Genomic DNA, 224,009 nt, shown 5'->3' with positions numbered 1-224,009 from the left:
GGAGGAAGAGGAAAAAAGAGGAGGGAGAAGGAGAAAGGGGAGGGAGAAGGAAGAATCAGAAAAGGAGGACTGATGAGTTTCTGGACGAGAGCTAACCTGCTTTTCTAAGGTCAAGGCTGCCAGGCCCCCAACCTACTGTAAGGAACCCACAAATTTCCTTTGCCAGCCCCCCATCCACATTTTTGAAAAATACCCCTGGGTCTGAGATGCCCAGCCTTGTTTATTTTTGAAAGGCTAGCGAATTAAACGAATCTGATTTTGAGAATCTTTTAAAGGCTTTGATTTCATTGTGGTTATAATTCGGAGAAGATTGCAGAAACCGTTTTTTGGTCATTTACTCCTCTGGAAGCAGGTGTCCAGGGTTGAACTTTATGAGTGAAGAATTTCTGGGAGTAGAGGAGCCTTGAACCTGAGCTCGTACCATCCCCTCTCCCCCAGGGACTTTCTGAAGGTGGTAAACCATTGTTCCACTGAGTAAACAACCGGCAAGTTTGCCCTGAAAACCACTGATTCTTGCTTTCTCCATCCCCTGAATACTGCAAGAGAATACTTAGAACTGGGCTTCTGCCAAAAAATATTTTCTCAGGGAAAACCTTTAAATTGAATACCATTTCATCCGGTCCCTGAGGATTTAAATCTGAACCTTTGGGACTAGAAATGTATTGTTTTTGCATGTTGAGAGGAAAATAGTTACAAACTTGCCTTAGCTACATAGTATCTATCCCATGTCTGGAACAGAGATACATATGCATGTTTTAGTGCCATGTCATGGCTAGGTGACTGTGCAAATTTTATAACTTGTAATGGAATCACAGAATTTCGTTTGAAAAAGACACAAGTAGCCATCTTATTCAGCCAAGTCCTTATTCCAGCATTCCTGACCAGTGGTCATCAAACAGGATGATGAAAGCAGTGCAAAAAAGGCACTAGAGTCTGGCTAGCATAGATAAATAAGAAGATTGTTGGAGGCAGCAAAATGCATTCTCTGGTTGAGCCCCACTTGTAAAGCACTTATCAAAGGATCTGGCAAATAGTAAGCAGTATATAAATGTTTGCTATCATGATTAGTATTATTATCATTATTTTATTACATTACAAAGCAAGTGAGGTCTAATGGGATGTTTCCAAGCTCTTGGATTTATTTTCTTCCTTACAAAGATGTGATTCAGTTTTACGATATTAGTATATTAGAAAGCTGGCCTTGGACCCAGGAAGACCTGAGTTCAAATTTCCCACCACTGTAAAAGTTAAACTGAATATGGAGCTGTTATATAAATTGCCTTTGAATTAAAAAAAAAAAGATTCTATGTGACTTTAAACAGCCCTCCCTCATTTAAATGCAATTCACTTGCAAGTCACAGCATCACCTTCCTGGTGCTATGATCCTCTTCCTAATGAAGGACAAAACTGTGAATAGTACATGCTGCCCACTGAACCAAACTGATCAGTTCTAGTTGAGCAAGACAGCTCTTACCCTCTCCTTTCTTGTTTTCCTCTCCCCTTCTTTTCCCTTCTTCCTTTTCCCTCTGTCCATTTTGGGTATTATACCCTCACTTCTGGGTACTCTACACAAAGGAATATAAATTTTGATCCTTGAAACCTCTGAAGATATCTTGGGATTTAGGTGCTAGATTTCTTTCTTAATGACCATACCTTAAACCCAATTCACTCTGGTTCTCATTGGTTGGCTGACAGTAGGTCCTAACCCAGGCCCCACTTAGTGGTCATTATTTGGGTCCTGATTGGTTCAGAGTAAATGTAAGTAGAATTTGTTTCTGTTTTGGTCAAAAACCCTGAGGTTCTTCCCTTCCCAGATTGATTTTTTTTTTTAATTAGGCAAAAGAGGCCATATTTTGTCTCATTTCTTACCTAGCCTTATTCACTGGATGGGCATTTCCTCAGTCAAACTGAGACCCGTTAAACCCCTTAGCTTAAAAAGACCAAGGTTTCCCACTACATCTGGGGCCATCACCAGTCATCCTGAATTATTTCTTGCCACTGGTTCTAGTTGGATCCTGAGGAGAAAGTGAGACTGGTGACTTTGCACAGCCCTCCCTCATTTAAATCCAGTTCACTTACAAGTCATGGCATCACCTTCCTGATACTATGGTCCTCTTTGAGAACAAAGGACAAACAATAATTAATGTTTAGAGAGCTGGCCTTGGAACCACGGAAGACCTTTCTTCAAATCTTCCACTATGGTAAAAGTTAAACTGAACATGGAGTTGTTATGTAAGTTGCCTTTGAACTGAAAGACAAGGATTCTATGTGTAATGCAAGAAGGTAGTTTCAGATACAGGTCTATTCAACTGAATGAGCATCACCTCACTCTAAGTGAGTACTGAAAAGGCCTTAGCCTAAAAGGCCAAGGTCTCCCATTGCATTCTGGGCTGTCTCCAGTCATCCTGAGGAAGATCTGGTCATTGGATCCAGATGGCTCAGGAGGAGAAAGTGAGGCTGGTGACCTTGCAAGCCCTCTCTCACTTAAAACAAAGTCAAGTGCACATCATGTCATCATTTCTCTGATGTCATGGTCCTCTTTGAGAAGGAGGATAAACAGTTTCAGATAAGTCTTTATATGGCCCAAGAGCTTCCTCCTTCTGAGTTCCAAGAAAAAGTATGCCAAAAGATGGACAATTTTCACTGTGTTGAAGATGTGGAAATTAATCCTGTCCTTGTTTCCTCAAGAGATCCTGTCACTTTTGCTTTCTCAGAAATTAACTAGAACGATAGGGACACATAAATAAAATTACTAAAGAGCGGTAACTGCTTATGATTAGAGTCTGGAAGGCTAAAATCCTCAAATGAGCTGAAGTTTATAAAAATATATACTGAAGAAAAACATACTTTAAAACTAAAATTTATTCAAAACTAGGAAGAAAAAGAAAACATAGAGAGTTATAGCAGTGTTGAGTTAAGATTGTTCAACCACTCCTATTTACTTCCTTTATTCCTCCTATTGGCCTTGTGTAGATGGGTTTCCCAATCTGTTCTGGGAAAGGATGTAAGGATTTATAACTCGCTAGTATTTATGACTAGGTGCTACCAGCCAGAGGAGATAGCACCCATCTCAATGTTAGATCTCTTTTCCTCTTCTCTTTTAATATTTAAAATATAGAAAAGTAAACAGACTTTTCTGGGGAGAGGTTTTGAGCTTCCATTAGGGAGCCCAAGGGGAAAAGGAGATAAAGGATTACCACCTTAGAGTTGTAGTCTTTGGGAAGGTTAATCTGCTTGTCCTAGAGAGAGGGTATATGAAGACATCCATTTAGATTGCCCTGAATGGTTCAGTGGTTCGTTGGAGAAATGGAAGGTGGCCTGTGTGCTGCAAGGGCTCAGAGGAAATTTTATGACATAAGAGTGAACTTACCCTTCCAGTGAGGTTTCTTAGTAGTAAAAGGCATGAACACTCAGTCAACCCTGAGCTGGTTGAGTTAGTATCCTTAGCTATATGTGATCTTTACAGATTATTAACATGGCTTTTGTACTGATACTCCTTATACTCCAAGCAATCTTGCTATCAAGAAGGGAAAAGGGAAGGGAACAAATAATTATTAAGCGTGTATAAGGCACAATTCTAAACACTTACAAATATTATCTTACTTAATCCTCAACAATAATCCTATAAGGTAAGTACTGTAATTATCCTCATTTTACAGTTGAGAAAACTGAGGCAGACAGGGGCCTGATTTGAACTCAAATCTTTGTGACTCCAAGCCCAACTTTCTGTCCACTGCAGCCATCAGAAAGCCTGAAGTACCTCAGACTAACTGGACTATGTCTTTTAAGAGTCACCCTGGGGTATGACTCCTAATTCTCCAGTATAATTGCTCCCTTCTGATTCACTCAGGTACTTATTTGTACCTCATAAAGGAATCACTTGGCTTAGTCTGAATTTTTACAGTTAGTTTAACACCTTGTTATCATCCCCAATAGTATAATATTAACATTAAGGCAAGCATGATTAACTCCTATTTTGCTTTCATCCACTCTAAAGCATATAGTACCCGCTCAAGGCCATACTTCTGGAAAGAGTATTCTACCTTCCCTGCCTCTACGTCTCCCCATCTACACATTCTTCAACTTAGTGTAATTTGGCCTTGGTTTCTACTACGCTATTGAAATTACCCTTTTAAAGGTCACTACCAATTAATTGCCAAACAATGATCTTTTCTCCTCATTCTACCTGACTATTCTGAAACTTTTAAGGCTGTTTTATACCTTGTCTTATGTGACTCTGCCCTCTCTAGTTCTACCTTTTTGATCTACCTTTCTCTGCTTCTCTATTGACTCCTCTTCCTACACCCTTAATGTTATCATCCATCACTAAATTGAATTTTGAGTGAAGTAGTTTAAGAAAACCAATATCTCCAACAACATCCAGGGCCATCTCAAGTTGTCCTGATCTATATCTTGCCACTGGACCCAGATGGCTCTGGAGGAGAAAATGAGGCTGGTGACTTTGCAGAGGCCTCTGTCGTTTAAATCCAGTTCATTTGCATGTTATGGCATCACCTCCTTAATGTCATGGTCCTCTTCAAGAATGAAGGACAGATAGCATCATCCATCAAGACTGGGTCTTCATGCCTTACTCTCCTTAGTATCTTATCCACACCTACTTCAACCATTACCTCTCTTCAGATAATTCCATATGAGGACTCCTTCCAGGAAACTTGTGGGGCACAAGGACTGCTTACTGCCAACTTTGTAGAGCTTACTTCCAGAAAAGCAGAATGAAGGGTATTGCCCACAACTTCATGCTGTATGCAAGTACTTTGTGTCCACATCTTACTCCTCTTTGCCTAGTACCAGGCACAGTGAGTTACACATAGTGAACAACTTACTAAGTATTTGTAGACTGAACAAAAATTCAACCTTTCAATTAGATTTTAAAAAATCAACTGCACAACTAAAGCATACATTTTCTGTATTTTTCTTGTTTGTGTGTTTTCTTTTGCAACATGGCTAATATGGAAATGTGTTTTGCATGACTTCACATGTATAGTGAATATGTTGCTTGCCTTCTCAATGGGTAAGGCAGGGAATGGAAGAATTTGCAACTCAAATTTTTTTTAAATGAGTCAGTTTTTTACGTGTAATTGTGAAATATTAGTGAAATAAATAAAACATATTTTTAAAAATCAATTTTTCTAACCTAGGGTGGGGAAAACCTACCTCTCCAGCTATGTGCAAGTAATGGTCAGTCAAAAGAGTTGCCTGTCTGCCCCCAAAGCTAATGCAAGCCTAGGTTATATAAATGGAAATACAATGTTCGGAACACAATTTATACTCTGCATTGGTCAGATTACTTCTCAAGCATTGTGTTTATTTCTGGGGACTACATTATAAAGACATTAAATCTGGAGCATTTCCAGAGGAAGGTGACCTAGATGGTCAGTCAATAACCATTTATTAAACACCTACTACATGCCAGGCACTGAGTAACGACAATCCCTGAGCTCATAATCTAACAGGAGAGACAAGCAAACAAATATGTACACACAAGCTATATACAGGATATATAGGAAATAATTAAAAGAGGAAAGCATTAAAATTGAGAGGAATTAGAAAAGGTTCCTGTAGAAGATGGGGTTTTATTTGGAATTTCAAAGGAAATCAGATGAGATAAGGAAAGACTGAAAGAACTAAAGATGACTTGGTATGGAAGGGGACATTACAGCTATTTTCAAATTTAAAAAAAGATTATTATGCAGAAGACAAATTAGACATATTCTATGTTGCTCCAAAGGACAGAACAAAGGGCTCATGATAAAGAACTTTTTAAATACATAGAAAGGCCCCAAAATGTAAAGGGCTTCATTATGAAGTAGTGATAGATACTAAAAACTCTTCTAGCCGAGGATGGATAATCACATGAGGGTCAATACCAGTTTAAAAGACCAGCTCATTTGTAAGATACATAGGAGGTGAGTGACAGAAGACAATTAGTAATAACCTCACAAGATGATAAAAAGTGGTAGAAAAAAACAATTTTGCTGAAAGCTGGTAATAACACTATTAAATAATGATTCATCTCAAGGACATTCAAAGATGAAATTAGCTGGAGGACAGCAAATACATGGAAAATAGATTTGTCAATTTTTTTCTATGGCAATCTATTTTTGCCATCAATAACAGTGGATCCATGCCATTTGATACCTCAGTCCCTAGTGTTCTGCATCAGGAAGTCAAAATAGCACTTACAAAGACAAAGTTAGCAAGATTAACTCTACGTACAGAGGAAATCTGTGCTGCAGGCAACATAATCTTAAGAAACACTGACTGATAATTTGACAAGATATCTCAGAAAGGGATAAGATACCAAAAGAATGAAAAAAATCACAGTATTACTATTCAAACAAAAAGTTTGACTGTATACAGAGTGAATGGGAGGGGAGGGGGTTATATTAGATAAATCTAGAAAGATTGACTCCAGATGATGGAGAGTTTTGATTACCAGGTCAAGGACATAAAAACTTTGTTAAGCAATATAGAGCCACCAAAAATTTTCAGCAGAGGATGAGATCTATGACCGAATCTATGCATAAGGAAGATCAGTCTGGCAGCTTAAGGATGCATTGGAGGTGGGAAAGATTAGAAAGATGAAAACCTTTTAAACTCACATACTGAGTTCTAATGTAATAGTTTTCATATAGTGGGATTTCTTGAACAATTCTGTGTTTATCATACCCATAACTTGATAATAATTCCTCTTGGCTTCCTTTCTCTGCCATTGTAAGAAAGATATCAAGGCTTTCCAAATTAATTTATAGATTTAATGCAATACTATGGTCAAAATACTAATGGACTGTTTTTTAGGACTAGATAAAATGACAATGAAATGCATTTGGAAAAAGTAGTAAAAAGGGATTTGCTTTGTCAGTCTACAGAACTTAACTAGACAGCTGAAATTACCAAAATTATTTAGTCCTCGCCAAAAAATATTGAAAAATAGATCAGTAGAACCAAATAAAACCAAATAAAAGTTCCAGAAATAGAGCCAGATGTATTTGGCTTTTGTAAAAGTTACTATTTGATGAACTCGATGATATTCAATAATAAAATTTTAGAAAAATTTGAGAGCACTATAGCAAAAAACAATGACAATCCATCCGTCACACTTTATAGTCCCAGTTGGATCAGTGACATAAACATAAAAGATACTCAAAAGCTGGGAGAGGTAGAGGGGAGAAGAATATTTGTTTCAACAGTAGAGACCAAATAAATGTATGTTATTCATTGAACAAATGTAGAAATTGCTGAGCACAAAGTTATTGGTTCAGTGAGTCAATATATATTTACTAAATGCCTACTATGTAGGCCCTTGGGGCAGCTAGGTGGTGCAGTGGATAGAGCACCAGTGCAGGAGTCAGGAGGACCTGAGTTCAAATCTCACCTCAGACACTTGACACTCACCAGCTGTGTGATCTAGGGCAAGTCACTTAACCCCAACTGCCTCATCCTAGGTCATCTCCAGTCATCCTGATAAATATCTGGTCACTGGATTCAGATGGCTCTGGAGGAGAAGTGAGGCTGGTGACCTGCATAACCCTCCCTCACTCAAAACAAAGTCAAGTGAAAGTTATGTCATTATTTCTCTAATGGCATGGTCTTCTTTGGCAATGAAAGATGAACACACACACTATGTAGGCCTTACCACCAGGCACTTTACTGAGCACTGTACTAAACTCAAAAAGAGTCTCTGACTTCAAGGGGTTTATAATCTAATGGGGGAAAACAATACAGAAAAAGAAGCTGAAAAGGAAGGGGAGGGCAGGAAGAAGCTATCCAGCAAGAAGGCATGATGAAGTCTGGAAGAGTGCAGCTCTTCTGAAGACACGGCCTCCTTAAATGGAGGTTGATGGCCTCAACCCCCAATCAATCAGAGAGGAGCAGAGTTAAGTAGCAGTGCTGATTGAATCTTGAAGGATGGTGAGATGATGAGGTTCCTGGGGCCATGATGGAGAAGTCCAAAAGAGATTAAATTATAATGAAAAATTTTAGAAACCCTATATAGTAGAAGAAACAATGTAGCCAAAATAAAAGGAAAAGTAATCAAGTAGAGAAAATCTTTTCTTTGGTGAATAGGTCTGATAAAAGTCTGACACACAGAATATATAAGGAATTGATCCAAATTTCTAAGATTTACAAATATAAATAAAAATTTTTAACTCCATGTTACAACTTGGGAAAAGTTCAAAGAACATAAACATTTACAAATGAAGGAAAATGAATGTTCATGGGAAATTGTTCAGTCTAATGATCAAATAAATGAAAATTAAAGCACCTACCAAACTGATACACTATTACATTACTATTAAAATTGTAAATTGGTGTTCAATATGGACATTAGGTATGGGGTGGCTTTTATTTAACACACAAATGAAAATGCACTAGAGCCCATGGGAAAAAAAACACAGAAACAAAATTCTGAAAGGCGTTAGGCTATTTGATGATTTGGGACTTCTTAACAGTTACACTTCTCTTTCCATCTGTATTGTCTAAGCAGCTCTTAGCAGTAGCTTACAGGGAAGGCAAGTTTCAGATATTCTGGTCTCTATGTTCCTCTCTTCCACTAAAGAGAATACATTGGTGATCCTTCCCTTAGAATCATAGGTTTGGGGCTAGAAGAGACTTTAGAGCTTATCAGGTTCAACCCCCTCATTTTACAGATGAGAAAATCAAGCCTCAGAGAGTTGAAATGATTTGTCAAAAGGAAAATCTTTTTAAAGAAATTTCCATCTAGGAAAATGTTTCTTTACCTTTTCTGCATTATGGATCCCTTTCTCAGTCAGTCTGGTGAAGCCTATGGATCTCTTCTCAAAAATCATATTTTTTAAATAATTAAAGAAAATGTTGAATTTCAGTTAGAGTGAAAGTAAAAGCAATTTCCTCCCCACTTCCAGGCCTCCTAAAATCTATCCACAGGAAGATATACTCTCTCAAGATTGCCCTTGAATTCCCTAATGCTGGAAAAGTTCATTTTTTCAAGAACTCTGCTTCCTGTGCTCAGAAAAAGAAACAAAATGTCAAAAGAAATTTTCCTTCTCCTGGTCATCCCTAAGTTAATCTAGATAGGTCAAGGGAGAGAATGCTTTTAAAGATGAGTGACTGTTTCATAACTCCCTTGACTTTTGCAACAAGTCAGTATGCCTTGACTCTCAATCACTGATCATTTTGGAAGCCACCCCAGTCATTGGAAACCAATCAAAATAGTTTCCTGTAACTTCTCAGCAAGGTTTTAGAGTGCGTTTACTTCTTCATTGCTCAAAGTCACTTTTTTTTTTTGGTCTTTCTGTCTGTAATGCCCCATGTAATAAGTGCATAATAAAAGTTGATGAAATAGAATTCCCTGAACAAGCCTCTAGAGTGAGGCAATAAGGACCAGGGAACTGAAAGATCTGGAAATGTTTAGCCTGGAGAAGTTGTGGGGGTGGGGATGGAAGGCCTGGTAACTGTCTTCAAATAATTGAAGGGCTGTGTTAAGAAGCGATTATCTTTGTTGCTGACTTTCTTCAAGTCTCTCAACAATTCAGCCTACCCTCACACCGGCTAGGGGGCATTGATTTCCACCAATGAGCAAAAAGTCCCAAGTTTGGAACTCAGCTTACAATTACCAAGCTATCCTATCTTGGCAAATAGTGAGTTTCTCCTTCTAGAGATTCTCAAGCTGAGAGTGAATGACCCCTTGTTAAATATGCTTTTGGAGAGAAGTCTTCAAGAACTAGTTAGACTATGTGACTTATGGACCCCTTCTAACTCTCAAACGCTTGGAAAATCTGTATTTGCCACTATTGATCATAACTCCTTTACTTGTGATGTAATAAATTCTGGAAATAATTTACATATGACATAATAGAGGAATGGTTAAATAAATATGGGAATGCCATAATGTTGCAATATCAATGTTACAGTTGTTGGTCCATTTGCTATTAAGTGTCAATGTTACAATATCAATATATTTGCCATTAAGGTGACATATAGGAAGAATATAAAGAAATATAGCAAGCCACAATAATCAAAAATTAAAAAACTATCTGGAAGAGTAGCATCTACAATGACTAAGAAATTGTGTGTGTGTGTGTGTGTATGTGTGTGTGTTAAAGGTTTTACATTGGTAGATGTAAAGTGGGTGGGTTGGTACTTTTTTCAATTTCAGTAATGAAAAGCTAGCTCTTCTTGGATTTAAAAGACCGGGGTTCAGGTTGAAGCTCTAATAAAAGCTTTGTAATCTTAAATAATTATAATAGCAGGCACCCCATCATACCCAGGATGGCTACTAGAACAAGCTCTTAGATCTGCTTTATCAGGAAAGACAGCTGTTTAAGGGGTCAACAATCTTTTTAAATTACATTCACTAGTTCAGGGGAAAGTCAACACCCTGAACTTCAGAGAAAATACAAATGGAGAAAATATAAGCAGGACTCTACTGCCTGAATCAAAGGAACATTGCAATGCACCTTACATACATCCCTGGATCAAGACAGCCTTTACATCTGAGCAATCAGGGTGTGAACATACAGCTACTCAGAGTCTTAACCAGGGAATTACAATGTCCTTCTCACAAGCAAGCTCCCAAAGCAAAACTTCACCTCAGAATATATATACATATGTGTATATGTGTATATGTGTATATGTGTATATATATATATATATATATATATATATATATATACACACATACACTTCTCAGAGCCAGAAGGCATCACAACTCTCTTGACTCAGTGCCTAATTACAAATTAGCAAAAAGTGTGAAAGCCTTCATACAAGGAAGCTTCCCCTAAGTAAGTTTCCCTTAATAGGCTCCATGTAAGGCCTATTAATGGGTAAGGAAGATCTTATATCCTGTTAACATTACAATAATCCATTTAACTGCTCAGTCTTAGTTTACTCATATGTAAAATGAGGACAATAATACTTGTACAAGTTGTGAGGAAAGCATTTTATAAACTTTAGAGAAGATAGAGACTGAAAATATCCTTGCATTGGTACCAGAAACTCCCAGATGAGAAAAATTCCTCTGCCAAAGTGAGTTGATATCTTCTCTGCAAATTATAACCTTAAATAGTTGCCTAGCACCCTGAAGGGTTAAATGATTTGCCCAGAATCACAAAGTCAGTATATGCAGAAGTGGGTATCCATCATTATTCCGTGATTCTTTTAGAGTGATTTATTATGTGAAATATAATATATTGTCACTGCTATAAAGAAATCTGATTATATAGGTTTGGGAACCCAAAAAAAGAATAAATTAAATATAGTAATAATTTTGTTTTGGCAACAAAATAAAATTAATAAACAAATAAACATTTTCCTTAGTTTATAATTTGAAAAAGATTGTTTGATTATTGTACATGTATAACTTATATCATGTTGCTTGCTATCTTAGAAAGGGAGAATGGGGAGAGAGAAAAATTCAGAACCCAAAATCTTATAAAAATTAATGTTGAAAACTATCTTTACATGTAATTGGAAAAAATAAAATATTAGTAAGTAGGAAATTTTTTAAAAGGAAAAAAAGAAAAATATTGTTTGAAAACACTAAATGCTACCACCATGCAAAAGCCAAGCTTTTCCCCAGCAATTCAGACTCTTCTATTCCTTTATGAATTCTCATTTTTCTACATGTATACTCTGTTCTCATTCCACTTTTTTTATTTATCCTTAAAGGCCTAGCGCCATTTAATTCAACTAATATCTATTAAGGGACTTTGTGTGTGCAAGAATCAAATGTCCTAAAATCAAAGATAAAAATAAGACATTCCTGATTCTCCAGAAACATACAAGAAACATGCAAACAGATAAAATAAATGAGAAGTAATCTGAGGCAGGGAAAAACACTTACAATTGAAGGGATCAAGGGAAAATTTGATTAGGAAATGGCACCTGGAAGCTTGGTAGCACAGTGGACGGAGTGACAGGCCTGGAGTCAGGAAGACCTGAGTTCAAATCCTGCTTCTGACACTCACTAGCTGTGTGACCATGGGCAAGTCACTTCACCCTATTTGCCTCAGTTTCTTCATCTGTAAAATGAGCTAGAGAAAGAAATGGCAAACCAGTCCAGTATCTTTGCCATGATCCCAGATGGGGTCATGAAGAGTCGAACATGATTGAAAAATAACTAAACAACAATTCCTGACTTAGTCCTTGAAACAGCCTTCAGAAGAAGTCTTTAGAGGTAGAGGCAAGGAGGAATTGAACTGCAGGCATGGGGATGACCTATGATGATGACTTTGGCCTATAACAGCCAGCCTGTGTCAAGTTCAGAGAACAGCTAGGACTTCAATATAGGTCAAACAATGAATATGAGAGAATGATCCCCTAAAGGTAAACAAGAACCAGATTATGGAGCACTTTACATGCCAGGTGAATGATAGTGCATTTAGGGTTAGGTGAATGATAGTACATTTTATCCTAGATGCATCAGAGAATTCCTGGAGATTTTGGATCAGAGGAGGTTAAAATCCTACTTTCTCTAATTTCTTCAGACCACATTAATCTTTTCTTGCTCTGAACTCTGAACTCTATCTATACTTATCTAACCTGAGGTCAAATGGTCCCTAACTCTAGATTTATATAAAACAAGTTTAATCTTGGGGTGGGGAGGGGTCTCAAAATTTCACATCTCTTTGGCCTTTCCCTCCCCCCACCCCACCAGAGTTTGATCTGGGGATCAAAGAACATGGTACAAATCTGTGTCTACTCAGCAGTGGGTAAAAGGGCCTAGCTGTTGTGCAAGCATTCAACATTATTTCAGTCCTGGATTGGTACTGTTACTCTAGGTTCCAGGGATTTGTTTTCCTTAAAATTCAAATTGTTAATCAAGAAAAATGGATGAAAAGGTTTTCTGTGCATTTTAATGCCTGTATTTGTTGCAGAATGGTTTCTCAAATGAGTGATTCTGAGATAAAGCTTGTGGCACAGTGGATAGAACACTAGGCCTGGATCCATGAAGACCTGAGTTCCGATCAGCCTCAGATGTTTACTAACTCTGTGACCCTAGACAGGTCACTTAACCTCTGTCTTCCTCAGCTTCCTCACCTGTCAAATGGGGATAATAATAGCACCTCCCTCCCAGGGTTGTTGTGAAGATCAAATGAGATATTTCTAAAGTACTTTGCAAACCTTTAAATATTACATAAATCCTAGCTATCCATGCCGGGAAGGAAAAGGAGTGCCCCCACAAAAAACTTGCATATCCAAGTTAGATTTATTGATTGCTACCAATTTAGGGTCTTTGTGCATTACTTGGTTAACAGGTGAAAGGAGAAAGGAAAGTAGGTAGAGTCTGCCTCACCCATAGATGGCTGTGGGTCTATTCCCATAGTCTCTCACAACCTTTGATTCCAAAAAACTCCCCCTTATGAAGTCAGTCTTGAGTTTGTACAAAGAAGAAAGGTGCCAAAGCTTTTTCAAAGCCTGAATTTAACTCAGATCTCCGGAGCCAGTCTCTAAACTCTGAACTGTGAAGTAAACTGTCTAACATTCACTTAGGGTCTTTGTTCACTACTTTCCACACTAGCACGATTTGCATCTATGTGATGGGTTAGCAGGCAGTTGCCCAGAGCTAGAACAGGCACTAATACAACCTTATAAAAAGTAAAGAAACATAAAGGACTCACAGTAGCACATAAACAGTCAATTCACTTCTCCTTGATTTTCTAGTAAGTCCTACCTTTACCCCAGAGACCTATCCAGGGATCTACAAGTACAGTGCTACACTAAGGATTTGGCCTCGTCTCCTACCTCCTCCCCTACCTCCTCCCCGACTAAGAAAAACAACTTTTCAGTTGCTGAAGAGTCAACCTCCTTTCCAACAACCCAGTGTCATCTGAATAACTCCTACCAGTATTATAGGGCAGAGTTCACATTTTGTCATCCTCAAGAGACTCAGTTGATGCTCCTCCAACTCTGGGACCAGGCACTTTGGGCACTTCTCTAGAAGACTGAATTCCAGAAACTCCGAACACTCCTCCCAACAGCCAGGGTTTCAGGGTTCTCTTCCAGAAGGATTGATAGAGGAGCTCAGATTTGACCCCTACTGGCATCTCTGGAATGTTTCCTCCTTGGCCTTTCTGCGGCTTTGTTCAAGAACTCTATTGTCCCAGAAATTCATCCTCCTTTCTCCAGGAGTCTGGTCCAGGAACTCTGTATTGTCCCAGAAATCCATCTGCCACTCTGCAGGAGGCTGAATAGGACAGCTCCATTGTCTTTATGAGGTTAAGAGGTTACATCACTGACTGTCCCTGATATCTTTCCAGCTCTGTGACTTAGAACATTGGCAAAGGCAACATTCCTTCACCCCTGTCTCTCCTGGGCTTCTATTATCATCTCCTTGAGAATGTTATGAAAACATACATTGTCCTATCCAGGACCCAGACCCACTTTTAGCTCTGTTATGGCTCAGGTCAGTCCCCTGATAGTATGCATTCAATGATGCAATGAAGTGAAACACTGTTAAATCATTGAACAGTTAATAAGATTTACTTAGCCAAGGAAGAAGGATATTCAACAAGGCTATGCAATAAAGACAATCTGATGTGGAGTAAATGGCAGAACTAGTATTCAGACTTCAGTTCCCTGGGTCCTAACTCAGTGCCGTATTATCTAGAACAGAAGCAGTAAATTTCTTCTTTTGCTTCTCCCCTCTGATTGAAGAGATGAAGGGTAGAACATGTTAGTTCTCCCAAAATCATCCTTTACAGAGGGCTCATAACCTTCCTGTTAAGTCCATTCTCCATCAGCTGCTCTGCTTGTCATCACCTTCATGAAACAACATGCCTTTTACTGGATACCCTTTGTATTCTCCTCCCCCCTCTCCAGCTCTTTAGATTCCTTTTAGTGTGTTGTCTTTTCTCATTAGGCTGTAAGTTACTTAAAATCAGGGAATATCTCTTTTTCTTGTATCCTCAGCACTTAACACAGTTCCTGGAATGTAGTAAATACTTAATAAATCTTGATCGAACTGAAAAAAAAAAAAAGAAAGACAACCTGATGAACTACTTCTTGCTTCAAAGACACCTTGCTTTAGTTGTCCATTATAGTTTGCCAGTCAAGCGTCAGAGAGTACCTGGAGTCCCGCTGTTTTTTACTTAGATAATCGAGAGGTGATATCCAACAGCCTGTCTTTAGTCCCCTGAGCCAGTCAGATCTCAATCCAGGATGGTTTCAATACCATTAAGGAAAATCTAACCTAACATGCATAAGAGAGGAGTTAGTATATTACTGTTACCACTTGGTTCATCAACTGTTACAGTTCCTATATTCTCTCTGGATGTCTCTAGTTCTCCTACTGCAGAGTCCTTTCTCTCTTTTATAGGTCCAACACAAAAGGATAGTATAATAATAGCCAAATGCAATCAGATCATCCCTAGGGTAATTACTTATCCTCCAGGTGGTGCAGATGGTCCTTTCCCCCCCTCTCCTAAAGGAGAAGCTAGAAGAGTTTTGACATGGTCCAAAGATGGAAAGAGAGAACCAAATACAGAATTACTCTCTTTTAGGTCCACTGAGTAAGCCATTCTTACTGACTTAATAGGTAGTACTCTCTGATGAAGCAATCTAGCTCTTCACCCCCTGCAGCAATGGGGGACCCATGAGGTTTGTTTTGTCATTCTGAAACACCCAAATCTTTCATCACTTAATACAGTCAGCCAATAACAGCCAAGGTAGCTTAGTGTATTCTCCATAAAGTGTCCTCCAATTCAGGCAAACTTCCAACCTAGCCATGTAGGACTGCAGTGTAACTGTGATCACTACCACCAGATAAATACTTATGAGACTAATTCATGTGAAAAGAAGCAATTAAAAGGTAACTGACTTATTCAAAAAAACTAAAGGTAGCTTGACCAAGGCTAAAAATAGTATGAAAAAGGAAATTATAATATAATATGCTATGTTCCATATCTCAAAAAACTCCACAAAAATAATGAATTCAACAATCTTTCCACACTCTTTGGCACTTAAATTTTAATTATTTTGCAGATAACCAATAGTATTTCATAACAAATCTTATAGTAGGAATTTCTTTGGGGTTTGAGTTGAACTACACAGCTGCTGGGGTCCTATCCTAATTTTAATTTTGTAATTTATCTGTTTAATTTTAGAATTTTCTAGTAGAATACATAAGTTCATTAGCCCCAGTATACCACCAATCAGTCATTCAATTAACAAGCATTTGTTAAGTGCCTGTTTTGTGCTAAGAACTGTGCTACTCCCTGAGAATGCCAAGATAAAAGTGAAATGATCCCTGCCTTCAAGGAAATTGTGTGTGTGTGTGTGTGTGTGTGTATTCAGATTATGTACAAAATAAATACATTTGGAGGTAGGGAAGGCACTAAGTAATACTTGGGAAACTCTGGAAATAATACTTTGTGTAGACAGTGTCCTTTGAGCTGGGCTTTGAAGGAAAGTAGGGATGCTAAGAGGTGGTGGTGAGAAGCAAGTGCATTCCTGGCATGGGAGACAGCCTATTCAAAGGCAAAGGAGCTGTATATGGATTGTCGAGTGAGTGAAGAGGATCAATGTATGATAACCCTAGAAAGGGAAATTGTAGCTTGGTTTGAAAAGTTTTAGGGCAGCTAGGTGGCACAGTAGATAGAGCACTAGACCTGAAGTCAGGAAGACATCTTCCTGAATTCAAATCCAGCCTCACACACTTGCTAGCTGTGTGACTCTGGACAAGTCACTTAACCCTGCTTATCTCAGTTTCCTCATCTGTTTAGAAAAATGATTCAGATTAGGAAACAGCAAAGAACTCCAGTATCTTTGCCAAGAAAATCCTAAATTGAGTCACAAATTGTCTGAAATGACAAACAACAAAATTGAAAGGCCTCTTTAAGAAGTGAATCAAGAGATGACCCCTTTAAAAAGAAAAAAAATCAAACTGGCAGGGGAAAACCCTCAAGATTGCTGTTCCACATTAAGTGAAGCTTGGGTAGGGTGTTCCATATATATGTGTATGTATATATATATATATATATGTATATACATATATATATATATATATATACATACACATATATATATATGGAGCAGCTAGGTGGTGCAGTGGATAGAGCACCAGTGCAGGAGTAAGGAGGACCTGAGTTCAAATCTCACCTCAGACACTTGACACTCACTAGCTGTGTGACCTTGGGAAAGTCACTTAACCCCAATTGCCTCATCCTGGGTCATCTCCAGTCATCCTGATGAATATCTGGTCGCTGGATTCAGATGGCTCTGGAGGAGTGAGGCTGGTGACCTGCACAGCCCTCCCTCACTCAAAACAAAGTCAAGTGCAAGTCATGTCATTATTTCTCTTACGGCATGGTCTTCTTTGGCAACAAAGCATGAACACACACACATATATGCATACATATACAATATATATATATAAAATGTAAATATACAAATAAATATATCTTTAGAGATATAGATAGATATAGATATAGAGATATTTCTATATTTATATCTATCTCTAAATATCTGTATCTGTCTATATATGTGCAAATATATATACACAAATAAATATATCTGTATCTATAGAGAGATCTATCTATACCAATCGATATATACATGTATCTATCTATATGCAAATATATATATATAGTGTGTATGTATATATCCAAGTCCTTAATATTGTCTAGAAGTACTGTACTATACACCATTCCCCCACCAGATCCAGTGTAGTCAAACCACTGGGGAAAGTAAAAGGCGAACAGTACCCTGAGAGACACCATGATATGGAAGCTGCCGTGTAGTTCCTGTAGAGCACATAAGTGGCACAGTAGATAGAGCACTGGGCCTAGATTTAGGAAGACCTGAGTTCAAATCCAGCTTCACACTTACTAGCTTGTATGACCCCAGTGAAGGAATTTAATCTTTGTCTGCCCCAGTTTCCTTGTCTACAAAATGGTCATAATAGCACCTACTTCCAGCTTCTTTTTTTTAAAATCTCAGATGAGATATTTGTAAAGTGCTTAGCACATAGTAGGTATTTCATAAACATTTATTTATAGTATTTGTAAGTATTGCTTGCTGCTAGCTCTGCTAATTCCACTGCAGACAGACTGCCCAGAGATCAAGAGGAGAGTTTTATCTGTGGGCTAGTAGAGCACAGAGAAGCATACTATGTCATATCAACATGCTAAATGAATTCTTTCATCTATCTGCTTAACCCCACAGACTGTTTTGTTTCTGGCTGTTTTTTATTCCTTCTTTCCTCAGGGCTGATAGGACTCTTCATTCCTGTCACACCACAGGTAGGGACATTGGAGATCACTTAATCCAGCCCCTTTATTTTGCAGTTGATGAAACTGAGATAAAAAGAGGTGAAATTACCATCCTTTCAGTCATTTAGGTTTTGCCACCTTGTTGCTGTCAACTCCTTGTACTCAGGCACTCCATTTATCTAATAATCATTGTGAAATCCTACCATATCTACCTTTACAACAATTTACCTATTCCCCCTCTCCCTGCTTACCACTCACATAGTCACAACTAAATTTCAGACCCTCCTTACTTTCTGCCTGGATTATTTTAAGAACCTTCACTCCATCTTCTATCTGCCTTTTCTCCATGCCTTTGTACTAGCTGTCCCCCATTTCTGCAATGCTTTCTTTCTTGGAACCCCTGGTTTCCTTCAAGGTTCAGTCCAAGCATCTCTGTTCTGTATGAAGCCTTTCATGTGTGTTGCTTTCCTTCCACTGAAGCAGCAAGTCTCTACCCTTCCAAGTTACTTTGTATCTGTTTTCTACGTGTAGCCCCCAAATTGGACCATTGTCTTCTGGAAGTCTTCTATACCATATTGATTGTTGGTACTCTGGGGAAAGGGGTACAGGGATGATAAGAAAAGCAGAAGCGATGATAGCCAATCTTCCAGGTTTCATTTCCCAGCTCTGATGTGTTTTAACCATTTTTCCAGCTGGGAAAAACTATAATTCCCAGAAGACCACTTTCCAGTCAAGGGCTGCACAGATGTTTTGTACATCTCTACATTTGTTTCAGTCTGTACCTATATAAAGTGCATATTATATCCTCTCTTAGAACATAAGGTCCTTGAGGGCAGAGGTAGTTTTGATTTTGACTTTGAGTAAGGGTGGAAGTGCTTAAAGCTGAAGTTGTCACTTTGATCAGCTGGTAGATCACTTTGATTGACTCGGTTCTGATTGTCTGATTCAATCTAAAAGTATTATTTACTAGTCAGACTACTAGAACCAAATGGGATGGTTTCAATCTTACCCTCATATTTGTATACCTAGGATCTATCAGTGCACTTGGTATGCAGTAGGCATTTCATAAATGCTTGATTCACTTGGGTGTCTAATCTCTGCTACGAGGGAGGCAGAGGCTGGTGGATCTCTTGAGCTCTGGAGTTCTGAGGTGCAGAAAGCTAAGCTCATCAGGTGTCCACACTAAGTGCAGCACTAATATGGCGATTCCCCTAGGAGTGGGGGAAGTGAGTGCCAGATGGACTAAGGAGGACCAAACTGACCCAGGTCAGAAATACAGCAGATCAAAGCTGCGGAGCTGATCAATAGTAGTAGGGTCAACCTACAAATGACTCTTGTACTTCTATTCTTAGTGAGCTAGGGAGATAAGCAAAAAAATAAAGTCAATAGATGCTTGACTGAGCATTTTTTTAAATGCATTCTGCATAACATCTAACTTTAGTATGCGTTAAATACAACTACGAAAGGTAGTTGTATATAATAGATATATGTACAGGCAGCTGGGTGACTAGTGTGCCAATACTGGAGTTAGGAAAGCTCATCTTTGTGAGTTCAAGTTTGGCCTCAGACACTTATTAGCTGTGTGACTCCAGGCAAGTCATTTAACCCTGTTTGCCTCAGTTTCCACAAACCACTCCATTATCTTTGCCAAGTAAAGCCCCAAATGGGTCATGAAGAGTCAGACTTGACAGAAAAGACTGAACAGCAACCACAAAATGTGGCCCAGAGAGGGTGACAATTATCTATCTATTGTCACCTAAATAATAGTTATCAGAGGCAGGATTTCAACCCTGGTCACTTCTAACTCTTCAGTCCAGTATACTCTTTCCATTATACCATGATGCCACACCAAGAATAACCACTGGGTGCTTAAAACCATGCTTTTAGGCAAGGTAATGAAGGTGATATAAAAACAAAAGATATATGCTTACTCTCTCAACAACATGTATCATAGATGTGAATGGGCAGATTCAGAGCTGTAATTAGCTCTTGTGCCAAGGACAAATTCATTTTGGAAAAAGCAAGGCAGCAAGGGGATCAAGAGGGTTGTCAACTGAAGATGGAAGGAGAGGGAGAAAACTGACCCTATTAATCTTCCAAATTAAATTTTACAGAGAATAATAAATATGACACCACAAGAAGGATATCAATAGTGACAAATAATAACTCCTAAAAGACAATATCCAGGGCAAAAGTTGGCAGTAAAACCTGTGGCTTCAGATGTCCATACACCAATATACCAAACAGTAGGTAATAAATAAGTCATGTCAGACTAATTGCATTTCCTTTTGTTAGCAATGACACTAGAGTGGTATATTAGGAAGTTGCCATAGTCATGGTATAACAGAGAGGAATCCATGGGAACATGTGCTCTGGCTCTTGAGGGATGGAGGGATGGATGCATGTAGGGATAGAGAGATGAATGCGTAGAAACCTTAGCCTCTTGCTGAGGGACAAGCAGCTCACTTTGCTAAAATGATGAAGTAGCTGGACAGAGTGCCAAACACTCAAATAACTTGGAGGATGGTTATACAGAAAGGGAGAGGAAAAAGTCTTGAGTTATTGCCACTCATTGCCTAGCAGGCTTCAGCTTCATTGTAGCTGCACTCACTTTGTCCCTGTTCAACACCAGTAATGATTGAAAATACAGTGAAAAGACTGTATTGACTGAAAATACAGTGAAAATTCCTCTCAGACTTGAGATCAACTGACCATGGTTGGTTGCTGTGGCTCATGTGACAAACAGGGGAGAGTGCACAGTGGCAACCCACCCACCAAGTAACATGACAGACACAATAGTGACTAGTGGAAGTTAGGTTAAGCAGGGCATGGACAAATCACTGGTTACATCTTTACTTTCTTTGCATCCTCTACATTTTTCACAGGCCACCCAAAATCCTTTGGCAGGCTGCAAGAAGCCTGATGGCTGTATATTGTGCAGGCCGGCCTTAGATCATACCACTTTGGAAGAACAAATAACTTCCAAACCCTCAGAAGTAGCTCTGAAAACAGCAACATGAAAAACCTGAAAGTTAGGACACTGCCCCTTCAATTCCAGAAGCACAACTCCAACATGAAATTAAAAGTCAAGAAATAGATTGGAGAACAAGCAAAAAACAAACAAACAAAAAAAGAACCTCACCATAGAAAGTTAGTATGGTGGCAAAGAAGATCAAAACGCAAACTCAGAAAAGGACAACAATGTCAAAACAGCTACTTATGAAGTCTCAAAGAAAAATATGATTGAGTGTCAGGCCCAAAAAGAATTCCTGAAAGAGCTCAAAACAGATTTTCTTTTTTTCTTTTTCTTTTGTTTGTAAAGTTATTCTAAACTTTAATACAAAATAAGAAAAAAAACATTGCCATGTAACTGCTAAACATAAGCGAGGATTCATTATAAAGCAATAAATTTCCATTTTAAGAAAAGCAATGAAAAAATAATGAATATTACACATTATTTTCAAAGCTGCCCATCTTTTCTTTGCTTCCTTGTATGTTTTCTTTTGTCCTCTGCTTTGCACTTCTTATTTTATTTTTCCCCTTTCACCTTCCCCCACAAGAGAAGGCTACAGAAGGCAAAAATACCTACATACATATACACACACCTATAGATATATAGATATATAGATATAGATATTTACATGTATATGTATATATAGCCATAAACGTGCACATATATAAAATTTACACTCAAGTGCATATAAATAAAACCACTATACTTATTTCCACTTGTTATCTGTTTTTCTGAAGGTGGATAACATCTTCTTTCATAAATCCAAGTCTTTCCATATTTTTCTAAATCTACTAGTTCATCCTTTCTCATACCACAACAATATTCCTACCCAATCACATTCTGTCTGGGAGATTTATCTATGAGTTTTCCACCACCACCACCACCCCCTACAATTTTCTGTATTCCCTCTATTCTTGGTTACATAGGTTTTATTTATACAGGAAATTTTAAATTAAAAATCATAAAAATTATCCATGTTATACTTCAACGCTGCTTTGATCTTATAATATGGTTTAAGGCAGAGGTATTCTGTAAAATTTGGATTCAGCCACACCCACACACCTAGAAAGTCACATGTAGCCTTGAGGCTTCAAGTTTCCCACCCCTGGTTTAAGGTCTGATACTATGGAATCTAGTTTGTTCACATCTTTTTGCCTTTCCTCCTTCCTATTTTCTTCGCTATCCCTTTCACCCTATTCCTATCCCTCCTCATTCCTCTACTTTACTTCTACCTGCTACTTTTCCCTCCTATCCCTTAACCTCCCCCACCCTCCAAGAATCCCTCCCTTATCCTCCCTCTCCATCCTATCCCCTTACCCTCTTATTACCTTCTGAATTTAGAAGATTTTTATACCTTTCTAAATATATATGTTGTTCCCTCTTTATTCCATCCCAGTTAACCTACACACTCTTCTATACCCCCTTTATCTTATTCCTCTCTTCTGCTTATCCTCACCCCCCTCCCTATCCCCTTGCTCTCCTATCTCTTTCTGAATTTAGAAAACTTTTATATCTTTCAAGGTATATATGTATTGTTCTCTCTTAAATCCATTCCCCTGTTTAATTCTTCTGTATCAGTTCTTCTTCTCACACCTCACTTGTATGAGATAATTACTCTTTTTACCTATTCCTATATCATTTTGCTTTTTTAGAATCACATCATACTCAGCTCTATCCCACTCTTTCTTTAGAATTATGCAATTACAAAGGGCAGTCAGACATACAATTTACATTTCCATGTATAAAAAAACCCAGCTTATCCTTATTGAGTCCCTTGTAATTAGTCTTCAATGTTTACCGTATATTTCTCTTGGATCTAGTATGTCAGATTTCTTATTTCGTTCTGGTCTTTTTGCAACAAAATCTTGAAAGTGTCAATTCATTAAATGTCCATTTTTAAAATTCAGGATTATACTTAAACTTTGCTGGGTGTGATATTTTTGACTGTAATCCCAGTTGTTTTGCTCTTTAATATATGATGTTCCAAGACCTGTGATCTTTTTAGTAGCCACTGCTATTTCTTATGTTATTCTACTTGTAACTCTGCCATATTTCAATTGTTTTTTTCTAGTTGCATGTAATATTTTCCCCCTAATCCAAGGGCTTGGAATTTGGCTATGATATTCCTGTAGGTTTTCCTGCAAGGATCTCTTTCAGGTGGTGACTGGTGGTGTTTTTGCATTTCTATTTTCCCTCTTATTCTAACACTTCAGGATAATTTTCTATAAATATTTGTTCTATAATTATATCAAGATTCTTTTTTAATTATAGCTTTCAGGTAGTCCAATTATTCATATGTTTTCTTGATCTGTTCTCCAGATCAGTTTTTTTATAACCTGTTTCACGTTCTCTTCTATTTTTTCATTCTTTATATTTTGTTTTACTGTTTCTTGATCTCCTATGACTTTGTTGGCTTCCCCGGGCCATATTCTAATTTTCAAGGAGTCATTTTCTTCCTTAAGATTCTGTATGTCCTTTTCCAGTTGGTTGGCTTTCTTTTCATAATCTTCTTGGCTTTTTTTGGATTATTATCACTATTTTTTAAAAAAATTCCTCAGTCTCTCTTATTTGATTTTTGAAGCCTGTTTTGAGTTCTTCTAAGAATTCTTTTTTGGCAGGTGACAATTTGACATTACTCTTTGGCATAGGAGAGGCTTTTTTTTTGTTGTTGTTCAGTATTCTCCTTTAAAGACAAATCCCAGGCTTCTCTATACTCATGGTAACTATCTATGATTGGATTCTTTCTCCTTTGCCTGCTCTTTAAAAAAATTTTTTTAGCAGTTTGTTATTATAATCACCTCTAATCTTGGGGGGCAGGAGATGATGCTTCTAGTCTCAAGTTCTTCTTACTGTTATTTTTGAGCTTTGTTTTGGGCCCAACCTCCATAGTCCCTTTGCCCACCACACCACACCTAGGGCTACCCAGCACACTATGCTGGAAATGCTCTTGCTCCCTGAGAACCCTCCAGTGGCTATGACCTTTAGTTCTCCTCTGTGGACTGGAACTGAGACCAAGAATTCAGCTCTTCTGTAAGTGCCCTACAGCCAACAGTATCCCCAACCCACTGTTTATACACTCATTGGGTGTGTGCTGTTTCCTTGTTGTTCAGGAGCACATCTCAGTAGCACAGCTGGGCCTGGCATCCTTTCTCTGCAGAGACTTCCCCAATCTTTCTCTGCTCATATGCCCAACACCTCACATTGTCTGGAAGGTGAAACTTCCTGTGGCTGAGGTTGAGGTTATATCGCAACTTAGCTGCCCCTAGGACTTGCAGCTTACTGTTCCAGTGGAATTAACCTGAAGGTATTTACACTTCACTTGAGCCAAACCTCTGTCTAGGATCTTTCTTCAGATCTCCTCCAGTTGTCCAAGGAGGACCACTGTTCTGCCCCAACTTTTTATTTTTGCCACTCTACATTGACCCTGAGGCACTATTTTGTCTTGCTTATGGAGGAAATCTGGAGAGCTTGGAATTTTCTAACCTGCTCCACCATCTTCCCATAATCCTTTCTCAAAAAGGATGTTAAAAGTCAAATAAGAGAGGTAAAAGCAAAACTAAGAAATGAGTGATGCAAGAGAATCATGGGAAAAGAGTCAACAGCTTCAGAAAGGTAGACAAAAAATGGAAAAAGATGTATAAAAACTAATTGAAGAAAACAACTCCTTAAAAAGTAGCATTGGCCAAATGGAAAATGAAGTACAAAAGCTCACTGAAGAAAATAATTCCTTAAAAATTACAAGAATAATGTATGGATTTTAGGGAGAAATCTAGACCAAATCTGTTATGCTATACTTGAGGGACAAGATGCAAAAATGTGAACTCTTTGAGGGCAGGGACTAGCTTTTAGCTCTTTCTGTATCCTGAGCACTTAGCATGGTGCCTTGTCATAGCAGGCACTTAATAAAATGTTTATGGAATGTATGACTTGACTAAATGATAGAGGATTCAGTATCTAAATGACTTTATTCAAGGAACCATGTCAGAGAGGCAGAGCCAAGATGGCAGAGAAAAAGAAAGGAGACCTGAGTTCTTCCACTAATCCCCTCCAAATTCATTTAAATAATACCTCAAAACAAATGCTAGAGCAGCAACACGCACAAAAAGTCGAGTAAAACAACTTTCCAACACAAATCAACTCAGAAAGTTGGCAGGAAAGGTTTGTTGCACCAAGGTGAGAGCTGAGGACAGTCTGTGCCCACGCAGATCTGGCCCCAGCAAACTCAAAACAGGCTTTAGGGGCTACTTAATCATCAGTGGCAGTGGCAGTGACAGTTCCCAGAACTCTCAGTGCACAGATAGTAAGGGGGTTGGACAACATGTCAGAAGGAGTTTACAGGGGTCCCTTTCTTGGTACTAGGGCAGGACTCTATTGCATTGTCCATACTTGGATCTGGGCTGCAGTCCTGGGTCTCAATCCCAGGGCAAGGAGGAACCTAACACACCAGAGTTTGTGGCTGCAGGGGAACAAGGACTTTGGTTACAGTTTAAGGGTGGAAAAAAAGTGTTTCTGGTCACTCACAGACCAGTGTATAAGGGAAAATAGAAAAACACACCTCCCCCTAGATCATATCACCTTAGAAGAACCAAAAACTTACAGGTCTACAGAATTACCTCTGAAAACAGCTGCACAAAAAACCCTAAAGCTTGGGACAGTGCCCCCTCCACTCCAGAAGCATATCACCACTTTAGAATAGAGTTGAAAGTCACCAAATAGACTGGAAAATGAGCTGCTTGGTTGGTTGTCATCCTTCATTCTTGAAGAGGACCAAAATGACATGACCATGATACAGTGAAGTTTCAGTGTGTCTGACTGTGACTGATCAGACCAATATGAGCTTGGAATTCTCTACCACAGATTGGGAACAGATAGTCCATGTGAATATTTGGGGTAGATACTCCAAACTTGCACATCCTATGTTTACTTTGTGCTGTCTCAATTCTGCTTTGCTCATAGAGCACAGCACCCTTTCTAATGTGGGCATGCCATGCTGAGCAGTTCTGTGCCAGTGTCTCCCTTGTTGCACAATCAAACCCAAAGTTCTTGAGAGTGTTCTTGTACCACTTTTTCTGACCACCCTGTGATCACTTGCCCCATGTGAGTTCTCCATAAAATAGTCTTTTGGGCAAGCATACATTTTGCATTCGAGCAACATGGCCAGCCCATTGGGGTTGATCTCTGAAGCATAGTTTGAATGCTTGACAGTTCAGCTCAAGCAAGGACTTCAATGTCTGGTACCTTATCCTTCCAGGTGATCCTCAGAATCTTCCTAGGACAGTTCAAATGGAAGCAATTCAGTTTCCTGGCATGGTGCTGGTAGACTGTCCATGTCTCTCAGGCATACAACAATGAGGTCTGCACAAAGACTCTGTAGACTTTCAGTTTTGTACTCAGTTTAATACCTCTTCTCTCCCAAACTTTTCTTCAGACTATGCCAAACACTGAGGTAGTTCTGACAATGCATGCATCAACCTCATTGTCAGTGTGTACATTCCTGGAAAGTACACTACCAAGGTAAGTGAACTTATTCACAGCATTGAGAACTCCTCCATTTGTTGTAACTGATAGTTCCAAGTATGGATGGTGTGGTGGTGGTTGATGGAGCATCTATGTTTTCTTGATGTTGATTATTTGGCCAAAATTAGCACAGGCAGCAGAATATTGATCCATACTTTGCTGTACTTCAGCTTCAGAGGATGCATTGAGTGTACAATCATCTACAAACAGAAAATCATGCACCAACACTCCCTCCATTTTGGTCTTGGCTTGTAGCCTTTTCAAATTGAAGAACTTACCGTCAGTATGGTAGCTAACCTTGATGCCTTGTTCATCCTCACTGAAAGCATTTGATAACATGGCTGAACACACCATGCTCAAAAACATGGGAGCAAGGACACAGCCCTATTTCACTCCATTGATGACTAAGAAGGCATGAGAGCATTGTCCACTATCCAAAACCCGGGCAAACATGCCATCATGAAATTGGCCTACAGTGCTGATGACACTGATGATTCTGGAGCAGCAGAAGCCACAGAACAATGGAGTGGAGGAGATTTCTGTTCTAGAGAGACCTGAAAAACTGACACGAAAGGTCCGTCATGCACTGGATCTGGAGCAGAGCCCAGCCCTGCCTTGGCCGCATGGCACTGAGAAGAACAGATCCAAGCAGGCTTCAGGGACAGAATCTCCAGCAGCCACTCAGGTCCCTCTACACGGGTGCAAAGGTCAGTGAGAGAGTCTTTTCAGCTCACCGAGAGGGGAGCAGGGGTCCCCATGACTCAGGCCTCCTTGGGAGGCAGCAGTGCAGGCAGCAGTAGGCAGGGGCTCCCAAAGCAGGCAGGAGCTTGGATCCATTGTTGAAGGTCTCCACATAAACCCCCTGAGGGAACTGAACCCTGTGAGGTGGCCCTGCCCCAACCTGAGCACCTGAACTTAATCTCACACTAAATAGCAGCCCCACTGCCAAAGCCCTAAGGCTGGGAAGCAGCATTTGAATCTCAGACCCCAAGCACTAGCTGGGCAGATCTGGAAGCCAGGTGGGTGTGGAGAGGACACTCAGAAGTCAAGTCACTGGCTGGGAAAATGCCTAGAAAAGGGAAAAAAAATAAGACCATAGAAGGTTACTTTCTTGGTGAACAGATATCTCCTCCCATCCTTTTGGATGAGGAAGAACAATGCTTACCAACAGGGAAAGACATGGAAATCAAGGCTTCTGTATCCAAAACATCCAAAATAAATATTCAGTTTGCTCAGGCCATGGAAGAGCTCAAAAAGGATTTTGAAAATCAAGTTAGAGAGGTGGAGGAAAAACTGGGAAGAGAAATGAGAGAGATGCAAGAAAAGCATGAATAGCAGGTCAACACCGTGCTAAAGGAGACCCAAAAAAATGCTGAAGAAAATAACACCTTGAAAAATAGGCTAACTCAACTGGCAAAAGAGGTTCAAAAAGCCAATGAGGAGAAGAATGCTTTCAAAAGCAGAATTAGCCAAATGGAAAAGGAGGTTCAAAAGCTCACTGAAGGCAATAGATCTTTCAAAATTAGAATGGAACAGATGGAGGCTAGTGACTTTATGAGAAACCAAGAAATCACAAAACAAAACCAAAAGAATGAAAAAATGGAAGATAATGTGAAATATCTCATTGGAAAAACAACTGACCTGGAAAATAGATCCAGGAGAGACAGTTTGAAAATTATGGGACTACCTGAAAGCCATTATCAAAAAAAAAAAAAAGCCTAGACATCATCTTTCATGAAATTATCAAGGAAAACTGCCCTGAGATTCTAGAACCAGAGTGCAAAATAAGTATTCAAGGAATCCACCAATCACCATCTGAAAGAGATCCAAAAAGAGAAACTCAAATATGTAGAAAACTGAATCAAATTTATAGAAATAAGAGTCATTCCTTAATTGATGAATGGTCAAAAGATATGAACAGGCAGTTTTCAGACAAAGTAATCAAGGCTGTCTACAGTGGTGTGGGAAAAAAATGCTCTAAATCACTTTTGATTAGAGAAATGTGAATTAAAACAACTTTGAGCCACCACCACACACTTAGCAGATTAACTAATATGATAGAAAACGAAAATGACAAATGGTGGGGATTTTTAAAAATTAAAATATTGATGTGCTGTGTGTGAAACTGTGTACTGATTCAACTATTCAGGAGAGCAATTTGAAATTATGCCCAAAGGGCTGTAAAACCATTTATATCCTTTGATTAAACAATACCACTAGTAGGTCTGTATGCCAAAGAGATCAAAAACAAAAAAGAAAAGGATGTATATGTACAAGAATATTTATAGCAGCTCTTTTAGTGTGGCAAAGAATTGGAAACTGAGGGGAGTTCCCTCAGTAGGGGAATGTCTGAACAAGTTGGATATGATTGTGATGGAATACTATTGTGCTATAAGAATGATGAGCAGGATACTTTCAGAAAAATTGGAAAATCTTACACGAACTGGTGCAAAGTGAAATGAGCACAATCAAGAAAATATGATACATAGTAACAGCAATATTGTATGTTGATCTACTGTGAATAACTTAGCTATTCTCAGCAATACAATGATCTTGTTGTTTGTACTTTGTTCTCAGAGATGACCACAACATCAAGGAGGTGATGCCATGACATGCAAGTGAATTGGATTTAAGTGAGGGAGGGCTGTGTAAAGTCACTTTCTCCTCTGGAACCATCTGGGTCCAGTGGTGAGATGTGGTATGGGTGATGCCTTTTGATCTGTATGTAAATTGGATTTAAGTGAGACAGAATTGTGTGAAGTCATTGACCTCATTCTTTCCTCCAGAGTCATCACAGTCCAGTGGCAGGATAGAGTCAAGATGATTGGTAATTACTTGAGATATAGTGGATGACCTTGGCATCTTTAATGGCTAATCAAGGTCAAAGCGTCCACAGTGCCTGCTTCAGCTGCCTTCATGGCCATCAGAAAAAATTGTTCTTATCCTCCCATTCCATCAGGGGGAATCTTCACATACTTGGGGTAGACACACCCCTAACTGATATAGGTCAAGATGACTGGAGATAGTCCTGCATGCATGGGGGGCCTTGGCCTTTTTAAGCTCAATTTGACTGAGGCAACATCCATTCAATGATTAAGGCTAGGTAAGAAATGAAGCAGAAAATGACCTCTTTACCTGATACAAAAGAAAAATGGATCTGGGAGAGGAAGACCCTCAGGGTTTCTGACCAAAGCAGAAGTAATTGCTATTTACATTTACTCTAAGGCAATCCGAATCCAATTAGTGACCTAGTGGCCTTGGTCTGGTTCTGTTTTTGGTCAATCAAAGAGAGCCAGAGTGATCTGAGTTTAAGGATAGGGTATCATACCCTTACCTGCTAGTGCTCTGCCCAAAAGAATATAAATTTTGATTGCTGAATATAGTGATTCAAGACAATTCTGAATGACTTATGATGAAAAGAACTATCCATCTCCAGAGAAGGAACTGGTGGAGCCTAAGTGCAGATCAAACATACTTTTCCTTTAATTTCTTTGTTTTTCTTGTGCTTTTTTTGTTCTATGTTCTATTTCACAGTGTAACTTATATGGAAATGTGTTTTGCATGACTGTAGATGTATAACCTATGTCAAATTACTTGATGATGATGAGGGGGGCAGTCAGGGAAAGAAGTTGAAACTCAATATTTGAACGAAAATGCTAAAATTGTTTTTACATATAATTGGAGAGAAATAAAAAATTAAATTAAATTTTTTTGAAGAATTTAAAAAGGAATCCATATCATCCTAGAAGAATGATCTTACCTTGTCCCTAAGCTATTTAGCAATTTTATCGGTCACTTGAGGAGGACATAAATAGGACATGCATGTCAAATTTGAATGAGACATCCACTGTATTAAATAATAATGCAAAGAAACAAAGGAATTTGACAAGGTAGATCAATGGGCTGCATGCTATAGAATGTAAGCATCTTGAGGACAACTGTATTTCTTTTTTGTATTTGTACTTCTAGAACCTGTCCTTATTTAACCCATTGTAGGCACTTAATAAATAACTTGTTGAATTGAATCTAATATGACTCCTGATGGGGATGAATGTTGTTCAATTATTTCAGTCATGTCCAACCCCTGTGACCCTATTTGGGATTTTCTTGACAAAGATACTGGCATAGTTTACTAATTTCTTCTCTAGCTTATTTTACAGAAGAGGAATTGAGGCAAATAAAATTAAGTGACTTGCTTAGAGTCACACAGGGATAAATGTAATCTTACATGTGGGTTAAAAAAAATCAACTTTGGGGCAGAGCCAAGATGGTGGAGTAGACAGATGCACATATGCTAGCTCCGATCCCACAGCCCATAAAATATCTGTAAAAAAGAACTGCCAACAAATTCTGGAGCAGCAGAAGCCACAGAACAACGGAGCTGAGGAGATTTCTGTTCCAGAGAGCCTGAAAACCTCTTGCAAAAGGTCCTTCTCACTGCGGACCAGGAGCTGAGCACAGCCCTGCCTCGGCCGCGCAACACCAAGAGGAGCAGATCCCAGGGGGCTTTGGGGACAGAGTCTCCAGCGGCCATGCAGGTCCCTCCACCCACAGGTGGCGAGGGTGGGTGAGAGGGTCTCTTTGGCGGGTCAAGGGGGGAGTGGGGTGCCCCCATGGCTCGGGCCCCCTTGGGAGGCAGCAGCAGAGGTGGGGGCGGACCAGGGCTCCCCAAGCAGGCAGGAGCCTGGATCCATTGTTGAAGGTCTCTGCATAAACCCCCTGAGGGAACTGAGCCCATGAGGTGGCCCTGCCCCCACCTGAGCACCTGAACTTGATCTCACACTGAATAGCAGCCCCGCCCCCACCCCAAGCCCTGAGGCTAGGAAGCAGCATTTGAATCTCAGCCCCCAAGTACTGGCTGGGAGGATCTGGAGGCCAAGTGGGTGTGAAGTGAATATTCAGAAGGCAAGTCACTGGCTGGGAAAATGCCCAGAAAAGGGAAAAAAAATAAGACTATAGAAGGTTACTTTCTTGGTGAACAGGTATTTCCTCCCTTCCTTTCTGATGAGGAAGAACAATGCTTACCATCAGGGAAAGACACAGAAGTCAAGGCTTCTGTATCCCAGCCCACTCAATGGGCTCAGGCCATGGAAGAGCTCAAAAAGGATTTTGAAAATCAAGTTAGAGAGGTGGAGGAAAAACTGGGAAGAGCAATGAGAGACATGCAAGTGAAGCATAAAAAACAAGTAAACACCCTGCTAAAGGATACCCAAAAAAATGCTGAAGAAAATAACACCCTGAAAAACAGGCTAACTCAACTGGCAAAAGAGGTTCAAAAAACCAATGAGGAGAAGAATGCTTTCTAAAGCAGAATTAGCCAAATGGAAAAGGAGGTTCAAAAGCTCACTGAAGAAAATAGTTCTTTCAAAAAAAAAATCAACTTCACAAGTACAGAGAAGGGAAGCAAGGCCAAATAGCTGTTGTGAAAAAGCAAATGACAAATGCTAGTGGCTGTCAGACTCACTATGAGTCAGTGGTGAGTGTTGATGTAGCAGCTAAAGAAGGCTAATGAAATCCTAATATGTAATAAGGAAGGAGGTCCCAAGCCATCTGTACACTGACCTGCCCTGGTCTGACAACCTTTGGAATATTGTGTTCAGTTCTGGGCATCTCATTAGGGGCCTAACAATCTGGATTGCTTTCAGAGGAGGGCAACTTGGATAGTGAAGGTATTGAAGATAGTCATACTCCCTAGCTTTCTGCAAGAGAGGGGAAAATTTAGAAGGGACAGTTTTAAGCATTTGAAATTTCCTATTTTTCTCAGTTTCCTCAGCTGTCAAATGAGCTGGAGAAGGAAATGGCAAACCTCTCCAGTATCTTTGCCAAGAAAAGCCAAATGGCATCACAAAGAGTTAGACACAACTGAACAACAACTAAGTAACAACAACAAATGGAAGAGAAATTAAATATATTTTCCTTGGCTTCTAAGGGAAGAAATAGAAATAATGTGGGGAAAATGCATAGAGAAAGATTTTGGCTCAATGTAAGGAAAGACTTTTGAACTATTAGAGCTATCCAAAATCATAATGGAAGTAGTGGATTCCCTGGAAATATTTAAGTAGAAGCTAAATAGCCCTTTGTCATTCAAGGACTATGACTTGCACATGGTAGTTACTCACTAAATATTTGTTGAATTTGTGGAACATTCTAGAAGGTAATCCTGTTTGGGAATGTTTTGGAGCAGAAAATTTTTGATGCTTCTCCAACTGAGAAGTTTCTTTGATTCCTATGTTGAGAGATGTAATGTAAGAGATTGAATAGGAGAGTGGAGCCAAGATGGCAGAGTAGAAGGACGGAACTGCTGTAGCTCTTCCCCCCCCCAAAGCCCATAAAATACCTGTAAAAATGACTCTAAATAAATTTTAGAGCAGCAGAAGCTACAGAATGACAGAGCGAAAGAGATTTCCAGCCCAAGGCAGCCTGGAAGGCCAACAGGAAAGGTCTATTGCACCAGGCTCAGAGCCTTGTCCACACTGTGTGGCAGGGACAGGGCTGGAGCAGGCTTCAGGATGCAGAATCCCAGGTAGCAACTGCAGTTCCTAGATTCCTCAATCCACAAATGCCAGAGATAACTTCAAAGGTCAGTGAGAAAGCTGTGTCACCTGGGGTGAGAAGGGAGCAGGGTCTTGCCCAAGCCCCAGCCCCAGGTAGCTGCAGCATCTATTTTTAGGGCCCTCAGACTAAAGACCCAGAGGGAATCAAGAGCTGATCTGAATCTCAGACCTGAGTGGTAGCCCTGGGGTGGGGAGGAGCATGGTAGAACTGGAGGCAGTTGTGGAGAGGGAACCCTACTCACAGATCCTGGGCAGAAAGCTTGTGGTTGCTCCCAGACCAGAGTGAAGGTCAGGAGAGGAGTAAGCTCCTCTCCCTTGATTGTGCCACCTTGGAAGAACTGAAAACTTACAGGTCCCTAGAGTATACCCTCCACTTGACAAAGAACTCAAAAGTCAAGTAACTGGCTGGGGAAATGCCCAAAAAAGGGAAAAAGTAAGATTATAGAAAGAAGGTTACTTTCTTGGTGAACAGGTATTTTCCACCATCCTTTCAGATAAGGAAGATCAAAGCAAACCATTAGAGGAAGACATCAAAGTCAAGGTTTCTTCACTCAAAACCTTCAAAACAAATTTTCAGTAGTCTCAGGCCATGCAAGAGCTCAAAAAAGATTTTGAAAATCAAGTAAGAAAAGTGGAGGGAAAATTGGGAAGAGAAATGAGAGTGCTTCAAGAAAATCATGAAAAGCAAGTCAACAGCTTGCTAAAGGAGACCCAAAAACTGCTGAAGAAAATAGCACCTTTAAAAATAGACTAACTCAAATGACAAAACAGGTCCAAAAAGCAAATGAGGAGAAAAATGCTTCAAGAAGAAGAACTAGCCAAATGGAAAAGGAGGTTCAAAACCTCCCTGAAGAAAATAGTTCTTTAAAAATTAGAATGGAGCAGATGGAACCTAATGACTTTATGAGAAACCAAGAAATTACAAAACAAAACCAAAAGAATGAAAAAATAGAAGATAATGTGAAATATCTCATTGGAAAAACAACTGACCTGGAAAATAGATCCAGGAGAGGCAATTTAAAAATTATGGGACTACTTGAAAGCCATGACCAAAAAAAGAGTCTAGACATCATCTTTCATGAAATTATCAAGGAAAACTACCCTGATATTCTAGAACCAGAGGACAAAATAAATATTGAAAGAATCCACCAATCACCTCCTGAAAGAGATCCAAAAAGAGAGACCCCTAGGAATATTGTAGTCAAATTTCAGAGTTTCCAGGTCAAGGAGAAAATATTGCAAGCAACCAGAAAGAAACAATTTGAGTATTATGGAAATACAATCAGGATAATACAAGATCTATCAGTTTCTATCTTAAAGAATCAAAGGGCTTGGAATATGACATTCCAGAAGTCAAAGGAACTAGGATTAAAACCAAGAATCACCTACCCAACAAAACTGAGTATAATATTTCAGGGGAAAAAAATGGTCATTCAAAGAAATAGAGAACTTTTCAAGCATTGTTGATGAAAAGACCAGAAGTGAATAGAAAATTTGACCTTCAAACACAAGAATCAGGAGAAGTGTGAAAAGGTCAATAGGAAAGAGCAATGATAAGGGACTTACTAAAGTTGAACTGTTTACATTCCTACATGGAAAGATAGTATTTGTAACTCTTGAGACTTTCCTCAGTATTTGGGTAGTTGGAAGGATTATATATATGTAGACAGAGGGCACAGGGTGAGTTGAATAGGAAGGGATGATATCTAAAAAAATAAAATTAAGGGGTGAGAGAGGTATATTTTGAGAGGAGAAAGGGAGAAATAGAATGGGGCAAATTATCTCTCCCAAAAGAGGCAAGAAAAAGCTTTTTCAATGGAGGGGGAAAGGGGTAGGTAAGAGGTAAAAAAGTGAAGCTTACTCTCATCACATTTGACTTAAAGAGGGAATAACATGCACACTCAATTTGGTATGAAAATCTATCTTACACTACAGGAAAGTAGGGGAGACGGGGATAAGTGGACTGTGGGGGGAATGATAGAAGGGAGGGCAAATGGGAGAAGGGAATAATTAGAGGTAAACACTTTTGTGAAGGGACAAGGACAAAAGACAAAATAGAATAAATGGGGGACAGGATAGAATGGAGGGAAATATAGTTAGTCTTTCACATCATGACTATTATGGAAGTCTTTTGCAAAACTACACATGTATAGCCTATATTGAATTGCTTGCCTTCACAGTGGGGATGTATAGGGAGGAAGGAAGGGAAAGAAGTTGGAACTCAAAGATTTAGGAACGAATGTTGAGAATTGTTTTTGCATGCAACTGAGAAATAAGAAATACAGGTGATGGGGTATAGAAATCTATCTTGCCCTATAAGAAAAGAGAGGGGATGGGGATAAGTGAAGGGAGGGGTGTGATAGAAGCAGGGGCAGATTGGGGGAAGGGGCAATCAGAATGCAGTGGTCACGGATATGCCAAGTTCACTGAAGAGGATAATTGCCATTTGTTTCAGAGGAAATTACACTGGAGGAATCAGTGTTGACAAACAAGTGATGCCATAAAGCCTGAGTTTGTTATGAAGAATTTAAGAAAGATGACTGAAGAATTTTACTGAAGAATTGTGGTTTTCAGACAATACTGGAGGGACTTAATAATCAACTGGAAAAGTTTAAATGTGAGATATCTCATCTGAAGAAGAGACTGAAAATGAGGTAAAGTCTTATTTTTATAAGTAATCAAGATATCTATTCTTTAGATATAAATGTAGCATATGCTGAGAAGGGAGGACTATCCCAATTCACACTCACACTGAAGAAGAACTGGGTGCCCCAAAGCTAGGTCACATTTTCCCCTTGGGGGTCTAGTGCTCCTCTGAGGGTTTGGGGGTATTTTTCTGATGCTATCAGCTTGATTTCCTATTCTGGTATGTTCTTCCCAATGTCAATCTCCAGTGATTAGCATCACAGTTTCATTTTAACCAAATAACATAAATTGTTACAAAGAGATATTTACTAAGAAGATATGCAAGAATAAAAGTACAAACATTTCCCTCTAACAGTCTATGATACACTCTCCCACAAGTATATATAGTCTAGGAGAAAAGGAGCTGAATGTTAGAGCAGTTGTTACAAATCAATTGCTTCATGAAATCCCTCCCTTCCAAATGAGGTATAGCTGATGGACAGAATATTTTCTTGCTTTTAATACTCAGCATCTTAGTTGTGGGGCAAACACATTGTTGGGATGGGTCCCAGCCATTCCTTTGTGCCATGCTGGCAGACTGGTCTTGGCTTACAATTCCTTTGCACATGGTAGACTTTTAGTGTTTGCTAAACTGAAGTCTAGTTATGAGACTTCTACCCTATAAACAAGTCTATTTTCATTTTTAAAATCTTTAGTTTTGATATTTTAATTTATTCTAAACAATATCAGTCAATAAAAACAAATGTTCAAATGAACTATAATCTCTACCATTTATAGTTTGCTACAAAATGGACAAATTAAATTTATCAAGGGTAATGATAAAAATATCTTATTTGTTCCTCATCTTATTCTGATTTCCATTTCTTATTGTATATTTTTGGATATTTGTTGCTATTATTATCATTATTATTATTATTATAGCATATGCATGTTGACCCAATTCTGCTTTCTTTATATCACTTCATAATTTTCCTTTATTTCATTGAAATTTTTATATTTACTCTCTCTTATAGCACAGTAATATTTTATGATATTCATGTGATACACATGATTCCAGATGTTGGATGCATGGTTTCTCTGTAGCTCTCTGCTGTTACAAATATAAACTGCAGCTCAAAGCCAATTTGCATGGATCTCTCCTTATTGATAAAGACTGATTACTCAATACTTCATGCCTGAGTGAGGGGAAGAGTTGAGAAGAGCTTTGAGAGAGAAAAGAGAAACTGTGGTCTCCTAGCTTCCAACTTTCAGAGAGAGAGAGGACACATGGTTCCAGACTGTCTGCCGGTTGCTAAAAGGAAGAGGAAGATTCTGGAAAGAATCTGACAGGTAGAGGAGCCACCACCTTGATCATTCCCCTATTCTCAACTTGTTACCCTGAAGACTTAGGGGAGCTTCCCCTTGGGTGAGATCTGGGAACTTCAATGTTAATTGAGCTAAGATTTCCCTTTAACAATCTATGACAAAAGGGAAACTTATACAACAATATTTGTAGAGACTCTTTTTGTGATGGCAAAGAATTGGACATTGAGGGGATGTCTATCAATTGGAGAATGGCTGAACAAGTTGTATTCCAGTAGTTACGTCCAGTAGCAGACCTCATTCCCTCTGTGTATTGGCTGGTATATATTCTCATCTGTATACTTACTTATTTCTGTTTGCTATGAGCCTGGACAAATGGGTTTGTTTGCTATTTGCCACATGTATTTATTATGGATGTGGCATATGGTCGACAACGAGTCAAGTCTTGGATATATAGATTGCGACATTCTTTCTCCATTAAGGGATAGTAAATAGAATCTTAGCTTGAACCTAAAAAGTTATTCCTCTAAACTAGCAATATTTTGGGGCTGGACAAACTACATTTTCTCTGATCAGATCAGAGTAGCCAGTCTCTGGCACAAATCTTTTCCCCCTCCTGACAGGAATTAAAGTCTGCCTGGGAGAGGGATGCAACATTTTAGGGATATTTATCCTTTTCTGAAAATCACATCTAGACAGATCGATGTGAGCACATAGAAGCTACGTCGGTAAAATATACCACATACTCTCTATCCAAATAATGCTATTATAAATATTTATGTGCAGAAAGGTCCTTTTTATGATTTTTGACCACTCTAATCACTAGAGGGTTTTTCTTTTAAGATTGTACCAAAGTCTATCTCCCTCCATTTCTATGTATTCTTCCTAATTCTGAATTTTGTGGCTACAAAAGTTAAAATCTTCTTCCACATCTTTCTATCTTATAAATAGGAGACAACATGCTATATTTAGGCTCTCATTTCAGACTCAGATTCTGTACTACCTATGTGATTTTACGCAAGTTACAACTTTCCTGGGCCACAGTTTCCTCAGAATCCAGCCTCAGACACATATTAGCTGTATGACCTTGGGCATGTTACTTACCTTCTTAACATCTACCTCACAGGGTTGTTTTAAGGATTGAATGAGATGATATTTGTCAGTAAGTGCTTAGTGTGGTACCTGGCACAAGGTAGTTTCTCTATAAGTGCTTATTCATTTTCTCTCCTCTTCCTTATAGAAGGGCAAAGAAGAAATAAAAATATCCCTATTTGCTGATAACATGATGGCTTACTTAGAAAATTCTGGGGAATCAATAGATACTAATTGAGACAAAGCTTCGATAAGGTTACAGGCTACAAAATAAACCCATGGAAATCAACAACATTTCTATATAATAATAACAAAATCCAAGAAGCAATTATAAAAAAGGAAATCTCATTCCAAAGGACTTCAAAATCCATAAAATATTTGGGATTCAGCCTACTAAAGTATGCAAATATTTGTATAGATTCAATTACAAAGTGCTCAGTGGTCATGGCTGGATCCTCACAAAAAATATTGCAAGGTAGGTGTTTTTATTATTAGAGACAGTACTATCAAAGTTGAATTCCAGTTTTAATTTGATACCAACCAAACTATCAAAGTGATACTTTGAAGAACTTGATAAAATAACAAAATGCATTTGGAGGAGAAAAAGATCTAGGATATTGGAGGAAATAATGAAAAAAAAGGTAGGAAAACCACTTCTAGACTTCAAACTGTATTATTACACAGTAGATATTAAAAGCATCTGGTTTTGGTTAAAAAATAGAAAAATGGATAAATGGAATAAACTATACAAGGAAGATTCAGAAACAATGAAACTCAAAAATCTAATCAGTGTTTGATAAACCCTAAAAATCTCAATTACTTAAACTTCCTGTTTGATTTTTTAAAAACCCTTCTAAGAAAACAGAAAAGGAGTTGACTGAAATTGAGCTTAAAATAAAATCTTATGCCATATTCCACAATAAATTCAAAATGGATTTTCTTCCTTTTTGACCATTTTCTTTCTTAACCTAGATACATTAATTTTGTTTGTACAGAAACTTTGCAGTTTTGTATAATCAAAATTATCTAGATTATCTTTTATAATTTTACATGAAGTTGAAATTTTCTGCACAAACAAAACTAAAGCATCTAAGTTAAGAAGGAAAGTGATTAAATGGGGAAATAATCTTTGTATAAAATTTCTTGTATAAAGGTTTTGCTATCCAAGAAATATAGAAAACTTATATGTACTGGGTGTGAGTTTGTGTATGTGTGTGTGTGTGCATTATCAAAACTAAGAAAACAACATACACAATGATTATAACAACGTAAATGGAAAGAACACCAACCACAAAATAATCAAAAGTGAATATTGCAAAATTATAAAGAAAAGCATGGCCCCAAATAAGAGATAAGAGAAGGTACCCCAACCTCACTCTTTTTAAAGGTGGAAAGTGTATTGTTGTGAAACATTGCATAAATTTTCAAATTTTTTGATGTTTGGTTTTGCTAATTTTCTTCTCTTTTTCCTCCTTTTTTCCTTCTTTTAATATATTATTTGTTATGTGAAATGGCTCTTGGGAGAGAGAAAAGGAAGTATACTAGTAGAAATTTTTGAGATGTAAAAGCAAAAGATATAATAAAATTTATCTTATTTTTTATGTTACATTTATTTTATTTTTATTTTGTGGAATAAAACAAGCATTTCCATAACATAATATAATAAAAAAGAAAATTGTACATGAAATCACAAATTTATTAGATACAAATCGCTATTCCTTTTAAATATATAATAAAGCTATTATTTACATTTCTTTTTTCCTTTTTTCCCCTTTCCTCCCCCTGTCCTAGAGATGGCTACCATTAGACACAAGCATGTGTGTGTGTGTGTGTGTGTGTGTGTGTGTGTGTGCGTGATATGTAAAATCATCTTATACATACTTCCATTTATCAGTTCTTTCTCTGGATGCAAATAGTGTCTTCCTGTATATGTCCTTTGTAGTTAATTTGGGTATTTATAATAGTCAAAATGAGTTATTACTTCAAAGTTGTTATTAAAATAATGTTGCTTTTACTGGTTCTGCTGATTTCACTCCACTATTTCAGGCAAGTCTAATAAAATTTGTTTTTTAAAAATAAAATGGTTAAATGGTATAGTCATATACATTTTTGCCAATCTCTGAAAACATCATGAAATTCTTTTCAATCTAAGTATTTCATTCTTATAGTGTAATAATAATTGTGACTTTTGAGTTTTTAAACATTACTATCATTTTTGAAATTATTCCACTTCCTCGTTCCCCTTCCAAATTGAGCCCTTCTTTTGTAACAAAGAAAAACGAACAGAAGCCCCCACTGTAGTGACTGCTTCTGAGAGTGTATACAAGATTCTGCCATAGGAATCCTCCATCCCTCTGCTGTGAGGAGAGCAGCTTTCTCTCAGTGCTCTAAGAACCATTATTGGGTTTTTAGTTCATCAGATTTTGGCTTATAGTAGAGATTTTTCCTTGAAATTGTTGAGGTCTCTGTATATTTTTTCTCTTGGTGCTATTTCTTTCACTTAGTTTGTACAGATTTTCCCATGTTTCTCTGAATCCTTTATGTTTGTGATTTCTTTAATCAATCTTAACCAATAATCTTAGTCAATCAATAAACATTTAATAAGGTCCAACTTTGTGCCAGCCACTGTACTAAGCACTGGGAGTACAAAAAGAGGCAAAAGCTTACAGTCTAACATGAGATACAATATGCAAAATAGGCTATATATATAGGGTAAATTCAAAATAAGAAAGAGAAAACACTAGAATTAAGAGGGAAAGACTTCCTGTAGAAGTTGAGATGTAAATTAGGATTTGGAGGAAGCTAGGAGGCAGAGATGAAAAGGGAGAGCATTCCAGACATCGATGACAGCCAGAGATAATGCCAGGAGTCAAGAGATAAAGCATCTTGTTTATGGAACAGTCAGGAGATCAGAGTCACTGAAGTGAAGAGTATGTGGTAGGGATTAAGGAATAAGAAGACAGTAAAGGAGGAAGAGTCTAAATTATAAAGGGCTTTGAATGCCAAACACAGCATTTTGTATTTGATCCTAGAGATAATCGGGAGCCACTGGAGTTTATTGAGTAGAAGGTGACACAATAGGACCTGTAGTTTAGGAAAATCACTTTACCAGCAAAATGGAGGCTGAATTGTAGTAGGGAGAGACAAGGCTGGTAGACCCATCAGAAGGTATTGGTGAAGGTCTGCACCAGACTGATGGCAGTGTCAGAGGAGAGAAGGGGACATATTGGAGAGATATTGCAAAGATGAAATTGACTAGCCTTGACAACAGACTGGATATGGTGGGGAAGTGGGGTGAGAGACAGTGAGGAGTTGAGAATGACTCCTAGGTTGCAAAACTAAGAGGCTGGAAGGATAGTGTTGTCCTCTATAATAATAAGGAAGTGGGGGGTCAAAGTTTAGGGGAAAAGATGATTGGTTTCATTTTGAGCATGTTTAGTTAACATGGCTACAAGACATCCAGTTTGAGATATCTGGAGGCAACTGGAAAAGTAAGATTGAGGGTTAACAGAAAGGTTGGGGGAGCAAAGGTAGATTTGAGAATCATCAGCATAGAGATGGTAATTAAATTCATTAGAACTGATGACATCACTGAATGAAGTACTATAGAGGGAGAAGAGATGAAGGTCCAGAAAAGAATGCTGTTGGACAGCTACAGTTAGAGGGCATAACCTGCATGGGGATACAGTAAAGGAGACTGGGAAGGAGTGCTTATATAGGTAGGAGGAGAAATCAGAGAGAGAAGTGTTATAAAATACTAGAGAGAAGAGAGTATCAAGCAGAGTGATCTTCAGTGTCAAAGGCTACAGAGAAGTCAAGGAGCATGAGGACTGAGAAAAGTCCATTCGATTTGGCAACTAAAGGATTGTTGGTAATTTTGGAGAGAACAATTTCTGTGGAATGATGATGTCAGAATCTGGTTTGTAAGGGGTTATGAAAAAAGTGGAAAGAGAGAAAATGGAGGTGCCTTGTCTAGATGGAGTTTTCAAGGACTTTTGCCACAAAGGGTGTGACATAGGATGATAGTGAGACAGGATGGAAGGATCAAATGAGGAATTTTTTAGGATGAGGGAGAAATGGGTATTTCCATAAGAGGAAGGAAACGAGCCAGTAGACAGGAGAGATTGGAAATAAATGATAAAGTGGGGATGACAGAGGGGGTAATCTGTTAGAGGAGATTAAAAGCCATGGGATCAGTCGAGTAGGTAGAAGAATAAGCCTTGGTAATGATCACTTCATCATGTGAGACAGGAGTGAAGGAAGAGTGACAGAAGGCATCTGAGTGATAGGAGATGAGGAAGAGAGAAGGAGGAGCTCACTGAAAATGGTCTCATTCTTTCTTCTGTAAAACAAGAGGCAAGATTCTCAGTTGAGAGAGTGTGGGGAGGTAGAGCCAGGGGAGATGCTCAGATGGGAGGTCTCATATCACTACTCCTCTTTCCTCCAAAGGGTGGAGATTAGTCAGGAAAGAGGGAAGCAAGTGGTAGAAGTAGAACCAAATTCCTCTTCATTTTCTTTCAAGGGCCAAGCTATAGAAGGAGATGGAAAGCCTGATATCAAAGGAAGGTTATTTCCTTTTTGCACCTGAGGTTCTCCATATCTCAGTTGGAAAATCAGACTGGCAGCAGGAGGTAAAAGTTGCTGTGTGCCTACTTGAAGTCATTGCTTTGTGACAGATGGAAGACACTCAGCTCAGCCACTTACCACCTTCCCTCATGGGACACATGTCCAGCATGAGATGAAAGACACAATACACATGATCAGAGGAACTTTTGGCCCCTCTTCGCACCAGAGGAGTCTTGAGATGTGCAGTAATATTGCATTTCATTTTATATATTACAGTTTTTAGCATCATTTTCCAATCATTGAGCACTCTATTGAGTCCTCAGAAGTGGCAACCCATTGCTGGGTGGTAATGGGGGCTCTGCATTCACATGAGATTTTGTATCCTGAGAATAAAATGTTGTCTTCCATTCGACAATTCGAGAAGATTTATTTAGTGTCCACTATGTGCATGGCACCATACTTGGCACTGGAAAGACAAAGACAAAACCAAAAAACAAACATTTTTGCTGTCAAAGAGCTTATGTTCTTCTGGGGGGGTAGAATGTGTACATGGATAAGTTAACACAAGGCAGCTGATGACACAGGGCTTGGGATTGGGAGATCTGAGTTAAAATCTGACCTTTGATACTTACTAGCTGTGAGACTCTGAGCAAGACCTCTGTTTGCCTCAGTTTCCTCACCTGTAACTGGAAATAATAATAGCACCTACCTTCCAGGACCATTGTGAGGACCTGATAAATGGAATAATAGTTATAAAAGCATTTAGCATATTGCCCGACACATAGTAGGCACTATATAAATGCTTATTCCCTTCCCCTTCCCTACAAGGTAATTTGAAGAGGGAGAGTGTTAATGACTTGGGAAATCAGGGAGGGCTACTTAGAATCAGTGTAAGGGCACTGAATCTCTCAAGAAAGATAAGAAATCTGAGTGTAGAACCAAGGAAATGAACCCATTCAAGGCAGGGAAAGAGTTTATGAGATTATATATATGTGCACACACACACACACATATATTTATATAACATGCATTACATATACATATATGAATATATATTGTTATTGGTCCTTTGTTTTTGAGAAGGACCAATGGATCAAGAAGGTTTGCTTGTGAATTGGATTTGAGTGAGGTGAAGTTACACAAAGTCATCAGCCTTATTCTTCTCCAGGGTCATCGAAGCCCAGTGGCCAGCCCAAGTCAAGATGACTCCAGATGGCTCTGGGATGCAGTGGATGATCTTGGTGTCTTCAGTGTCTAAGCGCTCCACAGCACCTGCTTCAATCACCTTCATGACTGATGAAACAATTTTTTCTCACTTACCCCTTTATCCAGGGGAGAGAATGAAAGAAGAAAAAATGAGCTCATTTTCAGTGAGCTCCTCCTTCTCTCTTCCTCATCTCCTATCACTCAGATGCCTTCTGTCACTCTTCCTTCACTCCTGTCTCACATGATGAAGTGATCATTACCAAGGCTTATTCTTCTACCTACTCGACTGATCCCATGGCTTTTAATCTCCTCTAACAGATTACCCCCTCTGTCATCCCCACTTTATCATTTATTTCCAATCTCTCCTGTCTACTGGCTCGTTTCCTTCCTCTTATGGAAATACCCATTTCTCCCTCATCCTAAAAAATTCCTCATTTGATCCTTCCATCCTGTCTCACTATCATCCTATGTCACACCCTTTGTGGCAAAAGTCCTTGAAAACTCCATCTAGACAAGGCACCTCCATTTTCTTTCTTTCCACTTTTTTCATAACCCCTTACAAACCAGATTCTGACATCATCATTCCACAGAAATTGCTCTCTCCATTCACATGCTTGGGGTAGACATCTCCTTAACTCACTGATGGCTCTGAGGCCCATTGGTTACTCACCTTCATAACCAAGATGGGGAACAAATCCTTTTGTTAAGGAATTTTGTTCTATGATGTTTGGATTCAGTCAAAGGGTCGCACTTGAGAACCTAGAGGGCCGCATGTGACCTTGAGGCCTCATTTTCCCCACTGCTGATTTAGCTCATCTGCCCAGACAGTTTTATCAGGATGTGGCAGCTTTACATACTACAGCTTCTTAGAGCAACAGGCAAGAGTTGAGTGACAGGTGGACACCAAAGATGGATGAGCACCCCTGAAAATATCTCAGCAAGTCCTCCCTGAACACCCCATACACCATGTAACTATGGATGCCTATTATATGCAACATATTCGTGCATATATATTGTATCTAAACATGTATTATATACACATATGTTGTTCAGTCATTTCTCAGTTGTGTCTGACTCTTCATGATCCCATTTGAAGTTTTCTTGGCAAGATACAAGAGTGGTTTCCTGTTTCCTTTTCTAGCCCGTCTTACAGATGAGGAAACTGAGGCAAATGGGGTTAATTGACTTGCCCAGGGTCCCATAGCTAGTAAGTGTCTAAGGCTGATGAGTCTTCCTGCCTCTATCCATTGTGTGTGTATGTATCCATGCATGTATGCATGTATGTTTGTGTATGTATAATCAAATGGGATGACAAAGACAAAGAAGCTTTGCAAAACAAGCGCTATATAAACATTAGCTATTTTTATTATTATTAGTTCATAGACATGGAAACATTTACCTAAGCAAAGTCTGCTTATTTGATGTCACCCTGGAAAGAAGGAAGTCTCAAGGGAAACATCTGAAGGTTCTTCTGTTGTTTAACATCTTTCTCATCAGCTTGTGCTGGTCAGATGGCACACAGTTGGATGGAACTAGTAGCTAATATAGCAGATGATAGAGTCAGAGTCCAAAAATATCTTGATGAATTAAAATATTGGTTATCTTGATAACCTTTGAATGAACTTGAATAGGGTTAAATGGGAGGTTCTGAAAATGAACCTTTTATGCACAAGAGGGGGATTCATGACTAGATATAATTTATCTGAAAAAAAGAAAGATCTAAGGGTTTTAGTGGACTGCAAGCTCAATATTACTCAACTGTGTCACAAATAAAATAAAACAAAACAATTTGCTTTTAGGCAGCATCAAGAGATGTTGTCTCTAGGACTGGAGAGGTGATAGTGTTACCATATTCTACGGTTCTTTGACTTCCTATGGATGAAAAGGAGAGAGGAATAAGAATTTATGTAGCACCTGCTACATGCCCAGGTACTATGCTAAGTGCTTTACAAATATTATCTCACTGGATCTTCATCAAAATATGGTAAGGTAGGTGCTGTTATTATTCCCATTTTGCAGTTGAGGAAACTGAGGCTAACTGACTTACCTAGAGTTACATATAGTAAGTGTCAGGCTGGATTTGAGCTCAAGTCTTCTGATGAACAGGATAGAATGTTGGGTCTAGACTTGGGAAGACCTGAGTTAATACTCGACCTCAGATACTAGCTGTGTGACCCTGAGCAAATCATTTCACCCTGTTTGCCTCAGTTTCCTCATCTGTAAAATGGGCTGGAGAAGGAAATGGCAAACTACTCCAGTATCCTTACCAAGAAAACCCAAAATGGGATCACAAAGAGTCAGAAACAACTGGAATATGATAATTTCCTGAGTCTAAGCTTAGTAGTCTGTGCACAGAGGCATCACCTAACCATGGAATAGGATCTTCAGTTCTTAGTGCCACATTTTAGGAAAGACTTTGACAATCTGAGGAGAATCCAAAGGTACACTCTGAGGATAGGGAAGGGCCTTGAACTCACATCACCTGAGGATCAGTTGAAGAAATTGCCTGGGGAAGAGAAGCCTTAGCAGTCTCCATGATATTTATTTTCATGGAAGGCAACAACATACGACAGAAATGATGTTTGTATTTGGCATCAGAGGACCTGGGTTCAAATCCTGACTCTGCTGCTTAACCCAGGCAAGTTACAATCTCTATGAGCGGCAGTTTATTCACATGTAAAATGAAGAGGTTGTATACTAGGTATTCTCCAAAGTTCTTTCCAGCTATAAAATCTAGGATCATAGATCTTTTATATATTTGACAGATTATCCTTTGAAAGAGCAAGAAGTCTAGATCTGCTTGGTCCCAAAGGGCAGAACTCAAACCAACAGGTAAGTGTTGTGACTTGTTCAAAGTTATATAGCAATAAAGAATGGAGTTGGAATTTGAACCCAGGATTCTTGACTTGAAATCAAACAATCTTTCTGCTGTACTATATTATAGTTGAAAATCAGTAGCATTAAATTCTACTAATGGAAAAGAACCATGCCTAGAGGGGGCTTGTTGGGAGAGAATTTAGGCCCTCATTCCATACAAAAGAAGGGTATTTTTTGCTTAATTTATCAACTTGTAGTTGACCAGGACAACCTGTAGAGGGCCTCCTTGCATTGAGAGCCATGGAGCCTTAGGCAGCATCTCAGTTGACTGAAAAATTCTCAGTTAAAATCGCACCTGCAAGTTTGAATAGGAAATCTCTTATCTTGTGATATTAAGACATATAACCAAGTGCCAACTGAGTCTGTCATTCAAAATCCTTTAAGAGATGCCTAACATGTTTTTAATCCATCATATAAATGAAACTATGTTCTTTGAAGTTAAAAAAAACATTCCACCTTGTAAAGGAAAATATTTTAAGACATTAAAACTGTTTTATTGTTTTGTAGGAAGCATAGTTGGAAATCATTGTAAATGGACAAATTTTATTTATTTTTTTAAAACCCTGAGTTTGCTCATGGCTGACAAATATAGGATTATGGTAGTTTATTCTTTTTAAAAACATTCTACGACAACATGTGTACATTTACAGTCAAAAGGGACATGCTTCAAGGACATACCTTAAGTCAACTTTCTTCTTGGACCAATAGTTTTTCTTAATTGGAAAAAGCTACCATTTTGAGGGATGTTTAATGACTTCTGTGATCCAAGGGCCCAGTGCCTTTTATTTTATTGAATGTATGCTTCCTGCTTCTGTGTTTTCAGGATTTGTTTGTTTTTTCTTCTTTAGGGATCCACTCTCCCACAAAGAACTAAGTGAAACACAGCCTCTAATCCAGACACTCAATCTGTGGCATTTGTCCAGGGGGAGGTAGGGTGCTGAAGAACAAAGAGAAGTAAACAAGGATTTTCTCAGTACTATAACTTTCTGACATTTAAAAAAAAAGCCTTTAGGTTCCTTTTGCTTTGGGGGAAGGAGGAGGTCCAAGGAGTCAGGAGGGAAGCAAGAGTAGGGCATTTCTCCTGGGGCCCTGCAAACCCCACCACAGTCCTGAAAACACCTGTGGTTTCAGTGCAGTTTTTGTCCAAATCCTTAAGGTTTCAATGATGTTGAGTTATGCCTGCTCTCTCTCCAAGTCTATTAAAGTACAAGCAAATTGAAGAATTCTCATGATTGCTGGGCACTTAATCCTACCTAGTAGGGCTCAGGGATGGGGTTCTACATTCAGAGAAATTTTTTCAGGAAGCTCAGTTCTTATGTGAAATATTTAAAACAAGAATGACTAACAACCATGGAACTACACTGCTTAGCATAGAGTTTGGTGTATAGCAGGCACTTAATAAACACTTGTTGACTGACTTACTGATTGATACATTGGAGAGAACATTGACTGTGGAGTCAAATTCAAACTCTGCTCTATATAAGAGCTGTATGAGATTGGGCAAGTCACAGCCTCATGTTTCCTCAACTATAAAATAAAAGAATTGGACTAGATGAGGGATTCTTCCCCTGATCCCCTGAAAACTTGTTTTAAAATATTTTGACAATTGCATTTTAATAGAATTGCTTTCTTTTTTTATGCCTGTGTATTTTATTTTGTGCATTTAAAAAACATTGTTCTGAGAAGGGGCCTTCCAGGCTTCCAAAGGGGTCCATGACACACACAAAAAGTTAAGAACCCCCTGGACTTTATGCTCTTTGAGGTCTCTTGCAGTCCTGGATCTATGTTCCTATGACTGTGGAGTTGAAATAAAGCTCTGATTGACTTCATTTCAGGAGGGCTGCTTGTGCTACGTAGCAGAATCCCAGCTTTTCAACAGGATTCCTAGAGCTTTATCTGGAAGGGGTCAATGATGTCTAAATCCTTCATTTTCCAGAGGAGGAAACTGAGGCCCGTTTAGCACTTGAGTCTCCCTTCTAGCTAGTTTTGAGAGGGGCTGCCTCCAATAGAACAAAAGGAAATGGACTGGGGTGGGGAAGGGGAGTAGCGGCGGATGGAAATCTTTGCAAACAGGTAAAAACCTTTCGCTGCTGTTTTAGAGCAAGAATCCTATAGGAAGAAAGATGTGCAGGGAAAAGGTGCAGAGATAATGAATATGGCTTTAAGAATATGAATGGAAGAGCCCAGTGATTTTTATTTCTGTATGTTTTCTCACCCCATAAATTTGGGGTCTCATCTTATTAATTAACCTTCTTCTGTTGCTTCTCCCCTTTCTCTCCCAACTCCTCCCTGGAGGGAGTAAAGGAGTGGAACAGTCCCAGGATCGGGGAAGGCAGTGGGACCATCAAGAACACTTGTTTCCTACAGCCTCCACCAACACGATTATGATTTCTTGGGGGACAGATGGCTCTTCTTTCTTTCGTTGCCCCTTCCCTTTTTACCGAGGCTTTAGGGAGCGAACATGGCACTTTACCCTCTGCTACGCTTGGTCTGTGCCAAACTTTGGGTTTCTCCGGCACCACGGATAAGGTGCTGAAACAGTAGCCGGAGCCCTGGCCTCTGCTTCTACTGGTTTCCCAGCATCCGACTCCGGGAGACGTTGTTGCTAACGCCGCTTTCCCAGAGTCAGAGTGAAAGCTCTCTGTCTCTCTGTGTCTCTGTCTCTGTCTCTGTCTCTGTCTCTGTCTCTGTCTCTCTCTGTCTCTGTCTCTCTCTCTCTGACTCTCGTCTCTTTTCTCTCTTGCTTTCGTCTATTTCTGCCTCTTTATCCCTGTTCTTCTCTCTTTTTTAGCTCTTTCTATTCCCTCTCCTTGTTTCTCTGTTTCTTTTTGTCGTTGTCTCTATATCCCTGTCTTTCTGTCTCACTGTCTTGGCCTCTAGATATCTCCTCATTTTTTTTCTCTGTCTCTCTGTCTCCTTGTTTTTGTCTATTTCTCTGTCTCTTTTTCTATCTGTTTCTTTTTTACTCTCTCTCTCTCTCTCTCTCTCTCTCTCTCTCTCTCTCTCTCTCTCCCTTCCTTCTCTGTCTCCATTTCCTTCTCTCTTCTTCTTATCCCTCCATCTCTCCTTTCCCCTCCCGAACTGTCTTGCTTCTCTCAGATTTTCTGTCTGGAGTGGTGTGGTTTTTTTTTTTTTCATTCTCCTTTTCCCAGTCCCTCCTCCTCTCTTTCCCCCTTTCTTCCCCTCGCCCCCTCCTCTTCCCTCAGCCCTCCGCCGCCCCCTCCCCCCCCCCCCCCCCCCGTCCCCCTTCGTTAGCTCATATCCTTGCTTTTTCAGCAGCCAGGAGAGGCCAAAAGACAGACTCAGCGGTGCAAGGAGGAGCAACTGGGATAGAGGGAGAAGTAGAGCGAGCGCAGCGAGCAACCAGTTCAGGCGTGTGGGCAGAGGAGCGAGTTTCTGTGAGGCCACAGTTTCAGTGAAGTACCGCTGACCAGCATGGCCAGGGAAAACTTCCTCTCTTCTATTATAGTGCGGCTCTGCAGCATCCTCCCTTGGCTTTTTGTCCTACGGACTGAAGCTGGACCACAGCAAGAAGACAGCTTGTACATGTGGATTGATGCTCACCAAGCAAGAGTCCTCATAGGTAAGAATGCCCCTTTACCTTTCCTGCTTTGGTTAAGCAGGGAGGGTTTGGGAAATTGACATCTCTGCAACAACACTGACTTTAAACAGACTTTCAAAATCATGGTATTTTTCTCTTCCAAAAACTCCTTAAATTCCAGTTTTTTAAAATCCAAGGAACTTTATTGAACATGTTTCTTGATTACATTGTATCTTACAGGCTACTTTTCTAGGTACGCTTATGTGTGGTTGCGCATGCAGCCTTTGCTTTCATTCATCACTTTCCTGTACGTTTTTCCCCCTAGCAAAAATCAGTCCTAAGCATCACTCTTGTCCCTCATAGCTGAATGGTCATCTCTATAGCTTTGCTGTTTCATAAGAAATAAATGAAGGAGGCAGGTGTTTCTGGAAACATATGACCTCCCCTCTTACAAGTTCACACATTTTGATTTGTTTTCTAAAACAGGTTTTGAAGAGGATATTCTGATTGTTTCAGAGGGGAAAATGGCCCCTTTCACTCATGATTTCAGAAAAGCTCAACAGAGAATGCCAGCCATTCCTGTTAGTATTCATTCCATGAATTTTACCTGGAAAGCCACCGGGAAAGTAAGTACTGATAATTTCTAAAAGGTGCAGAATGCTGTACTTGAGTAGTCTCATTGCCTGCAATGAAGTGGGAACAGTACTGCAAAGTACATTTTAGAATATTATAACCAGGAAATTATTCCTCACATGATTTTTCCTGCAAATATTTAAAAGACAAAGCTCCTTGTTTTTAGCATTATTAATCAGATAAATTTAGAATTCTAACAATAATAATGGAAATTATGTCCAGGAACATGCTGTATATCTAAGTAGGATGCATTACCATTTGGTGATTGCTAATATGACTGTGGTGTTTTCACTGACTCTTTATCATTAAAAGTTAAAGAAACAGTCAAAATGCCACCAGTGTTTAATTTGGACTAAATAATGTGGACTCAATAATGTGGCAGTATTTGAATTTTAAGTAAATTCCAATATATACAATTTAAACTGCATGAATGGAGGCAATAATTTTCATGTTATTTAATTTAGATGAACGTGATATGATATGACATAATACATTATCATACTACATTTCACCTGAAATCAAACTTGCCAAAAATCTCAGATGAGCATTCATACTGGAAAGTACGACTACTTGGAGGGGATTGGCTTTAAAAGTTGCCTCTTTAAATACTTTTAAATTATAATGGAAAAATAGAGTATGGTTTATTCTCATTAGGAAGCGTAGTATTTTCTTCTCAGCATTCTGTTTATCAGTCTCTATCTGGTTTATGAATAGATAACCATCAACTATTGAATTAAACATCAATGATGTCTAATTTTAGGAAAAGAAGTGGGGTTGGTAAAGGATTAAAATGTATTAACTATATGTATTTGTATAACTGACCATAGAAATGTGGAATAAATAATATATCATCCATGAATTTGTAAAATTTGGTCTATTATTCACAGTAATGATAACATTTCTCTCTTCCACTTAAATTCAAAAGTTAGAAAAATGACCATTTTTACAAAGAGTGTTGTCCAGTAAGCATTCCTAACATGATAACTCTTATATAGTGGGAAACATTTCCAGTTTAATTGCTTTCTGAAAGCACAGGCACGATCATTTTGTCTGTGCTCTTCAAATTTGCTCTTTAAAAAAAACTGCTTAAATTTATATTATCTTTTCATCTTCTATTGTATCCAACCTTTAGTTATCATATAACTGTCCTCTCTTTTATCACATTGAACCCTTTCCTCCTTACTATTATGGTTACTTCTTTATGACTTTTAAGAAAAAAATTTATGATATTAGAGTATTGGGAATATGTCAGATCTGTTATTTCATTAAGGAAGGAAAAATACAATCATGGAAACTGTCTACAGGTAGAGAGCTGGATCATGGAAACAAGTTGGACAATTTCCCCTCCTTTATGTTCTAATTCTTTTACCTAAAATCTTTTGGACAGCTAGTTAAAACATCTCAATATCAATATTATGGTTTACCTTAAAAAAATAAATTTGACCTATCCTGTTATTGCTTCACATTTGCATTAAAACGTAGCTTAAATAACACCTCTCTCCCTGGCAATGGATGAGAACCCTTGAAGATGCAGACAAAAATAACCAATCACATTTTTGCTTGAGATTCAACTTTCTAAATAGGGAACTTCTGAGCAAAAACTGAAATGCTATTTCTCCTCTCCATCTTGTGTTTTAAGCATTGCAAAGGTTTGAAAGCTTTTGGGGATCAGCTGAATATAAATTGGTTAGGATATCATTTGATCCCAGAAATGGTACTTTTTTGTTAGACTATAAACCTGGAATGGAAAAAAAGGTCAGAGTAGCACTGGAGTCAGTATTTTTTCTTCAACCTTTTGTTTACTTGTCTAAAATGTTTAGATATGTTGTTATTCCAATCTTCAAGGAATTTTAGCTCCAATATTAAATTATCTCATGATTTTTGCTAAAGTCAGGCTTCTCTGGTTAGGTGAAGTTTTTTCTATATTGTGGCATAGCAAGCTTATAAGGAGGGATGGATTAATGGAACATTGGAATTAGAACTGGAAGTGAAATGAGAGGTCATCTATTCCAATATCTTTTACAGATGAGAAAATTGAAACCCAGAAAGTTTAAGTGACTTGCTCAAAGTCATGCAGCTATTAAGTAGTAGAGCCTGGATTCAATCCTAGGCTATCTTTTTAAAAAATCCATCTTTTTCTACTACACCACAATGCCTCATCTATCATCTGGATGGATTGCCAAATGATCAGATGTTTCTAAATATCCCAAATATGAAATTGTACCAATTAAATTTCAGTCAATAAAGTCATACAATTTCAGTACCAGTAAGGAACACTGTGTCTTTTTCTTTAAAAGATCCACTGGAGTGACACATTTTTCCCAATATATTTTTATTCATTTGGCTAAATACTTCCCAATTACATGTAAAAAATTTTTAACATTCATTTAAAAAAAATATAAGTTCCAAATTCTCTCCCTCCCTGCTTGAGAAGGCAAGCGATTTGATATTGTTTATACATGTTATACAAAACATAGTGGAATGACTCTTTAATGAAAGGAAAATAGTTTCTTAAATATTTCTTGGATATCCATAAATCATCTGTGATTGAGCTTATGTGACACCAAGCTACTCATTCAGTAAAAAACAATTTTTTAAACACATGCCATAAGCAAATCACTATGCTCAGCATAGAGAGAGATGTAAAGAGAGTTAGGACATGCTATTAATTTTCATTGAGATAAAAGGATAAAATAAATCCAAACTCAGGAAATTGCTTTGTCCAAATGATACTATTAAGATGCTTCCAGTGTATCAACAAAAAGCCTGGAAGATTGGATGATTTTTTAATCTTTTTATCCAGATGCTTTGGTATTACATGGACAAAATTACAGAAAACTTTAAGAATACCTACTGGAGAAAGTCATTATCTTCTTTTTTATTCAGGTACCAGTCTAGTAAATTTTAAAATACATTTGAGGGGGAAAATACAGATGATAGCATTAACAGTTATACAATATTCCCTCTGTGTTCACTGATTTCATAAGGGTATTAAATATGCCCTAAATGTGTATCTGAAGAAATCTTTTGGCATCACTTTGTTTTTCCTCACTGTACATACTTATCTGAATTTGGAATAACACCTAGTTTTGAATTCTAGTTCTCCCACTTATCATCTATTTGACCTTAGATAAGTCACTTAGTTTCTCTGGGCTAAAATGAAGAGGTTGGATTAAGGGATCAGTAAGTTTGTTTCTATGAACATGAGTTTGGCCATTCTTCAAGATTTAGTGGAGGACAGAAAGATCTGGTATGCTACGGTCCATGAGGTCATGTGGACATGACTGAGCAACAGTAACAGAAATTTTCTTCTCACTATAATCTATGGTCCCATAATCTTATCAATAAACTAAAGAAAGTAAGGAAATGAATAACTTTTGTGTATCAGTTTAAATAGTCTCTCAAAAGTTCACCAATACATTCCTGCCTATCGCTTGATAATTCTCTCGAGCCTTCCTGAAAAACCTTAAATTCCTCTGCTACCTGAAAACTTCCCACCTTTGTCTCTGAAAACTCACTTTCCAATGATAAAACTCCCTTTCCTGCCATCATTCTTAAAAACTCTTCTCTCTCCACTACAACTCCCTTTCCCATGAGATTTTAATTTGGAGGAGCATTTTTACTGGAAATCTACAGTCCTTTAATGAGAGCCATCATGGGGTGGTGGATAATGGGCCTTTGAGTCAAGAAATCCTGTCTCTGACATATACTGGTTATGTAATCCTAAGAAGCTAGGTGGTGCAGTGAATAGAGTGCTGATCTTTGAGTCATGAGGACCTGAGTTCAAATGTGACCTCAGACACGTGACTCTGGGCAAGTCAGCCACTTTTGCCTCAATTTCCTCATCTGTAAAATGAGCTGGAGAAGGAAATGGCAAACTACTCCAGTATCTTTGCAAAGAAAACTCCAAATGGGGTCGTGAAGAGTTGGGACATGACTGAAAAACAACTGAACAACAATAAACCCTGGGCAAGTCTCTTGACCTCCAAGTGTTCCAGGCAGTTCTCTAAGGTTAGACCTTTCAGAATAGACATGCACCTGAATAGGTAGAGGGAGCCTCTTTACTGGTTGCTACCTACACCAATGAAATCTCAAATCTGATCTTTAAAAGCAACAATCCCTTTAGCAGCTTATAGGTGTTTGTAACAAATAATTTAGGACCATAGATTTAAAACTAGAAAGAACCTTAGATGTCACTGAATCTAATCCTCTTATTTTACAAATGAGAAAACTAAGGCACACTTAGTTTTAGTGACTTATCTAGGGTCACACAGGTAGTAAATGGATAAGGCAATATTTGAACTCAGATCTTCCTAACTCTCAGTTCAACACTCTCTTCACTACTACCTCAACTTGCTTTGCCTCGTAGACATACATCAAGCAGGGGCTATATCTTAAGACCCATTTGGATGCCTACTACGCCCTCATTTGTTATATTTTTCTTTCCCTAGACCTTTGATGAACTTAAGATTTCATCAATGAAGGGAACACTCAGTATGGAAACTTTCTTCACCAATATAGGCTCACTTGCAACTTAAGAGTTTCACAGAGTTGCTTGAGGATATTGAATGGACAAGTTACTTGCTCAAGGTCACTCAGACATTTTGTAGGAATTGAACCAGGTCTTCCCTGACTTCAAGGTCAACCTTCTATCCACTTGCCAGGTCATCTCTCTTGGATGCCTATACTAGAAGACAGTTATTTCCAAGGAAAGTTTTTGTGAAAGCTTTTTCAGACAGATTGGTCTAAGACATGGGGCCACTGTTTCCATATTTATGTATTACTTGAAAAAATATTAATGTGCATGATGTAGATATGGCCTTTATTTTGAACGAGGTCTGTTTTTTTATTAATATAGGGAATTCCTAGGGAGGCCATTCTTTTTATCAAAACACATCAATACCTGCTCTGCAACTAAGAGTCTTAGACTTCAGTTAATTGGGCCACTAAGAGCATGAGCTTTTTGTACAGGCTAGGTGGTGCAGTGGATAGAGCACTAGACCTGGAGTCAGTAAGACTCATCTAACTGAATTCAAATCTAGGCTCAGACATTTGTAAACTGTGTGACCTTGGGCAAGTAACTTAGCTCTCTTTGCTCAGTTTACTCATCTGTAAAATGAACTAGAGAAAGAAATGGTAAACCCAAGAAAATTCCAAATGGGGTCATGAAAAGTTGGACATGACTGAAAAACAACATCCACAACCCCCAGCATAGCACCTACCTAACACATAGTAGGTACATACCCAGTATGCATCAGAGGAGTAACTTGAATCCAGGTCATACTGCTTTGGAGCTGACTCTCTAGCCTCTATACTGTGCTGAGTTTAATATCTTTTTTAAAATGTCCTTTTCCTCACATTGGACGATGACATTCCTGATGCTAGTTCAGTGGAGCATTTTTTGAGCTGTTTTTTAAAAAATAGACCTCAGGTTCATATGGAATTATCTGCACTATTTAAAATAATTTCCCTTCAAAGTGAAAGTGACCTTATCATCATCATCATTAAAGTAATTGACTAGAGTTAATAGTGAAATCTGTGCCTGTGGAACAGGTCTTTTCTTCTGCATGGGTATCAATGTTAGGATCAAACCTATAAACTAGATCTTGCCCTTTTCTCTCTTTGGACAGCTAAGATAACACGTCCAAAGCTTAGTATAAGCCTTTGTTACATTTATGGATTGCTCATAAATCTTTATAGCAATGACTAGAAGTCAGTGGAGGTGTTTCATCTTCTCAATTGCAAAATGTTCCGAAAGCAAAACTGAGATATTTTGCAAGGGATGTGGAAAGAGGAAAAAGAAAATATTTTGTTTCTGCCTAAGGGACTTTATGTGAAGGACCTTGTACCCTGAATGAAGAGCAGACACATAAATATGTACTCATTATTCCAGGGGTGTGATGGTAAATGTTTAACAACCAGCTCTCTGGAAATGCAGGACACATTTTAAAATTTAATCTGTTATTAATATTGCTTCCTCAAGTCTATTTAACTAAGAGAACAATAAATCAAGCCCTCATTTGTGGTGTTTGCCAGTTTCTGAGATTTAAATGCTCATGCTGAAAATTTAACCAGAGATGGTCCAAGCTGGATCCAGAACATCTCTATATTAGTCTGTCCTAGAGCCCCTCCTTTTTTAAAATTTTACTTCTGATTTCATTGATGTCCGATGGACACCTGCTTTGCAACTGACATCCTTACTCAGTTGCCTAGAATAATCGAGAGACTCAGTGACTTCTTATTGTTGTTCATTTGTTTCAGTTGTATTTGACTCTTTGTGACCCCATCTGGAGTTTTTTTGGCAAGGATACTAAAGTGGTTTGCCATTTCCTTTTGCAGCTCATTTTACAGATGAGAAAACTGAGGCAAACAGGGTTAAGCAACTTGCTAAGATCATAGAGCTACTGTCTGAGGCTCTATCCACTGCATCACCTAGCTGCCCTGGGTCAAATCAGCTAGTGTGTATAAGAGGTAAAACTTGAACCCATATCTTACTTATTACAAAGCCAACTCTCTTTTCATGCACCAAGTTGTCCTTCCCTACAGCTCTGCTGCATTATTAATACCAGCATAACAATATTGGAAGGGTTGGGCACATAATTTATTTTCCCAACAAGATGGGCAGATCTTCAGTCACATTCTGTTCACTTACCGCGATGGAAGATTGGAGTCGTTGACCCCAGAATTGATCTTGTGACAGTTCTTTGCAATGTTTTTTATCCAAAGAGCTAACTAGACTACTGGGATGATTCCATTACATTTTTGGTTTCTCAAACAGCTAGTAATTTGTCCTGTGGGAACCAGTTTGTTAGCAGGCAATTCCTCTCTAGCCTTTCTACGTGACTCACCCATCAGCTTTTCACACCTGCTTCTAGTAAATAAAATTTATCTGACTGGCAATTTCAAAGTGTTGGGCAGTGGAAAATGGGCTCTAGCTGGATTCAGAGGCCCTGACTCTAAATCTTGCTGGCCCTGTGTGACCTCAGGAAAGCCATTTAGTCCCTCTGAAACTCGGTTTCCTCTTCTGTAAAATAAGGATGTTGAACAGGATAAACTCTAAGGTCCTTTCCAGTTCTAAACTGATATAACTAAAAGACTTTTTGAACTAGTGAATATTATCAGAAATAAGGAAATATCCAGTATGAGAAGAACTAGAGAGTACTTAATAGCTACGGACATCTTTCAGAATAAATCTACTCCTTAACACCCAAACTGAATTTCATTACAAAGTAAAACAAAAACACTATGAGAGAAAGAAATTTGAATCAGATCTTCTTACTGTAATCTAGGCTTTTTTTTTTTAATCCAAAAATGTTTATATACCCACTCTGCTAAATGGTTACTACATAATCGGCTATATCACATTCGTTCATTAAGGTGGCCTCAAAACATAAGAGCCTTTTTGGCCCCCAAGTGACCATTCTGTGTTGTGTAACAGCTTCAGCTCACTCAGATTTGCTGCCTTCAGTCACACTGAGAGGTCCCATTGATCTAGCTGAGCTCTGGGGAGATTTATATTGAAATATTTTCTCCCTTGCCCCCATGCCTTTGACAAAATCAAATCAAAGGCACAGAGAATGAATTTTAATTTAAGTATACTTCCCGTTAATCTTCAAAGGAAATGCCTACTGCCATTAAACACCTCATTCCATCTCTGAAGTTATGGTAACACTTATGATTTTTTAAGTCACGTAATGGGTACTTCTCACATTTTTTCCTAATGGAGTTATGATTGTTTTGGAAGTTTCAGACCAAACTGCATACCTTTACACTCCTGGGATTTACAGTAGTATCTTTACTGTAGTTTTCTGTCACCAAACAGAGGAAATACCTCATTTTCTGACCTCTGTACCACAGTTTCAAAGTGGGAATGTGAACATGTTTACATTCTGTGGGCATGATTTTTTTAGAAAGGAGGTTCTCATATCAAAAGCACAGCCTAAAACCTTTAATATTTAGATTCTGTTCTGCTGTGGTATTTTGCATCATGGTGTTGTAGACATGCCACTAAGGATCAAAGAGTATTGCTGTGGAGATCCCACTTCATTGAGGAAAGCAGGCATGTGCCAGCCATCTGTTGTATCTGCTGATAGAAAACAGTTTCTAGAACCTTTGCCAGAGGAAAAAAAAAGAAAAGGCTTTATTGCTTAGAGGAGATGAGTTACAAGGCACCTTGTAAGCTACATCTGGTTCTATACTAATTTACATGGGATAAATGTAAACTACATTATTGCTTCTTTAAGTAGTGGTGTAAAGTTATGGTAAATAAATCCTTCATTGGCATCCATGGGTGTTTGTTCTTGTATTTTTTTTCTGTTGGTTGCTTGTAGAGTTGAAACAGAGAACTGTGGTGCATCATACTGAAAATATCTCCCAGGAGAATTTGGTGTTTGATGCATTAGTGTCCATATTATAAAGGAGAGGTGTGGTGATTTGAAAACATCTGGGATCAAGGGACCCTTCTGAAAATACTGAGGAGGAAATGAAGAAATGTGTGCTGTAATTCAATCTCTTAGGCAGTCTGACAATTAGTAAAACCTAATCTTCCTATCCTACAAGAGAAAATGAAATATTGTTCAATGATGCCTCCCCCTGAATGCCCTGAATCCCCTTGAATGTGAGATTTGTCCTTCCCCATTCTGTCCTTGATCCCATCCCTTGATCTTGTCTCTGGGACCTTAGGTCATCATCCAACAAATAATTCCTTTTCTCTTATCCTTCTTTTTCTTGTCCAACTCCAATCTCTCATTATTCTACTATTTCTTTATTCTACTATCTCTTCTGCCTGCAAATATGCTCAGATCTCTCATATCCTAAAAGCAAACCTTCCATTGACCCTGCCATGCTCTCAGATTCTTCCTCTTCATCACAATGGACCCTTCTAGGAAGAATAGTCTATACTCATGGTAGTCGTTGCTGTTCACCAGCTGCTCACTTTTCAGCCTCTGCAATCTGGCTTGGCTTCTTTCCACTCTGTTTCAACAGCTCTCTCCTGAGTCACTATTGGATTCTTAATTGTCATTTCCTTCTTTGTTTTCTCGGATTTTTTCTGTGGCATGTGACACTATTGATCACTTCCTGCTATTTATGACTCCAATAACCCAACGTACAGGAATGGCTGCTTTGTTCCTTTATTCAAAAAACCATCACAAGCTACCCATAGCTCATAGGAAAAAACACAAATTCTGTGCTCTTTACCTCAAGGTCTTCCATATTCTGGTTCCAGCCTACATTTTCAGTCTGATTTCACCATAATTCTTTCTTGATGTTCTACTGCACTTGCTACCTCTTATACGAAATCTTTCCTGATTTTCTTAGGCGAAGGTACTGCTAGGTTGGGTAGGGCATTGGACCTGGAATCAAGAAGACCTGAGTTCTAATTCTGCCTCAGAAACTTTATAGCTCTGTGACCTTGAGAAAATTATTTAGACTCTATGCCTTAGTTTTCTCAGTAGTAAAATAGGGAGGATAACAGAACTTACCTAGCAGGGTTGTGTGCTATCCCCATATAAAAGCTTCTTTCCCTTCCTTTCCCTTCTTTTCCCTTCCCTTCCCTTCATCACTTTTCTTATTATACTTCCAGCCTTTCTTTTGCTCTCCCTTATATTATTATAATTATAAATGTATCTTATTGAGCTCCTTAAGGTCAAGAGACTTGAATGTTTATAGTACAAAACTAAGATGTGAAGGTTTGGGGTATAAATTTGTAGGGGCACCAGAACAGGGAAGTGAATGTGCTTCCTCCTCACAGTCACTGCTGTGCCCTCACCTTGCCACACAATTCTGGTCTCCTAGCATGATCACACACACCCCTCCCCCAAGCCCCCAACCCCAATGCATCATTTGGTAGAACATACTCTTCCACCAATCAATAGGATACAAGCTGGAGTGTCTCAGAGCAGGGCACCTGCTCTCCCAGAACAACTGTACCCACAGCTGGACTATCTTCTCTACCATTGCCTCCCCTGTCAAATTTACCTGAATTTGTTCAAGGGAAAAGAATTACTAATTATTTTTCAGGGAAAAGAGGAGATTTAATTTTCTCTATGGCTGGGGAAAGCATACATCCTGATATACAGAGAACTGAGTATAATGAATTTAGTGAAACTGAGAAATGCTGCCAAATTAAATACACAATCTCCTTGACCTTAAGGGCAAAAGTGACCGAATCCCCTTTTTCATTATGCCTATGCACTCTCCAATCTCTTCTCTTCGGATCCACAACTAAAAGCTGCCCTGAGAGATTTTGTCCAGTGATTATTGAAAGATTTCCCCACAGAGATCAAGAAAATGAAACTAAAAAGAAATTTGAGGATTTTAATAAATCTATATTCCATTCACATGATGGACCAAAAAGAGAGAATGAAATTTACAGCTCAGACAGATGTCCATATCCAATGAAAAACAGAAGAAAGAAGGATGACAACAAAGTGTTTTCATTAAGAAAAACTGATTTTTATCTAGAAAGGATATTTTAGATAAATTCATCCATCCTTATTCCAGATTACAGGCTTAAAGTCAGAAATGGTTTGTCTCACTTGATTTATACACTGTAGCTCGGATGTTTTCTCATACTTCAAGAAAGTAGCATTTCAAAGTTTGTCAGCAAATTGTTATGCAGCTTTGTAGAGTAGGTTCTCCTAGAGCCACTGAAATAATGTATCTTAAAGAGACTAAGTCAACACAGTATAATGTCCCTTAGGAACATTTTTATAGACTCTATGTCTCTATGTCTCTCCCCTATGGAGAGAGGTGAGGGTTAAAGTTCTCTGAGTCACAACAAATAAGAGAGAAGAAAGTAAAATGAACATTTAACAGCTAGTGCCAAAGCTAATGACAAGGGAGATCCTCCTCCCCCATCCTCTTTTTTCTTTACTAGCAGATATTCGAGTTTCTAATATGGTAAACAACCATATAACCCACATATACAACATATAACCCACATAAACAACAGCTTTTTGAAGGGGTTTTTGTGTAGATATCCAGAGGCAACAGAAAGTCAAGGTTAGAAACAGTCTGAGCATCTGGGGAGATGGTCAGCATCCAGATCTTTAAATTGATCATGAAGAAAAATAGTCTGGACTTGGAACCAGGCAGGTCAAGTACAAATAGGCAGGTTCACATAACAGCGCAACCAGGGTATTATTTTTGATCCAAGAACAAGGACTTTTTATTCTTTGTCCTGTCTTAATTTTAACCACTCTTCTCATTATGAGTTGACAAGATGAGTAGACAAGGATTTGATAGGTTGGAAGGAAATAAGCATTTATTTAACAGTATGAGCCAAGCACCATGCTAAGCATTTTACAACTATTATCTCATTTGATCTTCATAACAACCCTGGGAAGTAGGAGCTATTATTATCCTCATTTTATAGTTGAGGAAACTGAGGCAGATATATTCAGTGACTTGTCCGGGGTCACATAGCTATTAAGTGTCTGAGATTGGATTTGAACTCGTATCTTCCTTACTCGAGTCCAATGCTCATGTATCCACCATCTAGCTAACTCTAGGAGTCTTCTTGTCTCCCTAGAACAAAACAAGTCCTTTCATGTGACTTGTAACTAAAGTCTATGTTATCAAGGTCTAACAAGTACTAAAAGAGAGAATAGACTCATGGGACCATAGATTTAGAACTGAAAAGGACATGAGTGACCATCTAGTCCAACCCCTCCCATTTTATAAATAAGAAAACAAAGGCTTAGAAAAGTCATGACTTGACTATGGTAATGCAACTAGTTAACGAGTCAAAGTCAGGGTTTGAACCCAGACCTTTCTGGTTCCAAATCTAGCAACTATCCACTATTCACATCGATAGCAAATGACCTAACCTTTTACTTCACTGAGAAGATCCATATGAATATGAGGAAGTGAGTGTTTCCAGTCATCCTGATTTATATCTTGCCTCTGACTTTGCACAGCCTTCCTTCACTTAAATACAATTCACTTGTAAGTCATGGCATCACCTTCCTGATGTCATGGTCCTCTTCCAGAATGCAGGACAAACAACAACCATATGAGTATGGATGGTTTCATTTCCTGTCCTTGTATCATCACTTCCTAGTAGGAACTCAATAATGCTTGTTGATTGAGTCAATCTGGCATGAATTTATAGGAATGAGGCCATCTGGTCTGATACCCATCATTTTATAGGAAACTGACACCCAAGACAGAAGTGATATTCTCTGGTACTGTCCTGGCATTTAAGGTCTTCTAAAATCTAACTCAACCCTACATTTTCTAGATTTATATTACCTCCCTTCAAACAATCTACAGTGCAACCAAACTGGATTATTCTCTGCTCTCTTAATGAGAACTATACCCTCTCTCTTCCCCATGTTGTTACTTGTGTCTGGAATGGCCCCTCTCCTTTTCACTCCCTAAATTCCTATCTTTTCTTTAAAACCCAACTCAAATGTCAGTTCCTTCAGAAAATCTTCCATAATTTCCCAATCAGTAATGTCTTTCCACTTTAAACCTTAGATAGCACTTTGTTTTGAACCTTTATAGTTTCACTTATCACATATTATTGTTTATAGATATCTGGGTTGGTACCGTATCTCTTTAATAATCTATAAGATCTTTGAGGTCAGCACCATGTCTTAAGTGATTGCAGTGTTTTCCTCAGAAGTAAGCACAGCTCCTGGATGTAGTAGGAACTTTTAAAATGTCCATCATATTTGCAGTTGTATAATTATCTCTTCTTGTCAATGATTTTCCTTTGACATAATCATGCTTCTTCTACTCATATTTGTTGAGTTTTTTTTACTTGTCTCCATCAGATTCTACTATTTATATGACAGTAATGACTAACTACCCTACTAAGAGAAATTTTGAATATGAGGGAATACATATTCATATATTACTATCCCATATATTACTTTCCCTCAATTTCAGCATATGAACCTTATATATTTATATATGATCCCTACTTTGACTCATCTATTATTATCCCTACTTTCCTTCATATTCAAAACTCCTATGCTAGTGCCCTTTTCCTGGCACAGGGTAAAAGAGCGTTTAAGCCCCAGAAGCCAACAATTCCATGGTATTCAGGTGAGACATACCAGCTCATTCTTCTAAGGGACAAATCAGTCAACCCCAAGTTCAAGTTCTGATTATTTGGAGAGATGCAGAATTATTCATAAAACTAAATTGTAGCTCACTAGCTCTGTCCAGGGGTGGGGATGGGGGAGAGAAGAGGGGAGGATGTGTGCCTTTTAACTCCCATGCAAAGTTGGAGCTTAAGTTCTCTGGGAAATATGACACCTTCAGGGCTATCCCCAGTGTGCAGTCTGGTCATACTGCTCACAGACAATAGGAATAAACTTATTTATAAAAAGAGAGTCAGGTTTATGAATATTATCAGTAGGGAGGAAGGTAGAAAGTTGGGGAAGTTTTTGTTTGTTTGCTTGTTTTAAATCTAACTAAAGGGAGTGGGTTGGAGAGTATTTTGTTTACTGGATTTCACTGGTGAGGAATATTTACTAACACTTGGATTTGCCTTCTAGTGCAGTCACTGCTGGGGTGGCTAGGTGAAGTAGTGCGTAGAGCCTAGGACCTGGAGTGAGAAAGGTCAGAGCTCACACCTAACCTCAGACTCTTACTAGCTGTCTGACCCTGAGCAAATCCCTTAACTCTGCCTCATTTTTCTCCTCTATAAAATGAACTAGAGAAGTAAATAGTAAACCACTCCAGTATCTTTGCCAAGAAAACCCCAAATGGAGTTATGAAGACTTAGAGATGACTGAACAACACTAAAAATAATTGAAGTCACTTTAACTTTAAAACCCCCTGGATGAATTCTTAGAAAGTATAAATGGCCCATCCAGGGAACTAGGCTTTTGCTTATTTCAATGCTATTAAGTGCTGCTGCCTCCATAGAATATCAAAAAGTATAGGTTAGATTAACTAAAAAAGCTCTTTTCTTCCTATTTGTGTGGAAATGACCCCAGTGAAGCATTAAAAAACTAGCAAGTTTGGTATTTCATGGTAACCCAGAAAGGCCCATATCAAATGTAACTGTGTCTGTAAGACTTATTTGTGTAAGGAAGAAAAGTTTATCTGTTGAGCTGCTATAAATGAGAGGGATAAGAATCTCATTCCCTCTCTTCTGGTCCCCTGCTCATGGAACCTGAGCATTATAGGCTATATACACATGTATGTAAATATGTATATATTATATGTATATGTGATATATGTACATATCACAAATAAATATACACGTACATATAAATACACATACATAAAAAATGAACACATAGTACATAAATACATGCATTAGACACACACACACACACACACATATATATATGTCATGCCTGGTAGGAAAAGGAAAGTAACCTTCAGGCTACATGCTATCCCACCAGGAAAGATATCTATCAATCAATCAATCTATCTATCTATCCATCTATCTGTCTGTCTGTCTGTATGTCTCATATATATACATATACACACATATACATATATACATATGCATATACACATGCATATGTGTATATGTGTACATATGTATGTGTATACACACACACATATATGGGAGAGAACTATGGCATTTCTTTCTTTCTCCCTAAATCTTACCCTCCTATGGTGATTTGGCGGGGGGGAATTATGAGTTCTGTTTTACTAGTGAATAAACATTTATTAAGCATTTACTGTATGCTAAGCACTATGCTAAGTGCTAGGGATTGAAATACAACAAAGAAAAACAATCTTTGTCCTAAGGAGTTTCCAATCTGATGGGAGTAAACAACACTCAAATAGGAAGCTAAAAGAGGGTGGGGTAGGAAGGAGAAGGTACCCAGTGATGGACAGGATGGTGAAATCCAAAGGAGTCCAAAAAGAGTGCAGTCACTGGGGGAATGAGATGGCTGACCTGAGCCCTCTCTTTAAATGTAAGTTATGGAATCCATGGCTCTACCCTCCAATTAGAGAGTCTGAAAATACCAATGGTGGATCCTTCATGCCCCTGATTATACATTTGGAGATGTACTTTGGACTCCTTCTAGAACAGACCAAGGGGCAATACAGCCTCTAGCTCCAAAGGATCATAAATCTTAGAACTAAACTTAGAACTGGAAGACGTCTTAAAGATATTTCATACAACCCATACATTTTCCAAGTGACAAGACTGAGGCCCAGAGAAATTACATGACTTGCCCAAAGTTGGATAGGTAATAAGTAACAGAGCTGAGGATCTCTTCCTAGGGATTTTGTTTGAGATACTGAGTTCTTCTTTGTTTTGATCTGGGACAAGTTAGATTTCAGAATGGCATAGTATGTTGGTATAAAATATGGGTAGGATTGGAACTGGTAGAAATAAGTTTTGGGGTGATATGGGTTAACCTGAATGAATTTAGTTCCTCAAAAATTCTAGGCTACTTCATTCCCAAGGACCATGTCAGTAGTGATAATGAGAAGGTATATCAGCAAGGCCTTAAAGATAGCTAGATGGCTTAATGGATAGAGTACTGGACCTGGAATCAAGAAACCCTGAGTTCAAATCCAGCTTCAGACACTAACTAGTTACGTCCTTGGGTGAGTCACTTAACCTCCATTTGCCTTAATTCACTGGAGAAAGAAATGACAAACCACTCCAGTATTTTTGCCAAGAAAACTCCATGGACAGCATGGTCCATGGGGTCATGAAGAGTTGGACATGACCAAATGGTCTGAACTACAACAAATATCATCAGGAAGTTGTAAATCTGAATTCTGGTTTTATTTTCAGTAATATTTAGTGGCTTAGTAGATAGGAAATGTCTTCATTAGGGCAGTAGCAGATCTAGTATAGGTAATTCCCAAAGGGGACACTCCTTCTACCAATCCAAATGGACCACTGTTCTATACTTAGTATAGAACTTGGCCACTGATCCCATCACTTCTTGAAAATAGAGGAAGAAGAAATGGAAGCAGTGTCAGATTTTATATTCTTGGGCTCAAAGATCACTACAGACGGTGACTGCAGTTGCGAAATTAAAACATGCTTGCTCCTTGGAAGGAAAGCTTTGGCAAATCTGGACAACATACTAAAAAATCAGAGACATTATTTCGCCAACAGAGGTCCATATAGTCAAAACTATGGTTTTTCAAGTAGCAAAGTATGGCTGTGAGAGTTGGACTATTAGGAAAGCTGAGTGCAACAGAATCAACTCTTTTGAATTCTGGTTCTGGAGAAGACTTTTGAGAGTCCTTTGAACAACTTGGAGATCAAATCATTAATTATCAAAAGAATTAATTCAGGTGACTCACTGGAAAGTTTAAATAGCCACACAATGAAAAAATGGGACTCATTGGAAAAGATCCTAATGTTGGGAAAGACTGAAGGCAAAAGCAAAAGGAGATGGCAGAGGATGTGATGCATAGTGTCATGGAAACAATGAACATGAATTTGGACAGACTTCTAAGGACAGTGGGGGACAGAAGGGGCTGTTGGTCACAAGGAGTCAGACACGATTGAGTGACTGAACGATAACAAGTAAGGAGAGCAGATTTTGACCTCTGGCCAAATTCAGTCTAATGCCTGTTTTTATTCAACTTAGCTGACTAGAAGGACAAAAAAAGCAGGCTGAATTGAGTGGACAGGCCATAATTTTCTGTCCCTTGATCTAAGAGAACTGCCTTGAGCACCAGGAGATGTGACTGTACCAGGGTCACACAGTCGGTCTATGATAGAGATTGTTCCTGAAAGATGGTGTTTCTGTGCTTGATTTTCTCCATTGTGACCTAGAGTCTCTCTACAGAAATACTCTTGAAAGTGTCATTTAAACACTTCACAAAGCAGTCCCCTTCCATTTATTTGAAAATGAAATAAATTTTCTCCTCATTCTTTGATTTCAGAATTCTTTCGAGACTGTTGAGAATTTTTACCTCAGTTAAGTTTGTCATTTATCTCAGTCTCCAGCAGATGGCAATGTGAAAATTGCTTCTTGACTGATTTCTCCCACCTAATCCACTGAAATCCATCTTGGATGTGTCCTCATAATTTAGAGGTGACTATGAGATCTCTGATATTATTTTAGCAGAGTACAAGCTTTGGTGGGTCCTACAACTTGGAAATACTTCCCAGGATCAGTAAGGGTGTGCTTTCTATCTGTTGTCTGAAGACCAGTCTAGTTAATTTCAGAGAGGCTCATCACCAAAACCTTTAACATCAGGTGGTGATTTTTTTTTCAGGCCCAACTATTCCTTAAAATGTGTGCCAGCTGAGGAAATATCCACACTAATGAAATAATAGATATTGAAGATGTGAAGAAAGATTTTTAAGGCTGCAGATCCCCTAAAGTAATTATCTAGCAGATAGTCTGATTTTCAGGAGTTTTTGCCCTTTGAGTACTCTACTTGCTCTTTCGAGACACTGAAAAATACTTCCCCCCAATTGCCCTAAGGAAGTAGATCATTAAAGCCAAATTCATCATTGGAAATTGCTCAAAGGCAACTAAAAATGGGATCATTTGATTATACTCTGATAGAAATACCCCTTACTTTCAATTATTTACAGTATTACTCAGGGTTCCTTTTTAGACTTATTCTGTTCTAATTAGCCCATTTCTTCCTTTTTTTTTTTTCCACTTCACCTCTTTGGTCAGACCTAGGATCCAAAAACTCAAGCAGAACTAATAAATATTTCAATCAACCCAAAAACATTTATTAAGAACCTACAATGTTCCAGGCTCTGTGCTAAGGACTGCATAGGTAAAACCTGTCACTGCTCTTCAGTTATTTGTATTTTTGATGCAACCATCCAATACTAAAAAAAATAGCCAAACTGTAATAATTTGAGTTCAGGTTTTTAATTTATGTATTTGTTTCATCCGCTCATAGGCAGCATGGTTGTAGTAGTGGGAACATGCTAGACTTGAAGACCGGGATTCAATCTCATTGCCACTTACTACCTTGGGCACATTTAGTAGCCTTAGATTTTTCATCTGTAAGATCAAGATGATGATATTTGTGCTACCTACATGTTGGGGATATTGTGAGCAAATTCTTAATATAGCATAGAAATGTGTTATCTTCCCTAAGTTTATAAATAATATTACCTGGGATATAAAATATTTATATGAATACAATATTTTTAGAGAAATTTCAGCTTATACTGAATATTTGACACTATCATCAAAAACATTTTGTTATGGAGAAGTGACATGATGTAACCGACACAGTATTAGATTTGGAGTTAAGAAGATTGACATTCAAATTCTACCTCAAATAGATACTGGTTGTGTGATCCAGGGTAAATCCATTCATATTTCTGAGCCTCAGTTTCTTTTTCTGTAAAATGGGGATTATCATAATACTTAGGTAAATATTGGGCCCCCCCTTTAAGTTGTGTAGCATTAGGTATCGTCTAATGCTGGGCAAGGTGAGGTACCACCAAGGCTACCCTTGGGCGACTGAAAAACATTGAAAAACAACAACATAAGACAAAAGTTTAAAACTTTATCATGCACTCAAGCAGTTTTATCACTTTGGAACCTGGTCAGGAAGCCAAGTTTTCTGAAATACAGACAGTCCTCACAGGGTTAATGCAAAGCTCTTGGATCCAAAGTGAGAGGTTTATATCAATAGCCTTTTGATTCCCAAATTTGTGTTATGAAACCCATATTCAAGCTTCTTGACTGTTTGAAGATTTACTCTTACAAAGTGAATACTTTTGAGCTCCAAAGGTTACATCTTTCCTACATTAGCACCTTTAATAAGATAGCAGCGAATATAAAGATTGCATACAACTGCTCACAAACACCTTTAGCCAAAAACAATAAAATTCTGATCTGAACCATTTTAAAAGTTTTGTACCTGTTCTTTAGTGAAGATAGGCTTGTGAATTATTAAGAATTTCATAATAGACTTTCAACAATTTTTTGTTGAATGGAATTGAAACATTTTCATTGGAAGAAGTTAACATTTTAGTCTATCTACTGATCACAAGCAACAGCTTCACATTTCACATTTATTAGAATTTTGTTTCCCAACTCTACCCTGTATTGCAGGTGTCTCTACAGTGAGATGAAGAAAAAGTAGAAAAATCATTTCTTCCTATGATTTTAGTTTGTTTGATTTTCAAGAAATTGGGATGGGGTATTGTGCAAGGGAATGTCTTTTAAGTTTGTGGTGCTTGAAACCCATATGCTTGTAATTGGTTGTTTATACAAAAGCACTCAAAAATCAAAAGAAACAATTTTACGCTTTTCAAGCTGAGTGGTGCAGGAAAAAGCTCTGGACTGTGTTTGTTGTCTGGAGTCTACTGCTAATTAATTGTGTGACTTTGGGCAAATCATATCATTTCTCTGGAGCTCCATTTTTTTCATCTATTGCATAGGTCCTCAAAGTTCTTTTATAACTCTGAAGCTCTAGGAGCCTATTTAATTAGCCATTTGCACTTTTGCATTGTTAAAAATCCTGTGCTTGAAATAAGAGTATAGTATAAAATAAGAGTTCAGATATCAGGGCAAAACCTAAATGAAATGATGAAAAGACTTGAATGGTTATCTAAATAATGCTGGTCAGCTCTATTTTTAAAATTTTCTATTTAAAATACTATTTTATTTTCCCCAGTTACAAGTAAAGACAATTTCTAACATTTATTTTTTTAAATTTTGAGTTTCAAATTTCCTCTCTCCCTTCTGCACCTTTCCCCTCTGTGAGACAGTAAGCAATTTGTTATAAGTTATATATGTCCAATCACACAAAACATTAGCATGTTGTGAAAGAAGGCACAGACATCCCTCCCAAAAAAAGAACATGAAAAAAATACAGAAAGTAAAAAATAGCATGCTTCAATCTGCACTCAGACTCCATAACTTCTTTTTTGGAAGGAGGATAGAATTTTTCATCATAAGTCCTTTGGGATTGTCTTAAATCATTGTCTTACTGAGAAGAGCTGAGTCTATCATAGTTCATCATCACACAATGTTGATGTTACAGTTTATAATATTCTCCTGGTTCTGCTCACTTCTCTCAGCATCAGTTCCTATAAGTCTTTCCAGGTTTTTCTGAAATCTTCCTGGTCATCATTTCTTATAGCATGGTAATATTCCATTATAATCTTATACTACAACTTGTTCAGTCATTCCCCTGATGGATATCCCCTCAATTTCCAATTCTTTGTCACCACAAAAAGAGCTGCTATAAATATTTTGTACAGAAATGTCCTTCCCCTTTTTTTGGTCAGCTGTATTAAGATTCATTTGTCTCTTTCACGTATTGTAGTTATCAGTTTAGCTTTATTTGCCATAATGAATGGATTGATATAAGTGGGGATGTGGGGCAGGTAGACAAGATGGAGACATCTTTCACTCTCAAAAATCTATTTTACAAATTCCAAGCAGGTGTAGACTGAGTTCTCTAGGGAGAATAGAGAAATGATGCGGTGGGGGATGAGGGAACAAATTCGGTCTATTTTTTGCTACCAGTTGAAATCTGATATTGTAGTGTTGGTGGTAATTACAAATTCATAAAATCTTTTACTCACTTGCAAACATAAGTAGGCCTGTATAAAAATTTTTTTATTCTTTGAGGTTAGCTTTTCTTTATAGCTATGGAAAAGGATTTCGAATATGAGGGTTGATAGGCATATTACCTTAATAGTTTATTATAACAGGCAGTGTCCTGCAATGGACCTGGAGTCACATAGACCTGGGTTTGAATCTTATCTCTGTCATGTGACATTGGGCAAGTCATCATCATATTCACATTTCGTCCTCAATGAATGGGGTTAATGGTACTTATCTCACAATATTGTCATGAGGCACCAATGAGGTGATATATGTAAAATGCTTCGCAAATCTTAAATTTCTATATAAATGTCAGCTCTTATTATTACTGATTTGTGACTGTATCTGTTCTGGAATTTTTTAAAAAGTCATTCTTTTTTGGAACTCCATTAGTGGAAGTGGATGATCAGTTAGTGATGAGTGATGTATGCCTATGTAAGTTTACAAAGTGTTCTCAAGGACCACCTGTAAAAAAGATGTACATAATTATGATTATTAATTGTTAGCATGTTTCAAAAGATTTTAAATAACTATATTCTTGGATAGTTACAATTAACATAATGCAGTGAAAAAATCAAGGGATAAAACCTCTAATTACTTTTTAAAGTATATACGTGAGTTATGTAAGGGTAAAGCACAGGTGCCCATTTTCTTCATTACTATTACAAAGTGCTAGAAGTGCAAACTCTAGCAATAAGCCAAAAAAAAAATCACAAGAACAAACACAGACAGAAAAAGGAAACAAAACTATCCCTTAGCACAGATGGTATGATGGTCAAGTTAGAGAAACTTAAAGAATCAACTAAAAAAAGGAAATGAAAGTGGTTGGATATAGAATAAATCCATAAAAATCATCAACATCACTTTATGTAGCCCACAAAACTCAGCAAAAAAGAGATAGAAAGAGAAACCCAGCTAAAATAACTAGAGAATCTATAAAATATTCAGCAATCAGTTGACCAAGATACACCCAGGTACTACATGAATGCAACTTTAAAATACTGTAGAAAAATAGACACAAGTAATTGGTGAAATACTAATTTCTCATAAGTAGGTTGGTTAAGTACAATAAATATGATAATACTACCTAAATTAATTTACTTATTCGGTGCCCCAAACGACAGGAGGATTATTTTGTAGAAATAAGAAAAATAATAATAAAACTAATTTGGAGGAATTCATCTAGGGTAATGAACAAAATTCTGGGAAAACTGGAAAGCAGCCTGGAAGGAATTAGGTATAGACCAACATCTTACATCATATGCCAAGATAAATTCCAAATGGATACATAAAAGATGTACTTGGACATAAAAGGTGACATCATAAGCAAATTAGAAGAGCAAAAAATTACGTTTTAAATCTGTGGATAAGGAAAGAATTTATAATCAAACAAGGAACAGAGAAGATATAGAAAATAAAATGGACAATTTTAGTTATATAACATTTTATAAATTTGATATCATGAATTAGATTATATATAAATAATGTGTTATATATATATATATTTAAAGTATTTGAGCAGATACTATCCAATGGTTTTAAAATTAAAAGAGAAACAAGTAGCTGGGTGGGGAATCTTTTCAGCAAGTTTTTCTGACAGAAGTCTATTATCCAAATTATATAAGGAACTAATTGAAATTTGTATGCATAAATGCCATTCCCAAATAAGTCATCAAAGACAAGAAAAAATCATTTTCAAAAAAAGAGTCATAAGCTATAACAACCTTATGAAAGAATGCTCCAGATCATTAATAATTTGAAAGTTACAAATTAAAACCATTCCAAGGTTCCTCACACTCATCAGATGGACAAAGTTGACCCCCAAAAAGGAAAATAACTAATATTGGGTGACCTGTGGAAAAATAGGCATATTCATACATTATCTGTGGAACTATGCATTAGTCCAACCACTCTGGAAGGCATTTGCAACTAAACGCCCAAAGTTATTAAAAACAAGCCTAGTATTGATCCAGAGACACTACTTCTGGCCATCTAACACAAAGACATCAAAGAAATAAGAAAAAGACCCAAATGTACAAAAATATTCATAGAAACTCTTTTTTGTCGTAGCAAAAAACCCTGGAAATCAAAGGGGGTGACCACTTATTGGGGAACGGCTAGACCAAATGTGATATTCATCATGGAACATTGTTGTGCCATAAGGAATGATGAAATAGATTATTTTAAATACATCTGGGAAGAACTGGATGAACTGATAGAGTGAAGTGAGAAGACCTAGTAGAACAGCTTATATAATAACATTATAAAGGAAAATAACTTTAAAATACTTTCAAATTCTGATTCAAGAAATGACAAATCATGTTTCTAGAGGACTTGAAATGAAGCATGCTACCCAGTTCCTGACAAAGAAGTGATGGACTCAAGATGTAGAATGAGACATGCATTTTTAGAACAGGTCAATGAGGGAATTTGTCTTGCTTGTCTGGGCATATTGATTTCAAGGATTTATTCTCTCTCTCTCTCTCTCTCTCTCTCTCTCTCTCTCTCTCTCTCTCGTTAAATTCAGAAAAGGTGGGGGAATGGGAGGGAGAAAGAGATTAAATCTTTGTTAAAACAGAGTAAAAAGAAAAAAGTAGCGCGATATGAAATGCATATATTATAAGGGAAATCATTTTCTGTTAAGTGTCCTACTGAAATACATTTCATTTTATACATATTACGAAGAAGCAAAGAGGGTATAGTGGAACAGAGGGTCAGTCCAGAATCAGGAACATCTGAATTCAAGTATTGTTTTTGCAACATGCTGCAAGCTGAGTGAGTATCTGTGGATAAGACTTTTGTGCTCCATTCAATTCTCTAAGACCATGGATTACATTATTGCTTATCTATATTAATTGAGGGAATTTCCATGGCAGGGATAGCCTACACTGAAGAAATGAGAGAGAGAGAGAGAGAGAGAGAGAGAGAGAGAGAGAGAGAGAGAGAGAGAGAGAGAGAAGAGACAGAGAGAGAGAGAGACAGAAAGACAGAGAGACAGAGAGAGACGGAGAGACAGAGAGAGACAGAGACAGAGAAACAGAGAGACAGAGAGAGACAGAGACAGAGAAAGACAGAGAGAGAGACAGAGAGAGAGACAAAGAGAGACAGAAAAACAGAGAGAGACAAAGAGGAGAGAGAGACAGAGACAGATAGAGGCAGAGACAGAGACAAATACAGAGAGACAAAAAGGGGAGAGATAGAGGGAAGGAGGGGGGGGAGAGAGAGAGAGAATTTTAGTTTTCTATTATTCTTCTCTACAAGTTTCATACAAATATGGGTCAGTATTTCTCCCTAAATATTTTAAAATGTTTCTCTGCACCTACAACTCAAGATGTTTTTAAGATACTGAATAATTTTACTTCCCCATCATCACGTTATTGCTCCTCATTTTTTTTTTCCATAAAACGAAGCCAGAGTTGTAATTTAGAGACTTGGTCAGGACCATCAAAGAAATCACTTTCAGGGTCTAAATTGTTCCTGGGGACTTAAGACAGAACACCAGATCCTATCTCTTCCTAAAAGCTGGAATGACATGGCTTGCTAAATTTTATCTAAGGGAAGAGAACTCTCAGTGACCTACAAATATTTTCATTGGTGCTGAGATGAAGCAATTTATTTGCTTATGAGAACTTCTAAGGCTAAGTATTCAAAGGAAAGGAGTTGAGGAGATGAGCAAAAAGAAGATAGAGATAAGCTACTAACAGAACTGTAGGCACTCAGATCACTCAGTTTTCCTTGAAGCAATAGTCTTGAGAGCCTTTGAAGTGTCTTCTGGCTATAGTTGAAGCAGATCTCTGTGGAGTGAAACAGTGCAAAAGAAACAGTCTGGCAGGTAGACTCAAAGACTATGTTGATTAAGCACTGGTTCTACTTTACTGAGGAGCATCTTCTATGGCTACTTCAAAGGTCAGAGATGGGGGCTTCTCCATGACCTCTCCTGCTGTGCACACATGGGAGACAGAAGGGAAACCAGAAGTTTTTAAGAGTGCTGAAGAGTACTGAAGAACTCTCAACTACCCCATTCGGGTATCTCCTTCCTTCTTTCCTCCCTCCCTCCCTCCCTCCCTCCCTCCCTCCCTCCTTCCTTCCTTCCTTCCTTCCTTCCTTCCTTCCTTCCTTCCTTCCTTCCTTCCTTCCTTCCTTCCTTCCTTCCTTTCTTCTTTCCCAAAAACATGAAGAAACTGTCCTTAAGATCCTTTTGACCCAGCAGGCTAAGGATCAAGCCAAGTCACTCTTGATACAGATTCCCAGTGACTTTAGGTCCCTTTACCATGACTACTTGGTCAGTTAATGGCATAAAAATGCCTGAGTGTTGTGTCCTTATTGCATATCCTTTCTTTGCAATGGTTAAGCAAAGTTTTTGCCAACTGTTGAATGACCTTCGAGAATTTCATTTCTTTCCCATATTGGACTTAAACTCCCAGTGTTGCAACTTGATTCAGGTCCAGCCCACAACACTAATCAAACCTGAACCTCTAATAAGTCCAGATACTGGAAATGAGCATCCACTTCAAGCCTACATGATTTTAAGGAAACTCATTAAAGATAAAATAGGGGTGCCATAGGATCTCCAATAAAGTTTACGGCAAGAGAAGCTGAGGGTGGTTTGTAACAACTCCACACTGTGATTTAGCATTGGCAAGAATACTGTCATCAAATTCTAGGGTCAGCTTGCCCAAAATAGATACTAACAGAAAATATGAACATGCCATGCTTTGAACAGCATTTAACTCATGTTCCTTCAGTCATCATTACTGATAGCTCTTTTTTTTATGACTAATCAATTGATTGAAAAGAATTCCTGTACATTAACAGCTTAGAATCTGTCAGGGAGGTAACATGGACATATATAGATACACAGAGAATGTATTTTTGTTGTTCAGTGATTTTCAGTGCTTTTGGCTGTCTGACTCTTTGTGATCTCATTTTGGAAGGTTTTCTTGACCAAAAAGGGTAGAGGGTATGTGTGTTCATCCTTCGTTGCCAAAGAAGACCATGCCATCAGAGAAATAATGACATGACTTGCATTTGACTTTGTTTTGAGTGAGGGAGGGCTCTGCAGGTCACCAGCTTCACTTCTCCTCCTGAGCCATCTGAATCTAGTGACCAGATATTCATCAGGATGACTGGAGATGACCCAGGATGAGGCAATTGAGGTTCAGTGACTTGCCCAAGGTCACACAGCTAGTGAGTGTCAAGTGTCTGAGGTGAGATATGAACTCAGATCCTCCTGACTCCTGCACTGGTGCTCTATCCACTGCACCACAAAGCTGCCCCGAGTAGGGGGTAAGAGATCTGTCCAAGGCTGAAGCACCGTTCCAAAAGCAGTTCCTTCTCAGACAACTCCATGCTTTCTCAAGTTTTTGTTTTATTTAATCCTTCTTCTCTTTGCTTGATAACTTAATAATACTTCTTCTGCAACATCACTTCTTATTTGAAGGTAGTGATTGATTTATTGAGACAAGTTCTTACCTAGTTGAGGTATCAAGGCTAAAATGGAATGAAGTGGTTGAAAGCCCACCCTTATAGCTACACTAAGATATTCTTAGCGCCAATCCAGTTTTTCCATTATCAAACATCTATTCATTCAATCATATGCAGAGTCATCACCATTCTCAGATGAATCACTTTATCTATATCTGGAAAATGTAACCAAATCAGTTCATACAGTTCTTTCTTTAAAAATATATCTTTATCTATATATATTTCCATCATCTATTATCTATCTAAATATATGTATATCCATATGCATATGTACATATACACATATTTTATTGATTCTACTTGTCTGTATAGCTCTAATTTCTGGAAAAAAGCAAAAATTCTCCAGTTCCCAACCTTGGATTGAACATTCCTTTGAAAGATTTTTATTAAAAACTCCTTCTGGAAATGTTGATATAATCATGTAATTTATGTTTTTGTTATTAATATAGTCATAGTATTTAGAGTACCAGGCCTGGAGTCAAGAAGACCTGAGTTCAAATATGACCTCAGACACTTCCTAGCTGTGTGACTCTGGGCAAGTCACTTCACTCTATTTGCCTCAGCTTCCTCCTCTGTAAAATGAACTGGAGAAGGAAATAGCAAACCACTCCAGTATCTTTGCCAAGAAAACCCCAAATGGGGTCATAAAGAGTCAGACATGACTGAAATGACTAAACAACAAAAATTACACTTACAATTTTCTTAATATTGAACCAACTCTGAATCCCTCATTTGGTATAAATCCAACCTGGTCATAGTGCAAATAATTTTGTTATGTTGCTGCCAGGCCTAGAGGCCTGAGGGCTACCCGAGTCTTACCTTACCTATCCGCAGGTCTTCGGCTGGCCAAACCGGATAAACGTATGAGAGAAGAGACTTTCCAGAGTCGAACAAGGGTTAGGCTTTATTCAGGGTCTTGGTTACATGTGCAGGGGGAACTCTTCCTTAGGAGAGAGGGAAATCTCCCAAGGAGGCAAAGATCTTACAGTAAGAGAATGAAAGCAGAAGTGGAAGTGGGGAGAGAGGGGAGAGGGAAGAGCAAAGAGAGGAGAGAAGGAAGAGGGGCCTTCTGTCCTGTAAGGGCCCCTCAGCGCTAAGAGCCTTTCAGGCTTTCCTGACCCTACTTAAGCTCTCCGGCCGCATAGTTTGCACCTGAATACCGTGCCTGTTAGATAACAATAGGTGTGCTCAGATCTGGGCCAATCTTGAGGGCGGGGATGCTCTCTCCCAGCACTTTTCTCACGGGAAAAGGCGGAAATGCACGAGATAGCTCGGTCTCACACCTCAATTCCCTGCTGTTCCCTGGGGGGCCTCATGAGAACTCGAAGGTTTAGAAGTCCTCATCTTTACCCGCCAGAGACTGTCCACCTGGAACTGAGCTTACACCCCCAACAATAGTGCAAATAATTTTGTTATGTTGCTATAGCATCTTTGTTAATATTTTATTTAACATTTTTGTGCTTATCTCATTTGAGATTTTAGACTTTAGATTTCTTTCTTTGCTTTATCTTTCCCTGATTTAGGAATCAGGACACTATTGTCTCATTTAAGGAGTTTCTTTTCTTCCCTTATTTTTACAGACAATTTATATAATATTGTAGTTAATTCTTTGATAGATTTCACTTGGAAATCCATCTGGTGCTGGTTTTTTTCTTTCACCTCACCTTTTTGTTGATTGTTATATTTCTTTTTTTTTTCAAGACTGGGTTATTTAAATTCTCTCTTTTGTTTTTGTTGTGTTAAAATCAATTCCTAGTTTAATTAACTCAATTTTTTGTTTTCAGTTTTATATATCTTTTTCAATTTTCAGAATTCCCATTTTGAGGGTTTTTTAATTTAAAAATTTTTTGCTTTTCTAGCTTTTCAGTTGAACATACAATTCATTTATTTGTTTTTTCTCTCTTTTGATGATGAAAGTATTGAGGAATATGTATGAATATCTATACCTATCTATCTCTAGATATAGATAGGTAGATAGATAGATAGATAGATAGATAGATAGATAGATAGATAGATAGATAGATAAATAGATGGATGGATGGATAGATAGATAGATAGATAGATAGATAGATAGATAGATAGATAGATAGATAGATAGATAGATAGATAGATAGATATAAAATTTCCCCTACAGACTGCTTTGACAGAATTCCCAAATTTTGGCATATTGTCTCATTGTTGTCATTTTGTAAATGAAGTTATTTGTTGTTCCTATGGTTTATTCCTTGGCTTCAGGATTCTTTAAAATTAAATTGTTTAGTTGCAATTCAAGTTTGAGGCCTTTATAAAGAATTACTCAGATGAAGAAAAAGAAATAAGCTTATCAGCACTAACTAATGATGGAAGTTTTCTGTTCATATTCCTTTGCCTCCCCTTTCCTCACTAAGCCCAGACCTTTTGTGCTAGTTCTTGCACTTTCTTTCTCCCTTTTAGTGATTAATTTTTGAAGCTGCAGTTTGATTGCTTATGATTATTCCTTCTCTGATTCTGCCCTCTTTGCCTCTTTCTGCTCTTTTCCTTTCTCTGCCTGTTTCTCTATTGAGTTGAATATATTTTTATTCTAACTTCTGTTTTTGTATGTGTTTGTGCATGTGCACTTGCACACGTGTGTGTGTATGTGTTCAACCCTCCTTTATTTGTTTTACATAGGAGTGAGGTCATTACATACCTTTTTTTCTATCCCTTTCTCCATGCTTGTATACTCTTCTCATGAAAATTATTAGTTCCTCCCCTCACTTCTTCATTTGTTCTCTAATGGATACCTTTTTCTCCCTTTCTTTTCTCTATTAAAACAAATAAAACCATTCCTTATGGCTCCTTCTGTATCTCTTAAAAAATTAAAATTCTAATGGGTCACTTCTCTGTCACCCCTCATTAGAGTTTAAGCACTTTAGCATCACTTAGTTTTTCCAGTTGCTCAAATATACTTATCTTTCTAGGTTTCTCTTGATGCCTGTGTTTACATTTCAGACTTTCTACTTAGCTCTGATATTTTCATCAGGAATGCTTTATTTCATTTTATTTTTTAATTTATTTATTTATCTTTAGTTTTCAACATTTATTTGCACAAGATTTTGAGTTTCAAATTTTCTCCCCATCTCTCTCTTCCCCCACCCCAAGACACTGTGCATTCTGATTACCCCTTCCCCCAATATGCCCCCACTTCTCTCATACCCCTCCTTTCCCTTATCCCCATCTTCTCTCTTTTCTTGTAGGGCAAGATAGATTTCTATACCCCATTACCTGTATTTCTTATTTCCCAGTTGCATGCAAAAACAATTCTCAACATTCATTCCTAAAACTTTGAGTTCCATCTTCTCTCCCTTCTTCTCTCCCAACTCATCCCCCTGAGAAGGTAAAGCATTCAATATAGGCTATACATGTGTAGTTATGCAAAAGACTTTCATAATAATCATGTTGTGAAAGACTAACTATATTTTCCTCTATCCTATCCTGCCCCCCCCCCCATTTATTCTGTTAGGAATGCTTGAAAGCTAATCCATTTTTCCCTTGTAGGATTATATTCAATTTTGCAGGATGTTATTCTTAGTTGCAAGGTGTTCTCTTATCTTTTGAAATATCACATTCCATTATTTTCTTTTCTTATTGTAATTGCTCTTGAGTCTTGTGTGACTTTGACTGTAGTCCTTGAGTATTTGAATGCTTTCTTATTGCCTGTAGCATTTTTTATACTTGCCAGCTCTGGATTTTGAAAGTGGCAAGAAGTTTGCCTTCTTAAAGAGAAAGATAAAAACATAAAAGGAAGCTGGAAGGGGGGAGGGCAATGAGAGAAGTCATGAGCATAAGTGCAAGATTGGAATAGTTCAGAGTTGAGCCAGGAGTGAAGTGAGAAAACAAGTCTGGGGTTCCTCCAGAAATGGTGGCTCCTAGTAGGGACTCACCAATCAGTGAATAGGCAAGTGGACAAGGAAGCTGCTAGGGAAGGAAGAGGTAGATAACTTGAATTCCAGTTAGAATGCTATTTCCTCTGCTAATCTGGATGAAAAAATTGACAGTAGGCCCCACTCTCTGCCATAATCTCTGACTATTATCTCAGTCTCCAGCTAATTAATTCACTCTGCATTCTGGCTGTGTCCAATTACTGTCTTCTTGCACAGTCCACAATAAAGAGTTGGTTCGTTTCTCTGCGGTGTCACTGATGGACCTCACTGGGATTTTGGAGATGTCACTGGTCTTGTAAAACCCTCCTATTGCTAGTACTGGTGCTCAGTCACCAAGTTGGCTCTGAGTGACTTGTATTGCTTTATGGAGTGCACAGCTGAGCTCTGTGTGCAGTAACCTATGGAGGCCCACTCTGTTTCCTGATTCTGTTCAGATAGTTCAAGGCGGAGACTGGCTTTAGGCACCCGATTCTTGGAATCTGAGCTTGCAACTCCTTTGTTCAGAGCACCAGCTGGCTATAAATCTGTTTTCAAGAGCTCGTTACTAGATCCCTTTACACAGATTCCCCTCCCCAACCTCCACCTGCTTCTGTATCTACCTGAGCTTTCAAAGCTCAGATGAAACTCCTCTCCCTATCTTCTTATCTCTGCCAATCTTTTTGTGCAGTTCTAGACTGCATGGAGACATTTTCCTTCTATTTTTCTTCATCATTCATCTTTCTGGGACCCTATTCAGATGTTTTCTGATGTTTTGAGGGAGAGCTGGTGATCTTCCACTCACTATCATAACCAGAAGTTCCATTTCTCTTAATATCAGTAGTCTAAAACATGTTTTCAAATAGTTTATTTATAGTTTGCTATTTTCCATTTAAAAACCATTCAGACCCTTTAGAGATAGAACTAAGTACAGTTATCCTTTCCACATCATGGGAGTTCGGGGCCTAGAGCCCCTGTGATCTGGAAAATCCATACAAAATATTTTGGCCCTCCCTTCATAACAAAGAAGAAATCTAAATTTTTTTCTTTTTACTTTTACAGGGCATTTAAGTACCTTATTATAAAATTTGGGTTAAGTACTTGGTCATAGGCTCTGTGTCATCTGTGGTTTCTGCAACACTCCTCCCAAATTCCCATTTAATTTTTTATGCCAACCCATGATACATCTAAACTCATGATGGGAAAAATCTCCCTATATATCTTGGTTATCAGACTTTTACTGGTGATAGTTGATACAGATATTTTCCTCTCTCTATAATATTTCTTCTTATTCTGCATTTATTAATTTTATTCTCACATAGGTTTTTACATTTTATGAAATCAAAGCTGGTTTTACTTCTGTCCCTTGTCTGTTCCAGAATTCTCTCTTTCTTTCCCCCAAGCCAATCTTATGGAAGATAATCTTCTAAATTTTCTAATGGTATGGTGTTTCTTTTTTCCCAACTTAATGTCTAGCTATGTTGCATTGCCCAACTGGATGAAACAGCCAGATGTTTATGATTAATATTATTATTGTTATCATTTCTAATTCTGATTACTAACACACATTCACATTTATGTAGAACTTCACTGTTATAAAACACTTTACACACATTATTTCACTTTGATTCTCCCAATAGCCCAGTAACCTCATTTGATAGATAAGAGAAATGAAGCTCAGAGAGCTTCAGTGACAATTTGCCTGTAAACTCAAGGCTCACTCCATAAGACCTCTCTGACTGTAATAATCTGTATAGTCTTAGAACCATAACTTAGCTATTCTGATAAAAAAAACTGTAGCTTTAATATTTGTCTTTAATTTAAACATTTGTAGACTGGAAATGATAGATGGAGTGGTATATATTGAAAATCTGGATATATAGGGTTTGTTCCCTACTCTTCCACTAGCTAACTAGTTAGTATCTCTGGACATAGTTTCTTTACTTATAAAATGAAGCAGTTAGACTGGACATTCTCTAAGGTAACGTCCAGCTCTAAAATTCTGTGTTCAATTATTTTACCCCTTAAAGTCATTGTGAGAATTGATATACTTTGTAAAGCTCTTTGAGACCCACAATTGTAAGAATTTCACTGAAGATAACATCAAAAAAAAGCATGAAGATATAGATTATTTAACTCGACTATTCAATCTGGCCAATATTTAATAGATGTCCAATGGCATCCATTGTTTTTTTGCACCTAAAGTATTCCCAAAAGCTGGCCTCTCTCCATAATGGCCTATTTCCAAAAGTGTTTTTTTCCTGTTAGATTTTATTCTTCTTTAATCCAATGCCTATGAAAGAAGAATCTTCTGTCAATACAATTTGTACTGACCCTGAACCTCCCTTCTCTCCTTTTCAGGGTGGGAGAAATTGATCAAACTAAGCTGCCAAGGCCATCTTTTTTTAAGCTTGTCTGTCGGAGATGAATGCTGACCCCAGTTTCCATCTATCCTGGAATTCCATTCCATTTTATGCACATTTAAATGCCATTTTATGCAGAACACTGCATTAGATGCTGGGGGTTACACAAAGGATTACTGTCTAATAGTGGCACCTAACAAAAATACAATCATCATAAATAAATAAATGTTTGAAAGAAACAAAAAATATTAGAGAAGTGCAAAAAAAGTGAAGATGTAAGATCAGGTGAGTTTGTTATGGACTAAGTTGATGGGTTTGTAATTAATTTATCCATCTAACAAACATTTTTCAGGCACTTATTTTGTACGAGACTTTTGCTTTAGGCCTTGGAGGAGACACAAAAATAAATAAGATAGAATGCCTACTCCTGAGATATGAACAAGGGCTTTTTGATTACTTATTCCACTGTTGGGGATTTCTACTTGGTTTGGTGTTGAAGTGAGATAACCTCTGAATACCCTTCTAATCGACTCTGAGATGGTATGATTTTATTTTATTTTTTAAAAAGAGCTTGCTTCTCTTTATTTTAGGTTTCCAGACTTGTCTGTTAGGTATGCAGACCTCATCGTGGGAACCTGAAAAACTATAAGATTCCCTGTAACTAGGACAATTTTCAGCCTTTTGAGAAAGTACCACCACCACGTTTGGGAAATAAACATTTATTACACACAGCTTTTTGCTTAATGCAGCCATCAGAACATGTGGAGTCTATAAAGGTCCAATTACTGGCCCATCACCATTTGCCCCAGTTTTAACTTATGTTCTATACGTTATTGATTATACTTTCTTGAGATCACAATCAGGAGATTATTCGTTAGTAACAGTGTGTCAGAAGAGGTTTATCCTGAACTTCAAAGTTATCCTTTAAGCCGCAGGAACAAAGGATCAGGATTTTGAAGTAGGGCCAAAGCCAGTCTGTATGACTTAACTGTGGTCTAACTTACTATGCAGGAACTGAAGCCACCCCTATTTGGCTCCTGGGAATTTTCTCTCATCACATCAGATCAACCATCAGCGCTAAAAGATGACAGATGCGAAAGCTTTAATTCGTCAATTGTTTTATGTGAATTGTCTTAACTAACTCCAGTGTCGGTTCCCATCAGTTTCATAATTGTTTTAAAGGGCATTTTACTCTAAAATCAATATATTTCATTGTGAGTTAAAGAGAAAGTAATTGTAATTGTTGTTCAATCTGTCTAATTCTTTGTGACCTCCCGCACCAATGCTGTGGATAGGGTTTTCTTTGCAAAGTTATTGGAATGGTTTGCCGTTTCCTTCTGCAGTGGATTAAGGGAAGTCAAGGTTAAGTAACTTGTCCAGTGTCATGCAGTTAGTGTCTGAGGTAAGATTTGAACTTAGGTCTTTCTGACTCCAAGCCCAGGGCTCTGTCCACTGTGCCACCTACCTGCCTAAGACAATTAGCTGCCCAGTTGTAATTAATTAGGTATAAATGGAAGTCAGTACTATAGAATATATACAAAAGAACATTTAAAACAAGGAGACTGGTAGGGCCCTTGTTACAATAATTAATATGTTTGGAGGAGTTAGGGGAAAAGGTCTAGAGCCAAGGATGGGGAATCTGCGGCCTCAAGATCTTATGTGACCCTGTAGAACAAATCCCATTAGTAAAAGGATTTATTCTGTGAAGGTTAGATTCAATCAAACGGCCTCACTTGAGGACCTAGAGGACCACATGCGGCCTCAAGGCCACAGGTTCCTCACCCCTGGTAGACCTATCATATCATTGGTGTGGGGAAATTCTTGGATGAAAAATCCATTCAGTGATGCAGATTAGCAATTCATCTGCAATTTCTAGTCTTAGAGAGTTATTTGGGGGTAATGAGGAGAACTTGGTCCTCCATGGTCAAAGAGCTGGTACATGTTAGAGATGGTACTCAAATTCAGGTCTTTCTAACTCATGGCTGGCTCTTATCTACTATAGCATGCTGTCTTTCATGTTAATACAAGTATTCAGGTTGACTTAGATATTGGAGGACATATCTTTAGGTAGAGAGGAAATTAATTGACTTTTTTGGGGGGGAATAATCTGGAAAAGTAATGGAACTCCTGGTATAGAAATTCCTTCCACCATATTGGATCAAGTTCCCTGGAAACTAAGAGGCTTAATGACTTGCTGAATGTCACACAACTGAAAAGTGATAGGGCCAGGACTTGAATGCAGGTCTTCTTTACTATTATCCAGTCTTCTTTTTATACACAGCATTATGCCTTTCCAATCAGTTGTCCCAAAAGATAGAAATTTTATTATCTTTCTCTTAGCCTCAGTTCTTCCTAATTCCAGGGGCAGTGTTCTATCCACTGTTTCACCTATCTCAGTATGAAGACTACACTAGATAATGCCTCCTGCACCAAAAAAGCATTTATCCCATGCCATCTCAAAATAAAAAGCTACATACCCGAGGCAGTGTGGTATATTGGAAGGAGCATTGGCTCTGAAAGCAGAGGACCTGAGTTCAAATCCTCCCTGTGCTGGTTGTTACCTGCATGATCTTGGGCAAATCACTTTGGTCCTTTTGTGGCCTCAGTTTTCCCATCTGTAACAATGAGGGAATTGGACTGGATGGCTTCTGAAGTCTCTTTCAGCTCATTTTGTGATCCTATGACTAATACACGCAAATTGAGAGTTGGGCAACCCAGTACTCTGCGGTATAGATTTTCAAAATCTAATTTCTATATTAGGTACTATGTCATAGTGGACAAAAAATGCCATGAAAGCCCAGGTTCAAGTTCTGAATCTGCTACCTATGGCTGTGTGACCCTGAGCAAGTCATTTAACCACTCAGAGCTTTAGGTAGCTCACTGAGTCTCTAAGTTGCAGTGGAGTAGTTTCTGTGTCTGGGAGTTTCTAGTGCCAGTGAAATCACAGTTCCATTTCCTATCCTTAGAATCCTTATATTACTCCAATACCTCCATGACTTGTGATTTCACTGATGTCCAGGCACAGGCCACCAGTCCTCCATGATATAAATAGGCTTTTGAGAACTATTGTGATTGAAAATCTAGTAGCACCGAGGATAGGTGCAGGGGCCAGGACTCATCTTCCTGAGTACAACTCTGGCTTCAGATACTTCCGAGCTGTGTGAGACTGGGCAACTCACCTAATCCCATTTGCCTCAGTTTCTCATCTGTAAACTGAGCTGGAGAAGGAAATGGAAAGCCACTCTAGTGTCTTTGCCAAGAAAACCTCAAATGGAGTCACAAAGAGTCAGATATGACTGAAAACAGCTGCACCACAAGAAGGTGGCTGAACAATTCAGCATCGTATGGTAGTTCTGATGATGAGCATCTCATAATGTGGCCAGCTTGGTTTTTGGATTAATAGACATAGTTTATCATTTGACACATCCTCTAAGCCTTGTGAGTTTGGTAGGACCTGACAGAGCTTGTTCTCCATTGGCTAAGCCTTTAAGAACCCCCACATCACCCCCAAACCACAATGGGCCACTGAAAGAGGGGAACTTTAGTAAAGTCATTGATAAACTAAGCTAGGAAAATGTCTCCATATTTCAAGTGCTATTCTTGACATCTTCAGTGTTACGATTTGTGCAGGGTTGCTCCTTTATGTGTCTGACTCATATGGTTCATCTGTTAACCCTTCAGGCATTCTTCCATTACCAAGTTGGACCATGGACCATGGTGTGTGTATGTATATACACACACATGTATGTGTATATGCACACACGTAGGCACATATCTGTGTATGTATGTGTATATATGTATATGCATATGTGTATACACATATACATGTATACACATGCACACACACAGATAGGAGGAATTCCTGTGTTCCACATTTGGATGTTTCATAATCTTCAGTGGACTCTCACTCTGGTGGTTTCACAGTACATGACATGCTACATAATAATGACTCACATTTATATGTCGCTATGAGGTCTGCAACATACTTTACAAATAGTATTTTAGCTTCACAACAACCCTGAGAGGTAGGTGGTGTTATTATCCCCATTTTGCAGATGAGAAGACTGAGGCAGATGGCTATTGAGTGATTTGCCCAAGGTCACACAACTGGATTTGACCTCAGGTCTTCTTAGTTCCAGACGCAGTGTTCCACCTAGCCATCTCTATCTGAAGGGTACATTCAATAACGCCTCCTACCAAAGAGTAGCTAAAAACTTTTTAAAATACATTTTTATTACTATCTTTTGCTTCACATCCCCAACATTTCCCCCTGAGTGTCTCTTCCTCTTTCTACATTGTCATTCTTGGTAACAAACAGTTTAAAAAAAAAAAAAAAAGGAAAGAGGAGAAAGAGCAGCAAAATTAATCAATGCATCAAAAAAAAAAAAAGTCTGCCTATATACATGCAATGTTCCACATGCATGAATCTCTTTTTTTCCCTCCTCACCCCTACCACCTCTGCAAAGGAATGAGGTGAGGGCGTCTTCTCATATTAGTTCTTGGTCATTTTGCCACATCGATTATTGATTGTTTTGCGATGGTCATTCTTTCCATTTACATTGGTTTAGTCATTACACATACTGCTTTCTTGTCTCCACTTACTTCACCTGGCATCCATTCATGTAAGTCTTTTTGAAATTCATTTTTATTTTATATTCAGTTCCACATTCTCTCTTTCTACCCTCCCTCATTCAACCATTGAGAAGGCAAGAAAAACAAAACTTGTTACAAATATATATATATATATATATATAGACAGACTGGAAAAACAAATCATGTCATGTTCCAAGGGGAAAAAAGCATTAAAAATAAAGAAATAGAAAATATGCTCTTATCTGCACACTGGGTCCATTAGCTCTCTGTCTGGTGGTGGGTAGTATGTTTCATTGTGAGACCTTTGGAATTGTGGCAGGTCATGGGATCATGAATCGTGGAATCAGAGTTCCTAAGTCTTTCACAGTTAATTATCTTTACAATATTACTGTTACTATATAAACCGTTCTTCCAGTTCTGTGTGCTTCACTTTGTATCAATATATAAAAGTCTACCCAAGTTTTTCTGAAACCATCCCTTCCATCATTTCTCAAAGCACAGTAGTATCCATCACATTCACATTCCATGACTTGTTCAGCTATTCCCCAATTGATGAGCATACCCTCAGTTTCCAATTTTTGCCACCAAAAAAAGGCTCTATTGTTATTATTACTTTTACACATGGGTCCTTTTCCTCTTTCTCTAATCTCTTTTGGGTATAGACCAGGGCTAGGGAACCTGCAGCCTTGAGGCCACATGTGGCCTTCTAGGTCCTTGGGTGAGGCCTTTTGACTGAGTCCAAATTTTACAGAATAAATCCTTTTATTAGGGGATTTGTTCTGTGAAGTTTGGGTTCAGTCAAAGGGCTGCACTTGACGACCTGCAGGACCACATATGACCTTGAGGCTGCAGGTTCCCCACACAGTATAGACCTACTAGTGTTATTGCTGGATCAAAGTCTAGCACATTTTAGCAGCTTTGGGAGTATAGTTCCAAACTGCTTTCCAGAAGGGTTGGACTAGTTTACATCACCAACAATGCATTAGCATACCTATTTTCCTACATCCCCTCTGGCATTTGTCATTTTCCATTTTTATCATCTTAGCCAATCTGATGGGTATGAGACAGGACCTCAGAATTATTTTAATTTCATGTCTTTCCCTATGTCTCTATGATTATCATAAAATAGCTAAAATTAACTCATTCCTTTATATGCTCTTCAAGGAAAGGTTAATATTTAAGAGTTTAATGCTTTATTATCATATGGATCAGTTAGAAGCTATGGGATACAGTTGAAAGAGCACTACATTTGGAGGTGGAGAAACTTGATTAGAATTCTGCCTCTGTGCCTTAATATCAATGTGACTTTGAACAAACTGGATCTCATTTTCTTTTTCTCTAACATGAGGAGGCTGGACAAGATGCCCTCTAAGGTCTAAGCTTTAAATCTATGAAACTATGACATTCATAGTCTCAACTTGGCTCTCACTACAGCTAGAAAGCCCTTTTACTCCTTTGTCATTGAGTTTGCATTCTCTACATCCACTATGAATCCCTCTTCTCTCCTCAAGCCTCCCACAGCATCCCCTTGCCCCAACTCTCTCAACAGAGGACTATGAGAAAATAGAGACCATTCAAGATGAGTTCCCTCTGCTCCCCCTTTCTATATCTCATGAACTATTTACACATCCTCCATTCCCTCCTCCTTTATTTCAGTCTCTGATGACAATGTCTGTATATTTCCTTGTATGTATGCATATATGTATGTATATATACATATATCTGAGCTTAATTGTAGCCTTGGAGGGGGAAAAGAAGAGAGAAAAAAGAACAAAGTGAAAAGTATGCAGCAGAGAACCAAAGAAAACTGACCAGGAAGCAAAGAAAAGATGGACAGCTCTCAACATAATACATAATATTTATTATGTAGGCATTCTTGAAATGGAAATTTATGGCTATATATTTTGAGTCCTCTCTTCCATTCTGCTTTGCACATGACATGCTTTTCTTCTTTTCTTGTTTTGTATTTAGGCTTCAATATTTAAGTTTATAATATATTTCTTTTTCTTATTGTTTATTTAAGTTTCAGTCATTTAAAAAAGAGAAAAAAAGAAAATGTGTCTCTTCTTCTAATGAAGGCCAACCCTCCTCCTTGTACTCGATGCCATCCCCTTGTATCTGCTCCTGGAGATTGCTCTCAAAATCTCCTTCCTTTTCTATTTTGTCTTCAGTCTCTTCTACTGACTTTTCCCCTGCTTCCTACAAACATACCCAGGTCTTCCTTTTTCATTTAACAATAGCAATAACCTTTTACTTGGCTTTATTGACTTCCTCAACCTCTATCATCTTGTATCTCTTGGACAGTATGCAAACTCTTAGAAAAAAAACCTTTCTATTTTCTTCACTTATACTTCCTTTTCTCTCAGCCTTCTCCCATCAGACTTTTAACCTTATCACTCAACTGAAGCTGCGTTCTCCAAAGTTACCTTAGGTCCTGCCCTCATTACCTTTGGCCTTAGCTATTGGAATAGGGGCAGCTAGGTGGTGTAGTGGATAGAGCACCAGTGCAAGAGTCAGGAGGACCTAAGCTCAAATCTTACCTCTGACACTTGACACTCACTAGCTGTGTGACCTTGGGCAAGTCACTGAAACCCGATTGCCTCGTCCTGGGTCATCTCCAGTCATTCTGATGAATATCTGGTCACTAGATTCAGATGGCTCTGGAGGAGAAGTGAGGCTGGTGACCTGCACAGCCCTCCCTCACTCAAAACAAAGTCAAGTGCAAGTCATCTCATCATTTCTCTGATGGCATGGTCTTCTTCAACAACGAAGGACAAACACACACAGAAAGCTAGTGGAATGACCTCCTAATTGGCTTTCCCATTTCCCTCTCCAAATCATCCTCCTTGGTGCTGCCAAATTGATGTTCTTAAAATAGGGACTTGACCATGGCACTCCTCTTTTCTAAAATATCCAGTGACTTCCTATTACCTCCAGGATAAAATACAAAATCTTCAGCCTAGATCTTAAAACATTTTGAACCTTTCCAATCTAATTTTATGTTCTTTCCTTTTCATACGCTCTACGTTTTTTGAGATTTGGACTTTTAGACTATGTAAAGTCATGATGACAGAGTTTCTAGCTCATCAGTCATCTTGCTGTTTGACCAGTTAAGAGCAGATTAAACTGGTCACTAGAGGTGTAGATTTTATGTTGTCTCTTGGAGGTGTCACTCAGACTGGAACCAGCCTCTAACCTGTGGGTGGCCAGAGCCAAACAAAGCAGGCTACAGACAGGCAGTCAGGAACCAAAGAAGTCTGATTTCAAAGTGAGGGAAATGGTTTGCAAGCAAGGACACATGTGCCAGGGCCCTGCTTCTAGGGGGAGGGTGCCATGTTAACGTGGGGAGATCTCAGTCCTTATACCTATGGCATTGCAATGAGCTGTATGCTTGACAATGAGGGTTAACAGCAACAATCACTAAAGCAAGTCTTCTTGACCAGAAATAATTCTGGGATTTTCCTGCTACTGAGATCATCCAGAGGGTGAGTACAAAGGATAGTTGTTATGCCAAGCTCAGGGCACAGCTTGCTTGCTGAGTCTTACTCTGGAAAACAGGGTGTCTCTTAATATCTTGACAGAGGCAACTAGGTGGTGCAGGGGACAGTAGAGAGTCAAGAAGGCCTGCATTCAAATCTAGCAACAGATGCTTCTTAGTTGTGTGATTCTAAGTTACTTAACCTGTCTTTGCTTCAACCCCTTCATCTGTAAAATGGGGACAATAATAGCACTTATGAATGGGCCTATTACCCAGTTGTAGGTCATAGATACAGGACAGATAGAAGCAGTCACATGCAAGGGCCATAGCCATGTACTGAGCAAGGAACAAGTTTGGAAAGCAAACCTATGACTCTAAATTCCTTCCTCCTTCCCTCCTTTCCTTCCTTCCTTCTTTCTTTTCTTCCTTCCTTCCTCTTACCAAAGAACTCTGATATATATATATCATATATTTCATATATATATGTATATATATATATATGAATGTCAAATTACATGAACAAAAAATCAAACCAAGAAGCATCTAACTTTTACCAAAAGGGAAGAAAATGACTTTTTTTGAGTCATTAAAATAAATAACAAAAGCCTAATTTGTTCTGGTTCCTAAGTATTGAATAGCTGTTTGACTTTACCTTTCTGGGACTTGGTTTTCTCACCTATAAAAGGAAGGAGTTGAGCTTGAGGATCTTTGATCATACAAAAACAATACTGTTTTTACCTGGAAAGACCCGTTCTTCCTTTCTTTGTAGAAGTGGGGGGACTATGGGTGGGAGACACAGAATGCATTTTCCAAACTCAGTTTATGTGTTTGTTGATTTTGCTGAAATTTGCTTTTTTTTCTGTATTATTTGTTCTTTCAAGTCAAATGTAAAAGAGAAGTCCATTGTTACTAAACCCTAACTTCCTGTGGAGAGGAGCAGTAATTTCAAATTCTATAGGCTCCCAATTTTTTTCTTCTAGCTGAAGATTTCTTGGGTAGCGTCGTTTGGAAGTTGCCTCACAGATAATTCCCATTCAAGATTTCTTAAAATGTTTGACTACAGATACCAGATTTTCTAAAGAAACACTTCTCAAGGAAGAAATCTTCTTGGGGAAAAGAGAAAACAGTTCACACGATTCCTTCATGGGGTCTTATTTGGAAAGCAAAGCAGTGAGTTATTCATAAAGTACAGGTCTAATGAGAAGGGCTAACTTAGATCATCCAGAAAACTCCAAGGATCTTCCAATGGGAGTCTACACCACAGAGTGGTACTATGAGTCTTTGGAAGACAGTGTAAGACTTTGTGGGAAAGAGGAAATAACAGTTACTAGAATGATAGAAGATTACTTTGATAGCAATTCCAAATTATTTCCCTTTTAGAGAGAGTTTTAAATTTCTTTATGTAATATATAAATATAATATTTATTGATAATATTGTATAAGATATAATATGCTATTCTACAAATAAATAAAAATAATAGAAATATTTCTATATTTGTTTATAGATTCCTATGAATCCTTAGAGCTATATCCATTTTCTCTCAATATGAAATAAAGGCTATTCCATACTCAGTCCTTATATTCATATTCTATATTGACTCCCTGTTCAGGAGCTGGGGACCCTATTACTCACATTTGAGAAAATCTGGACATAAGCTAAACCTAAGCTTTTGGGGAGATTTTCGTCTCTTAACTCCAGATAGAGTCAAAGAATCATAGAGAGCTTACCTTTTGTATGAACCCAGAGCACGTTAGGGGGTCTTGAACAATGAGTTGCAAGTCTATGTTTTGTATTTACTTATTCATTTAAATGAATATTCCTCCAGTAGAATATAAGGTACTTTTTAATTTTGTATTCATATTTTCAGAGCTTACTCAATGTATAACATATAGTAGGAGGTTAATAAATGCTTATTGACTGATACTTTAAGGAAATTAGTTTAAGTTTAAACTATGAAAACAATCATGTAGTGTTAATATGAGAGAAATCATAAGTGACATTCCCTGACATTTTTTTTAAAGTGTAGTTCCTCCTCTGGAGGCTACCTTCAGAATTCGCACTCACACATGTGCATTGGATCCTCAGAGAACAACTGCTACTCTTGGATTCTCGGCACAGGTTCCCCTTTCCTGTCTGTGGTGTATCTCAGTCAAGCTGGCCTTTTAAAACTATAGCTCATGAGCCCCCACCAGTGTGCTTTCCATTTACAAAAAATTAGTAGATACAGTTATATCAAAGCAAAGACATTTATTGAGAGGACACAGTAAGAACAGTAGCTATGACCACAAATACATATAGAATTTAGAATACAACAGTAGTGAGACATATATAGAAGACATATATTGCCAAGACATTTCACAACTCCAGAACTGCAGGTCTTTGATATATTTCCACATCTCATGATGTCCTCATACTGTTTGACCTTGTATGGTCTGTTTAATCTCTTGGCCTCATTTTCCCCTTCTATAAAAAGAAGGAAATGGACTAGATCAGGGTCAGCAAACTGACCTGGGGGTCAAATTCAGCCTGACATTTGTTTTGGCAATCTATCTGTGAGTTTAAAATAGCTTTTGCATTTTAAAATAAGGTTTCATTTTATTTTAAAGTGAAAAAGAAAACCATTCCTAGTAGGGAGCATACAAAGACAAGCCAGGTGGATTTTGCTCTCAGACCATAGTTTTATGACCCCCAGATTATATGATCTCTAACACTTCTTCTAGCATTAACAGTCTAAGGTCTGTTAAGCTTAGTCAACAGGGGAGTGTGGGATATGATTCAGAAAAGTTTTTAAGGAAACTGAGGCATGTGGGCTTAAACTGGCTTGGAGATCAGCCAGGTTAGATTTCTAGATATCTTGGTTACTATTAATGTGTGGTAACTCATCTCTTCCTTGCATGCTCAGTAGAATGTAAGTTCTCTGTGGATAGGGTCTCTCTTTTGTCTTTTTTATTCCCAGTAGTCAGCTTCATAAATACTTATGGATTGATTGGTTGGTTGGTTGATTACAAGGTGCTGGTTTGTTCAATCCAAAGGTCCTTACCTTTGGATTCACTAGCCTATTACATGTCTATGGCTTTCTGTCAGCTTGTTTGTGGAAGTCCAAGAAAATCACTATAGTTACCCCTAACCTTGTTTCCCTATTTTGTGTTCCCTTTCAAAATATCTTGGCCTTTATTTCAGTTTAGTATGGGATAACCAAATAATCAACAACTTAAGCGACCATCTTCAGCTGCTCAGGAATACTTGAAGAAATGAGAAGAGTCAATTATCCTCAAATCCTTGGGTCTGGTTTTGGTTTGTACAGGGCAAAGATGTTACTGAATCCTAAAAGGAAAAAGGGGAATGAATGCCTTGATCATTTCAGATTCATGTGAGAATGCTCCTTGTGAACCCCTGCCAGCTTTGGCTTACAAAACCCTTATGGATTGAATGGTATTTACTTGACCCTTAAGCTTTAATACTATATTTACATGCCAGTAGTTATAGTCTCTCTATTTGCCACAATGACTCTTTGTATAGACATGAGGTTAATGTAAGGGAAGGAAGGGCTGAGCTGATCACAGTCTCCTTTCTCTTACAGCCAACATTTCAGTGTACATTTAGACAAAATTTTAAAAAGGAAATGTTTAAAGAAGAAGCAAATTAGTACAACAGAAAGAGCCTTGAGTTTGTGCCAAGCCTAGAGGCCTGTATTGGGCTACCCGAGTCTTTCTTACCTGTCCAGGTCTTCGGCTGGCCACGCTGGATGCACGTATGAGAGAAAGGACGTTCCAGAGTCAAACAGGGGTTGAGCTTTATTACAGGGTTTCGGTTACAAGTGCAGGGAGTCTTCTTTCTTAGGACGAAGAGGGGGAGATTTCCTAAGAAGGCTAAGCTTAAGGGATTGGAAGTAGAAGTACAAGCGGGGAGAGAGGGGGAGGGGAGAGAGGAAAGAAAAGAAGCGGAGCCCTACTTTTCTCTTTGGCTCCACACGTGCTAAGAGAGCTTTTAGGCTTCCTCAATCCTACTCAATCTTCAGCCACACAGTTTGCATCTCAATACCGTGCTGTTAGGTAACTAGGTGTGCTCCAATCCGGGACGACCTCGAGGGCAGGGAGACTCCACCCATCAGGTATCTCCGGGGGAGAGGCAGAAATACCCGAGCTAGCTCGGTCTGACCTTCTCGAACCCCCGCTGTTCATGGAGGGCCTCGTAAGACTCTAAGATTTAGAAGTCCCACTTTTACCGGCCCGAGACCGTCCACACGGAATTGAGCTTCCAGTCCCAACAAGTTTGGAGGCATAAAACCCAGGCTTGCACTTCTCGTCAGCTACTTCTTTTTGGAGAAGTCATTTCCTCTCTGAGCCTCAGTTTCCTCAACTATAAAATGAAGAGCTCCTTTAGTATAATCATTTTTAGCCAAGTAAGATTTGATTCAATTCAGTAAACATTTATTAAGCACCTACTATGTACAAGAAGCATATCTGCCAGAGAGATAACACAATCTAGGGCAGGGCTTCTTAAACTTTTTCCACTCTTGACTTCTTTCACAGTTTAACAGCGTTCATTGGCATTATGTGGCATGAGGGTATGTGCAGCACAAAGTGCACATGCTGTGTGCTCAGAACCAAGGCTGCGGTGAAATTGCGTTATGTAACGTAATCAACCACTGCCAGAAACACCTCAGATTCATTAACATTTGATTTTTAATTAATTTTTTGTTGTTACATATTCAGAAACCTTTTACTGTTGCCAAGTTTTTTATGATCCCATATGGGGACTTGACCAAAAGTTTAAGAAGCACTGAAGGCAATAGAGAGCTATTGGAAGAATACCTGGGTTCAAGTTCTCCTTATTACATTTATTGACTGTACATGAACCTAGGTATGGCATTTAACCTCCCAATACCCTAATCCAGTGTTTCTTAAATTGTGGGCCACATCTCCACATGGGGTCCTGAAAAACTTGGCAATAGTAAAGGACTTCTGAACACACAATGACCAAAAATTAATTAAAAATCAAAGGCATAATGAATTCGAGGTGTTCCTTGCAACACTTACCCATGTTGCATTGTGCAACCTCACAGCAGTCTTTGTTCTGAACACACAGCATGCGCACTTTGTGCTAAGCATGCCTTCAGCCAGGCCACACAATGCCAAGGAATGCTGCTGAAACAAGAAAAGGGGTCAAGAGTGGAAAAAGTTTAAGAAGCCCTGCACTAGGTAGCATTCTAAGGCGTTAAGTTGTAAAATTAGTGCCAATCTACATTAGTAGAGCAAGTTTCCTCACTAATTTAATAATAGCTGACATTTGTTGTTGTTGTTCAGTCAGGTCCTACTCTTTGTGACCCCTTTTGGGGCTTTCTTGGCAAAGATACTGGACTGGTTTGCCATTTTTCTCCAGCTCATTTGACAGATAAGGAAACTGAGGCAAACTGGGTAAGTGACTTGCCCAGGGTCACATAGCTGGTAAGTGTCTGAGGCTACGTTTGAATTCAGGTCTTCTGACTCTAGGTCAGGTACTCTGAGGCTACTGAGCCACCTAGATGCCCTGGAGCACTGACCCTTTAGACACTGGAGATACAAAGACAGAAAGAACTAGCAGCCGCTATGTTCAAATGCTCAGCAATGTCCTAATTGTTTCTCCATGATTACACAAGGAAAGATGTCCAGAGAGTCCTATAGGAAATGGGAGACCAGGACATCTTCGCAGAAAGTCTTATTTCAGATCTGGACTTCATTCACATTATCTTTTTTACATTCTTTCTGAGAACCTTGTTGCTAAACATTTATCCCAGAAAGAAAAAGTAATCATTACAAACTACAAGCTGGTTGGCAAGATATCAAATAGCCATGCTTGTTTCTTCTGTTGATTGCCTTCAGAAAAGGTTTAACCCTGCACATATTTGTCCTTTTAGTCTGACTGGCTGGTTGTTGGAGTGTCTGGCTATACATCAAGGTAAGAAAGAATTGTCCAACCCCGGAGATAATTTGACTGTTGTGCTTTGAGGAAAAAAATCTATCTCTGAAAAATCAGAGACTGAAACTATTCCAGTATTCCAGTTAGGATTCTGGAGAACATCAGATTTAGGCATTGAGATGTTCTTCAGCTGTATCATCATTCAATCAAGAAATATTTGTTGACGTGTGCTTAAATGCTAAGCATTGTGGGAGAGAAAGAGAATCATAGAAATTGGAAGGCACTTTGAAGCCATCTCATCAACTTGTACCTGAACAAGAATCTTTTATATAATATATCCCTGACAAAACAGTCTTCCAGGCTCTGCTTACATCTCTAAAGTGATGGGGAACTCAGTATCTCCTGAAGTAATCTAGGTCACTTTGACTGATTGTTAATGCACTGTGTTGGACTCATTGTCTACATTACAATCTCTTACTATGGGTGTTTAACATGTTCAAAGCTGAATATATTATCTTTCTACGCAAACTATTTGTTTTTCCAAATTCCACTATTCCTGCCCAAGGCACCACAATCCTAGTTACTCAGGTTTGTAACCTGGCATTATACTATACTATAACATATAAAAAATATACATCATGTATACATATAAGTACATTATGCTATAATACTCACTCTTCCTTACGCCATATGAACAATTAGTCATTAAATCTGGCCATTTATTAAGCACCTGCTATGTGCTAGGCAGGTAACTAGGTGGTGCAGGATAGAGTGCTGGACCTGGAGTCAGGAAGACTCAACTTCCTGCATTCAAATCTGGCCTAGCGGTGTGACCCTGAGCAAGTCACTTAACCCTGCCTCAGTTTGTTTATCTGTAAAAATGGGCTGGAGGAAGAAGTGGCAAACTATTTCCATATCTTTGCCAAGAAAACCCCAGATAGGGTCACAAAGAGTTGGACATGACTGAAAAATGATTCAACACTATCAAGTGGTCCAGAATAAAGAAGAAGCTGGTACCTGGGGATTAGAGGATGAGATAAGGCTAGGGAAGCAGAGTAACTTGATGGTCATGATAATACATTAAATAAATGGGTTATTCGAAGGTGGTCTTCTCTTGCAAGTTTATCTCTCTAATTCTTAAAGCATCAAATGTGTCTCCAGCTGTTGAACATACACACTTGAGAATATATCAAGATCCAAAGCTTTAATTGTTAGAAATAAAGTATCAGATTCCATTTCTGTGGTTCTTTTCCCCACCTCTCCCCAAAAAAGAGTGCAAGTGCTGAGACTCACTAAGATGTCCCACTATGATGTAAGTCCTGTTCAGATCTCCACTAAAGGGAATGACCCTGATGCTAATCCAAGTCTCTTGGAAGCAATTTCCTACTTTCTAGCATTCCTTAGATGAGTATCCTTTCATGCTAATTGAAAGAAAAAAATCACTTAGCATAAAAAAACAGATCAGAGAAATTATTTTAGACTCACAAGTGCCTAGTTCCATTTTTTGTTCAAACGCAATGGAATGACTTTAAAAAAAAAAATCCAGCTAAGCATCTTACCTGCTCTTTTGTAATTTTCTAGTCATACCCCTATGGAAACCAAAATGCTATTTTTCTCAATAGGTTTTTTGAACCGTTTCTAAAACACTGATCCTCATACTTTTTCTTCCCTTTTTATATAAAAAATATTCAATTTGTGAAACTATGTTCTCCAAATCAAAAATTAGCTCTTTTTTCTTTTTGTCATGGATCTTACCTGTCACAAAGCAAGTTTTTCTGATACAGAGGTTTTGAGTTTAGAGTATTTATTATGCTTTTAAGTAAGATAAGAACAGGAAGCCCTGTCTAGGGACTAGACTATTAATGTTTCTGGTTTCATCACCTATTTCCTGTGACCCTGGGAGAAGACCTTATGTTTTTACAGTAAAACGAGGTTAATATTTGCTTCCTATTTCAGGCATATTGCAGTATATATGTAGGCATTTCCCTCCTGTAATCTATGTCATAGACCACAGATTTCTAGAAAATCAATTTTTCAATAAATATGAAGTACCTTCTATATGCCAGGCATTGTGCTAAACAAACACTGGAAAGATTCCAATATAATATTCATCATTTTTAATCTTATTTTTTTACAGAACTATGGTAAATTTTTAAGAAAGTCAATGTAAATGCTTGGGCTATAAAGAATAGAAAATCTCTTAGACTGAGTGGATTGTGTGCCATGCTTTTTCAAGTAGGTACAAAGGGACATGTGCAAATATCAACACAGAATTTTTTATTATGAATGGAATTCCAAGGAAATGCCAAAGGATTATGAAAACTGAAGTATCAGTTTCATCTTCAAGAAATTCCTTTAGTTATCACCTGTACTGATCATTTCTCATTCTGTAGTCTACTCCTGACTTCTCTTCTGAGCTACAGACATACATTTCCACATATCTAAGACATCTTCACCTGGATATCCCAACAGATCTAAAACTAAGCTTATTATCTCCATCCCTACCTTTGCTCTTTTTCTCAATTTGTCTTTTTTTAGGGGGCAGGAAGACTGTTACACCACCACTCATCCTGTTGCCCATATTCTTAATCTTGGGGGTAATCTCTGATTCCTTCCCTTTCCTCATTTTTCATATCCAGTCAGTTGCTGAGGCTTTACTGAGTCTGACTCAGCAGCAATTTCAATTTTTTTCCATTCCCATTTTTTTCTCTTCCACTTCTAACAAGGTCTCATTGTTACCCACTTGGATTATTGCTATGTTCTCCCCTCTCCCTTTTTTCTCTCTCTATTCTGAACCATCTTTTATATATCACTGACAGAATTTTCTTTCTTTTGAACAGCTCTAATTATGAACAATTAAAGTATTTATTACGAGCTAACTATGTGTAAAATACTGTGGTAGGAACCGTATATATGAGCAGAAAAATAAGACAGTCTCTTCTCTCAAGGGGCTCACATTCTGATGTGGAAGACAACACAGTATGAAAGGTTGTAGCTGCAAATCAGATGGGAAGGTGAGAAACAAAGCAGATGAGAATGCCTCTTTTTTAATGTCATTTCCACCAATTAATATAATTTTCTGCTGTTGAACCATTCAACTGTGCCAAGGATGCTTATAGCTAAAACTTTCTTTCCTGGGTCTTCAGTAGCTGTGGTGTAACATCTGCAGGAGTGGTTGCCAAGATATATCTCCACAGAAGCTGCCTCCCAGGATAATGGCTGAGGGCATTGGGCTGGAAACATTGATATTAGAAGGCCCTTGGGTTCAGGGTCCTGAGCTGTCTCCATCAAAGTACAGAAGAAGATACAACGGTGGTCAAGCTGGTAGCAATTCAACTTTCTTGGCACATGCTGCCTTTTCCCCCCTCTCCTTCAGGAGTCTTCACTGATTCAGAAATGAAGTTATAAAGAGAATCAACATGGCGGGACCATAATGAAATGGGGAAGAGATGGAATTAAAATGATTGGAAGAAAGTATAAGAAATAGTGATTTGGGTCTGGGTTGAGTGAAAAAAAGGACAGAGAAGTAAGGTCAGACCCCTATAATTTCTGAATGTTGATCCCATTATTTCCCCACACACACTTTCTTTTTCTTACTAAAGAAGAGGATGACAGAGGAAAACTTATATAGAGATATGATGGAGGGAAAAAAGACAATTAATAATCATATTAGTGAATGTGAATAGCATAAACTCACCTAAGAAATGGAGGAATGTAACAGGTGGGATTTGAAAACAGAATCCAACAATATGTTGTTGATAAGAAACACACTTAAAATATAAAGATTCACAAAGTTAAAATTAGGGACGATAGCAGCATTTATAATACTTCAGATGAATCCAAACAATTAGGTACAAGGCAAAAGCAATAAGCAGTGAGACTACATCAGATGGTACTAGTATAATAATAATATAATCCATCTGGAGTAAAAAGGTCAAGAATCTTAATGGAAATTATGACAAAATATAGGCATGAATGGAGACTACCAGTAGTAGATCTTAAACTATATTATAAATAGTAATCATCAAAACTACTCCAGGATGCCATAAGAAGTTTATGGTTTGTCTGTTCCCTCTGTCATTGGTGTGAGCTCCCAATGGCTTTGTTTCTCCCTCCACCATAGCAGCCCCAGTTCCATTTAACCACTTAATATTAGGTTGCTTTACAAAGCTACTTGGATAGCTCTATTCAAAGATATAGCAAGAACAAACTATAAGCATTATTCACCAATTCCTCCAAGGTATACTCTCTTCTGTATCACTTCAGGTAGTACAATGAAAACTTTGTTCAGTTATTACATGACCTCGGTTCTAAGTTCATGTCCAAATGTGGCATGATTGCTAGAAGAATCTTTCCACTTAGGTCCCAAATGTCATCCCTAAGGATTACTCCCTTCTCCTCAGCACATTGATGCTGCAATGGCTGCAACAGATGGATGGATTTCTGATTCCTGGATTTTGGTGACTCATTGTCCCAACCAAGGTCAGAGACTTTACTCTTTGCACCTGGAACAGGAAAGAATGACTGAACAAAAAGGTCTAGGACCTAGACCTATTTCATGGGTTTGTGTAGCCTCAAAAGGGAAGAAAGCCCTGAGATCTTTCCCCTTACAGAAAAGTCACTCACTGGAAGAAAGAAGACAAGTCACCAAGCTTCCTCAGATGAGATTTATTCAAAGAGGTGGCCAAATCTGTGTCAAGTCTTTTTGCAAACATTGATAGTTCTTCCTACTCATCCAATTGTAAAAGGTTCCTCCCAATCATGTGCTTAACCAACTGGAACCAATTATAGCATGTCCACACATGTTTTTCATTCTCCCTTTCCTTCTACACCATCATGATAATTCTAGAAGCAATCTTGCCAGTTCTCTCTATGTGAAGGTTAAATCAGATGAGGAAGCTGGTGGGGTCTGCGCATGTGCCAGACACCCATTACATATAGGAAAGTTGATCAGTGGACCAGATTAGGTAAACAAGACCCTGAAGTCATTAAACATATTAGCATAATATTATATAAATCCAACAACTCCAGCTACTGCAATACTCATAAAAAAATGCTGGGAAAACTGAAGAGCAGTCTGGCAAAAATTAGACTAAGAGCAAAATCTCACATCATATAAGATAATTTTCTCCAAATGGCTACAAGAGCTAAATGAAAGGGTCATATACTGAACAAATGAAAGGGGAAGGGAAGAAGATACCTTTTACAGTTATTGTTGGAGAGAATTCTTGAAAAAGGATAAAGATAATCATTTGAAAGGACAATTTTAATTATATAAAATTGAAAAGCTTCTGAACAAACGTATTAGGAGTAGAACATCAAGATTAGCAAGAAAAGTCAACTGTTTAAAAAAGTCTGTATTTTTTACCTGCTAAAGGTCCAATATTTATTATATAGAATAAATTGATATAAAAATAGATGTGAAAAAGAGCCATTCCCTAGTAGACAAAGAGTTGAAGGATAGTAACAGATGTTTCCAGAAAATAAATATGTTACTATATAAATTATATACAGCTTATATGGTAACTACATAAATGTTATAAAATGCTCTAAATCACTAATTAGTGAAATGAAAATTTAAAATTCTGAAGTGCTACGTCACAGTCATTAGTTTGTCCAAAAAGCAAAGAAGTAAAGTAACAATTGTTGGAAGGACTCTGTGTGTGTGTGTGTGCGTGTGTGAGAGAGACAGAGAGACAAAGAGAGAAAGTGAGAGTAAGAGAGAGAGAGAGAGAGACAGACAGACAGACAGACAGAGACAGAAAGAGACAGAGAAAGTGAGAGTAAGAGAGAGACAGATAGAGAGAGACAGATAGAGAGAGAGACAGACAGAGAGAGAGAGACAGAGACAGAGACAGAGAGAGAGAGAGAGAAAGCACTAATTTATTGTTAACATTCTTGAAGGCCATTTTGAACTGCACTTAAATGATTTAAGATGACACTGAACTTTGCATACCTTTCAACCTAGTGATACTCTTTTAGGTACAAAACCACAAAAGATCAAAGATAAGTTAAAAGGACCCATATGCAACAAAATATGTATAGCATCACTTTTTTACTGTGATAAAAACTTGGAAAGAACACTAACACTCATACATTGGGGGATGGTTGCATGAATTATAGTAGAAGAATTTAATGGAATATTATCATACTGTGAGAAATCATGAAAAAAAATCCAGAGAATCCTCCAAACACTTGTACGAAATTGTGGGAGATAATTGAGTGGAACTATGAGAATAATTTATAAAGTAATTAAAATAACTTAAAGGAAAACAATTCTGAAAGACAACTCTAAACAATGCAATGACCTATTGTGACTGGTGATGAAGCTTGTTTCCACCCTACCAAGGAAGTGATGGGTTCGGAGTGCAAAATATCACATAGATTTCTAGACATGGCTAATGTACAGATTTGTTTTGTTGGATAATATTCATTGATCATTGGGGAGAGATTCTACTGGGGTGGAGTTGTAGAAGGGGAGTTGGTTAGTAGAGATAGTGATGCCAAAAAAAAGGAATGGAAGAAAAAAGAGCATCAATAAAATATTTAAAAACACAAAGAGATCAGATGTTCAAAAGGGCAAAGAAGCGGGGCATTTTTTCTACCATATTGTCATTGTTGTACTTGTTTGTCCTTCATTCTTGAAGAGGATCGTGACACAAGGAAGATGATGCCCTGACTTGCAAGTGAATTGGATTTAAGTGAAGGAAGGCTGAGCAAAGTCACCAGCCTCACTTTCTCGTCTGGAGCCATCTTGGTCCAGTGGCCAGATATAGATCAAGGTGACTGTAGATGACCCAGGATGCAGTGGGAGACCTTGACCTTTTAAAGCTAAGATCTGCATCAGGGCCATCTCCAGTTGTTAGCTTTAGCATACACATAAAAACTTCATACTAGGAGTTCATATTTCATTGATGCTATAGTGGTAGCTCAGTGGAGAGAGCACTGGGGCCTGTAGTCAAGAAGACTTGAGTTCAGATATAGCCTCAGACATTTACTAGCTGTCTGACCCTGGAAAAGTCACTATATCTGTCTATCTCAGTTTCCTCATTTATAAAACTGGAGTAATAACAGCATCTACCTCCTAGGGTTGTTATGAGAATTAAAAAAGATGATCTTTGTAAAGCACTTAACATACTTCAAAAACTATATAAATTTAGCCATTATTATAATTATGTCATACAAACCTCTCAGTTCTTTGCATATTGAAATATTTTTGAATATTGAAATACTTATGTTGATTGATGTTTTCAATTTCATGATAAAAAATAAAACTTTTGAAAAAGTTACTTATGATGATAAAATCACAAGTATGTTTTTAAAAATCACTAATAGAAAGATAGATTTCATTTCAAACAGGTTAAAGCTAATAAGTATCATTATGGAATGTGTTATAATTTATAGTTATGTGGTATTTGAAAGCTAGGTGGTGCAGTGAACAGAGTACTGGACCTGAAATCACAAAAACTTCCTGAGCTCGAATCCAGCCTCAGACATTTACTAGCTGTCAAGTAACTTAATCTTGTTTGCCTCAATTTCCTTATCTGTAAAATGAGTAGGAGAAGGAAATGGCAAAGCACTCTAGTGTCTTTGCCAAGAAAACCAAAGAGTTGGACACTACTGAAAACCACTAAATATGGTTATTGAATCAGAAATGACCATAGGTGTAATTGAAGCCAATCATTTCATTTTACGGAGGACGAACGTGGGTCTCAGAGAGTTTAAATGACTCGCTCAGAATCCTACAGCTTTGTTTGAAATAAGAGGTTGAAGGATCAACCATTAGCCCCAAAGATGCATATGAATGCCCAGAGTCACTTAGAATCCTAAACATGAAGGCTTTTCTGGCAGAGGCTTCCCCCATCATATCACTTGGATAACTGCTCTGAACCAGTCAAGAAGGGAGAGTGGCCTCCCCCACACACACACTCTAACATAAACACATATTTTTTCTTACTCTATTACATGCACAAATATTCTCTCTCACACATACATATTCTCTCTCACTGTGTCTTTCTATCTCTGTCTCTGTCTTTGTGTCTGTCTCTATCTCTGTCTCTCTGTCTCTCACATACACACATTCTCTCTTACTCTATCATACATAAATATTCTCTCTCACACATATAAATATTCTCTCTCAAACACATTCTCTCTCATGACACATATATTCTCTCTTTCTCTCTTACACACCCATACACACTCAAATATTCTCTCACTGTGTCTATCTGTCTCTGTCTTTCAGTGTCTCTGTGTCTGTCTCTGTCTCTCTCTGTGTCTGTCTCTCCCTCTCCCTGTCTCTCACTGTATCTATCTCTCTTTCTATATTTGTCTCTATTCCTCTCTCTTCTCTGATCTAAATGAAATTCCATACCTTTGTTCTTGTGTTTTTATTAGGAGAAAAGTTTTCTAATGCTTATCACATCCCCAGTAATATCTGATTATAAAAGTCAGGGCTGATTGAGCAAATCAATCAAGTCATCCCACCCCATTTAAAGTAAGAGATACACAGCTATGCCTTGGCACCTTTACTACATGCAAACTCCTCATAATCAATCTGTCATAGATTTTAGACTGAGAAAAACATCCTTAATCAATTGGAAGACAGTTGCACAGAACATGCATTCACATTGGCTGAGAAAACTTGGTAACACCTTGCGAGCTGTTATAAACCCAGAGAGAGAGAGAGAGAGAGAGTTCAAAACTCAAGATGTTTGTCCAAGCAAAGAAGAGAGAGCACTCTAGCTAAACTCATGAGAAGAAATCACCTGGGGTTGGGGAGCGAAAAGAAAGGATCTCTCATAGTCCAATACTCCAGACCATCTGTGATATCATCAATTTGAGTATTCCTTTCCTCCAAAGATACACATCACAACCTCACTGTTACTGTTCAGTCGTTTCAATATGTCTGACTGTTCGTGGCCTCTTTTGGGATCTTGGCAAAGATACTAAAGTGGTTTGCCATTTGCTTCTCTAGCTCTTTTTACAGATGGGGAAACTGAGGCAAACAGGGTCAAGTAACTTGCCTGGAGTCACACAGCTAGTAAGTGTCTGAGGCTGGATTTGGACTCTTGAAGATGAGTCTTCCTGACTCCAGGACTTGTACTCTACCCACTGTACCACCTAGCTGCTTTCCCATCCTGTTTGACTTTCATCCATTTCCTCAAATAGATTTTCTTCAGGGATTCCCCTAACACACTGATGAGCTTCCTTTCATCCTTGTGATACCATGAGGATACCAAGAGTACATGGGCCATCTAGTGAATGGCTCTATCTCTCTTCAACTTTATTTTAAATAACCCATCTCTTTTCTTCTGATGATATCCTTCAAACCACTTCTCTGTAACTCTTTTTTTTTTGTGATACATTTAAGCCTGTCCAAGCTCCTCTCCATTGCATTTCAGATGATTCTCAACTTTGTTTCTTCAGAAACTGTATCATAATGGAAAAATAAATTTTGTATGTAGAACTCTTCTTATGGTCCTTTCTTTAAATACTCAGAGCTGTTCCCTTGTGTATACTTCATTCTCTTCTCAATTCTGCAGGAAGAACACATACATATTTAGGGAGCCACTCCCCTTGCCCATCACTCATCTTAGGTTGGAGTTGCTTATTGATTGCTCTTTCACATCAAGAGCAGTCAGTTTCAATGACAGTCCTTTTAATTTAGAATCTGCTTTAGATTCAATTAAGCTTCAAAACTAGGCAGTGAGAGAGAACTCATTGTCAGCATCAGGGTTACCATGGATATCTGAGGAATAAACAACAATTTCCTTGATAGAGGTTTGTTCAAAAAAATATGACTGTTATATGATTTGTTTTCGTATTGTGATTATAGTTATTAACTTGTTATCCTTTTCTACCTTTGATTGAATTTTGGTCTTAAATATAATATTCCCAATGATAAAGAGACAAGAAAATAAGTGCAATAGTAAAATCATTGTCTTTCTTATTTCATTCCCATGTTGACAACCAAAGCATTCCCAATAAACTATCATTTCTATCCATTAGCATTTTTGATTATGGCTTTCCACTTTGGGGCAGATTTGGAAGAATTCAAAGGATGACCCGGACTCCTTCCTTTGCAAAAGCCCTTCTCATGGCTAGTCAGAGAGCTTTAAAGTAATTTATCTATAAGGGTAACTTGTCAAAATATTGCACAGGAATCTGTGGGAAAATAGAAAGAACAGGGAATTTAAAGATGGTGGATCTGAGTTTGAGTTCCAGCTGTTTTAGTTCCTATGGCTATCAGTTCTGGAACCTTGGACCAATCACTTAACTTTTCTGACCCTCAGCCTCTTTGGCTATAAAATGAGAAGGTTGAACTAGATGATTGCTAAAGTTCCTCCCAGCTTCAGATCTATCATCTCTAACTCCCATCTTTCCAAACACACCAGCCAAAGAATTCCTTTAAGTGAATGATTAAGCTAATTTTTTGGAACACATTCTGCTGTTGATGTTTCAGAACTCTTCTCAAAATGAAGAGTTTCAATGAGAGTCCTCATTTTGGAGAGTTATATCTACATAATGCCTCAATCTTTGTTTGGTTCAGTGACTGATGAAATGTGATAAATTTCTATTCAGTAGATGTTAAATATTCCATTGGATGCTGACTTCAATAAGTACTTGTTTTCAATGCCTTCTGTTGTAGGCTGAATATTTCTATGAATTCTTATCCTTACGGTCTCTGGATAAAGGCATCATGGATGATCCCACTGTCAACATTCCATTGCTTGGGACAGTTCCCCACAAGGCATCAGGTTGGTAGTTTTCAACTAAGGGAACGTTATTGTGAAAATAATGAAATGCAGTTTCATGCATTAAACTTTATTTTAAATGTAATTGCTCTTACAATGACTAGAGAATATAGGGTCTGAGAATGTTAGACCATTTGACACAGGTAAAATACATCAGAGATATAGAACTAGAAGAAACTTTTATGCCATCAATTCAAGCTTTTCATTTTACAGATGGAGAAACTAAGTTCAAGAGAAAATGACTTGCTTTAGGCATATAACTAGTGGTAGGGGGAGGGGTGGGGAGAGAATTTAAACCCATATCTTCCTGATTCCAGGGCTAGCATCCTATTTACTATACCATTTTGCTTCTCATTTTAGCTCAAGCCCATTAAGCAAAAAGAGCATGGTAGAAGTGAAAAAAAAAGTTTTACAGCCTCTTAGAAATTTAAGATTCTTCAACACATGTATAAAATAAAGGATTTTTAGTTTCTTAAAGCTTTTGGCTTTCTTTGACTACTGGGTTATTATACAGCATGTCCCAAAAGTCTTAGTGCGGTGTTAAGCTATTACAACTTAAGACTCTTTTGGAAGACTCTATATATACAATAAACAGACATAAATTAATATGGTGGAAGTAAGTTCATAAGGGAGATGTTCAATAAAGGAGCTCTTGGGGTCAGCTAAGGAAGGTTCCTGAGTAGAGTTTTAAATAGCATTTTGAAGGATGGGAGAGATATGGAATGGTGGAAAAGAGAGGGCTACATTCTTCATCTAATGAACCTCCTATGCTTTCCAAAGGACCAACATTTCCTGTCCTAGTTAGTTCCAGTCTAAAACACTTAAGTTTCAAGAGAATCTTAAGCAGAAACATACTTTTTCCTGGCCACATCTTGAAAATACTACAGAGCTGTCTATTTTATTCCACCCAGTTTTTCAGAGATAGGAAAAAGTAGATCAAGTTGACTGAGAATCATTTCCTGGGAAGCATGGCTCCATGAAGCCATGCTAGAGTTTCTTGGCTGTCTTACTAGTCAATTTCTGACTCATGAAGAAAATTGAAAAAACACGTAGACTCCTGAAAGCAGAGATGACCGAGATTAGTACCTTGTTGGCAAGAATAGCCCTGGGGAGTTTTTTTCTGGTCCAACCTACCCCTGCTCTTTGTACCCCCAGTAGCTTACCCCTCACCAGTGGTCTCAGGGAGTTTGTGTGTAGTTATGTCTCCATCTCCATGGAAAATATGCCTTGGGGCTTGAATTGTCTCCCTAAGGTCTTCTATTCCCATCTCTTTTAACTGATTTTGCTTTGAAAGATGATTTTTTTAAAAATTACAATTCTCATGTTATTCATCTCAGAGTGAATAGAATGCTGGGTTTGGAGTCTCTGGGCCTCAGTTTCCTGATCTGTAACATAAAGGGATCAGTCCCTTCCAGATCCAAATTTATGATTTCAGGTGCTGGTATTGCAGCAAGGTGGTGCAGTGGACAAAACACTAGACCTGGAGTCAGGAAGACCTGAATTCCAATCTAGCCTCAGACACTAGCTGTGTGACCCTGGGCAAGTCATTTAATCCTGTTTACCTCAGTTTTCCCATTTGTAAAATGAGCTGGAGAAGGAAATGGCAAACCACTCCAGGACCTTTGCCAAGAAAACGGCAAAATGGGGTCACGAAGAGTCACGAAGGGACTGATCGAGTCACTACATCTCCATTTCCTCATCTGTAAAATAGGTATAATAATAGCACCTACTTCCTAGGATTGCTGTGAAGATCATGTGAGATAATAATGTAGAGTACTCTGCAAGTCCTACAAAGTGCTGTATTTATTGCACTTTATTTTGTTATATTACTTATTATATTCATTGCTATTATTATTATTATTATTATTGTGACTGTTTCTACTAATGTTTTATGTTGCTAAGAACATATGAATGTAAGACACAGAATATTCAGTTAAAATTTAGGGAGTTTAGGGAACTTCAAGAAGGCTGTCCCTGAGCAGGAATCCCCTCTGCCTCTTTCCTGACCAGCACCATTCGATCTCCATCTAAAAACTCTGAGTTATATGGAATTTGTTGGTTACTTACTGAGACAATTTTAACAGGAAGTTGGGGCAGTGCCCTGTAGTGTGGGGAACAAAACTTGAAATCAGGTGTCCTGGGTTCAAATTTCTCCTGTTTCTGTGCCTATCAGTCAGGTTTGTATCTATGGAAGCTAAATTACTTGCTGAATTTTTTAACTTGTTCTCAGAGGGAGAATATTAATACTTGGATTTTGAGCAGTTGCAGGATCATAGATTTAGAACTGGTCATGTAATTATCCCCCTGATTATACAAATGAGGAAACTAAGGCACAGAGATTCTATATAAATCCCCCAAGGTCATGGAGGTAGTAAAAGGCAATAGAGTTTAAACTTGGGGAGGGAAGCGGTTTTATTTTTAACTTTGAATCCACAGTACCTAGTATAGTATCCTGAACATAATTGTTTGGGATTTTTTCTTTGGGGTGGGAGGAAGGAGTATGTGATTTTAATCGGAGTTGGGGAATTCCAAGTATGGAAGTATACCCTTCTTCCTCCTGAACATATCAGCAACTTAAAGTCACTTACAGTCTTAGAGTTATGTCTCATGTCTTATGTCATTTACAGTCTCAGAGGTGATTAAGGCAAAGAGCTGTTAAGTGATTTGCCCATAGTCACATCACTACGTGTCAAGAGGTGGTCTGGAACCCAAATATTCCTAACTCCAAAGATACCTACTAGGGATACATATTCGTAGAATAGTTGAGACTATTTGAATAGTGTTTGGATTATGTATTTATTCTATTATTTTATACATAATATTGTAATATAGTATTGAACAGTATCAAATTGAATTGTATCAAATAGAATTTATAATATATTTGTATCAGACATAAATTCCAAGGCATCCAGGTCTTTATAACGAAGAGAACTTCTGCTCCTTTGAATGAGATGAAGGTAGACACCAAGCATTTTAGAGGGGGGAGGGGGAGAGAATAACTAGTTGAGGAACTCATTCTAATTCCCTTTGAAGTGATGTCTAGGAACAGGTTTGGAGGGCTTCTTGGTCAGATTTAGGACTCCTTTACAGAAATGCAGGTGCAAGGGTTTTATTGGGACCTTATCCCATTCCTCAGAGACCGTAATTGGTACAGGGCAGGTATTCATTAGCCTAATTAGCACAGACTCCACAGTGGAAGCATGTGTAGGTGGACTGAATTATTAAAAAGTAACCAAGTAAGTGTGTCTGTACTCTTAAACATCCAGGTAGCTTTCATTATTCTGCTTAGAACAAAGCACGTGTGCTCTTTTATATCCTCAAAGTGCTTAAGTCCTTAAAAAAAAGTCCCACAGACCCCTATATGTCTAAACCCCCGCACTACAGAAACTCTTGATCTTTAACAATTCCTGAAGGGTCTGCTTTCTGGCATCTGAAAAGAGCAAAAACAGGAACTACAAACTGCAGGGTGGTTTCACTAAAATTATTCCATTGTATAAGAAAAAAAAGATTTAGGGAAAAGAGTGGTGGTCCCTCTTTGGGCACTGTCTCTGTCACCCTGGGAAGCCAACAGAGTACCAGAATCTAAACTGAAGGTTTATAAGAACCTTTTCAATGATACTTTCCATGGTCTCCACTTCAGTATACTAGGTCCATAATAAAACAAGTAGAGAGTGAAAGCTTATGGTGACACCACAGTAGAAAGAAAAGCTTTCTGTGACTGCATGACAAGTCAAGGGCTCTGCATGAGGTCAAAGGTAACAAGTGTGTTGAAGCAGCAAAACTAGAGCCTAGCTGTAGACAAGTGAAGAGGTTTAGATTAGGTAGGGTGGCTAGGTGGTGCAGTGGGTGGAGCACTGGGATTGGCATTAGGAAGACATCTTCCTGAGTTCAAATCCAGCCTCAGACACTTACTAGCAGTGTGACTCTGGATAAATCACTTCACCCTGTTTGCCTCAGTTTCCTCATCTGTAAAATGAACTGGAAGAGGAAAGGGAAAACCACTCCAGTCTCTTTGCCTAATGGGGTCGCAAAGAGTCTGAAAGGACTAAATAACAGTTTTCTGATCCCATTCCCAGCATCCTATCTACTATATAAAACAACCTCAAATAAGATAAATGAATATGGAAGGGCTTACAATTGTAATGCACAATAAAAATGAAAACAATTATTACACTCAAAGCTGAGGCCATAACATCAACCAAGTTATGGTAGATGCTATTTCAGAGTACTTTAATACTTTAAAATTCTGTGGTCTCACCCTCAGATGAAGAGGTAGCAACCTCCCTGACAACTCTACCCCTCATTCCTATAAAATGGCTGAGTAAATACCACCCCCAATGGATAAGCAATAAACTTATACTAAAATTCAGACTTAGAGAAAAGGCATATAATCCAATACTAGACCAGAACTTAAAGCCTTTTCAGCTTGGTAGGACCTCTCAAGAATTTTGCTATGGCCAGCAAGTCTTCATTCTACTCAACAAATATTTATTAAGGGTTTTTGATGTGTAAGGCATGAATTGAAGTAACTAAGTTGAAAAACAGTCCCTCATTCAAGGGACATTGTGTTGGAAAATATAATACATAAATGGGATAGGAATAGGGGTATAGGACCTGGATAATGTAACTTGAGGGGATGAAATGTTCTACTACTAGGGCATTAAGAGAAGGTTCCTAGTTCTTGGGGTACCTTGAAGAATTTTTGAAGGAAGCAAAGGATTCCCAGAGAAACTAAGGTGAAGAGGATAGTATTTCGGATATTGTTGTTGGGAGCAACTTTTGCAAAGATCGTGACTGAAGGTCAAATTTAGGGAAACATTTGAGATAGAAAAAACAGTCTGGGAAAGAGGATAACAGAGTAGAGCCTTAGTGAAAATTCCATGAAACTAATCTACCAGAAAAAGGAGAAATGATGTATTGGGGCTAATCTTAATTTCAGTGACTGAGAGGTCATGCAAATCGACATTTGTGCCAGCATATGGAGTTCACCTAACCTAGAACCTCTGGAAGATGGATCTGGGAGTGAGTCCTGCAGCATGTTACTATCATAACAATCATTCAACTGACTGTTTACCTCATCTGCTTTTGAACACATCTGTAAAAATGAGTGAATTAATTGATGTTACTAACATCTGTCCACATGTCTTACCAGAGATTTTTGGTTAACAACAGCCAGGATATCCTTGGAATTTGACAAAGTGGTAGACAGAGAGAAATTAGACCAAGAGTTTTCTTGGATCTTGTGCCCCTTTCACCAAGGAAGGTCTAAAAACTCCAAGAAACTGATGCTGCAATGCATTAATAGTGCCAGATAAGATGGAAACGGGAAGTTAAATAAAGTCCAGAGGGGAATAAAAGATATATTTAGAAAGAAAGTGACATAATTAGCAATGAGATGAAGATGGGGAAGAGTCTAAAATATGTGTTTTAAAATATCCTATCAGATCCAGCCTACCTTCTAATGTTTCAATACTACTGATACGTTCATGAAAAACTGAATCAAATTTTTCACAAAATGAATTGCATTTTAAGTGTACTGGGGGAAATTTCTTTTTTTAAGAGTACAAACAATGCATTCATTTCTATTAAACAAAATCTTCCTGTCAGTCCATCATTCCAGTCTATTGAGATACTTGGAAATTTTGATTCTCTCATTCAACTTAATAGTTATCCTTGCTTCCAACACCCATTTCCCCATCAAGAAATGCATTATCTACGCATTTGATTAACAAAAATTGTTATCCAAATCACTGATGAAAATGTTGAACCAAAGGGGTTTAAGTTATAAAACTAGGCACTCGACTTTATGTTGCCAAAGTATGGCAACTAGATGGTGCAGTGGATAGAGTGCCAGGCTTTGAGTCAATAATATTTATCTTCCTGAGTTCAAATCTGGTCTCAGACACTTACTAGTTGTGTGACCATGGGCAAGTCACTTAACCCTGTTTGCCTCAGTTTATTCATCTGTAAAACAAGTTGGAGAAGGAAATGGCAAGCCACTATAGTATGTTTGCCAAGAAAATCCCAAATGGGGTCATGAAGAGTCAGACACAACTGAAAAACAACTCCACAACAAAAGCAATAATTTTCTGAGAAACAAAGCAAAACCAGTCTTTCTAATGAAATCCATGCTTTATAACCTATCTGGGCCTGACAGTAATTACATTCCCCTTTAGCACGTTCTTTGTTACATCACCCCACACACAGACACTAGGAGAAATCTCAGCTCAACTTAGCCCAACTCAATCCAACCCAACCTAATTCAATTCAACAATTTGGGAGTTCAGTGTCTTGAGACTGTCAAGAGATCTTAGGCTCCACTGAGAAAGCCAGTGTTTCTAGGACTAGAGAAGTGATCAATTCCATAGCACTCTCCCCTGGTCACTCTGCATCAGCAATGTTCTATCCTGTCCTGGATATCACTTTAGAGAAAGAACATTGACCAATGCAGAGTTTCAAGAGGAAGACAAGTGAAAACATGACATTCTTTTGATAGAACAGGGAGTTGGTCAGCATAGGGAAAACTTGAGGAGGGGGCAGGGAGCAATGATAGTGGTTTAAAGGTATTTGAAGGACCAACAGATAGAGTGAAGAGACAACTTTAGATATAATGGATGAAAACAATGTATATGTCTTAGATTTATGTGAGAGTAGGAAGGACGGCCAGGAGAGGTGATGTGGGCCACCTCACTGACTGTTTTTAGACAAGGGCTAGATGATCTCTTGTGAGCCAGCAGGATGTAGCAGAATGAGTTGGACTAGATGGCCTCTAATGTCTCTTCCAGCTCTGAGATTTGGTGATTCCATGATTCAGCAAGGCACTTTGCTAGGCACAAAGAGGGCTGCCCATTGCCCTCAGCTGCTGCCCTACTGTTTTGCTTGGGGAGAGAACATTTAAAAATCATAACATAGGAGTAGAGGTGGCACAGTGGATAGAGCACCAGCTCTGGAGTCAGAAGAACCTGAGTTCAAATATGGCCTCAGATACTTAATAGCTGTGTGACTCTGGGCAAGTCACTTAACCCTTGTTTGCCTGCCCCCCAAAAGAATAACAATGTAATTCAAGGACAAAGAAAGCGCTAACGAATAGGGGAATCAGCAAAGGCTTCCTATAGGAGGTGGCAGCTCCTTGAAGGAAGTTCCTACTTCTAAGAGGCAGAAGAGAGGAAGGAGTACATTCCAGGGATGGGGGATGATAAGAGATGGAATATTGAGTTTGGGGAACAGCAAGTAGGTCAGTCTGGCTACAAAAAAAGAGTGTGTGAATGGGAGTAATACGATGAAATATGTCTGGAAAGGTGAGCTTGAGCCAGACTGCAAGGAGAATGAAAAACTAGCCTAAGGCATTTCATTTTATTCTAGGAGTAAGAGGGAACCACTGAAGCTGCTAGAAGAGGGGCTGATCATTGACAGATCTACGCTTCAAGATGAATTTTTTTGTTGTTGAGGTTGTTTTGGAGGCAATTGGCGTTAAATGACTTGTCCAGGGTCACACAGCTAATAAGTGATTGAGATTGGATTTGGACTTAGGTCTTCCTAACTTCAGGATGGCTGCTGTATCCACTGCACCCTTAGGAAGGTTATTTTAACAGCCACATAGATGTCAAAGGGGAGAAACTGGAAGCAAGGAGACCAATCAGAAAACCATTACATTGACCTACAGTAGAGACATGACAGCCTGAACTAGAAGGATGATCAATCAATCAATCAACATTTATTAAATGACTACTACATGCCAGGCACTGTACTAAACACTGGGCATATGAAAAGAGGCAAAAGACAAGTCACTACCCTCAAAGAGCTTACAAACTAGTGGGGTAGACAGTATACAATTGTATATTGTCTACGGAAGAATGTATACAAAATAAGCTATATATAGGATAAATAGTAAATAATCAATAGAGGGAAAGCACTGGAATTAACAAGGTGGGGAAGGCTTCTGTAGAAGGTGGGATTATAGTTGGGACTAAAAGGAAGCCAGGGATGCCAGTAGTCAGATTCATGATCACAAGAATGGATGGTCTTGTGAGGGAAGAGAAGGGGATGGATGGGAGAGAAATTATAGAAATAAATTTGAAAGGCGTGTCAATTGATTGGCTATGGGGGAGAAGTATAGTGGTTAAGTCTATTGGCGAAATGTAAAAATTCCCTCTGTAATTCAAATAATCCCCCGCCTCCTATTTTTTTTGCTATTTTATAAGTAGAGGTTTTCATATATCATTTTTATAAAAAAGCAAGGTATAGTTCCATTGGGATAAATTCCATCCTTGAATCCCCAAAACCAATTTTGGTTTTATATTTTCTTTTTAAATTGTTGCTGTTTCTTTTTTTTTTCTCTTTCATGTAATCAGTTATTTACACTACTCAAGTCTCAAAGATTAAGGGAAACTAAAATTACCTATTACTCTGAGAACTGTACTCTAATGAATGCTGACAATATCAATGTCCTGAGATGTTCTTTAGGTTTCTAAATACATTGGGAAAGCCTTGGCCCTGGCTTGCAGACAGTGCTTTATAGAAAAGCATAGCCTGGTTTCCAGTTCCATTTCTTTTTATAAATGTAAGCAAAGAGTTTTATGAAAACGCTAAAGGGAAAGAATTTGCCTTCATCTGAGATAATTTTCCTGAGCTTGGCAGTGATGAATCAGGCTGACAGAAACTAAAACCAAGGGAAATTCTGGGAGGACTGAACTTGAAGTCAAAGGATCTGAGTTCAAACAGAAGCCCTGGCACTTATTACTTATGTGACTTTGGAAAAGTCACTTGGCCTTTCTGCCCTCAGTTTCTCCATCTGGAAAATTGGGTAGGGGACAGATAATATCTAAAGTCCCTTCCCAATCAAGATCTACGATCCTGGAGTATGTTATTTGCTGGGAAATGTCTCTTTAGGAGATCTCATTTTTGTAAATAGAACAGGTTTCTTTCAACAAGTTGATTTTTCATAGTTTCAGAGCTGCAAAAGGCTCTTAGATATAATCTAATTCAGCTTCTTTGCATTTTACCAATGAAGAAATTAAGGGGTTACATGAGTTGCCCAAGTTACACAGGTAGTAAATGCCAGAGCTCATGTTTGAATTCAGTTCTCTGATTCAAGATCCAATGTTTTTTTTTCCCATCATCCCATGGTTGGGATGGATTAGCAGATTTTGAAGATTTAAATGGCCAGTTTCACCCTTTTGCAGATTCTACAAGATGGTGACACAGGATTATATGTAGCTCAGTAGTAAGAGTAGGGTTGGATATTTAGATATATCAGCTGAGAGATGATCATTGAATCCATTATAGCTGATCAGATCATTGTAGCACCAATGCGACATACTGCCTACCGTGTCTATGAATATGTCAGCACAGTTCTGAATTGCAAAATATAACAGATTCTCAAATGGAAGACAGAACCAAAACATTTATTCAAATACCAGAAAGCCAAATCCATCATAGCAACAAAGAAATGCATCATAGTAACCAAAAAGTCTATACATATTATCAGGCCTTCCCACAAACACTCACAATCCTAGCTGCCTGCTTCCTCTCTCTCTCTCAGCTCTGACTGGTCTGACCAACTACTCTCAGCTCTGCTCTAGCTCTGCCTCTTCCTGCTCCACCCATTCAGCAAGCTCCTCCCACCACATGTAACAAGTTTCCATGTGATTTAAGCAGGTCACATGGGCCTATTAATGGATGGGAAAAATCTTCAAATGAAGCGAAAAAAATACACTAACAATGCAATCACCAAGTGAAATAATAGAAGAAAAGAAAAGAGGGCCCAAGATAGAATCTTGGGGGATATTCCCAGCTGGTAGATGTACTATGAATGAAGAACTAGAAAAGGAATCTAATATGGAATCATCAGATCGGTAGGGAGGTGAACCAGGCTAGAGTGTCATATATATCTTTTGCCAATGAATTCAGGAAAATTTCATGAATGATCATCATTAATAAAGTCAGACCAACTGAATGAAAAGTCTGGTAAAGAAAGAGATCTGGATTCAGAGTCAGAAGATATTGGTTCAGATACAGGCTCTGCTATTTATTATGACTTTAGGCAAGTCACTAAGCCTCAGTTTCCTGTCTGCAAAATGAGTTGTTAGGACTAGATGATATCAAAGGTCCCATCTAAATCTGATACCTTAAGATGTAGGTGCTATACTTGTCATTTTTACAGATGAGGAAACTGAGGCAATAGAAGTTAAGTGATTCACCCATGGTCACACAGCTGGTAAATGTCTGAGGCTGTATTTGAACTCATGTCTTCCTGACTCTAGGTCTAACACTCTATGCATTTTGCCACTTTGTACAGTCATTTCAGTCACGTCCAACTCTTTGACTCCATTTTGGGGTTTTCTTGGCAAAAATACTGGAGTGGTTTGCAATTTCTTTCTCTAGTTCATTTTACACATGAGGAACTGAGGCAGAGTTAAATGACTTGCCCAGGGTCATACAGTTAGTTTTTATCTTTGTAATTTTTTAATGGGAATTTAGTGATGTTTCATAGGATAATTAGAAACACCCTGAGTTTTTATAAAATCTGAGTTGGAAGCAACTCAGGCATTCTTAATTTGGGATCCAGAGAGAGAGAGAGAGAGAGAGAGAGAGAGCGGATTTAAACACAGGAAGATGAATCTTCCTGATTCCAGGCCTAAAACTTTATCTATGGGTCACCTAGCTTCTATATTGTATGGCTTTATGTGAAGTTTGAAACATCCAAGAGTTAGGACTAAGGTCCTTTCCAGTTCTATCTTTGTGAAAGTAGCAATGGTCAGGAAGATCTGCCATTGACAAATGGGCCTTCATAAAAATAGTGTCATTACAAGCTTGGGAACAATTTAATTTAAAATTCTATTTACTTGATACTCTCCATGTCCTGTAGCTAGCAAATACTTGTTTCCTGTTCCTCTAATCTCTATAATTCAGCTCAAGTAAGGGGCTAGGCCCCCATGACAAGAAGTCCATAGAAGAACTATCTGAGCCCCTAGTCACACTTACAATCATTTTGATTCTACAGTTAACGAACTCAAGAAGGGCACCATTTTTCATTCATGAATTCCTTCTGCTGGTCATTTCCTCCTAATACCCAAACCTTGGGTCACCTCCACAATACATCTTTTCTACTGAGTACTCATCAACCAGACTAAAATTTAATTGGGAAATGTTTTTGAAAATAATAAAAAATACACTAGAACATAGATAATGTTAACCTGTGATTTTTTAAGTCAATATGCTGCCTGTAGGAATCCTAATGTACAGTTTATTGGCCTGTTTCTATTTGAGTTTGACACCACTGGTGTAGTGGATAGAAAACTAGCCTCAAATTCGAACATGAAATTGCAAAGAATCATTATCCCTGCAACCATGTTTTCAACTATTGATTTTCTGAGCAAAACCAGCCCAGCCTATCAGTACATTTTTGCAGATTTCAAAGAAGCAGGACCCAAATGAATGGGATTTCAATGTAATGTGAGCATTTCTTGCTTTAGTCTGCATCTCCCATTCCAACATTGCTAGAGAATTAGAACCAGACTAACATTTTTTAGTATTGTCATAATTTTTCTTGGTTTTTCTTTTAGTTGTTCAAGTAGGATTCCCATGTCTTGGAAAACAAGATGGAGTGGCAGCATTTGAAGTGAATGTTATCATAATGAACTCTGAAGGCAATATCATCCTCCAAACTCCCCAGAATGCCATCTTCTTTAAAACATGCCAACAAGGTAAGGATTGAGTAAAGACTACTGGGTACCTCAATATAATCTGGGTTAAGGGGAACTTACATTGTATCTAACCCATTCTAATTTTCTTTATAGAATATCATAGTTAACTACTATTATGTTATCTACTAGGTCTTTTTTTTTTCTTCAAAAAAGTTGTATTTTTTTTTTAAGTTTTCACAACGCTCTCCAGTGCACTAGCTAAAAAGCACTGGGACATTAGAAGCTACATTTTGTTGTAGAGTTCTGACCTGGAATCAGGAAGACCTAAATTCAAATTCTTCTTCTTATTACATATGTGACAGCTATGTAATCCTGGACTAATTTCAGATAACCTAGCTATACAACATTTTTGTTTTAGTTTTTTTAAAAAATAGCTTTGAGATCCTACCTGCTTTCAGTACTGACTAATGAACAGAAGCATTTCCTATTATGTAGGAGGATCAGAAGTTCTATTTTCAGATGAAGAAACCAAAAGATAAATTCATTTCCCAAAGATTTGAACTCAAAAGAAATTTGAGATGTCATCTAATCTAAAGCCCCATTTTGCAGATGAGAAGAGTGAGGCCCAGAGGGTTTAAGTGACATGTTTAAGGTCACACAGGGAATGTGATAGAGAGCCAAGATGTCAAACCAGGTCCTCTGACTTCACATCCAGTAGTATTTCCTCTCTGTCACACTTTCCTCTTCTTTGCTATATGACCATTAATAAAAATTCATTCCCCACTGTCTCAGGAGGAAAGTACCTGAGTGTGCATCTCATATTCATTGAACATGCAAATAGTGGGGGTTGGGGAGTGGGGAAGGGATGACCAAATAAAGGATAAAAGTAAGAAGAGCTTTGCCATGCAAGTTTGTAACCAGCATTTTGTATATCACATCTTAAGAAAGAAAGCAAATCAGGAAGTTGAAGTGGTAGATGCCCAAAGGCAGCGTATGAAAAGAAGCCTGGAGCCATGAGAATGAGCAGAGAAGCATGGGGATGTATGTGATTCAGGGCCACTGCTCTACATCTCCTGCTGCAGCAACGATTTCCAGTCTTTAGGGCTGTGCAAGTCTATCCTCATTTTTTGGATTTTGTGACACTCATGTTTCCTATCTTTGCTTCCCTGTTTCCTCTAAAACTACTGAATGGCATGTTTTTATCTTTGTAACTTATTTTTTAATGAGAATTTTGTGATGCTTCATAGAATAATTAGAAACACCCTGAGTTTTTGTAAAAATCAGAGTTGGCTATTTTTATCTTCGAGCAGGAGTTCTTAATTTGGGATCCATGGAAGAGACAGACAAAGAGAGAGACAGAAAGAGAGACAGACAGAAACAGACAGAGAAATGTATACAGAGATAGATATAAATATAGGTATATAAAGATAGAGATATAGAGATGGGTAGAAATACAGATGGATAGAGAGAGAGAGAGAGATTTATGTATCTTTGTGTATCTGTACATATATGTATGCATATGTAAATATATACACATCAACGTGTGCACATGTGTATGTGCACATATACACATATGTGTGTGTGCATACATATATAGTGTGTGTCTGTATATGTGTGCATGTGTAAACACACACACAGATTTATGTATGTATATCCTAAGTGGCTCAGTGGATAGAGTGCTGGGACTGAAATCAGGAAGACTGGAGTTCAAACCTAATCTCAGACAATTACTAGCTTTATGACCCCGTACAAGTCACCTAAACTGTATTTGCCTTAATCATTTAGAGAAGGAAATGGTAAACCATTCCAGAATATTTTCCAAGAAAACCCAATAATGGGATCACGAAGAGTCATACACAATTGATCAATTAAACAATAATAGCAATCTGTGTGTGTATATATATGTACTTATAGATAGATAGCTGAATATTAACATAACTGGTTGCCTTTGTATTGCTAAAACTTTTATATTATGAATTTAAAATATTATTTTGAGAAGAGATCCACAGGCTTCACCACACCATGGCTGAAGAGTCTGTTCCATTACTCTACCTTACAGCCTACCCAGAGGATGGCTGCCTTGATAAGCCTTTCCACTCTCCACTCCATAGTGTTACTGCTGAAATTGAAGGCCAAGGGGGAAAGTGCCCAGAATATAGGTACAAAAAGGTTGCTATGGAGTAGCATTCCATAGGTTAATAATATATTTAGAACTTGAAGGCAACTAAGATGTTATATAGCCCAGACCTCTCATTTTACAGACAGAAAAGCTGAGGTCCATGGAGGTCAAATTACAGTTGTAATTAGTGGTAGAATCAGGATTTCCACTGAGGTTCCCTGCCTTCAAATCCAGTACTTTTTCCACTGAATCAGTTTATTATTCTAGTGATTTTAATGAAATTTTTAACTTTGGTTTAGCTTTTGCAATTTTGAATTGAGAGTTTATTTCTCTGGATTTAAGGATTTGAATTCCTATTTGGAAAGAAGGGCACAGTGCCATGACCAAAAACAACTTAATAAGACAGAACCAATTTTTAATGGAAAATTCCAAAAAGATGTTTTAAACACTTGTAAACATGCTGTTTCACTTCTTCTCCTTCCAGTTTCCTCTTTTTCAATTGTTTTCTGAAAACCTTTAAAAGACCCATATTATAGAAGACACAGAGAAATCTATTTTTGCCCCTTAGAGAATACCAGTCTAGTTCTACATAAGCTCTCTTTCCTCCATTTTTGTTATCATGAATAAAGCCTCTTGAAAGACAAAGGAATACTCAAATTATATTACACTTGTGTAGTTTAAACAGTACACTGCTAGAACTAAAATAATAAGAACAGTAGTTAGTATTTGTTAAGTCTGCAAAGTGCTTTACAAATATTATCTCAATGTATCCTCACAACAACCCAGGAGATGATACAATTATTGTCACCATTTTAAGGTAGACAGAGGCTAAGTGACTTGCTCCAGGTCACATAGCTAAGTGTATGAGATTAGATTTGATTTCAGATATTTCTGACTCCAGGTTTGGCCTTCTATTTACTCCACCACCTCATATGTTTCAAATAATATCTAGCAAGAAATTTTAAAGCAATAGATATGGACTTTTTAATGATGTGAAGGTAAAATTACATTCAATTAAGGTACAATATTTCAAACTATGATACATATTCTGAGGATGGGAAGACATGATGGGCCTAAGACTCTCTAAGGGAAATATAAACCAATGGATCAAATTGTTAGCTATTTTTAAATACAACTCCCACATAAATATATCCATTTTTTTAAGTAAAAGCAAAATTTAAATCGAAATCAACAAAAGCAAGACGGCAAAATCACTCCAACTGATGGAAACTCTAGTCCAAGAACTACTTAATATGGTAGGTGTAGATGAAATTAAATTTGAGTCAGGACACGACAAATTTCAGGGTGTCCCTGTTAGTCTGTAGACACTTATGAGCCAAATAACTTTATAGTATTTATTTGCTTGTTGCATTTTGACAGAAAATATATAATTTCAATGCTAAACAATCTTTCTGTGTAAGTTAAAAGGTACCACAATGTCTGCCATTTTTCTTAAGATCATTTTTTGAGTACAATATAATAAACTAATTTTTAAAACAACAATAACTTCTTAAAAATTGAAATGACTTGAAAAGAGTATTTATAATTGTTTGAAATTTCCAACAATTAAATTTCAATTCAATTGTCAAATATTTTATGGTCTTTCAGTTTTAAAAACTGAAATAAAATACCTTCATGATAAATAAATATCTAGTTTGAAGGAAAAGGCCACTACAGTAACTAAAACTGATACAAAGATAATAAAGATAGCTTAAGTAGTAGAAATAAACTTGAAGTAAAAAGCCCAAATCCAGAAAATGTGATCTATTATATTTATCATTGAAATTTACAAATACTATTATTAATAGAGAGGAAAACTATTCCTTCCTTTGTGTGAATGCTTTTGCTGCAGCTAGCACAAAACTTAATGAATTCAAAAGATATTTTGAAAGAATATATAGAGAATATGTTAGCAAGAAACTATAATTTTCCTACAGAAAACCAGTCATTTGCAAAATCAAACTTTTTCAAAATCTGTGTCTGTAACCTCAAAAGGACTGCTGGTGTGATCAAAGTTGCTTATAGTATCATTAAGTTTAAAAAGCCTCATTTTGATAGAATAAACATAGTAGTGCTATCTATCAATATAATTAAAACAATATTTCTCAAAACAAGTGCAAAGTAGCTCTACTTGTATACAATATGGAAGGAAGGAGAATTGTCTTCATGTCTGACAATTAATTGACAAATTAAACCATTCCTATTTTACATTGCAAATGGATGAAGTAACAGATGTAGTTAAACATGCTTTTTGGTTATGTAGGCGTGATATATTGTTGAAATTGATGTTGGGAGGAAAGGTTTATTACTTTGTAAGTCTATTGATGGCAATGACAAATTAAGATATATTTTCAACATAACTGATGAATTTTTTAATGGAAAATTATGTATTGTGGGAGAATTGCAATCTTCACTGATGGAGCCCAATGTCAGGAGGAAATACAGCTCTGCAAACACTAATTAAAATAGTCCTTTATGCAATTTGGAAGTGTATGCTTCATAGAAAACCATTTGTGTTGATAAATATAATCAAGAAGCCATACAGTTTTCAAGTTGTTATAAGGGTGATCAACTTTATTTTTTTAAGTCTATTAAAAAAGAAGGCTCTTTACAAAATTGTGCAACAGTATAAGGCCAGTAGGGCACGTAGCATTTCTGTATTATTGCAAAACATGCTAGTTTTCTTGAGCCAAAGTACTTTGAAGGTTCTTAGAGATAGTCATAACAATGAATCATATTTATTGTATATCAGAAATCTCCTCCTCAAAGTTGTAGATTTGTTGAACCTTTTCTTTAAACTGAGGGATGTAAATAAATCGGTAACTTCCTCAAATTGGTCCTTCCTCTGTTCCAAAAAGATAAAGCAACAGCCTTTATAGAACAAATTAGAGCTGTGGCTAATAATTTTGCAAAATAATATTTTCATATGCTTTACAATTTTTAAATATTTGGCCTGCAAATTAAATGGGAGAAAATAAAGGAAGGATTTATAAATCACTTTAGAAGTAATTTTATCATTTTATTTTAAGTCTGAATTTCTAAATATGAATAGATAAGGAACATATTTGCCATGCAAAATAATGAAACATTTGCAGAAACACACAGGATCACAAAATTCAAGAGTTAGAAGGGATCTCAAGTCTAATCTAAGGACTCTCCTTCCACTCTACCATGCCTGACAAGTGGTCATCTGGAGTATGCTTGAAGATTTACTATCGCCTCTTATAGCAGTCCAATCTACATTGGAACAACTTTAGTTATTAGGAACTTTGCTCTGACATTAAGCCTAAATTTGATTTTTTTGCAGCTACATTGCTTCTATATCTACCTTTTGGAGACTAATAAAATGTCTTATCCCTCCTTCACATGATAATCCTTCAGATACATGAAGATAGCTATAATGTCTCCCCTGAGTCTTCTGAGGCTAAACATTCCTGGTTCCTTCAACTAATCCACTTTTGGACTTATTCTGTATAAAGGAAGAATAGTCCATAGACTTGTTTTGGGATAGCTCCTTGAAACAGAAAATCTTTGGATAGTTTGGCTATGGATACATAAAGAGTTCTTTGGTTTATCAAATAAAATCAAGCATATTTTATTATTGTTTATAAGTTCTTATTTGTGTGAAATAGCATGTTTTGTAACAGTTATAAAAATGTTGATCTCAACAAATGGCTGAAAAAGAATTATGAGTATCATGAATGATGTCACATTTTGGGAAGTTTTACATAGAAAAAACTCAATCACATTAATGCTATTGTAATGGTCATTATTTTTACAAATTATAAATGAAACAGGGGCCATGACAAACATATGTAGCAGGTTTTTCAAATTGGTGATCCATATGTAGCCTAAGTGCAGTCATTACCCCTCTCCATCTGCTCCTTGACTTGGTATTTTATTCATTCATTATTTAGGTTCTAAGGAAATCAAGGAGCATGTTTGGATATATCCTCATGAGCTTATTAAAATGGCAAAATATCCATCATTAATCAATCAATTATCTCTGAGCTACCAACCCAAATATTACTTATTTAAAAAGTGAAGAAAACTCTTTTCCCATAAGCTTCATTCATCTGTTTCTATATACATTATGCATATGTGTATGTGTGTTTGTGTATGTATATATTCAAGTACGTGTATATATATGTATGTGTATATGTGTACGTATATATATATATATATACATATATCAATCCCTCATCTCCTTTTCTTAAACAAATATTAAATTTATTGGCTATACAAACAATAAATTAAATAATAAAGATACAAATAGTTAATTACAACATAGCAGCTATAAGTAAAATTACAGTCAGAGTCAACTCTAACCATTATAACTACTGCCAATTTTTAAATTATGAAAACATAGTTCTCCCATCCAGTTTGCTCAGGATAGGTGCCAAAGTGATTTAAAAATTCTCTTTATAATGTTTCTTTACAAGCTAAGAGTCTTACAGGAGGGAAGTCCTCTTAGTTCTTTATGGTTGCGCCTCACCCAATGTCTCTTCAAGTAGGGCAGCTGAAGCAGACTAGACTCACTATGAAACTGACCTTCTCTTCACTCCTCACAGTAAAGAGCTAAACAGTAACCCCTCAAGATTCCATTCTTCCTTAAAGCTACAGGAAAAGTATCCAGAGCCATTATGGGGGGGGGGGGGGAGGCGGTGCTATTATATTATACTTCTCATAGTCCTTCTCCAGTTAAATAAACTCCTTGAAGGGGGGAATGTCTGAATGCAAATTGTATTTGCATTCCTAATGCTTAGCAGAATGCCTGGCATACAGTAGGTAATTTAATAAATGCTTGTTGATTGATTGATTATTGCATGGGATGGATATAAGGTTGACAGACTTCATTTATGAATTCTTCCCATCTCATTTGGCTTCTTCCTTGCTATCAAGAAGACTGCTAGATGCAAAAGAAAAGACAATTGTGTATTTAAAAATATAAACACTTTTAGTTAAATAAAGGGGACAGTGACTGCATATTTCTGTTAATATTTGTACAAGGAAATGAATGGAATTTGAAACTGAAATGTCATTCCAGCTTCCAAATACAAATATTTGTATTTAGAAACTATGTAATTCAATCCAACATTTTTAAAGAGAACACTGTTTTGGATGGTAAAAGGCTCATACTTTTCCTTCCTTCTTTCCTTGCTCTGTTCTCTGTCATAAGTTAGAATGGGTAAAGTTTCATATATTGAAGGAGAAGTGTGTGTGATGGAGAATGAAAGTGGGTGGGAAGAATGAGAGGTACAAGCAAAGATACAGGAAAACTAATATATGTCATTGTCAAATGGATTATTACTATTGATACCAACAAGAAAATGAAAGCCTCAGATTCTTTTCATGTTGGGTATGAGTCACCTAACTTTTTAATGCATCCAGAGCCTTAATGTTAGAATTATTTCTATTTGCTCAAGCTGAATGCCCAGGAGGGTGCAGAAATGGAGGCATCTGCAATGAAAGACGTGTCTGCAAATGTACCGATGGATTCTACGGGCCTCACTGTGAGAAAGGTAGGAAAGATCAATGTCTCACTGCTTTTTTCTTGTCTTGGTATTCCTGGGACACCAGTAGAGTTGCAGGCACTGGGTAGGCACTTCACAAAGCTTTGCTGATTGACTGATCTTGGTTTCTTTCTTTCTTTCACGTAACTTGTCCATGACATAGTTGTATATAAAGAGAGACTCAGAGATACTATAAATATACCTTCTCTTGTTTTAAGTCACTTAACTGTAATCACTTCAGTGTGCATTAATAAAATCTCAGAAAATCACAGAAAGTCTATGTGGGAAATGGAAATTCTTTCCTCAAACAACTATGGCTGTTGACTTCTTCAGTCACTTGTGTAATAGTAAAACTGGAAGACCATAACTCCATTTGGTCCCACATGCCATCATTAAAGCACCTAAGGATAAGCTTATAGGGCTATATAATACATTAGGGATTTTCTTCAATCCTGTGAACTGTTAACAAGCCACTCAGTCTCAAGTTGAATATTCAATAATGTTCATTTCCACTTTTTCAAAAGTAGCTCTAGTCACCAATATCTAACCATACATCATAAAATGGTTATGGGTCTGAGAGTTGATAAGCACCATTAAATGTTTAATGCACATTCCACCTTTGGGGGAAAATGGTTTGTTTAAAGGCTCTTTTATGAAAAAAATAACCCAACAACACAGAGGAACAACATGGTAGAGTGACTAGAAAGCCCACTTCAGAATCAGAAATCATAATTATTGTATGTGACTTTGGACAAGTCACTTAACTTCCTAGTACCACAGGAAATTTTCTAAGATGTTCAGTTGCAGAGAAGGTGCCTATTTTTTTTTCTTTTTTTGAGGCAATAGGGGTTGTGACTTGCCAAAGGTCACATAGCTAGTAAATGTCTGAGGGCTGGATTTTAACTCAGGTCCTCCTAACTCCAGAGCTGGTACTCTATCCACTGTACCACCTGGCTGTCCCCCTATTTCATTTGATAGAGAGAGTGTTCTCATTGGGAGTTCCAAAAAGCCAATAAAATCACAGATGAGATCCAAAAAAAGAGAAAAGGAAAAAGCCACAAACAAGAAAATAACTGATCATTACAAATGTTTAATTATTAACTCATTTGGCCAAAGAAAACTTTTTCATTATTAAAAACATGAAGTATGAACATTTTGTATTCTTTTTCTTGGCATTTTAATTGGGGAAGGATGACTTGGATGTTTACAGTAAAGATTATAGAAATAATTCGGCAAAAAGATATGTACCTAACTTGGAGACGAGAATGTATTAAGCTCCTGATATGTGTCAGATTCTGTGATTAAGCTGCTGTTCTGATGGAAAGATCTGTGAATTCTCTGAAATCTTGAAAATGATGGAGATTGTATCAATAACATTATTTCCACCAGAAAAACTCTATCTGATTGCAACCTACTTGACACTTAAACTTTTAGGGTCAGAACAAATAAACAGGTCTGTTACTAATTTAGCAAAATGGCCATGCTCTCAAATCTTATTTGCCTTTCTTCATGATTCTCTCTTTCATTTAGCACTCTGTGCACCACGATGCATGAATGGTGGTCTCTGTGTTACTCCTGGCTTGTGCATCTGCCCACCTGGATTCTACGGTGTAAATTGTGAAAAAGGTAATACTAATTATTGTTTTAGAATAGCAATTTATTTAATGACTAAAAAAAGATTTAGACATTTTATTGATCCTCATAGTGAGAGGCAAACAGTGGTTCCAGGGGTGAGGAACCTGTGGCCTTGAGGCCACATATGATCCTATAGTTCCTCAAGTGTAACCCTTTGACTGAATCCAGACTTCACAGAATAAATTCCTTTAATAAATAAATAAATCTGTGAAATTTGGATTCAAAGAGCCACAATTGAAGACCTAGAGGACCACAGGTTCCCCATCCCTTGCATTATCCTAGAAGAGATTTACCACTCAGTCACATGAAGCAACTTGTCTCCTTCTCGGAGTCTTTTTAGGATAGTTTTTCATTCATGTCATTTTTATTAAATAAGGATATCCCTTAGGGCTATGCCCTGGTCCGTTTTCTCTTTTCGCTTTATTCTATCTCATTTGCTGATCTCATCAGTTTCCATGTGTTAAACAATCGTACAAAATCCACTTCTTGAATTTCCCATATCTGGATATCGAGCCCTGGACTCTCTTCTGAGCTCCAGGTCTATATCACCAACTGCCATTTAGACATCTCAAATTGTGTGACTCATAAACCTCTCAAAATAAGAAAAAAAAAACAGAACTCATTCTCTTCTTCCTTCCCTACCCCCAATCTCCCTTTAAGTCTAAACTTTCCTATAATTGTTGAGAATAATCTTTCCAGTGATCCATGCTCATAAACTTGATGGCACCTTTGCCCTGATTCATTATTCTCATTCATCTCACATACCCAATCTTCTGCCAAGTCTTGTCATTTTTACCTTCATAGCATCTTGTGTATATGTCCACTTCTCTGCATTCACACAGCTGCCACTCTGGCACAGTCTACATCACCTCACACCCAGACAATTGCAATTCAGTATTTCTTAAATGGGGACTCCTGCCATTAATTTTTTCACTCTCTTGTGTAATAGAGAAAAGATCTTTTCAATATTATGTTCCTTAGTGGCATGAAATTAATGTTTAGGAGTCATACATTCAAAGGTTAGTGTCATCTCTCTTCCTACTCTACATTACTGAAAGTCATACTCCTGGGTAACTTGTTTGCATAAATGTGATTTTATTGGCTTGGTTAGCCCAAAAGACAATCAACTGAATATTTTGTGTGCACATGTGTTTTTCCTTCAGCTGTCTTTCAGTCATCAGTGATGCTCAAGCATTGTTGAAAGAGTATCTACCCTAGAAACTCAGAACATTAACTTTTTGGGAATATCTCACCTCTTGGATTGAAGATTTTCCTACTTTGCTTTTAGCTCACATTAGACTGTTCTCTGGAAAATCTTGTGAAATTCCACTTGGCCCCTCTATAGAAGCTGGGAGCATTAAAAATGGTGTTCATCTCCTCAAACAAAAGGGGCTTTTATTATTCAAAAAAGGGGATAAAAGAAGCTTTTGAAAAGTTTCATTTCAGAGTTGGCATGAAATTAGTACCTCCTCCATATATGAAGAAATGTTAATAGGTAACTCCTTAGCTTTTTGAGTCATCAGAAATAAATATCACATTGCTTGTCTTTTCAGTTGATAGGGGAAGGGATGGGAGGGAGGAAGAGAATTTGGAACCCAAAATTTGAAAGGAAAAGAATGCTAAAAATAAATAAATCATCAGTTGAAAAATATATTTTTTAAAAAAATGAATACAGAGAAGTATGGGAAAGCTTAAATGATCCAATACAAAGTGAAGCAAGTAGGATCAGGAAAACAACATATACAATGATACAATGGAAATGGAAAGAACTCCCCAAGAATACAGTAAAATTAAAATGATTAAGCCTGCTCCCAAAGAAGAAACATATGACTGTATCTCCCTCCGTTCATTGTAGAAATAGTATAGAATTGGTTTGGACTCATGGATGGTGTGTTGGTAAATATTTAACAACCAGCTCTCTAAAAAAAATTACTGCATGCTTTTAAATTTAACCTGCATTGTTAACATTTTCTCCATCACTTTCTTAAGTCTAGACAATCAGTAAAACAAATCAAGAGTAGAGAGAACTTGGAGCTCAAAGTTTTAAAACTGAATGCTAAAAATTGTTTTTACATGTAACTAGAGAAAATTTATTTTAAAAATAATAAATAAATATTTAAAAAAACAAAAACAAATCAAGACCTCATGTGGAGTGTTTGTGTGCTAGAGCTAGCTCAGTCCAATTTGCAGTTTGAGTATTTAGCTGACTGAGCAGGTACAAGCTAGATTCAGCACACAAACACAATAAATCAAGTCTTGATTTATTTTACACTATTCACACTGAAAATTTAACCATCGAGTGAGCCAGTAAAAGCTTGCTCTAACATACTTCTCCATATAGTGTTAAACCTGACTGGTGTGCTAGTCAGTTTTGCTGAACTGTTCCCCACCACCCATCATTTTTTTTAAAAAGTTATTTATTATCAAGGATGAATCTATGGATAGAGTAAGGGAAATATGTTGAAAAATCTAGTTGAGATTAACCCCCAAAAATCAATTAAAATTTTATTTTATTTAAATAAAATAGAAAGAAATTTCACTTGAAAGCAGGAGTTCTTAACCATTTTTGTGTGTCCTGGACCCCCTTGGGTAGTATAGAAAAGTCTATGGATCCCTTTGCAGAATAATGTTTTTTTATGCCTAAAATAAAATACATAGGGTTAGAAAGGAAATCAGTTACCTTGAAATACAGTTATCAAAATACTTTAAAAACTATTTCAAAGAACATGGATTAAAAACCCCTGCTTTAGGAGACCAGAAGTTAATTATTTACCTAATTCCCATTCTTAAGGAAAGTCACTTCATGTCTCTTTTGGTTTCCTTAACTAGGAATTACTACAGACCTATTTTCCTAAGGACTGGGAGCTTTATTTAGGGATTTAAAACTCTTATATAAGTTCTAACTGGCATAGCCAGTTAAGTAGTTTTGTCAGATTTTTTAATCTGAGAGAGCCTGTGAAGCATGAGCAACGTCTTCAACACTCCCATTCCAGGTCAAGGACTGGTGGTTAGTGACATCACAGAACCACGGAACATTAGAGGTGAAAGAAATGTCTATTGCCATCTATACTAACCCATACCTGTAAAGTAATTGCAATTATGCAAGTGACCCAGACTCTGCTTAAGCACCGCCAAGGTGGAGGGAAGAATGAAAAGAAAAATTGGAAAAGCATTCCTTCCTGAAGAAGTCTACCTCATTTATAGATCTGAGTTTTAGAAAGTGGTTTTTTTTCCTAACATAAAACCTAAATTTGCTTCTACTCAATTTCCACTCAGTGTTTCTAGTTCTTCCCCCTTGAACTTTGGTTCCCTACCTCACAGAGTTATTATGAGGATCACAGAGATATAAAGCACTTTGCAAATTTTAAAATACTATATTTTTGTTGTTCAGTCATGATCCCATATGGGGTTTTCTTGGCAAAGATACTGAAGTGGTTTCCATTTCCTTCTCCAGCTCACTTTACAGATGAGACTTGTCCAAGGTCACACAGCTAGTAAGTGTCTGAGGCTCGATCTGAGCTCAGGTCCTCCTCACTCCTGGGAAGGTGCTTTATCCATTGCACCACCTAGCTACCCCCAAAGCCTCTGGAGCCACTAATAAATAACCAAATTGCCTGTTTTTAGAAATTAAATTCTTTTCTTTTCATTTTTTCTCCCTCTGGCATTTTGAAGAACAAAATAAAGGGGAGAGAAAGATGAAGCATTCAACCTATGAATGTCCCTTGCCAGGGTGTTCAGTAAAAGCCAGCACATGACTACATTATCACATCCATTTTCTACATCATAGTGGCTGGTGGATGCTTCCATTCATTTCCACATGAAGAATCTCAATGTCCTCTCCTATGTTTTTTTTTTCCTTCTGTCTGGCCCAATGGTATGCTTATAAACATTTAACAACCAGTTCTCTGAAAATGTACGACACACTTTTAAGGTTTAATCTACATTATCACCATTTTTTTGATCACTTTCTTAGGTTTAGACAATCAACAAAACAATAAATCAGACCCTAATTTGTAGTATTTGTTGATTTCTGAGGTATGAAAATTGACACTGAAAATTTGATAATTAGTTCTCTCAAGAGGTATAAATTGATCTAGCATATCCCCAATCTGCTCTGAATCTTGCTACTTCTCCCTCTGCAAGGCTAGGGCCTGGACTAGTGATTTAACTGGTATAGGAAACTCCCAAATAAGGAAATTCTTTCTGCCAATACAGGTCATCCATCACTTTCACTGCAAATTATATAGTCTTAGAGTTACATGAGACACTGAGAAGACTCAGGATCACACAGCCAGTATGTGTCTGAAATGGGACTTCAGCTCAGGGTTTCCTACTTTCAAAGCCTGATAAGACTAGCTTTCTAGCCACAAACCTCTCTCTCTCTCTCTCTCTCTCTCTCTCTCTCTCTCTCTCTCTCTCTCTCTCTCTCTCTCCCTCTCTCTTTATATATATATATATATATATATATATATATATATGTCTGTCTGTCTGTATATAAATATATATACCTGTATATATTAAAATCACCTCCTTCATAGAATCACAGATCTAGAACTGAAAGCTAGAGGTGATGTAGCCTCACCTCCTCATTAAAGATGAGGAAACTAAAGTCCCCAATGTTGGATGCCTGGTCCAAGATCCAAGAGAAGTCTGGGAGGCAGAGGGAGAGGTGGAATTCAATCCCAGTACCTCACAGTCAGATCCATCACTCTGGCGCCTATATCATGAGTCAATGTCTTCTCATTTAGCATCAACCTCAACTTGGAAAAATCTCTGGTGTTGTCATCTTCTCATCTTAGATAAATTTCTACTTTCTTTTTTTATTTTCAACTTTTAAAAATGCTTTTATTTTATTCTGAACTTAAGAAATAAAACAAGCATTTTCATAACATAGCAGAATAGATATTGTCAACTTCACTTTCCTAGGAATTTCATATTTTATTTAATTTCAATGACATTAAGCACCTACTATGTGCAGAATATCATGTTAGGTCTTGTGGAAGATATAAACCAATACAGATAATTATAACATAGAAAACTGCATTTATTATGATAATTGCATTAAGGAGGCATAAACAGAGTGTCATGAAATCTGAGGGACAAAGTTGTTATTGAGTGGGGGATGCAATTTAGGCTTTAAAGGGTAGGTAGAATTTAATAGGCAAAGAGAAGATACACAAAGCATAGAAGCATGGGGAAGAGAGTAAGCAAAGTGACAAGGATAGAAAACCACCAGGCATGTTTGTGGACAGAGAGTAGACCAGTTTGGCTGGTGTATAGAGTGTGTACTATGAGATAATACTGGACAAGTGGGATGGTGCCATACTGTGGAGGCTTTGAATGCCAGACATAGGAGCTAGAGCTTTACTTATATTTGACCTCTTTTGGACTGATTAATCCAGAATTAAATCTTCTGGATCACCTTCTTTGTCTGCTCCTTCTTCTTCTCATTTTTCTCTTCTCTTTCTCCTTTTTCTTCCTCTTCCTTCTTCTTCCCTTCCTTGTGATCTCCAAGCACTTTCATCCTATTTTAAAACCCTCTCCTTGATCCAAAATATTCTGTTCATCAAGTTCAAATTAATGGCATGGTGTCTTCTGACTCATTCAAACAATCTATTTTCCCTGACACATCTTTCAGGTCCTCTACAATTGGCCTCTTTTAATCCAGTTACATTAACCTTATTTTAGGATGCCTAATTTCCCACTCCTCTTGATCTTTTTCCACACCACATTATAACTTGTCATTCAAGAAATCTGATACATGATACTAGAACTTCTGGAAAACTTCAGATAAAAAAATAAGCAATGATAATAAAAGAAATAAGTAGAAAATCTAAAAAAACTAATTATATGCTTCTATTTCTCCTCATACCAAGACCTATTTTGCTAAAATATTTGCTTCCACTGGTAGAAATTGTGATTTTCCTGGGGAAAGAAATTTTGTAGCTTTAGAGGCAGACTGGGGCCTCAGAGTTAATTTAGTTATAAGATTAGAGTATAACAGGAGTGGGATGCTATGGGGAGTAAAGTGGTTTACTCACTCATTCACACCTACCCTCCTATTGTAAAGGGCAATTAACAACTCTCAGAAACAATCTGAGCATTCATGATTTATTAGCTAGGTATGCAAAAGAATGGATCAGTGGATGCCCCAGTTAATCCAAAGACCCTGAATATGAAAGAAAGCAAATTTTTATACTCCTCCAAAATAAAATAAATCCCCAAAATTCAACTAATTATAACCAAAACAATTAACCAGGATACAAAATTAGGTAATCTAATTTCTAATTAGAGGAAAATTTAGGACTTTTCCGAGTTAGGAGGAAGAAAGAATAAGTTTTGGTCCAGTTGGGAGGAGGATGGGTAGGTTTTGGGGTTCCCTATTCATAAAATGAAAATATGTTGATTACATCCACCTACATATGCAAAACAATAGATGGCTTATATAATCTAATTTCCCATGGATGGATAACAGAAAAACAACACAATGGTGGAGCACACATGTAGCAGCAAAAGAGAGTCAATGTTCAAAGGTAAAATGAGATTGGTCCTGATTCTCACAGTACACTAATTGCATTTTATACCTAGTATTCACTTTATCTTATCACTATTAACTCATTGCCTGATGGTTTTCCTCAGTATAAACATTCTTTTTTTGCTCTGGGAAGTTATGTCCAAAAAAATCTAAAATTCGGGAGGAGAGAGTGTTTGCTTTGCTTTGTTTTGTTTTGTTTTTAGCTGTGAGCCCCCAGTCCCAGAGGGCACTCTGGCAAAACATCTCTATCTCTTTTTTCCCTGAGGATGTTTCCCCTTAATTGTTGCCTTCCAACAATATTTCCAATAAGTATGACCAGACCAGCAAATGTCTATAGTTCACACAGTTTATGAAAACAAAATAAGCATTTAAAACAAAGAAAAGTAAATAGATTGTCCCTGTGTCTGAAGGTTTCAGGGATGGAAAGGAAATGCAGAATTACTACTTTGGGGTCTATAGTGGTTAGAGTGACACAGCCTCTGTCCAATATCCCTTATACCCACTTGGCCCAAACAGCCTCCCTTCTCCCAGGTCCATTCTCCTATTCCCATATTTTTGTGTTCTCAACTCCACATGCCCTCTCACCCCCATTCAGCTCCATGCATGCTCCACGAGTCTATGCAACTCATTAGGAACTGTGTTCTCCTGAATTTACTAAAACTTTGTTCATCACAAATTGTTCCACTTCCTTTTAAGGATGGTTTGAGGGCATGGCTAGACATTCTTTGACCAATGTCATTGCTCTCTTTCTAATTCACTCAAGAGACTTGTTCACACTTCATAAAGGGATCCCTGAGGCATGGTCACATTTTTTTTTTTTGTTAGTTTAACACCTAATAATTGTTTTTTTACTTTCTGTGATTAGGTCCTGGGGTTTCAGAGATCAATTGTTTAGTCTACAATCTTAGATTTAGAGCCACAAGGCACCTTAGAACCCTGTTAATCCAACCCCTGAATTTTCCAGGTGATGAACTGAAGTTCAGAGAAGTTAATTGACTTACCCAAACTCACACAGAAAGTAATTAGTAGAGAGGGCACTTAATCTCAGACCCTCTGACTCCAAATCTAATATCAAGATCCCTCATTTTATAAATGAGTAACAAAGGCCAAGAGAGACGGTTATGTGCCCAGGGTCACACAAGTAGTATGTGTATTATATAGTATGTGTATAATATACAGATAGAGCCAGAATTGGAGCCCATGTCCTCTGACTCCAACTGCTTCACTCTGTGATCCATTTCACAGATGAGAAAATAGAGACCTAGAGCAGGCAAACGACATGCCAAGGATCACATTGGTAGTTAGGAGGCCATCAATGACTTAAACTCAGGTCCTCAATTCCAAATCTTTTACTCTTTTGCTCACATTCTCCTGTACCACTCTCCAGCCAACAGATATTCCACCAGTCACTCCTAATCACCAAATTGAAGAAATGGTTTTAATTGATGCAGCTGCTAATATCAATATTGACTTAAAAAGGGGGGTGATGTTTCTATCTGAAAATAGTGAACAACTTTCAGCTGTTTATAAAAACATCTCAAGAATGGACAGTATCTTCAACTCCTTTTTCTCCTAAATTTAAGACATAAATGTCAAACTAAAAGCCCTCAATTATGAAACTGAAACAGATGAAAATGTAATTAGGAAATGTTGAAAAAAATAAATAAAAATACAACATAACATAGATAATGTTCATTTGTGGCTAAGTCAATATGTAGCCAGCAGACATCAGTTTCTAACTGAGTTGAGGCCACTGATTTAAGCTCAGCGTCTAACGCAGTACCCTCTTGTTATCTTTCAGCCAACTGTTCAACAACATGCTTCAATGGAGGAACTTGCTTTTACTTAGGAAAGTGTATTTGTCCACCAGGACTGGAGGGAGACCACTGTGAGATAAGTGAGTGTTTGATTTTCTGTGTTCCATTATTTTATATATCCATAGAATTTCAGGATTGGAAAGATCCATGAGGATGACTTTCCATTTAACTCTAAAAATATTTATTGTCTGTTGTGTACAAAATGCTATACTAGCATCTCATAGTAGCATGGGCAGTTAGGTGGTGCAGTGGATAGAATGTTGGGTCAGGAGTCAGAAAGATTCATCTGCCTGAGTTCAAATCTGGCCTCAGCTACTTACTAGCTGTGTGACCCTGGGCAAGTCACTTAACCCTGTTTGCCTCAGTTTCCTCATCTTTAAAATGAGTTAGAGAAGGAAACGGCAAATCGCTCCCTAGTAGTATTGCCAAGAAAATCCCAAATGGAGTCAGGAAGAGTTGGACACGACTGAAAAATGATTGAACATGGTGGCATGGAGATGACCCTGGGTTCTTGAATGCTATGTCAATGAACCAAAATTCTGATCATTCCTACCAAGAGGGAAAATTATCATTTAAAGGCCTATTGTGATGGACAGCGCATCTCTCAACCAAGAATCAGAAGACTATCATAAGATGATTGACCCTATGGTGATGGATGCTTTAGGCTATGATAATCCACAAAGACTTTCTACTAAGGTATGCAGAGGCTATACTCTAGTTTGGCAAAACATGTACCCATGTAGATGAAATCATGAAGACTTGAAACATTGAATTATGTATGACAAGGCACTGTCCTAGGCCCTGGGGATACAACAGTGAAATAAGACAGTGACTGACCTCAAGGAGTTTAGAATCACTGGTCGTTATCCTGAAGCACTGAGCCTTCCGCTGAAGGATGCCTGCTGCAAACATGAGGTGATCTGAGGGGGTCAGAATTAGAAGCAATGGCTGAGAAGTGAGGAATTCAGTTTTCCAGGCTGCCTCAGGTGTCTAGGTCACAGTTATGCTACATCTGACCTCCGAGGTCAATGCCTATTGAGGCCACAGGACACCAGTAGTAGAAGGGGCAAAGCCAAGGATGAACAATAACAGGTTAAGAAGATGGTATGGTTGTTTTGGAGACCAGCATCACAAAGATGCTGCCCATCTTTCCAAGTTACTGATTGGCTAAGCACATATTCCTTAGGGTCATGCCAGGTTCCTCTAGGTGTGCATAGTCCCCAGTTTGTAGACCACTATCCTAAGGATAAAAAAGAAATGCCGTAGCATGATACTCAAGATCCCAAACAACCTGAGTCCAATTTATCTTATCTCACACTATTTCTCCTAAAACACTTTACATTCCTGCCAAATTAGACTTCTTTCTGCCCACTCCTCTGCTACTGGGGCCTTTAATGCTACCACTCCACTCCTGCCGGGGCTTATCCACTCTTCTGAGCCGTGTGACTCCCAGTACCCAACACTAATGTCTATTGGCTAAGGCATCCCTCTCCCTGGACAAGTCAGTTGGGTGGATAGAATATTGAGCATGAGTCAGAAAGTTGTAGCTGTTGTTTAGTTGTTTTTCAGTCATGTCTGACTCTTAGTGACTCCATTTGGGCTCTTCTTGGCAAAGATACTGGAGTGGTTTGCCATTTCCTTCTCCAACTCATTTGACAGATGAGGAAACTGAGGCAAATAAGGTTAAGTGGTTTTCCCAGGAACACACAGTTAAGAAGTGTCTGTGGTCAGATTTGAGACCTGATTCCTTACCCTTTGGCTTCTTCAAATCCCAACATGGATCCACCTCTGAACTTCTGGTAGTTTTCTTTCCCGACCTTTTAAGGCTTGTAAAGTCATAGCCATCTCCAATATCCTTTACTTAGCAGGTGGGTAAAATGGATTCAGCAGAGACAGAAGGAATAGGATCACTTGGCTTTGTGCCTGGACAATCCAGCTATTTGGTTCTCCAAGTCAAACTAGAAAATATGGTGCTTGTTGCTAGACAGTATCTCTTAAAGAAACATTGCGATAATCTGTTATTACCAGTACACTAAAACTTCTCCTCAACATGAAGGGAGCAGTGGCTCATCCTTTTTTCCAGAGAAAGAGACAAAGCAAGAGAATTGCTTTGGCTGGTTAGTATCTTTTGAATGAACCTTAATTCTGACTCAACATCCCATTAGAAAGACTCTAGTTCACCACATTGAGAACCAAACCAGTTGCAGCATGTCTGTGCATGCTCCAAATCAGGAAATAGGGCCCCTCTAGGACTTGCCATCATGCCTTTCCAGAAGTAGGCTACCCAGACTTTTTCACATGGGGACTGCATGGGAGGAGCACACTGCACATGTTAACCAATTCTCTGTTACACATATGTGTGTACTTCTAGCTATCTACATAGTTATAGATATATATATACACACACATATAAAACATACGTATAACACATTTAATATATGTAACATTGTGACAAATGAAATAACCCTATATAAAACACTTCACAAAATTTAAAGTGATACAAATACATGTGTGTATATATGTATATGAATGCATATATGTATTTATCACAACAACCCTACAAGGTAGATACTGCAGGTTTTAGCTTCCTTATTATGTGTGTCTATATATATATATATATATATATATATACACACATATAATACCTGTAGGTAGTACAAATATTATTTTCACTTATTCATGATGGGGAAACTGAGATTCAGAGAGGTCATATATGGATGCAAGTGGCAAATCCTGAGGGTATCTCTTGAGAGATTCAGTCATCTATCCACAATGCTTTGTGATAAATGGATGAATACAAAGGTCTAGACAAAATAGTAAAAGACAGGACTTTTTACATGGAAATACTTATTGCAAAAGACATAATCATAAGCACACAAACTTACTTCCCCAACACATAGGAGGAACAGTGCTCCTCACACATACTCCCCACATCAGTCTCTGGGGAGGGAAAGGGGATGCGGTTCATATCTTAAGTTCCCATAATATGCCTTCCCAGTTCCAAGTCCAAAATACCCCTCAAGCTTGGATCCCAGGTACCCTGACTTATCCTGGCTCCAAGGCAGCTACTCCCTGCACTGGAGGTGATCCTCCAGCCCGCATCTGAAACCAAGGACAAACAAAAGAAAAGTGAAACCAACACTCTCACCTAACCGGGGTAAAAGAGAGGGAGAAGAGGATGGTAAGTCCATCCACTCTCACTGGTTCAATTCATGGTATCCATGCTGAGGGCAGCAGAAAGAGGGTTGTTGGGTGTAGGGGGACCATGAAAAGGGGGCAAGGAGTCCATAGTTTAGTTAGATTTAATGATACAGCAGCTAGCATGAGATAGGGAAAGAAGGGTTCCATGTTAGATAAACTAGGCATTCTCAAAAGGCTCCTCATGGGTTTGCATGTTAGAAATGCGCATGCCCAGAAAAGCTCAGGTTACAAGTAATTATAAGAATTCTGAGACGCGAGAGATCACTTTCTGCTGGTAGGAAACCAGAAAGCCTGAGCTGAATTCAAAGCAAAAAAATCAGCCTAAAAACAAATTATAAAGGCAATCCATAGTGGAGCAGTCATTAGACTCTCTGAAATTAGAAAAATTTTTGCCCAAATGAAGGCCTTGCACAAGATCCAGGGCCATCTTGGTCCCCTGTGTTGGTATCTAGGTAAAGGAGATTTCTCTTAGGACCTGGGGAACAGAGAAACTATAATGCATGAATGTTGTTACCTTAGTTCCAGGCTAGCTTAACAGACCACTTGTCCACTGGACTTATTATGTTCCTTATAAAAATTTTTCTTTCTTAATCTTAGCTTGCACCTTCTTTGTGAAATCCTTTCTCGAATCCTTCCAGACTTTCTCACTCTCATTAGCAATATTTCCTTTGCCCTCATCACTCCCAGTTTTGTATTATGTTTGCTTCTGTCCTTGTGTCCCCCAATAGAGTACCATATCCTTGAGACCAGGAATGGTTATATTTTAGGTTTTTTTTTAATCCCCCGTACCTACACCAGTATATTGCACGTAGTAGGAGCTTAGTAAATATGTTTGTTTTCTGGTCCAGTGCAGTTTCATTGGTATAATAAATTCTTGGAGTATAAACTCCTTTCACCAATGCAGATCAGCAACTCATTTTTACCTGATGACAACCAATTTGCCTAATGTGTCCTCAGCTCTGAAGGATGCATGAAGTCAAAGGCTTAACTCAGCCAGAGATTGGGCACTGTCTCCCTGCCCCACTTGCTATGGCATAGTTAGACTTAAATATCTTGGGTCCCTGCCCTTCACTCCTCATTACTTCTTAGGCAATTTATAAGGTACTCTGATTTCAGTACTGCCTTGCTCCACAGATAAAGGACAGTCTGCTATTTGTATCACATCAGCCCTTTGTATAAAATGCTACAAGCTGTCCCCAAAGTCTTAGTGCAGTTTTCAATAAATTTAAAACTGCACTAAGACTTTGGGAACATCCTTTCTGTAAGTCTGAGGCCTGTGGTCATAGCACTCATTCTACTGAATGAAACCACTAGCTTGCCTGTGGTACTGGAGACAATGAGAGGAGGGCACTGCCACCCATGCTGTTCCCTATTGGCATCTGTCCTTCTCCTGTAACTAATATCCTTATGAGACAGTATCCTTCTTTAGCAATGGCTCCTTCTCTTTTAGCCTGCATTCATCATGGTGTTTTAATTGCTTAGAGGCATTGAAAGGTACATGTGATTTGTCCTATGGTCACTCAGCTAGTGATCCCAGGGAATCTAAAAATATTTGTTGAATTGAATTCTTATGATCTTTTGTAGTTAGCTTGTAGTTTCTAGGTGGGCAAATAATTTATTGATTGATCTTTACGTACAAAGTGAAACAACAAATCTGTTCTTGGTAGAGTATTGCCCATATCCCTCCCCATTCTCTTACCAAGTGCCCTTTATGAATAGTGGGCAACTCTCAAACAAATGGTGCAGATTAGAGGGGTAGTTTGTGGCCATTAAAACAGAGAGAAACCCATCCCTCCTGGAGGTCTGGAACCCTTGACCCTGGCGGCTTCATTATCATAGAATTCTAACTGGAATATCAGTCATAGACAAATTTGATTGCTAAAGTGGCTCATATTCTTTGAATTTTTGTTAGAAATTCACTTAAATGCAGAGAGAACCACATTCTATATAACCTAGACAAAGAATCCATCCTTCTGGTTCCAGTGTAGAAAAAATCCTTTCAATACTTTTTCTCTCTAGCTAATCTTTAAGGACAGAGGTGGTTCACTGTGGACGATGCTTATGTTATTTCATATTCATGGAGCTTACAGAGTTCAACAAATATACTACAACTATAGCCTAGTGAGCAGAGAACTCATTGCCTCTCCCCTCCTCCCGCTGCTCTTGTGTTTGCCTAGGAAGCTGCTTTCCTCCCTCCTTTTCTGTGTATGTGCTAATGGAAACTTGCAGGTCCTTATTTGTCCCAGCTGTGTTATAGCTATTGCAAACACCACTGTGTCTTGGTACGATCACAGCTCCAGAGACTCCAGAAAGTTCAAAGCCCGAAAACACTGACTTTGGGGTTTTTTTTAAACTTTCAACCCCTAATTTATTTGTTTTGTACTTGCAGTGGAAGATGAGATGATTTGAAAGAAGCTTCTTTTTTTCCCTTTAATAGCGTTAATGTGTTAGCCCAATGGTTTGCACAGGACATAGATCTTTAATTGTCAGGATGTGGTTTTTTATTATTAATTACTCTTCTTTGATGACACTTGCTCTATTAGTAAATCCCACTCAACTCTCATCACTTCTTGTCCCTTTTAGAACTCACACACAGAGTTGGCACTTGGTTCTACGTTTCTTTTTCATGTCTCTTTGTTTTCTCTCCCCATGTCAATTTCCAACTTTTTGTGGGTAGGGATCGAGTTTTCTCTTTATTTTTTATGTCCCTGTGTGGACATTTTGCATGAGATGGGATCTTAGATATTACTAACTGACCACTTTTAGTATCTTCTAGAGAAATTCTTATTTCTACTGCCAGGAGCACATCACAGGATAAATTAGGGTCACTCAGCAGCAATTAGAATAAAAGCTCTCTGAGTTTTTGGACTTTCAAATGAGAATGGGATCTCCATCAAATTCTCCTACCCGATTTCAATTCCTTCATTTGGCTGCAATTTCTTCTCTAAATGAATGATTATGTGCTAACTTAGCATCAACATTAGAGAAGGGAAAAGGGAGGTCAAACACAAGGCTTGTGTGTCCAAAAGAGATTTATTCAAGAATATTATTTACAGCTGGCTGGAGATGGGAGTTGAATGTTGCAGGCCTTTAGATCTGCATCCAGATTTGGATAATAGCATGGCATTTCCCTAGATTGGAGTGATGGTGTGGCATCTCCAAAGATGACTTCCCAACTTTCCCTATTTTTATAGGAAAAATCTCATCTCTGACCCGTGGCTTAGCCATAGATTCTCAAATTGGGTGATACTACCTCCTGGGGGGGTGTTGGAATGATCCAGGGGGCTGGTAGTAGCCTAGGGCATAATTGAGAGTGTTGAATAAAAATAAAGAGGTGGTTGAAGCATAAGGAAAGAAGAGAAGAAAAATTTGAAAAACCATTCACACATGTTTCATCTGTTGTGTATCAAACTTAAAGTCATAGAGACTATATATATATATATATATATATATATATATATATATACATATATATGTATATATATATACATATATATATAAAACTTTCCAAATAAAGACAAAAAATGCAAGTTATAAGTGGTTGAGTCTGCCAACAGATCTTAACAAGCAAGTATTGACAGACAAATGGGTCTCACATTGTCTGGAAGTACAGGATGCATAGACAAGCATATGTGCATGTAATAACTTGTTTACAATACAAAACTATATATTTACATGAGGCAGTATTGACCCATCAAAATTTCAATGTAGGAAAAAACCTGCAACTTTGCATTAAATTATTAAACTTATTTCATTTAAAAATATTTTATGGTTTTTTTTGAAATGAAGCAATTTTTAAAAAGTGTTAAAGGGGTAAAAAACAGTAAACTTCCATGGAGAGGGGCACTGAGTAATTTTTTTAAAAAGGGGGTGATAGGCCAAATAAGTTTGAATTAGATGATCCTTTTTAGGATCCCAGGATAGTGTTTGAATGGAGCACAAAGTATTATCTGCTCCCTTTTCTTCTTTGATCACAGTAATTAATTGAGGATAATGAGACGATGAGTTTGAAAAGTTTCCTGATTTATTCAACATTAGCTGGCCAAGGGGATGTTAGAGGGTCTTATCTCTGACGCTAGGTGATATGATGCTACTTGGGCCCAGATGCACAGTTACCTATGGAACTTTTATTGGGAAATGAGGGGAACACCTTCCTGACTGGCTCCAGAAATGAAAGCAAAAAGCCAGTAAGAAACAATTAATTCTTACAAGGCAGCAGCCAGCGGCCATAAATCTTTCTAGGAAATTTTGACACAAATTGTCTAGTTGGTGTCAAGAGAGTGGCCTTGTATTGTAGGGAGGGGAGGAGTTTATGGCTTTTTCCTTCAGGATTCTGCATATGAAATGCTGATTCATATTCCACAGGGAAAGAGGGAATATTTCACAAGGATTCTAATGTTAAAGAAATAAGTCCCAGCATTCCAATATATATAACATCTATGCATGTATGTTCTCTATGGATAGAGAAAGGAGCAATCACTCACTATGTATTAGGCACTGTGCTAAGTATTTTACAAATATTATCTCCTTTGAGACTCACAACCTCACATAGTAGGTCACATTATTATCTTTATTTTACAGTTGAGGAAACTGAGGCAGGTAGCAGATACCTTTCCAAGGTCATACAGCTACTAAGTATCTGAAGCTGAATTTGAACTCAGGTCTTTCTGACTCCAGCCCTAAACTGAACTACCTGGTTGTAATATCAGTTCTATTACATGCCCCAGAGAAAGACTAGCACTTAAAATAACAAAGTCCTAAGAAGTAAACATATCCTTATACCCATAATAAGAAAGCCCAAAGAAACCTCAACTATACCCTATGAAATGAGTCATGGCAATCTTAATTTAATAGGCCCTACAAACACAGGAAAAGATTGTGGAAATAGAGCCTGAGTTAGGAAGGGCTGTTCGCATGACTTCATCTCCTTTCCTACTCCAAGAGCGGAGGACATATAAATGACAGGAAAGCTTGCACTCCTAATATTGTATTTAATCTCTTCTCCTCCAGGGTCTATTAAAGCAAAATGGCTCCCAAATTTAAATCTGACTAGATTCTGCCATTAAGCTTACAGATATTAACAACTAAAATGCTAGTTAGAAACATCCTGTCACCAAGAACAAAGATGCAATGGGTGGGGTCAGCACTGGGATTGTAATTTTAAGTTAGCAAACTTCCCAAGAACCTTTAATGACTCTCCAGTCACTAAACCACTCAAATTATTTAGACTCGATTAGAAAAAGATTTTATTGACCTGTCTTACTAAGGATTGTTTTCCTACCTTAGAAATTCCCTGCATTTCTTCCTTCTGAGGCAAAAGCAGAGTTGGATAGAATATTGGACTTGGAACCAGGAAAAATAAAGTTCAAACCTGACCTTAGCTACTTACTAGTAGGGTGACTTTGGGCTCTTCCATTTTTCTCAGTTTTCCTCAACTGTAAAATGGGAATTTTAATAGCAAATACCCCCAAAGGATTATTATATCATATGAGATAATATCTTTAAAAACACTTATCACAGGGACTAGCACATAGCAGGTACTGTATAAATGCGATTCCCTTCCTCCTCTGCCCAAATAGAGAATCCAAATACATAGAGCGAGAACGGACGTTATTTTCTGACCCCCTCATTGTACAAATGAGGACATTGAAGTCCAGTTGCCTTAGGTTATATGGCAGAAATAGAACTCTAACCCAAGGGAGGTATGACTTCAAATTCAATGCTTTCCTCATCAAGCTAGGCTGCTAGAGTAGCGTTCATATTTTCACCCTCACTCAGCAATGTTCGAAGACCTCAGGTCAGATCCCATCCTTGATACTGACCTCGCACAAAGCGCTTATCTTTCTTAGATCTCAGTTTCCTCATCTGTAAAACAAGGAAGAGTCATCATACTTGGCCTCTGAGGTCTTTTCCATCTCAGGAGCTATGATCCTGTAATCCTAATTTGTATATACCCTACTATTACAAAATAACTTTGCAGAACAGGGATCCCATTTCATCTGGTAGAAACATTGCTAGGGGCAGCTAGGTGGCACAGTGGATTGAGTGTCCTACTTGGAGTCAGGAAGACCCATCTTTCTGAGTTCAAATCTGACCTTAGACACTTACTAGCTCTATGACCTTGAGCAAGTCACTTAACCCTTGTTTGCATCAATTTCCTCATCTGCAAAATGAGCTGAAGAAGGAAATAACAAACCACTCTTTGCCAAGAAAACCCCAAATGGGATCACAAAGAGTTGGACATTACTGAAACCAATAAACAACAAGGAATATGGGTGAAAAGGTATGAGTGGAGAACTGTGAAGGCTGGCAATATATAAGTATGCTAACTGAATGTCCCTCATTTCTGCCTCACTTTTTACTCATCCTCTGATCTAAGCCTGGGAGTACAGGAGTTAGATTAATAGGAGGCTAATTAGAAGGGGTGAGGTGTGAAAGTAAGAAAATTACCCTTTCTGTGGTACAATAAATAGACTGTTGGGACTGGAGCCAAGAGAGAGCCGTGTTTGAAGTCTTGCTCTGATACTTAGTAGAACATTAACTATTTTAACTTTGCTGAACTTCTGCAAATAAAGACCTTTAAAAGTCAGACTGACTTCAGTCTGAGCCAAGGCTTGCCAACTAAGAAGGTGGGAAAAGAAAAGGTGCCAAACTTCCTCCCCATTAACTGTTCGTGAATTCTAAAATAATTTTTTCCTAAGGATTAACTTTTTCATCTATTCTTCAGGGAATGACAGCATATTCTTTGGGGAGAATCAGGTGATAATAAACTGTTCCCTAAATTATCATGCTCTATTTTTTTTTGGAAGACATTCCCCAAGTATAGGTAATCCTTTTGTGGACTGGAAATTTCTTTCACAAAGTAGAAGTCAGTATTAAATATACTTTGAACATTGCCTCAAATTTTCCCTGAGATGCCAAGATGGAAGGCTTTCCTTGAACCCCTTTTACTAATGCAACTGAAATTATGCCCAACTGAAAGAGATGGATGTTCTGTTATTTAAATTCTTCCTGGGTAATACATACATACATGCATATATGTGTGCATTTATGTTTGTGTGTGTGTTTATTTTGTGCATATGTGTGTGTGTGTGTGCTGGGTTTCCCTATCTTGCCTTGGCTCAAAACACAGCTGCTACCAGTTAGAGGCTAACTCCCACTACTGATCGTTATGAGAGTTTTGACCTGCTGCTTCTGACCTGAGCCTATGTGTCCCTCCTTAGGCACAGCCTGATGTCATACCACCATCCCCCTTCTTCCTGATAACTCATCACATTCATGTCAGACTCACTGCACACACCCGATCAGCCGGGCCAATGTATCTTCAAGTTCCTGAGCTCAAGTGATACCCCATCTACAGCCTACTTAGCATTACAAATTATAGGTACATGCCGCCATATCTGGCCCCCTCCCATACAATAATTGGGAGTCCTCCTTCATTATTGGTGTTATCCCATCCCCATCCATGCTCTCTAAGAAGAACAACAGGGAAATTGAATTTGCCCCAACAGAATCATTACAAAAGAATTCTTACAGCCCCATTGGACTCCTCCTGATCTTGGGTATGTCCCCTATTGGCACCATGACACTTCATGGAACATGAAAGAGAAGGAGATGGATCTTTTGGAATATTCAGTCTGATCAATGCTGCAATAACCATCCCATGTCTTACCTGTATTGAGTATCTATTCTACAGAATAGATAGCTTTGCCACCATATGTGAACCATCTCAATTATATGTACTGGGAGGATAAAATATTTATTGTTGTTCAGTCATGTTTGATTCTTTGTGACCTCATTTAGGGTTTTCTTGGCAAGGAGACTGAGTAGTTGGCCATTTCCTTCTCCAGTTTGTTTTACAAATGAGAAAAATGAGGCAAACAGAGTTAAGTGACTTGCCCAGGGTCACACTACTAGTAAGTGTCTGAAGTTAGATTTGAACTCTGGATGATGAGTCTTCCTGACTCCAGGTCTAGTGCTCTCTCCACTGTGCAATATTTATTGGGAAACAAAAAGAAATTCTCACTTAGATATTCAAAGGATTTAGGCCTCGAAAGAACTTCTAGACCAGACTCCTGATCTTATAAAAGAGAAAATGGAGAGATTAAAGGATTTGGCTAAGGCCACACAGGCATGCAAGCTAGGACTTGAAAGACTCCAAAATCTACACTCCACATTGTCTTTCTGAAAATCATATATTTCTTCATAATGACATAGATTGGTGATGGAGTAGGTTTTTTGTTTTTGTCTCTATTTTGCTGAGGAGTGAGGATGGGAGGACATAGGACTACCTGGCCCAAATAGAGCTTTAGCTTACAATCCCTGGTTTAGAGGGTCATCTAATACATCACCAAAACTACTAGTTCTTTGAATACAAGTTGAAAGGCATCAATTATACCAGAAATACACGGAGAATGGATCTCAATTTTACCCCAAGCTAGCAAAATCTCTCAGATTTAGTGGTTAAATGAAGGAGGTTTATAGGCCACATAGATGTAATTTCTCTTTCAGAAATTTCTCAGGTTAATTGAAGGAAAAAGGTACAATAGCCTTAGTCACCTTATTTAACAGGACTTTTGAAAGTGAATTGGGTTCCTGGTGCCATTTGGAGGGTTTTGTGATTGTTCCAGCAATCCGATTAATTATCTTAAGTCCAAATGTTTGAATTAGTAAGGGGAGGAAGGAGTTCATAATCCTAAGTGCTGCACTGTTCAGCCTCCTCATGCAAATATACAAGTCTTTAGGGACAAAAAGTTCCAGGTGACTCTACCTTCCCAAGGCTTTAGCTAGGCAGAAAGGATGGAATGGGGCATGGAGAATAAAAGCACTGAAAGAGGGGAAGTTCTTTGGAATGACAATTTCATTCCTTCTCCATGTATATATTGGAGGCTTTTGTAATGAATATTAAACAAAAAAAAAAAAAGGTGGAGGGAGAGGGAGAAGAATAGAAACCCTGAGCTATCAAAAGCTAATAAACGGCAATTCCTTCTGAAAGTTTTTCTTCAAGTCCCTTGATGTGGTTTCCAATCTGAATGGCCAATACTGGGTTTGATCTTCCTCTTCTCTTTTGAAAACCTCTACCACAGAATAGTTAAGGGTAAACTACAGAGAGAAAAAAATGTCAGTGCATCATTATGATATCTAAAGGTCCTTCTCAATTAGAAATTCTATGAGGCTACAATTAACGAGACCTCCAGAAACACTCGTTTGACTTGAAAAAGAAGAGAGGTGTGTGATGAGATGGGTCATTCAGAGGAATACACAGATCTCTTCAAATACAGATGTGTCATACTTTAAGAAAATTTGATATACATACATTGAAATTTAGAAAATTTGAATTATTTATTTTCTAAAAATTACTCTTCATCTTAAAAAAAAGGATTGGCTGAATAGATCTTATAAATAATAAGTTTTCCCAGTGTAATCAAAATGTGATGGCCAGAATAAAAAATTCATCATTAATAGTTTGATGTTAATCAGAATTAAGCATGCACTAGAGTAAATGATTGAATAAAGACATTTGCTAACCTTTTACAAGGTGTTAGGAATTATACTAAGCTCAAATTATTTTTAAAATCAATTTGGGAAACCTGTTTGTGGGTTGTGACATAGAATTTGTCTAGAAGAGGGGCATCTATGATGATCATCCTAGTCCTAGTAATAGTAAGAGGTAACTGGCAGGCTTCAAATCCATCAGTGAGTTAAGGGACCCTAAGCATGGGAAGACTTTCTATAGTGGAATGGGCAGATGAGAACATTTTTGTTCTGATGGCTGTGAAGGCAGCTGGAACAGGTGCTGTGGGGTACTTAGAATTTGTCCAGACATCAAAGATGCTAAGATCATCTACTACATCCTGGAACATCACGAGTCATTTTTTTTTGTCTTGCCACTGACAATTCTGTGCAATTCTGCCTCACTTAAATCCTCATGATGTCATGAGTCCTCTTCAAAAATGAAGGAAAAGCAACAAGAAGAAGTCACAGTTATAGTAATAATAACAGCAGTGAAAATCATGATGCAGAGACAAACAAAGAGATCTAGCCACAGATTATCTGGGTGGCTTTAAGAAAGTAAGGCAAGTCCTGTTCTCAGAGAATTTATATTCTTATAGGGAGAAGCATCACCTATAGTCAAGTGGTGACCAGGAAAGATGTTCTGACTTGGAAAGTCACAGGAATGGTGAGAGGAGCCATAGGGCAGTCTATTGCCATGCCTTTTCCCAAAGACATGATAGTAGCAAAGATAATAACAGCTGCTTTCATCTAAATCCAGCTGAGACAAGCCAATTTAAGACTAACAGTCTATGCTGTTGATTCTGGGGAACTGATCTGACTGGAGAAAAGCTCTGACGCTGGGAGCTGATTGGAGAAAACAGAATACTCTGCTGTTTGAGGAGCTGATTGGGGGCTGTTTTGCTCTCTAGCACCACCTACAATGTGAGAGAGAGGAAACCCCCCCTCAGAGGTTTTCCCATGTTGATCATTTCACTCTTTGGTTCAAGAGGAGAAAAATCGAAATATCAAAATTATTCAAAGTTGGAAGGGATCTCATTGGTCACAGAGCAGTCCTGTATAGCTTTGCAGATTCCAGGCTTAAGAGGATTACTTTTTTCACTGAAAGAGTGTGATATTGAGTAAATGTCCAAATAATAGAATGGACTTGAGAATCTATACAGATCCCAGGCTAAGAATACTGTTTGATAAAAGAGTTTCAGCAGCCTGAGAATGGAGATGCATCATTATCCAGGAGGAAAAAGGAGAGGTCCAGAAGGATAGCAGTCCTACTCAGTAGGTAATTTGTGGTGCTCACTGTACCCCAAAGAGACCAAGGACATTAATATTGTAGTTCAGAGTTTTGAGTTGTTTCAGGTACATGTGTTTCCTTCTCATGTGCCTCACTGTTGAGTTTTCTGTCAGACTGTGCCCACTATTCCTCCATAGTCACATTGTGTACTGAGTATGACCCAGGTTTATGGGTGGGCTGTTATGTTATGTTATGCTTATTATGGCCTTACCTTCCTTTAAAAAGCAGCAAAGTGGTACAATGGATAAAGTATTGGATCCAGAAGCAAGAAGTCGTGAGTTCAAATCTAGCCCCAGACATTTAAATCACTGTCTGCCTCAGTTTCTTCATCTGTAGACAATAATAATATCTACCTCCCAGGGTTGCTGTGAGGATAAAATGAGCTAATATTTAGCAGCCTTTTTCAAACCTTAAAGCAGTATGTAAACACTGGATGGTAGTAGTAGCAGTGTGGGTGGTGGTGGTGGTAGTAGTAGTAGTAGTAGTAGTAGTAGTAGTAGTAGTAGTAGTAGTAGTAGTAGTAAATGTTTCATGACTAAGAGCTAATCATTTTGGATGATTTTTTTAAATGATAAGCATGTCAGTGAGGTCTCAGGAGCTATAACTGTAATAAATCTGCAGCTTTCTCATGTCAGAATTACCCCCTAGGACTCTAAGAATGAGCTTTAGTAGCATAGTCATCCCTTTGGCAAAGCACCCTAACTTGCAAGCATAGGCTTAGGTGGGTTGAATGAGCCAGCCTGAGTCTAGGAAAAGAGGGTCTAGGAAGAATTAAAGTCAGCTTCACACTGCCCACTCCACCCCCAATATACACACTACATTTGGATAATTAATATACAGATTGACAAAATCAGGACCCAACAACATTTTGACAGATAAGAAAATCTATAGGAATCCACTAAGGTGAAATTTATTAGAGACAAATGTTTATGCTTTTATGCTTATGTTCAAAAAAGTCTACTTTAAAAGACCCTCCCCCCCAAAAACTTAAAAGTATCAAAAAAAATGAAGGCATTGTTAATTTGTATGAAAAAGATCTGGGAGTTTTAGTGGATTGTAAGGTCAACGTGAATTAGCAGGGTGATACAACATACAAAAGAGGTTAATGCAATTTTGTGCTGCTTTAAGAGAGGAATATCTTTGATGCATGTAGGTGACTAGACTAAGTCTTGGTCATTCTACATCTGGAACATTGCCATCAGTTCTGGGTATCACAGTTTAGAAAGGACATTTATAAACCAGAGAGCAACTAGGATAGAGACATGCCAAATGGAGTGCAGTCTATGCCAACTGAAAGAACTGTGGGTGTTTAATGTGGAAAAGAGAAAGCTCAAGGGAGATATAAGAACTGTCTTCAAGTAGTGGAAAGGCATTTTTGATGGAAATGGAATTAGATCTGTTTTGTTTGCTCTTAAGAGGTGAAACCAGGAACAATGATTGGCTATTGCAAAGAAGCAAATGTTTCATGTCAGAAACAGATTTGCCAATGATTAGAGCTGTCCCAAAGGGGAATGGGCTGCCTCAGGGGGCTGTGAATTCTCTGTCATATGATTTCTAGTAAAGGTTGGATAACTATTGATTATTATAATAAAGAAGAGATTCTTTTTCAGTTATGGGTTGGATTGTATGACCACTGAGGTCCCTTCCAACTTTGCACTTCTTTGATTCAGTTTGCAAAACTTTGACAGACATAAATTACTTTTAATAAAGCTTCTCTTTTGTAAAAAGAATACCTAGCTATGTTGTTGTTCTGTTGTGCCCAATCTTTATGACCTCTTGTGAGATTTTTCCCCCAAATTTATTAATTTATTTGTTTTCAGTTTTCAACATTCACTTCCATAAGTTTTAAATTTTCTGCCTCTCCCTTCCCATGATGGCTTGCAATCTTATATGGGCTGTACACATACATTCCTATAAAACACAATTTCTCATTAGTCATATTACATAGAAGAATTATAATGAATGGGAGAAACCATGAGAAAGAAAACAAAACAAAAGAGAAAAGAGTCTGCTTCACTCTGCAATTCAACTCCATAGTTCTTTCCCAGATATGGATGGCATTTTCCATCATGAGACCCTTGGAAAAATTTTAGGTCCTTACATTGCTGTGAAGGCGTAAGTCTATCAAAATCAGTCATCACTCACTGTGGCTGTTTCTGTGAACAATGTTCTCCTGATTCTGCTCACTTCACTCAGCATCAATTCATATAAGTCTTTTCAGGTTTTTCTGAAGTTCGACTGTTCATTTCTTACAGCACAATAGCATTCCATTACATTCATATACTACAACTTGTTCAGCCATTCCCCAGTTGACGGGCATCTCCCCAATTTCCAGTTCTCAGCCCTCTCTTGTGGGATTTTCTTGGCAAAGATACTGGCATGGTTTGCCATTTCCTTCTCCAGCTCATTTTATGGCTGAGAAAACTGAAGTAAACAGGGTAAAGTGACTTGCCCAGGGTCACAAGCTAGTAAGGGTTTGAAACTGGATTTAAACTCAGGAAGATGACGCCACCTAGCTGCCATACCTAACTATACCCGCAGGAAAAGGAAGTAACCGGTATGTTCCTGAAATTCAAAAAAAATTCAAACTATAGACCATAACCCAGGACGGTACACTGAAAAGAATCCTGGATTTGGAGTCAAAAGATCCTGAGTTCAAATCCTGGCTTGCTTGTTTACTATCTATATGATTTAAGGCAAATCACTTGACCTCTCTGGGCCTCAATTTCCCCATATGCCTCAGTTTCCCCATATCTAATATACAAAGGTGGACTAGGTGACACCAGAGATGCCTTCCATATTCAGATCTATGATCTCAAATCATACCTATCAAAGTGTACAGCAAAAAAAATCTTTATTTCAAAACATTTCTCTTCCACATTCTATGTAACTCAATTAAAAATATAATTATCTCTAAATCACTGGAATGATAAGTAGTATTTATATATCATTTTAAGGTGTATATATACATATATATGTATTTATATACATATATGTGCATATATATATACACACACATACAATCTCCTTTGGTTCTCATAACAACCTTGTGAGATAAGCGCTATTATTATCTCCATTTTCCAGATGAGGAAACTAAGGTTAAGAAAGATTAAGTGATCTGCCCAGGGTCATACAACTAATTAGTGCCCAAGGCAGGATTGGATCTTGGGTCTTGGCATTAATGCTTTTTAATATACATGGTTTTCTCTTTTAGGCAAATGTCAGCAATCCTGTAGAAATGGTGGTAAATGTATTGGTAAAAATAAATGCAAATGTTCCAAAGGCTACCAAGGAGATCTCTGTTCCAAGCGTAAGTACCTGGTATACAGAATCTGCTTGGTTATGCGGTAAATAAAGGATGTCTCCTGGGACGTCACTTCTGTACTTGCTATACATTATTGGGATACTGGCAGCATTTTAACTTGTCTTTACTAATATGTAAGTTTTATTTATGTGGGTTCTTACAGTTATATAAACTCCAAGTTTATAAAGAAGAGGAGAAGAGAAGAAAAAGAACAAGGAAGGGAGAGGAAGGAAAGAGGAAAGGAGATTGTGGATGAAAAAAGGAAGGGAGATAAGGAAAAAAGGGCAAAAGAGAGAGGGAAGGAAAAAGAAGAGGGGGAGAAAAGGAGACAGGGAAAAGAAAGGAGATAAAAGCAAGAGGTGAGAAAGAAAAGAGGGAGAGAAAGGACAGAGGAAGGGACAGAAAGGGATGGAAGAGAGAGAAAGGGAAGAGAGAGGAAGGGGAAAAGAGGAAGAGAAGGGAGAGAGGGGAAGAAAGAAGAGAGGGAGAAAAAGGAGAGAGGGTAGGAAAAAAGAGAGAGAGAAAAGGGAGGGAAGGGAGAAATAGAGGGAAATGGGAGGGAGAGAAAGGAGAAAGGGAGGGAAAAGAGAGAGGGAAAGAGGGAAGGGGAAAAAAGGGAGAAAAAGGAGAGAGAGAGAGGGAAAGAAGAGAGGGAAAACAGGGGCAAACTGAGCTCTCTAAATATTATATATTATAATATTCCTAAAAGATAATCAAGGTCATTGTCCTGTACTGTCAAAGTCCTACTGGCCACTGATCCCCTTTTGTGGATCATGCATAGGCATCATGCATAGTTTAATCTCGTAGGTAACTGAGAAGACTGTGTGCTAAATCTGGAGAAAAAACACCTCTCCCCACACAAGTGAAAGGGATGTGGCCAAAACTCACATATTCTACAGAACAGCAGGAAAAGTAGCTGTGTAATTTGGTCTGAAAAAAAAAATTCAGAAAGCTTTCTTTGTGCTGTCCTCTGATTCTAGCTGTCTGTGAGCCTGGTTGTGGAGCACACGGGACCTGCCAGGAACCCAATAAATGCCAGTGTAGAGAAGGCTGGCATGGACGACATTGCAACAAAAGTGAGTGGAAACTACTATATTAGATGGTGCCCTAGAATTTCCCCTAACTTTGTCAGTCACATCCCACTGACTCCAGAGGTGAGGACATCCTGTAACCAAAAGCTGCCTTCTGCTAATGGTAACTCTCGACTCATTGATGCAGCAGATTGCAAATGATGAAGTACATGTCAATTATAATTTAGATCTATTTAAATCAGATTTGAAATTGGCATTCCATTGGCCTTGATTCTTTATCACAAAGGTCTCTTCTGGAATTTTAAAATGACGCCATACCCAAAAAATAGTGCACAATGGACTTAACAACTTTAACAGTGGATTTGTTAAAAAGTTGCAGGTAGGGTCATATATACATTTATATCTTCCTCATTGCAACTTTCCCCATCTCAGTTTCAACATATCATACATGAGCATAAGAAATTAAATGAGAATTTCAAGGGAGTTTTGCAAAAGCTATAGATGACCCATGAAAAGCTTAGAAATTCAGAAATGCATAAAAAATATATATAGTATTATATAATATCAGCCCAAATTTTACAATAAGGTACTGAAAATATCCCATAAAAGAAAGAAGAAAAAAATGCAGACTTCTTCTCTGGTACAGAGGGAAGGCCAAAAAATTTTACATGGATTTTCCAGGTCATGGGGACAAAGAGGGGGCCATTGTGTCCCTACCCACCCCCTACCCACCACAACGTAGAAGGGATAACTATAGTTTTGGTGGTATTTGAGTGAACCCACTGAAGGAAAAAGAAGTGTGGGGAGTTCTATGCAGGTAGACTCAAAATCAAACCAGTATCCCTGGAGACCTTTGGCCAAGGGGTAGCAAGCCTGAACATCTTAGAGCCAGTCTGGAATAATCACATATTTAGACTAGCAGGTGACCTCAGAGGTCACCATGTCCTAAGACTCTTGGTCTGGAGTGCATTGAAAGGCATTTTAGAGGTCATCTAATACAATGATATCAAACTTACAAACAGGAGCCACCAATCTGTATAGGAGGATCCCTATTATCTGTTTTATTGTATTTTTATTTATTTTACTAGATATTTCTCGGTTGCATTTTAATCTGGTTCAACTGCAATCAAGAGTGTTTGGGGATGCCTCTGATCTAGCACCCCTTTGTTTTTACAAATGAGGAGAGAAAAGCCCGGAAAAGTTAAGTGATTTGTCCAAGAAAGTTGCAAAGCTAGAATTCTAACTCAGGTTCTCAGACTCCAAATTCAGCAATAATGTCTCCCATCAAATTCCCCATTCCCCTTTTTAAAAGATACACACAATAACCTGTATCAGCTTGCTTACTATCTCAGAGGTCCTGAACATGTAGGCAGCATCATGAGAACACTGGGCACCTGGGGAGGGGGATAGATGGCGCCATTGGCTGAAGACTGCTGAAGATGTCTGTCTACTTCATCATTGTGCCCAGGGTCATCCTTGACTTAAAGGGAAGTGTAGGGATCACAGGTGACAGACTTTTTTTTTTCTGGTGCACTGTTGGTTCATGTTTTAATAATCATGGGAAGCTACCAGTATATACCCAGGCAATTAAACATACACAAAAGACCTATCTTTCTAAACTGTAGGGGTGAAAAATTTGGCAACAGTAAACAACCAAAAAGTAATTGAAAATCAAACACGTAATGAATCCAAGGTGTTTCTGACAGAACTTTCCTGCCTTGCATTGGGCAACTTCACTGCAGCATTGGTTCTGAACACACAACATGCACACTTTTGCAGCACCAATGAATGCTGCCAAAACACGAAAAGAGGTGTTGCATAGAAAAAGTTTAAGAAGCCCTACTCTAGAAAGTCAAAATTGTCAACTGAGATTTCAGTTCTGATTTGATTAGTGGCATAAGCTTACTTTTGAGGTTTTTATCCACTCTTAATAAGCTCCCACTAATCTATTTTTAAACTTCCATCAAAAACTATATAAATTTATTAAATTATATTTTGCTGTTTGCAAAAGAAACTTTATTAAAACAAAAAAAATGGCAACCATGCAGGAAAGTGTTGCCAATATGGCCCCATTTTCCAGATTTAGGGTAAATCCATTTGGTGATTTGAATTAGAAAAAACTCATACAGAGCTAAGCAAAAGACATAAAATCGTAGGCTTAGAATTAAAAGAGACCACACAGGTCACCTAATTCAACTACTTTATTTTACAGATGATGAAACTGAGACCCAGAGAGGTAATGACTCGTCCCAGGTCACACAGTACCAGGGCAGATGGTTGAACCTTGGTCCTTTGACTCCAAACCTAGCAGGCATTCAACTAAAACATAACAGAAATGGAGCAAGTCAAGCTACTTGAAATAATAATAGCTGATATTTACATATAAAATTAAGTTTTGCAAAGCACTTCCCCTAGATAAACTTATAGGAGCCTCACAAGAACCTTGTGAAATTGATGCCATTATTACCCTCATTTTACAGATAAAAAAACTGAGACTTAGAGAGAGTAAATGTATCTATGGTCACACAACTAGTAAATATCAGAGGTGGGAGTCAAGTACTCCTCATCTAGCAGTTTTTCCATGATACTACATTGGCTCTTAATATATTGCTGTCACCGTACCCTGGACCTGGACTGGTGGGAAGTAGGTTCCCAAAAAGATACAATCCCTGCCCCATTTCCACGAGCTTACAAGTCATCACTGAGAATGAACTTTTAAAAATTGTCTTTTTAACTCTAATGGCAAAGGGTACAAAATTCATCAAGCATTTATTACTCTTTATCGTTTTGGTCATTGATATAGCTCTAGTAGATAGATCTAGGGGCAGCTACGTGATATAGTGGATAGAGTCAAACCTGAGACCAGGAAGACCTGAGTTCCAATCTAGTCTCAGATACATTTACTAGCTTTATGACCCTGGGCAAGTCATTGTTTACCTCAATTTCCTCATCTGAAAAAGGAGCTAGAGAAGGAAATGGCAAACCACTTTAGTGTCTTTGCCAAGAAAAACCCCAAATGGGGTTGTGAAAAGTTGGACATAAGTGAACAAGATAGATCTGATCATATGGGAGCAAGAAGGAAGGACAGAGTATGAAATTCATTCCTATCTCTATAGCTTAATTTTGAAATAGCAACAGATGAAGTATGATCAGGTTTTTTTTAAAGGTTATCTTTCTTTTTTTGTGAATCAACATTAATTGCCCTTGGCAGAAGAACACACGTTTCTTCTCAATCTCTTACTTGCCTTTAACATTGATAAGAGTCCCTAGAAGATCCAGGTCATCACCTTGGTTATGACTATGTTACTAAGACAGGGACTTGGTATAAAAATAAGCTCTGATTTGATGCCAACAAATCACAACACAAATCAAATCAAATCACAGAAGAACTTCTGAAAACTTTCCCCTTTAGCATCTCCTACCTATGTAACATTAGGCAAGATGAATGGGCCTCAGTTTCCCTATCTGTAAAGTGAAAGGGGTTGGACTATATCATAATCTTTTTTGATCTCATGGAACCCTTCGGCAATCTGGGGATACCAATCCTCAGAAGAATGTCTGTAAATATGTAAAATAAAATATATAGGGTTACAAATGAAACCAATTATACTGAAATACAGTTATCAAAATATATTTTTTTAAGTTCATGGACTCCAGGCTAAGAACTCTTTTACCAGATGACCTGTGACATCTTCCAGCTCAGAATCTGTGCTCCCACTATCCTCACTCAGGTAGCTACTTACTGTGGTTTCTGTGGTCAGGCCTGTTGGGCCAGAAAGGGAAAATGGATTCCGTTGGGATGGTTAACCGTGAACCTGAAGGATCTGTTTTTGTAGTTTCTTTTCTCTTAAACTGTGGTTAATTTTTCAGGGTATGGAGCCAGCCTCATGCATGCCCTAAAGCCACCGGTTACCAAGTACAGACAGCACACGCCTTTACTTAAAAAGGCCGAGGAGAGGCATGTTCCACCTGAATCCAATTACATCTGGTGAACCCCCAGCATCTGAAACGTTTTAAGTTACACCAAGTTCATAGCCTTTGTTAACCTTTCATGTGTTGAATGTTAAAATGCTGTTCATTACAGGGAAGAATACTGGCCTGAATTTTATTAGCTTCATTATAAATCACCGAGCTGATTTTCCTTTTAAGTCTTCTATGAGCTTCTATTTAGCATGGTGGCATAGGTCTCATTTCGGTTCTTTTTAACAACACTTCTGTTAGAAAGTCCATTGATCAAGTTAAGCTTAGCTACAGATGATTTTCTGAAACTGAAAATGATAAGGTAGGTGATTGTGGCACATTATAGAGGGGGTACCCTTGACATTAAAAAAAAAAACCAACACAAATCACAGAGAAGGAATTGGCAAGGCAGTGATTTCTATGACTGGCTACCTTGTTTTGCCCTTTTATAAAAAAAAAAAAACTTTATTATTTTGGTCTAGATGTACATATCAGTTACCTAGACCTAAATATTGGATATTTAGATCTAAATGTTAGACATTTAAAGCTGTGTTGTTTTTTAAAGAAAAATGAATACATCCTAATTTTTTTTTAATCTCAGCACAATGTTTTGATTTTCCTATTTTTTCTGAATTCTCAGTATTAAAAAAACACTCTGCTAAGTGGCATTTATACAATATAATATATTGTATACAGTAAAGTAGAAATATAATGTATGAACTTTTTGCATTGGCTTGAAGCAATATAATATATTGTAAACAAAGCACAACTCTTGTGTAATAAACTGTATACTGACTGATGTGTATAAAATAAAGGTGAGGCTTTAATTTTCTCAAAGGTTGCGTGATGTGGTCTTCATATGCTGTAATCAGTCTTATGACTAAGAATTAAGAGTGCAGCTGCTCTCTTTTCTTAATAGAAGTTGAGGGCTGTGAATGTGGAATATAGCGATTGGTGTTCTGGTAAATAGCTAACAATTAAATGGGGGGAGGGGAATGTAGTCACAACACACTTTAAGCTTAATCTGAATTATTAATGTACCTGCATCACTTTAAGTCTAGAGCCCCAGGAGTGGGGAACCTGCGGCCTCAAGGCCACATATAGCTCTCTAAGTTCTCAAGAGTGGCTCTTTGAATCTGTTTGGGTTCAATCAGAGGGCTGCACTTGAAGACCTAGAGGAGCACATGTAACCTCGAGGCTACTTGTTCCGCAACCCTGGTCTAGACAATCAACAAAAAAATAAATCAAGCTCTGACTTGTAGCATTTGCTGATTTCCCAGGCATATATACTGGCACTTATATAAATACTTAACAAATGGCCCTCCCAAACGGATATGAACTGGGCTCTAGCTCTCCCCTGAATACAGCAAACACTGTCAGAAATAGCCTTTGTGCTGGAGTGGCTTTCTGAATTGCATTTTTTTCATTTTTAAAAAAAAATTGTGTCAGGGCATGGCTTGCTAGAAAGGAAAGTGGGAAGGAATATTTTCAGAAATAAAGGAAAAAGTAAAAGATATCAATAAAACTAAAATTTTTAAAGATTGGGTGTATGATGGCAATAGTGGGCATTTATTATGATGTCAGGGAGACAAAGAAACTTTAGCTGCTGGTTTTCCCTTTATCTGTCTCAAGACTTACAACAGTAGGATGTGAAAGCCATTGCATCGTTACACTGATTAGCTAAACCTCTAGTCTAAGGTGTTATGGCAAATCCTCCAAAGATAGAAGGATATGCTAGAACCTCAGCCCAATGCTGTCCTTAAACTGTATTGTAAGGACATTCTAGGCCATCCAGTACCAAACTCTTTTATATAGAGGATCCAATCACCAAGCTGTAATTAGCAGTTTTGGTCCCTACGGGACAAGCAGCATGAAATGTTTCCTAAAATCAGCTTTTAAAGACAAATTCATTTGGGGAGAAAAGACACTAGAAAGATGGTCGTCTTGGGGGAAGTCACAGAACATGGGCCATTGGCCTGTATAGATAGAGATGACTGTGGGGTCAACAGGGCTAGGCAGAGAGTTTTGACCTGGTGTGCAATTGCACACCAGGTTGGAGTGTGGCTGCCCCAGTAGGAGTGTGCCACCTGATGGGGCTTCTAACATCACTGACTTCTTCCTAACCAGGTGCTAAGCACAGTTGTTGCTAACTGCTGTCACCCCACCCTAGTTATAGCTCTGTAAAACAAACTCCTGTTTATACTGACTACTTTGCTAGAACACATTGAGTGAGATAGCCCATGGGGCAGTGGTCAGAACACTGGAGGTTTCAGTGCAATATCCAGTAGTGCGCCAACTAATGATTTCCTTCATTGCTAAACCACTAGAAACACATCTGGGACAGCTAGGTGGTGCCGTGGATAGAGCACCAGTGAGGAGGACCTAAGTTCAAATCTCGCCTCAGACACTTGGCACTCACTAGCCGTTTGACCTTGGGCAAATCAATTAAACCAATTGCCTCATCCTGGGTCATCTCCAGTCATCCTGATGAATAGCTGCTCACTGGATTCAGATGACTCAGGAGGAGAAAGTGAGACTGGTGACCCGCACAGCCCTCCCTCACTCAAAACAAAGTCAAGTGCAAGTCATGTCATCATTTCTCTGATGCCATGGTCTTCTTCAGCAATGAAGGGCAAACACACACAGAAACACATCTAATTCCTTATCACCTACTCATTCCTTCTACAAAATCCTACACCTTGGCTTCTGTTTTCCATCATGTAAGCAGTCAATAAGCATTTATTAAATGCTTATGACATGCTAGTCACTGCACTGAGCACTGGGGATACAAAGAAAGACCAAAATGTTGACCCTGCCCTCAAGGAGCTCACACTGTAACAGAGAAGATGACATGTAAATAAGTTTATACGTAGAAGATACATATAGCATTTTGTTGTTGAGTCATTGCAGTCATGCCTGACTCTTTGTGATCCCACTTGGGGTTTTCATGGCAAAGATACTGGAGCTCATTTTACATATGAGGAAAATGAGGCAAACAGGGTTAAGTGACTTACCCACACACCACTAGTGTCTGAGGTCACATTTGAACTCAGGAATATGAGTCTTCCTGATTCCAACCCCAGTGCTCTATCCACTGCACCACCTTGCCATCCTATATACAGAGTAGATGGAGTGTGGTGTCAGAGGAAAGGCACTTTCAGTGAAGGGGATTAGGAAAGACCTCCTGCAAAAGGTAGGATTAGAGCTGAGGCATGAAGGAATCTGGTAAAGTCAGGAAAAGTCAGGGGAGACAGAATTGCAGGTATGTGGGACAGCTGGTGAAAAGGAACGGAAATAAGAGGTGGAATGGTGTGTTTCAGGACAGAAAGAATGCCAGTGTCATTGGGTCTGCTGGGAGGTGGAGGGGAGTAAAGTGTAAGAAACCTGTAAACTTGGAAAAGTAGGAAAAGGCTAGGTTATGGAGGGATTTCAAAGCAAACAGGGTTTTATTTTTGATCCTAGAAGGAATAGGAAGTCACTACAGGGGGCTGACACAGTTAGATCTGCATTTGAGGACAATCACTTTGGCAGCTGTATGAAGAACTGATCGAACTGGGGAGAGACTTGAGGCAGAGAGAAGAATTCAAAGGCTATTGTAGTATTCCAGGAGGGAGATGTTGGGGGCCTGCAACAGCATGCATTTTGTAAGTAGAGAGAAGAAAACTTATGTGAGAGATGTTCTGAAGATAGAAAAGGCAAGACAGAGCAATGCATTGGAATATGTATGGTGGGTGAGAGTGAGGAGTGGAGAGTGTGACACAGGTCATAAACCTTGATGACTGGGAAGATGGTGGTGCCTTCACCAAAGAGTAAGAAGGGTTGGGAAGTAAGGATGACTTTGCCAGAAAAGATAAATGAGGTTGAGATTGAAATATCCAGAGGATCCCATTCTAAATGTCCGAGAAGTAGTTTCTGAAATGAAACTAGGGGTTAAGAGAAGGAATTAATGGATCAAAAAACAGCAAACCACTCCAATGTCTTTGCCAAGAAAATCCCAAATGAGGTCATGAAGAATCAGGCATGACTGAAACAACTGAACACAACAACAAAAATAGATCTGAGAGTCATTTTGCTAGAGAGAATAAGTGAACCTGTTAGAACTGATGAGATCACCACGTGATACAAGATAGAGGGAGAAGAGGAGAGGACCCAAGGCAGATCCTAAGGGGACACCCACAGTAAGTGAGCATGACATGGAAGATGTAGCAGCAAAGGAGATGGAGTGGTCAGACATATAAGGAAAGAAGTGAGAGCAGGGTAATGAAAACCTAGAGGGAAAAAGCTATGAAGGAGAGAAGACTGACAATGTTGAAGACTGTAGAGGGATCAATAAGGATGACAACTGAGAAAAAGTCATTAGATTTAGTAATTAAGACCTCTTGGTAACACTGGGAAGAGCCATTTCAGATGAATGAGGTCAGAATCCAGTTGCAGAGGGTTTAGCATAGAAAGAGATCAGAGGAAATGGAAGCCTCATTTGTAGATGGCTTTCCCAAGGAGTTTAACCCCAAAAGGGAAGAGAGGAATAGGGCTCTCAATAGCTACCAAGGAGGGTCAGATCAAGTGAGGATTTTTATGGATTGGACAGACATGGGTGCGATTGTAAGCAGAAGGGAAGTAGTCAAAACATAGGAAGTCATTAGGGACTACTGGGAGAGTGGGCATAATGTAGAGGGAAATAAGTCAGAGAAGACTGGGTGGAATGAGATCAAAGATGCCTGTGGAGGGGCCACCTCTTTGTGTGATGCAGTGTAAAGGAGGAGAGAGTGGGGAATGAGGTGAGGGGGACACAAAAAAAATGGTGCTATTAACAAATGGCCTCGATTTTTTCAGTAAAATATAAAGTGCTCAGAGAAGATAGTAGAAAGAGGGTTGCCATGGGAGGCTTCAAGAGGCCTGAAAAAATTTGGAAGAGTTGCCATATGAACAGTATAAAAGGATTACTTTGCCACAGCAAGGGCCCAGTTTGAGATCATGTAATGTACATTTACATCAGATGTGATTTTGTGATTCTTTTTCTCCTTTCAGCTCTTTTTAACAGCATGCAAATAGGAGCAAAGGAGGCAGCTAGTAGGAGTAATTCAAAATTGGGGTTTGGGAAAACACAATCAGTGATAAGTAAAGGGTATAAGGACCCAAGGTATGAAGAGTAGGATAAAGGTGAACTTGTTCACCAAGGGGTTGAGATAGGGAAGGGATGAGAATGTAGCCAGTGCAGGAGTGATGGCCTGGGAAAGAATTGAGGGTTACAGTGAAGATGGAGAACAGGGTTAAGGAATGTAAGTCAAAGAAAAAATTAAAATGGAGAAAAATTATAATTAGAGTTCATGGAAATGGAAGCGGAATACTGGCACATGATGGCAAAATCAAGAGTATGAACATCTCTGTGTGTAACAGAAGTAGAACAGAAGAGTAGACCATGAGAACTATTCCTGGTACAAGGGCAGGACTTGGACTGTGGGGGGAAAAGTCTGCGAGCCAGGCACTAAACCCATTGAGGAAGGAAGGAGAATGTCCTGGGAATCAGTAGACAAAGCTACCAGAATCTTGAATGGATGATGAATTTGAATTTAATGAATTTAAGTTAATTTAAAGGAAGAAGAGTTACTGGGAAGAGGGATCATTTGGGAATGGCAATGGTGAATGAGTATTTTGATTTCCTCATTATGACCAGTGACTTAGAAATATGAGTGAAAGTTCAGCCAGTGCTGGCAAGTATGACTAGGAAGAAAGAGTTATTAAGAGTGAGCCAAGACTCAGTGAGAGCTAGAGGATGGAAGGACTGAGAAAGAAAAAGGTTTAAGATGAAAAACTAGTTTGTTAATTATACAATTAGCATTCCATAGAAAACAAAAGAAGGGATGAGTGGATCTGAAACGACTGGGGATGGGTTAGGATTGAGAGAATGGGTGAAAGGGAGTCCTCATACAGGAACAATCAGTGTTTCAGAATCCTTAGGATGGGGACTCATGGAGGGGGACGGTCCAAGTATGCTAATGATTGTGGAATGGATACAGGTAGTACATTAGTAGTTGGAGAAAGGTCCATTGAGGAAGCTAATATTAGAGGCAGAATGTGAATCCAGGTTACCCTACTCTGTTCATTGTATCAAGTTGCCTCTCCTTGGGAAAACAGGGAGGAATACAAAAAGAAAAAAAAATGGCAATATTAAAAATGGAATGCTTTGTCACCATAAGCAGAGGAAGTCAAATCCCTCATACAGACAGTCTAAACATAAATGTCAAATAAATACATTGAGTTAATATTTACAAAAACACATCAGATAAAATTAAAAACCCTATGTGAGAAACACACATTGTCATAAGAGGTGGTCCTGTGTTTGGTACAACAATCATGAAGCTTTTACAGATAAATGCAAAACATAAATAAATGATAAGGAGGATCCCACAGAATGCCTCTTTATGAGTATATTCACATCGGGGCAGCTAGGTGGTGCAGTGGATAGAGCACTAGTGCAGGAGTCAGGAGGACCTGAGTTCAAACCTCACCTCAGACACTTGATGCTCACTAGCTGTGTGACCTTGGGCAAGTCACTTAACCCCAACTGCCTCATCCTGGGTCATCTCCAGTCATCCTGATGAATATCTGGTCACTGGATTCAGATGGCTCTGGAGGAGAAGTGAGGCTGGTGACCTTGCACAGCCCTCTCTCACTCAAAACAAAGTCCAAGTGCAAGTCATGTCATCATTTCTCTGATGGCATGGTCTTCTTTGGCAACAAAGGACAAACACACATTCACATCAGTTTTACCTGTCGCTCTTTGATATCTGACAGTCTCTACGAGGTGGTCATTTCCTCCAAAGAAGCAAATTGTAGCCCATCTGTGCACTCCTAGGCTAATTCCTCCCCCTAAATGCTCCATAGGATGTCCATCCAGTGCTCTAGGAGCCTTCTGCTATATTTCTTGCCTTTGCATGATAGTAATTGAGCACACAGACTGTCCATGATCAGTGCTTACAACCTATGTTAATGGCATGAACAATTAAAGCCACAAGTAATTAAAATTCAATTATATTTGTCCTTTGTATTATGAGATAGAAGATACAGTTTCCTAATTATGCTTTGCCTATACAGATCTTAAAATTACTTTTCATTCACTGAGAGCACATAGGAAGGCAAGAAGTCAAAAAATATACCAGGTATCAAGGGAAATCCACAATGGGATGATAAATTGCTCGTCCACAAAGTGATTTAAGTCACATACGAATAAAAGCTATGTGTCTATATAAGTATAGGTTATACTCGCTTTCCCATTCTAATTTTAAAAAGGGGATTCAGAGCTGTTCTCTAATGATTATAGAACATTCCTGTGTATGTTTCTAAGGGAGAATATGGATCAATGATTAAGATAATTGATGAAAAAAGAGGAGGAGGGCAGGTAGATCGCTCAATAATTCCTCTTCCAGGAGGATATGATCCTAGGTCTGCTTCCCAAAATCATAGGTATAGAAAGTAAAGTATAATTAGACATATAAACCTTGAACTTACATCTGATTTCCTTTTTTTTTTTTGAATGATGTTCAGTGGGGACTTCAAGGTTGTTGTGTTCACCCATTTTCAAAGAGGACCATGACATCAGGGAAACAAGGACATGACTTGCAGTTGACTTTGATTTGAGAGAAGGAGGCCTGTGGAAGGTCACCAGCCTCACTTTCTCCTCCAGAGTCATCTGGATCCAATGACCAGATATTCATCAGGATGAGTGGAGATGGCCCAGGATGCAATGGGAGACCCTTTTAGGCTAAGGTCTTTTCAGGTACTCACTTAGAGTGAAGCAATGCCCATTCAAAATGGGTCTTCAAAAATGTTCACTGAAAACCTAATCTGCTCTGTTTCTTAGAATTCAGTCCCTGGGACTGAAACTCTTAAAATATATTATTGGTGCTAGAAATATTAGAATGATTACCAAGCTAATGGAGCCATCCACAGTTTACGGGATTTCTATGGTGCCTAAGTTTCAGACCCATATAACCAGTATGGTGGCACTTTCTGCCAGGGTACAAAGGTTTAAGTTAGGAAATGAAAGTGAAAGGGAAATAGCCTCTCACTCTCTCCTCTAACTCCAACCTTTGGAATGTGTGGATGGCCATTCCCAAAATCACCCCTTTTTTCTCCCATCTACTTCCTAGTCAATTTCCTCTCATAGGGAAAAAACCATAGAAAAAACTGCTCTCCAGCAGCCTAGCCCTCACCAGGCACAGACCAGCATCAGAAGAAATGATGGGAATAAATAGCTCCTGAAGTTACTGGCCTCAGAGAAAAATCCTTCTTTGACTTTACCTGCTAACACTACCAAAGGCTGTTTACTCGAGACTTCTGCAAAAACCAGGGCTAAATGGTTCCCAGTTCTGTGGTTAATCTCCTCTGCTATTGAGGATCTTATAGGAGTTATTAATAAAATCAAAGCCATAAGTTTCTCTCTTAATCAGCTTCGCCCCCGAGCTAGGGAAAAACAAACCCAAGTGTTTTGGACCGAGAGTCAAAAGTCTGTCCTGTTTAATCTCTGTGCCACAAACCATTCACTGGCTCACTCTGTTGCAGCCTTGCTGTTTAAAATTAAGAACAAACACGAGTCACAAAGAAATTATGACCAGTCAAAGTTTTATATCAAGGGTACACTAGCTTTTCCAATCACCAGTTAGCAGGTATTAGAAACGATTTCAAGAACAAAGAAGAGGATTTTAGTAAATGTCTACTTCTGCACTGCAAGCAGAGGGAGAAGGAGATAAAGCACTTCTATCAGCTTTTTCACTGATCTCAAGGTTAGTCCTTCTCAGCCAGACCCCTTCCTCATAGGAGGATGGAGGATCAGGAAGGTTATGCCTAATAAGCTTCAGAAATAGGATTCGAACACAGGTCCTCTAAATCCAAAGCTCTTTCTACTGTAGCTGCTAACAATAGAAGGAAGAAAAATATTCTCATGACAGGAAGATATTGCTGAGTAACTGAATGACAAATGTAATATTTACATAGCAAGTTAAGACTTTTACACAAATATAAGCAAGGGTATGAAACTTTGGGACCCTAACTTTCCCCAGTTCCGGGATGTCATCTCTAAGGCATAGCAAACACTAAAGATCTCTAAGCAGCCAAAGAGACACATAAGCAAGCCACAATGATGGGTGTGATCCACTGACAAAATGGATAAATTAAGATGGTAATTCATATTTATTTACATAAGCATCAAAAGGTAAGCTCCTTGAAGGAAGGGACTGTTCCATTTTTTTGTTTTTGCATTCCCACAGTATTACGGGATGCCTAGTACATATTAAACACATTTTTGTTGTTTAGTCAATTAGTCATGTTTGATTCTTCATGGCCCCATTGGGGTTTCTTGGCAAAGATACTGGATTGATTTGCTATTTCCTTCTCCACCTCATTTCACAGATGAGGAAGTTGAGGAAAACAGGGTTAAGTGACTTACCCAAGATTACACAGCTAGCAAGGATCTGAGGTCAGATTTGAATTTAAGTCCTCCTGACTTCAGTCAACACTTCATCCACTAGGCCACTTAGTTACCCCACTAAACACACAGTAGGCACTTAAAAAATGGTTGTTGATTGATTGATTTTTTTTCCATTTGCCAACTCATCAAATAATTGAAGACAGCTATCATGGCCCTGGTAAGTCTTTTCTTCTCCAAGATATAAATATTCCCATGTCTTTCAAACAGTTCTTCCATTACATGGTTGTGAGATTCCTCACCACACTATTTACCCACCTCTAGATATGCTAAAAGCATAGGTTTGATGGTGTTTTAATTTTACTCTATTGCCAGGCCACACCTGAAATATATAAATCCAGTAGTAAAAGCATTTAATTAAAAGATGATGAAACAGTATAAGGAACACCACACCCTACACAAATAGGTATAATTCTTTTATGCCTCTGAGGGAGTTACAATCAAATTCCCCTTTAATACTTCCAACTTTTAATACAGTGATAGGGAACAGTCCTAGTGTTTACGTGATCTTTCCTCTAACTTCCTAGGAGACTCTGGAGTCATCACGGTCCAGACATGACTGGAGTTAGAGGAAAAAATGGATATACTGCTCCTTATGATTGCCTTCTCTCTCATCACTCCAACCAGAGTTTTCATCTTGCCTGTGTAACCAGGGTGGGCCTTTTCAGCATGCCCAATTTGGCTAACATAGAGCTAGTGCTGGAGGAGATACGCAATTTAGCTATAATGTGCTCCCTGACCTCACAGATATTAGATGCCTTAGGAAATCCTTAGTTGGCATCCCCACGGCTAAACTGAAAGTATTGGAAATGAGCTTTTAAATTATTTTCCTCCTTAGTCATTTGAAAATCCGGTCCTGGCGTAGTATTACATATTACCTTATTCCTGAACCAAAACCAGACAGAGGAGGCAATGGGGTGGTAATGAGGTGTGTCTTAATGTAACAACCACCCTGGCTCCAGCTTTATGCCACACTTGGACTGGCTGGTGAAAAAAATAGGCGATTCTATGACACACTGTCTCAGGGTGGGAGCTAAAAGTGTACAGTCTGGAATTCCTGAACTGATTGCTCTTTAGGACAGAAAAGTTTTAAAGATGATTGGGCTGAAATGGAAGTATGTCATAATACTGGCTTTTCTGAGTGCTTAATAAGACTTTGGCTTATCCAACAATATTGTGAGTTAGGAAGGCGAACGTCGGGGAGAGAAGCATGGCTAGCAATGAAGAATAATTAGAGATCTGATGTGATGATTTTTACCTAATGATAACTGGGTTCAAAACTTTTATTGTCCTTTTCTTTGGATCACAGAGTTAGAGAAGGAAGGGATGATAGAGGTCATCTAGTCCAATCTCTTAAATTTTTAAAGATGAGGAAACTGAGGCTACTACTACACTGTACTGTAGTAGTGGTTGAGAATGAGAAAGTGTGTTAGATCCTACCTCTGTGACTTGAGCAAAGTTTTTTCACCTTTCTGGGATCCATTTCATCACTTGTGAAGTGACAGATTAGATTATACAACCTCTAGAATGCCTTCAAGCTCTAAATCTATGATTAGATGTATTTATTTAGGATGCTGGAATTGAAGCTAAGACATCCATTTGGTTGGGTTGTACTTCAGCATTTACTCTTCTTCTCTTAGAGATCCTAGGTCCCTTCAAGGCTTTAGGGCATGATACTTTCCTTTACTAGTGCCCTCCTCCACTCTCTCTACCATTACATAGTATTTGTTTTCTAGATCTTTTGTCTTTATTTAGCTATGTGTTGTTTCCCACCAATAAAGTATAATCTTGGGCTCAAAACGTATTTGCATAAGACTCTCATCATTGGTAGAAATTGAATACTCAGTGCCCTTTATGAGGGGTGAAGTAGACAAGAGCTTGGGAAAAGGTAGTTCTTGTGGCTTCTAGCTTTGAGAGAGGTGGCACAGGGTTTCAGATTCTTTTCAAGTCCCTGAAGGGAGAGAAGCCAACATGTAGAGAAGTTGTCATTTCACTTATGTTCCTATCCACAGCTTCCTACCTTAGAGTTTGGAAATTTTTCTCTTGGCTGAGGTCTGGAGTTTTCTCTCCCTTGGTTGAGCTATCTTGCTCCCAATTAGAGAGTTCATTCAGTTGTCTGGTATATTGTTATATGTATACCTTCTCTGATTTCTGATTTACTATTGATTTGGGTAGATGACTTCATTTTCTATTTGCTATGTGTGTTTCTTGCAGAACTGGCTTGTGGAGGGAAGGGAATCCCTTGGATAGATATAACTTGGGGCACTCCTTTGTCGTTAAGATATAGCAGTCAAGATCTCAGTTGGAATCTAAAAATTCTCTCCCCTAAACTGCCAAAAATTAAGGGGGCAAATAAATAGAATTCTAGTAGTGTGTGTGTGTGTGTGTGTGTGTGTGTGTGTGTGTGTGTGTGTGAGAGAGAGAGAGAGACAGAGACAGAGACAGAGACAGAGAGACAGAGAGAGAGAGACAGAGAGAGAGACAGAGAGAGAGACAGAGAGAGACAGAGAGAGAGAGAGAGAGAGAGAGAGAGAGAGAGAGAGAGAGAGAGAGAGAGAGAGAGAGAGAGAGAGAGAGAGACAAAGAGAGAGACAGAGAGAGAGACAGAGAGAGAGAGTGAGAGCAAGACCAACCACTGGTCCCAACCTCTCACCTTCCAGTGATCAAAATCTCCCTTGGAGAAGGATAGATGAAGGAGACTCTGGAGATATCTATTCAAACTTCCCTGTGCACCACCTCCAGACAGATTCATGTGGACATGTGTAACCTACATGGGTAAAACAAGTACAATAGAGTCTAAGCTTCTTGGGAAAAGAGACTATTTTGATTTGTTTTTGTATTCTCAGCACCTAACACTGTGCCTAGCATATAATAGGGGCTAAAATGAATGGATGAATGAATCCCTGGGCATAAGACCCAAGCTTCATACCAAGAGTTGGACATCATCTATACGTGTAATCTTGGGAAAGTTACTTGACTCCTTTGAGCCTCATAAAGTAGAGATAATAATGCCTGTCCTGGCTACCTTACATGATTGTTCTGTTTATCAGATCTGTGAAAGTATTTTACTTTCATACAAAGGTAAAGTATTAATTGCTTCCCCAGGACTTGAAGGATTGTCAGCCTAATTCAAGGATCCTGGTAACTATCTTAATGGATACTGTGTTTGATGGTATGCAAATTAACTGGGACAAAATTAAATAATTAAATGTATTGATAAGCGAAAAACCTTATACCTTTTTATAGCTTTAAAAAAAAAATTTTAATGTGCAAATGAGGAAGAATTTCTGATTATCTAACAATGTTTGGTTTGGTTGGTTGGTTGGGTTTTTTTCCCAAATAGATCAATTGACTTGAGTCTCACTTTCCTTATCTATAAAATGAGACTATTGGACTAGATGATATCTGAGTTTCATTCTCGATCTAAATCTATGACCTTATAATGATTCCATGATGTCATGGATACCTGTTTTTTTCCTTTCTCTGTTTCCCAACTTGATCTTGATAGATCTCTATTTGTCTGAGTGCTAGTCATTTTAAAAACACCCTCATTTATAGAGATTTTCTCATTTAGATCACAATTTACTTCTTCAGTTTCACCTAAGCAAAGACAAATAGAACCCATAAAATGGATCAGTTGAGGAATAATCACTTAGTAGAAAGCTCATGTTAACTGCCTCATCAAACAGCCAGGGTGTCTGGGTAATACTGCTATTACAATCATAGGAACGAGGTCTTCCTCTCCATGTCCCTTCTTGTCTTTTAACCATAGAATGGATCTAGACTTTTTAGGAACTATAAAGTTCACTTAATCCAACTCCTTTTTTACAGAAGATTGTCTCATGGAGATTGACTCATTCAAGGTCACACAGGTAGTAAATGAGAGAGCTGGGATCTGAACCCTAGTCTTCAGACTCAAAACCCAACATTCTTTCCTGTGCACAACACTGATTTCTGGTTATCTGCACTAATTTCTGTTGCAAAGAATAAGGAAGTAAAGTAATAAAGTTGTGTGATGTAAAGAAATACAGTTCCTGGTATTGGAAAGGTGGAATCAGTATGGGTATGCTTTGCTATAGAGAGTATGGGTATTAGGACCCTATATTTAGAGCTGGAAGAGCCCTTCAGGGAGGGAGCTTCAAGGTCTTCTAGTCTAACCTGTTTTATCTTATAGATGAAAAAACTGAAGCCTCAAGGATAAATGACATGGCCAAGGTCATAAAGCTGCACACAATGGAAAAGCCAAAATCTATCACTACTGTATGTTAAATACATTTTTTATTATGGACTTAATGACTTTCAGCAAAAAATAAAATAGATATACAATAAAGGATAAAAATTCCTCTTAAAACCCTTATTACTTAATAGAAAGAAAAAAATAAATCAGTAACAAAACAAGTGCTTTGTTCTCTGTTCCCTTCTAGGTGTGTCTAGAGGTCTGATGAGTTTTTAAACAAAAAGATCTATTTTTTAATGTTGGAAATTAGGATTTAAAAGTTTGTGGTGTTCCTCTATGTGTGTGTTCCTCCCCTCAGCTTCTAGCTCCTAGGTAGAACAATTCAAATTTTTAGACCTTTGGGTTTTGTTTTGTTTTCTTGATTCAGGCTAGGCCTGAGCAGGAAAAGGATATGTGACAAGGAGAAGTATTAAGATCCCCTTGAGTTAATTCAGTTAAGGGGAGATCCCATTCTGATCCCGCAACCAAGCAGCTGGGAGTCCCCAGGCTATCCTCAACTACCTATCCGAAGTGACCCCACAATCTGAACCCTTAGTCCTCTAAGCCATAAGCATTTTTTTTTTACGGTATGTTTTTTTTTTAATTTTTATGATTTTTTTCTAATTTTACATAAAGGCAATTTTTAACATTTATTTTACAAGATGTTGAGTTCCAAATTTTTCTTGCTTCTCCCCTCCCCTTCCCTCTTCCTAAAAATAAGCAATTTGATATAGGTTATTTATATGCTATCATGTAAAACATATTTCCATATTAGTCACAGTTGTGAAAGAATAGACCAAAAAGCAAAAAATTAAGTAAGTGAAAATAGTATGCTTTGATATTCAGAGTCTATTAGTTCTTTATTTGGATGTGGATGGTATTTTCCATCATGAGTCCTTTGTAGTCTTAGATCACTGTATTGCTGAGAAGGGCTAAGTCATTCACAATTGATCATCATACAATACTCCTGTTACTGTGTACAAAGTTTTCCTGGTTTCTTGCATCAGTACATAAAAGTCTTTCTAGGTTTTTCTGAAACCTGCCCGCTCATCATTTCTTATTTGAGCCATCAACTCTTTTTTTTTCTCTTTTACTTTTCTACTCATTTATCCATATATTTATTTTTAGCTTTCAACATTCACTTATATAAGATTTTGATTCCTAAATTTTCCCTTCCTTCTTTCCCTCCTCTTCTCCAAGACATACATGAGTCATCAATTCTTGAGGAAGTTTTCAATAGTGCACAAGATTACATAAAAAGCGGATTATAGATAGAGCTATAAAACAAAGACCTTTGGGAGTCAGGAAATTCATTTCTAATAAGCAACAGTTTTTGAGGAGTTTCCAAGTAGGAACTCCATGAGGAGAGAAGCTTATCTGTTATTGATCCCTATCCCACAAGCTGCTCCATCACAAAGGGCATAGTACAATATTACATGTTTAGTAGATAGTAAATGCTTGAGGAAAACGAAAAACCATTCCTTTTCTCCAAAGCCCCGGTCTCCAGCATCCATCTGCTTCCTTAGTTCTTTTTGCCTTTTTCCAGTTTCCCAACAAGAGGTATTTATTAGATCAGTAAGACTAGTTTCTTTCAGGAGACTAAATCTCTGCAGAGAGGTAGCAAGCATTATCCCAGAGAGCCCATGCAAATACATACATCCTTTTGAATACCCTGTTATTCACAAACAAACCTGCCAGTAGCCTTGGATTTCCTGCCAAGGTTCACATGAGATGAGACAGTGTGACAAGCTGTGTATTTCAAGAGCCTTTTAGGAAAGAGTTTGTGATCTCCCAACACAGTCCTTTGACAGGATACCTCTTATCAGAAATCACCATCTGGTGGGATTTAGCACAGTCTGGGTCTCCACTTCTCATGGGCTATTCCAATTTATTTTTAAGATGAGTATCAGAAAATGTCTTGATCCATCAAAATTATGAGCCTTGAATGCTCAGGGGAAAATGAAAGGTATTTGATGTTTTGGGGTGAGTTTGGCAGCATCCATCCTGCAGTTTATCAGTATGGATGTTGCCAGCAGTCTCTCATAATTCCATAAATCAGCTAGAAACATGACAGAAGAATTTCTAATTGGATCATGAAAACAATCTGGCCAGTAGAAATCTGATGACTATTCAGGCGATTGAGGACAAAAATTCCCTAATGCAACTCCCCCAATCTCTATAAAAAGCTGAGACAGCTACATTGCAAAGAAATGCCCCCTCCCCCCCAACAAGGGGAATATTTGATCTTAGCAACATGTTCAGGAAAATGTCTGACCAAGCAAATGTCAAGCAATGCCTTCACACCGCTTGTCAGAATTTGATGGCTCATATCTCACTTCTCCAGTGTCTCATTCTAACTTCATTTCAGCAGCTGGATTTAGTCTCTTCAAATGGTAGAGCCTCACCTTAGAGATGGTGAGCCTGGACTTAGGAGAACCTGAGTTCAAATCTGACCTCAGACATGTCTTAGCTGCGTAGCCTTGGGCAAGTCATTTAACCTCTGTTTGCCTCAGGTTCCTCATCTGTGAAATGGGGATAACAGCAGCACCTACCTCGCAGGATTGTTGTGAGAATCAAAAGAGTTAATATTTGGAAAATGCTTACCACAGTGCCTGGCACATAGTACGCATTTAATAAATCATTGGTCCCTTCTTCTCCTCCCTCTCCTAGCATATAACAGCAGCAGCAACAGCAATAATAGATAGCATTTATATAGTACCTATGTGCCACGCACTTTACAATATTAACTCACAACAACCCTGGGATACTGTAGGTGCTGTTATTACCTCCATTTCACAGATGAGAAAACTGAGGCAGGCAAAAGCTAAGTGACTTGTCCAAGGTCAAACAGTTAATATATGCCCAACCAAGGCTGGATTTGAACTCAAGTCTTCCTGAATCCAAGCCCAGTGCTTGGTAATTGCTTATTAACATGTTGACTAATATCTGAGGAGCAGGATTTCTTCCAGCATGAAACAGCTCTCTGAATATCCTTCAGGACCTGCTATGGAATTCATAGGAATTCAGCCTAGAGGATGGAACTATGAGATCAGCTGTCTTCATCATGTCAGAAGACTGATTTTCTTGTCATTGCTTAGGTGTCTTTTTAGAACATTTTGTTAGTATAAAATTTTATTTCTTTGTTCCCTCCCTCTGTCCCTCTATTCCTTGCCTCCCTTTCTTTCATTCCTTCCTCTCTCCTGTTCTTCTTCTCTCTTCCTTTCTTTTTTCTTTCTTCCTCCTTTTCTTCCTCACTTCCTTCCTTCTTCCCTCTCTCCCTTCCTTCCTTCCTCCCTCCATCCATCCTCCCTTCTTTTTTCTTCCCCTCCCTCCCACCTCCCTTTTTCTTCTTCCTTCCTTTCTTTCCTTCTTCCTCTTTTTCTTTCTTCCTTCTTTCCTTTTTCCTTCCTTCCTTCTTTCCTACCTTCATTCCAGTTCATAAAGCCAGCATTGTAGAGGTATGATTTCTCCAAGGCTTCTTTGTTTGCAGCTAAGGCAAGTTGCCGCTAGGTGAAAAGTGATTCTTTGTGTTTTGATTGGGAGACAATTCAAGCCCACATTCCAAAGGAACGGGAGCATCCTGAAAAAAACCAGCCTAGGAGCCAGGGGTCTGTAGTGAGCAAACAAGCGCCAGCCCAAGAGTGTAAGTTCATTGTGCTCTGGCCTGGCTTCTGTTTGCTTGTACCTGAATCAGATGTTTTCTTGACCCTGACCTGCTGGCTCTCCTTCACACATCAGCGTCAAAGCTTTGGAGCCCCCCTTACCTTTTGATCCTTCCTTTTCCTTTGGACTTTGTGGCCATTTTGGTTAATCTCCTTCACACCTCTCTGTGAATGATCTTTGCTTGTTTTGAACCTGATTCTGGCATTTCCCAGTAGCCTCTGAGAGCCTCCTTGGGCTCTGGGGATAAGGAGCTCGGTCACATCTTTCTTGTGCCCTGAGTAGTTATACCAGTCACATTCCCCTTAGGTGTGGTCAACTGGGGCAGAGAGTAGCGACTTATACATTGAAGAGTGTCTTTTCTATTGGAAGAAGAAATCATTCTTATTGGAACAGCTAAGCACAAACACTAACTAGGCTTAGCACCAACATATATAAAGAGAATACACAATTTAAAAGGAGACTTCACGAAATGTCTATTTAGACCATATTATGTACACTAGAAATATCAGTCATTTGGGAGTCAGAAGATCAGGTGATGGAGGCTGAAGCTTAGTGACAAATATTAATACAGTCCCTGCCCTCTTGGGTCTTACAGCCTAGCAGGAGGATGACACACTTACAAACAATGGTTAGAACTCTGGGCTTGGAGTCAGGAAGACAAGAGTTCAAACCCTGCTACCCTGTGGCCCTGGGCAAGGCACTTAACTTCTATGTCAGGCATCAATAAACATTTATTAAGCACCTACTGTGTGCACTGTGCTAAATACTGAGGATACCAAAAACAAACAAAAAAGATAGTCCCTGATCTCAAAGAACTCCCATTCTAATAAGAGAGAAGCAAATAAACATGTACTAACCAGCTCTGGAGGGCTTGTCTCTGTCCCCTCCTTTCCGTCTGTCTGTCTGCCTGTCTGTCTGTCTCTCTCTCTCTCTGTGTCTCTGGCTATGGTTCTCTGTCTCCTTTTATCTCTCTCTCTCTTTCTCTCTCTCTACCTATCTATCTATATCTACATATATGTATACATATATAAAATATGTGTATATACATATACACACATACACACATGAAAGTGGAAATAATCAGCAGGGGGAAGGCACTAGAATTAAAAGGGATTGGGAAAGGCTTCTTGTAGACAATAGGATTTAATTGGCACTTGAAGCCAGGTAAGCCAAGAGGCTGAGATAAGGAGAGTACTCTAGAGGAGGGAGACAGCTGGAGATGATGCCTGGAGCCCAGAGCTGGAGTATACCTTGTTCACTGAACATCAAGGAAGCCAGTGTCACTGGATCATCAAAGAATGAGTGGTGGGGAATAAGGTATAAAAATACTGAAAAGGTAGAGGGAGGGACAGACAGCTAAGTTATGAAGGGCTGTGAATGCTAAACAGAGCATTTTGTATTTGTTCCTGGAGGTGATAGGGAACCCCTGGAATCTATTGCCTTTGGGGGGTGACATGGTTGGACTTGTGCTCTAGGAAAAACACTTTGGTGGTTATATGGAGGATGAATTGGAGCACGGAGAGACTTAAAGACTAGAAAGGTATTACAATAGTGCAAGGGCAAGGTAATAATGGCATGCACCAGGGTGGTGGTGGTGGATAGAGCACTGGGCCTGGAGTCAGGAAGACCCAAGTTCAAAGCTGGCCTCAGATATATACTAGCTGTGTGATCTTGGCCAAGTCACTCAATAACTGTTTATCTCATTTTCATCATCTGTAAAATGGGGATAATAATAACATCTACCTCCCAGGTTTTTCTGAGGAGATAATGACTGTAAAGCTCTTAGCACAGTCCCTGGTGCGTAGTAAGCTCTATATAAATTTTAACTATCATCATTATTATTACGTTATTGTAAAGGTGAGAGCAACGGGCAAAAGATTGGATATGAGGGGATGAGGGAAAGTAAGAAGTCTAGATTGATGCCTAGATTGTAAGCCTGGGGGACTGGGAGGATAGTGATACTCTTGATGGTAACAGCAAAGTTAGTTTAAGGGAAAAGATAATTAATTCAGTTTTGGACATATTGAAGATGTCTACAGGACATCCAATTTGAAATGTCTGAAAGGCAATTGGAAATGTGAGATTTGAGGTCAGTAGAGAGATTAAAACAGAATAGGTAGAGTTGAGAATCATTAGCATAGAAATGATAGTTAAATCCATAGGAACTGATGAAATCACCAAGCACTATAGCGAAAGAAGGGAAGAGGGTACAGGACAGAGCCCTATGGGACATCTATAGTTAGAGGGCATAAGCTAGATCCAGCAAAGGAGACAGAGAAGCAATGGTTTAAAAGGTAGAAGGAGAACCAAGAGAAGGTATCTTGAAAAATCTAGAGAGAAAAGAGTGTCAAGGAAAAGAGGGGTGATTGACAGTGTCAAAGACAGCAGAGAAGTCAAGAAAAAGGAGGATTGAGAAAAAAACCACTGGATTTGGAAATTAAAAGATTATATATGACTCAGGCAATGCACTAGGACTTTGCTTCTAAATTTTATATTCTCTCTGGGAGTTCCCCCATATTGAAGAAATGACTGGTAAATCATCCTTTCTAAGTGCCAAGACACGTTGCTAAACCCAAACATTGAGAAAGATTGAGCTACCCTTTCTGCTTCTACTTTCTGATCATCTATTCTCTCTCTAGAAAACCTAGCAACCTGGCTTCTGTCTCTATCACTCTTCTTAAATGTTCTCTATGAGATCACTAATAACTTCCTTATGGTCAAATCTAGTGATTTTTTGTGTTTTCAATTTTTATCCTCGAACTCTGTAGCACTTGATACCATTGCCCAACTCCTCTTTCTTGATACTTTGTTTTCTCTGGGTGCTTCTCCTACACCTCTAATTATTCCTTTTTGCTCTCCTTTGCTGCTTCATATTTCTTCTCTTGTCTTCAAAGTGTGAGTGCCCTTGGTGGCTCTGTCCTTGGAGATTTTTTGCTTCCTTTTTTTTGGCATGTAAGTGACACCGTGGGTAGAGAATAGGATCTGGAGTCAAGACAACCTGAATGCAAGTAAAGGCTCAGAGACTCACTAGCTATTTGACCTTGGGCAAATCATTTAACCCCTGTTTGCCTCAGTTTCCTCAACTGTAGAATGGGGATAATAATAGTACCTATCTCTCCCAGGATTGTGGTCAGGATCAAATGAAATAATATTTGTAAAACACTTAGTATTATGCCTGGAAAATGGTGGGTGCTATTTAAATGTTTGTTTCCCTCCTTTTGTATATTCCCTCCCTTGGTCTCCTGCTCTGCTTCCACAACTTTTTGGCACATCTATGTCAATGGCTTCAAACTCTACTTCTCTACTCTCTTTTCTCAGAGCTGCAAACCCGTATCTCCTAACTCTTTCTGAACATCTCCACCCAAATTTCCTTCTACTACAAGATGTGAAGGAAGTTGGAAGGAATTGAAAATATTTAGCTTGGACAAGAGGACTTATGGAAGTCATGGTAGTTGTCTTCAAGTATTTAAAGAGTTGTCATGTGGAAAAGAGATTGATTTGTTTTGGTTCTAAAAGGCAGATTTGGGAGCAATATGTATGTTGCGGAATGGCTGATTTAGAGGTTTGGTAAAGAAAGATTCCTTACTATTCAAAATGCAATGAGACTGCCTCAAAAGTTAGAGTTCATAATCATTGTATGTTTTCAAATGGAGGCTGGGCAATCATTTGTCAAGGACTCTGTCAGAGTATGCCTGGATGATATGATTTGAGAGAGGTTCAGTGGTACAAGGAAAGAATGCTGAATTTGGGGTGAGAAGACATGACCCTGCTATTTGCTGTCAACATGATCTTGAGCAAGCCACTTAACACTTCTGGGCCTCAGTTTCCTCACCCATAAAATAATTGTGGTAGGAGCAGTATTTACTATTTAGGTCAAACCAGCTGTCTCCCCTTCCCCTCAACCTAAAAAGGGGTAAGAAAAGCTGTCCCAGAGCTTTGACTGGTCTGGAATAAGTTGATAGATTATTTGAGTGTTTTGTTTCAGGAATTAATTCATGAACTCCTTTGAGTTCTCAGCATCTTGTGCTTTTCTTTTCTTTTTTCTTTTCACGTGAGGGGAAATAAAATTGTCCCATACCCAATACCAGTATTGTACATTGAGTGCCTGTGTGGGAATTGACGACTTTGTTCTCTGTGTAAAAGGAGTTTTAGGGCCAACCACACTTACGTAGCCTAGATGAAGTGGTCATTATACCCATTCCAAGAAGGCTGAGGGAAGAGGGAACAACAACTTGGGAAAAGAGGGAAAGAGGGAGGAAGCAGACACGTGAGAGCAGGGTTGAGAGAGGAGGGAGGCTTGTGGAGAGAGCAATGAATTTCAGACAGTGTCACCCCATATGCTTCCAGTAAATTTAAAAGCTAAAAATAAGACCACACATGGAGCCATCTTACATGGGGAGAAAAAGCCTTTCAAATGAGTGGCTAAGGGTGTGGCTAGTGGCATAGCCAGGGGGTCTGGCCAAGGGGGAGTGGCAAGTGGACAAGGAAGACAAACTTGAAATAGATTGAGCCAACTCTACAAGATGCCAACACTAATACCCCACAATGATCCTTTATTTATAAAGTAATGAGATAGAACAGAATACGGGGTCACCTCAGTTTCGTCATCTGTGAAATGAATAGGTTGAACTAGATGGCTTTGAGATCTCTTCTGTCTCTAGATCTAGGATATTAAAATACCAGCCTCAGAGCTGGAAGAAACCTCAGAAGCCAATTAATCCAACCTGTGCCAATGTAAAAAAAAAAAAATCTCCCCAATAACATAGCCCCAAACTGATCACCCAGCCTTTGCTTGAAGACTTCTAGTCAGAGAAGGGGATGTTTTATTACTAGTAAAGCAACATATTCCACTTAAGGACAGTTTTAATTGCTGGTAAGGCTTTTCTTCGGAGAAGGAAATGGCAAACCACTCCAGTATCTGTGCCAAGAAACCCCAAACGGTGTCACAAAGAATTGAACACGACTGAAAAACGACTCAACAACAAAAGGCTTTTCCAATGTTGAGACTCATTTTGCCAGACATGGTGGCCTGTGGCTATCACCTCCCACATTTAGGGAAGCTGAGGCTGGGGGGAGGAGGGTGGAATCGCTTGAACTCAGAAATTTCTGAGGGGCAGGAGAGTAAAGCCAATCTGGCATCTACGTTAAGTCCAACACCAATATGGTGATATCTAGGGAGTGAGGTTGCAGTGTGAACTGGCCCAAGCTAGAAATAGAGCCAGAGGGAAAGAGAAGGAAGGGGAGGGGAGAAATTAAATCTGCCTGTGCAAACCCATTCCTCTCTGGGCCCAAGAAGATTAAGTCCCTTTCCCACAAAATAGTCCTTAAAACTTTTGAAGACAGCTATTATGTCTCTTTCTTTGAGTTCCCACCCACTGTCATCTACTCTCTGTGCTAAATATTCTCAAATCCTTCAAATGATCCACATATGGCTTGGTCTTGAGGCCCTTCACCACCCTATTCACTGTTTTCTCTATGTTTTCCAGCTTGCCGATGTTCCCTCAGTCACACATGAAAATTAGCCTCTTTACTTCATGGCCATACCACATAAACTCTAGGCAAAAAGGCCTAAAGACATCTATCATGAATCCTCTCAAAGCATGTGTGGACTGTTTAGGAGAACCAAGGGTGGACAATGAGTACTCCACCCCTCCCCCCTTTAGGCTATTAGGTCTGGGTTGGAGAGAACATCCATGCTATGTGACCAAAACATTGAAAGACATGAACTTGTAATATTAGAAAGAGACTTGGGTCACTTTGGTGACTTTGAGTCACACTGTGAAGTCCCTTTACCTTATAGGTACTCAGTTTCCTTATCTATGTCAAGAAATGATCCCGTAAGATGATTTCTAAGGTCGTTTCCTATTCTGCTCTTTCATGAAATCTGTGAAAGAACAGGCTTACACAGCATTTTCCTAGCAGCCCTGCAAAGTACAAGTGTTTCTTACAAGTGTCATTAATCCCATTTTACAGATGGATAAGCTGGGTCTCAGAGAGGTTAAGCAATTTGCCTATGGTCACTCAGTCAGTGTCAGAGCCAGCATTCAGGGTTCTCTTTCTACCATAACTCTAACTGACTCCATCCCTGTGCATACTACATAGGCAGCTTGCTGTAACATCTTTTTTTTTTTTTCTGCATTATTTCCAGGTGTTTTAATTTTTTTTCTTTTTTTTTCTTTCTTTCTTTCTTTATTTAACTTTTAACATTCATTTTCACAAAATTTTGGGTTCCAAATTTTCTCCCCTTTTGTCCCCTCCCCCCACCCCAAAACACCCAGCATTCTAATTGCCCCTATCTGCCAATCTGCCCTCTCTTCTATCATCCCTCTCTGCCCCTGTCTCCATCCTATACCCCTTTACCTGTATTTCTTATTTCCTAGTGGCAAGAACAGTACTCGACAGTTGTTCCTAAAACTTTGAGTTCCAACTTCTTTACCTCCCTCCCTCCCCACCCCTTCCCTTTGGAAGGCAAGCAATTCAATATAGGCCAAATCTGTGTAGTTTTGCAAATGACTTCCATAATAGTAGTCTTGTGTAAGAACTAATTATATTTCCCTCCATCCTATCCTGCCCCCCATTACTTCTGTTCTCTCTTTTGATCCTGTCCCTCCCCATGAGTGTTGACCTCAAATTGCTCGCTCCTCCCCATGCCCTCGCTTCCATCATCCCCCGCACCCTGCTTATCCCCTTATCCCCCACTTTCCTGTATTGTAAGATAGGTTTTCATACCAAAATGAGTGTGCATTTTATTCCTTCCTTTAGTGGAATGTGATGAGAGTAAACTTCATGTTTTTCTCTCACCTCCCCTCTTTATCCCTCCACTAATTTGCTGTAACATCTTAAGCAACTGAAAAGTTCATTATCATCCTTGAGACATTCAGTAGAAACATCACCAGAACTGGAGTGAGAAGGCATGGATTTGTGTACTAGCTCTGCCACTTACCACAGGACCACAGATTTGGAGCTAGATGGGATTTTAGAAACCATCATGTCCAATCCTCTTATTTTGCAGAGAAGGAAGCTGAGGCCCAGAGAAGTTAACCAACTTGTTCAAATTCACGTAGCTGGTAACAGAGCCCAGATGTGAATGCAGGTGATGTGACTCCTCATGAAGCACTCATTCCACAGAATCATGTTGATTCAGCATCTGACTATGGCCAAATTACAGAACATTTCTGAGCATTAGTTTGAAATCTGCAAAATGACTTGCATAAAAATACTTTTGTTACCTGCCTCATAGGGTCATCAGGTGGAGAGTATACCATAAGCCTTTAATAACTCTATGTTAGTGTAAAGTATTATTATCATTCCCATAAAGTATCCAATATATACCATAACTATCCATCAAAACTTATTCACCACATCTCCTAAGTATCCCTCAGAACCTATCCATAGGTATCTACCATATCTCCTAAGTATCCCTCAGAACCTATCCATAGGTATCTACCATATCTCCTAAGTATCCCTCAGAACCTATCCATAGGTATCTACCATATCTCCTAAGTATCCCTCAGAACCTATCCATAGGTATCTACCATATCTCCTAAGTATCCATCAGAAACTATCCATATGTATTTGACATGTTTCATAAATATTCATCATAACCTCTTCCTGCCCCCTGGAAAATAATTTAAAGTGAAGCTCTTAGCATCATCTCCTTTCCCACTTTAAATTATGAGCAGTACATTCAGTTCAGTTTCTGGGGCTTGCATGGAAGTGCTGAAACTTCTTAGAGGACATTAATCTTTCTTGGTGCTTTGTGGTCTGTTTGAAATCTTTTCCCCCCTCTGTCAGGCTCTGGGTTCTCTTTTCTCTCCCCCACCTTCTCCAGGGACAGAGTTGGAAGGAGTAAGAAGGGAAATGTCTCTGTCACCAGAGGGTTGATCACAAAGACTGATTGCTCCCCATGATGGAATCCTCCAACCTTCTCCCAGGAGGCAGAAAGGGGAAGGTCACAGCTTCTTCTGTCCACTACAGTATCAGCTCACTGAACCTACTGTCATTGCCCTGGCCATGGAATGAGTTCAGTCTGCTCTAATCTGAACGCTCTATTCCTCTTCCTTCAATGATTCTTCCAGTTGTGGCTTTTCCTGTTCTTCAGCTGCATTTCAACGACTGAAGACTTCAGAGTTATGTGGGAGGTGATTTAAAAAAAGAAGAAGAAGCCAATACTCTGTCTGTTCTTGTGCCTGTAAAATTCATGCTCAGATTTATGCTGGAACTCTACCCTGTTTTTTTACTAATTCAATTGTTCTCTCTTTGTTTATAAATTGGAGTTGTTAGGGTTTTCTTTTCTCAAGACCCTGGGCTAATTTGTTTCCAGGACTGAAAAAAAAATCCATCTAGGGGTTCTAATTAACTCAGTGGCACAAATCTACCATTTATTTCCAGGATGCTTGGGGTGAGTGTCTTTCAGTTCCTATCCCTGAAGCCCAATTTTCACAGCTTTAGTGCAGGTCTCTAGTGGTCTCCTCCAGCCAGCAGGGCATTGATGGGGGTTAGGAATCACTCCCCCCAGCCCTAGATGCCAGGCTGCTGTCATCATTCCTCTTAGAAAGAGGTAGGTAGGAACAGAAAGAGTATGCATTGCCACATTAGACTAGACCTGCCCTAGTCATGATAATCCAACTCAATCATTATCCCAAGGCAATAATTCTCTCCAGTTTCCTGACCCCCCACTACAAAATGGCAATTATTAATAATTTCTTTTTTATAAAGAAAGGAATGAGTGGAAGGGTTTTTGTTTGTTTTATTTTCTTCCCTGACTACAATCTTCACTGTGTTGTGATTAAACAGGCCAAGGCATGTGGTATGGTCTAAAGAAGAAAGTTTTGTCAGGTTCTGCTAATTGCCTGTCATAATTATGAAGGTGCTGCCCTAGGCACCCAGGGCATCTGTACTGATTAGCCATCTAGATAAGAAAATGAAATCTGGAGAAGCTACACAGCAGCAATCAGCCCTACTAAATGTCAGTCTTTTATTCGAAGTGGTCCCAACAGGGAAAAAACAACAATAAAAACTACCATACCTACATCCTGGTGTTGGATTGATCTTGGACTCAACACCCAGATCCAAATGGTGCCTAGAGAAGGTTGGACAGAAACAAGATGCTCCCTGAGGCCCCTTTGAATTAACATTCTGAAGCAAAGATTGGCAATATGCTGAACTAATGAGTTATCGTAGACCCAGCAGTGTGGGAGCGAAGTAGGAGGTTTTCATTGCTGAGTGTCACTCTGAATGGAGTTATTACTTGCCTGATTGAGTTTTCCAAAGTTCACAAGCCTCCTATTATTTTCCACCCATAAATCCCTTCCCATGTTTTAAGTAAAAGAAAATCAATCACTTGTGGGGGAGTAGAAGCTTTACGTAATGCTTATAGAAGTGTGACTGACGACGAAGGTTTGGGGTACTCTTCTCCAGAGTGTTTTCCTAGGCCAGAGGGATTCAGAACTTCATTAACTCATCTTTACAGTAATGGTTTCATAGCACTTTAATGTTTGTAAGACTTTTGATATCTATTATCTCAGTTAATCCACAGAATAGCCCTGTGAGGTAAGTGAGGAAAGGAATGAAGGATTCAACCTGGAGAGAGGAAGACCAGGACTTGGAGAGAGTTCAGATTCTGACTCAGACTCTTGCCAAGTTGTGTGACTCTGGGAAAGCCACTTAACTGCTCTCCCTTCACTTTATAATTCCTTACTTTCTAGGTCTTCTTATCTGTAAAATAATAATAATAATAGCACCTACTTTACCACAGCGTGATGAACATCAAATGTATTAACATGCATAAAGGGCTTGGCAAACCTTCAAGTGTGATATAAATATTAGTTATTATTTTTATAATCACTATTTTATTAAAGAGAAATCTGAGGCTCAGAGAGGTGAAGCAAATTTCCCAGGAAAGCAGGATTCATATGAAGCTCTTTAGGTCCAGCCCCCTATCCACTACCCCATTCAGCCTCTCCACCTGTGGCATTTCCATGACCACTTTCATACACCCTTGTTAGTACTTTTACCCCACCTCATCCCCCCAAATTATAATGAATTTTCTTTGTAATATGTCTTTTATTTCCTCATTTATTGTGTTGTGACCTGCTCCCACCTTCTTGTGCCTTTGAATTACCCTCTAAATTATATTCATTTTTCAACCTTCAGAGAAGTCCTGTGTTCTATGCCTCACAGTGACAAAATAACAGTGGTAGACTATTGGCATTAAAAAGATGGGCTGTTATTTCAGGAAGAAGTTTGGGGTCATTAAGGGAACTTTACAATTTCTCAAAAGCCATCCAGCCTGCTCTCCCCTCCTCTTGTTTAATTCTAGGCTCGATTCTTTGTCCAGATGTGCTTTCTCTCTCCAAGATATAGATAGATAGAAGACAACCAGATAGATAAATAGATAGATGATTGAAGGATAAATAGATGATAGATGGATAGATAGGCTAATAATAGATGGATGATAGATAGATGCATAGAGTGATAATAGAAGGATAATAGATTGATAGATGATGGATAAATTGATTGATAATAGCTGGATGATAGATTGATAAATGATAGATGGATAGATAGACTGATAGATAATAGATTGATAGATGATTGATAGATATAGAGATGACAAATGGATAATTGATGGCAGATGTAGATAAATAAATATAATAGATTTATGATAGATGAGACAGATAGATGATAGGTTCATAGAAGGGTGATAAAAATAGATAGGCATGTATATGTATGAATATATACATATATGTGTGTATATACATGCACACACATATGCACAGTGTTCCAAAAGGTTGAATACAGTTTTTGGTTATTAAAGCAGTTTTAATCTTTTACAGCTCATATGGCCCCCTCTCTCTAACCTCCTGTCTACCCTTCCCCTAACACTCACTCACCTACTTCCCCTGCTCCTTGTTCTTTTTTTAAAAAGTTTTATTGATGTGTCTTGTTTTTCTAATACATTTACAAATTACCCCCATTCTGTGAGAGGTCTCTTGTAACAAAGAAAAACAATTAAGCCAAACTAAAAATACAGCATCCTCTTCTGAAAGAACATACAACATTCCACAGCTGTAGCAACCTCCCCACCCCACACACACCTTTTTCTTTTCATTTAAGCATTAATAGCTTAAAACTGCAGTGAAACTTTTGGAACATGAGATACAGATAGAGTTAAGAAATCATAGTGATAGAGATGATAGAAAGATGAAGATAGAGATGATAGATCTATGCATCACAAATGCAAATGCATATATCCATGTATGTGTAGTCTTTATAAACACACATGGATGGATGAGTTGTATAGCTCAACTGTATGTCATAGCCTGCAAAACAGGACTTCTTCATCCACTTCTTTTTTCTTATTTGTATAGATAAGCCAAAATTTCTTGATTGGTTATGAATCTTATCCAGGGTACTCTGCAATGTTTTGGGACTTAAGCCAACCAGCACAATGTAATGCAAAAACAGGAGTATAAGGACCTCATCATCTACAGAGAATCCCTTTCGAACTTAGACTTCTCACTGGATCTCCTCCATGACTATGGCAAACTTTTTTGGCAAGCCTATCTCCTTGTTTAATGCCTCACCTGACATTAATGATCAAAGGTGAGGGATAAAACTATCTCTATTGTTATCTGTTCCAAAGAATCTTGAATAATTTTGATATACAAATAGAAGACACTTTGCTAAAAGAGAATTTAAGGAGATATTTTGTTCAGTAAAATCAAATATTTTTTTTTAGACATCAAAGAATAAGCACCATGAGATGTCATATTCTCTACATCTTTCAGTCAATTTTTTTAAAATAACAAAGATGTACTATAATGTGGGATAATGCTGGCAAAGATCTTCCTTTGTCTCTGAAATCCCTCATCCTACTAATACCTTTATACCTGTGTAAAAGATTTTTTCTTATAGAAATGGATAGAAAAAACTGACCAAATCATGTAACAAGAGTGAGAGATAACTGATGTGGTATGTATGCAGTATATGTGATCAGTTTCGAACTCCTTGCCCAGGACCTATGAGATCCTAATTGGTGAGTACATGAAAGCAAAGCCCACTCTATCTAGCCAAGCCCAACCATGCTTGTCTATCTTGTGAATCTGCCCCATCACTCATTCATTCTTTTTTCTTGCTCCTTACTGTCTTTTTTTAAGTTTTATCAACACATTTTGTTTTTACATTACAAATATTTCCAGATTACTTCTACCCTGTGAGAACTTTCTCAAGATAAAATAATCAATAAAACAATAGTGACCTCATCTGAAAGTGTTTGTATTCCACATATACAGTACTCCCAGCATGTCTCTATTTTTTTAATTTTTAAAAAATTTACAGAAATCTATTTTCTCTCTCTCCTGCTCCCCACCCCATTGAAAAAAAAATTTTAAATCCCAAGTCACACAAAATGTATTTTCTCATTGGATGCATACTCATCAACATATCTCATTCTGTATTGTAAATCCATCATCTTCCTATCAGGAGGTAGATAATATGTTTCATCATTGGTCCTCTCAAATCATACATGGTTACTCTATTGATCATAGTTCTTACAATTTGCACATTTGTTTTTACAGTATTGTTGCCACTTCATAAATTGTTTCTCCTTGTTCTGTTCATTGCATTCTTTTGTTGCTGTTGCATTACATTCTTTGCCAGTTTAGAAAAGCCTTCGTATTTGCTCACTTTTATTTTATTGATGTCCTAGTATAAACTGTTTTGGTTCTTCTTACTTACCTCTGCATCCATTCATACCTGTTTTTGCATGTCTCTTTGAGATCATCTTTTTCCTCATTTCTTACCCCAAAATAGCATTCTCTCACCTTCTTATACATATTGCCATGTATTAAGCCACTCCTTCACTGAAAGGCATCCCTTTAGTTTCCAGGGTTTTTGTTATTGTTTTGTTTTTTGTTTGCTACCACCAGATAGACTGAAGTTGATCATTTGCTCTGGGAACCATAACTGGATCAGTACTTCCATTGTTTCTGGAAAAGATACATCAGTTACTTATGCGAAAGTTCCCTGTGATTTCCCAGAACAAAAGACCCTTTCATGGCCTCTGTTCCCCCTCTATCTTTTCCACTTGTGTAATTTCTTTGAAAGAGATATTTTAGTACTTGAACCCACAGAACTTAGCATAGTACTCAGCACATAGTAAAAACTAAATGAATGCTTTTTCATCAGTTTGTGCATTGGTAAATGTCTTTAAGGTGCCAAGGAAAGACCCCAGCATATTGAGTAGATCCCAAATGGTGAACTCATAGGAAGGCATGAGTCTCATGCAGGCAAGAATGGAGCAATTGTATTATGGAGGGCACCATCACATTGATGAAATCACAGATCTATTTGAAGTTTTGAGTCTATTTTGTATGTATTTATCTGGGTATATGTTGTTTCCATCCAGTAGAATGTAAACTCCTTGGGGACAGGAACATGCCAAATGACTACCATAATTCCTGGCACTTAGTATTGAGAGAAATAATTATTTCTCTCATATTGATAATCAATTATTGAATTAGGACCAGAATTGTTTCAGAAACTCATAGGTTGTCAGTCTCTGAAGGACATTGTTGATGGATGTGATTGACCAAATTCTTGCTACATGGTTTTCCATCCTGGGTGGGAGATCCCACCCAAATAGAGAATCTTACAAAGAATTCAATCTAAGGTGAATTGTGTTTTACTTAGGCAGGTTCAATTAGGAGAATAGTGGTAGATCCTTTGTTTAGATTGTCCCAGGCTGGGGATGATCTAGCTAGAGATAGTCTCTCTTTTTCCAGGAGCAACAGAATCAAAGTCATGTTCCTCCAGCCTCTAATTAGAATAGGTCCACCTCTCATTATAATATTCATTCTTTTCATAGACTGCTAACCAGAGTTGATTGCCACCTGTGGGGAACACTCACTCTTCCAAGGGAATATATATATGTGTCAAGAAGTCACATCTATCTTTGGCATTCAAGAGTACCACTAACCCCTTTTATTAAATATCCACCAGTATAATTAATAAAATGACTAATTACCCAGAAATTTGTCTCTCAAACTTTTTATATGTCACAGTAGACACTTTTGAATTGAACTTTTAATAGATAATCTCCAGACAAATTTAATGCCAGCTCTTTCTCCCATTCTTTGTCCCATCCCCATCAGAATAATAATAAACTAATCCTTGTTTGTGTGAATATTATTATCATCTTCCTGGCCAGAGATGATTTCATTTAGATGATATTATTAGACAATTTTTATCAGGTGATTATGTTGGGTAACCACTTTTTCACTTTGCCTTGTTGAAGTCACTATAGGGATCACTATTCTAATTCTACAATCTACACTGAAGAATTGAACTGCTCAGCAAAGCAGGTCAGGTTCATTCCCATCAGCTAGTTTCTCTAGGCATTATCCATTATAGAAATCTCCTTTGTTTTCTTTTAGATATATAGATAAGCTTTTTATTTTCAGTCAAATGTATCTGTTACCTCCTCCTCCTCCTTCTTCCTCTATGGTAAAGCCATTGGACCTCCCCAATCCAAATGAACTTTGATCCACATTCCACTACTCACACCACTCATCTTTTTCCTAGGATGTTTTCTCTAAGTGCCATACTATACTGGGGGCACAAAGTTAGGGTGGTCTCTTCTGGATACTAAATGCCACCTGATGACTGAAACACATCTAAATATGAATAGATTAGGGAGGATCAACAAATTGGGAAATAACTATAAATAGCTCACTCATAAGTACAGTCAATGAATTGCAACCCCATACACAGGATGACCTACTATCACAGGTTCTTAGATCTACTTTTCTAAAAGGAAAGGAAATTTTTGAAGGATCAACAATCCCTTTAATCAAGCACATATATCATTCACTTAGTTCAGGGGGAAAAGTCAGCACCCTGAACATTAGAGAAAATACAAAGAAATAATAATCAATAGACAGGGCTTCCAACTGCCTGACTGTAAACATCACAGATCAACAGACAGATCCAACTGTCTGATCATACATACATAGTTACCAGAGAGAGAAGTACCAATATCTGGGTTTTCAAAGCTGGGGGTCTCCTTAGTGGCTGCCCAGAGTCTCCTATGGCCAAACAAACACTTCCAATGAGTAAGCCCGAAGTAAAACCTCGCCTCAGAGTATTTATGCATTTTTCAGAGCCAGAGGTCATCACAACCCTTGAGAACCAGGGCATTAGAAATGAATAAAAGGTGTGGGCTTCCCCTAATCAAGCTTTCCTTAATGGGCAGGCCCATTAATGGGTAGCAAAGATCTTTAGCTCTCTGATTAGCATTACAATCCCCTATCTGTTGGTGGCTCAGTGGCTAGAGCAGTGGACTGGGCATCAATAAGATCTGAATTCAAATATAGCCTCAGACACACTGTAACTGTGTGACCCTAGGCAAGTCACTTAACTTCTGTTTGCCTTCATCCAGTGGAGAAGGAAATGACAAACCATTACAGTATCTATGCTAAGAAAACCCCATGAACTATACGATCCACAGGGTCCTGAAGACACATACATGATTGAATGACTAAACAACAACTACATGATTAGTATTGTTTAGATACTATTTGAGAAGTACAAGTCAAATCCCTGTCTTTAAGAAGTTTATAGTCTTACTAGGCTGACAAGATCCATATGAACTGAATTACAAATATGAACTGGGTGCAAGGAATAGGATAAACAATTATACTTCACATAAAAGAGATCTACATGGGCTGGCATGTCCAGGGATTGTTTTCAAAGGAGAGCTAGGTTTGGAAGGATGGGGGATATGAGGTAAGCAGAAATCAAGAAAATGGGCCGCCCCAGAGGATCAACAGTAGCAAATCATGGAGATGGGAATGAGCATTACATAGATAGAGATCTATAATAAGGAGACCATAAATGATTTGGGCTGGAAAATAACCTAACTTCAAAAGATCTCTAGGGAGAGAATTCCATGTGATCATACACTATCCTGAAATGTGAAAGAGAATGATCCATTCAGTGATGTTTGAGTAAGAACATGATGGAAAACACAGGGTATTTATATTGAATTACACAGAGTCAGAATAAATCTCATGAGTCCAGCTCCATTTGATTGGGAGGCAGTGTGACATGGAAGAAAGAATGCTGAATTTAGAGCCACAGGACTTGAGTTGACATACCCACTCTGTTATTTACTCTGTGTGACTTTGGGCAAGATACCACTGTCTGGGGTGCCTTTTCTTTATCCATAAAATGAAGGCTTTGAAATAAGGTACCTTCCAGTTCCAAATCTGTGATTCCCAGTTCAGTTCAGTGGGCAAAAGCCCAGAAAACAGGAGACAGATTTTTGCTCCAGTTCCATGTGGCTGAATACGTGGATTCATACGAGACGTTTAACCCAATGTACTTCAGTTTTTCCATCTGTCAAAGAAAGGTAATGTATATATACCATCTACCTGGCCTCTTACCTCTTTGGGTTGTTGTAACAATAAATAAGATCATACGTACAAAGCCTTTCAATGAAAGGGGTGAATTCAGAACACTTCACACCCATGATCTCATATGCTCCATTGATTTTTTCTTGGTCACTGAACAGTGAAACCAACAAGTTGATGTCAGACAGAACTGAGTATGTGTTCAACAGTTTTTGTTACTCAGAAAACTTCCTATTTCAGGAAGCACAGCAGACTCAAGGTGGCCCCAAGCATGTCTCTATGAGTCAGTGCAAACTTCAATTCAGTTAAATTTAACAAATATTTATGAGACAGCTACTATATTCAATGTACTGTTCTAGGCCTTGGCACAACAACAATGGATATTTTGGTCAAGGGCTGGAAGAAGAAAAACAGATGGAATCCCTCCCTTTGAGGCCAACTCAGAACACAAATGGCTCTGCTAGCCTGAATCTTCTGGATCAAATAATCTACTTTACCTGTCTAAATCCCAGGGATATGTCTCCAGGGCATCCTCCTAGCTGGAGAAATGAACCTGAAGTCCATAAGATAGATTTCAGAGGGCTGATGAACTCGAATGGGAAAAAAAATTATATCTTTGCTTTCACTAACCTCTAACTGAAAAGTAGCATTTTCTTCAATTATTTGATAATATTATTCTGAAAAGAGGTCCAATGGCTTCATTAGACTGCTAAATGGGTCTAGGAAACACAAAAAATGATTAAGAATCCCTGACCTAGAGAGCCCAGTTGTTTGACTAAGCCAATAACACTAGTTGGCCTAGAACTTAATTTATAATAGCTGGTTTTTTTATGCTCCTGAAGGAGCATATTGTTTAAAGGAAATGCTGCCTTTGGGAAGGTGGATGCATTCTAAGCACTCTCTCCTCTCACAAAGAGCTCAGAAGGACAAGTTCAAAAGTTAGCAAATACATTCCCAACTTGTTTTCTAATCTGAAAGCTCATACTTTGTAAGCAGGCCTTCAAGTCTCTGAGAATGAAAGACATTTGATGCTGGGATGACATTTTATGTATTTAAAGCTCAGCTTTCACTTCTGTAGAATGGGTTTTCCTTTCTTGACAGAACTCAAAAATGGCTTCACAAATATGTTAAAGTTGTTTAACTGCTTTACTCTCAGCCAATGACAAAGTCCCACCAAAAACATGTTTTACTCTCTTGTACATGATTAGCTATCTGAGTTTCCTTTTCTTTGCCCATCAAATGAGAGTTTGAATTAATTACCTTCCAATTCCAAATCTGTGATTCTGAGTTCAGCTCAATGTGCACAAGCCTGGGAAACAGGAGATAGATATGGTCTACTTTCAAATCATTTTTTATCCTCCTAGACAGCATGACCTAGTGACTAGGGGCTGACACTGCATGCAGGAAGACCTGGGTTCAATTTCTACCTCTTAAGACATATTGATTGTATGACAATACTGGCTAATTAAGCTCACACTACCCTCAGGCAACCAACTTAGACTGTAAGTTGCCATGATTTGCTTAAGTTTTTTTTTTCGTAATGTGTGATAAGATGAGATAATATTCCTAAAACAATTACCACAATGTTTGGCACGTGGTTAGCACTATTTAAATCTTGAATCTCTTCCTTTCCCTTATGCTTGTGGACAAAATACCACAAAACAGGAGTTAAAATCTGAAGTGGAAAAAATGGTTTTCTTCTTATCCTCCTCTAAATATTCTTAATTGACAAAATAGTTGGATCTAAGAATAGTAAAAACTTACATAAAAGTGTCAGCCATTCTTTCTAATTTTATCTTTTTAAAGCTTATTCTTCACTTCCTTATGGAGGATTTTAAGAATAGTACTCTTCAAACGTGGTGGTTACAGTGCCCTCGATCATGAAAATTGCTTGCTATAGAAACACTAGAAAAATCTGTTTCATTTTTGCATCTATCTGTTGTCTTTATTCCAGTTCAAACTATAAATAGTCTTTAAATGACCTGGGTTAGCCAGCCTTCATGGCAAGTTCAATTCCACTGCTTTCTAATCCTGCACTTAGCTTTTCATCATATACTTTTATAATATTTTACAAATGAACTTATACTCTAAACTAGTACTGACTTTGACTGCCATGTCTGTACTTGTTACAGAGATGATATTTGCAGGCTTATTCAGATACCAGAATGATTTAACTTATTCAGTATTGCTAACATCAATTATACTTCTCTTAGAAATGGTGATAATTAGATTCAATATCTTTAGTTTATTCAGTTTTCTCATAATCAATAATTGAAGATGTTTACTAAGTGCTTATTAATCTCAGTAGTTCAGATTGAAACAGTTCTGACTACAAAGAGTACCTTCTCAACTCTGGAACAAGACTTGAGTTGGACGTTGGATCTCCTGCCCTCCATTCTACTATGTTAAATGTAAGTGATTTGGGGTTGTTTTTCCTAAACACATTCCTTACATCCTGGTCTCTGAAGGAAGTTCTTCATTGGGTATCACAAAAATACAATGCTTCTGAAACTTATTTTAATTTTGGTTTTAACTTTAAAACATTTAAGTTGCCACCATCATATTCTTGGTATATTCCTAACTTTCCTCCATGAAGAATTTGACCCATTTCCATGACCCTTTAGATGGTTGATGAAATTTCATGTAGCAAATTCATTTTCATGTGATTTCCATGTGATAAGGTAACATAGATGGGGAAAACTTTGACCAACTGTTGTGCATTTGGAAAGTTACCTCTACCACTGAAAGAAGGTTTTAGCATCATCTCTGGTTGTCCTTTCTGGGTGTGTTGGAGTTTACTGGACCAAGAAGAAACTGAGCTTTTGGTTTTATTTCTTTTAGTAACTTTTGCAGGGAACAAGAAAGGTAGGTCTCTAGAGCAAGCCAAAATGGTGAGAGGAAAAATTCAAAGAACATATCTATGCAGCCACAAAACAATAAGTTAGAAATGCAAACAATTCAGCCAATCAATTCTGTTTTCCCACTGTCTATGAATGACCTTAATTTTTTTTTTTTTTTGGTCACAAACTGATTTTCTTTTCATTAAAAAACAACTGAATATACAAAAGTACTTGTGAATATATAGCCTAAGAGAATTGGGTGTAGACTGATAACAGCAATGAGAAAGTTTCATCTTCCCTGCTCCTCCAAAAAAGTTGACCTAAAATTTGACAGAGACAGACAGACAGACACACACACACACACACACACACACACACACACACAGATACAGAGAGAGAGAAGAGAGTGTGCACACAGAGAGAGAGAGAGAGAGAGAGAGAGAGAGAGAGAGAGAGAGAGAGAGAGAGAGAGAGAGAGAGCGCATCAGTAAATCTAATTATGAGGAGTAACAGTAAGTTTTAGAGACATGCTCTCTACCTAAAGTTTCAGCCTGAATTCACCAACTGCTTTCACAGAAGCATGGCAGGTTAAGGCAAGAAAGGAGAAGGGAACTTATATGTCAATGAGTTCAACTCCCATATCCTAGTCCTTAGCAATGATTATAGACTGAAAAGAGGTTTCAGGAAAGAATCAGAAATAATAGGGATACTAAAGTGATCGTTTTTAAAAACTATGGTCTATTTTATCTCACACCAGAGAAGGCTCAAGGAGTAGAAGGAAATACCTGAAGGCAGGGATATGGGGAAAGAAAGACATTAAGGAAAAGATAAATCAAGGTACATCTGTTTGCTTTCACAGCCCTAATGTCACAGGCAAGGGAAGGGAATAAGCACTGATATGGCATCTTTTCAGGTTTTTTACAAATATTATCTCATCAGTTTTGAAAGAGGAAAGAAAAAGAAAAGAAAAAGGAATACATTAGGAAAGAGCTGATGATGGAGAGGGAGGAACTTATTTCTCATAATTGGGGTTCATCAGAAGAGAAGTATAGAAGAAAAAGTAGGGGAAAGAGACAGTTCACGAATCTTATTCATTCTTGAACAAGGCAAGATTTGAATACAAACATGTGGTGTTTAGTGTAGAAATACATTAAATTAAACAAGGAAATTAGTGGGGAGAGGAGAAGGGGAGGAAATAAGAGGGGGCAAAAGATGGGAAAGGAGTAGTCCTGAAAAAGAAAACAAGCTTCACCCACAAAGGACATGTGAAGGAAGATGTTATCTAAATCCAGAAAAAGAACTGATAAATAGAAGTATGAATAGACTGGTTTTACATATATGCGCATATTTGTGTCTAATGGTAGCCATCTCTAGGGTGAGGAGGAAGGAAGAAAAAAAGGAAGTTAGATGATAACTTTGTAATATGTTTAAAAGAAATGGCAAATTGTACATAATACATTTTGCAGTTTCATGTACAACCATCTTTGTAAATCTATTCTACTGTCATAGAAATGCTTGTTTTTATTTCTTAAGTTCAGGATAAAATAATTTTTTAAATACAGAAGGTGGATCATAAGGGAGAAGACTGGAAAAAAAAGATAGTGTAAGGATTAGGGAATCTGAATTTAAGTTGAGGAAAGAGATAAGAGTCAGAGGAGTGGAATATGACCAGTCCAATTACAGATTACTGGCACTGATCCCTTTCCTTTGTTTTCAACATGTTAACTTTCTTTTTATTGAGTAACATGAGGAAAAATGGGAGGGAGAAAAAAACACAATTTAAAGATATAACGATGAATATGAATGTGTTGAATTCACTCTTGAAATACAGAAAGGTAACAGAATGGAGTGGATTAGAAATCAAAATCCAAAAACCTTTTTGTAAAAAAAAGACACACTTTTGAAACAAAAAGAATAAAGTGGACAGGAGTAGTACGTTTCTCACTTTAAAAAATTATTTCCATTTACATTCTACATATTTTGTTTCTCCAAATAAATCTTGGAGTTTATTATTTTATCTTGCTCTCCAGAGTATTCCTGTGTTAATTTGATTATATTAGCACTAAATATATTCATTTCGATTGTATTTAATTAATTTCATTTTTATTCCCATTGCTATTCAGGTTCATGTCATTTTGCTTTCAAGCTTGAGCTCCTTTGCTTTTTCATAATATGCTATTCCATGCCTTCATGCAAACTTTGTCACTGTGGAACAATTTTGTGTTGTTGTAATTTTCTTTCCTTCATATTTGAATGTCTTCTCCTGGCTACTTGCAGACTTTGTTGCTTAAAATCAAAATTCTTAAGTTTAATCTTTATGTGCCTTGAAGTTTGATAAGCATTGTCTTTTCTAGAGACTATTCCTGTGTTTTTCTACTCATGCTTTCCTCTGCTCTTCACCCCTTTACCTAGAAGTTCTGCAAAATTATCATGCATTATTTTCTGCATTGTAGTGTTAAGGTTTGTTTATTTGGGTTTTTTTAACTTGTCATGTTCTTCTGAAATATTTATGATCCTTAAATTATTTCTGCATATATGCTATCTTCAAGGCCAATCACTTTGGTTTGCATAACTTTCTTATGTTCTTTTATTTCTGTTGTTACCTTTGTTCTTTTCATTCTGGTTTTCTCCACTTCAATATTTTAGTGCTTAAGAACTCCACTGGGCATCTATTATTTTTCTATTCTACCAACTGAGTTTTAAAATACTTCTTTAGAAGTTCTGAGTTCTGACCTCTATTCATTCCCAATTTCTTCATTTATAGATTTAATGTGTTCTATTATGAATTTATATATCTATTATGGGTAGCTAGGTGGCACAACAGATTGGACACTAAAACTGAAAGCAAGAACTGAGTCCAAATCCAGCCTCAGACACTTACCAGCCATGTGATCATGAGCAAGTAGCTTAAATGGCCCTATTTGCTTCAGTTTCTTCATCTGTAAAACAGTGATAATAATAGCACCTCTCTTCCAGAGTTAGTGGGAGGATCAAATGAGATAGTAATTGTAACATGAAAGCACAGTGCCTGGCACGTAGCAAATACTATCCACATGTTAGCTATCATTATAATTTTTAATTTTATTGTTGCTAAATTCTCTTTTGAACTATTTTGGAGGTTCTTGTTGCTGGACATGTACAAGTTTCTATATTTCACAAAGCATTGAATTGCATTCTTTTGTCTTTTATATTTGTTAAGAGATCTTTGTAATCTCTTTGAGGATTTAGTCCTCACTCTACCTCATGATCTTAGGATCTTCTATTGATTTTTCTGCTTGTACTCTGGAATTGGGGGCATTTTTTCAGATTTTACCTCTTGCAACCAACTCTCTTTTTTTCTTATATTTCTTTGTCTTTCACTTTCTCTTCCCATTTTTCTTATAGATATACCCCCTCCAAGTTTTCAAAGTTGCCTCAGTCTCCTTCCAAGATGAGAAATTTAGGTTTCATAGTGGTCACTTTTATATTAAAGGGGGAAAAAGCCCATGATTCTTTTGTGGCATCAGAAGACTGTCAAGTAAAATGATGTTCAGATGCCTTTTGTCACATGGAGGTGACTGCTTTCTCAAGGAATAAGTAGAAACTAGTAAGTAGAAACTTTGTAAGTAGAAACTAGCAAGTTCGAAAGACTTGGAGTACAGGTCACGTAATGGCTTCTGTTTGTGTCATCTAAAGAAATGTCTTGCTAAGGTTAGAGAAGCTCAAAACCAAAAGTGGAGCATCAGGTGACTTTTGAGGGGTGAAGGTTAGATGGGAGAGAAACTCAGAAAGACCATCTATCTATGAAGGGGTAGAAGTTTATGATATATACACACACTGATGAATTAAAGTATAGGTAAAGTGTGAAATGTGCTTATAAGGCACCAAAATTGGGCAAAAGTTTGGCTTCAATTAAGAGAAATGCAAACACAGTTTTTCAAGGCATCTTTTGCTTTATAACTCTAAGTCTATGTGAAATTAAAGCAACTGGTTAAAAATTTTAATCTTTAAACTAATCAGCTATTTTTGCCTGTAATAGCTAACAGCTAATATTCACATAGTAGTTAAAGATTTGTAAAGTACTGGACAGAAAGACAGACAAAGACACAGAGACAGAGGGATATGTGTGTGTGTGTGTGAGAGAGAAAGAGAGAGAGAGAGAGAGAGAGAGAGAGAGAGAGAGAGAGAGAAGGAAATTGAGATAGATAGAAATGAAATGAGGCAACTAGGTGATGCAGTTCACATCTGACCTCAGACTCTTACTAGCTGTGTGAGCCTGGAGTAGTGTCTTAACCTCGTTTACTTCAGTTTCCTCTGTCCGTCAAATGAGCTGGAGAAGGAAATGGCAAACCATTCCAGTATCTTTGGTAAGAAAACCCCAGATGGGGTCAGAAAGAGTCAAATATGCCTGAAAACAGTTGAAGAACCATAAAAACAAGAGGCTAAATGCCTTGCCAGGATCACACAGCTAGTAAGTACCTAAGGCAGAATTTGAACTCAGGTCCTCCTGAATTCATCAATACTCTCTCCACCACACCACCTAGCTGCCTTCAATACATGACCCAACTTCATTAAGAGAATTTTCTAGCAATTAGAGCTACCTAAAAAGGTATTCACTTCCTCAGAGGCTAGTGAGCATTCTCTCCCTGGGGAGTGTTCAAGCAGTGAATGGATAACATTTGTCCAGAATGTTAAAGAAGTCATTTCTACACCAGGCAGAATAGTGAAGTCCCTTCCTACTCAAAGGTCCTATGATCTTTCTATCTCATTGCTCTCTATAACATCTGTAGGATATAAATAAAAGGAAAAAAAGCTCTATTTCCATATAGAATAAAATAAAGAGAATGAATAAATACTTAATTGATCAAAATGTTTCCTATCAACAGTAGAGTCAGAAGGCTTATAGTTTGGCCTTGATATCTTGGAGCACAGTGTGTGTCCATCAGTTCAGGCTGCTCAAAGATACCAAACCAGCTCTAATTCAATGACTTACTTGGGAAATTCTGGAACTCATTTGCCCCTTCCTTAATTGTCACCCCCAATATTTTATTTCTTTCTTCCATGCTGAACTTTATAGCTCCTTTGCCACATTTTTTGGATAAGCCAGACTCTCTCACACATTCTCCTTTTGTGAGCTCTGGCAACTCAGATTTTTTAAGAAAGGAAAAAGAAAAAAAAAGCCCAGAAGTTGTTGCTGCCAGAAGGCATTTGCATCCGCTCATGGTCACATCAGGAAGGCAATGTGTTCTTAAAACACTGGTACTGGAGTTTCATAAAAAGAGAAGTCCCAATAAGCCATACTTAACTGATTCTCCAGGGTCTCCAAGAACCCATCACTAAGGACCATTCAATGAAGTGGCTCTTTGCTCTTTGGACACAGCAGATCATCTTCAATATACAGAACTTTTTTTCCCCTACCAACCCAGCCAAGAAACTGCCCAACTTTGTTTCCAAATTGCAGAATGCCACATGGTGATTTAACATATGGCATTGATGAAGCCCTGGCCTGGCATTTCCTCCAATTCTCCTACAACTGATTACCAAACTTTATGGAACCAAGTTGGCTACTACATAGAGGTCTTGTATCCTGTGCTCTGGATAGCTTTGACTCATGCTTGTCCAACTACTCTTTTTCTATTTATTGTAATGTCTTACTCAAGCCCTTGGGTCATTGATGGTCTGCCAGGCTGAATGTTCAGCCAGGGGAATTAACAGATAACACAAGGCCAAACTTCATTGCTATGGACTCAAAACATTGTAGTTAGACTGGAGGATACTGACATTTATGATCTTCCACTTCTAGACTCCATTCCAACAGAAGAAGAAACTAAAGGTTGGTAGATGGCAAGGAGCTAGGCTTCAACATTTCGGAGGCAGAGAGAAAGAGAGAGTGTTATTGCTTCTTGGCCTTGCTTCAATAACTGGAGAACGAAGGAGCTGTACATTTTTCCCCTTTGGGGAAAGTCTTGAAGAAGCCAGGTTCTATAAAATGTTTGATATCCAGTTGGATTTACCTTTGTCTTTCCATTAGTCCATTGAGTCCAGGGATAATATTTCCTATCTTTTGATTTATGGGATTTGTTTAAGATTTGTGGTTTCCTGGACCCAAGTTGTGTGGGGAATTATTACTACCTGTCCTCCACTACTCACCCCCAACCATTTTCCCCCTCCTCCAAAAGGTTTGGCAATCAAGTTTGGTGATTCAAATATGGTGGGGACCCTTTCCATTAACCACATGAATGTCTAGGTGTGATAAATGGTTCCACTAAACTCTACTGGGAGCTCCAAGTTTTTATCTTATCTTTGTAAGGAATGAGGGAAATAAGCCTTCACTGCAGGGTGAACAAAAACCAGAAGGCATGACTCTATCTATTTATCTGTCTATTTCTGCCAGCAGCCTTCCTCTTATTCAACTTAATCATGGTGGGGGAATAATAGGATCACAGTATGAGAGCTGGAAGAACACATAGAGATCACACAGTTCAATCTCCTCATTTTACATGTGAGGATACAGACATAGAAGTGGGAGGAAATTAAAGAAGAAGAGGAGCATCCATTTTATCTTCCCTGCTTCCCATAAGGTGGGCACATGTCCTCTATACATTATCGGGTGATAGGATCATGGGAGATTTCTAGCTAGATCAGTAACAAGAATTTATTAGACATTTACCAAGTGCCAGACACAGTACTAAGCACTAGAAATAAAAACATAAGCGGAATGAAAAACTGTCCCTACCTTCAAGGACTTTCCATTCTAATAGGGGGAGAATACATAAAAGTAAGTTGAAAAGGGAAAGGGAAGGTAGTAAAGGTGCTCATGAGTTAGATAAAGTCTAGAGTGTAGCATGAAGAGGAATGATATGTGACTGGCCAGACCTGAGCATCATCCTTAAATGGAGATTTGGGGAATTCTGGGAGAAGTCATTCCATCAGAGGGAAAGGCTGCAGTTGCAGAGGGTATTTGCCATGTATGAGTTCCAGGACTGAAGCGGGCTTCCATAATGAAGAGATTTCTATGGCATGGTAGAGAAAGTCTAGAGTGCAGCCTAGAAAGGAATCCCTAGAAGGGTCCTCAAATCCCGCTGAGTCCCACTGCCACATTTTACAGATGGGGAAACTGAGACACAGAGAAATTCCATTACTTGCAGTGAACTCCCCAGCTTGACAATGTCTGGTATCACATCTGAACCCAAAACCTCTTGATTTCAAATACAGGGTACTAGCCACTGCACCATTTTGCCTCTCGAGACAAATGATGCAGAAATCAGATTTATCTTTGGTTTCTCTTAGGGGGAGTCCTGAGGATGGGAAGAAGGATTCATTGTAGAATTCACTACAAAATATTCCATGGTGACTTGCTATAAGTTTGCAAATAAGTTATACTAACAGTAAAAGACTAAGATTGTGCATCCTCAACTTTAGAATTGGCATAGTAATTTGGATACAGAGGGTTTGGACCTTTGCTTTAACATTTACTATCTGTGTGACTTTGCAAGTCCCTTTAACTCTCTAGATCTCCATTTCATTCCCTGAAAAAAAAAAAAGGACTAGACAGGGCTCAGTAGACAATGGCCTGAGGCCCATAGATAGTTTGTTTCTCCATGGCTCTTGAACTAAGATTTTTTTTTAGTATCTTCAAGTACAATAAAAGTTTATTTAAAAATGTAAAAACTGTTCTTGAATGGGGACAGCTAGGTGGTGCAATGGATAGAGTGCTAGGCTTATAGATTTATTTTCCTGAGTTCAAATCTGGCCTCAGACACTTATTAGCTCTGTGAACTTGGGCAAGTCACTGTTTACCTCAGTTTCCTCCTCTGTAAAATAAATGGGAAAAGGAAATGGCAAACTGCTCCAGTATTTTTGTTAAGAAAACCCCAGATGGGGTTCAAAGAGTCAGACATGACTGAAACAAGTGAAGAATAACAAACCAAAATGGGAAAGTTAAATTTGGCTTCCACTGGTTTGCCCTGAGTCCTGACTTAGAAGATCTCTGAGGTTTAATCCCCCTTTTCATCCTATGATTTTATGAAGACTTTTCATTGTACTCTGTGTTACAAAGTCCCAGACTGAGACCGGAGCCAAGAGCAGTCTACCATCTTCTCAATATGCCCAGAGGAAAGATCTCTGTTTTAATTGCTCAGGGAATCCCAAGAGGGAACTTCGGTCAATCAGAAACAACTTGATAATAAGTCCATAAATCCTAGGAAGTTGTCTGAGGAACTCAGAAGATAAACAACTTGCCCAGAGGCATTAGTGTCAGGGGAAGATTTGAATTCAAGTCTTCCTAATTCCAAGTCGAGATTCCTGTCCATCAGAACATGCCAACCTCTCCCTCAGTTTGAAATCCGTCCAATTCTGCTAGTATTTACTGAGCATTGAAGGCAGTTCAATGCTTTCCTTGAGACTATGAGAGTACCAAAAAGAGACATTGGGCATGGTCCTTTTACATGACACTTTTACAGAGCTTCACAAACTTGAGAGTGCTAAATATTATTGTTATAATTACACTCTAGTGTGGGAGACAAGACATGAATACATCAAATAATTTAGCAAGACAATATGTGACCAAGCAAAGTTAAGAATAATCCTGAATGAAAAAAACGGATATTTAATGAATTGTCAGACTTCCAGGATTTTGTTTAAAAAATGATCTTGGTAGGTAATTTGACATATAAGGTCTAAGAGATACACATCAAAGACTAATTACAAGGTACTCAACAAGGACAGACTGTTTACCTTTTATATGAGGAAATGTAAAACATGTGTCTAAGATTGTTATTAATAATTGGATAGTTTCTAAGAAAGATTGGGGTAGATCTGAGTATATGATAGGATTTTAAAAAGTAAAACCATTTAGGAACAGGTAAAAAGAATAATTGTTTCATACAAATGAGGTGCAAGACGAAGAAATGACCCAGAGGAATTAGATGGGGGAGAAGGGCTGGTAGTTCTGTAATCTTGCTTTCATCAAGAATGGGTTTAAGAGGAAAGAATACATATATTTATAAGGCCATAAAAGTCTATATATGCACATGTTTATAGTGTGTTTTCTATGTACAAGGGCCAATGCCAGAGACTTGGAATGGAGGGAGTAATTGATCTAGGATTAAGGGGATATGTGAACACAGGTCTTCCTGACACCCAGGCCAAGACCTTATCCACTACATCATTACTTGTCTGGATCATTGGTTCTCAAAAAGTGGTCTAAGAACATGGAGGGAGTCCCTGAGACCCTTTCGAGGGGGTCTTCAAGGTCAAAACTCTTTCATAATAATACTAAGATGTTGTCATTTCTAATTTGGTAAATATTGATACTTAGAATGTAAATAAAAGCTTTTTGGGGGTTCCTCAATAATTTTTTAAGCATGTAAGAATCCTGAGATCAGAAATTTAAGCAGTTAAATGATCTCTGGGGTCCCTCTCAGCTTTAAATCTTTTTGGGCACAACTGTTTTATTTCTCTCTGTATCTTGAGTAGCATCAAGCAAAGGATCCTAGACATGGGAAGTGCACAGTATTTGTGGATTTCATTTGATGATGATTTTGTTTTAATAGAGTTCCATTGGAATAATAATAAAGCTAACATTCATATTAAAGTTTGTAAAGCTGTGTATATATGTTATCCTTTTGGGGATCCAGATTACCTGTGAAGTAAATACTACAGATAATATTATTCCCATTATATAGAAGACAAAACAGAGGCTGGGAGAGTTTCAGTAGCTTGCCCATGGTCACATAGCTAGTAAATGTCTCTAAATTAAACTCTCTCTTCACTATATTATGCTTTCTATACATTCTTTAGATTTAGAAGCATTTCCTTGGGTTATTCTTAAAATATTCTGGAATCCCAAGTCATGTTCACAAAGCAAACTTTGTGAGATTTTTAAATAACAGGCCTGATTAAAGCACTGCTGTTTGTGCCACTGTAAAAGCTAGATCAAGACCTTCTTTATAGACATTGCTTTTCAAAGTTCTTTTTTATTATGAATTTAACAAACATCTGAAAACCTGAACAACCTAGTAGACAAAGAGGGGAAGAAAAGAGAGTTGCATATGAAATTGTGAGCTTTCATTACATAATTTTGAAGTATATATCAATAGCATTCCTGCTTGTTTGGGTTGTCTTCTTAACTCCTAAGTATTCTGTATATATTTTTTATATTTTATTGACATGTTTGTTTCTCTTTTTTAATCATTGCCTACTACTCCACCCTACTCCCATAGAAACTAATCTGTTAAAACATAAGTATAGTCAAGCAAAATCAATTCATAAATTAATTCTATTTTTTCTAAAGCTATGGCTTATTCTGCAACACTGATTCTCCTCTTTGCTGAGGGATAGGAAGCATTCTGCACCATCAGCTTCTAAAGTGATAACTGGTCATTTTGTTACTCAAAATTAAATATCTTAAAATTGTTTTCAGAAAGAGAGAGAGAGAGAAAGACAGACAGAGAGAGACAGAGAGAGACTGAGAGCAGAAGGGATAGAAGGGATATCTAAAAAAATAAACTTAAGGGCTGAAAGAGGAATATATTGGAAGGAGAAAGGGAGAGATAAGAATGGGGTAAATTACCTCACATTAAAGAGGCAAGAGAAAGATTTTACAATGGAGGGGGAAGAGCGGGGAGGTGAGAAAGAATAATCGAACCTTACTCTCATCAGATTTGGCTTAAGGAAAGAATAATATACACACTCAATTGGGTATCTTACCCTACAGGAAGGTAGGGGGATGGTGATAAGAGGGGGTATTATAGAAGGGAGGGCAGATTGGGGGAGGGGTAGTCAGAAGCAAACACTTTAGAAAAGGAACAGGGTCAAAGGAGAAAATAGAATAATTGTGGGGTGGGATAGGTTGGAGGAAAATATAGTAAGTCTTTCACATGACTATTATGGAAGTGTTTTGCATAACTACACATATGTAACCTTTATCGAATTGCTTGCCTTCTGGGGGGGGGGGGTAGGTGGGGAGGGAAGAAGGGAGAGAATTTGGAACTAAAAGTTTTAAAAACAAATGCTAAAAAAATTATTTTTACATTCAACTGGGAAATAAGATATACAGGCAATGGGGTATAGAAATCTCTCTTGCCCTTCAAGAAACTAAAGGGGAAGAAGATAAGAGAGGAGATGATAAAAGGGAGAGCAGACTGGGAGGAGGGAAACCACAATGCATGTCATCTCAGGGTAGAGGGGAAGAAAAAGATGAGGAGAAAATTTGGGGCTCAAAATCTTGTGGAAATGAATGTTGAAAATGAAAAATAAATAAATTTAAATCTTAAAAAATGAAATAAACATTGTTTTCCTTTGCTGTATTGTATTTATTGTAGTAACTGAATCAGTTCATACAAATCTTCACAAGTTTCCTTGTAGAGTCCCTTCTGTCCAATCAGGACTCACAGGTATGCCAGCTGGATTCCCAGGGAGCAACTAATACCAGATTACAAGGGTACTCTGTGGGTCTCACTCCTAAAATTATGGCTCACAAACCCCCATCAGTGAACTTCCCCTTAGGAATCAGCCAGTAGACACAATTAGATTAAAAACTAAGGAATTTACGAAGGTGAGACAATATAAAGAATAATGGAAAATGTTCCCCTCATAAACATTTGTATATATAAACAATTGCTCATTGTACTACGTTGTCCTACAAATAAATACAATATGTATGTTTGTCCTTTGTTGCTGAAGAAGACCATGCCATCAGAGAAATAATGAATGATTTGCACTTGACTTTGTTTTGAGTGAGGGAGGATTGTGCAGGTCACCAGCCTCACTTCTCCTCCAGAGCCATCTGATATTCATCAGCCAGATATTCATCAGGATGACTGGAGATGACCCACAATGAGGCAATTGGGGTTAAGTGACTTGCCCAAGGTCACACAGCTAGTGAGTGTCCAGTGTCTGAGATGAGATTTGAATACAGGTCCTCCAGACTCCTCTACTGGTGCTCTATCCACTGTACCACCTAGCTGCCCCAGAAATAAATACACTACATGTAGGAAGAGTGATCACAAACTTAGAGCACACTGATAGGGAGACATGTTGGGGATGGAAGCTCAATTCCATGTGGACAGTCTCGGGCGGGTAAAGGTGGGAACTTCTAAATCTTAGAGTTCTCATGAGGCCCCCCATGAAATACCAGGGAATCGAGGAGTGAGACCGAGCTATCTCGTGTATTTCCGCCTCTTCCCGTGAGAAACGTGATGGGAGGAGCATCCCCGCCCTCGAGACTGGCCTGGATCTGGGCACACCTATTGTTATCTAACAGGCACGGTATTCAGGTGCAAACTACACGGCCGGAGAGCTTAATTAGGGTCAGGAAAGCCTGAAGGCGCTCTTAGCGCGGAGGGGCCCAGACAGGACAGAAGGCTCCGTTTTTCCTCTCTTCGCTCTCCCCTCCCCATCTCTCCCCACTTACACTTCTACTTCCAATCTCTTACCGTAAGATCTTTGCCTCCTTGGGAGATTTCTCTCTCCCTCCTAAGGAAGAGCTCCCCCTGCACATGTAACCAGGACCCTGAATAAAGCCTAACCCTTGTTCGACTCCGGAAAGTCTCTTCTCTCATACGTTTATCCAGTTTGGCCAACCGAAGACCTGGGACAGGTAAGGTAAGACTCAGGTAGCCCTCAGGCCTCTAGGCCTGGCAGAGACATATGCAGGGACTATAAGACCATGACAACTTGATGTTTTCAATACAACTGGACTTTGTTATCCTTTCTTTTCCTCACAGATTTTCCACACTGGATTCAGGCTCCATAGTAGGCAATTATCTTAGCTGGGCTCAAAGTGTACTCTCCTCTCAAAAATCAGTAACTCAGTAATAGCTCAATTAACAGAGAGTTCTTTGGAGTCCATAGTAGGTGCTCTACTTCACTATCAGAGGTCCTCCTTGAAACTGTTTCTTGCCTCCAGTTGCTCTGCTGGACTCCCTCTCTGTGTCTGCATTTGACTGAAGAGCATGTGCTTCTTCTTCATGTTGGATGTAGCATTTCCTACTGACCAAGTAACTCTGGTGCCCTGTGGCCAATGGGAGAGAAAAGAAAATCTCTTTCTCCAACCTCCCAGCTTCCCTCTGGTATTGGCACAGGGGTCACACTCCACAAAACTGTTCTTGACCTCAACTTATTGCAAAGCTTATCAAGTTGGCTTTTCTTAAAAAAAAAAAAAAAAAAAAAAAAAACAACCAGGGGAATAAACGATCTACTCCTTTAGCCAATACAGAGCTAGCCCTCCGATTCCATCAGGGAAAACTTCATACTTTAAAAAGGGGTAGTAGAGTATTAACACCTTGTTAACACATTAACACTTCCTCTTCTCTGTTAGCTATTCCTTTATTTTCTCTACTTACATCTATATTTACGTTTAGTTTAACACTTCATTAACTGTGATTGCATCTTGGTCTGGGGGAAATGACTTGGTCAGGACCAATTCAGAATCACATAGAAAACTATCAGTTACCATTCATTTTCAATTAAATTTTTATTCTGAACTTGTGAGGACTGGCATCTCTAGTGTGAATTTTCCACTTCTGCATTGAAGGGAGGGAGCTTAATTTTATAAACTCTTCTGTGAAAAGTCTGTTCATCATAATTACAAAGTGTTCACTATTGCTTTGGTGTTGTTTCTATTTGCTATGTTGTAGCTGTATATTTTCTTTTTTTGATTCTGCTTTCTTCTTCAGTTCCAATGTCTTTCCATGGTTCTTTGACATTTTTATACTCATCATCTCATACAGTTCAGTATTACTTTTTAAAAACTTATTCTCTAATTGATGAGCACTTGCTTCTCAATATGAATATTTTGGCTTATGTGATTCCTGTCTTAGACTTTCTTGGGTAAAAGAGGCCTAGAAGGGGAATCTCTAGGTTAAAGAATGCTAACATCTTAGTCATTTTTTAACATAATTGCATATTAGTTTCCAGAACCATTGAATCAATTCACAGCTCTAACAATATTGTATTGAAAGCCTGTCTTCCTGAGGTACCCAAAATGTTATTTCCATTTTTTATCTTCCCTGCCAGTCTTCTGAATGTGAGGTGAAATTTAAGAGTTGTTTACATCTACATTATTCTTTTATTACTGGTGATTTGAAGAGATTTTTCATATAGTTGTTCATAATTTACAATTCATGTTTTGAAAACTATTTATTCATATCTTTTGATCACTTATTCATTGAAGAATGACTCTTGGGTTTTTTGTATATGTTCATTCTCTACATATCTTGGATATCAGCCTTATCAGAGACTTCTGATACAAAGATTTTTCTCAATCTATCTTTCCCTTCTTGTCTTAGTTTCATTGATTTTTGTAAATTAAAAAGTTTTTCAATTTCATGTAATCAATATTATTTATTTTGTCCATCTGATGGATTTTTGTCTATTCTAGGATGGGAGTGTAACAGTTACCCATTGGTCTGGTCTCAATACTAATAGATGCAGGCTCCCCATTGCTGACCTGGGCTTTTCACCCTTTCTAGCCTGGTGGCCCCCCAAACCTAGAAGGTCATGCTTTTTGTGCCAGTCTTAGTATAAAAGCTGATCAGATTAGCTTCCTGAAGCACAGAACTTTCCAGCTCAATTAATCCACTAACTTCAGTCCTGGTAGCAGGATTTGCAGACATGTGCTACCATGACTGGTCAAGAGAAGAAATTTGTTAAAAAAAAAAAAAAAAGACAACTTTGAGAGATGTAAGAAATTTGTTCAATGTAATGATCTCCAGATCTCCAGAGACTAATGATGAACAAAGTTCTCTAGTCAAAGAGGTGAGGGACCAGAGGTACAGAATAAGATTCATTTCCAGGTGTTGTCAATATATGATTTATTTTGTTTGTCTATACTTATTTGTTACACGAAAGTGATTTTATTATTTATTTTTGGTGGTAGGAGAGGGCTTATGAGGGGTAGTGACAATGAAGTCAAAGGAAAAAAACAAAAGAAATTTAAAAATATCAATGAAACATTAAAAAAAATATACAGAAGAGAGCAAAAAGAAGTTCAGAACATGAACATAGATAAGCTGGGCAAGGAAGGTAGTATTTTATTAAATTTAATATGGATTTTTTTGAAAACCAAACGTAATAAACTGACAATTTCACATACAATCCTCTTTTTCTTCTTCTTTGATTGTGGAATTACTCATGTTTGTTCATTTTTGTCAAATTCATTTTTAAAAAGAATTAAAGAATCTTTCCTAATTTGTGCTTACAAAAGAAGTAGGGGAGTAGAGTAGAAAGCACTGAGCTTTGAGTAAAAATCTAGCATATAGTGATGAAACGCCTACTAGGTCCAAGGCACTGGGCCAAGTGGTGTGGAAACAACAGCAAGAAGATATCAGACCTTACTCTCAAGAAGCTTGCCTTCAGCATCTTATAAAAGACTTGGTACTGTGGGATTTGGAGTACACCGCCAACTTCTGTGGACCTCAGCTCTCTCACCCATAAAATTAGGCAGTTGAATGAAGCAGTCTCTAAGGTTCCCTCCAGTGCCAACATGCATAACTGTCATTCTCTTAAATAAGGCTACACAGAGACATTCCTAACTGATGATCATTTGAGGGTTTCACATAAGATAAATGTTTTAAAGATTTATTTATTTCCTTTTTGTTTCTTTTGGCACACAAACTTCTCCTTTGGGAAAGGTCAACACCAAAGTTACTGTTCAATAAAAGTGGAATTACCATGCTTAATTCACTTCCCTCCAAAGAAACTAAATAAAAACAAGGAAATAAAGGCAGAAAGTTCACCATGCCCTATTCCGTGCTGGGACCTGTTGGTTTCCTTCTCATCCTTTCCATCCAAGTATAGAATCAAGCAAGTGGGGAGGGGAGGAGAGGAGGAAGAGTTAGGCCAACAGGACATCCCTCCTTTCTCGTTCATGCAGAGGCAATTTTTAATTGGTTTTCTGTAGTTGAATGAGCACAAACACAACATTGGAAGGCTCATTTTCCTCTTCGATAGAAGACCATTTGGCTGAACATTTGTCACCGGTAGCATGGGAAGGGAACTTTTCAGTATTAGAACCACAGCTGGGGTAGGGCAGAAAGTTTGGGGCTGCCCCCTACAACAAGTGTTTGTTCCTTCCTCAAAAGCCTTGAGACCACCTACAGGCAGCTGGGGCAATAAGCATGGCCTGAGGCATGGAGACTATTTTGAAAGAGTTTACAGGGGAATTTTGGAGATAATATGAAAATAACTCATTGACTGGTTGCTTGGCTGACATGACTTTTGATTATTCAGATGGGAAAGTTCTGCCTGAGAGAAACCATAGAGGAACACAAACATATGTGCGTATGTGTTTGTCCTTCGTTGCCAAAGAAGACCATGCCATCAGAGAAATAATGACATGACTTGCACTTGACTTTGTTTTGAGTGAGGGAGGGCTGTGCAGGTCACCAGCCTCACTTCTCCTCCACAGCCATTTGAATCCAGTGACCAAATATTCATCAGGATGATTGGAGATGACCCAGGATGAGGCAATTGGGGATAAGTGACTTGCCCAAGGCCACACAGCTAGTGAGTGTCAAGTGTCTGAGATGAGATTTGAACCCAGGTCCTCCAGACTCCTGCACTGGTGCTCTATCCACTGCACCACAGAGCTGTCCCAGAGGAACACAAACATATAAGTCTAAACCAAAGGAAACATCCCCTAGGAAAAGGAAATATCAACAAAAGAAGCACTATCTTCATTAAAATATGTCTTTATCTTAAGGGTTTTTCTTTACCTTTTGAAAATAAAGAAACTTTCACAGAAAGTAGTGTGTCTGAATTGGGTGGGGAAAATTTCCCAACTCACAATAACCTCTATATTTTCATAGCAAAATGTTACTAGAGCTTAAAGAAGGAATTGTTGCTGGTGTTCCATCCTTACAGAAATCAGTCATTGTCCTTCACCACGGAATAATGAATGTTATTATTTCCTCATGTGCCCTGTGGGCTTCTTTAATTAAAGAATGGAAAAATAAATACTTCCAACTTTTTGCTTTTAATTAATCAAAAGCCATGTTTTCTATCCTCAAGTTGCTAAGAAATAATCAAAGAATATATTCTGAACAGAAGTAGCTTACAAAGTATCCAAAATGGTTCAAAAACAAAATTAAGCTCATTATTTGACATTATGGTTAAGACTGGTTCATTTAAAAAATAATAATTTTTGGAACACTGTTGTAATAAGTAAAGCAATTTTTCCAGTATACAGTGACTAGCTCTAACCTTCTATACAACACATATGAACACTGGATGAATAAACTTTCCATGTCACATCATTCCATTTCATCCAGTAGCTTTCAAACATTTCTAAATTGATCAAGGACTTTCTGCATCTAGTCTATTACTTTTGGTTGATTCAAAGTTCTTACCAGTTAATGTATCAGAGTATATTATATGGATACTTGCTTTAATGGGATGTAGTGAATGGGTGATTAGGTAATTATTCTAGTGATTCCCTCTATCATTTAGGTTTAACAAAAAAAAGGGGGACAAGAAACTAAAATCTGAACTCCATGTGTATGAAAAGAGAGGAAAAGAGGCAGGAAAAGTGAATGAGAAGGAAGATATTTCTTTCTTGGCTGGGGAAGAATTCACCAGTAATAGAGTTTATCTATCAATCTGTTTGTTGACATATAGCCTGCTGATCCTAGTTGAATATTCATGAAAAGATTGGCTACTCGGGAGGAGAGTTCAGAAATGTAGACCTATCCTTTCCATCTTTGCCCAAGTCACCCCGTTTTAACCTCTCTTTCTCATTTCTATTTGCAATTTCTTTCAGTTATTCAAGCTACTCATAAGACCTCTTGAGTGAACTTTAACTTTAAATCTAAGATTCTATAGTGATATCAGTAATTCACATTGACAATGGAAATGTCAACTATTTTCATATTTCTATTAAATATGTTGAAGAGATTTTTGCAGGGAGTGGTGGCCTTCACTTCTTTTTTTACTTCTCTCAGTTAGCACTCTCTGCCACAACATACACACTGGAACAGAGTTTAACCACTGGGCACACAGACATTTTCTCTGGTTATTCTCCATGCTTGAAATATTTTTCCTCTTCTTCTCTGCTTCCCACCTTTCTTGGCTTTCTTCAGATCTCAGCTAAAGCTTCACCTCCTACAAGAAGTCTTTCCTTGGGGGGGGGGGGGCAGAGCCAAGATGGTGCAGTAGAAGCAGAGATTTGCTAGTGCTCTCCCCCAAGCCCAGTCAAATACCTATAAAAAATGACTCTAAACAAATTCTGGAGCTGCAGAACTCAACAATGATGGAGTGAAGCAAATCTCCAGTCAAAGACAGCCTGGAAGGTTGACAGGAAGCATCTATCACACCACAGTGGGAGCCAAGCACAGTGCAGTATGGGCTGCGCTGGCACAGACAGGACCTGAGTAGATTGAGGGAGGGCTGAATCTCTGGCACCTGTGGCAGTTTTCAGACTTCACAACCCCAAAAAGTCAAGGACAAATTTGAAGATCAGTGGAAAAAAACCTGTCTGACCTTGCAGTGGCAAGGGCAGTGGATGTTTCTGGAGCTCTATGCCCATAGATTGTTGGGGGGGAATAGAACAGCTGACAGTACACCCCTCAACCCCACTAGAAGCAGAGAACTACCTTGACAAAGAGCTCAAAAGTCAAGTAATTGGCTGGGGAAATGAGCAAAAACAGAAAAAAAAAAATCAGACCATAGAATCTGACTTTGGTGTCAAGGAAGACCAAAATATAGAAACAGAAGAAGACAACAAAGTTGAAGTTTCTACATCCAAAGTGTCCAAGAAAAATATGAATTAGTCTCAGGACATGGAAGAACTCTAAAAGGATTTTGAAAATCAAGTAAGAGAAGTAGAGCAAATATTGGAAAGAGAAATGAGAGTGATGCAAGAAAATCATGAAAAACAAGTCAACTGCTTGCTAAAGGGGACCCAAAAATGCTGAAGAAAATAGCACCTTTAAAAAATAGACTAGCCCAAATGGCAAAAGAGGTCCCAAAAGTCAATGAGGAGAAGAATGTCTTAAAAAGCAGAATTGGTCAAATGGAAAAGCAGGTCCAAAAGCTTACTGAATAAAATAATTCCTTCAAAATTAGAATGGAGCAGATGGGAGCTAATGACTCTATGAAAAATGAAGAAATTATAAAACAAGCCAAAGGAATGAAAAAACAGCAGACAACATGTACTATCTCACTGGGAAAACAACTGACCTGGAAAATAGATTCAGGAGAGATAATTTAGAAATTATTGGACTACCTGTAAACCATGATCAAAAAAATAGCCTAGACATCATCTTTCAAAAAATTATCAAGGAAAACTGCCTTAGTATTCTAGAATCAGAGGGTAAAACAGGTATTGAAAGAATCTACCAATCACCTCCTAAAAGAGATTCCAAAATGAAAACTCCTATGAATATTGTAGCCAAATTCCAGAGCTCCCAGGTCAAGGAGAATATGTTGCAAGCAGCCAGAAAGAAACAATTCGAGTATTGTGGAAACAATCAGAATAATACAAGATCTAGCAGTTTCTACATTAAGAGATCAGAGGGTTTGTAATACGATATTCCAGAGCTAAAAGGAGCTGGGATTAAAACCAAGAATCACTACCCAGCAAAACTAAGTATAATATTTCAGGGAGAAAAACGGCCTTTCAATGAAATAGAGGACTTTCAAGCATTCTTGATGGAAAAACTAGAGCTGAATAGAAAATTTCACCTTCAAACACAAGAATCAAAAGAAATATGGTAAACTGGAAATAGAAATCATAAGGGACTCACTAAAGTTGAACTGTTTACATGCCTACATGGAAAGATTATATTTGTAACTCTTGAGACTTTTCTCAGTATTAGGATACTTGGCGGGATTATATACATATAAGCAGAGGGCACAGGGTGAATTGAACAGGAAGGGATAATATCTAAAAAAAATAAAATGAAGGGGTGAAAGAGGAATATACTGAGAGAAGGAGAAAAGGAGAAATAGAATGGGGTAAATTATCTCTCACATTAAAGAGGCAAGAAAAAGCTTTTTCAATGAAGGGGAAATGGGGGGCGGGGAGGTGAAAGAGAAACCTTACTCTTATCGGATTTGGCATAAGGAGGAAATAACATGAACACAATTTGGTATGAAAAATCAATCTTACTCTACAGGGAAATAGGGGGAAGATGATAAGCAACGGGTTTGGGGGGGATAATAGAAAGAAGGGTAAGTGGGATGAGGGGGTAATTAGAAATAAATACTTTTGAGAAGGGATAGGGTCAAAAGAGAGAATAGAATAAATGGGGGGGCAGGATAGGGTGGAGGGAAATATAGTCTTTCACATCATGACTGCTATGGAAGTGTTTTGAATGACTACACATGTATAACTTATATTGAATTTCTTACCTTCTCAGTAGGGATGGGAGAGGAAGGAGAGGAAGAAAGGGAGAGATGTTGCAACTCAAAGTTTTTAAAACAAATGCTAAAAATTGTTTTTACAAGCACCTGGGAAATAAGACATACAGGCAATGGGGTATAGAAATCTATCTTACCCTACAAGAAAATAGAGGGGAAAGGGATGAGAAAGGGAGAGGTGTGTTAGAAGGGAGGGCAGATTAGGAGAAGGGATAATCAGAATGCACAATGTTTGGGGGTGAGCAGAGAGGAGAAATGGGGAGAAAATTTGGAACTCAAAAATCTTATCGATGTGAATGTTGAAAACTAAAAATAAATTAATTAAAAGAAAAACAAATAAATAAAAAGACTTTCCTGATCCCCTTTAATGCTGGTGCCTTCTTTCTGCTATCTCCAATTATATGGGGGTATTCACGGAGGCCTAGTACAGCATATCTGGTGTGAGGACCTGCCCAGTCATTTTGAGGGCTTCTCATTCTCCTTTAGTGTCCACCATCACCCAAGTCTCACCTGTGGCTCCAAGAAGCTAAAGCATGTGCAAGGGCTATATTCCAGTGAACCATTCTGGCAGATAGCCTAAACCAGACTGAGGGTAGCCAGGGGGGTCTCAGACCTGTCAGTAAGTTAGGGACATGTCTACCTCAAGCATGTGAAGACTTCCCCAGTGGAATGGACAAATGAGAACAACTTCTTTCAATGGCCACGGAGGTGACTGAAGCAGGCCACATGGAAGTCTTAGTGCTTGGTCAGACATCAAAGACACCAAGATCATCCACTGCATCCCAGCCCATAGCCAGACATCTTGACTGTCATCTTGCCACTAACATTGGATGACTCTGTAAGGGTGCAAGCAAAGAGGGATTTTTGTTGTTGTTTTCTGGAGTTCAGTTTCCTAGGCTCATGTTAAACTGTAGATATCTGGAGGATAACCTTAGTAATTCACGGCTGTGCTGAATTACGTGGATTGTGATGTCTTCTGACTGTGAGCTTATTAGTTGAAAACTATATATACTGGGAGGTTGACATTTTGCTTTGGGGGCTTGCTCGTAAGAAGGACCTTTTGACTTCCTGGATGGCACTCTAGGTAGCCATTTGTTAAGAGCCCCCCGACTACTCAGATGTTAGTGCTCTCCCAGTCTGGTGATGTATGTAAATGTGAAGTATGTAGTAAGATGATTAAGACAGTTGAAACCTTGTTTATTGAATTCTTTCTTGGACTACTTATCTGTACTTGTCAGTCTGTCAATTAAAGCAAGATTGTTAACACTTTTGAAGCTGTCTTTCCTTTAGAAAAGCAAATCAAAGAACTTGTGCTAGCAGCCCCCCCTGTGTGCTAGTGTGGTTGCTAATACGAAGAGCAAGGCTGATGACTTTGCACAACTCTGCCTCCCTTGAATCTAATTCATACAAGTCAAGACATCACCTGTGATGTCATTGGTCCTTTTTGACAATGAAGGACAAGGGTGAAATGAAGGAAAACAAGTTTCATAGTTATCTGGAGGGTACTGATAAGTTAAATGACTTGCCCAGGGTAACAAATCACTTTGTGTCAAAACTGCGTACTGTGTAAACACAAGGTAATTTGAGGGTAAGACCCAAGCAATTGGAGACTCAGGAAAGGACTCAAGAAATAGCTGGCTTGAGCTGAGACAACCACCAAGGTTATCTTGTTCTCTTTCCAGGAAAGAATGCAGTAGTCTCCTTAACATGATAAATGAAGAAACTCAGAGGAAGCTTAAAAACTTCTGAAAGGAAAGCTGAGGAATTTGGTCAAAGTAAGACCAGCGATAACAGCCTAAGGTCCCTGCTTTCACCTGAGGGAAGTCTGAATATCAATTAACATCTAGCTCCCCAGAAGTCTTCTCTCCCCACACTAGTATCAATTAACACCAGTTATTCAGGTTCCTCACTCCCTTCTCTCTGATGGCCCATCCTGCTACACTCAGATAAGAACCCTATTAGCATCCATGAAATATCATGGGTCTGGGAGAAAAGGAGCCACATTCCCTCTGAAACCCCAGATGGGTGCCCAGTTACACTTGGAGTCCCAGTAGATCTAGCCCTACATTTTGTTGTTATTGTTCAGTCCTTCAGTCCTGTCTGTCTCTTCATGATCTCATCCAGGGTTTACTTCCCAAAGATACAGAAATGGTTTGTCCATTTCCTTCTCCAGCAAATTTTACACATGAGGAACAAGGTTAAGTAACTTACCCAGGGTCACACAGTTAGGACAGTTTTGAACCCTGACTCCAGGTCTTTCGCTCTGTTCACTGTCCCACCTGGCTGGCCTCTGCATTTTATATCTCCCCTCAATAAAACTAGCTCACTTTACTGCCTGGTTATGCCTTGCACTGGATGGTTGCCATTCTGAATTTTCCATCGGCACTAAGACACCATCTCATATTTTCTATGGTGCAGCGATCTCTTGTTTACATGACTTCAGTGAAGTAGGGTATCAGAAGGCAAAGCAGAATAAGTTCATGAAAGAGCCCTTTCCAAATCCACCTCCACTTTTCTCAAGGCTAAAGACCTAGAAAATTACCCTAAGAAGAGAAAGAAAACATTTCCTTCCTTTTCCGTAAACCACACAGTTAGTTCTTCTTGGTTTGTTATCATTGTTTTCTATGCACAAAATCTACCTTTTGCATATTTTGCTATCTAGTTCTTGGTTATGCTATAAGAGAAGAGCTACCTGCCTCACAAAGACGCCAGATGATCCGAGGGAGAGTGGATTAATGATAATAACAACAGACAACATTTATATAGCGCCTACGATGTACCAGGCACTGTGCTAAATGCTTTAAAAATAGTATCTCTGGATAGTGTGAAAATAGTATATCATTGGATCCTCAAGACAACCCTGAGAGGCAGGTTGTGATTTTCATTATTATTGTCATTATAATTATTATTCCCATTTTACAAAGGAGAAAACTGAGGTGGACAGGTGAAGTGACTTGCCCATGGTCACACAGCTAGCAAGCTGATGAGACAAGATTTGAACTCAAGGTTTCCTGACTCCAGGCGCATCCTTAACTGCCCTAATGAAATGTGAGCTCTTTGGAGAAGGTAAGAATCTAACTGTAGAAGGGGTAGGGTCTGGGTAGTGATATCATTAGTACAGAGAACTCGCAATGTAGGTGAGTACAAGACAGTTGCCCAGAGCCCTCAGAGGCTGGATAACTTGGCCAGTATTACACAGTCACTGTGATTATTTACTGATATCTTAACATCATATTCATAGTAATAGTTGAGAACCCAGAATATCTTCTAACAAAAAATGCTTGAAATCATTTCTTCTCTCCACACATTTGCTATACCACCAAGAGCAGCTGACTGTACAAAATCAGTTACCAATGCAGGATGCTTTCTGAACCAACTGTTTGCCTCTTAATGGCTGACTGGAGTAATCAGACAGACACAAAAACTAATAACAATTGTTCTCCATGAAACACTTGTGTCTGGAACTGACAAAAGACACACTCCCTTTCCTCATGTGACTTACAATGTTATTAGATAGAGGAAGAGGATTCTGAAAAAATGGCAGAGTAGGTCAGAACATTCCAAGCTCTCAAGATTTCCCCCACAAATAAGATAAAATAAGACCCCAGGGCAAACACAGAGCAGTAAAAATAAACAAGAGTTGGGGCAAAAGACTGGTCCTCCTGGGACAATTGCACAAGATCTGAAAAAAAATTCCAGGACTGAGATTTGATCCCTGTGAAGAGTAAACAACCTGCAGGCTAATTCTACTGAAAGAGCAAGTGGCAAGCCCTAAGTCTAGCTGGTTGGGAGGTAGCCTTGGCCCCAGTCACAGGAAATTTCACTTCCCAGACAGTGCAGGGAGTTGGGCATAGGAAAGATTAAAAGAACCTCTACTGATAAGGAATGCCAGACCAAACTGTGTTGCCAGGATGAAGCTGTGGTTGAAAAGGAACCAGCACACATCCTGTGAGGGCCCAAGCAGTGGGGCTAGGCACCACTGACTATGGGCACTTCCAGGAGGGCAGAGTTCTTGGCTTCAGTTCCAAGCTGGAGGAGATAACTGAAGGAAGACCTGAGACCAGAGGCACCATCCCCCATATCCCAGGACAAGAGGTGCTTCCAAAAAATAAGCTGCTACAAATTTTTTTAATGAGCAGGCAAAGGAAAAAAGAATCCAACCACAGAAAGAACCCAAAAATAGAGAAGACCAGGGTTCATCTTCAGAAGATGATACTGAAGCAAAAAAAGCCTCTCCTACCCCAAAGAGTAATGTCAAATGGTCATTTGCCCAAAAAGAATGGATAAAACTTAAAAAATACTTTAAAAATCAAATGAGAGAGATTGGGGAAAAAATTTAAAACTAAGAACAATCCAAGAAAAACAAGAAGATTATGAGAAGAAAATCAACCAGTTAGAAAAGGATATCCAGCAGCTTAAGGAAGAAAATGGATCCTTGAAAATTAAAATTGGGCAAGGGGAAGCCAGCAAAGTTGAGACCAAGAAATGATAAAACAAAATATAAAGAACGAAAAAATAGAAGAGAATATGAAACATCTTCTAAGAAAAACAACTGATCTGGAGAAGATATCAAGAAGAGAAAATATAAAAATAATCAGTTTACTTGAAAGCTATGATCAAAAAACAGAACCTTGATACAATAACACAAGAAATAATTAAATTGTCCTGAAACATTAGAACAAGAAGGGAAAGTAGAAATAGAAAAAATTCACTGATCACCACCTGCAAAAGATTCTACAAGGAAAACTTGTAGGAATATCATAGTCAAATTCTGAAATCCTCAGCCCAAGGAAAAACATTATGAACAAAAAGAAAAAAAATTAATATGACAGTGCCACAATTAGAATCACATAAGACCTAGCAGCAGTGACACTAAAAGATTGTAGGTCTTGGAACACTATTTATTGAAGATCAAAAGAACTGGAGTTGCAGCCAAAAATATGATACTCAGCAAAGTTAAGTATAATCTTTAATTTTAAAATGGACATTTAATGAATTATCAAACTTTCAAGATTTTGTTTTAAAAAAAAACCTGAACTTAATAGAAGATTTGACTTATAAAATCCAAGAGAAATATAAAGTTCATCACAAAAACTAATTACAAGGGACTTCATAAGGACAGACTGCTTACCTTTGATATGAGGAAATGTAAAACATGTCTAAGATTGTTATTAGTAATTGGGTAATTCATAAGAAAGATTGGGGTAGACCTGAGTATGATTTTTTAAAGTAAATCTGTTTAGGAACAGATAAAAAGAATAATTATTTTATACAGATGAGGTGCAAGAAGAAGAACAGACAGTGGAATTAAGTGGGGGAGGAGGACAGATAGTTCTGGAACCCTACTTTCATTGGGAATGGGTTTATGAGGGAACAATACATGTACACCTAGAAGGGTATAAAAGTCTTCTAAATACAGAAAGAAATAAAAGGCTAAGGGGACAGGGAGTGGGGAGAGGATAAGGGAAGGATTTTTAGAGGGGAGAGAGAGAATAGGATGGGGGGAGAACAGAAGGGTGTTTAGATCAACAGGAATGGAAGGAAAATGGAGGGATTCTGTGCAGTGAGATAGGTTAAGTAATAGAAGAGTAAGGTAGCAGATAGAAATAAAGAAGAGGAGTCAGGAGGGACAGGAAATAAGAGATACACACAAACATAAAATAAAGCTCAGGAGTGGAATTTATAAGGGCAAAAATGAATAGTAATCGTGATCTCAGACAAAGTTAAAGCCAAAATAGATTTAATCGTAAGAGAAAATAGGGAAACTACATATATGTCAGTCATATTAATCAATATTGTTTTAGACTATTTAATATAACTAGATAATATAAGGATGGAATATTGCTGTGGTGTAGGAAATGATGAGTCAGTAGACTTAGAAAAATGTGAAAGACTTGGACTTATGAAGGAAGAGGTTATCCACCAAAAAAGAAAGAGGACAAATTAGTATAGTATGACCTATATATGAGTATGATTATAGATATCTAAGCATATGTATGTTCATGTAAGTTATGTATGTATGTATATATATGTGTATACATCTTTGTGTGTATATATGTATGTATGATTGTATGTGTGTACATGTATGTGTGTATACATGTATGTGTGTATACATATGTATATAACTCTGTGTGTGTATGTATCCACGCTTCACTGTAGCCTTCTGGAGTCCCTGGAAGGGGGAGGAAGGGGTGGGAGGGAAGAACAAAGCAAAAACTGCACGGCTGAGAACAAAAGAAAACTTACAAAGAGGCAAATAAAAGATGGACAGCTCTCAACACAATGTGTAGTATTTATGATATAGCCTTTCTTGAAATGGAAATTTATTACTGTACATTTTGAGTCCTCTCTTACATTCTGCTGTGCACATGGCAATGCATTTTCTTTTCTTTTCTTATTTTGTATTTGCTTTAATATTCAAGTTCATGACATATTTCTTTATCTTTTCTCATTGTGTCTTTAAGTTTTCATATTTAAGTTTAAAATAAATTAATAAAAAACCAATATTGTTAGATAGTCAATCAAGCAACAGGACTTTATTAAGTACTCGCTAGGTGTCAGACCTTGCTAAGTTCTAGGAAGAAAGAGAAAGACGATGCACTATTCCTATTCCATTTTTTTTCTTTAAAGGGCTAGGGTACAAACCTTTGATTTCATCAGTAGAGGGTGGAAAATGCAGATCAGGAATTCATCTTCCACTTAGATTGTTGGAGAGATGCCTAGGACAGTAAGAGGATGAGGGATTTGCTCATGGTCACACGACTAAAATGTATTAGACACAGAATGTGAATCTAGGTCTTCCTGTCATTGAGGCCAGCTGTCTATTCACTACACCCTGTTGCCTCAAATCATTTTTCCATAACTATGATTAAGCAAAAAGACAGTGTTGCTTAGTGGATAGAGACCTGGCTTCAAAGCGAGCGAAACCTAGTTTCAAGTCCTGACCAGCACATTCCACTTTGGTGAAATATGAGCAAGTCACTGAACCTCTTAGAGCTCTAGACAACTCTCTATGCAGAGATGGTAGTGACCTGCAATGGGAGAAGGTGTTCCTCATCTGAGAGTTCTCTCTCTATTAACAAAATCACAAGACCCACCCTTATCCCTACAATGAAGCAAGATACTCAAAGTGGAATAAGGAAAATATGAGGAACTGAGTGGCACTATTTTAACACGTAGATGAATTTAGTTTCTAATTCTAAAGTTTAATTATTAATCAATCGTACTGTCAGTCATAGAAATTCTGAATAGCTTTATTATATTGGGCAAGGTTTTAAATGCAAGCAGTTTTGCATGAAATCATGTGTCTGGGGGTACAAGCAATATCTCACAGTGTAGTGGAACAACTCCCTTCATGTCAAAGGATAAAAAACTAATATTATCAAAA

The 224,009-nt window shown here is 38.2% G+C and overlaps 1 protein-coding gene across 1 annotated transcript; it reads left to right on the top strand.

The window, feature by feature from the left end:
• The first annotated feature begins 50,270 nt into the window (after positions 1-50,270).
• WIF1 (WNT inhibitory factor 1) lies at positions 50,271-160,130 on the top strand. The gene is made up of 10 exons (XM_072655277.1): positions 50,271-50,568; positions 51,013-51,152; positions 107,998-108,106; positions 119,668-119,808; positions 127,294-127,389; positions 128,911-129,006; positions 137,352-137,447; positions 154,587-154,682; positions 155,657-155,752; positions 159,578-160,130. The coding sequence occupies exons 1-10, from the start codon at positions 50,421-50,423 to the stop codon at positions 159,697-159,699; spliced, it is 1,140 nt and encodes a 379-aa protein (XP_072511378.1). The 5' UTR covers positions 50,271-50,420; the 3' UTR covers positions 159,700-160,130.
• Positions 160,131-224,009: the final 63,879 nt, after the last annotated feature.

The sequence above is a fragment of the Notamacropus eugenii genome, chromosome 3 (genome assembly GCF_028372415.1).
Source record: "Notamacropus eugenii isolate mMacEug1 chromosome 3, mMacEug1.pri_v2, whole genome shotgun sequence".
Lineage (NCBI taxonomy): Eukaryota > Metazoa > Chordata > Mammalia > Diprotodontia > Macropodidae > Notamacropus > Notamacropus eugenii.
Note: the sequence above shows the minus strand (reverse complement) of the source record. Positions and strands in the feature narration are given on the sequence as shown.

Excerpts from the sequence above, each read along its gene's own strand:
- WIF1 (XM_072655277.1), top strand. The coding sequence starts at position 50,421 with ATGGCCAGGGAAAACTTCCTCTCTTCTATTATAGTGCGGCTCTGCAGC. Across the intron at positions 108,107-119,667 it reads AGTTCCCCACAAGGCATCAG|TTGTTCAAGTAGGATTCCCA; the intron begins GTTGGTAGTTTT and ends TTTTTCTTTTAG. Across the intron at positions 155,753-159,577 it reads TGGACGACATTGCAACAAAA|GGTATGGAGCCAGCCTCATG; the intron begins GTGAGTGGAAAC and ends TTAATTTTTCAG.